The following is a 288358-nucleotide window of genomic DNA, read 5'->3' as shown; positions in this document are numbered from 1 at the left end:
CTCACAAACTAATGTGGAAATGTGAACAACTGATAACTGGAAAAATGAGAAATTGAGATTGACAAATTCACCCATTCTTACTCAAACTTTAGCCCTTTAGCCAGGAAAGGCCCAATGTGCATATGGATTCTGGAGAATGGGAAATACATCCTTCCCCCCTTTCCTTCTTTCTGAAACACCCCAGTATAGAGTGGAGGGCTGTTGTTTCTTAACCTCATAGCATGCTTCTTCCCCCACCCCACCCCTCACTGGCAACCTAATACCTCACACTCTGGGATTACTATATGTTGTTTGTGGCTTGAGCAGGACAATTTCATTTTCTTTTCTCCATCACCTCCATTTTCCTCCTCACTCTGCACTTCAACAAACGCTTCCACAGGTTCTAGATTCAGAGGTCTGCATCTGGCCATTAAAAAAAATGTTCTTTTTCTCTTTATGTGCCAACTTAGATCTACATACTTATATAAAGTGCACAATTAAAAGTGTGAGCTGCTTCCCTGGCCCTATGTTTTCCTTATTTGTTTTCCTTTTCAACCTTGATACTGTATTTGGGTAGAAATCCTAATAATGAAACCTCAAACCATGATGGTACATGGATTCCACATATAAGTACATTAGTACTTATCAAGAAATAAACAAGATTCTGATCTACTCATAAAGCAATATTTTTTTCATGTTTTCATTAAGGCTTTGATACACAGGAAGCATTGGGCAGAAAGCTTTGCAAAATTAGTGTTTGTGAAATCCTGTCTTGGGAACAAACTTATCGTTTCAGACTGCAAGACTGCCGATCCAGCATTTTTTATAATCAGCAAGACCCATTAAAATCATTAGTAAAACAAATCACTCTTATCCCTCCCTCTTATTGTTTTGCCTAAATAAATCTTCTCTGGTTTATAAAAGGCAATTAGTCCTTGGCATCATGTCTCACAGCTGTTCCACTGCAGAAATCATAAACACCAGCCCTGGCATGTCTTAAAGCAGCCTTAACGGTTTGAGCACAGATCTGCATGTCAGTTCCTGTGCTTTAGTGCATAATGTGGCTCCAATCAGATGTGTGGCAGCAGATCTTTGTGCTTAAGCCTGAATCTCACACAATCATAAGGAAAGTTAGCTCTGTCTGTCTTTCTCTGTCTGTCTGTCTGCTCCAGGGGCAACATACATGTGGTTTCTGCAAAATCATTCCTCAACTTTTACTTCCCTGCCATTCACCCCACCCAGTTGGTTGGCTCCAATATGAGAAGTGAGCTTGGCTGCACTCAATCATAGCATAGTTTAGTAGTTTTGCAATAAACATATATATTCCAAATCCTATTTTAAGCAATGAGCATCATCATCATGATGGGAGAGGGTTATTGGGTTTTTTTTTGTTCCTATTATGATATGTATTTTGTGCTTTCATTTTGTATTTTTATGCTGTAAACTGCCCTGTGTTCTTCAGATGAAGGATGTTATTAATTAAATAATTAATTAAAATCAATCATCACCATGCATAACAATTAAAAACAGCAGAGACCCTGCCTGCAGACTTGCAATTTGTTGATGGCTGGAAGGGGGCTCAGGGTCGTAAGCAGGTGCTTACTTGGGGAGGAAGGGAAAGGAGATTATTGGCCGCTTTGAGACTCCTTCGGCTAGTGATAAAGCGGGATATCAAATCCAAACTCCAACTCCTCCTCCTCCTCCTCCTCCTCCTCCGCCTCCTCCTCCTCCTCCTCCTCCTCTTCTTCTTCTTCTAGGGAGCCAGTGTGGTGTAGTGGTTAAGAGCGATAGACTTGTAATCTGGTGAACCGGGTTTGCGTCTCTGCTCCTCCACATGCAACTGCTGGGTGACCTTGGGCTAGTCACACATCTTTGAATTCTCTCAGCCTCACTCACCTCACAGAGTGTTTGTTGTGGGGGAGGAAGGGAAAGGAGAATGTTAGCCACTTTGAGACTCCTTTGGGTAGTGATAAAGCGGGATATTAAATCCAAACTCTTCTTCTTCCTCTTCTTCTTCTTCTTCTTGCTTGCTAGCTTCTGCCAGTGGCAGCTTCTGCTCCCCACTGGTGGTGAGGAAGAGCTTCTGCTGTTGTGGTGACCCCAGTCATGCCCAGACAGATAGAAAACTTCCACTGATAGGTCTATTGCCAGTGGCAGTAAGTATAGAGCCCAGAAATGGGTGTGTGGCAGGGCTATGGTGCTAGGGGCTTTGAATCCACTCAGCCACACCATCCTAGATCTGGTGTAGTGAAAAAGGAGAAAGAATCTCTGCTTACCTTCCACCCTCACCAGTGTGAGCTGGCAGGACTTGGGCTGCTGCAGTAGACTAGAATTTCATGCTGCTCTGGAAATCAGTTTAAATTTATAAAAAGGATGTCTTGCTTCATCAATCTAGGGAGGAATGTTTAATCAAGATGATTCTCTTTAAGATTAAATGATTCATCTCCAAGAAACATCCTGTCAGAATACAACATAATATTTCTATTAAATCTTTTGTGCTTAATAAAATAATAGTCCAAAGACATTCTCCCCCCAAAAAACTATGCAAAGAAGGAGAAATTAACTGACTGATGGCAATGATTTAAACACACATTTCAACAATCATTCAGTGCCATTTCCCCAATAATTATAACATGACTCCACAAGAAAGTTAAAACAGAACAGTGTTCTCCAGAAGTTGGCCATGCATGTGTATATACAGAGGAGTCATCCATTCTTAGTACCAAGATATAAGTAACAACCTTACAGTAGAGATTGGCCCTTTAGAGCAGATGGGGCACAATCCCACCAATGTCAGTCCTGATTCCTCCAAGCCATTCTTCCTCCCTTCTTACTTAAAACCTGCTTCCTCATCCTTAATCCTGCTTTTGCCCTTGTAGAACTCACCAGGGAGAAGGATGGGAACAAAAATAGAATTAGTTGGTTTAACCTGCCTCAATCACTGGCTCAGCTACTGTTGTTCTTCATGTCTTCCATTCTGCCAGTCCCAGGGACCAACCACCACTGCACAAGAAGCTGTGTTTTTGTGAGTAGAAATGAGTGGACATACACACATTGTTGTTGTTGTTGTTGTTGTTGTTGTTCAGTCGTTCAGTCGTGTCCGACTCTTTGTGACCCCATGGACCAGAGCACGCCAGGCACACCTATCCTTCACTGCCTCTCACAGTTTGGCCAAACTCATGTTAGTAGCTTCGAGAACACTGTCCAACCATCTCATCCTCTGTCGTCCCCTTCTCCTTGTGCCCTCCATCTTTCCCAACATCAGGGTCTTTTCCAGGGAGTCTTCTCTTCTCATGAGGTGGCCAAAGTACTGGAGCCTCAACTTCAGGATCTGTCCTTCTAGTGAGAACTCAGGGCCGATTTCCTTGAGAATGGATAGGTTTGATCTTCTTGCAGTCCATGGGACTCTCAAGAGTCTCCTCCAGCACCATAATTCAAAAGCATCAATTCTTCGGCGATCAGCCTTCTTTATGGTCCAGAGGACCATCTTGGACCATCAAGAAGGCTGATCGCCGAAGAATTGATGCTTTTGAATTATGGTGCTGGAGGAGACTCTTGAGACACACATTACATGCGTCCAAAGACTCTGAAGTTTGAAATTTGCAATGAATTATGGTGCGACCTTGATCAACTGCAAGGCCATAGTTTTAATAATTGGTTAGAATTATAACGACTAAAAGTGATCTAGAGACCTGGCCATGCTTATATTAAAAATCTTTGAAATCTGTGGGATTTAAGTTAGTCTAAGCATGACTTACTCTGGATAAAATCCATGATTACATGTTATAAAACATGGTTTGCTATTGGAGGACCTGGCTGAAAAATTGCACGGGCAAAAATCCAAGTGGAGGTGGTTTCAGTAACTGTTTCTCATGATGAGACCCTGAGAAAGTCTTCAGAGGTGCTCATGGGAACACTTCAAAACAGAGTCTGACAATCAGTCTAAGGCAGGGATAGGGACCATAAAGCCTTCCAAATGTTGTTGGACTCCATCTCCCATCAGTCCCAGACAGCATGGACAAAGGTCAGGGATGATAAGAATTGTACCTTGGTTGTCGAACGCCTTAGTACTTGCACATTTTGTCTCCCAAACTCTAAAAACCTGGAAGTAAGTGTTCCGGTTTTTGAACATTCTTTGGAAGCTAAACATCTGACATGGCTTCCGCAGCTTCCAATTGAGTGCAGGAAGCTCCTGCAGTCAATCAGAAGCCGTGCCTTGGTTTTCGAACAGTTCCAGGAGTCGAACGGGCTCCTGGGATGGATTAAGTTTGACAAACAAGGTACCACTGTAGTCCAACAGCATCTAGAGGGCTTCTGGATAGCCACCCTTGGTCTAGAGAGATCCAGGCAGCTATACTACCTGGCCCAAATTCAAACTATCTGTGAGAGGAGCTTACTGGCAAAAGGGTAAAAGGCAGCTAGGAAAAGAGGGTCTGGTCAGCATTCATGACATTTCTTGACTGTTAAACATGGCAGTGTTCACAAGCATCCCCAGAGCAAAATCCAAAACCCTCCAATTCTCCTTGATCAAATGATTGTTTTAGAATGCTCTGTGAGGTTTCTGTAATTTCATTTTATATTTATGGCAAATGAAACCTCTTGCTGTTTTTCTCTCTATAACAGTATGTGAATGCGTCTAATAAATATTGGGAGAAATGTGCAGAGGATGCAGCCTCAGATATTTCCACCCCTGAAGAAGTGAAGGAAGTAGGAAGTGAAGAGAAATATAAACAAAATGAGACAAGACAGTGAGATAGTCACTGTTTTTTTTAAAACAATCAGCCTGCTGTCTAGTGTTCCCCCATCTATCCCCCATGCGCTATCTATTGGTGACCATAATATATATATATATATTCCAAACACAGAAAAACATAACGTTCTTTAGAAAACCCAGGTGTATCAGACTCTTTTATGGAAGAGGAGAAATTAAATGCCAGGTGGTCTCATCAGTTTTAACTGCAAGCAGATTGACCTTTACATTAGGTCATAATGTGAAAACCATTGTTCATGTATGCTGGATAATCCACGCCTTTCTTTAAGCTCAATACTGTTTTCATTTCAGCACATTTTCCATTATCTCTAGAATGGCATCAAATCCTGCTTTCCTATTACTGGGTTGACATCTCAGCGAATATGGATGGTTATTTTAATAGCAGGCTTTAGAAGTGTGTGGGACGTCACAAGGGGCCTATCTCTGAGCTCTCTAGAAAACCAGGAATCTTTCCAGGCAATAAAGGGGCAGAACATTTGGAAAGGCACCTCTGTATGGTTAGTTGCAAACCATACTGTTGATATTGCCACTTTCTCTGCAGCAGTAACATGGAGTGGGAATAATTAGAAACTGGGGGCATGAAAATGGCCCATTTTGTAGAGTGAAAGGAAGGAATATTCAAATTACCAAATTAGGGCACACTTTTGCCACTTTTACCTGCCTCTGAAATATAAAGCATGGAATGTTCTTTGGCAATAGCATGCTACATCATTACACATACCAACTGGTCACACTGTTGGAGTATTTAAACTGAGTAACTGCGCAACAAAAGGCATTCTGACGAGACTGCAGAATATAATTAGGAGTTGTTTTAATTAAATAAAAATAACAGAAGTTATATTAACTACAAGAACACTACAGAAACGTGACCCACCACCCAGGGTACTGAGAGAGGTACGCAGACCTCCTTATATACTGTATCCGATTGCTGATACGCCTTAAATCAATACAAACTTAACATCACCTGCTGTACTGCCCCACAGTTGCAAAACTAGGTCAGTTCATTTCCTTCTTTCTTTTAAAGAGATACACATTTCTGTGGAACATTAATGAACCTTAAACTGTAAACCACTCAACACACACTAGACTTAAAATTTAAACATTGTGTTTGATGTCCAACTAATGACAATGTATTTCAGTTATCTGTTGCCTCTTCGTGTGTAACAATACATCAGATTTGCTAAAATCAGGGATGGGCACTGAAAACTAGGACCCCTTTCTGTGTTATATAAACAATTTCCCCCTGGTTAAAAAAAAGCAGCCACACATAGTGGTTGGGGTTGGGAACGCGGGCAGATTTGGATTGGGCTATGGCGATTAAGTCCAGTCCTTCACACTGTTTCCTTAGTGGAAATCACACCCAGCTAGCTGCTGTAAGCCACAAAGGGGACCTGGCCTTATTTTCCAAGTAACCCCAGTAACCTGCATGCATCTGGGGCTGGAGAAAGTGTGGGCTGGAGAAGGAGTGAGTATGCTTTTCTCCCCCCTCCTCTCAAAGTTGTCAATAAACTGCAATTTCAGAGTAAGCTTCTCTAGGGGGTTGCAATAATCCCAAACTCTCTCCGTTTCTAGAGAACAAAGGGATAAAGGAACTAAGTAACAGCTCCACAATGATTTTCTGATTTTAGTTCTTCGGAATGCTTTAGATTCAGGAAAGAATTTATTAAACAACATCTCATAGTGGTAGCAAGTGATTAATGAAGCAATTGATTGTTCAGAAGAAACTATATCCAGATCTTGGCAGTCAAATTGATTATGCAAAAAAGATAAACTATAGGAGGTGGTTCAGCCTCCTATAGTTCATACTCCTTTTGAGTTGGAGCTTCCCTCCGATAATTTTTATAAAATAAATGTCCTGGTTGTTTTAAATCTACCACCCTCCTGACAATTTGGATGGCTGAGGGAAAAGTGTGTTATTTATTCCTTAAATTGATATCTTGCCTTTCCTCCCCAAAGACCCGAGGGCGGCAAACAAGTGATAAAGTGATATATTTTAAAAACCCTTACATTTACCTATGTTTGCTAGTCTGCAGTCTGCCATAGACCAGGCTTCCTCAACCATGGCCCCTCAGATGTTTTGAGACTACAATTCCCATCATCCCTGACCACTGGTCCTGCTAGCTAGGGATCATGGGAGTTATAGGCCAGAAACATCTGGAGGGCCGAGGTTGAGGAAGCCTGATGTAAAATGTAAAGTTGGCAGAAGGAAGGGCACTGTCTCATACCCTCCAACATTTCTTCAATAAAAATAGGGACGTCCCATTCCATAATGATAATATTATTATTTATACCCCACACATCTTACTCGGTTGCCCCAGCCACTCTGGGAAGCTTCCAACATATATAAAAACATAATAAAACATTAAACATTAAAAAACTTCCCTATACAGGATTGCCTTCACATAGCTCAGGGGTCGGATAACTCCCCATACCCTCCAACATTTCTCCAATGTTTTCTGTGAACAGCCCTGAGACCTCTGGGTATAGGGTAGTATATTAATAATAATAATAATAATAATAATAATAATAATAATAATAATAGGGCCATCCTAAGGAAAACTGGGACATTCTGGGATCAAATCAGAAACTGGGACGTCTTCTAAACGTGTGGGGGGGGGAACAGTCTGACTAGGGTAGGGCCTCATCTTGTCTTTGCCAGCCTCCTTTGCTTAGCCTTCAGCATGGCCAAAAATATGCTGCTCCTTAAGGGAAGGAGTCATACTACTGCTCATTTTAATTACACTCCTAAAGTAATCTTATGGGTTCTCTCCTTAGAGCTTTCTTTTGTTTAAGCAATGAACTTTCCAATTGCTAGAGGTCAACAGGATGTGACAAAACGTCTGCCAATGCTAGCAAGAAATGGTACGAGGGCCTTGCTCCATAGCTGGTTATTATGCCGTTCATTTCTAGTTACATTTAATTTTTAAAAAGAATCACACATCTTATCATTTGGCAATTAGGAGATCCCAGTTGATAGCGAGAGAATTTATTAAAATGTATCCCGCTGACTTCAGGATGAAGACAATGAAATATGCAGATACTGTTGCTTTTAATTACACCAATAAAATAATCTTCTGGTCTCTTTCTCTCTTAAGACATTTCTTCAGCAATGGATTTTCCAGTTGCTACAGGCCAACAGGAAGTGCTGAAAATTTGTTAATTTAAAGATGTTTTATTAATGGCTGCAGAATGTAAAGAACAAATCATTGGAATGGATTGGGATTTGGTACTCAGTCAGTGCTTTTCTGTCACAACAGGAAAAGAAATGGATGACTGCACATCTGAAAATCTCATCTGCAATAAAGAAATGTATTATTCTCCGTAGAATGGAACAGCAAAGAAGTACTCCTGGAAAAAAAACTGCCAATTTTTTTTGGGAGTACTTCTTCTGCAAAGAAGTACTCCCCCCCCCCCAAAATGCCAAAAATTTCAGAATGGCAGAGCAAACTACAAGAATTCGCTGAAATGGCCCGATTAACTAATAATCTTAGAGGAAATTCCAAGCAGAAATTTGTGGGGAAATGGGATATATATATGAGATATGTGCAAAAATATAATAACAGGTTTGCTTCCATGCCAGCTTTTGAGTGCTAAATGAAGGATAACAAGTTGGGAAATTACGGATGTATAATGGCTTAAGAATGTACCGGAGAATATATATATGTAGGTTTATTGTTTGGACTACATTCTGTATTAAGAAAGGTAGATGCAAAGGGATTTGACAGGAAGTCGGATTTGTGGAATTATTGTTTGTGGAAATATAAATTAAGTTTTTTATAGATATATGTATTATTGTAATGTGCATATGTGTATATGTATGCATATGTGTATATATGTATGTATATGTGTGTGTGTGTGTATAATTTTTATTTTATTTTATATTTTATATTTTATTTTTATTTTCCTCTTTGATATGGGATTATTTAAGATACAAAAAAATACATGCACCCTCCCTGGTGGAAGCAATCAAGATAAAAACCATGTCTGGGTCAGAAGTTTGTTGCACCAATACACAACAAAAAGGCTATATATTTCAATGAAAAGATTGTTTGGTTGTCTACCCTAACTATACTGTTTAATTTTACCATATGGACCACTGAATGTTCATCATTATTATCACATCAAGCAATGACATGCACATATGAATGGACCATCACAGATCACAGAGCAGGGGCCAGCAACCTTTTTCAGCCGTGGGCCAGTCCACCATCCCTCGGACCATGTGGTGGGCCGGACTATATTTTGAGGCAAAAAATGAACGGATTCCTGTGCCCCACAAATAACCCAGAGATGCATTTTAAATAAAAGCACACATTCTACTCATGTAAAAACACCAGGCAGACCCCACAAACAACCCAGAAATGCATTTTAAATAAAAGGACACATTCTATTCATGTAAAAACATGCTGATTCCCAGACCGTCCGTGGGCCGGATTGAGAAGGAGATTGGGCCGCATCCGGCCCACGGGCCTTAGGTTGCCTACCCCTGTCATAGACCTTAAAGAGGACTTTCAATTATGCGATAGCATCTAATCTAGTGATGTCATGGCTGGCCTGAGATATTTTGTTGCCTGAGGCAGAGCAACAAGTGGTGTTCTCCCTCCTGCCTCCAAGCCAAGGTACCCATGGCCGATGAAGTTATTATGGTGCCTGGGGCAGAAAATTCTACAAGGGCTTCTGCTGCCCCCAGGCAGTGTCTCATGCCTTTCATGACACTCAAAATGTGCTGCCTGAGGCAGCTGGAAAACTATGCTAAATGATAGGGCTGGCCTTGAGCAAGGTTCATTCATGTGTAACCTAGTCCTTTGTAAATTCATATAAATGGGAGAGACCCGATTGCCAAGGTGTGCTTCATGTACTATAGTCGCTTCTCCTGCTATGCTGGCAATGAAGAAGAAAGCTCCCCAAAACCTTCTTAACCATTGAACTCAGGTGAGGTCAATGATCTGGGCCATACCTGGGGCTACACATTACAACCATTCACTAGATGAAACCAAGATTATTGCAGATAATCTAACCTTTGGATTGTAAGTGTGGATCTCAGTTTTCAGGGCTACATGGTGCAGTATGTAATGCCATCACATCTAAATCTTAAAAATTCAGAGAAAGATGGATTAAACTCAGTGTCTCATATAGCACTCATGTCTCTAGGGATGGAAAAGCATTTTGTGTGGAGTCTACTAGGATGCATTTGACCTCATACATATTAGACTTGCTGCGATGAGAAAAAGTGATTTATTGCAGGAGTTAGTTCCTTGTATTCGCACTTGAGCAAAACGCCCATGCACAGTGCCTTCTACCAAGACAATAATGTGATCATTGTCTCCTAATACTATATTATGTCAGCAGCTGAGCCCTCAACCCATATTTATTCTATTATACTCCTTCAGCATTTCCCTCAGTTGGGGATACAATGTTCCCCTTTCCTTTTTATTTTTATGCTTTAAATCTAAAAGATTAATGGCTATCCATACCTGTATCTTATTACATTTGTAATTTTAGCATTGCAGCTTCCTGGTATATTCATGGCAAAAGACTGTGCTGCCTTATGCTGGTATATTATGCAGAACACATCCTGCTAAAATGTATGGGATTCAAACAGCCTCTTTTATTTCCCCCCCTCCTGTATGCATATTAGCGTAGGAACTGTACACTTTTTTACCCCAACTTTCCTATTACATTATATACTCAGCTTTCTACCCTGATTTGGAGGGATGTGTGACTCTGTCTGTTTTGCTTTGTTTCTATTATTTTTCCCCCACTTGTAAGTTCAGTTCTCCATATTTTCACCAGTCTCTTTTTTTAAAGTCCTCATAAAAAACCCTAAAATTTTAGTACAATTTTTCCTAATATACATGTTTGCCCAATATATACATCTTTGCAAAGCAATTCCCCCTAATACAATGCTGTTTTGTATGTTCTGTTAACCAGTGCTCCCCCCCCCCAAAATGTTTAGGGGTACTCTCTCATTTTCCTACTCATATTGAAATACTGCCCCTCAATGAGGCCAAACTTAGATTCACAAAATGTTTAGGGGTATGCATACTAATGTATTTTAACTGATACATGCATTTTTATGCAGACTTTACCGGGGAGTATGTATTTCTGTACATGTTACTTGACTGGAGAACTGCATTGCAAAATTTGGAAAAGTGCAAATTTCAAAGACCACCTGTGCTTCTGTTTCAGAAAATGTGAATTAGGTATGTTTGCCTATAAATGTGAACTGAATTGAATTTCTCCCCCACTCCTACTCACTGGTCCACCATTCATGCAAGTTCCTACTCTTTCCCACCCCAAATTTTCAGTTCTCAAATAAAGGTAAACAACTGGCGGCATTCCAACTGGGTGTTAACATTTAGTATCTGTCTTCCAGTCTTAAAGTAAGTACCCCATTTTATTAACTTCTCTTCTCCCCCCTTTCCCCATTTTAAAAGAGCACTTGATTTTCACTGGTTTGGACATAAGCACATTAAAGTACCTTTGGATTGTGTCCAAATAGTTTTATGATGTTGTAAGGGCAAGCTCCACATAATGTAGAACCTGTTTCAGGCCCATTAATCTAAAAGAAACCAACCAGCCTGGGTCATGTCTGGAAATAGCTTCAAAATTGTTTCCTATCGGATAGAGGATTGTATTTTCTCCCAGCTCAGTGCTTCTTTGAAGCTTGCAAAGCTCTGAGCGAATGAGAGAGAAATACACCCATGTTGTATCTTTGATATAGGTGTGTTGTAGTTTCTCCCTCTCTCCCAAATAAAATAAAGTGAAAGAAGAAAAGCTAAAATATAGGTAGACAGCATATATATATAGCCCATGGAGGGAAGGCAACATTACACCATGAATGATGAAAGGAATTATTATTATTTTGTTCAAGTAGTCCTCAAAATGTAATTTGTCCTGATGGCAAATTATTTTATTCTGGCTTCTGGTATATCCAAACCAGGAGACTAGGGCCAAACTATACCTGTGGTTATTATTGTGGTTTGCCCTTGAATGCACTATTTTTCTTTCACACATTGCTGGCATGGCAATTCTGATTTGATTTAGGACCCTTCTAGGGGAGATGTGGGATAGAGGGGGGTTTAATCCTTCACCCTGCACTGCAGTCCTAATCCCCCAGCATCAATTTGCATTGGAAAGGAGAATGACAATGGGAGTTGTTTTGGTAATGCAAGTAGCAGGCATAGGGTCTCCGATCTGGACTGGGACCAGTGTGTGTGTGTGTGTGTGTGTGTGTGTGTGTGTGAATAATTCAAGTCCTGTATCCCCCCCAGGGTCTTGATCTGGATCACCCCTGTTGACAACTTGTAGAAGAAGAAAAAAACTTGCACGCAACTGTAAACTGTGTGATAGATGTAGTTTGGCCACCAGAAGTCCTATCTATACCTTCCTTCCAATCCTATGCTTAATGCATTCAGGGAGAAGAAGGACTGCATTTCTGGCCTTGCTCTGACCTTTGCATATTCAGCTATGTGCATATCAGATCTTCAAAGTGAGTGGGAACCATATTCACCAATTCTGAGGGTCGAATTGCATGGAAGATCCTGTGTGCATAGAGCTGTATATACATAAAGGCTATGTTTATGCCTTCTGCTGAACATGCAGAGGTTTGGGTGCAGGTGAACTGAAGGCCAGTGGTTGTGTGGAGGTCAGTAGGCAGGACCAGTGAGTACAATCAGCTTCTATCTCCATGCATTCAGTGTAAATGTGGAGGGAAGGTGTGAAAGGGATTTCATGAATGGCAAACAAAATTTCATTGAAATCAATAGAAACTGACTATGTCTGTAAGATGCCCAGGCCTGCCATGGAAAGAAAGATGTATAAATGGTACAGAGTAGAGTGCATTCTGAGATCCATGGCTGTCCTAATTTTCGGTTTAAAAGCATCAAAATTTAGTAAGTAGATAAAAACTTTGGATAGTCATCCACAAAGTTTTTAGATGGTGTTCTAACATTTAGAAGCTGTGTGAGAGGTGATCTCCAAAATATACTATTAAGGAGAAGACCTATAGATGTTTTTTAACAGCTCCCAAAGCTTTGGGCAGCATTTTACAGTGTGAAATGCCCATAGCCACCCTGTGAGCTTCTCAATTAACTGAATATTTCAGCCTGTCTCCAAACAGCCTAGTTGGGCACTTTAGCCATTACATGCTATGCTAGCCAGGAGTGGTTCACCATATAGAGAGGAGCTGATATGGTAGAATCCCAGCAGATGGATTGCTGTTTCTTAAAGGGAGAGAGAGGGAGTGAGGAAGTCAGTGTGGTGCAAACACATCAGTGGAACCAATCTAGAACTTCTGTCATTGTGTTTTCACCACATTGACCTCCCATCACCTCCCCACTCCTGAAAAACAATACATGTTGGGATGCTTGCTTAGTGGCTTCACCCCAGCTGGTGAGCCAATTCTGTCATTAATACTTCTCCAGCTCACATTTGAAGAGAAAAATCCATTCATTTCAAGAGTTCTCCTTTGTTAAACAGGTTTATTTTGTCTACATTCCACAAATCCCCTATTAGGATACTCTTGTGGCACTACAATATATTTTTAGTTCATTGAAACAACTTGTTGTCATGTAGATGTGTTTGTCATCCCATCATGTGTCAGTATGTCTCATGTCAGCATGACAAACTGTTAAGGTCATGCCAGTTGTATTATTGAATGTGACTTGAATCAAACATCAGGCTCCTTATTTATGAAGAAGGTGCCAAAGAGCTCATCATTCCATGTGTCTCACTTCCTATTTATTATGGCCATTCTCCAGTTAATATTTTGCCCCAGTACTAAGGGACATATTGCAAACACAGATGCTCACATATGACATCTTTACCATCTGTCAACATGAAGCTGTCTTCACCTGCAGAGCAGATCTCTTCAAAGGCCCTTCTGAAACATAATAAAGCAACATGGGATCTGACCCTTTTCTAAAAATTGTTTAGAAAAATCAAAGCAGCCAATGGGAAATGTAACTTTGGTTTCTTCCCCCAAACTGCTAGCTCACAAATGGAGTCAGCTATCCTTAGCCTCTGCTCATTCTTCTAGGTATTGTTCATCTCGACTGCCATGACAAACTAAATGTGAGGGGGGACCAACTTGTGTTTATGAATCTATCTGCCCCTGTCATATATAAACCAGGAGGTGGAAAGAACTTCTTTATCATTCGTTTATTTATTTATTTATTTCACAAAAAGAAGCCTGTGTATGAGAGGAACTAAATTGCTGAGTAAACCAGACTGCCTAGAAAATGCTTAAATCAGTGGTGGGAAATCTCAGGCCAAGGGATAATGTGTGACTCCATTAGGAAGAAGTTGATGGGAAGGTTTTTGAATCCACTTGATAAATTTCTGGGAGACTTTGCAGAGACATTTGAAAACCACTTCCATGCAGTGGTGGGCTACTGGGGTGTATGATAACATTTATAAGACTCTTTCCACATGCACTCACTGTAACAATGATGCAGTTTCCTACCACCTTCATGTGTGGGCTGTGAAGTAGCTCTCAATATAGGATATTCCACTTTCTGAATTCAGCTTCCTTCCACTTACTTTAGAAAACTTGGAATTTATTCTAGCATTATGTAGTTTTAACTGACTAATGCTTATTTGGTTATGAAATGGTTCTCGACCCCTTCTCTAAGGAGTTCAGGATGGCCTACATAGCTACCCAACCCTTGTTTTATCTACACAAGAAACCTGTGAAGGTAGGTTTGGCATGTGCTCTGCCACTGAACCACAGTCACCACTCACCTTGGGTTCCAGGGGAATGATGTTCGCTGTGCGGTGTGGCCACAGCCCGGTCCTGCTGGCCACCTTCTTCCCACACAGCCATGTGCTGGCAGGGGACAATACCTGGCATCTTCCCCTCTTACCATGCTGGCCCAGCCAGGAAGACCTGTTCATACAGGCCAATCAGGTCACAGGAGAGGAAGGCTGAGCCACTGGGCCCAGTGGGCCCACCCCTTCAGTACTTAAGAAGGCAACCTCATGTATTTTGCCCTCTTGGGAGATCACCATAGGATTCACCATCTCTCTGTCCAGCCTTTAAGTGGCCTGCCCGAAGTTAAGTGGGTGGGTCAGTGTGAGGATCTTGCTATGGCATATTTGGTCCCCATATTCAGGGTTAGGAAGGTTTGTTTCCCTGCAAGGTTTCCACCAACCTTATAGCAACAGTCACAACTTTGGTGGATGAGGCATTGGGTTGGATTCTTACCTGATCAGGTACTCCATTAAAGCTGTTCAGGAGGGATGTCTCTGTCTGGGAGTCCACACAGTGGCCAATAGGCCATAGCATCTCCTTCAATGGCAGCCTGAGCAGGATTAGAGCACCTGGTCCATGTCAGGGGCGACTCCCCAGCTCTGGGTCAACTCCACCTTATTTAGCAACCAGAAGGTGGGTTGTTTGGTATTGGATATATACCCAATGCCTTGAGACAAAGGCTACTTATATTCATAATCAATAAAGTTGTATCCTATTTCAACCCAAGACAAAACTCCTGTTTTTACTTCTATGGTTTGTGCCCAGTTGCCCAGTGGTGGAACTTTCATGCTCCAGCACCGGGGGGGGGGAGCAGGCGGGGCGGGGCTGGTGAGCATGAGCTGGTGAGTGCGGGCGGGGTACAGCCGCAATGGCACTCCACTGGGATCACGCTGCTGGGGGCGATGAGCTCCCCCCCCCACTCCTCTTCCTCCGCCAGTGTTTGTGCCCACACTGCACTGCGGTCATCATGCACTTGTGATAGCAGTTCTTCTGTTGATCTTGTTCATGTTTTAATGAGTCTTCAATGAAGAAAGGTGGTTCTTCACCCATGGAGCCATAGTCTTGGCAAGCACCAAGTAAAAATTGGCAGAAGGAACAATTATGGTATATCTGGGAAAGTAGTGTCTGACCGACTAGAGGGATTTTTCCAGCAGATCTTTAGCCTGATTCTATGTGGGAGCACAAAGGAAATGCCAATCAGAAGAGAAACAGGAAATGTCAGATATCTTGTGCCTTCCAAGCTGTTTAGCTTTCAGACAGGACTTTTCAACTGATATTTTGCTTTTCATATCTAAATAAGACTTCAGAGCTTTTTAAAAAATTGTTCATAATCAAGGCTGTTCTTTTTCCATGGTCATCATGGATTTCTGTGGAATACCGGTACCTCTTGTGCTGCAAGCCTGTTTTCCACCAACACTGATTTATATTTCATACTTCATTATAAAATATCTCCTTTAGAGCATTGTGCTGTGTAATTTGCAAATCATTACTATGAAATAATCAATGTCTGACTGCAAAATGTTCAAGCCAGCTCACTATTAAATACACGTGGATTGATGCCTTCATCTAATTAAGGTCTCACTGTGTCTTCACATCCAAGAAAAATAGGTCATGGGATGTGGGGAGGGGAAAGTGTTCCTAGAATACATGACATTGCAGAATATTTGCAATCAGTATTGTCCAACTTGGAGACAGCAAATGCTGCCCAAGCTATTTGTCCTATATGGACGGGGGGGGGGGGGGACAGCTTAGTGGTAAGAGTGGCAAGGTTTGTTGAGCAAGACACACACCCTAAATTGGCTGGTAGGTGATTGAACCCCATTGCTACCTGGGGCATGCCATGATAATTTAATGAGAGCATTTGCCTCATTTAGGCTGGAAGTCACCCAGTGCAACTCCAAGGTTGCAATCCTATGCACACTCACCTGTGAGATAGCCCTTTTGAATTTAGACAGAGACAATGGAGTGTGCCTCAGGGGGTGAAGTCAAAATGCTGGAGAATCACAGCCCCTGCTGTGGCTGCAGAGACCGGTAACTTGTAACTGCTGCCTCCATCATTGTTTTTGCTGTGTTAGCAGCACCAAAGTGACCTCCCTGGGGCTCAAGCCTGGGCAGTGTGAATGGAGGTCCTGGGCTGCCCAGACTACAAGACTCCCCTCTCAGCCTTGCTCATGTTGTCCAAAGGTAGGTAGAGCAATACATTTGGCACCAGCTTGGCTGCAGGAGTTGCCGGAAGAAGGTGTACAAGACACCATTCAACTGCCTAAGGGACTCTGCTCCAGATTTGTGTAGGGTTTCCTCCTTAGCCTTTTTCTCTCTCAAAGATGTCCTGCAAGGCAGTGTTAGATATACTGCTGTGTGTACATAGGATTGGACTGCAAGGCACTGAGAAACATGGGCCTCTACCAATGCAGTAGTTATGCTCTTTGGTTCTCCAGTTATATAAAACCAACGTGTCTGGGGTAAATAGGGTGCATTAGCAATGCAAAGGCATGATCTCCTTGTTGGAGTAGGTTTGCCAGTTCAGCTCTTATCAGTGTTGGAAGGCAAATTTGATGGCAATTCACGCTGTATATTTGTCTGCATCTTCATTCCACAAAGGGATAATATCTATTAATTAGATTGTCAAAAGATCTTATTTTCAGTTGTACATTAAGTGCTTTTCACTTCCTTGGCTTTGGAGATATGGTGGCTGCACTGCTGAATGACCTGAGAGTTAAATGGTGATACAATATTAATCATTATGAGAGGTAGGCTTGCAAATTCATAAATTCACAAGAGAAGTCTGTTTTCAGGACAATTTACTATTCAGACCTCATGTTCACACTGTGAATGATTGTAATTACATGCTGTGACAATAACACATTCATAAGATGGAACAGGAATGAACTTTTAGTACATTATTTTAGGGCAGCAATTCACAGCCAGCCGCAGAATTAACACTGTGCAGAGACAGCCATTTTGCTGCCTTGTACGTTTGCTGAGGAATGATGCAATCCCACAAAGTTCCTGACCTTTGCTCTTGGGAAGAGTCTGTTAGCAGGGAAACAAATCTGTTTAAGAACTCTCCAAATAAGTTACAGAGACTCTCGGCGTGATTACCCCAAAGTGGATGACCACAGAATCAAGATTTCTGATGTGGAACGGGTGAACTGTCTACATGGAGTGCTTAAAAATAGCATGAACTGTCTTGAACTATGCAGCACTTGGATACTGAGAAAAACGTGTGGCAGCAACAGCAAGCGGAATGGCAGTGACTGGAGTCACATTTGTGATGCTGGATGAGGCAAGTAGGGCCTATTTATGCTCCTGGTCACAGTTTTATGTAACAGGACTATTCCCAGTAACAAATTTTGAGCAGCTAATTGGCAAAGCAAGCTCCATTCTGTGGCTAGGTCAGAACTCCCCTAAGAGGAAATGTTGCAATGTCTGGGGATTTTTAGTTTAGGAAGGAAAAAGAGACATGATAGTAACAGGGAGACATGATAGTAGTGTATAAAATTCTGCGTAGACAGAAAGATTGTTCTCCCTGCCTCATAATACTGGAATCTAGGGTCATTCAATGAAGCTGAATGGTGGGACATTCCAGGCAGGCAAGAGGAAGTGCAGTGGTACCTCGGGTTACAGACGCTTCAGGTTACAGACTCCACTAACCCAGAAATAGTACCTTGGGTTAAGAACTTTGCTTCAGGATGAGAACAGAAATTGTGTGGTGGCGGCGTGGCAGCAGCAGCGGGAGGCCCCATTAGCTAAAGTGGTACTTCAGGTTAAGAACGGACCTCCAGAATGAATTAAGTTCTTAACCCGAGGTACTACTGTATAGCTTCACACAGCACATAGTGTGTGGAATTTGCCACCGCAAAATGTATTGATGGCTACCAATTTGGATGGCTTTGGTATAAGACAAAGAGTTGCCCTAAAGCCATCAAAGTTTGCAAATAAGATTTGAAGCAGTGCTTGGAATGACTGGTTTATATTAACTAATTAACAGAATTAATTAGAACAAACTTTGAATCACACCTGAAAGTAGTATCTGTAATCTCCAAGAGAACTAAATGTGAATTATGTTCCTTTTGTGATCAAACTTAATTCACTCCAATTTTAATTGTAATTCAATTCAATTTTTATATACATGGATTTCATGACACTCAACTCTGTGTTTGAGTGTTGCCATTGCACTTACCATTTTTTAAATATCTAAAAAGTGATGCTTATGTTTAATCTGAAATATCATAATGGTTGGGAAAACCAAAATAAAATGGTTCACAGTACACTCTGTGTATGTATCTTCAAGTATATGTTATACTTTAGCAGACCAGCTTGTAAAATTGTACAGGTTGGAGGGAAAAAAATGCAGAGGACCACATGAAAGAATTGTGAATTGAATTGGAATGGAGGTAGTTGGTTTTTGGAATGGGTGAACTGGTATTGGAATTAATTAATTTTTCAAATGAACTTTCGAAGCCTGGACAGAATTCAAACTGGTTGGAACACAAGCAGTGAAGACCGCTTCATGAGAAGTCTTTGTTGATAAACACTGTGTATTAACAGTGTGTGTGTTGGTAGGGGAAGAAATATTCAAAATGAAAGCAAGATGATAAACCTTGGAATTCATTTGAATAACATGGAGTGTAATAGATAGCCCTAGAGTAAATGTGAGGCAGTATTTCACTCTGAAGCTCAGATGCAGCCATAAAGCATGAGCGGTTTATGAATGGCAGCGGCGCCTCAGGAATTAATTCACTCTTGCATCCGTGCTGAGACCATCTGTTGTTATTTATAATAGACACCTTATAATTGCTACTTTTAAACAAAGTAGCAGTTGTAAGTGTAATCTTTTAAAAATTAAAACACTAACTTATAAATATAAGAGTCCCTTTTAGCAACACTGGTTAATTCTTGCAGTGTCTGTGGCTTTGTCAGGGTGGGGGGAACAAATTAAAATGACAACAATGATCTGATAGGAGTTTGTTGAAAGGTAAGAAACTGTTATCTCGTCTGCTCTTCAATATGCAGAAAAGCTGTTTACACAATAGGGTGCATTAAAAATGAAGTAGCATAAGAATGGGAATCTCAGAGCAACCCACAAAGCCTGACTCTGAACCCCAGGGTCACAGTGGAATACTTCTTCCAACTTACCACAGAATCATAGAACCTGGTCCTGCCCCCTGCACTGCAGGAATCTCAACAAAAGCATAGATAACAGGTGGCCTAACCCAGAGATTGCATTCACCATCTGAGGCCTTTCTCCTGAAAGAGAGCAGCAATAAGAGGGTGCGTGAGAACATCCTCCTCCTGGGTGGAAGGGGGTTGTGATCCGAGAACTAGAGGCTTTGAAAGAAGACCATGTCCTGGAGTATGCTCGGAATGCAGAAGGCACAATGGACTGTAATACTCCCTGCATCACGGCATCACGGTGTATCTCCAAGTGCCCATAGGACATTGGGAAAGGGTTCTGGGCGCAAGCTGTGCCCTGGGTGCCAGAGCTCAGAAGTGATCCTGCTAAGAAGTGATGTCTGCTGTGCTGTTATCAAGGCCGGGGGGGGGGGGGACTGGCTGAAAATGAGATGTTAACCAGCAAGCACTGGTACACAAATGTCTAGGCACCAACTGAACACCAGCCAGGGCACAGCCTGTTTTTATAGCCAGGGAGTGGACCAGAGGGAAGAAGTCTTCCCTCCAGTCTGCCATGAGGCCACCACCCCTCCCAGCTTGCCCATGATTGGGTTGAATTGCGAGTGAGCCCTAGCAGCTGGCGGAGGAGGAAATGTTGTCCTCCTCAGCCATGTGGAAAACTGGCAGACTGCTCCTGGCTCTGCTGTGGCCCGCACTAGTCCACAATCACTGCTCAGTGGGGAAAGATAAGCAGTCCTTCCTGAGTTTCTATTAACAGTAAATAAAAATAAAGCAAATTTTTGTTTCCCTGCTTAATTAATGCTTTTGCTGACAATAGGTTGAAAGCAAATGGTTTAAAAAAGCTCACTCATTTTCTTCTTCTGTGTTTTAAGGATATTGTTAAATTAAACCTTTGCTTGAGTGAAAAAGTGCCCAACACCAAATAAAATAAAATAAAATAAAATAAAATAAAATAAAATAAACTCTCAAAAAATGCCAGCTCAAAAGGAATGGTAATTCTAGGGACAAAAACATATTGGAGCTTCCATTGTTGGTTTTTATAGCAATGTTAAAAAAAATCCCTGTAGATGATACTTTTTCTTTTTTTTCTTTTTTGGATGTGAACCCTAACTTCTCCTTGCTGTGTTAATATTCCTAATTATATTGGCTCATGGCATCTTCCTGCAGATGTAACATTTTGGCTCCATACTTAAGCTTGATAAATCAAACATGGGTAAAGGGGAAGCTTTAATGCTCTCTGAAGCAGCTTGTGGTGTCAGGCTGTTCGAGCACAACAGAAAATCATTCTTAACAAGAGCGAAGATCTGGAACCACCTCAGAGAAATGAACCCGACACATCCAACCCCTGTCCTTCATTGTTTTCTTTCTTTCTTTCTTTTGTTATTACTATTTGGTTTCTGCTAGCTTATTGTTCTTTTGAGGCTGCTTCTTCACTTTGTGCGACTGGAGCCCAGGCCATTAGAATGTGTACTCAAAGGAAACTTTGGTGTAGTAGATGCTATGATGAAAGGATCTCTTGCCACACAAATCCATTGTTGATTTCAACAGTGCATGAGGAAAGTATCTGGCATGATTCTTTTTAAAGCTTCTTCCAAAACTCTGCAAAAAAATAGCTTTCCTGAATCCTGTATATTGTAGTCTACCAGTACAATATTGACATATCAGGAATAAAGCATCTGATGCTTCTTTTCCTTGCATGTTTCTTTTCCTTGCTCATCTATATGTTAATTTCAAAGATGAGATGCACCCATTTAACAAAAAGCAGATCCTGATTCCCATTGTCTCTGCAGCAGTGCATTTTTTTATTTCTTGTTTTTGCTTCAGTCCCTATACATTAAAAAATGATTTATGCAGAGAGCTAGGCTAGTATTAATTATCATGATTCTAGTTCCACAGTCCTTGGCTTAACAATGCCTCGAGTTCAGCCTATTTTCCCAAGAGAATTGGGAAAGAAAGCTGTTATAAAAAGAGCTCCAAGACATAAGCCATCTCTTCAGAAATGCTAGGAAGCCCAAACTCTAGATCAACTGGTGCTGAAGAGTAGAGAGCTGTGATTTCATTTTTTTTTTTTTTTGCAGCTGAAATGGGGGAGAGGCCTTGGGAGTTCTAAATAACTAGGAGAGGGGTGCAACTGATTTGCATTTCCTTTCTCCCTTCTTTGCTTAGAATATTAAAAGTCGAGGCTTCAAATTTTCCCTTGCAAGGAGAGGTGTGTTTTCCAGATGTATATGAAAGCATATACATCTTCCTGCAGAAGATTCAGCACTGAGTGTGCTCCCAGATGAGCTATTTATTGAGCATCATCCTGATTTGTTTGCTGGGAGGTTAGACAACATTGCATCTAGGGATGTAGGGTGGCATAATTTCCATTCTGCCCTGTATTTACCACCTGCAGCGCTGTTTCTGTTCTGCTACAATTCAGCTTCTGACAAAGACTAGCCTACATTATTCATCTCATTCTCAGCTATGGTGAATTTTTACATAATTAACAACATAATTTACATTAGCATTACATTATTTTGCACCATTCATTTCAATGCAAATGATACATAATGCAAATTTTGGGCGGTGAGCCATCAATGACCTATCATTATGTGCCATTTGTAGGCTGAAAACAATAACAAGAACAAATGCCAATTGTATTTGCTGGATTGATTTCCATTATGGACATGGGATGAGTATGTGAACTTTGGCTATTTATGCTCCTGCTTCTGTTGGGATTCCCTGGCATCCCTAATTGTACCAAAGCAAGCATTATCTCATAGGATGCTCCACAAATGACTGGAGGACAATTGGCACCTTTCTGCAAGTCTAAGTCCCACAAGAAGTATAGCTTTCCTCTCATGTCAAGGCTTGCTATTGGAACAAAAGACAGGGGTCAACTGCCAGCACAGTAATGCTTATCGTGATGGTAGGAGTGTTCAACTCCATCTCTCCATTACTGTGCTAGCCCAAAGATCTTCACATGATTCCATATTCTGTTGTCCTGTGATTGGAATTCTGCTCACCAGAACTCTGGATCCAGTCCATCTTCTATAAGAATAACCAAGATAACTCTCTCTCTCTCTCTCTCTCTCTCTCTCTCTCTATATATATATATATATATATATATATATATATATATAATCTATCTCAAGGGAATGATGCCATTACATTTTAAAATGTATCTCTTGCTTTCCCTCTTTTCCCTCTTTTTGTTTATCTCTGAGGGTTTTATTCATCCAGGATGTTCCTCAACAAGAATTAATAAAAACTTTTCTAATTACATAAGGAAAGCTGTACACTTGCTGCTCCAACAATAAATGCCTAGAATGAGGTATCCAGTGAGTCTTTGCTAATATTCATGGGATGTGATCTTTGCATTGTAAGCAGGTATTCTGGGAAAAATATAGTATAACACCAATACTGTGTATATGTCTTAAACATATGCACAGAAGTGTGTGCAAAATGTTAGTATGTGGAGGGAAATGGTCAATTTTCCACACTCCGATCACACTAGGTCAATTCAGTGAAATGCAGAGAGTTTCCTACCGGTACGAACTTTCCCACTATCTTCAAGTTTTATCTCAACAAACTTTGAGATTATACTACAAATATGACTTCAGAATGTGGCAGACAGACATCAGATCTATAAACCAATTAAGCCAGAACATTTGGATTCAGAATGAAGTCTGACTCTTTTTATGGTGTTTTAATGGTATGTTTGTACATTGTACTACAATATAGGTAAAAGTTGATGCAGTAATAATAATATCATCAAAGGTTGGTATTTTAAGGGAATGGCTATATATATATAATCTCTTAGTTTCAGGCTGGGATTGTTGTTGTCATTACTAGGGTTTGTTTATGTACATTCAGGTTTTTTCCGAAACTATTTACAAATGCATGAAAATATTCCGAGCAATAGATTGCTTCTACATAATATATTTTTCTCATCAAAAGGAAAACATTTCCTTGCTCATTTTTGTTACTGCCTTCTCATCTTTCCCTTACTACACTATTAAAGTTAATGGAAATACATCAATTTCTAATATAAGGAACTTTGAAGTTCCTTGGCAGATGCTAACAACAATAATATACATCAATGCCTATTTCTAGAGAAGGAGAAATGGGCCTTAGGTTCCCCCCCCCTTGAACATCTTTAGGTCAATCAGTATGGTTTTCTTTTTGAAGGGGAAATAAAGCAGTCCTTAATAACTTGGGATGTAAACATATGTGCCACCTGCTGCACTCTGAGAGTCCAGAAGTAAATGCATTAGTCAAGGCTGTGTAGCTGAGATTCTATAACCAGCCACTAAACAGTCATCCCTATGAGACAACATCAACATCAGTCAAAATGTATTAGAGGGCAGCAAGTGCAGGATTTGGGGAAAGTTAGCACTTGTAATCTGTTTTACTCCCATGATTCCCTGGGTTCCTACAAAAGCAAGGACTGGGGACATTTACTTGTGAGAGTTTGTGTCTAAAATAGAAGCAGTGGTTTAATGCATTTGGGCCTAAAATAGTAGCACAGATTTAAACCGCAAAGAGAGAAAGAGAAAAGAGAGAGCAAGAGGAAGAGATGAAGGCAGGGGGCCTTTTCGGTAGTGGCACCCGCCCTGTGGAATGCCCTCCCATCAGATGTCAAGCTGGTCTAGCCTTCTAACCAGAGCTGGCCCAAGCCATTACGGTACCTGAGGTGCAGCAGCAAATGAAATATATGCAGGCACATTACCTAGATCAACAACTTATACTTAACTGGTTTCTATGATAGAGACAGAGATAGATGGAGATGGGGAGTATTAACAGTTGCCATAGAAAGCACATTTCAAAGTGTTGGTGCTGACCTTTAAAGCCCTAAACGGCCTCGGCCCAGTATACCTGAAGGAGCATCTCCACCCCCATCATTCTAGCGCTGAGGGCCTTCTGGCAGTTCCCTCACTGCAAGAAGTGAGGTTGCAGGGAACCAGGCAGAGGGCCTTCTTGGTAGTGGCGCCTGCCCTGTGGAACGCCCTCCCATCAGATGTCAAGGAAAGAACTATCCGACTTTTAGAAGACATCTGAAGGCAGCCCTGTTTAGGGAAGCTTTTAATGTTTGAAGTTTTATTCTGTTTTAATGTTCTGTTGAACCCCCCCCCCCCCGAGTGGCTGGGGAAACCCAGCCAGATGGGCAGGGTAGATATACATTATTATTATTATTATTATTATTATTATTATTATTATTATTATTACTGGGGAGTGGTGTTAGAGATCTAGATACCTAGGTGCACCATGAGGAAAGCTTGAGTGCATATGACACAAGGGCCGAAGGACAGAAATGAAACACTAAGGATTATTTGCCCTGAAGAGAATCGGGTAGGAGTGGGTTTCAGAAGTTTCATGCTGACCTGAGAATTTATGCTCACAGATGTATAGCAGAACTCTGTGGGTGACCAAACACCAAGCTTGTGGGCCACATGCCACAACCTGCTTTTCAATATGTGCAGACCATGACTGTCTGATACTGGTTTCCCTAGGACAACAAATATCCTGATGTAAACCACCCTTCTGATAGTGCATTACACAGGGACATAGGGAGGGATTAAAAGCATGGCTTGTTCATTTGCTGTAGTTGCACAGCGAGACACCCAGGTAAGGAAAAAACAGCTAAAGAGGCCACTTGGCTCCGTGTCCAGGGAAGAGTCAGCAGTAGTGGGTTCTGTTATGGCTCTGATGATCGCCCAAGCACCTCCCTGGTTAAGTTTTAGGCACTCAGGTAAGGCCTTTCTGTTTGCCTCAGCTAATAAATCTTGCTCTAGTGCCCCACTTCCCACCAGCATGCACCCCCTGACAGATTATCCCCAAGGGAATGCAGCCCTCAGCCAACAACAGTTTGTCTATCCCTATTCTGTACTAAGATCCTCTGCTGATTGTTGTTTTACAAAAATAAAATAAGATCTATTTTATTGAACTGCCAAGTGGCTCTTGCATAAGATACCTGAGTGATTGGATATCTCTTCCTGTACCCTCTAAACTAACATTGACATCGCTGAGAGAATCTGGATAGACAGGTGTGCAGCAGCAGTGGGACAAGAATCATAGCAATATTCTGATAATTCGAGGGAATTCTTGAAAAGGACCTCCATTATTAAGGAGTAAACTCATTGCCATCACCAAAACGGTCATTTCCACATTATACCTGATGGATTGGAAGAATGGCATTGTGAGTTTCATCCAATTGTTATATGATTATCTTCATTAAAACACTTCAATCCAATTACAACAATTGATATCCCGCATCCAATTCATATTGTCAACTCTTGTGCTGCCTAATGATGAGTTGATGAGCTTTCATCAGGATACTCCTGCACCCCCTCTCTCTCCCTCCTTCGCCCCCAAATCGAAGATGTCACTAAAGATTAAAATTAGACCTCACATTTGCAAATGGATTGTTTTCATTACAAAGCCAGTATTAGTGCTTAATTATATCACATGCACTCAGGTACATACCATTGCCTAGCAATACATATCATTAAATCCAAAAATAATTAGCTGACCTTTTCAGAAAGTGGTTTCCATGTCAGGTCTTTGACCTTCTTAGATTTTGCCTCGAACTTTTGGCACATCATCAAGTGCAAAATTAGGGCTGATAATAAAGGCAAGACTCGCAGTGGCTTGAACTGTTTCACCAGGCAGTGATGACAGCATTTGAAATGTGTTAAAGGCTCTAATGTAAATTATTTAGATTCTCTGCATGACTCATGATGCAAACTCCTTCTGCTTGAAGAGCCCAATCAATCCTCTTGCTTGATGGCAATTATAATTGAAGACAACAACAGTCATAGGGGCAAATATTGTTCAGCCATCTCATTCTCTTACCAGCGTGCTGATATAATTGGGGCAGCCCTCACTTTCATTGTTACCGCAGAATCACATTACAATGATTTAACCATGTAGTCCGCAAATAGGAATCCTTCTAAATCTTCAGGAGAATGTGTGGAAAATTCAGCAGATATATTATGGGGATAATTATCCAGCCTCAGAACAATATGATGCCGTAGCTATTCTCATACATCATGTGTGCTAGAATATCCCTTTCAGTGATGTGAGCAGTAAACCAAGTACTTCAAATCTGCAAAGAACATCTGGTCTATATTTGCTTCATTGCCCTGTCAATGGGGGGTCTTACTATTAATTTCTTAATGCAATATATTTTGGGCATCATAAATGTGGCGATCTTCTCATTTTGAAAGCCTTACCTATCTGAGGTCAACAACCCCAAACTCTCTAAAAATCTTTCTCAATAGAAGTATTCAGCCAGCAGCGTTCAACATCAAGGAGGAAAAAAATGTTATACAGAGCCATTATCTTAATAATCAGTTTTGCAAACCCAGTTAGAAAGACACTTTTAAGATAAATTAGGAAAGTGGAGGGGTTGTCACTAAAACATGCATGTGGTGAAGGGAATAAATTCAAAGGAGTGAAATGCCAATGAAACAGTTCAGAAAGTATAAGAAGCTGCCACAAGATCAAACACACACTTTCCTGAGTATTTTTTTTTAAGTCTATGTCATAAAACTCTCATGTTTCTTGGCAGTTTTAGAAAATGGGAGTGGTGATTATTTTAACTATTATCTCCAGAAATAATGTTTTTGCAGAAGCTGATTTAATGAGGTAAGGTCTGGTGATCTGCTAATTAAAATTCTAAAATTAGAACAAATGACAAATGTGGTGTCAGAATTTCCTGGCTAAAGAAGAACCTGCAAGTTAACAGTGATCAATGAATAGCTTTGGCTTCATGACACTGCATATTCATTTCCTGTACCTCCTCTTTTATCTGTTAATTACTACCACTTTTTGGATTAGGAGTAACGGAATCTAGGTATTTTCCAAATGAAAATTCCCTATGAATATGTATCACTTGGCTAATGTATGGCGGATTGCGAGAGGACACAATACCCTATATCCAGGATTTAAAATGTCTTTGAGAGACATTTTTGACAGGAAAAGTGTCATGATTCAAAGTACATATTTTTGAAAAAAAAAGATTTCAAAGCTCAGTGTGTGTTTCTTGTTCATGAAAAGGAAAAAACACAGATCCAAAAAGAAAAATGTAGACGGAACTCATCAGAAAGTTGAAGAATGGTGTAATAGAACATCTAACACGAGTTGACACAGATTTGATCTGGACATGAAACAACCAGTCTGACATAACCTGTGAACCTCCACCCCCAGAAGATGGCAAGATGAATATAGTTGACAAGATTCTGTTTCAAATAGTTATGAGCTACCAGGACCAGAATTCAAGCTACAGATAGAACGAAACCAAGGGATAGGGAATGTGCCTGAGAGCCAATTGCAATTAATATTTTGTTATGTGCAATACGCAGAAGTAATCCCCCATTGAATTCAATGGGGCTGACTCCCAGGCAAATGTGTTTGGGATTGCTGCCTTGGGGAGCAATTCAGAATAGCACTACGGCAATTGTTCTGTCCACACAGGTTATTCTGCTTGCCAGACAGAACAATTATTATTATTATTTATTAAATTGGTATACCACCCTATACCCACAGATCTCAGGGCAGTTCACAACATAAAATCACAATATAAAAAACACAAAATACATAATGAAAACAAAAACAGAGGCAACACAATAACCCACTCACTGTTCTGTGGGTACTCCCAACTCCTCCCCAAGCTAATGTGGGTGCAGTGTGGGGGTTCAGATGGAGAAAAGGGGAGGGCTAAAATGTGCTCATGGAAGTACTTGCATTGGCGTTAGCTGAATCCTGCCTTTAATTATTGACATGAACATCTCATGGGGCTAAGGTATAATCTTAACAATCTTTCTGAAGAGAACAAGAATTTGAGCCAAGTAGCAGGAAGGATCAGGGATGGATACATCCAGGCAGGTAGCAGAGATTCCAGAAGTAGACATAGTGAATTTGGTTTCAGAAGCATATAGTGAGTGAACTTGTGTCAAGAGAAACATCAAAAAAATGCAGCTAATCACTGGTTTAGACAGTAGATCATGATTTAAGAAGACCAAGTTGTGGGAAATTGACCATGACACCTGCAGTCAACTGACCTTGGTCTCCTACACATAGCTCTCAGTGGTGTGGAAGCCACTATCCCATGGTGCCATCTCACACCCTGGGGATTGCTTAAAATTTTAAATATCTTCTGTTAGAGATAGGGATTTGCATCCAATGTTAGTTCTTTGCAGAATAAACCCATTAAAATTCATGGACATGACTAATTTAGGTTCATTAATTCCATTAATTCATTAATTTGAGTAGAACTTAATGAGCTAGGGAAGGGGGAGGAATTTGATTCTGTTTTCATTTAAATTGCACTTTCTCAAACAATACACAACCATTCTTCAAAATTTGCATGTCTCTGAATTTTGCAAAGTAGTTCTCCAGCCAAATGCCCATACTAGAGCAGTGGTTCCCAAATGGTGGCCATGGACCTCAGGGGGTCCGAGGCACCATTCACATAACAAAATTGTCAAAGGTAGGGAGTCCATGGTTTGGCTTTTGAAAAACAGAGGGCCTGCAGTACTTAGCTAATTGAGAACACTTTAAATTCTTATTCCACCCTTCCTCCCAAAGGAGCCCAGGTGAGAGCAATGAAGAGGCAGAGAAGCAGCAACAGATGCCAGCAGCACCAGTGAGAAGGATCACTGAGAAAGGGGACATATTAATGATGTCTTGCCTAAGAGTGCCCTGAAACCTGGAGTTGGCATTGAGAAAGCTCTTGTGGGAGGCACTGTGATGCTGAAATGATTGTATGGAACATAAACTGTCAGGAGGATCATAGTGACACTTTCCTCAAATTAATCTGAAATTTGATTGTGCAGTTGGCACTATCTGTGGATGTAGTTATCGTTACCAAACCTTGTGAGTAAAATTATGTCATAATTGATCTGATGTTAAAAATTCACAAATGTTTAGGGCTGCTAATAGGTTTAAAATTAGATTGTCTGTGATTAATAAACACATTAAAATAAATATCACCAAATCTCAGTACAGGTGATACTTTGAGGATATTTTATGGCAATTTAGTTGTTTAGCTGTACCATTTAATCAAATTACTGCTTCCAATCCAAGCCTAATTTAGAGTGATAACTTGATTATCAGCATGAGTCAGGAAAGAACATCTCTCTGTGAATGAATTAGACAAACAAGCACAAATATATCTAAGAGGACAATCCTGAGCATGCTTATCGGGAAGTAATCCTATTGAACTTGAAGTGACAAATAAAAAAGCATTGCCTTGTATGATTCAGAATGTGATTCTTTCAAAGCGGATCATGGCAAAATGTTGAAGAGAAAGACAGAGGCATGGATATGCACAAAACGCTTCAGGGATGCCACAAAACATTTTTTGCAGAATAATTTTAATAACAAATCTGCAATTATTTAATTCATGCTTATTGTTAATGCCTGTCAGGGAACTGTTAGCAGGCATTTAACTTTCCACTCTCTGAATTATCCTGGCTGCCACATGCTTGTCTTTCTAATTGTATCTTTTCTCTGACTTGATCCTAGAGCAAAATGATTTCCCACATGTGTTCTCACCTTTTGACTGTGCCAACTGCAAAGCTAATCAGCTGAAGATTGGATCAGCCGCCCGAAATAGCAATATCTCATTTTCCACCTCTCTCTTTTTGGTACAACATAACATCGATGACTATTTGCATGGACACCTGCACTACATCACCCTCTTCCCCCAGTCTAGATGTTAAGGGGCTGTCTATGAACTTTAACATTCACATTTGATTTGGGTTTGAATTTCTAGTATTTGTGTCCATTTGAGTGTGACTATGGATTTTTATGGCTTTTGAATGGTATCAGAGTGCCTTGTGGTTTTGCAAGGTTGATGGTTCTGTGTAAGCAAGGACCGAGGCAGCCTTGCCATGAGCACAATAGGAAGCAACTGCCTAGACTGGCAGACAGCGGAGAAACAACACTTAATACCACTGACACAAATAGCTATTGTTTCAGAGACTGGCTGGAGGAGGAAGAGTGGTGGAAGCCACCCAATGCCAGGTGACAGAGGAACCCATGGCAGGTTGCCAGGAATGGATAAGACAAGGAAAAGCCCTTAGCACATGCTTTTTAATTTAATATTTACAGAGAGAGGCTTGGGAATGCAGCCTCTTGGAATAATGGTGTTGTCCCGAGTAAATCCACCCACCTTCTCTCGCACTTTCTCATTCGTCAATAGCACCACCACCCCTATAGTTGCCACTTAGGGCCATCTGTCTTCGCTGGGTTCTGGGAGATGGTGGGTCTAGAATGCTTTCTAATGATAATGTGTCAGCCAGCTTCTCCATCTTTGCCTCCACCTCCTCTCCCATTATTTCCCAACTTCTACCCTAATCTTCCTCGGAGCTGTGACCTCCCTCAAACCCCTGTTGTATTTCTGAGCTGTCTCCATCTCTGGAAGGGTCAGGCTGGGGAGGTGGTCTTCACCATTCCTCCTCTGTCCAGTCCCTGTCATGCACCCAAGAGCCCCCCAGGGAAGGCACAGAAGAAGATGGCTTAGATCCCGGATCCTGGTGGTGGGACATCAGCCACACCTCAGAGGAGCGAACAAGCTGGGAGGTACTGGAAGCAGGAAGCCTGAGGGATCACAAAGAGGCTGAAGCAGGCAAGTGGCTCAGCACAGGGCAGGGTGATGTAGTGGTGGAGCATATGCCCATGCATACCCATATGCCCTCCTGTGCACCACAGTTCAGGGTAGGAGAGGGGCAGAGAAGCTGCTGCCCACTCTCCTTCTCTCCTTCAAGCCTGACCCAGCAGTGGAGCTGCTACCCCACTGAGGGTTTCCAGTTTGGATGCAAGCTCTGACAGAGATGATAGAAGGGTGTCAGACCTGCAGCTCTTCTGCAGATCCATCCTGATAGCTCTTTGGCCTCACTTACTCTTAGAACATGAAGGATGTTACATGTTGCTGAGCAATGAGCCAGACAGGCACAGAGACAGGTTCTTGGGGCTTGCTGTAACAGAAGATTACAGGGGATGAACCCCAACTCAGAAGGCCAGAGACTGAAGGAGGAGCTTCACACCAGTTCAAGCAACTTCTTCATTAGGGGAGTTTGCCTTTATGAGCTTCCTTGTATTTTTTCCTTCCCTTAATAAAAAACTGACTGTAAGTTAGCCTCACGTCTCTCTGTCTCTCTCTCTGACCTGTGAATGACCTGCTACTCCTGACAGCCCCATAACATATGCATACTTCAGCCTTCTTCAGTCGTTGGACTACAGTCCCCATCAGCCAAAGCCAGCATGACAAATGACCATCCCAGGAATGTTGGGTGTTGTGGACCAAAACATCTGTTGGGCAGCAGGATGGGGAGGTCTGGTGTACACTATAAAGAGATTTACAAGCAAAGGCTGTATGGCCATAGCAGAGGTCATCCTGCATCGACAGAGGGCTAGTATGCCTGTGCAGTGCCAATCTCTCTCCCCACCCCCCATCCTGACTTGCTCCATCCTATGAAGCAGTGGCAAAGCCACTCTTGGCAAGGCAGTAGAGTGACACTCAATCTTTATTGAAAATTATATCAAAACATACAAGTAAAAAGAACAAGCAAATAAAACATAACAAAACATAACAAAACAAATCATAAACCACCAAACACTTCTAACAAACACTCTAACAACAACAACAACAACAACTAATAAATCAAACAAAACAAACCACCATACATACATTCAACACTCATTCCTATCCAAATCTTAGACTTCCACTTGTCGTCATCTCAGGTTAATTTCGTTAAACCATTTCATTACTGCTTTCCATTACCGTTAAACCAATATATATGATAAAATTACCTTCTGAATTTACCTTCTTCACTGTAATAATTTGTATGGGTGACAACCATCTGGGTGTTTTTGGTTTGAGAAGATTTTTGTGCTTTTCCCAGACTTTCCACAGGGATTTTTTAAAATAATATGGGTGTTAAACCCTTTATGCACCTTCACCTTATCTTCCCCCAAATAGGCATGCCATCCAAACTTATTTATTCGTGGCCCTCCAAATCTAATAAGTCATGGTTTTCTAACATAATCCATTCCTTCAGCCACAAAAAAACAAGCAGCATCATGATATAAATTTAAGTCCGGCAAGGCTAATCCTCCTCTATTTTTTTTAATATCAATTAATAGTTTGTATTTAATCCTTGCCGGTTTATAATTCCAGATAAAATTAGTAATATCTTTTTTTCCATTGCTTGAAATGTCCAGACCCTGTTCCCAGAATTGGCAGCATTTGAAATAAGAATAACATTTTGGGGAGGACATTCATTTTGATGGCCGCAATTTTCTCCAATAATGATAATTTTAATCTATTCCAGATATCCAATTCTTTTTTATTTCATTCCATGTTTTTATATAATTATCCTTAAATAAATTATTTGTATTATTAGTGATCCAAATGCCTTGATATTTTGTTTTATTCACTACTTTCAACCCCACCTCCCTCTGTATTTGGTCAATTTCTTCCCAAGGTAATTTTTTTTGTTAGCATATTAGTTTTATTCATATTTAGATCAAATCCTGCCAATTTCCCAAATTCTGTAATTCTTTTCAAAGCTTGGGGTATACTCTCCAATGGTTCCTCCACCATGATTATAACATCGTCTGCAAACGCTTTGGTTTTATGAATACTCTTGCCAATCCTAATTCCTTTAATTTTTTCATCATTTCTTATGTTTTCTAATAAAAAATCAAGAATCAAAATACTCTGCAAGCCCTTTGATGATAATATTCTCCACATTCTCCTCTTGCTGTTCTTTAAGACCTCTAAATCTCAGAGTCAAATCATTTTACCTTAGTTCCTGCATTGCTAGAGCATCCAAAGTGGCTTCTTGGATTTCCTTCAACTTCATGGTGTCATCCTTCACATTCTCTTGACATATATATATATATATTTAATACTCCTTACAGTCCTCTGCATATTTCTTTGCTACATCCTCTTGTTTACTTATTCTGGTTATCAGGGTCTGAGATTCTTTCTCCATCTCCTTATTCTTTTCTGACAGTTCTGTGAATTGTTTATTCAGGTCCACTATTGCTTTAGAATTTTGTTCAATCATTTTCAAATTTTGTTCAATCTTATTCCCCATCTTGTCTAATTGGGCAATGTCCACCTTGACTGAGAGTGAGTGGGAGAGTAGTCATTTGATGATGTGCTTTAAGCAGCAAAATGTCTGGTGTCATCCTTGACTGTGCTCCATTTCTTAAGTCCCCAAACTGGGGCAGGATCTCAAGGAGTGAGAACACTGCCAAAGAGGCTTCTAAAGTGGCTGAGTACTGGAAGATGTGGCTTGGAAGAAGGTAAAAGATCTCAGGCACTGGGTTGGACTGCAATGGGTGTGTGTGTCCACCCCCTTCCAAGGAATTAGAGAACCCCATTTAAGGAGTCCAGGGTAGATGTTTTTCTTTGGATGCCCAGATGGGGACCAATGGGCCATAGCACTCTACAAAACTTGCTGGGTTGCCCTGATTTACTGTACAAAATAAGGCAATCCTTAACCCAAGATCATCCCTGTCAAACCAGCAACCAACAGATGAGCTGGATGATTCAGGATATACACAAAATGCCTACGTCAAAGCCTATTGACATATGCAATCCATAAAGTTGTGGCCTGTTTAATACCAAGACATTGTCCTGTGTTTATTGTTTCTCTCATTGCCCCTGTTGGCCCCTGGCAGTGGAAGGTTCACTGCGCCTGGGCCTGCAATCTTAATTACTTTATTATGAGAAATGATATGCTTTATACTTTTCCCCACTAAATCCTACTGAGAAAAATATGTAGAAGGTGTACATAATCCTCTCCTCTTGGATTATTTATTCACATTAAAGCTGAGCATGGTTAGAATTACCTGTTTGTGGATATGAGGGAGACCAGCCATAACAAGGAACCAGGGAACTAATTATAAATCCTTTATTGAAACTCTGTCAATCAAAATAGGAAATTCTGTATACCTATGAGGATCCCTGGCCTCTTTTTCTTTCCCAGCAAGGCTTCTCATGCAATGAACAGCAGATAAACAAATACTTTGCACTGACCTGTGAAAAGGTTAAATATGAAGAGCGGAAGAAGCAAAGAGTCTAATTAGAAACTGCACTGAATATTTGCAGCAGAGTTCACGCTTGTTGAGTTTTACTATTTCATATTGCCTGGCTGGCAGATTTGGTGATCTTTATAAAAAGACTTTGAACAGGCCTGTTACTAAGAGAGCACAAGAGAGACCACCAAGTGATCAGATTACATGATTGAACTACCAAATTGAATCTAGATGAATTGAATTGTCAGTTAATGCTACCACGGAGACTGGTGTTGGGCCAGGGAATATGTTAAGTGATGCCAAGGAATCAAGGTCAGTATTCTGAAATGGCTCTTGGTCAAGGGTGGTATTTGCACTTTGCCAAACAAGGGTCACTATTTGTACAAATGGAACAAGATGAAATTGAGAGTGACCCTAGGTTCTGCCTTTGCCTCCAGCCACAAATGGTTACAGCACATCCATGCTATCACACATTAAAACATGCCTGTTCAGTGCTTGGCCCCAAGGCATCACTATTGAGGCAGCAAATATGAAGCAGCCTGCTGGGTTTTTGCTCTCTAAGACAGGCAGCAAAACTGGAAAGTTAACTGAGTATCTGCTGGGCTATTATATATTGTTGGTATGACGTGTTTGATTTGATTGTTTACAACCTGGGCTAACCTGTAATGGTATCTTCAAGAAGATATACCTTGTACTCTCTCCTATTTTTTTTCTCCAGCTGATCCTGTAGCTAAAGAGTTGACAGGCAACAAGGGAGATGGAGAATGAATCTATTAAACAAAGGAAACACTGGTAATGTATCTGACCTCTGGTGGACTACAGCTCCCCCTCCGTTATCACCTTCTCAAGGGTGTCCATCCTCAGTCACTTTGAGATTGCTAAGACTCTGCGCTAGGGCTTTAAAATGCAGATCCTCCAAGTGCCGCTGTTTTCTAGGGACACTCCTGATTTATAAAGGCTGTCCCGGTTTCTGATTTGATCCTGGAGTGTCCCATTTTCCTTAGGATGTCCCTATTTTCATTGGAGAAATGTTGGAGGGTATGGAGTTATCCAACCCCTGAGCCATATGCAGGCAATCCTGTATAGGGAAGTTTTTTTTAATGTTTAATGTTTTATTATGTTTTTATATATGTTGGAATTTGCCCAGGGTGCTGGGGCAACCCAATAAGATATGTGGGCTATAAATAGTAAAGTTATCATTATGTAATAGGACATCCCTATTTTCATCAGAGAAATGTTGGAGGGTATGAAAATGGGACATTTCAATCTAAGCAGAATTTGTTTCAAATCTACATCAAATCAAAGGTCATAAATGATGAGACAAACAAAGAACAACTAAATATTGTATCATATTGAATATGTAAGTCATTATAAGTACAGTAAGCATTTATTGTGTGTATTTTTCTTTAGGTATAGGTTTTTCCTTTCTTCAAAAATCATAGAAACACAGTTGAAATTGTATGTTGTTTATGTTCTGTCTGCCAAGAACTGTCTGCACATCTTTAGGCCAGAGAATGGCAAGATGGATTGCAGACCATGCCAATTAGATTACAAGCAGGCCAAGCTCAGGAGTCTTGGGTTAAAGAGTCAGGATAAAGTGGCCTTCTAGAGAAAAATTAGAGAATAAAAAAATATGAGTGAAGCAAACAACAGCAACACAAACTTTTATTATCTCTATTTGGTTCTTGTATAATCTTTGGAATTCACATAATGTTTAAGGCAAAATATTATAGCTAACACAAGCTGCAATCCATTCCACAGAAGTCCTGTGGGTGTTCATCCAAGTAAATATGCATAAGATTGGGTAAGACATGAATGTACAAATGGCTCAAATCTTCACATGCTGATATTAATGGCAACGTTATTCAGTTCAGTTGGGGAAGGAGGAAGGGAGAGAGATAATATGATTGCTCATATTTTGCTTCCTATAATACTCCCCTCAGCACCGGGGCAGGACGGCGTGCCACTGGGGGAGACACCGGCCACATCAGGTTGCCAGACGGCCAATCAGGTCACTTGGGGGGCATGGCCGGGGACGATTTAAGCCACGGCGCAACTCTGAGGCTTCCTCTTTCAGACTCGCGCTGCGGATCTCCCGCCCTCCAACCCTTTCCCCAGGTTGCGTCATTGGCCTTGCTATGGACTCCGGTTGGTCGCTGTCGAGGGGCCTGGTAGGACTTTTTCCACTTGGCAAATTGGCACCAGCCACTTGGTTTTTGCCTCATAGCAATCATACCTCATAGCAATCATCACAACTTTGTAACATTTGGTGGTTAGGCATTGGAATAGCGATGTGGGGGGGAGGAGAGGTGCAGCCATCACCTGCTCCTCCATGCTTAAGGGTATTCCGTTAAAGGAATCCTGGGGTGTGGATCTCATCTGAAGTTGAGGGAGGGGCTATGGCCATGCCACGACCCCATCAGGAACCCAGGGGATGCTCGAGTCGATCCACATTGGCAGGGCTCCCCCTACTGGGGGTTTACCCTTACCAGACTTCCTGCGAGGCTGGTAGGAGTCAGATATAGTCTGTTGATGCCAATGCCTAAGCCAATACTGCTCACATTCTGTAACCAATAAAGTTGTGGCCTAAATTTTGCCCATTAACATTTAACCTAAAATTCTGTGTCCTTGTGTCTTTATTCTCCTGGGGGTGGCTTGGGGGCCTTGACATGCAACAAGGGCCTGTTCTAAAACAGAGGCCTGATCTGCTAGTAATGCTAAGCGTGAACGAGAAAGCATGCTGGTGCACAGAGCAAAGATTGAAGTGGCTTTGCTCCTCTCTTGCTCCTGCTGTGCATCTGAACCAGGGCTAGCAATTCCCAAACAAACCATGAACTGAAGCCATGGTTTGTTTTTGTGAATGAAGCCAGAAGCTTTCCCCCTTTCAAGGCACATTTACAGCATTTTAAGGATCACTTTAGTTATTGCTGTAAAGAATTAAATGTCTTTCCCCTCAAGCATTATAAACATTAATTGAAAGTTCCTGTTTCTAGATTCTGCTCTCACCGAAACCGAGGGCTCAGCTGGATGTGGCAGAATTATGCATAAGAATTTAGATTCTTGCCAAATTGTTATAGAGCAGGCTTCCTCAACCTTGGCCCTCCAGAATTTTGAGACTACAATTCCCAGCATCCCTGACTAGTCCTGCTATCTAGGGATCATGGGAGTTGTAGGCCAAAAACATCTGGAGGGCCAAGGTTGAGGAAGCCTGTTATAGAGTGAGGGTGGGATTCAACCAGGGCACACCATAGGCAGGCAGGTCAGAAGGGAGAGATGACATACAGGGCCTGAATCTCCCCTTGCGTGAACAAGTTGCCTCCCCCAGCCATGACTTTCTCCCAAGCAACCAAGAACAAACTTAGTTGGTCTCTAAGGTGCTACTGGAAGGAATTTATTTTTTATTTTGTTTTGACTATGGCAGACCAACACGGCTACCTACCTGTAACTAGGACAACTTAGTTATTGGGTCAACTCAGGCCACAACTTTATTGATCACAGATGTAATGGTCTTTGGCAAGGCATTGAGTACATGTTCTCCAACCCACTTGCTGGGGTATACCTGTTAGGAGTCAACCTAAGCCAAATGGCTCTATTGCACACATCAAGTAGGAACCCCTTGTGGGGTTGCTGCCTTGAGGAGTGTTATGGCCCAATCTCTGCCTGGGCTTTTGGACAGAAGCAGCTCCTTCCAGATCCCTTTAATGGGATACCCTTGAAGACTGGAAGGGCAGGCAGAGGCTACAACCTCCCCTCCACCAAAGACTAAGGCTTACACAATGCCAAAACCACCAAAGTTGTAACACTTGTAATGAAGTGAGCAAAACCAAAGGACAGAGCCAGTTAGTCTGGTGGACAAATTCCTACCTGGCCCTGAATACAGCGACCCACTTAATCCATAGCAAAGTCAAGCAAAACCAGTAGCACCTTTCTTTGTTGGTTGGGTTCACTCTGGAAGCAGAAGTCAGGTTGAGACAGCCCTGGATCACTACAGGCTGGGTTGAGCAGAGCAGCTGTTAGAGGTTGCTGTGTCAGGCAGGAAGGAGAGGCAGCTTTGAGCAAGAACACGGAGAAATCAGGAAAGTGTGTCCTCCATAACAGAGGGCACGTGTTGCGGTGCGACCTGGCCACTTGACAGTCATGGTGGGCAGAGTGAAACTATATACACAACACCCCTAGTGGCCTAGGGTGAGAACTTCAATACATAACACTGATGTTTTTTGAGATGGTGGTATAATGAATGCAACCCACAAATAAATGAATAAAATGATGTGTTTTATTCTTTCCATTGCATGATATACGTGCTCTAGTGAACATACCAGGGATAGAAGGCATCCGGTTTTAGTGGAAGCAGGCCTGGGCTCAGGGCTTTGCCTGGAAGGCTAATGAGTAATTGACTTTAGTGCAGAGAAGAAAACAAGCAGCTTCTATTGCAGATCAGAATGTTCCTTTGAAGTGAAGGAAGACTCAGGGAACAAATTGTCGCTTGCTTTGTTTCCAGAATAGCATCACTATGTATTATCTTCCACTTTGGGCAGGCTGTATTTGCACGTCAGAGTCCTTATGTATAATTTCAGGATGATATCCACACACCCTGTGAAGAGGATGCTCTAATTTTGCAGTGACGTGCCAGAAAGAAGTATAGTCCCCCTCCTCTAAATAAGTACAGTGGTACCCGGTGTTACGCATGTGATCCGTTCTGGATCACACTACGTAACACAGGCGTGCTTAACACGAATGCCCCCCCCCCAAGAAAAAACCCGGAAGTAGCGTGATTTGAGCGCTTCTGCGCATGCGCGAAGTGTGCAGAAGCATTCTGCGCATCCGGGGGGCACACATGCTCCAGAAACGCTTCCGGGTTGCGGGTGTTCTTAACTCGAACGTCCACAACCCGGGGTATGACTGTAGACACTTGTTAAGTCTTGCTGCTGTTAACTGAGCTGTATTCAAGTGCAGTGTTTAGATTATACCAAAAGATGCCTTTTAGATTTCTTACATACTCATGTGCCATTCAAACTGGAAAAAAACAAACCTGCATTATGAACGTTTAACTACAGGAATTTCAACTCCTCTGCTTGTCACTATGTGATGCATGTCCATAAGTAACTTTAGGCTACAGCATCATTCCCAGTGTTTCATTATCTTCCCTTCCCCACACCCACCTCAAACCAGCTTCTCCATTACTTCTTTGACAGACAGATGAGGCTGTTATCAGAAGTAGCAGATGGCTGAATGAGTCTGTTTTTGAGTTTTCAGTTATATACTTGGAGACCATTTCTTAAAAATGTTATATTACAGTACAATTGTGTTGGGGGCAAGGAAAAGATAGATATATAGAAAGGAGAATTCTTGCATGCCAAGTTGCAAGTTTGGGGCAAGTACTCTTTGGTGAGAGAACCCCAGCAAATATTCAAAATAACAAAATATGCGGTAATGTAAAGTGTGGAAATATAGGCTATTAGGGCCTGTAAAAATATGCCATTGTGAGTTCCAAAATATCCCCCGCTTTCCCAAGCATTGAAAAAGACCACATTTGGTAAGCTAAAAACACTTCGACACATTGATCAAGGGAGGAAGCAAGGAGGGAGGGGAGGAGAGGGAAGGGCATGTGTGCTCGATATTCATTCCTGACTTACTGAATTACGGTTAATATCTGTGGTCAAACTGGGTCAATTTCTATCATACCATATGCTATAGGGAGAGAAAAAGGGACAGACAATAGGCCTCTCATAGTCAATGCAATGAATATTCTCCCTTTAAAAAAAATTCAGATGGCAGAAGCAAGCAAGACAAGACATGCTGCTGGGAAAGGCAACATACATTTTATAAAAGGCATATTAAGCAAAGCGAGAGTACCCGTCATGCAGCCACATCTGAATCATTTTCCATTCCCCCATCCTACCCACCACCTTTCCCCCTTCTCTCCCTAATGTCTCAACAACCAAAACTGATTTGTAAAAATGTTACATGGGAAAAATACGAGAGAGACATTGCACACACTTTTGTAAATCAAGAAAATATTAAAAAAAAAATTTAAAAAATGAAATAAATAAATAAATAAATAAATAAGAAGAAACAAATCCCCACACAACACTTGGAAATATGTGGCCAGCATGACTAAGCCGCTTCTGGTGAACCAGAGCAGCGCACGGAAACGCTGTTTACCTTCCCACCAGAGCGGTACCTATTTATCTACTTGCACTTTGACGTGCTTTCAAACTGCTAGGTGGGCAGGAGCTGGGACTGAGCAATGGGAGCTCACCCCGTCGCAGGGATTCGAACTGCTGACCCTCTGATCAGCAAGCCCTAGGCTCTGTGGTTTAACCCACAGCGCCACCCGCGTCCCGTGTGGTATTATAGTGACATATAAATCTTCCATTATACAAAAAACAACAACAACTTGTGGTAGATTTTTATACATTTGTGTAGGTTTATGTAAATGTGTATGGTATATTTGTGTCTTGCTAATATATTGTGGTTTTGCAAGAAGCTGCATCTGAATTTTAAAAAGTTGCATTGCTGTTTTATTGCTCCTGTTATTTGCTAGACATATTATTCTAGGGCTTAGATTCCCAGTCCAAGGAATTTCATTTGGTGCAGTGTTTAATCTTCCACTGCAGAAAATAATTCATATCTACAAAACAAAAAAGGAACTGGAAAATGGTTTATAAATGTTCTATCGTGTTTGGCAGCTGGTCTCTTATGATCAGTAAAATGTATTTTCCCATGATCATGCAGTGAACATGGCATGATGTTTTTACACCTTCATTAATGCAATACATCTCAATATAATTCTCGATCAACTGGATATGAAAATGGGTATGTTATACTCACCCCACTTCTCTGAGTGATGAGAAGTTCCAGAGGTGCAGTTCTTATGCAGGTTTGGCTCTCTTTTGAAGGGGGAGGTGGTGCTGGATCAGAACAGAAGAGCCATTAAATGTTTAAAGATTCCCTACCCCCTTCCCAGGATCCCACTATGGATCTGAGCCTCCACACCTGTGATTTGTTTAGAAAGCCATTCACTCAATTGCTGAATCGTGTGCAGGCATTAAGTCTAGCTTGGCCCTATGATTTTTAACTAAACTAATATAGAACCATGCATTATTTGTTGCTACAAATACCACTTACAGAAACATGGGCTTTTTTTAATTTTTAAGTTGTAATTGAAAACGACTTCAGAAAAAAGTGTAGCAATTTCAACTTCTTCAATTACTGTGAAATATTATCTTCATAGATCTTGCCCTGAAGCCTCTGGTGAGTTTTGTTTTGCTTTGTTATAAAAAGCAATAGCTAGAAAGAGCATTTCCTCCATTTTTGCTGTCATCACAGTTATTGCATCTTTTTGCTTATCAGACAAGAAACACAGCTTGGAATCGAGAAAGCTTCTTCCCATCAGGTATATCTGTATTGTTCCAGTGAAAGGTGAGCAATTACACTGTGGAGATCAGAATACTAAAGGCAGGCAAAGAAAACAGATGTTATTTAATAGGCAAGATTAAGCGATCAAAACAAGTCATGTGAAAGATCCAGGATGAATTCACATTACTGGCTGATAATTCAGTAAATCTGTGTTTTGTCTTGTTTTTGAGGTTGGCTGTAATCTGGATATATGCTGCGTATCTCATTGAACTCCACCAAAATTTCATGAGGGGGCAATTGAAACTCATCTTGTAACTGGAGAAAAAAGAGTGGTGTGAATTCACTCTAAAGCTATGCATGCTTACCTGGGAGAAAGCCCCACTGAACACAAATGAGTTTGTTGTTGTTCAGTCGTTCAGTCGTGTCCGACTCTTCGTGACCCCATGGACCAGAGCACGGCAGGCACACCTATCCTTCACTGCCTCTCACAGTTTGGCCAAACTCATGTTAGTAGCTTCGAGAACACGGTCGAACCATCTCATCCGCTGTCGTCCCCTTCTCCATGTGCCCTCCATCTTTCCCAACATCAGGGTCTTTTCTAGGGAGTCTTCTCTTCTCATGAGGTGGCCAAAGTACTGGAGCCTCAACTTCAGGATCTGTCCTTCTAGTGAGCACTCAGGGCTGATTTCTTTAAGAATGGATAGGTTTGATCTTCTTGCAGTCCATGGGACTCTCAAGAGTCTCCTCCAGTAATTCAAGCCCCTTTGCCACGACAAGGCAGTGATCCAGGAAGGGGACAAAGGAGTTTACTTCCTAGTAAACATGCAAGGGGCTCCACTCTAAAGCAGAAATCTGTTGCATGCTTATTTTGAAGTAATTCTCATTGAAAACAATGGTATTTGTTTCTAAGTAAACATACATAGGATTGTTCTGCAGTTCTATTGCTCATAGGACCTGCTTCTTGTATCAATCAGTCCAGACTAGTATAGCAGGTCTAATTGAAGTACTACCATTGGTTTCGTTTTTGTATATGTGAATCTGAAATTTTGTGCAAGGCAAACTCTGAGTTCAGGCAAAGGGCAAGCTGAAAAGCGAGGTAGGATTTGGGTCATGGGCATAATGGGATCTTAGGTAACAACCTACCAAAAATGTCACTAAGAGCCAGCCATTTAATGAAAGCAGGACAGTAAAAGTTCTAAAAAAGACTCAAAGTGTCAATCAAATGGAGAAAGTAACAATTTCCTAAAAATATAAAGAGGCACTTCTGAAATGTCATTACAGATAAGGACAGGGGTTTTTGCTTTCAGTGGTACAATTTTTGGAGTCGAGCAATTTTGAGTGAATTCATCAATTCCATTGAATTCTCCACTTACTTATTTGGCAAGTTCAGTTTGTTAAAGCAGGAATGCCAGAGCAGCCTTCAGGGTGGTCCCATCCGTTGCATGAACCTTTAGCTTCCATCAGGAGTAGAATAGAATATGCAGAACACATTATATTGACAGTGTGTTTAATTGCAGCAGTAGAGAATGTGCGAGGACAGGTATCAGAAAGGAAGCTTCATCTAAACATTTTCTCAATTCATTTGGACTGCTTAATTAGCATTCCCTACTGATAATAGGCATCATGGCCCCTCCAAATGGATCTGCATTTGAGGCCATGGCAAGGCTGTGTAGAGTTCCTCAAAGGGGAAAAAAGGGGGAACTTATTTTTAGCTGAACACTCAGAGTCTTCAGAAGTCAGTGCTTCCTTTAGACATCTGAATCCTTTCTCTCTGTAGGTGAAGATGGTGACACACAGATGGAACTCATTACCTACAGTGCCACACGCTGCTCAGGAGGAATTTAATGAGAGCTGAGGAAAGTGGCTCAGACATTTACCATTGTCTTCCATCAGTGATCATCAAGACAACTGCGGGCGGTATGACAGGCAGCCCCTGTATCAGCAAGGGGATTTGCATACTGGGGATTGCAGTGTCTCCTTCCTAAAAAAGGGCCAAGCAATCAAAGGAAGCTCGCCTGTCACTGAGACTAGAAAGCCAAGTATGGCAATAGCATTAGCAGGCTCCAAGAGAAATGGGCACCTACATGTAATCTTCTTTAAAATAATCTGTTAAGAATGGAAGGTGTTATTTTGATGATATGACTATCTGAATGCCTCTATAAAATAATACTAATTCAATTTTTGTTTCAGGGAAGCAGGGGCTGGATTGTCCTCAAAGGGAACAATAATGTTTTTCTTTTAGCAAAACCACCTCTATACTGCTTAATGTAGTATAAATATCTCTAAGCAATGTGCAGAACACTGAAGCAACAACAGACAACTTGAACAAAATATTACTAAAATACAGGTACCTAGATTTTTCCTCATTAATACAAAGTTACTGAGGATAGGGGTGCTTGGCGTGCTCTGGTCCATGGGGTCACGAAGAGTTGGACACGACTGAATGACTGAACAACAACACTGATAAATATAAATAAATATCAATTCATTTTCCTTCTGACACACCCTCCCTCTAAACCACTGGGTTCTCATCCATGGTTCACCCACAAAAGTCTCCCAACAAGAATATTTATCTACAAACAGCAGACATCACCTTAGTCCCTCACTCTAGACTTGCTTTTTATGGGCAGTCCCAAGGTGGATGGTACTTCCTCAGGTGCACCCAGTTGTGCCCCATTCAGCTGCACTCTCCACACCCAGTTCAGGTACAGCAGATTTGTTCATTTTCCTAGGGGGTCCAAAGGATGGGAAGAGGATTAAAACAACCAGTACTGAGATGGGTTTTTGAAAGAGGTGGGCGGGCAGAGAGAGATACTGCATATATTTTAATGTACTTTGATCACATCCTAAAACACACATTATTTCCTGCTCTTTGGCCTCCCTTGATGCATCGCAGCAGAATCATTTTTCTTGATTCACATGAATCAGAACTAGAGACACAGAAAAGTATCAGAGCAACACAAATCCTGCATGTTTTGGACTCTGCATGCTGCACCACAAAATCCACTTTGATCAGTAAAATCTGGTTGAAACAAAACAATAGCTATGCCCCAGGTTTGGTAATGTCACCAGAACACAGAGAGGACACAGTGTCATGTAGGCATAGCAGCCAATTTGTCGAGTCTCACTGCTTACTTAGCTGTGCAGCGACTCATTAGATGAGGCATATATACGACTCTAGCGTGATGAGGCTTTCCTAGTGTGACAGGCAGAAAGCAAGACCACTGCAGTAGCATATGCTGCTATACTACCAACATCAGAAACTTTGAGTAGAAAAAGAATGTGCTGTAGGAATATATATATATATATATATATATATATATATATATATACTGAGCAATGGGAGGTTGGTTTTAATGAAGACTCATTTATCTAACTGCAGCTTCAAATTGGATTTGCCTTATCACCTGCCATCTCCCCATTCCTTGCCCCCACTGTTTGACATTAAAACTGCATTCATCACCTCACTTACCTGGAAGTAAGCACCATTAAAATCAATCAGATTTGTTTTATTTTGGGTAAAGAGAGATAGCAGCTGGATTACAGGAATGCAGGAGTTTAACACTTACGGTATTTTAGATCTGATTTTATTGAATACTTTAATAAATGGTTACATGCCCCAAACTTTTAGTATGGGAACAAAAGGAAAGAGAGAAGAAATGAACAGAATCACTTCCCCAAATACCTCCTCTCTTTTTAATCTTTCCTTCCTCTCTTCCCAAAGGAACTCATCAGGCCTTCGTGACAACATTCATCCCTCTAGTGTCTCCATTATACCAGTCTGATTCACCCATGACTATTACAGGCTCTGCCTATATGGATTCCCTATTCATCTTGTCTCCTCTTAAGACTGGATAGAACCTTTAAAAGATTTATGTGTCACCCAGATCTTGTGCCCCCTGTTCCCTAATAATCTTTACACCATCCATAGAGTGTTTCAATGTTAAATAATGAAAGCCACTCCATGATTATTCTAGGTGCTGAGATGTTTACTGAGTCTTGCATAGAAAATCTGGCTTATTAAAGTGATTGGAAGCTGTGTGCCACCAGCAGTGCAGATTGAGGACAGCTGTGGAAGCAATCCTATGCCCATTTATCTAGGTTTAATACCATGGAACTCAATGGGGTTTACCTCTGAGTACACACTGTAAGTTTAACTGATTTTAATAAAACTTGGCTGCATCACTTTCCTTTAAACTGGGGATGGAGATTCCATGACCCTATAAATGTTGTTGCCCCATCAGCATGAGACAGGGTAGATGGTCAGGGATGATGGAAGTTGGAGTCCAGCAGCATATGGAAAGCTGCAGTTTAACCATCCTGCTTTCAAATCTTTAATGTGCATCTAGAAGATGAATCCTTGAATCATAGAATCATAGAATCATCGAGTTGGAAGAGACCACAAGGGCCAGGTGGGAAGGTTGCTTATAATTTACCTTGCCTTTTACATATAGAAGGAAAATATTTTGTTGCAAATCTTGATGAATTCTAGTGCTCTCTAAGACACTGGGTAGCTCAGCTAGTTAGAGTGTGGTGCTGATAGCCCCAAAGCTGTAGGTTTGATTCCTGTATGAGATAGCTACATATTCCTTCATTGCAGGGAGTTGAACTAGATGATCCTCAGGGTCCCTTCCAACTTTAGGATTTTATGAGAAAACACCCTAGGGCTGGTCTGGCATTAGCACATGGCACCATTGGGCATCTTCTGGTGCCTCAGAACTCCTGAAGGTCACAAAATGATGCCTGCCTTGTTTGCTCCTTGATCTGGGAGACTCCATATTACATTCCCACATTGCCCCAATGTAGTACCACAGGCATATCCCAAGCCCAAATGATTTTCAAAGGACAGGCATCATCTAGATGAAATTAAAATGGTGGTCCCTAGACCTAGTTGTTGGGCATTACCATCAGGTGAGCAAGAGGAAGAGGGACAGTCGGTTAGAAGCCGAAACAAAATAAAAAATTAAAAAAATTCTTTCCAGTAGCACCTTAGAGACCAGCTAAGTTTGTTCTTGGTATAAGCCGGTTTGCTACGAACCCAATATCCTCTGTCTTTGGGAAGAATGGCCAAATATGGTTTATATTAGGGATGGGCAACCTTTTTTCATTCTGAGGGCTGCATTCCCTTCTGGGCAACCTTCTGAAGGCTACATATGTCAGTGGTTGGCAGGGCCAGATGCTAAAGTTCATGGAAAAATAAAATGGAGACTAGTTTCTGCACACTTACACACTCCTCTGTATCAGGCAAACAAAGGGCATTATCTGAGTTTAATGACCCCCCAAAATGGTTGGGGTGTGAAGCAGAGTCAGTGAGGAGTGTGGCTGGGGAGATTTCTGAGGCTAAAGAGAGAGACCTGGTGGGATGCATTCAGCCCCCAGACTTGAGGTTCCTCATCTGCTTTATATATTTGCATCTGGAGAGGACCTTGGCATGTCCTTGGAAATTCAACCAGCTTCTATTCCAAAACCAAATAAAAAGCACCAGGTATTTTGCTCCAATTCAGTTAATGGGAAAATGCCTATGTTGCCCCCCTCTCATTTTACAAGAGTCATTAAACTTAAGAGTGTCATATAAACGGAATGACCAGTTACAGGGGATGCAGTCTACATAGAGGAGAGTTTCTTTCTATGCTCACAGAACTCAAGGTTCTCCTCTATGTGCTCTTGTCTCTGCCTGCTGCTTTTGGGACTTTTCTTCTGCATCTGCAGTCCTTTTGTAAATAAAATTTTATTTTGATCAATATGTCTTTATACAGTGCTTTGCAAAGACATGTTGAATTATTAAGCTGTGAATGTAATGTTCTTTCATCCACTTTAGTACCTTTGTCACAGCCCCAGACTTCAAAGCTCCTCTGTGATAATGAGCTTTTCTTCCTTTTCCTTGTGTCTACATTTAATATATTTTCTGTTGTTAAAACTGCATCCCCACATGAAATTATTTCCCAAATCCCTATACTTATGTTTGATGTCAGCATCTACAGAGCAGTTCCCCCATTTTTTCCTACTGTTCCCCCTTCACCCCCCCACCCCTTTGGAGATACAGTATGCATTTCCTCTTCTTTAATTCACTTTTTGGTTCTATTCCCCCCCCCTTTCCTATTTTTAATTGAGGGATGCATTTTCATTCATTACATTGTTTCAATCTGATTTTTAAATGACTGACTTTCTGCCTTTGAAACTCTTCTTTCAAGGTTTTTGGCTCATTTTGAAAGCTTACTTCCAAGACAGTTCTGCGGAAGAATTAGGCTTTTTGAGTTTCTCTTTTGTTAACAGCAGATCAAGCGTTCCTTGGAACTTGGCGTGACCTTTTCTAACTTTTGATGTTTTTTATATTTCTGAGGTTAGCTGCCTTCATATCTCTGCTTCAACAGGGAGCTTAGATCAGTAAGAATTAGCAGGGGATTGAAGTGGTATTTTCCCCACCCCTTCTGATCAACAGCCTAGATACTATAGCTTTATTTTTCACCTGTAATGCTTCCATGTTATATGGTAGATTTTGTAGCTTATATTCTCAGTTAAAAATAAAATAAATTTCCACACTCTGTGTTGTTTTAAAACTCACAAGGTCAGGCACTGTCATCGTTCATATTCATCTGACTGAAGAGTACAGCATGTTGCTCTTTGGGGAATGTTCTCTTTTTAATGCAATGTCGAGATTGTTCCATGCATCCCTCCCTCCTCATGCAAAACGAAACCTTCCCATCTTCCTGTGACAATATTTCAAGAGAAAGTATACACTGGGAATGGGCCTGCTATAATCTGCTTTACACTTGGGCCCCTGGACCAAGGATCAGACATTTCCTGGCTCTCCCTTGAATAATAGAACTTACAGGTTTGTCTGTCCCGAAAAATGTGATGGGGATATTCAGTCCTACACTTGTGTGCAGTTTTACTCTCTCCACCAAAGGCAGTACTAGGGGGAGGCTTGGGGACAAACACCTCCCGTTTTTAAAAAAGGAGCCCACGCTCATTTGCCTCCCATTTCTGAACTCCTGTCATTAACATATGCTTTTATTTTTATTTCTCACCACCTAGAAATATACTTTGCCTTTTCTGCCCCCCCTGCCATTTTGTTCTGGTGTTTCCACTCCTCTCTGCTGCACCTTGTATTCTGGGATGAGCAGTGTCATTGTGGACTCTGGAATTATCCATCAGGAATGTGCACTTTTTGCTTTGTAGCATTGTAAACAACCTTTGGAAACGGGCTTCTAGTTGAGTCTCCCCTCCCAGCTCTAATTTCTATGGTTACTGTCAATGGCACATCCTTCAGGTTTTTTTTATTGCTTTAAAACAAAAAACAAAAACCCAGAAGTGGCTGAGGAGGGGAGCTTCATGCTGCTTATAGTGACACGAGGCTTTTTAATGCAACTTTCCACCATCTGCACTTCTTGATATGACCTGGAACAACACCACATCATGTTGCATCGTGTCACCCCTTCTCCCTCAAGGTATTCTGGGAACTGCAGCCAGCGGAAAGTGGCATGAGAGTCTCTCCACAGCTTCCTATGAGCCACACTTCCTTGAATGTTTTCAGAACAAGACTACCGGTATGTTACATCACAACAGTCCCAATACATTCCCAAGAAATGTGAGTGGGCTTTTAGAGAAAGTTATAAAGCTAAGAGGAGGGGATTGGAAAACCCTTGACTACTGAATGAAATTAAGTAAGGTAAGCAGCATGCTCCCCTGAAAAACTCCCCCCATTGTCTTTTTTTTTGGGGGGGGGAGCCTTGTTTTGCCCTCACCTATCTACTGTATGATTGAAAAACAATTGGCTAAAATGTTCATCTATACTGAATTTTAGAGACATTGTGGGTTATCTTTACCTGTCCTTGAGTTGGTGTGGAGGAAACACATACAAACCATGTTTTAAATTTTGCAGCATCCAAAGCCCCAAAATAAAACAACAAAGTTGAATAAGTCTAAACTCATTACAAAAGAACTTGATAATTTGAGACGCATTTTAATTGATCCTCAAGGAATCGAAAGACAGCATTATTTACCTGCATGAGACTAATATACTGTGATAAATCATACTGTGCACATTCCCTCCCCCCCCCCGCACAGCTGTAAACCTATCTGCATGTTCATTAACTTCTCAATGTCTCTCTTTATTTATTAGTTTTGATTGCTGGCTTTCCATGAACAATTAATTCCCAGCTCCCGGATCATAAATTTCAATTGTGTTTAGGCATTCTTGGATGTTTAAATATATATATAATGTAAGTTTCTAATGGATTATATTTAAATAAACTTGCAATGTTATTTACATAAAAGAATGATAATAGGTCTTATAGGGGGAACACAGGCTGCTGCTGCTGGGGGCTCCAGTGGGAGGCCAGAGGTTTGAACGATGCTCATGTCACTGGTATTTGAACAATCCACTTAGCCATCTATGAGCTTCATTTATTCTTCCCGTATTAACATGGATAATCAACATTCCTTGTCTCACTAAGGCACCTGAATGGTATTGTTCCAGTGCTTGTTATGTCATGCATTGGGAACCCTTTTAAAAGTAGCAATTTCCTACACTCCAACTAATTGGGTCGTTGTGGATAGTCCCTATATTCTGGTGGTTCTTGTCCCTAGTAAATCCTCCTCCCCCAATCTAAAAGGTCTCTCCTCTGATAAAAAATAGAAAATTCTTTCCAGTAGCACCTTAGAGACCAGCTGAGTTTGTTCTTGGTATGAGCTTTCGTGTGCATGCACACGAAAGCTCATACCAAGAACAAACTCAGCTGGTCTCTAAGGTGCTACTGGAAAGAATTTTCTATTTTGTTTCGACTATGGCAGACCAGCACGGCTACCCACCTGTAACTCTCCTCTGATAATTTGGCTCTTTGTCTAGAGCAGTCTGCACATAAATATACTACCCATACAAGAGTTTTACTAAGCCTATTTAATTCAATGGGACACTTACTCTTTGAGTTGGCTACAATCCTAGGCCCAAGGAAGGAAGTCCCATTGAATTAAGTGTAACTTACTTTTGAGCTTTGATTGATTGATTGATTGATTGTGCTTTGGCTTGCCACACCAGTCAACACTGTCAGTTGATTGTAGCCTATTATTTGATCATGGTTGTTATGTATTGAAGTTCTCACCCTAGGCCACTAGGGGTGTTGTGCATGTATATACTTGAGTATAAGCCTAGTTTTTCAGCACACTTTTTGTGCTTTAAAAGCTGCCCTCGGCTTATACTCAAGTCAACAATTCCTTAAGACGTGTACAAGAACGGTGGTTCTTTACTCTCCCCAGGCAGCTTGTTCCATTCCTGAACTGCTCACATAAATGCAAACTTTAGACCCCAGAAGGCAGAAAGCCTATCAGTTAAGGAAGTATTAAAACCCCACAGGTGCTCACTTTCCCTGGCTCCTGCTTAAACAGGACAGGATCCCAGCCTTCTCTGTATAACACAAGGGAACATTGCGCTGTGGGTTAAACCACAGAGCCCTAGGGCTTGCTGATCAGAAGAATGGCAGTTCGAAACCCTGCGACGGGGTGAGCTCCACAGCAGCAAAGGAGGAAGAGGAAGGAGCAGCCCAAAGGGCTGCTTTGGGCTGCTGGTTCCTCCTCTACCACAGTGGCAAAGGTGAACTGGCTTATACCTGAGTCAATAAGCTTTCCCACATTTTTGTAGGGGAATTAGGTGCCTCAGCTTATATTTGGGTCGACTTATACTCGAGTATATACGGTAGTTTCCCTCTGCCCACCATGACTGCAGTTCTCACTCAGGTCCACAACATGCAAATGAAGGATTGAGAGTGCCGTTCATGGATTGGGTAGCTAGAGAGAGTTGTTACTGTTGCATGTTACTGGGTACTATATAAGCAGGCTAGCTGAGCCTTTCAGTTCAGTTCTGTTCCAGCCTGAGAATAAAGAGAGCTGCTTGGAGAATCACTGTGTCATCTGCTATGTCCACCCACTACTTAATAATGGTCAAATATTGTAGGAGTGTCCTTGAGTCGACACTCTTGTGTCCTTGTGTTTTCTAAATTTTGTTATAGTGCCATTTGTTGGCAAGGGCAGTGAGGTGGGAAGTTCACCCCCAACCCTGTAGGAGGCAGGAGCAAACCGAGGAGCACAGCAAAGTTTCTTGAACTGACTACCTGAATGCAGTTCTTGGTATCAAAGATCATTGCCTAGCAAGAGAGGCGGGGGGAGGGAACTGCCTGGAGGGGGATGCCTTGCTCTTCTGGCTTCTGAACACCATTTATCACTGCCAGTTATTGACAGGAAGATGGGAAAGGCAGCCAGGAGCGCAGCACAGTGTTGCACAGCACAAGAGTGAATCTAACATGTCTGACACTGCTCCTATTCCACACCAACCTTCCCATCCCTTTGCCCCTTCCCCTTTTAGTAAATGGCACTGATGTGCACTGTTTTGAAGCTGGGAGATCAAGGCAGCCTATTGTGTAGCAGAGTGAGATACATTTGGTGTACCAACTGGAACGTGCATGTGCACTTGTTGTATAGGGCTGCATTCACACAACACATTATTTGACTTTCTGACATTTCCCTGTCAATTTCCACATTGTATTTGAGCTTTCACATGGCATAAACACCACTTCTAGAAAAATGGGGGAATACAGCACAAGTTTACCACTGGTTTCCAAGTTATTTGCAAACACATTTTATTTCTGGAAGCAAATAACCCAGGAATGAGCACACAACTTGTGCTACATCCTGCAAAAATGTTGTTTACATTGTGTGAAAGCTGAAATATAATATGGAAATTAACAGTCGGGAGGAAAGAGAGAAAGAGAAAGAGAGAAAGAAAGAAAGATTAAATGAAATGAAATAAACTGCTCTGTAAATACAAAATTAACATGCCAGATTTGGTTTTTATTGTTGCTATGGTTTTGCTGTTTTATTTGTCCTGTGATTTGATACCGATGGCATTGTTGTTATGTTTTTATCTTGTTTTAATCTTGATCTCTTGTTGATAAAGGGCAACTTAAAATATTCTTAAATAAATGCTGGAGTAGGAATAGGGCTAGAGAGACTCAGTTTCAAATGCACACCCAGTCACGAAGCTCATTAGGTCACATACTCAGCTTGTCTGTAAGGATGAAATGGTGGTGTTAACTATGTACATCACCTCAAGCTGCCTGGGGGGGGGGAGAAAAATAACAATGTAATAAAACAGAGATTTCATTACAATTTTTAATACCAATGTCATTTCCCTCCACAACTGGAAGTATTGTTTTTTGAAAAAGCATGAGTATCAACACCATAAAACATAGTCTATTTTGAGATGTTCATAATGTTAGAACCATAGAGACAGAGGGAACTGCCACATTCGGGCCATCCAGCTCTCAGTATTTTCTACACTGTACGGCATCAGCTCCCCAGAGTCGCAGAGAGGAAAGTTGCATTACTCAGTCCTACCTGATTACATCAGATATGGAACCTGGGATATTCTGCATGAAAAGCACGTGCTCTGCTCCTGAGCTTTGGCTGCTCCTCATGATGGTTTGCTTTAACGATATTCAACAATTAATTCAGAGCATTTGATCATAATTCAACCAAATATTTTTGGCTGGGCAGAGGTCTAGGCCTAATTGCACCACACAACCATCCTCAATAACAACACCTACAGTTCATTGAATTCATTGCTCAAGTAATTGCAGAAAGGTGGGGAAGGGGCTTTAATAAGATCCACAAACTCTTGACTCCTCCAATTCCAGTCACATCTTCTTTCTAAAAATGGTAGTTAAAGGGGGCTTCCTGTAAATTGAGCAGTATTTGGATTGCTCGATGCTTTGGTGGGGATGTTCACGTCAAAAGAATGTGTTAGCTGCACCCCAGCAGATGATACATCCTATGTCCCCAGCCTCCTGCACCCCCACACACCTTTTTTTTTGTTGCTGTCGGCACGATTCTGCATGAAGGCCTTCTACAAGTGCACATCAATATGCGGCGGATGCCAGTCAGGAGAAAAGTGTTTCTGCTACATGTGACTGCGATGGGGCCATTTGGATAAGGATTAGTCCACTTGGTGCCATCAACACTTCTGCATTTTTTCAGTGTGGAGGCAGGGTGTTCGTATGTTGAAATGTACCATGGCAAAGTCTGACGTCCTTTACCATCACAGGATTTATGCAACTAAAGACAACCTTGATAATATCAGGAAAAGGGAAATGGATTCTGCGTTGCATTCTAGTGCAGCCTGACTGTGCTGAAAGGGAATTGCAGTAATGTATATTTATTTAATTATTTTATTTATTCTCCAGTGTCCTGGGTTATGATGAAATACTGATTGAACTATTTTGTATCCATTTAATGTGGATACAACACATTAAATTTAGAAAAGATGCCCACTGGAAGCTCCTGCTTTAACACGAGACCTTCGTTATCAGCTTTACCCATTTGGTAAATGTAACTGATGTTAAACCTATGAAAGATAGCAACAATGGAAAGTAAGACATTGTATATCAGTTTATTATATCACAGAATTCAGTCTGTAACAAATTCTCTAAACCACACAATCTTTCAGCTTTGCAATCCTTCATATTCATCTCTGTTGCCATTTTATGACTTGCTGAGCACTTCAAATTCCTCTATGTCCTGCAATACTTTTTTTATATAGAAAAAAAGATTACTGAAGGGCTTTATCACTAACCAAATCAAATTCAAAAGCCGAGTTATCATTCCCATAAGTTAGCAAGTTGCTCTTCCGTAGTTTAGAGACATTTATTTCATTTATCGAGGATTGCACTCTCCCCAGTCACTTTTCAATTACGTATATCAAGTTCTGAAGGACTGGAAATGTCCACTTATGAATGAAATGGAAATTTTAATCAGACATCTTTTTCTTCCCTTAAAGAGCTTGTATAAAGTGGCACGTTGCTTTTGAAAATGTTGATGGTGCTCTTACTTTTTTTAAATAATAATAATAATACATGGTCATTTTGGCATAATGTCACTTTGACATGAAAAGGTAATAGACGTTCTGAAATTTTAAAAGGGTGATTTGAGCAGTTTCTTATACTTTTGACAACCAGTGATCTGATCTTACTCATTCTCATCATAATTTTCTTATGTAATGTTTGATTCAGGAAGTTTGTTTGCTTCTTTTTTTTTTTTTAACAACAGTTGCCTTCCAAGAAACTTACAAGCTGGGTCAGTAGTATTGCTTCCATTTTACAGATTAATGTTGAGGCTGTAAAGTAATGAACATAGGAAGCGCCTTATACTGAGTAATACCTTTGGTCCTTCTATCTGAGCACTGTCTGACATTTGTCTGATGAAAATAGCGATGTCCTATTCCATACCCTTCAACATTTCTCCGATGAAAATAGGGACGTCCTAAGGAAAAGTGGGACATTCCAGGATCAAATCAGAAACTGAGACGGCTTTTGTAAATTCAGGACTGTCCCTGGGAAAAATAGGGGCACTTGGAGGGTCTGTGCCTGCCATGGGACTTTATTTTTGCTATGCATGTTAAGATCCCTGTAGCACAGTACTTTCACCCTGCTTGCATGAACTTTTGCTCTAAAATGAAGACTTTTCTTCTTTTCTTTTCTAGAAGCAGGTTGCAAAATAATTCTCATTAGGCATATGTGGAAAATAAAGAATTAAAGAAGATTGGCACCTTGCAGTTTGTGTGCAAAGGCAGTTATAATGAGAGGTAATTTTGTCTAGCTAACTGATGTCTGCATTCTAGCTGGAAATGAAGCCACTTAGTTCGGAAAAGTAGCAGCCATCAATTATTGATGTATAAATAGCCCAAAGACTTTAGTGTGTGTGTGTGTGTGTGTGTGTGTGTGTATAATTATTTCCCATTCATTAGCATTAGCCAGAAGTCATTAATTTTAATATGTATTTGGGTGATCATATTTAAATTGTAAATAATTCTACAGGCTCCCATTTTTCAGCTGTATTTTTAGCATATTTATGAGACTATTTCGTAACAAGATGCAGCAGGAGACACATTGCTGAGGGTATCTTCGCATTCTATAAACTTTGCTCTCATATTGCTGAAGGCTTCTCTGGTTGCACTTTAGCACCAAGTAGCATGGCATGAGAACAAGCCCCTGTGAAAAATTAAACAACTGCATATTGAAGCTGTTTTATCTCAATATGATCTCCTGCAGATACCTTTAGGACAATTCATTTGCAGACCAACACGGACAAGTATTAAAGCAACAGTAGTAACATAAACAATAACAGCCTTAATTAATTTTCAGCAATAGATTATGTCATAATATTTCCTGTAGAGTATTTATGATCACACGGTATGATTTCAGGACAGCTTGGCACAGGGTGGCCAGCTTCCCCTCCCCACCATCATTGAGCAGGAATTTGTGCCTTTAGCAGCTGCAAGAGATTCTGCAGGCAGCTGCTCCAGCACCCGGAGCAGTGGGGATGGGGCAAGCCACCCAGGGGGGCGCCATGGCGATCTGCGCATGGGGGCCGCAGTGGCGATCTGTGCACATGGGCGCAGCAGTGATCCATGCATGGGGGTGCTGCATGGGGTTGCCACACAATCTGTCCAGGGGGGCAGTGCGACGAGCTGCCCATAGAGTCCGCCTGGCAGAAGCAAGCCACCCGCTGTCATTTCGGGCAGCACCGGGCCCCGAGCCACCGTGTCACTCCCAGGAGAGACGTGTGGCTCTGGCGCGCTGCAGGCCAGGCCTCGCGGTAAGTGTGCCATTTTGTCACCCCCCTCAAGGATGACACCTGGTGCGGATTGCACCCCCCTTCCTACGCTCCTGTCTGTAGGTCAGGACAATTCACACGGAGATGAACCTAACCAAGTATTAGAGTAACAGCAGTGACATAAACACTATTTTTGTATAGTATCTGTGATCTGTGTAGGGTTGCCAGTTTGATGGCCATCCAACCTGTTTAAATATCTTCATTGAAGGAGAATTCACCACATCCCAAGGAAGTCCATTCCATTGTCGAACAGCTCTTACTGTCAGAAAGTTATTCCTGGTGTTTAGTTGGAATCTCCTTTCTTGTAACTTGAAGCTATTAGTTTGGGTCCTACCCCCTAGAGAAGGAGAAAACAAGATTGCTCCATCTTCAATGTGACAGCCCTTGAAATACGTGAAGATTATGATCATAGCTCTTCCCAGTCTCCTCTTTTCCAGGCTAAACATACCCAGCTCCCTCAACTGTTCTTCATAGGACTTCGTTTCCAGATCTTTGATCATCTTTATCATATAAAGAGATTTGTTTCATTTGAGTAGATCACATACATTAGACCCCACATACAATTTTGTGCCCTGGGGAATTTCTCTTATGGCTTGATATTGAGCCAGTCTTCATTTGTGCATTCTCCTTTTCTATCTTCTGGTAGTGGGTGGAAAAATAAGGGAAGTCAGGATGTAACAACCCTTGTCCTGTTTTTTTTTTTTTTTAACATTTTCTTCACTGACATTTTCCCACCCATCCACAAAGATAAATATTCTGACCCTCACAAGAAGTCTCTGAGGTAAGTTAGCACAATCTGAGACTTGAACATGTCTTTTGACAGAACATCTGTAATGGTGAGGCAGTCCATGAACAGCTGCCAACAAAGGTGGAACCAGCAGTTGCTGCCTTCCCTCTCCTTGGGTAAATGTTTCATGAACAGCACCTCCATAGAACTCCTGTCTACTTATGAAGCTAACTTCAAAACTTCAAAACCCCACAGTCTCTGACCTTTCCATCCCAAGTATCCCCTGATAACCTTGGCTTCTATTCGTTCTAGTATGGCATGGATTTCTCTACACAGCTGAAAGAAGGGAAGGGATATTTATATATTAATTTGAGGATGCTTTGCTTTTATGTGCACTTGAAGTTTCCATTCAAAATATTTACAGAGATGCAGTGGCATAAACAGAAATGTCCCCCATACCTTGAGGCTTTACAGATAATCAAATGCTCCTTCAATACAAAGTTCTGCTCATAGGAAAAAAAGCATTAATATTACATGTAGAGCTTACAGATACAATTTACATCAAAGTACCTCACATCCTGCAAGAAGTCTTAGATGGCATAAGGTCTGAAGTAAATATATGTTGGAAACTTATCTCCAATAATAATCATTTCAAAGAAATAACCTGCTTATGAATGCAGCTTTGTGTGGCAGTATTTGGTATTCAGCAAGCAGGCTCACTGTCACCCTTGCCAATGCTGACAGATAAACATTCAAAGAAGCCTAGAAGAATATTGACAAACCCTCAACTTGTGTATGTATTAAAGATAAGGATGCCAAAATTATATTTACTTATACTCTTGCAGCTTGACCTACGACACAGTTAAGTATCTGGATTTTAGCCGATACTCTGCCATTGGTTTCACTTTCAACAGATCAAGAGTAGCGTAATGGCCAAGAGACAGGGGGTCAAATCTTGCCATGGCCATGAGCTACCATGGGTGGCCTTGGACAAACCAGCATCTTGTAGCCTCCTTACATTTACAACAAGGGAATGTCAAGTACCAGGGAATCTGATCCCCCCGCGGTAAGCTGCCAGCAATAGATAACAAGGAGAGTTCTTGCCAAGTTTTTTATTCAATATTCACAGAGAGAGGCTTAGAAAAGATGCCTCTTGTAGTAATGGCATTGCTCCAAGTGAAGCCCCACCCCCTCCGTCTCTCCTATTATACGTCATCCCTATGTTGGCTGATCTGTGCTTTCTGCTCTCCTACTTTCAATGCCCGCTGGGTTCTGGGAGGGTGTGTGTGTCTGGAATGCTTTCTAAAGAGACTGAGTCTATCAGCTGTCTCTTCCCTGGTTCTTCTTCTTGTTCCTGCTCCTCTCCCAATATTTCCCAGCTTCTCCCCTCTGTTCAGGCTGAGGAGGCAGTCTCCACCATTCCTCCCCCTCTTCTGCCCAGTCCCTGACAGGGAAGGATAACTCTGACCCAACCTACAGGCCTGTGGTAAGGATGGCTGAGATCACTGATGTGAAGTGCTTTTGAGCTGAACACTTTGAAATATTTAATTAATATTGCTTTATGACTTGGTTATTGTTTAGGCGTTTAGTCGTGTCCGACTCTTTGTGACCCCATGGGCCAGAGCACGCCAGGCTCTATGACTAGGTAAGGGTAAAGTGTTGCTGTGTGAGCATCTACTTTTGGATTTTCATTTCTTTCTGGATGGTTTCTTAAAGGAATCCCTGGACGGTTAAGTCCAATGAAAGGCGACTGTGGGGTGTGGAGCACATCTTGCTTTTCAGGCCAAGGGAATTGATGTTTGTCCACAAACAGCTTTCTGGGTCATGTGGCCTGCATGACTAAACTGCTTCTGGTGCAGAACTAACTGAATTCAATCAGCTTAAAATGTTTTCAATCATCTCATCTTACAACGGTTTATTATTGTTGTTATTTTAGGTTTCAGCCAGGGATGCATGCTTTTTAAAAATTTTAATTGAATTTCAAAGGTTTTTAACAAATTAACTTGAACTTCAGCCCATACTTCCCTTAACGTTTTGACTTCCCACCCTTACCTCCACGATGGTTTTATTCCCACCTTTTTTCTACTGCATTATATAGCATGCTTTTATCTATTACATATTACATCTATTACAATGCAATTATTTTTACATTTCCCTTCCACTGCTCATATTTCGAATCCTGCCCATGATTGCATTTGATTACAGTACTTTCCCAGGTGATCCAAAAAGGGATGCCTGTTTTCAACCTCAAACTTAGTATTCATTCAAGCTTCAATAGGAGCAGAGACAGACAGACTGATTGGAAGCTTTAAGGAACAAAGTTGAAATGCCCAGGATTTTATTCAGTAAAGGGAGGTGAACAACTGGCAAAGCTAAACTGTTAGTATGATTGGCTACTGAATTTGCGTGTTAAACTGATTCATGTGAAACAAAATAAAAAAAATTCCTTCCAGTGTGAAATGTGTGTTTGTTAAGCCACTAGAAAAAGAACTCAGAACCCAGTAGTTCACAGAGCGATGGTTGGCAAAGCAAAAGAACTATACTTAGCTGAGTAAGAAAAAAGAAGAAAAGGATATGTTTCAGTAAAAGTTTAGCATATTTCAGCCCCTCTGGTTTTAATAAGTGAGATAAGTTTATTATGAACCAAGGTGATTTAAAATCCTGAACTTTGTTTTGATCATTCCCAATAATATGTGCATATCCATTATGTTTTCAGGAGTCATTTAGTTCAGCACACAACATAACGTGGTTCATTTACTAATATGAACTTTGGATGATTGCTCTGATTCAGCTAGGGTTGTATAGATTCAGTCAATTTTGGTTTTTCTCTGTTTTTCATTTTTCTAATCTTATGTTCAGTTTGCCCGATTTTTCAGCAATATATGTATTTTTGAACACATTTTTATGGTTGGAGAACTGCTTCACTAAATTAGTGTGAAGCAGTGAGAATTCTGAAGCTTTTAGTTTGTGTATTGTTCCAGGACATGCTAATTAGGTAGCTTGTCAATAAAACCAAACCAAACTGAATGTCTCCTCCATCCTTTGACTCAGTCAGTGTCAGATTTCTGTGTACATATATCTAGCCTGAGGAGGATGCAAGGGTCTGTCTTTAATTTATATTTTTGTACAGTGCCTAGGCTCCAAGGTACTTCCTAAATCATCAGTAATAGTTATTATTCTTCACTTCATTCTGCAGTATGCATATGCTCTGTCAGATCATAATCAAATATAAAATATTTATCAACTTAATCATTGGTCATAAAAGAACCAAGAATACAAATCGGCTGAACAGATATGAAAAGCACAAGTAATCACAGACCTGTGTACAGGGCAAATTATAGCATAATTAAAACAGTCAGATATCCATAAACCCAACAATGACACGAGGACTCGTGTAGTGCTGTCTTATTCATGAAGCTAGCTTTTTTCCTGTAAGAAGTCTGCAACAGGAAACATTCAGGTTTCTTCCTGCTTGCCCAAGAGTTTGAGATGAATAAATAACTTATTTCTGGTCTCATTAGAGACATGTGGCCTCATTATGACAGACAAATGAAGGATCTTCTAACCTGGACATGCTCCACAAATGGAGCAAATGAGAGCATATGAAATATTTTTGTATTTAAAGGAGAATGATGGCCGAGGACATTTGCTACTTGCAGGCCACATTTTCAGTTCTCTCACCAAATGAGACTTCTAGCCACATAATCCGTGACACCTCTTCAGGAGGCAGTGGGGGAATCAGGACACCAAACTATTCCCTCTCACTGCCAGATGATTTGCACTAAATGGCCAGGGTCATGTAGTAGCAGCAGCCACCACATGCATACACTTTGATTTGCATCAATGGCATCTTATAGAAACAAATAGGGTTGGCTTTAGTTAGCAAGCAGTAGCCTGTTTGCAGAGTCAGACCAAGGTTTTATCCTGCCTGTGGTCCCTCCTGATGCCACCACCCCATGTTCAGAAGCCAGCCAAACTGACATTTGAATTGTACTTCAGCTGGTGCTCTGCTAAAAATATCTACAGAATTTTCTTCAGCCATTCTCTATCAATTAATGAGAAAGAAAATACATTCAAAAATTAACCAAAAGGAAGCAAAATTTCAATGAAATTCCCATGGGTTGGGTGCTGGGTTTTTTGTGTGTGTTATGGTTATCTAATTTTCTAGGTGATCAAGGAGTGTTTGTGAGTATCCTTTCTTTCATTTCACTCTGCTTTGCGCCTGGCTGCTGTGTTTCCCGAAAACCCCACAACTTCATCATCGAGGCTTTCCTGAAAATTCAGGAAAGTCTCTAGACTGATGTCTTTTTTTGGGGGGGGGGGGACAAAATATCCCATCTGCATATAATATTTCATAATTGCATGCATCCATATCCAAAAAGTCAATTAAAATTATATAACTTATGTGTCCTTGGTTACTATTTTCAGCAGAATGTCAAATTATAAGAATGAAAATAATATATAAGGTTGAAGATCATTTGAACATTCCAATAATTAACAGACAAGTTCATTTTTTCAGTAAATAAATAAATGAGATCCTTTTTTCGTTACCTTTAAAAAGTGAAATTTTTTAAGAAATCAGAACAGAAAAATTTCTTTTCCAGGAAAGATAAAAGGAATGACTTCCCTTAGAAACAAAATTAGCAATTGTACTGACCTCAGATGTTCAGTAGTAATCCTCCTTGACTTCTTGCACATCAATTAAAATTTAGGGGAACATGTCAAGAGGCAACTCCTTCCTTGGAGCTTTTGCAGATAAGGAGGCAGGGGCAGCCAGGGAGGCTGTAAAGCTCTGGAGAAACATTTGATGGAAAGAAAAACACATGTGCCACCACCCCCTGTCATCTCACAATGATAAAGTAAGCTCAACCCCACACCCACAACAGTTATAGCGAAATTCTAAGGTGCTCCATGAATGAGACAGAAAAATGGAACTTTTGAGAAATTGAAGGACAACACTAGCTTCAACGCTGGTGATGGGACAGTATGCTCCATCATGCCTTAGGGTAGCAGGCTAGGAGGCATTGGCATGCCATGTGGTACACCCAACTATGTCCTCCAGTATCCCATCACTACTCTCCATCTCTCACTATCTGCTGCTTGACGCAGCAGCCTCACTTTGCTGAATGAAAGGGGCAGCTCTGCTTGTTTGCTAGGAGCACACTTACGCTGAGTTTCATTTCCTAACAGTAGTCTCCACTTGCAAAAACTAGCATCACTCAGATCACCCTCTGTTTTATCAGCCTAAATCACAGTCATTTGTTAGCAGTCCTGCTACAGGATGCAGTTTATAATGACATGATAGTTTTCATCTGTGTTGAAAAACACAGTGAGACTTGTGAACTGTATGTGCTGCTTAAGAAACAAGAGAGAAGCTCCCTTGTTAAACAGGTTGCACAGTTCACAAGATGTTTTGTGTCCAGATCCAGATTAAAATCATTTTTCCAAAGTAAATTATTTTAAGAGCTTATTTTCCACCACTGTTTTGTTTTAAATTACAGACTATTATAGACTACCATGCACTGTATGTTTTGTTGTTCACTGAATGATTAAGCAGTGGATGTCCTTTTAGAAAAAAAGGATGAAAAGCAAAGTACAACCCCATCAAGTCATCTCTGAAGAAAATAATAATAAAGGATGGGAAATGGGAGTGTTTTTTTTTTTTTTTTTTTGGCCTGGCATTTCACTATTGGAAACTGAACAAGGATAAATTGACCAATTATATATGCCAACACTCTTACTATTTATCTCGAACATCAGTATAGATTACAGTGGCATCTTCTCCTTCTAGTATATGTGGAAAATAATCAAGCTAATGATTCCTTTTAATAAATTAGAGTAGCTTTTGCCTTTAATGTTAAACAGCACATCCAGCATTGTAATGAATTACCCAGCAATTTGTTGTACTTGGAGTCCCAAATTTGCAAATTAGAGTCTTTATTCTTGCTAGATATATGTTGCATAGAAGTCTGGGTTTCCTGTATATTTGAATGAAAATTACATGGGCACACTGAAGAGAGCTCTCTCATCTAATATATTTCAAAGTCAATATTCTGCCCCCTGGATGCAAAGAAAGGCAAGATCCCATTGCAGATGTTATACAAATTTATGCATGGAGTGGAAATGTTCTAATTCACACTAATGACTGGTAGAAGTGTTACAAATTAGGCCTTGATCTGGGGCTGGCTTAAGTCTTTCCCTATGCACTTCAGCAGCTTTCAGTCTGCTTTTTCCTGTGCAACAAAAGGGGGAATTAAAGGCTACTGAGTCACTAATGGTGTGCTAGTTACTTGACAAATGTGTGTGAGTTTTAATAACTAGTTATAATGTCATACTTAACAGAATAAAGGAAATCTTAGTAGTTTAAAGTATCAGGTTGTTGTTGTTGTTTAGTCGTGTCCGACTCTTCGTGACCCCATGGACCAGAGCACGCCAGGCACTCCTGCCTTCCACTGCCTCCCGCAGTTTGGTCAGACTCATGTTGGTAGCTTCAAGAACACTGTCCAACCATCTCATCCTCTGTCGTCTCCTTCTTGTGCCCTCAATCTTTCCCAACACCAGGGTCTTTTCCAGGGAGTCTTCTCTTCTCATGAGGTGGCTAAAGTATTGGAGCCTCAGCTTCAGGATCTGTCCTTCCAGTGAGCACTCAGGCCTGATTTCCTTCAGAATGGATAGGTTTGATCTTCTTGCAGTCCATGGGACTCTCAAGAGTCTCCTCCAGCACCATCAGTATCAGGTATTCTTTAAAAAACAAAAACAAAACAAAACAAAAACAAAAAAACCCCACACATTGTGTTCTGTTAAGAAGAGTATATGAAAAGCAGGAACCAATAGCAAGCCTTGGTGGGCATCATCCAACTAGGGCCTGAGGGGCCTTCATTAAGAAGCTGCCACCTGCTGTTCAGTGTTTTAACTCATGGGAAAGCTGCATGAAGATCCTGATAAGGCAGCTCTGAGCTCCTGCCATGGAAACAGAAGTATTTGGAATTGCTTCTTCTGGGAAAGGAGGCAAGCTTGGAGGAAGATGTGGAATACCTTGCCAACAGTTCAGTAAAACCCACTATATATGCATACGGGTGGAAGCCAGCCTTGTAGTTAATGCCACATTTTATATATATATATATATATATATATATATATATATATATATATATATATATATATATAGAAGGGAATAATTCAAAGAAATCATCAACAACATGCAATAAAAGCAAGAGGCTGCACCACAAGCAATTGGGGGTTATATTTGCAGTTAAGTCCCCCCTCTACACACTTAATTTTAATTAGGAATAGTTTTCCCTTCAGCCACACAGCATGGAATAATAATCATTTCTTTAGCAAAATGTCACTAAGGCCACCCATAATTACTCATGATGCACTAAATGGAAAATGGCAAAAATGCTTTAAAAAGTAACAAGAACCTGGAGTTTATACATGGATATGATGGGAATCAAATTGTACTGTTCTAATATGTACCCACGACTTTCCTCCCTTTGTTGTTGTTCAGTCGTTCAGTCGTGTCCGACTCTTCATGACCCCATGGACCAGAGCATGCCAGGCACTCCTGTCTTCCACTGCCTCCTGCAGTTTGGCCAACTCATGCTAGTTGCTTCGAGAACACTGTCCAACCATCTCATCCTCTGTCGTCCCCTTCTCCTTGTGCCCTCCATCTTTCCCAACATCAGGGTCTTTTCTAGGGAGTCTTCTCTTCTCATGACGTGGCCAAAGTACTGGAGCCTCAACTTCAGGACCTGTCCTTCCAGTGAGCACTCAGGGCTGATTTCTTTAAGGATGGATAAGTTTGATCTTTTTGCAGTCCATGGGACTCTCAAAAGTCTCCTCCTTCCTTTAACATAGGTAAATAGCATTGAGAGCATGCATCCCAGAACCATGAAGAATATCTTTCTAGATAGCTTATCTGCTTTACACATACTTGTATTATCCCCCATACTTTTGTGCCAAACTATTCTCAGATATTATTTAGTATAACTTGAAATAACACTGAAGTGCATGAAAATACATTTAGCACCTTCAAGCTGAAGTGTCTGAGATAAACTACAGGCTTTTTTTGGCTGGCTATTTGTGCTTTAATTCTGATGCAGGTGGTAGAACTGATTGTGATAACATATTTGTTGACAAATGTGCATCAGAGCAGGGCTGAGTGAATTCAGAAGTGTAGGAGAGTCTCTCTCTCTCTCTCTCTCTCTCTCTCATTGGAGAAAAGCAAGCAACATGTTTCTTTATTTCCACTGCAGCCATTAAACAGAAAGTTTGCTTTGCAGCAGAAGAGCAGAATGATTAAGGGTCAAATAGCTTTTTATTGTTCCCCAAACATGCCACTTGTGTGTACAGTTTCATTTTTAGCTTTTTTAAAACTTTGCAGTCTTTGGGTTTAAAAAGCTATGACAGGCTGTGCTAGCCGGAATGATAAAAAGCTCAGAGTTACTAGCTCCATCTGTTACCCAGGAAGATGTAATGCTAAAGACAGAATGAACATGCCAGCTTGACAGACATAATTCAGAATGGTAAATCCTGCAGTTCTTCTCAAGCAGTTAGGAGGCTCATGGCACTGTTCTTTATGAGCCAGGCAGAATCAGGATCATCTGGATTACACCTGAAGCCACATTGAAATGTAACTGTTTCCTTTGGTGGTAAGGATGCATGGGAGAGCTGATCGTTAAATGAATCTGTCCAGAATGCAGTGTTCACTGGTCACGTAGGTTATAAAGATTGATCTGTCAGATATTTCAGGGTTGGGAGGCTGACTTGGTTCTAAGAAGAATGTGCCACATTGGTCCATAATAAATCCAAGGGCAGAGTATCAACTTAATATGCATTATATTAAAGTTGTGATTTGAAGGCAAGCTGGAAATAGAAATAATCAGACCCTTGTGCAAATGGCCTTGGCCCAGTATACCTGAAGGAGCATCTCCACCCCCATCGTTCTGCCCGGACACTGAGGTCCAGTGCCGAGGGTCTTCTGGTGGTTCCCTCACTGTGAGAAGCAAAGCTACAGGGAACCAGGCAGAGGGCCTTCTTGGTAGTGGCGCCCGCCCTGTGGAATGCCCTCCCTTCAGATGTCAAAGAGATAAACAACTACCTGACATTTAGAAGACATCTGAAGGCAGCCATGTTTAGGGAAGTTTTTAATGTGTAACATTTTAATGTATTTTTAAGCTTTGTTGGAATAATAATAATAATAATAATAATAATAATAATAAATCAGAGTTCAAGTGCCTTGCGATTTCTTGAGTTTATGAAGGGGAGGATTGAAAGAGTGGGAGCTGATAAGGAGTCCTCTCTCTGCTTTCTGTGGAAAGTGGCAAAAGGCTATTCTATCCACTCAAGAAAATCTTACTCTTAAAAAAAGGTCGTTCAGATGATTAGGAACATGTCTGTTCATTCCAGGAAGTTTGGGATTGGATCATTACAATTATAGTGTTCTATCTCTCTCTCTCTCTCTCTCTCTCTCTCTCTCTCTCACACACACACACACACACACACACAGAGAGAGAGAGAGAGAGAGAGAGAGATGACTAGAAGTTCTAGTTAATTGAGCTGAAGGGATTATTTGTGCATCCAACACACCTTAATTTTCTGACAAAATCATTGGGAAATGTAATGTTGAGTTCTGCCTAAAAATGGATCTTCTAACTCGCGGAGGAAGGGGGGTGCAGTGGGTGTGGTTCACTGCAGATGTCATCCCTGAGGGGGGTGACATCGCCGTGCCCCCCGGGATGCTAGCCCCGCCCCTGGGTGCCGGAGCAGCTAGCTTTGCCTCTGCTTCTAATGATTCTAGCTTCCTAGCAAGCTTTTCTTTTATCGTCTCATTCTTATCTCCAGCTTCAGCTCTTGTTGTGGCAGAAGTTTTTTCTTTAGCTGTGTGACTACTATAGTGGCATATGAGGCCAGGAGGTCAAAGCACTCCACCCCCAACAGCATCCGGGTTTGCTTGTTTTTGATGTCCTGCTTCAGCTATTGTTTGCTTGGTGGACAGAGTGGGAGCCAATTCCTAGTGATCAGGAAAGAGGTTGAAGGCTTCTCTTGCCCCACCACAGAGAGGTGGATCATGGAAAGTGTATGTGTAGAGGATACCTCTGCCAAGCAAGAGGAGTAACTTTCCCCTCAGTGGTATGATCTTACTTGCTTGCTTGCTTATTTATTTTCTAGCATCTTTCAGAAATAAGGGCCTAGTTCTCACTGAAGTCGCAAATCTGTACCACTGGGGATTCATGGTTTTAAACTTGAATGCTTATCCCTGACTTGTAGGTTTCTATGTACTGCACAGTACAGGGTTTTCTTTTGGGGAGGTGGAGGTGGGGATAATGGAGGAGCAGTCATGTGCAGCAGAGACACAATTTTATCACATTGGTGAAAATCTCATTCCTCATTTATTGTTTTCAGTGTCCTGGAAAGCAACTCCCTTCACATTCTGAATGAGAAGTATTGCTCATAGCTCCATCTTCATAGTTCTATAACTTCCGCCTTGGAAACACCCATCGTTTCATTTTTATCAGAGCAGCTGATTAAGGTGGAAACAAAAATGTTTCACCATTTTTTTAAAGAAACCTTTTGTTAATCGTGTTTGTGTGTGTGTAAACAAGGTTTACTACAGAGAATTAATATGAGATGATTAATTTGAAAGGCACTCAGTTGAAAATAAATAACTTTTAAGATATTCCAAGGACTTTTAGATTCACCAATGAATTCCCCTAGCAGGACTTAAACACTGTGAAATGGCATTTTCTATTAATTTAAAAGCTCTACTTGTCAGAAGATAATATACAGAGTTCTAAAACAGGAGGAAATCATGTAGCTCATTTTCCAGCACGGGCATAAACTGCTTTGATTCCCTTATGCTCATAGCTGTCAACTTTCCCCCTTTTTTGGTGGGAAATTCCCTTATTCCAGAGCTGTTTGCCACTGCAAAAAAGGGAAGGTTGACAGCTATGGCCGTTTCCCAATGCAAGAAAAAGAAAGGTTGACAGCTATGCTTATGCTGAATGCCGTGATGTGAGATTTGGAGAGAGAAACACTCTTAGCCCAGTCTTATGAGTCATTGTCAATGCAACACGGTAGCACAGCAGCACCAGCATATCACAGCATGGCACTAATGAAGTGCAGAGTTACCATGTTCCCAACCAACACCCTTTATAAATGGTTCTGTTGTGCACAACCAAAATGGTTGGCAGCTGACTGGTGTGGGTTTGGAGCTGGGGACAGTTCATCAGAGGGGTTGGCCATTGAAAGAAAAGGCAAATTCTATCATTTTCTTAGGGGTGCATCACTTTAGAAAGCATATAGAGGGACGAATCAAAAACTCTACCCCTGGAAAGAGAGCGTGTCAAGGACAGACTAAACTGAATGTGACTTGGTTTTTCTTCAGTACACAGCAGCAGTAGAGTGCCCAAAACTGGACTGGGATCACAGCATGGGTTGGAGTGAGCTTTAACTCATGAACTCCATTTGCACAACCTCACCTCTCTGCACTTACCTGTCTGAATTTTGTCAGGCTTCAATCCCTCAGAATGGGACTGCATCTAACCTCTAGGTTGGAGACTGCCCAGTCTTAATGCTCTCATGAGAACCTTATACACTGTTCTATCCTAATGTGACTCTGTCTTACCTGACAATACCTTGCTGATAAGTGCCTCTGCCACAGACTACTTCCTCCTCTTCCTTCCCCCTGATCCTCAAATTAGTTATACATATGAACCCTCCTCTTCATTAAAATGGCACTTCAGCTTCAGCCACTGGCTCTGTAGCTGCAAACACTGTTAACTCCTCATGCAAGAAAACATTGTTCAACCTATGAAGACATGTGTTGTGCCTGGTATAAGAATTCAATGGAGCACTTCAGTCTCTAGGGCTGTTGAGCAGGCATCATTCATGATTGTAAAACCCACTCAAACAAATACAAGGATTATTTGATGGTGTGGATATATGGGACACAGCCATCCTGGGCCTCTAAATGATTGCCATAAATGCCAGAGAATTGTCAATACACTAAAGAGAAAACTAATGAGGTTTTGTGAAGAGAACTAGGCACTCAACAGGGATTCGCTGTCTTCACATGCATCAAAATGAAACGCAATGTGGTAGAAGGTAAAAATGGTATTATCGTGATTTTCTCCCCTTCATCTTCATCACAAAAGGAAGTGAGTTGCCTGAAGGAAAAATAAAGATAACAGAATTACAGTGGCGGCTCTATGGAAAGGTAATTTTTAGCTGTGAAAATTGCTTTTCATTTCCTCAACAAAATAAAAATAAGACTCTTTGAAGAAACAAGACTATAGATCATCTGCTTTTAATAAACACTCTGGCCTCTTTGCATGTGGTGCTTGTATTGCCCCTTATGCTGTCTCTGCCAGCTCCCTGTGAACTTGCTAATGCACCCGACCCAGTTTGCAAAGCTGTCAATGACAGAGCATGTGACAAGTTTGCACTGCACATACAAGGCAGCTCAAGTCTCCTGGATGGAGCTGTAATTTTGTGGCTGTGCTGGGGATGGATAACAAGTTTTCAGATCCTGCACAAAACCACATCTCTCAGATTCACCTTTACTGTAGACATACCCATGGCATCCAACCAAACTTTCTAATGAAAAAAATGTATTTTTGTATTGAAGAAGATGAGAATTTTTCAAAGGCTCCGTATTTATTTTGGACTAAAATTTCAGACATGTAACCCCATAGGAATGTGGCAGAAGTAATGTAAGAGGGAGTTACTGACTGCATGAGTGTGAGACCTTTGGTGTAACTCATGAGAGTCTGGTAGCAGGTGAAAAAGGAGCTACTACAGCCACAGGAATTGCGTCTGGGAAGCATCATGGTAACACTGGCTCATATGTTTCGTCCTACATGAGGCTGCAGTTTCAGGCTGCAGTTTCAGGCTGATTTCAAGTGATAAGAATTGGACTTGGGAGAACTGCTCTTCTAGGATAAGATGTCATTAGATTTTCAGATTTAATTTGATTAAAAATAGGAACTTGGGAGCTCAGAATATTAATGTGTAGCTGCTATGTTAAGTTATATGAAATTTATGTTAAGCGTAAATTTCACAACTGCTTTTCTTGCGTGACCAACGTGTGAATAAACACACAGGTTTCTCTTAGATCCCTTGCCTTTGTGTACTGACTAGTCCTTTTGCCTTTGTGTATTGACTTGAGAGAATGACCTTTGCAAACACTGGCTTGGAATATAAATGGATGCTGACTTTGAAAGCATTTCACAAAGTTAACTTGCTCTGAGAGAATAGGCTGCTAGGAAATTAACAGTTCTGCCAGATGGTTTGTACCTGCAAGCTCTGCAATAATTACAAGAACATCATCATATTCCTGGTCTTTCATCACCTTGAATATTTTTATTACACTTGTGAAGACATCTTTAAACATTTCAAATCAATGTACTTTCATTTGGGTGAGAAATGTCAATCAGGAAGTTGCAAATGAAAGAATAGTTTTGTGTTAATTAGAAGTTCCCGTTTTCTAGCTAGCTAAGTCCATGGTGGTTAAACTGGAACACTGCTGATCCAAGTCAAATAGAATGTGGATGTACCAAATAGCTCTTTTTATATCTTGACAAGTGGGACCTTCAACAAAATGTTGCAGTTCGGAGTGCTGCTGTGCTGGTTCGCAGCCACCTTGTTCTGCCCCCCCCTCTCATTAGGGTTCCCCAAATGAAATGTATTTCTTTGGGGTTCTCCCAAGCCTGCTGATAACTTCCTCTTGTCAGTAGTGATGGTGTGGCAGAGGAGAACCACATAGTTACCTTCCCAACACCATCTTTGTTGCAGCACACATGGATTATGCTGGGGTGGGACAGAGCAGCAGCAGGTTGGGCTGCATGGATGCAGCAACAGGAGATACTACTGCCTCTTGTGCATGGATGGTGCCATTTCAGCTACATAAGCCCTGCTCTCAGTCCAAACTCTAGAAATAGACTGATGTGAATGCCTGTGTTAGATTCTAGGGCTAGACCACAGTCCTATAGGTTCAGAGACACTCCTATCCCATCTTGCAAGATTCAGAACAACACACTCATTCTATTTCCCTATACAGACACAAATCACACTGTATATCTGTACTGTGGGTTTCCTGTCACTTCAGAACTCGCTACAGAATTAGGACCAATGACAAATTCCAGTAACCTATACATTCCTTTTACTTCGATTGAATCAAGCTAACAGAATACATTCATGAATCAAGGGAAATCCCACCTCATGGCCATTTGCTTTGCAGATATTCCTACTATGCACAGGCTGCAGAAAAGTGTTTGGTGGGGCATCAGAGAGGTGAACAGCACTGAACTGCAGCAGTCAGTGTCAACCCTGGGTTTTGAAGCTCTCCAGAGGGATCACACTCTCTCACAAAACTTTCCGTCTTTGCATACTCTGCATCTCACAAGTAGTGGCTGTAATGTCTAGACACTGCTGGAGATGAGAGTGGTTTGTTTTTCTCAGCGTATACCCCCCCACCCCTCAAAAATAAAATAAAAATAAGGACTCTGGACGTTTAGCCTTTAAATACACACTGCCAGAGTTCCCTCATCACAATGTGCATATTCTGTAATGTGTGAATAGCAATGTGAGTGTTTTTATCACTTCCAGCACACACATCAAGGTGATGAACAACAGCTGGCCGACCATGTGTCAATGGCAAAAGAAACCCTTTTGCTGTCATTCATATATTGCACTTTTTATTTACATTCATAAACACAGATTTTCTTAGTGTTAATAGGTGTGCCATCGCAATTTCAGCAGACAGATAACAATCCTATCAAATCAATATAAAAAGCTTTGATATTTTGCAAGTAGAATGAATTTTTATCAATGTTGTGCTAAGGTCTCTCCTACAGTTTCTCAAAAGTTTCCTTTCCCTGAAAAAGAGTCTTCCATTTTTCTGTCAATAGTCATTCTTAGAGCACTTCTAAATTTCTTTAAACTGGGACAGCACTTCATATGAACTTAGGGGATGCACTGCAGGAAGCAAGATGTCTAGGAGAAGCATGTTGTGCTGCAGCATAATGCAGAGATGCTTCTTCACAAGTCAGTGCGTGTACAGCACTCAGAGATTTTTATGCTTTAAAGGCTAACTTTATCAAATTTTAAAATCTTTACCTTTAACTGGATGAACTAAAACCTGCCTCACATTTCAACAATCTCTTCGTGCCTATATTTTTAGGTATGAACAGTGGTTCTAATCACTATCCTTCCGAACTTTGTTTCTTGGGAACTTTGTTAGAGTGGTTCAGCGAAATCCCTGATCTGGACCTTGCATAGATGTGAATTATTTCCACCACAAGAATGAGTTTCACTGCAGAACAGTCTTAAATACCAGTTACAGTAAGATAAATGTTACAAAATAACCAAGTAGCACATTGCAAAGAAGCAATAGGGTGCAGTGCTTTATGCAGTTCAGTAAACTTTCCAATCTCTGTTCTCAGAGGGTGATCCTAAGCTTGTTCATCATTGCAACAGCTGCTGCTGCTGCTACTACTAACCATTGCCTACTAACCATTGCCGACAAGCACACATTGCCTTCTCAAGTTTCAGCTTCCTGCCGTGAGAACTTTGCAGCTGGTGTTTCCAGCAATGAGTCATCAGGTAGTTTAGCTCATTGTAATCGAAAAATACCAGCCGTCTCTGATGCTTCTGCCAGAGTGGAACCTCTTGCTTAAGGTAAACTTCCTTTACAACATTTTAATTACAATGCATTCAAACAAAGCATTTTATGCACATTAAACTTATAACTTTAATAATCATTGCCACAGTGTGCATGCACACAAAAGCTCATACCAAGAACAAACTTAGTTGATCTCTGAGGTGCTACTGGAAGGAATTTTTTATTTTATTTATACTAACTACTATGTTTATTGAAACTGCATTTTTGAGAAGGGCAACAAACCAGATAAGGTTATGGAACTGAAAAAAAATGTGATTAAGACTTACATAACTCTAAAATACACCTTTAATAAATTTAGAGAATGTTACGAGGAACTTTATTTCTCAGAATGCCATTATGACCAGGGAGTTCAGGGTTCTTATTGTTTTCTTTTAGAAATATTAAACTGCCATGTCTAACAGAAAAGGATATTGAAAATCTACAAAGCTGCTTACAATTACAGAGCTCTGTACAGTGCATTGCAGAACTTTTAAAAAATGTGGTAGAAACAGATGGCTTCATGGCAGAATACTAAAAAATGTTCGTAATGAATTAGCACATCCCCTTCTGGCTGCAATAAATGAAGTTATGGAAAAACATACTTTTTTAAAAAAGCGGGGAGAAAGCCAAACAAAAACATTTCCAAAGTAGAGTCCTATTGAGCTTTGCTCTTTTATATCAGGGTTTTAAACGTGGACCGCTATTATGGCAAAAATGCAACATAATTGTTTGGAGATTCATTGCAGATGACCAGAAAGTCTTTATTTAAAATTGTAAAGTAACAAAGGACATAAAAACATAATACATATGATAACTAAGCCTAGACACACTTCTGTTCTTAAATGGTGAGAATGCTTTTGATAATTTAGAATGGAGATATTTAAACCACATTTCATTGGTCTAGCAGGATAATTTTCTATGTGGGTTCAGTGAATGCATCTATTTATGTCTTAGTAAATGGTGCAAGGATGTTCCCTATCCCAACTATTATTTACTTTATCTATGAACTTCTTACTGAATCAGTAAGAATCAGAAAGGCAATAAGTGGTCTTAAGATAGGGTTGAGAAGTTCAAAATTAAGGCAGACGACACATTTGTACTCAATCTGGTAAATGGTTTTGAGCAAATTCTAAAGAACAAAAAACAGAGAAACGGGAAAAACTTCATCACAGCTGAGAAAAAAATGGAGTTATAGTTTCTCTATGTATAATAAAATACTTTGATGCAGTTATGTCAATACATTTAGTAGCATGATTTCATCTAGCTGAAAGCCTGATCCTGGAGTAATATCAACAGAACTTAAAAAGACACTTCAACAGTAAATTCAATAGGGAACTGATCAAAACAAACCTATCCCTTATTGGAATACAAAGAAAGGAAAATTAAGACTAGGATTATCACTGTAAACAACTTCAAATTTCAATGAGGAATTATAATGTGATACCTTGTTAGGTATTTTGTAATTATGGAATGATGATGGGCAGACAGGACTTGAGAAATCTATTTAAGAATGGAATGTTTACAGTAAATCTTATGGAGAAATAAATAATGAAATAGGACCCCATTACCAATTTTTGTTTTAGTATTTACAAATAGTACATCCAGTAATTATTTACCAAGGAAACAAAGAGACTAGAGTTTGAATTTTTATTTTAACAAGCCAAAAACAAATTAAGCAAGATATACAATATAATTATGAATATTGAAACATTCAGAAATTCATATCAACACAGATGGAAAATGGATTTAGGATTAGCTATTTAATCAGCTATCAGTAATTGACTATGGTAATATGTTCAGCAACAAACTATAAGTACAAATTGTAATGAGCTTTTATGAATGTATATTCTATTTCTATTTGACACCTGCAAGGCTTCAAGACAATCCAATAATTTATTTATTTAAAAATAAGTCTATTTGTTATATATTGGTATAACCGGGTACAAGAAAATACCCAGCATTATATTAACTAGGGTGCATATGAATTGTTTATGAATACATAGTGGATTTTATAGATATTGATTGATATTGCATAACCTACTATGATTTACTATATTGTTATTGCCACTCTACACTGTTAAAGTCAGAAAATAAAGACTGCAGTAACTTTTCCATAGAACCAATAGAAACTGCTTTCATGGGAGGAAAATTTGTTGCCTATTTTGTATAGTGTTCTTCATGTCAGCATAATTCCTTCTGAAATATTTATTATCACTGGTCTATCCAAAATTGCAAATGCAAATGGAGTTAAACTTAATAACTCCTGTCCACTTAGAGTTGCTAAGAATCACAAGTAGGACAGAGTACAGTTGCACTCATAATGCTGTGAGCTTCCTATAGGCATCTGGTTGGTCACTGTGAGAACAGGATGCTGGACTAGATGAGCCTTTCAACTCGGTCTGATCATGTTCTTCTGGATCCATGAGTATCATATTCTTATGGTAACATGGTATGAAGGCACATGATGAAGTAACAGTATTGGTTCTGGGCAGGTCCTGGAAGGGAAAACACCTGGGACCCCTTTGTACACTACCTTGAGTTCCAATATGGAATATGTTCAGAATATGGCGGGCTTTGGTACCAACTTGTTACAAGTAGAATTGATGTAATAGATTTTGTTTTCTTGTAACTGTACCCACTCACTCTGCATCAGGTCACTGTATCCTGGCTGCCAACTATTGAAATAATGATAGGGTTTTGTTTTTTTAAAAGATACGAGTAAATTGAACTAGAAGGATTTATGTGTGTTAAGGAAATTTCAGTTAATTTAAGTGAAATGATCATAAAAATATCATGCTGCTGATTTTAAATAAGTTTCTGACTCACAATAATAAAACATATCTATCTATCTACCTATCTATCTATATTGCTGTAAGCCTAATTTTTTTTTTTGCGTGAGCAGGGGCATATTGAAATCAGAATAACAGAGACAAGATTTAATATATCCATATTAGAGCTAAATGGGGTATTGAATTGTGTAGGATGCCTGTGCATCATGAGATCCACCAAGCCAAAGCACAAGCCAACAACATGTTATGCATCTAAAGTGTGTTCTCATTTTCAGCTGAAAATGCAACAGACAGGATCTAGAGATGGTGTTTCTGTCTACAGGCTTTCCACAAATAATACCTGTAAGCACAACTTACAAGTGCCTTCTTTAGATTAGTAATGAAACTAGTAATGAAGCCCCCAAAATTTTCCAGGCACAAGCTGTGACCGTGAGCAGAATTCTACTTTTTGCCACTCATAGCCATAGTACAAAGGTGCTGAGAATGAAAAGACTAGACTGGTTGGGCTTGCTTTACAAATTATTGGCATAAGTAGACACTAGAAGAATTATCTGCATCTCTGGAGCATTGAAATAGTCAAGATTTTCAATAAAATGCTTCTGCTGATTAAAGGGGAGGGGGTAATTCAATTCAGTTTGCATTTCAATATGAACCTACATAATTCACACTTTCTGAAACAAAATGAAAACCAAAACACAGCCATCCTTCAAAATGTGCACTTATGTGAATTTTGCAATTGAGTTCTTCAGCCAAGTACTGTGCACAAAATTGCATATACTAGGGTGAAGCGTGAATATAAAAGCATAGTGAAAGTGAAAATAACATACAAAATGCATTATATTATGGAAAATTGCTTTGCAAAATATTTTTGTGTGAGTGTCTCATTTTAGTAAATCTCCATGGATGTGACCTTCCTCTTGCAAGCACTTAAAGCTGCTTACAATAATCAGACAGCTTCCTTGAATATTTTAATCAATAATGCCATTTCTCTAGCAATAGGGTGTATCATGTTTCCCATGCCTGTTGAGCATACTGCTACTATATGTGTGATGCTTTTTTTTAATCCACCAAACTGGTAAATTAAGATCTGTAATAATCTCTTTGAAAAGGTCACTCTGAAGTGCCACAAGTGGACCACTGTGCACAATCTTGCACCATTTTACCAGACATAAAATGTTTAGCGCAACCTTCTTCTACATGAAGTTATTTATGCATCCAGTGGTAATCATCTTGAGACATTAGCTCAAAGAAACTACTCTTTGGGCGGTGGTGGAGAGACACCATGATTTGCCTATCTTTCCTGCAGACAGCTTTGAACAGAGAACAATGAAATGCAAAACAGAAGCAAATGCTTTATAGAGCTCAACATGGTGCCTCTGATGCAGATAGCAGAGGTGGAATGACATACTATGTAAGAAAAGAAGTGGAGGGAAGGAAATTAGGGGAGAGATTTTAAAGCACTGAAGTTCAAGGTAATTCATCTATAGCATAAAGGAGGAAGTTGAGAGTAGTTATATGAACTAGCACTGTTTAGAGAAGGTAACAAACCATTCCTCTCTGCTCAAAGGAAGTAAGAATGTAAGTGATGTAAAATCTGTTCATTGTCACTGAAATATGTAGGATAAGCAAGCCTTATATATTTGCCTGTTTTCTCAACCCTTCTCAGAGCACCTGGATTCATAATCTGTTAACTTTTTTGGCAGCCCAATGCTTCTACAAGTTTATTCAAAAGTAAGTCCTAATATATTCTGTGGTGCTTGCTCCCAGATATGTGTGCACAGAATTGGAGCCTCGGTTACTCTATAACAGAGGATACTGCAAAAAAACCTAATTATAATCATTGTGTGGCCTGTAGCTGAACTTAATACAAGCATTTCTGTTCATCACATCACTTTTTGAAGCTTGAGAAATTATAGTTTCATTAAAGTTAAGCTATTCCTTTAAAATATGCACACTTCCATGCTCTGTTGCATATTCAAGGTTTTTACATCTTTTCAGAGTAGGACTTGTTAGAAACAGGTTTTCTTTTCTCCTTTTCAAAGAATTGTTGCAATTGAACAAATTAAGCTTTAGCCAGCTCCTCAAAATGATGCCCTAATTTAGAATGCCCAGGCTTTGATTTAAATTTATATTTGCCACTTCAAAGGTGTTTTGCTGTGACTCTAAGAGGCTTACATTTCAACACCACTGCACTGAAATCATGTTACCTAGTCCCCTAAAACTAGTGCCCACTATTGGTAAGATAAAATACATCATGCTTGTCCTTATATCTGTTCTCTTGATATTCCCATCTTACGTATGTGAATAAATGCAGATCTTGTGGTTTCAGCATCAAGCTATTCCCCCCTCCATTTCTTTTGTTTTCTCTTTTGGTTAACATTTAGCTTGATAAGTTCTGGAGAACTTGAATGTTGACTCAGAAAGCTGTGACACGTTGGTTGGTCGTGATAAAATTATCACCCAACTGTGGATTTTGCAACAAATTATATCAGAGGTAGTATGTAGTGCAAGCAGAAAGTATCCACAGCCTGATTATCTCCAGTGATCTTTCCGCAATGCCAGAGTTAATATCATAATGGTCTGGAAACCCAACCTTACGAAAAACAGTGGGATGGGGTGGGGTGCTGGGTATGTTTAGGCTGGGCAAGAGAAGACAGAGAGCCACTTGTGAAGGAACACCCTGTAGATCTGAACTCCCCTGCTGGGTGTGACGAAGGATATACAACATCTTCCTCTGCCCCACTTTCAGCTGTATATTTAATTAGGGATTTTTAATTTTTTTTTTTACCCTAATTAAACATTAGCCACATTTCCTACCATTTTGGGTCTGGATAAGTGTGTGGTCCCTGGGTTGGTTGAGGTGGGTTAGCTTGATTATACCCCCCACTCCCAGATTAGAGTCACGCAAGGTTAAAAAATATCCCCCTCTTCTCCCAGCATGCACAATAACCCTCTCAAAATTTCCTCCTGAGGGTTGGGAGAAACCCAGTACAGATTTTATTGAGTGCACAGGGGGAAAAGATAAGAGCAGTTAATCCTTGCACTGATGGAATATGTTATTTGAATACCAACACTAGTTTCCAATCAGCAACACAAATAATTTTCAGAATGCTAAAGAAATTGCCCTTGTTGTTGCTGTGGCATCTCCTTTTGCCTTTCCTTTGGGCTGACAAGAGTGTGATAAGATCTCAAATTAAAAATTACACTTTAAAATGTTTTTTTAATCACATTTTAACTATGAATGGCATCCTTCACCTTCTGTTGCTTCAGCACATGGTAATATTTTCAGACAGCCAGGGTTCTGACTTTCTGTACAATTCAGAAGCTTGCTTCCTTGACCGACACAGCTCAACAAAATGTGTCATCCTCTCTCTTCCTTTTGGAGCGGCACAGCAAGCACTATCTTCCCTGACCTCTCATGTTGCAATGTGACTTTGTTGCTCCCTGTGCTAACACCATAAAGTACCAGAAGAAACGGTGTGCAGTGCGTTGTTGTAAGAGGGAGAAGTTCACCAGGAAGCAGGGAAGGAATAATAAGAACAAACACTGTTCCTGGTGTCAAAACAATTATGTAGAGTGGATTCTAACTTACGTTGCTTTCATAAAAATAATTTTAAAACCCCCAGAAAGGTCAAAGTAGTCTGTTTTTTCTTAAATATGTTTTAGCTTTAGGAAATAAAAGTTGTTTTGCATTACCTCCTCCTTCATTAGTAAATGAGCTGGTATTACACTTCCCAGCCACGATGACACAAGAGTTGACATTCTCTAGGTTATAATGTGTCCTAAGACTTACCCCTGTCCTGGATCATTTGGAGTAGAGAATAAATCTATGGTCCCAGCACATGGCCTAGAGTGTTTGCCATGATTGCAACGTGAACTGCAATAGCAGCAATGTTTCCTCAGAATCAGAACAAAATAGATAAAGAATGTTTCACTGTGTGGTGCATCTCCTAAAAAGACATTCAAACAGTTGATTCAAGGCAGCCCATGCTCCTGAAAACAACCTGTCTAAACAGTTGGCTGGGGTAGGACGGGGGGGGGGGGCTGTACTGGAAACTAGCTTTCTTTAGCCAGAGTATTTTTATTTATAAAATGGCCATTTCAACACATTCTATTCTGCTTCATACCCAGTGGCACTGCCACATCTGAAGAGACCTTGGGCAAGATGTTTTCTGTGGGACCCCTGTACAACAGAATCCCCCCAATCCCTGCTCCCAAATGTCCTGGTTGTTTGCTCACCCTCCTCCTTGCCCCTGCTTACTAGGTGATAGGAAGGGAATGGACAGATTCTCCCTTCATTTTTTTCTGGGCTGGGTGAGAAACACACTTGCTCCCTTCCCATCATTTGATAAGTGGGAGAAGGTAGCAATGCCCCCAAATTTCTTCATGAACCAGTTCGCTTGTACAAATGTGTGTTTATAGGCAAAGCCTCCTAATTTCACATAATCAATAATAGGGTCTGAACTGGGGGTAACTGACCAGGAATTAAATCTTGGAGCTCCATGAAGATGTTCACCCAGTGTGTGTCATCTATTAAAAAGGCACAGAAAGAAAAACATTTGTCATGCAATGCCACAAATAGAAGTATAGGTTTCTACTGTTGGAAGCAGTATTCTTATCAATACCAGCTGATGGAAACTGCAGGAGGGAACAATGCTCCTTGCAGGCTTCTGATGAACATCTGATTGACCACTGTGAGAACAGGATGCTGGACTAGAAGGGCCACTGGCCTGATCCAGCAGAGCTATTCTTATGTTCTCTAGTCTGCCCCTCAGCTTTGCCCTCCAAGTTGTTGCAAGAGACTCTGGTAATGGTTGGAGAGAGAGGTTTGGAAGAGAGTTTCCTACTACCCAGTAGCAAAGTTAGCAAAGTTGGCTATTGCTTCAAGCACATTAAAACTTGGTTAGATTTAATCTTCCCTCATCCATCTTTAAACAAATGTTCCCCATGAAAATACATAGGCTAGAATAAATCACAGACACTCAGCTTTGCAAATAAGTGAAGTTCTTTACACACAGAGTTTCAGGAGTTACAGCAAACAAGTCTCCATCTGTTGACAGTAAAATAAGGATTTTTTAAAAGACTCGAAATGACTTGAAGAAAAACTTGGTTTCCTTACAAAAAGTATCATCGGCTGTGGTAGGGGAAGTTTGGGATTCACCTGTGACTCAAATGGATCATCTTGGGCAAGATAATGGGGCAGACCTGGGTGAAGCCTGCCTTCACTCAGGTCTGCCAACAACTTATTTTAAGTGGCTGCACTCGGTCTCAGCAGCACAGATGTTGGGGAGTGAGGACATTCCTGAAGAACTGAAGGTTTGTTTGGCTGTGGTGGTGGGCCTGTGAAGATACCCAAAGACCTTGGCAGCACCTGAAGCAGCTGAAGACCTTTCAGCATTGGTGGTGGGGCCTGGGAAGCAGCCCAAAGACCCCAATTTTGGCATCACTGTCTACAGCAGGCCTGGGAAGAGGCTAAAGAAATGTGCCTGGAGGAGAATTGGGCATTTCATTGTGGTACCTACACAGATTTCTTCACAAGCGTACCCTTAAATGAGAAGCTGAAGGCAACAGACCTGTTTTCTGTTTTTGTTATACACTTGATTTTGCATTTTAATGAAATAAAAGTTAAAAAAAACAAGATGCTAAAGTGATCAAAAAGTAACCCTTCAGAAGAAAGTGTAACGAGTGAAGTTTCAAATGTAACTTAAATGAAGAAGAGAAAATTTGTACTTGCCCCTAAAGATACTTGGATATTAAGATTAAAAGAATACCATTTTAAAATTCTCTTGTCTAGAGTTGGTAAAAAATGATTTTTCTTGGCTCTTGTAAGGTTGCACACTCATCAGTTGCTGCCTCTGAAAGTGATTGGAAGCAGAGTCAATGCTGGGCATCAAGAACTCTTTATCTTGTCAAGCTTACTTCAGAAAGCAGGAGCCAAAGAATGCCATCAATTTAATCAGGAAATCATTACAAGGGAGTTAATAACAGTGTTGTTGCCAGTGAACAATGCCACGAATATTTATGGTGGTTTATTTCAAAGAGTAATTGAATGATGGAGGGGAAAATACTACAAAGTCTTTTCTTGCCTCCACTTTTCCTGCTGAACTCATTGGCAGAAATAAAAAGTGACCAAAGGAGTTGGTAGAAGTAGAGGACATTTTGTGATTTATCTGTTGGCCTCACAAACTTCAGAACTGGGCAATCACCAGCTCCAGCAGTGATATTATAATGCCAAGGTTTTGACAAGGTGTAAACAAAGGAAGAGAAGGTTGAGTGAGGAGCAAAGGGTTTGGAAAAGTTGTGAGGGGAAGAGGGTTTGTGTGAGGGGAATGGTTCTTGGGATGAAGTGTAAAAGGAGGGGATTGGGTCAGGTGTAAAGTGAAGGGGTTGGCAAATTGGCTGGATTGGAGAACAGTGTGAACTGGAGTGAAGCTCCTAGTATTGGAATAACACCAATGGCCACTTTTGCATCATTTCAGATTATATTCTATGTTTGTATCAGCGGTTCCCAAACTTTTTTGTGCCACTGATTCCTTCCTTCTATAAACTCATCCCCAGTGCTCCCTACCCTATAAGACACAATAAAACAATAAAGGAAAACAATAAAATTCAAAACAGTAACAATTAATTGCATATTTATTCACAATCCAATTTAAACTATTTATTTTAATTCAACAGAATTGAGGAACTTGATTCAGTGATCCCAGCTTTTCAGTCATTTATACCTTCAGAGCCCGCTCTCTCCCTCTTGCCTCTTAGAGGCCCCCCTCCCTGCATCCGATGAGCCCCCCTGCTGGTGGTACCACTTATTTTGGAAACCACTAGTCTACATTATTCCTCAGATTGCAAAGGGACCTGAAGCATGGGGAAAACATTGTTTAAACATATAAGTGAACAACAATGATTTGGAGAGAAGAGTGATGGATTTATATTATTCCACTCACATGCAAATGAAACTTTTATTTAGGCCATAGAGATATTCTTATATTTATTTTAAAGGGATCTGTTTTAATAAGTGCTAAAACTTGCACATGGTGTTTATTTATGATGAAAAGAACAAGGAGACAAAATATGCTTTTGCAAATATGAAACTAACAACTTTATGAGACATGCGCGAACAGTGGCATGTCAGCTGTCTAAATTTAGATCAATACTTTCAAACTTATCTTAATTAGCCATTGAGGTACAGAATTTGATATTCATTGACTCAGAAACTTCAATTTATGCATATCATATTCACTTTCATTTCATTTTTGAGCACTTTGGGATGCCATTTAATTTTGTCTGTTGCAATTCAACAAATATTGTCACATTCTGTTGCAGAGAAGAAGAAAAGGAGCCCATAAAAACAGTCAAAGTCTTCATTAAGAGCAAAAATTAAGTACACTCCAATTCAATATTTCCTGCACCAATAAAGAATGCATGCTGCTGAGTCCAAGACCGACTATTGCAGTGCCATACCAGTGTCTCTAGAGGAAGAGGAAGATGGGGCTCTTGCATTTTTAATAATTGTTCCTGTATATGCAGAAGTGATTTCTGCATATGCCAATTTTTTTTTTGCCCTGTACAATGAGAATTCCTTGTCTGGACAACTATTAAAACTACAGGAGCTCTTTCAATCCCCCCTGCCCATCTCTTTTACCTGCTTGTTTCTAAAACAGCACAGCTAGGCATTCCCATGTGTTCCTTAGTTCAAGGAATGCTTCCTTGTAAGAACGCATGAAGTTCCCTGCTGACTCAGACTAGCACAGCATCATAGGAGCCAACTCCTAGAGATGAGGGGGCTTTGCCCCCCAATAAAATATTTGAGGGGGCCAGGCCCCCTGAAAGTTAATGGACATTGTCATCCAAAGGGTGTGCACACACTGTGTCATGTGATGAATTATGCTGGGTGTCCCCCCCCATATTTTATTAAAGTTGGCACCCTGGCACAACATTCTGTCCTCAGAGCATCCAATCAGATACCTATGGATAGCCCATACGCAAGCAAATGGGCACAATGGGACTCTTCTGCTTGTGACAATTAGCAGCCTCCACAAATTTGTTTATTATTAACCTTTTTCATTTGTAAGGTGCAACATTATTGTGACAATATTTTCTTGCAAAACTTCAATTGGATACATTACAAGGAAAGTATGTTGTACTAAAGTACTATCAATGTTCTGACAAACATAATACGCCCTGGATTTCTATGGTCTTACCATTATTTCTTATAGGAGAGTTCTTTGTGTAGCAACCTTAGGCATAAAAAGAAGTATCTTGGTGTACAAACTACTTTCTTTGTTATCCGTGTTATCAGTTTCCATACTAATCCAGGTCTACAGAAGCTAAGAGTCAGAGGATTAGTGGACGACTCACTCTCCGCTAACATGTTGTTGTATCTTTGAAGGAAATAGGACAACACTATCGTAAGTAATGCACAGATTTCCTCATATCTGTATTGACTATTGTGTTTTGTTCCCTGGGGATACCAGCCCATTGTTTGTCAGCCTGAACTACCCTCTTGAAACCAATGCATTGTGCAGTCTTATAATGTCATGAAGCTGAAAATCAATAAGACAAGCAAATGAATTTATTTTGTACTAATCTCCACCATACCTTGCCAATATCCCTCCCTTGCAGCAATTTTTTTTCTGCTTGCCATGTACCAAGAGACTGAAGAAGTCTCAAGGCATGAATAAGTGTGGCTTTGCATTAACAATGGGGGGGGGGAGACCTGGACTGTGTAAGATCAGAGCATAATAATAGCCTTTATTTCTTTTTTAAACTGATGACTGGTAGGGACCTAAAAATCAGCTAATCCAAAGTTCACTGCAAAGATTATTCATAACTGAATACACACACAACAGGACTGCTGAACTGATCGATAAAGTGGACATACTGGGAACCTTGGGAGGAAGTGATCATTTCCTCTTGGGTTTCATGATACAAGGGAAAGCTGTGTGTAGTCGGACGTGCACTCTGGACTTTAAGAAGGCCAATTTCATATAGCTTGAGGAAGTACTGGGTGAGATCCCATGGTCAGAAATACTCAAAGAGAAGGGAATCCAAGATGGATGGGAGTTTCTTAAAGGTGAAATATTGAAGGCCGAAATACAGTTTCACTAAGAAAGAAAAATGGGAGGCATCAAAAGAAAGTGTGGCTGCAAAAGGAGCTTATAGAAAAGCAGAGATTTAAGAAGGGCATTTATAAGAAATGGAAGAAAGGGGGAACCACAAAGGAAGAGTATCCATGAGTAGCCTGCAGTTGCAAGGAGAAGGTCAGGCAAGCCAAAGCTCAGAATGAGCTCAGGGTTGCAACAGAGGTTAAAAGTAACAATAAGGCCTTTTTTTTTGGCTATGTTTGAAGCAAGAGGAAGAACAAGCAAGTAGTGGGTACTTCATGGAAAAGATGGGGAAATGCTATTGGGTTACAGAGAGAGGGCAGTACTGCTCAACACCTACTATGCCGCTGTCTTCAACCAAAAGGAAAACAGTGCCCAGCCTGGTGGTAATAGAATAAATGATGCAAAGAAGGAGCTGAAGCCCAGGACAGGAAAGCTTGCTTTCTCCTGCTCCAGAGGGTAGGAATTGAACCAATGGCTTCAAGTTATAAGTAAGGAGATTTTGACTAAATGTCAGGAAGAACTTTCTTGTCAGTAAGAGCTGTTTGACAGTGAAATAGACTCCCTCAGAAGGTGGCGGACTCTCCTTCCTTGGAGGTTGGATGGCCATCTGTTATGGGTGCTTTAGCTGAGATTCCTGCATTGCAGGGGTTTGGACTAGATGACCATCTGGGTCTCTTCCAACCCTACAGCTCTATTATTCTATGTCTTCACACATTTAAAAGTAATTGCAGGAAAGGAAGGTGCAAGGAAAAAGTTTTGTGGAGCTGGCAGTAGGTTTGGTGAAACAGTTATGGTGACTTTTCGAGCTGTTCGGATGCCCTTAACATTAAGAGAATATAATGAAAGCCTCTTTAAGCTCAAAGATTTGTTTGAGGCATGTTGAACCCTGATATTTGACTTTAATTCCTTTTCAGTGAACAAATGACAAAAGGTCTAAATTAGGTCTGCTTCCCCTTGAAATACCAGCATCCTTCTACATGCAGAGGTAGTGGACAGATGTACTCCTTTCTAAAATCCCAGTATTCAAGGATTACTATCACTATTAATACTACCACTTTGCCGGGGGGGGGGGGGATGTGATCCATAATTACAAGTAAGGATAGAAGGACTAAACAAACCTCAGTAGGGCACAGTTGCTCTTTAGGTGTTATCAAAGACATGTGGGTGTTGTTGTTTTTTTGCTTATTTGTGAGCAGTTACTGTGAGGCTGGAAGTTAGTTTCAGTTCCTCACAGAGGTGGGGAATATTCTGTGGGCCTTTCCTATGGAATGAACACTGCACAGAAAGGGGACTTGAAATTGTGAGCTTTTTCTTTCCACTGTATCAGGGGTCACCAAGCCTTTAGGGCCTATGAGATATCTGAGAGTATCTTTATTGTTGAGCACTGCACCTCGTGAAAGTGTGCTTGGACTGGTGAATCAAGTGGCCTCTTGTCCACTTTCTCTCCATGCAGCAGTCTTCCCCAATCTTGTGCCCTCCAGATGCTTTGGACTACAGCTGCCACTGCCCTGACTACAGTGCATGTTGGCTAGGGCTGATGGGAGTTGTGGGCCAAAAAATCTGCAGGACACTTGGTTGGGGAAATGCTGTTCTAGAGCATTGCAGATAGTTTTTTCCCCTTGTTATCATAATCATAGTATATAAAGTCTGCAGGCATGTTACATATACTGTAGGTCATTGTTTCTTCCACATGCTGAATAAAAACAGATACTGCTGAATAAAAACAGACAATTCAGGGTACTCTGGCAAGTCCCAGTTCCATTAAACTATTTGTTTTTAGAAGCCTAGAGGGGGTGTGCTGTGCCAAAAGTGGTGGGAAAGGTCCAGGAGGTAGAGATTGTATATTTCATTATACCTGCCCTCTCCCCTATATTCACTGCCACGATTCATGCACTAAGATAATTTATCTGCTGTTTTCTGCTAGTTTTCTTATTTTCTTTTGGATGTAACTTACTATATATAGAGTTTCTCAGAAGAACTATTTGTGTAATCAGTTAATGCCATTAGACCAGGCATAGGCAAACTCGGCCCTCCAGATGTTTTGAGACTACAACTCCCACCATCCCTAGCTTACAGGACCAGTGGTCAGGGATGATGGGAATTGTAGTCTCAAAACATCTGGAGGGCTGAGTTTGCCTATGCCTGCATTAGACTCATTCAAAAAAAAGTATGCTAACTAACTTCAGTCATGGTCTTTCATAAACTCTTGACTTTTTCATCAAGGTTATTCTAGGGGACAAAACTCCTCAGACTTTTATTATAAGGCTCCAAGATCATTTTTACAAGCTCTGCAACCTTGATAGCTCTGAACTACACATATATTCCCCTTCCAAAGGTTTTAAGGATTCCAGGGTTTATGATCAGCTTAAAGACTTACGACATCTATCTGTATATCTGTCCATGGGGAATATCTTTGCACATTTCAAAGGCAATTTTCTTTCTTTAAGAAAACAAGTAGGTCAGACGTACTATGTAAATAACAATGGTATACTTTGTGTATCTCATATTGATCTGTTGAATTTCAAATATGGAGGCTGTTAACTGAATTAGAAATTAGATTCAAGCGTGGACAGAGAAAACTGAATATGTAAACATGTATAAATATGAGTGTTCTATAGAAATATACAACTGCTCTGTAACCACAGGACTCCAGCTGAGGTCAGGCAGGCCTTTTGAACTTCTGGCACCTACCAAAGACTCAAAAAAACAAACAAACCAGTAAGCATTTTAGTTTGATTTGGTAAACTGCTCAAGTTCATATTTTGCCTCAGCATTTCCCTCCTTTAGTAACCCATTTTGGGAATGTAGAATATTGAAACAGTATATGTCATTTTGTTGTCTAGAAGGCCACGTTTTCCAAAATAACACAGGAATTTTCTATCAAAGGATAGCAGGATGACCTATTGCATCAGTACCACCAACTGAACAGTTGGATAGTTGGTCCTGTTTCCCACCTACACAGTTGCCAGCCTACAGTGGCATACTTACACAAACATATGATCCTAATAGCAAGGGAATAAAGCATTATGAGGAAAAGAACTTTGGGATCCAGAAGTGAGACTGGTGAAAAGGAGGTATGGGTCCTAGGATACTGTTTAGGATGAATAAGTGGTGTAGGTCCAAGAGTTAGAAAATAAGAACTACAGTGGTACCTCGGGTTAAGAACTTAATTTGTTCCAGAGGTCTGTTCTTAACCTGAAACTGTTCTTAACCTGAAGCACCACTTTAGCCAATGGGGCCTCCCACTGCTGCTGTGCCACCGTCGCCCAGTTTCTGTTCTCACCCTGAAGCAAAGTTCTTAACCCGAGGTACTATTTCTGGGTTAGCGGAGTCTGTAACCTGAAGCGTCTGTAACCTGAAGTGTCTGTAACCCGAGGTACCACTGTATACAGCCCCTGTCCTCACTGCCTAGGTGGTCTGGGGGCTTCTTTTGCACTCCCACAGTCCTAGCAGTGCAAGCTTTAAAGGACAAAAGAACAGAGGGCTTTTCAATTCTGAAGTATCAAACAGCACCAGTTACTTGACATGGATAAAGTGTCAGAGACCAGTAACATCATATCCATCTATGTATTAATTACATTTTTATCCCACCTTCCCACCAAGTGATGCTCAAAGCAGTTTCTTTGGCATAATGCCATGCAAAATCACTATGGTTACTGAATAAAATAAACTACACAGCCTTTAAAAATCTCAGTGCATAGCTCAGATCTGTATGGATTATTTGCAGGACATAACCAAGTTCAATGCTTCATTATTTTGCTTGGGTGAAAATGATTCCTTTTCTCCCCCTTGTCTAGTCATGCTGGAAATCAAACAAGTCATTCTGAAACAACCATTTCAAGATAAGTGTGATGTGTCAGCATCTCCCTCTTTGACTTGGAGCCACAATTACATTGCTTCTTGTCAGCAAGAGGTTAGAACATTTATTTTGTTTCAACTAGCAAAGACAGGCACATTTTGTAATTTGGTGCCAGGAAGTGCATGACCTACAAGCTGTTTATTTATTATGCCAAAAAAGAGGGATGAGAGTTAACAAGGTTTTTTTCAATGCGTTGTGCTGTATTATTCCACTCAATTTCCATTTTTTCACTCAATTTTCATTGTCTTCCTTAAAACTCTTTCATTGCATCTGACGCCATGCCAGCTCACAAGGGTGGGTGGTGGGGAGATGAATGGTTCTGATTTAAGAGTTAGTTTTTAGTTAACTTTGAGAAATTTGCCCTTCGTCAATTCTGATATGAACTGGCTTGATCCACATACATTGCGAGGATTGGAACTTAGCTATCCACCAGATTTCACACTTCTCTGAATCTTGCAATGCAATTCTCTGCTGCTTAAACACATTAAAAAAATCCAGATAAAAATTCTCATGTGAGAGGATATATGTTTAGAAACATGTATTTTTTAGATAAAATATTATGTGTGTGCACATGGGCAATTTTTTATGCATATACAAAATGATGTGATCCCAAATTAGAGTGGTTTCCCCATCATCCCTGATTAATTTACTGCATACTGTTGGGTTGTGCTAAGTGGAGATCTATCCCAGAGCTAGTATCAAGTATTGAGGCAACCAAACCAAGATTAGTGAGGTAATCGAAGTGGATTATTTGGTTCAGAATATGAATTTGCCAGTGGTGGAGTGCTGCATTACAAATTGAAATGTCATTTCCCTATTCATTCACAATGTGGGATTTAAAAGGAGATTCTGTATATGTGCATACTGCACTGCTTATTTCCACCTATTTTTTTGTCCCAGTCCTGGACACTACTTAATGATGCCAAGAAATTGCAGGAAGCAAGCTTTTCCCATTGATGCTTGCAATTACTTGCCCAATTCTGAATTGGGCTGTGAACAAGGTTTCTCCCACCACTAGCCAAAATGACATCATCCAACAGACAAATGGAAAAATCTGGAGCACCATCCAGCTTCCCAGGGTGGGCTAACTAGCAGAAGAGCAGTTAACATAGATTCAACCAGTCAAGTGGAATAGACAGACAGACAAGGTTGGGTAAGGCATCCTGGGGGTATAAATCAGTTGCTCTACCACCCTCCTTCTTTTTCTGATTGTAAGTTGTTTTAAACTGTTTTTAATGTTGGGGGAGGGGCAGATTTTCCTAAATTCCTGGGTCTCATAAAAGTTAGAATTAATCAATGCTTGGAGGGGTTAAAATGAAAGTTTGACTTTAGATATCTGGACTCAGCTCTCCAGGTCCAGGAAACCACCTGGCAAAGGAGCAACCAGCTGGTAATTTCTGGAATGGCCGAATCTTAGACCTAACAAAAGACAGAGAGAGAAGCCATCAGCAAGACTATGTGCCCTGCACTGTTAGCAAAAAGACAATGCCAGAGTGGAGGAAGGGAAGTTCCAGGTTTGCAGTGGGTGGTGGTGTAAGCTAGAAAGCAGGGGCCAGAGGACAAGGCAGGCTGCCCTCATTGCCCTCATGAAAAACAGTTGGCATTTTAGTCTGAATTTCTTCTAATATACATGTTTGTATGTAAATTTGTTTAATATACACATTTTGGCAGAACAATGTCCTGTAATACAATGTATGTTATCTTACAATCACTAATGTATCCACTTTTATGCACACTTTATAAATGTAAGTGTATATTAATTTTTGTGCGCATTATTTGTCTAGAGAATGGCACCACAAAAATAAGAGAAGTGTGAGTTTCAAAAGATGCCTGTGGTTTGGTTCTTGCATTGCTTTGGAAACCGTGGATTATGTAGATTTGCCTTTGAGCATGAACTGAATTGAATTTCATCTCCAACCTATTCACTTGCCCCCTGTTATGTGCAATTTTCATACATTTGGTGCAGCTTCCCATTGTGACAAAATGCAAGAATCCATCTGTAGTATCATTTCCCCCAATCTTTCCTGCTTCTTTTTGCCCTCTTTTTAACTTCCTCATAGTCTGCCTTGGCTTAAAATCATCCTCTATAATAACATTCTTGTTTCTTCTTATTCTTGTCAAATCCATAAAGTGGTTCAAAGCTGCCTTGGCTTGGCTGCCCTCAGGAAGTGTGGTTTTCTTGGAGGAGCAGCTTTCAGGTTCTGGCATTACAAGGCTGAGTAAAATAATTGGGATTGAAGCTGAAACATCATAGCTGAGATGGCCATTCCTATACTGCAGCGGAACAGAGTCTCTACATGAGATAAAATGTTTCAATCAGATAATTATAGACAAGACTTTTTAAAAAGCAACTGTAAAGGTAAAGGTACCCCTGACCGTTAGGTCCAGTCGTGGACAACTCGGGTTGCACGCTCATCTCGCTCTATAGTCCAAGGGAGCCGGCATTTGTCCGCAGTCAGCTTCCGGGTCATGTGGCCAGCATGACTAAGCTGCTTCTGGCTAAACCAGAGCAACACATGGGAAAGCCGTTTACCTTCCCGCCAGAGCGGTACCTGTTTATCTATTTGCACTTTGATGTGCTTTCAAACTGCTAGGTGGGCAGGAGCTGGGACCGAGCAATGGGAGCTCACCCCGTCATGGGGATTCGAACCACTGACCTTCCAATCGGCAAGCAGGATTGTGTCTGCTGCTCTTCCTGTAACCCAGATGCAAACAATCTTTTGTTTATTACTCTGATGTCTTCTGACTGGTCTGTTTGGAGAAAGATTATTGAAAGGGCCATAGTTCTGTGGTTGAGGATCAACCTTGCATTTAGAAGGTCCCAAGTTCAGAACCTAACATCTCCAGGAAGGCCTGGAGCCTATAGAGAGTTGTAGCCCATCAAGGTTGACAACACTGAAGGAGATGTACTGATGCTCTGATACAGTAGCATTCTATGTTCCTATGCTGTTACCTCTCGTGTGTGTGTGTGTGTGTGTGTGTGTGTAGTTTTTAATGAATCCTAAATATCAAATCAACTGCATAATTCACATCTAACATGTTTTGTGGGTAACAAAAAGACACAGCCAATAGAGCATTCATATCACAATACATTTTAACTCCAGCGTTTTTGTGGTTATATCTGAGAAATAAATTATCTTCTTTCAAAAATTACTGAAGTTCAAATGGAAATAACAAAAGCCTCTGGTTTAAGAGAAGAATTCCTGTTCGTTGTTTTTTTTTAAAAAAATTAATTCATTCTGACCTAGAAACATCCTATCAGAAATTTAGAGCACTTATTTAAAACATGAAGCACGAGAACAAAACTAGTTTCGGAGAACCCATCCATCATACATATGCATCATGCATTATATAATTTACAATCTACTTGTGTTACATTTAAATGCCCAGATGTCTTCCTATTTGTAGTAGGAGGTGATGAGATTCTAATTTCCAAGTGATATCAGTTTTCCCACTCTGGTTCCCAGCAGCTAAATTAAATCTCATTTGCTAATATTGTTGTGGCCTAGATTAGACAAAAAACTTTTCACATTAGCAGTGCCAATTATGAAAAGCAATCTTATTATAATGAAGCACTACAGGTTATGCCACATGACTATTGTGATTCATCTGTTTTCCAAGCCAAAAAATGCCCCTGACTGCTGCAATAGAAACAACAATATTGCCAGACTGTTTCATGAAGGGTGCCAGAGGTCAGTCTATATTGATTTAGAGGGATCTCAGTTACTATGCCCATAATTCCTGACATCATCTCAACACATCCATAATGTATAATAAATGCACCCTTGGTCTGAACTGAATCACTACATTTCAATTTTCTCCCCAGCATTTGGTTAATAAATCAAATAAATCAAGACCAGGAGACTGGAAGAAGTGCATGAGGAATTGAGAAGTCTGAACTTAAATAAGAATGTCTCTGATCTATCGATATTTCCAACTGCTAGAAAAAATTCAGATCTCATAAGTGGCAAAGGGTGACATATATCTGAGACACTGTACAATGGTAAATTCAACTCACATATGTGTGTCAGTGTCACTATATTGTAAATGAAGAACAGCCCTTGCAAATCTGGTTTGGTTTTTAAGCCACTGCTTAAACACAGGACAAGAAAGCAGGATCCTATTGTTTTGTCTTTACATCATGTTTTGCCTGTCATGGTAAGTAAATTTAATCCGCATTATTAGTAACTGTCAACATCATACTTGAGCAGAAGGCAAATACGGCAGGTGGTGGAAGAGAAAGGAAGGGAGGGAGAAGATGGCTGAGAGCAGAAAAGCAAAACAAATTATTGCCAGGAACTGTTAATCTAGTTATGAATAAATTTAAGTTAAATTAATATGCATGCAGTGCTTCTGCTGAAGGTGAATGTTTGGCAGAAAAGGAAATAAATCGACCAATTGCTGTTATAAGACCATTTGTCAAAGAGCTGAAGTGTTAAAGCTTCTTAAAATCTGCTAATTGCTTTTATCCAACATCCATAAACATGGCCTATGAAACACTGAGTGGCTGCGCTGAATATGACCTTATGGCACACAGAACCATTGCTCTGCTTCGCTGTCACTTTTGCAGCAGGTCTCCATGAGTCACAAAACTAGCAACACCAAGTGTAAAGAGTCCTGCAGAACCATGCCACCACCAGTAATAGGCTCCTGCCAGCTTCGGCATGTCTTACTTGGATTCGGGACTGGATCAAACTGGAGAAGGAAGAGGCAATAGAATTGGAAGGACATAACAGAGTTGGTGGGCATGCATACTTGTGGTATGAGAAAGCAAAAGTGCATAAAATCTTTTACAATCACATACAGTAGTACCTCTGGTTACGTACTTAATTCGTTCCGGAGGTCCGTTCTTAACCTGAAACTGTTCTTAACCTGAAGCACCACTTTAGCTAATGGGACCTCCTGCTGCCACTGCACTGCCAGAGCACAATTTCTGTTCTTATCCTGAAACAAAGTTCTTAACCTGAAGTGTTATTTCTGGGTTAGTGGAGTATGTAACCTGAAGTGTATGTAACATGAAGCGTATGTAACCCGAGGTACCACTGTAATAAGAAGGTCCCTAATGAAGGTGTGGGGAAAGTATAAAGAGCTGTTGGAGCCAAAAACTCCATGGTGGGTATCACTTATGGAAGCATTAGCACTCAAAGCAGCAACTAGAAGAGAGGCATGGCCAACCTACAGAGAATTGTTAAAGGAAGAACAAGGAAGGCTAAAGCTGAAAGAATATGATAAGATAAAGGAACATTTACAAAGCTGGCTGCATTACAGGCAACTAAATGAAACATTTAAGCAAGATTGCAAGAAAGGATTTACATATTCAGTTGCCAAATTCCAAAAGGATATCATAGATGACAATACCAAATTATTTTTAAAAGGCTTATGGTATACTGTTGGAATGGGAAACTAAAGATGAAGAAGTTAAGTCAGCAATGATCAAATGGATGCAAGATTTAGGGCATAACAAAGTTTGAGGATTGGCCAAGGCTCAGGAAGCTAAATCTTAAATTTATGGATTGTACCTTAATAAAAGAGAATTACATGAAAATGATGTATAGGTGGTATATCACACCAGTTAAATTAGCAAAGATGTACAAACCAGAACAAAAGATTTGCTGGAGATGTAAAGAAAAGGAAGGGGCGTTTTACCATAAGTGGTGGGAATGTAAGATTGTAAAAAATTATTGGGAAATAATTTATAACGAATTGAAAAAATTGTTTAAAATAACATTTGTAAAGAAACCAGAAGCTTTTCTATCGGGTATTTTAGGACAAGATGTGAAGAAAGAATTGAGGACACTATGTATGTGACAACAGCAGCAATAATTTTAATAGCACAAAACTGGAAGATGGGGAAAAAACCATCCAAAGAACAATGGCATGAAAAGTTGATAGAATATGCAGAATTAGCAAAATTGACAGATAAACTGCATGAAAAATAATAATAGTGACTTTGGAAAAGAATGGGAACCTTTTGTAACATATTTGCAGAAACAATGTAAATGTATGGACTCTTTGGCAGGGTTTAAATCAGGCATAGGCAACCTTCGGCTCTCCAGATGTTTTGGCCTACAACTCCCATGATCCCTAGCTAACAGGACCAGTGGTCAGGGATGATGGGAATTGTAGTCCGAAACATCTGGAGAGCCGAAGGTTGCCTATGCCTGGTTTAAATAAACATACATAATGTAATTAAAGAGAACAAGAAAGAAAACATGTGATAATATATTACTATATATAAGCAGCAGAATGCAACAAGTGGTTTAACAAACCAGAAACAGAAATGGAGGGAAGCCAAGGTGGAGAGGGGGATTTATAAAACGATTGTTTGGTTAAGTTGAATAATGTATGATATATGTATGAAAACCAATAAAAACTGATTTTTTTAAAAAAGCTCCTGCCAGCTGGTCTTGAATTCAAAGTGCCAGGGGGCTGCCCTCGCCAGAAAGCAAGGAGTTGTCAGGGCTTTATCAGTATTGCGAGCCCTCGCCTCAACTGCTTAGCAATTCATCTTCCTCCAGTGAGGAAGGCAGTGATCCCTCTAGTGGGGAGGGAGAGATGGGAGCGGGAAGTAGGAGTCAGGGCTCTGACAGGGATAGAGAGCCCGCGCCCCAAGCAGAGGCTGGAGGGGAAGCACCTCTTCTGTCTCCCCACTTGCGCAGGGGGGAAAGACGGAGAGGGGGTAGGCAGGGGTTCCACATCCCACGCCTTTTATGCTGGGCAAAGAACCGGAAGGGGTCATTCCCGGACTCTGTCGAAGGATGAGCTGGATGTCTTTTTTTGTAGCTGGATTGTATATATTTGCACAATAAAGAAACCTAGTTTTAGAAGCCTCGGAGTCAGCCTGGTTACTCATGAGCAGCCACTGAAAACCTTACACAAAGAATAATAGAATCAGAGTTGGAAGGGACCTTGAGGATCATCTGCTCCAACACAGAAATATGCAGCTGTTCCGTAAGGGGGTTCAAACCTGCAACCTTGGTGCTATCGGCATCAAGCTCTAACGAACTGAGCTACTCTGGTTTGCTGAAAAAACTCAGTGTTATTTATTTTTAATCTGATGTCATATTCTCATTTTATTTTATACTGATCTTAACCCCCACCCTACCGAAGCTCTGTGTTAAGAGATTGTCAGTGATAAGACAGTCTGTTCTCAGGCTTACAATCTAAAGGAAGACACAACACAAAAGGAAAAACTATTGGGAGGGAGAAGCTTAGTTTAGTATACACTTCCAGAGTTAGTGCTAAATACAAATGAGCCACCATAGCTGCTAAAGGGCTGTGAAAATTTGTGTCCTAGGCTTTTTAGACTCATCTACCCAAGTATTATGTGGAACCAAAGGGGCGAATTGGTTGACAGATGTAAAATATATTTGCATTATTTTAAGGTTTCCTGTCCCACCAATTAGTCCTGGAATTTGCATTACCTGATACTAGGAGTGGGGCTCTCTCCTTGGATTGGAGAGTGGGACTTAAGGTATAGGGTAACTAATGAGAATCATTCAGATGTGTTGTATAAGCATGGAAGGAAATCCTGTGACGAAGACAACCCTGGACTTCCTAGTTCAAGAATAAAGAATTCACCAGCATCCCTCAGTTAATGTCAGAGGGTCTTGGGGCTCTGAAGGTCCTCTGAGCCAATAGAAGGGTGTGAGGAAGAGCAAAACAGGGTAGCCCTTTACAAGAATCTTAACATGAAGCTTTATTTTAATGAGCAGTATTGAATATACCTGAAGATAACAGCCCCCACCTTTTTCCTGCAAAGGAGAACAATGCAATTAAAATTTTTAAAATTCTATTACAGCTGGTTTAACTGCAAATCTGGCATTGTTTGCCCCCTTACTTTTCTCTCAGAATGTTTTGAAAAAACACAGGTAACTTTCATTGATAGTCATTTACAGCTTCAATGGGCTCCCCCATATGACATGTGTATATTGAGCATTCCTTCCAATTTGCTTGCATAATGCTTACACTGAGATTACAGGATGCCCAGTCTTCATTGGGAATGTGTTATTATAGGTGTGCAAGGAGATTGCACAACAATGGGCATTCTTATTAAGTTGCTTGCGTGAAGCTCATATGTCTGCCCATTAATCAATCATTTATCCCACCCAATTCCTTACATGCCCTTCACTATGAGGTCCCAGGGCAGGTTACAACAATATAAAAACATGTAATGTTAAAATAAGTTAAAACATTGCATTTTCCTGTCACTTTCCTAACTGCAAAAGGTCTGGGTGGGGTGTTTTTTTTAAGTTGTTAAGAAAATTGTTGCACTAGACTGCCAGTGTGCTTTCTTCCACTTTAATTACACCAAACTAATTTTCGAGGATGTGATTGAATCCCTCCTTCAACATGCTGACATTCTGAGGTGAACTGTGACAAGGCTTGCTTCTTTACAGGCACACTCCATAGCAATCTGGGGGGACTTATTTCTAAGGAAATATGCTTAGTTGAGGCATTTTAAGTTGGTGCAGAGGAGCACAGCTTCAAAACCAATATTACAAAAGAGTGCTAAATGCCAACGTTGTCATTGAACTGGAATTATGAGCCCTTTAAGGCTCAAGATAGTCTTAGCAGCAATTGAATAGCATAATATTCTGCTAGTCCTGACAACAACAATATACCTGACATTATAGCTGAACATCATCCTCTTTGAGTCTGACAATAAATTAACTAAATATGGAAAACAAACTATTCTTCCACAAATCTATAATGCTAGCCTTCCAGCAGCAGCATTGCTGGGAATAGATAGAACAACTTTATTATATAAATGCAGAGATGCTTACATGCATCTCAAAGACCTAAACTCCAGCTATTTTTCAGCATAGCATCACTGGGTTTGTTTTTATTTTTAAAAAGAACACATCATGGTCAGTGGTGGAGGAACCCTCTCTGGCACCTGGGGTGGGGCAGCCCGTACAGAGTGCACACATGCGCCAGCCCGTACAGTCACCATGCAAGAGGCAGCCTGTACAGACGCCCGTATGGACGGCGTGATAGAGCGGCAGCCCGTATGGATGCTGCACAAGCGGCACCCATATGGACTGCATGCACCCTCGGCTGCTCTACTGCTGGGGGGAGGCAAGGGCCATCTTGTCACCCCCCGAGTGGCAACCAGGTGACACCCCCCTCCGCCCCCCCACTTCCTACACTCCTGACATGGTGTCCAGGCTCAAAATTCACTATACCGACTGATAGAAAAAACAAATTCTAATACGGTAAAACAATTCCTAACAGGAAATTTACACTTTACTTTCTGGTACTTGGGTATCTAGCCTTGGCTGCTGCCAATGTATCAAGAACATATTTAGTTCCCCACCTATAGTATCAAAAGATCCTAAGTGGTTTACATAAAAACAATGAAAGGACAACAATGATATTCAACAGAATTCCCTAAAAACTGGATAACAACAGAATAAAGCTATATGTAGTGGAACTGTCTTTTAGTAGAAATTTGGCATTTACTTTCTGGCAGCTCTTGAAGCCTTTTTTTAATGCCTACAGGCCTACACAGTCATCTAAAATGTTCCTTGAGCCATTTTCACAATTGCTTCACATTCCTTTAAACGATTCTATGCTGTTGTACCCCCACCCTGATGTTTGGTGAGAGGGCAGTTTCGAAACACTTTGATAAATAAATAATAGATCAAATAAAACTGAACCATGTACAAATCAGGGAACTGCAAACAGGGTCTCTTGGGAAGATTTTAAAGATCATCTTGGTCTGTACTGCAGGGAAGTGGTTTGCTATGCAAGCTGTTTAGGTTGATCTGAATCAATTTGTAGCAATTCATGTTGATCTGGGGGTGCAAAACAGTATCTAAAAAAGACAAAAGAGTTCCCACATGGTTGTGGTTATTAATAACACTATAGAAGTGTAACACCCAGACGAGAAGAGGGAGAGGCAGAGAGTTGGACTTTGCTTATTGAAAGCTCTAGCTTCAAATCCAGGGCAAGACTAGCCACTTAGCCTGCTCTGGGTGGGCGGCAGTTGCAGCACCTTGTGGTCTGCCTTCCATTCCAGGGAAACAAGGAGTTTCATCTTTGGAGCTTGCCTTGTAATTCCCTGGCCAGCCACCTCATAGCCAGATTAGCCTGCCAATAAACTAAATTTGAATGGCTGGTAGGGGGTAGAGCTTGGCCAGTAGACCTGAGAAAGGATGTTCTCATTCTGGTCAGCCGGGCAAGTTACAGCCAGGCACCTAACACCCAGCACCCTCCAATCTCAGGGCATTATGCGAGGGATATAAAGCTTTGTTCTGCTTTCTGTATTTGTCTTTATTAGTCTTTGTCTTTTGTGTGTGTCTTGGGGGAACAAAACTTCAGGGAGTTGCCCAGCCCTACCACTTCACAGAAACCAGTTCTGGATAGGCAGGCAGGCAATGACAAAGGAAGTAGACATTGAAGGGAGGAACACCCCCCTTGCCAGGTTGGCAACTACACACCCCATGTAACAGTGTTGAAGCAGAAGGGGACTTGAGCTATTACACTGAAAAGCACCAGAACACAAGGACCACGAGAATTGGCAAGACTGAGCACTCAAATGGCTGTACAGTCTTAGAAACAAACAAACAAACAAACAAACAAACAAACAAACACTTTAAATGTGTCTGGCACAAAACTCTTGGAGCTACTTGCAGTTTGACAGGGTTCATCCCCTTTTGAAGGGCTAAATTTTTTTTGAAGGGCTAAATTTTGAAGGGCTAAATCTAAATTTCGTGCACTTGTGTGTGTGTGTGTGGGGGGGGAGTTATAACTATTTGGTTTCCTAATGCAAGTGAATGGGAGTAGTGAAGAATTGGATTTCCAGATCCAGATCAGGTCAGAATGGATCAGGTTCAGATCAATTTGTTCTGAATTGAGACCAGATTCAGATTGCTGAATCAGACCCCGACCTGGATTGGGGGGTATAGCCCTAGTTTTTATATATCCGAGTAACTAGTGCATGGCAGATTTCTCCTGATGAAGGCAATACTGATACATGAAGGCAATACTATCCTTTCATACTCGATAGTATTAGCAACAGTTTTAAACAGATTGCAAATCTGTCCGGTATACTTTATTTGTTCCGTTTCTCCTTATTGGATGTGGGCCTCTTGTCCCCCCACCTTCAGAAGTCCCACTGAATTCAATGAGACTTTCTTCTAGATAAATATGCATAGATGTTTGCAGCCCAGATCTATCTGTCTAGACAGTTCCTTAACTCCACTCACTTCACATTCTTTTTTGATATTACCTGCTCAACAGTTGGTTTTCAATGGTTGTTGGATTGCTCTTCCTTCTAAATCACGTGTTCATTCTTTGATATCCCTCTTTGTATTCGAGAGTTATCTCTGAGTACTCAACTCTTCCCAAATACCCACCCATCTGTTTCTTGTTGAAGACCTGCAGTTTAACACCCCCAGTCTTTGTTTCTGCTACCACTTCATCTAAGGGCTAACATTCTTTTTTTCTTTTTTTGCCTATTGAAGTTGTCACTGGGCCAAGAATTTTCTGTTCTTCTGGTTTCCTTTCCAACACCATCTTGCTATCATGAATATTTCTGAAGCTACAGTAGAATCTGTGATATATTCCAGAACCTACAGGGTTAAACTGTTAAACTGCTCTGGTCACATGACGTGCTGCAATCTGGGTGTGCCTATAAAAGGGTTTCTGTTGCTTCCTGGAGTTTGGGGCGTGGTTTTTTCCTTTCTGTTATGTTCTTCAGTACTGGGAGCAAGCATGCCTTCCCAGGAGTTGTATTTTTTCTGTAAATAAACGCTTTAACAAGAGATAAGAAAGAAGACGGCTGCAGAGAGCTTTATTAAGGATGCCTTACACAACAGACCTGCTTCTTGCTGCGTGAGTAGAGTCTCTGCTAACAGCCCAGGAAACTAGGGGGAAAGCAAAGTGGCACAGCAGGAGCGTGCTGGACTTTTTGCCAGTTTAAAGTGGACTACCCAGTTTACTGGACAGAATCTGTCGTATCTTATATAACATTTTAACCATGGATCTCACCTGGTGAGTGAAATCTAAGTTGCATTAAGAATTTGTGATATGTGTGACATTCAATCACTCCCACACCCCCACATATATGAATTTTGCTTTGTGTCTTTTGCATTTCTCTTCATACGCTCATATGCATAGTGTCGCCTCATTGTAATTATCATCTGACAAAGTGCAGTAAACAGTATTTATAGGATGCAGAGGATTTTCAGCTGAGAAAGCAATTCTTTCCTAACTAATACAATATAATGATAGGATGTGCCTTTGTGTCAATGAATACCATTCATTTTCTATAAGTTTCTCATTGTAAGAGATTTTGTGGGTATCTCACATGACCATACAACCCTTTTCTCCATCAGTCAAGGAATAATTTATCGACTCAAATTCCCTCGCTGGTTGTTTCATGTTACACATAATTTGAAGGCATCTACCAGCAGGACCAATGTTCATTGCGACTCATCACGTCTTTCAAGCATGTGTGATTTTAAAACGAATGATGTTTTATGGTATCTATTTGTTATATGAAAATTTAGGTTTGGCTTTTACAGCCCAACACCCAAGGGACTCCCCTAAGTCCATGATCAGTCAGAGAAGACTGAGTGAAGACAGGGAGCTGTAGAAGAAAAGCAAGGAAGATCTTTATTTTTCTGTTGTAATAGAATTCTCCCCATGCCCCGAAAGGTGAGGTCCCAGAACAAAAGTGTGTAACAATTTAAAAAGACTTCAGAAATTGCCAAACCGCATGGCCAAAGACCAACCTAAAACATACATACATCACAGAAACAGGCAGCCGGCAACAGAAATTTGAGGGTGTAGCTTGTCTGCTGTTTGTCAAGATACTCAATAATGCTTGCTGATTGGATTATCCTGGCCAGTCTGGGTAGTACCCTAATGAAACCATTGTCCTCCCCTCCCCTATTATACACAAAATATGCTCTTTTGACAGGATCTTTTGACAAGTGAAATGAACTATTGGGAAAGGTTTTTCCAAGACACTTCCTTCTGCAAAGAAATATTTGGGGTCATTAAGTAAGCCAAGTTGGCTTCAGGATTGTGCTATGTACTAAAATAAAGATTCCTAATTTTTGAAGGGTGAAGGATTGCTTTTCTGTGGAGTGTGGCCTGCTATGTGTATGCACCTTAAACTTATTATAACACGATTAGAGGTATGAATGGGGAGCTGAATGGCCAGGTAAATTTGGATAATTCAAGGTCCTTCCTCCACTCCTGAGCAGAAGGGCAATGTCAGTAACCTTTCACTCTGAGTTGGATTAAAGCCTCCACAAAGCCTCATGTATCTCTGTTAGTTGATTGTTTCTACACTTGAATGTATATTATAGCTCTGTATTTCCCATATTGTTATGTTTCTCTAGATCCGTGTGCTTTAAAGAGCTCTAAAATGTTGTAGTTAAAGCACAGCAGCAGAGAACTTTTTTGTTCACTTTTAACAAAAAACCTAGAGCTCCTCGCGACTCCAAGACAACCTTTTGGACAGCCTCATGTTGTATGGCCACTTGTGGGCTTGTAGGGTTTGTCAGGAGACGGAAAATAGCCACCAGAAACAGAGACAAGTGTGAAGCTGCTAGGTTTTGTTTTTGTTGTTCAGTCGTTCAGTCGTGTCCGACTCTTCATGACCCCATGGACCAGAGCACGCCAGGCACCCCTATCCTCCACTGCTTCCCGCAGTTTGGCCAAACTCATGCCAGTCGCTTCGAGAACACTGTCCAACCATCTCATCCTCTGTCATCCCCTCCTAGGTTTTAGGAATGTGCAATCAAGAATACACACCACTTGGGCTACCTCTTAATTATTTTCAGGTGAGAAAGAGAAAGACAAACTTATTTATCCCACCACATAAGAGATAATGGAGGAAAGTTAATCACTTTCACTTTTCCCACAAAAGATTCCTTAATCTATTTGTCCATAATTGGGGGTGGGATGTTGAAAAAAAAAAGGTCTATTGGGAAAAAAGGTCAGTAGTTCATTGTTCTTTAAGTTATGGCTGTGAGAGCAGTGTGGTGGCTGCTTTCTTTCCCAATCTCCTACCAAACAAACAATATATCCCACCTCTTTCTTTATGGAAGGTCTTTGTAGGAATGGGGAGGGCAGTGAAAATCTCTCTTCAGTTTTTTTTTTTTTAATAACCAAGATGGTATCACCCCAAGGCACAATAGTCTCTGGAACCATTTCCCTGAACTTTGGCAGGTTTCTTTCCCAGGGGCACCTCCTTCATATCCCCATTTTTCAAACTGCTTGCTCCCTAAAAACTAGGTGAGGGCGTGGGATTTCTATTTTTTCCACCCAAAAGGGTTTTTAATGCTGTTTATGAGCACCAAAACCTTTTATTTAACAACATGCAATGAAACATTCACTAAACTGCACACCTAAAGTTTGGAGATGTACAAATGGTGGAACCAGGAGCAAAAATAATGTATTATGTGCCTTTGATCACGTCCTTGCCCTCTGATCAAGAATATATATTTCTTGGAGTTTAGTCCAGCATGCCAAATTCATGTTCAGCTTCTAATATTCACTTTTTTATTTGAAACCAATGATAAACACATTTTCCCAAATATATATATAAATATGAATTTAAACCATCATGAAGGTGAAATTGTTGTCATACCTATATCCTAAAATCTCAAAACAAATGAACAAAATACACACACACACACACACACACACACACACACACACGGATGTGGTGTGAGGCACTTTCCCTGGCTTCCCACACCAGCCACAATTTCTGGTGACACACAGCAAGGTAAGTGGCGACCCCCTCTCCAAATTTCTGCTGCCTCAGAAAGCAGCAATTATTTATCCCCATTTTTACAGGGGGATATTTTTTTATAAAAAAACTGAACTAGGGAGCGGAGACCAGCCTTACTATATTGGGACTTTTGACAGACTCACTCTTGCAAAATCATTTTGCAACAAAAATTGTCATAGATGATTGATTGTTTTCAGAGTGATCCATTGCATTCCAATTCACGTTCTACCCTATAGACCCAGAAGAAAACAATTGGATGGTTTTGAGCATACACATTACACATATCACCTCTGAAGCGATGGATTTTGGTGTAAACCATTCCAAGCATCACACATACAAGCTAATGTCTGAAATATAATGCTCATCAATTTGCCAGAAGATAATACACTACTGAAAGTGATGTATTGCCTTTTGGCGTGTTGCCAGAAACTGTTGTTTGGGTATATATATATATATATTTCCTCTTTGTATGCTTGGTGTTCAACACTGCAGAACCCTTACTCCTCAGCTTTTGAAGAGTTTAACACATCCCAAAGTTGTACAAGGAAATTAAAATGGAGTCTGATAAGTGTCATGAATTTATTGAACGTGAAGTTCTTAAAATGTGTAATTGAGATTGCATACACTATGCAATTCCCTGACCCTCCCTCAAAGAATCATGGGAACTATAATTTGTTAAGCATGTTGGGAATTGTAGCTTTGTCAGGGGTAAGCTAAAGTTCTCAGGGTTCTTTTGGATGGAAAATGTGCTTTAAATGTGTGGTGGACATATCTAATATCTTCAAATCTAATATCTCCATGAAACTGACATCAGCAAAGAGAAAAAGTTCATGACTATGCTGATGAGGTTTTTCTCAATTGTTTATCTTTATTTAAATTAAACATAATTTAATTTTTCATTGCAGGGATGGGGAACCTGTGATCCTCTAGAAGTTCCCATTATCGCTGACCACTGGCCATGCTGGTTGGGGCTGATGGGAGGGGGTCGCCTGATAATACTTGGAGAACCACAGGGCTCCACCTCTGGTTTATTGTGACTCTGAAACTGCATTGCTTTTTTAAAAGTTATAATTGAAATAGCCAGAAATCAATGCTCCTCTTTGCAGACTGAAGACCTTCTCCCCCTTCCCATTTCCTGTTAAGGTATGTTTTTTGCTTGGAAACTGTGGGCAGGAGACTTGAGGTGGCTTCACCTATTTGAGTATTTCAAGTTTGTATTGCATCTGTATTGAACACAACTTTTTATTTTGCTTTTCAAGCATCTGATAGGATCTCTGGAAAATCTTGATCAATTTTTTTTTTTGGAGTGTGTGTGTGAGAGAGAGCCATGGAAAGCTCCAAATCACTAATGAGTTCACTTAACTAGACACTTTGGTGCTGATGGGTAACAGCATGATACCTCCAATGTAGGGACATAGAATTCACTCCTATGCAGATAGCAGTGGTAGCATTTGCCTAGCATAGGATGTAGCATTTGCTGTAGCAGCGAATTTGTGCCATGGCATCTAAAGCAGCATAGGAGAACAAGGCTGCCTGACTAGTTGTCCCTTGGCTTCTTTTCATGTTCTAGAGTTCTTGGGCCTCCAGCAGGCATTGGAGAGGGATTTCAGACAACTAAAAAGTACTGCATTTTCATTTAGGTGGCATTTTATATATAAAAAATTCCCCACTGAAAAACTACATATACTAGGATCCTTCAGATGTATCTCTTGAATTCTTTGTTGTCATAATTTTCCTGACAAGCTGTGCTGTGCTTCCCCAGCAGAAGGAGCAGAAGGTCTGAAACAGCCAGCATCTCTTTTTGATTTCTCCAAGTGTTATCTTGAAGCAACTTTTATGCAAAATTCACACTGAGAAGCTGTCATTTTTAGCTCAGCTTTTGGGGTGAATTCATAAATGTTTTCTGCTTCACCTGGCATGACAGGTGCCCACGATTAATAAATGAAAAGAATGGTCAGTTGTGTTAATTAATATGGGAATCAATTCCCCCCCCCTTTGTACAGCGGCAGATGAATAGATTTATTTTCTAAACCACAGTGTCAGTTTCCCCCCTCTTTGGGAAGCCTAGCAGTTCATAGATGGTAAACACCAGTACAACATTGTTTTAAACCCGAGTTCTCTGAATGGTAAATTAAGAAGCACCACTGTAGAAACAAGGCAATTTAGCAGCATCAACAAACACTCCCTCTTGTTAACACAGGAACTCGTACTCTAAAAAGAGGTTTCCACACCATACCCTACTACAGGAGCTCCAATCCACCCTTGCTAAGCACCTGCTCTGTCACCCCCACCCTTCGTCCCATTCTGATTTCACTGGTGCAAATGTGTAGTCACAGCAATGGCACATTTTAAAACTCAATCAGTGCAAGGAGGATTTACCAGTGATCTCATCTCTGCCGAGCAGACATAACTTGTGATAAGAGTATACCACAAACCTGGCATAACTCTCAATTCAAGCATCTTCTGTCCAGTGATTCTAATGCATCTGAATGTCAGGGCTTGGAATGTGAAAGAAGCACATACCCAAACAGTGCAATGCCACATTTCTAACACACCCGAAAAGTTGCGGAAGTTAAAACAAAATCCACAAATTCTGCCTTTAGTAGAGTGGCCTTGGACATTGTTTTCTTTTATTTACTTTAAAAGTTCTAAAGTGCCTTTCTTCCAGACAGTTCTCGGGGTGACGCACAGTAGTAATACTAAAGCAAAATGGAATGGAAGAAGAATACAATCCATCATAAGACAATAAAAAACTATAAATTAAAGCAACTGAGGCAAAAAAGCAGCATTAAAATGCTTGGACAAAAGGAAGTATTTATCTGCCACTGATTTTATATCTATCTATTTACCTATCTAATTGGACAATGGAAGATTAAAATATGGTATGGCTTATCGAATTGGGCAAAGGTTAATTATTTTATGTCAAGTCTTATTAGTATTTTGTTAATAAATTATTGTTCATTGTTCATGTTTACTATTGGGGGGGGCTTAACTGTCTACTTTATTATTAAAAGCAATATAAATCTGAATCACAGAAGTGTATAGTTGGAAGTGACCACAAGGGTCATCTAGATCAGGCATAGGCAAACTCCGGCCCTCCAGATGTTTTGAGACTACAACTCCCATCATCCCTAGCTAACAGAACCAGTGGTCAGGAATGATGGGAATTGTAGTCCCAAAACATCTGGAGGGCCGAGTTTGGCCACCGCTGTTCTAGAACAACTCGCTGCAATGCAGACATATTTTGCCCAACATGTGGCTCAAACCCATGACCCTGCATCCTGAACCCTTGGCCTACCTGGCAGCAAGTCAGTATGTCAAGTCTCTAGCCCAGGGTCAAGCCACATGTCTAATGTCCTGCAGAGATCATGGAGCATCCTAGCTAAGGTTCATCGACACAGGCAGTTGAAAAGACACAGCACCGCAGCTCTGCTTGCCTTTTGTACTTTGCATGCTAATTGCAGCCTCTGGGTTTTGGGAGGCATGTGACCCTAACCTGTTCCAGCTGGGAAATCACACATTTCCTCTCAGAGCTAGTGAGCCCCACCTGGCCAGCTAAGGAGCTGGACTGTGGGCCCTTACTTGCCTCAGTTTGATCGAGTACCCAGTCTGCTTCTCCCTACACCTCAGAGCCTGCTGTCTTTGTGGAGATGGGCCCCCCTCCAACTCTGGTGATAGGTCCTGCTGCTTTGGATCCTGTTCACCGACCCCCACCCCCTCACAATCCTCCATCACCCTGTGAGTACTTCTAACACCAACCTCTCCTTCCCCATCCCCAGCTTGCCCCCAGTGTGACCCAGTCCTGGCTATATCCCTCGCCAGGAACCTCTTCCTTCTCAACATTGTCCTGCCAGTTCATGACACCCTGAGATTAAGAGTCTACTGACTGAGCAGTCTGAAGGCTTGGTGCAATGACCCTCAAAAGTGCTCTAGATGGTTAAATTTTGTGATGGACTGAGAAGCTAAAATGTCAGAGAGATAAGACAATTTTTTTACCTCTTCATTTTAGCCCATTCATGAGCACACACACACAAATTATATAAATCACCTGGATCTCTCTAATGAATCAAGCACTTGCCAATAACATATTAATGGATTTGTGTGTGGGTTGGGGAAATGAGTGTATTTTCCCTGTCTTTCCTGAACTAAAATTAAAGCTTCAAGGGCAAAACCCCTTTAGTGTGTTCATTTCTGTCAGTGAACTTTAAATCATTCCCTCACAAAAAATCATGTATCCTCTTACTTGACCTAATTTGTTCCCTTTCATGGATTTTTTTATTTCATTGAATCAAAACCTCCTCAGGCCCTATTCCTAGTTTCTTTATCCAACCTTTAGCATTTTAGCCTGATGACTTAAGTTATGAATATATCTGTTCCCCTGTCCCAGATGCCGGTTATAAAACTGCACAAATGCTTTAAATAAAACTCTACTGTGTCTTTTAGATTCTGAAAGAAACTAAAAAACAAACAAACCCAAAACACTCCTGCCTTGTCTGGGTACAGAAACCATCAAGGTTTCAATTCTTTTGCTATTTAGATCTCATTTGAAAAGGATGTTCTCAGAATAACAAAGTAATTGTTGGATATCAAAGTTGGTGACTCAGCACTTGAGTTATTTCATTTCATTAAGGATTCTGAGGAACGTGCTATCCCCCCCCTTCAACGTGTTTCAAAAGCAAAAAAAGATTTTTCTCGCCTCCATTGCTCAAGGACATACCCACTGGCAGATCTCACCTACATTTATATTAGTAGGCTAAAATGTTTTACTCAAGCAGTTTTGTTCCATTCTTTCACTTTTTAATGCATGGACAAGCAGATAATAATGGATTTTAAATGAAAGGGTTTCTAATTATTGTTACATAGAATCAGCAGCAACATTGAAATGCACTGTGCATGTAAACCCAGATCCTCAATACAGCCTTGGAATCCACATTTGACAGAGCTGCTCATGTGTTTTCATGTGAATCGTGTCTTTTCAACATGAACCAGGGCCCCTCTTGATTGAGAAATTCTGGTTTGCTAAAGCACTCCAATCATTTCCCCTCAAGAAAATATAAGCAGTTCTCTGATGCTTTGAATGGAAAACAAGTACACTAAATAACCTACAGTAAGTGGAGATTACTTTTATCACAATGCAGCCATTTATAATCAAATCTGGTGGGGGATATTCAGCCAGTTGGCTGATTAATTTTGAAACCAGAATGCTGAAATTGAAAATGGGAAATAATTTCACATCAGTATAATGAATAATAATGTTTTTTTTTAGGGGGGGGGATACTTTCCTGTAGATGAACAAACGAACCATGTTGATGAAGTGCTTGATGTAATAATGGTCATCTGAAATTAAGCAAGATAAACCAACATCATCTGCTTGATATTCTATATACATATAAATGCAGTGCAGAAATGAGTTGGTCACCATGATGCAAGCAAAGACAGAAAGGCCAGCAGAGGCTGTGTGCTCTCCACAGACAGAGGATGATTTAGCAGAGTGCAACCAATTTGGGGTACCACCAAGAGTGCCACAACTATGATTTAGAATGGAACGCCAGAGGGAGGGGTGCTGAATTTTGCCATCACACAGGGCATTGCTGAAATTTGAGACCCCAAGGTCTGCCACAGCCGAACAAAAACATGTCAAATTACAAACACACAAGTGTGAAAATTTGTTGTTGTTCAGTTGTTCAGTCGCATCCGACTCTTCGTGACCCCATGCATGGACCAGAGCACGCCAGGCACCCCTATCCTCCACTGCCTCCCGCAGTTTGGCCAAACTCATGCCAGTCACTTCGAGAACACTGTCCAACCATCTCATCCATTAAAAGTGTAGATTTGCTGTGTGCTCACATTTCTGAGGCATATCCTGCCATTAATAAGGCACATTAAGTTGTTCCAGAGATTACCTAAGTAAGCTTATGGGCTCCTCTGTGCCCTCAGCAGTCCCTGTCCTCTGCAATAAAAGCTTTTTCTTCACTTTTTTCTAAAAAAAATGAAACCAAATTGTGGAAACAGCTGAAGCTTGAGAGGGAAGGGGTGTGTGTGTGTGTGTGTGTGTGTGTGTGTGTGTGTGTGTAATCTTCCTTTGCCTCTGGTATGACGGTCCAGGTTTCGTTTAGGTGCATTGGAATGGAGTAAGTCCATGCCACTATAAACAGCCATAAACATGAATGAAAACAAAACTCCACACATTTGGCTCTGTTCTGCACACACACAAACTGATTAATCAAGTTCAACATATAAGCATAATAACTTCAGAGACTAAGGAAAGTCCAAAGGAAATAAGAGAAATATGAAATCTGGGGAGAGGGTAATAAAAAATTACTGGAGAAGATCCAACCCAAGCTCCTTCACACCATCAACCTCATCACATTAGAATCCAAATTAAAATCTAATTTAGGAGTCCAAATTAAAAAAAAGCCCACTTAATTCCTTCAATTTGCAGAACAATTCCATTCCATTAGGCAACTAATTTCTACCTGTCAGATATAGAATGAAAGTGGCTCCTCTCAGGAGAAAACTTTTTCCTGGTAGTAATTAGATATAAGGAACCTTAGAAAGTGCCTAAGCTTTGATAGTTGGCATGGTTTAACTCTCAGAGCTCATCAACCCATGAGCAAATGCCATCAGAAGTGTCAGCCTCAGTGGCTCCATACAGAAAGTTCAAACGAGGTTACGCTTTTCGTAATTAAGTAACAAAATGGCTCTCACTTTTATCAGGGAACCATAAAAGATTTACCTGTGTGAAATTCAAGTGCATAAATCCCTTTTGTTGATCTATTATTCTAATGAGCTCTTAGAGACAATATGAAGAGATCTTGATTACATTTAGAAGATAAGTGCCAGGAGAGTACAAGTAATGAAGCCATCATGGCCATAATAAACACAGAGCTAGAGAAACTGTACTGGCAAGATAAAATTGCTTCTTTTGCAATTCCCTTTAGATTGTACTTCCCTTTATCTATTTACTTCTTCCCCAAGAGCATGTACTGTACTAGATGAAGGGAGGGCACACAAATGTACATTTCACCCATGAAAACGAAATGCTACACTTGGAACTTAAAATCAGTTTTTGCTTTACTTTCTAAAACACTGCAGACTTCAGAAATCCACCCCAGCACTCATGTGTATTCGGAACATTTTTAGCAACAGAAAGCCTTTACTGTTTCTACATCTTTTCCTGACTGAAGCAGTTAGAGGATTGAAGCCATCATTGTTTGATGTGGGACTGACAATAATGTCTTTCATTATCTCATATGATCTGCCACAGAAGGGCATAGGTGGCAGCAGATGGTGGAAGAGGGAACAACGGGGGAGGAAATAGGATTTTGAACTATTGCATTGAACTATTGCAAATTCAACAGAATTTGCTCACTGCTTTTTAATGGGTGTTTTTAATGACATAGTTTCTCCCCAAATACTGAAGGAAATAACAAGTTTGTGGAAGAAAGTGTGAACCCCTAGCCAAAGTGAGGCTGTTTCAAAGATTTGAGACTTGCCCAAACTGAGGTGGAGTCCTCTGCAGCAACAAAGACAGAACTGGGCTCTTCCAAAAGCTTCAGGACTGATTTACAGGGGCACAGAGACTGTGTGTCTGTAAAATGTACATGTCCAACACTATATAAGGGGAGGTATATACATGGGGAGGGATGAAAGGATGTAGTTTTGTGACTGGCAGCTTTAGCTTCCAACCAGGCAATGACTTTCTCAGGATGCTCCTTTTTACTTCCACCTTGCCTTTGGGAGAAATTGCTGTAAGCTGGGTAGAAATAACAATCAACACTCAGACTGATTTTTATTCCTCATAACTTACCCTACCTCTGTCCATCTGAAATTTTGCAGGTTATCCAGGAGACCTCTATAATATATGCCATTTTCATACAACCCCACTTAAAATCCCCACAAGGAGATCCTTTCCTCACCCCACCCCCAATTAAACAATCACTCCTCTTGCACACCAAAAACTGCAGCTATTTGGCTGTTTGGCAGGCTTCATATCCTCAAAAGTTGAAACCATGCCCGCAAATTTCATCCATTTCTACCAAAAGAAAAAACAAAAGAAAAAACAATGTAAGCTGTCTCGGGTGTACTCCCACAAAGCCCTTTGTGTGGGTCCAGAAGGAAGCTTACTTTGTGGGACATTCAGGCTGCTCCAAACCCACTTCTTAGTTAATTTGCCTCCCATTCTCCCCTGTTCCCCAGCATTCCTCTCCCTTCTCTGTATTTGTTCTTTTAATAACTCAGTTCAGTTAGGTATCCCATCACTGCCCACTTCCCTACCAAAGTCCACCCAGGGAAGCATTACAACAATATAGGTTTCATGGACTTTCCAGGCTCAAGTCGTCCCAGCTCCCTATCACAATGAATCCTATGAACTATTGTCAGTTGAGTGATAAGGACAACCTCTGCTTTCAGCTCATCCCTCTTTCTACCTAGTCTAGGAGAGATACATTTGGTTCCTCTTTTTTGCAGCTTTCTCCTTCTCTTTTCCAAGTTTAGCTATGCTGCTGCTAGTAGTACATGTTTAATTTCCTTCCTGTTACCCATTATTATTTTTATTACCAGTTTATTTCTATGCTATATTTTCTACAAAGACAATGATATAATAACTGTAATACATAATTAAAATTACAATGCCTTTTACAACACTAAATTAACAATCTAATACCGGTAATTAATCATTATTGTTAATCAATAATTAGCAATTCATTTAAACTACATCAAAAAATTAAATAAATGTAAAACACATCAGCAGGCCCATTAATATCCCCAAATATCCAGAAAGCTACTGAAAGCTACTGTTTTTCTTCAGTAGGTAGCTATCAGTACCTACTAATGATTGCTTCCCTATTTTGTAGCCAGACTCCTTGGTTTGTGGCAATACAGACTGAAAAATCTCATTGGATAATACGTCTAACTTTAAAAGGCTTGGATATCTGATGGTACAACTTCTCCATCAAGACTGACTGGATTGCCCCCTAAGTTGTTGCTGAATTCCAGGTCAACTCTGCGTAAGACTTCCCTCATCCATGATCTGATTATGGAAAAGGAAGCTGATGTGGTCTGCAATCCTGAGACCTGGACTGGATGAGCAGAGTGGAGTTGGTCTTACCCAGCTGTGGCACTGGGTGCAGCATCAGGGCAGACTTGAGGGTGGGAGAGGGGGACTTGTTGTAGTCTATAGAGATTCCATCTCTCTCTCCATGCTCTCTGCCCAGTTGAGAGGGGATCTAGAGTGTATGTTCATGGCACTGGGCAATTGGGGCCGATTCAGATTCTGCTGGTTTACTGCCCGCCTTTCTGCTGCCCAATAGTCTTCCTGCCAGAGCTGACAGCTGATATTTTGCTGACAGTCTGGTTTGAATGCTCTTTGCTTAACTAATCATTTTTCATTCTGCAACAATCAACGTATTAACCAATATTTCCCTGTGCTACTTTTGATTCTAAGCTCCTGTGTGCCACTCCCTTTTTTCATCCACAAGCAATTGGATCACAAAATCATCTCACCATAAAAAAGGAAATTTGAAATTCTGCCAGTACTATTATATTCATCTCAAAACACAGTAACATATCCATTGAGGTGGGGGGACACACGCCACTTAGCACTGTTCAATACAAATGCATAATAATTTTTAAAAAATACATATGTGTTTGCATGTAGCATGTGTTTGAGGACAAGCAGTTACAGTGCAGCCATCACAAAAGATAAGGGGATGTAATTTGAGCACTGAGCACATGGCTTCTGACATTAATGAGTATGCTCAGATGTAGTGAACCCTATAATTGATTGCAGCTGCCATGGGAGTGAAAGAAAAATGAGGAAAAGGCCAAGTAAAACTTACCTCCCATGGAGACTTGCTGGAAGAGACAGTCAGGCCTGATAGTTCCTGAAATGCTCGGTGTCTGAGCTGCTAGGGAGCATGATCTGCATAACAGCAGCGTGGGAGGTGGGGAGGAGAGCAATTGAAAATAGATGCCACAATGAGAGGGATGCATTCTGCACATGCCCCAAAGCACTCTCCTCTTTTCATAAAAGTCACATATGCTAAATTGTGCCCTAGCAATGAAAGCAAGTACTAGAGCTGAATCCTAAGACATTTTACGTGATCAGAAGGGGTTTCTATAGCAATGCCATGCCTAGACTGTCACATGCTTTCAGTGCTCATGGGACGCTTTTTCTCTATACTGCCATCCTATCCAAACATCACAGAGAGGAAGAGCAACAAAGTGTGGAAGTTAAAATTGCATAATTCCCCAAATTGTTTAGGTTAAAAGAAGGAAAAATCACATTGGCAGTTAACATTGTTTAGAGTTAAAAAAGAGTCACCCATCACTTCATATGTAATGGGTGCAAACTTGTCTGCATCATCCAGCAGTCATCCGATTTGAAATTGTCTAATCAATCTTCTATCATACTCTGAAATTAATAGAGAATCTATCCCTAGGTGAACTGCATATTTGGCAATGCAGAATATAGTATGCAATGGCTGTGTGCACAGTCCTGTTTAATCTGAATCCAGTGTGTTCATAAAACTGGAGTTCGGGTCTGGTGTACATGTCACAATCCACATCTATTTGAAAACATAAGCCAAATGAAGGCATTCATGCCCCTCTCTGCCTACTGTCATGGACAGATATCTGTTGATTTGGAAACACATCTAACTATACTGATGTATATAATGACATTCAAATGATATTTGAAAGATAGCAGTGGTGGGGAGATGACCTCACTGTGCTTTAAGCCAGTAGTAATGTGTGCACAGCCAATGTCTTCTGTCTGGCCTGATCCTCATACAAAAGGGCAGTAATTTGTTGGCCTATTAAATAATTTACTGGTCAGATATTCTTTGGGTATAGTTTGAAATGTAAACTGAATAATTACATGTCTAACAGGGAACAAAGTTAATAATTCCAATAGATAAACAGCCCTTTATGGTCTGATTTAATTTTAATACACCAAATTGAAATCTTTGAATTCTTCATATATTAAAGGTCCATTTTGGCATTTTCAGCAAAAATTACATCATGGATCATATGTTCAGAAATATTCAGGAGAAACTGAACGAGTCAATATCAAACTGTTACAACATTGTGCTCAGACTTCTCTATTCTGCAAGTCTAAAAATTAAGGTTTGCTGTATGCTGGTCTGGCAGTGCTGAAAAGTTTTCTTCCTTGATAAAATAATAGATTTATGAACCTTTGCTTTGGATAATGGGTAGCTATTCATTTCTAAGTTATGCACCAGGTATACTATGTGTGTCCCTGAGTAGTGTATGTAGGAGCTTATTTGGAAACAGAAGTCAAGTTGTGAGTCCACCAGAGGAAGAACAACTGCTGGGAAGAGCGCAGAGAGAAGAAATGGCATGGTGCATCTGCAACAGCACAACCAGACACCTTCATCTGCCCCAGCTGCAACAAAACATGTCTCTCCTATAGTCTCTACAGCAACAGCAGGCACTGTAACTTTCCAACAGTTTGACTTCACCCTGAAAGGTGCCCTCTTCCATGGTCTCCCCAGACAGATGCCTATCTATCATTATCATTATTACAATTTCCATACTGCTCTTCATCTAAGGATCGTAGGGCAGTTTACAATATAAAAACACAAAACACAGTAACCAAAACAAAAACAAAAACAATTTTAAGGCTATGATAATCTCTCCACTGCTGGCTCCAGACACTGGCCATGGTGGGTGGGGGAGTTGTAAATGGGCTACAATTTCCCAGAACATCTAATAATGCTGATGGAGTTTTTCATGCCTTTTGTAATTCTTCATAAACCGCAAGACACTGAAGAAATTGGTAAGACTGGAATCTGATTTCTGAATCTCTGAAAATGAGCAGCAGAGTCATGGAAAGATGCAGTGCTCTGAAACAGTACAATTAGCACCTATGGAAAAAAATGTGAAGGCATTACATTGTAAATGCTTCATTTGGATGGAGGTGAAGTCCTCTGGGAAGATGGTACATGAGTGTGAGGCTCTGTAACATGGTGTGTGTGTGAGAGAGAGAGAGAGGGGGGGAGAGAGATGGAGTAAGCAAAAAAAAAAAAAAAAAAAAAAGAAAGAAAGAAAAGAAAAGAAAAAAAGAGCCCACACCTTATTTTTGAAGAAAGAACAGTTTTCAAAAGTAATCTAAACTTCTAACGGAGGAATGGGACATGTGTTGCTCTCCATGTGTGTCTGGACTACAACTCATTTCACCCCGACTATGGATCATGCTAGCTGATGCTGATGGGAGCAGTAGTACAGTTGTACCTTGGAAGTTGAACAGAATCCATTCCAGAAGTCCGTTTGACTTCCAAAACCAAATTGCGGCTTCTCATTGACTGCAGGAAGCTCCTGCAGCCAATCAGAAGCTGCAGAAGCCCCAATGGATGTTTGGGTTCCAAAAGAATGTTCGCAAACAGGAGCAATCACTTCCAGGTTTGCAGCATTCGGGAGCTAAAACATCCGAGTTCCAGGGTGTTCGGGACCCAAGGTATTACTGTATAGCAATGTATGGAGAGTCACAGGTTCCCCATGCCTCTCTAGATGGTGAGCTTCCATCAAAGGAGGACCAATTCTCTCTAGCTATTTCAGCACATTAGAATATCTAATGGAGCGCAACCACAAAACTATGGACATTAAAAGGTGCCGAAAATGCTAACTAAAAGCTGCAGTTGTAATCTCACTTACTTGGTAGTGTTGTTGTTGTTGTTGTTCAGTGGTTCAGTCGTGTCCGACTCTTCGTGACTCCATGGACCAGAGCACGCCAGGCATGCCTATCTTTCACTGCTTCCCGCAGTTTGGCCAAACTCATGCTAGTCGCTTCAAGAACAGTAGGCACTGTCAAATTCAGTAGGACCTACTTCTGAGTAGACTTTAACAATGCCACCCTATACATTTCTACTCAGAAGGAAGCCTCATTGTTCTAAAAATGATTTACTTACAAGAAGGAGTGTGCTTTATGTATAGGGTTCGTCCTTGCTAGAGAAAATACAACCTCTCTATGAAAGCTACAACAGATCTGGTAGAGTAGGGATGGGGAAATCTGTCAATTTGTGTCTCATTTTCCCAACCTTAAATTTAGTCTACCTTAGTTTGTGACTCTTCTTGAGTCTTCCAGTGCTAAAATGGAGACCCCCCAGCTTTAACAGGGGTTTCAATCAAGCAAGGCATGTTCCCACTGCCCATCAGCTGATGGGTGGGAGGGAGGAGGACTTGCACTAGCAAAGGAACAGTCAGAAACTCACTTATCAGACCCACACCATAAATGCTCCACACCTCACATACATGATGTCTGGCAGCCGTGTCTTGCCCCGAATGGCTTTGTGGAATAAATGGGGAGGCCTGGTGGGCCAGGTTTGGAGGTTCCCCACCCCTGCTATAAAGAGATGAGACCAGGCCTCATCCACTGTTCTTAAAGGTCAATATGGGAGAAGGCAATCTGCCTGATATTTGGGTCCCAAGCTGTTTACTGCCAGAGTAAACTTCATGAACTGGGCTTGGAAAACAATTGGCAAAGATAGGGCTAATATGTTTGTGGCCTGCTGCCCTACCAGCGTGTTGCAGTTATTTCCTTGTGTGCAGCTACATGAAGACTGATAGTCTTCCATCCAGAAATTCTTTTGCCCAGCCAGCCCAGTATAAGTCCTGGGGTGGGCTAGCCTGAAATCCTGTTTTGGAGCAAGGAAAAATCTGCCATAAGCATTACATGGGCACCAGCAGGTTCTCTGCGATGCCTTCCTCTGACATTGGTCCTGGTGATATTTGAATATGGGGCAAGCATGGTTAATGGGTAAGGTAGGTGAGGTGAACATTTATGGAGCCTGTGATAGAACTGCATACCAATCTTCACAGAATTCATCTTGGCAGGCTTATTCTCTGTGACTGTGAATAGCTTGCATACATTTACCAGCAGCAGTCGATTGAATAAAAAATAAATTTACCATTCCTACATTGTCCTTCCCTTAGCAAGAAATAATAGAACAGTGCTCTCAGAACTTTGCAGAATCTGTGAGGCTGGCAGTTATGAAAATTGCATATAAGGTAGATTTGAAAAAGAAAGCACTAAGCAATAGGCACAGCAATCCAGAGTATAGCTTCTCCAGTCAGTATCTGCAGTTTCAAAGAATTTAAGGACAAAAAGGACAGGACAGAAAACTTATTTTTTATTTCTTTTGTTGACTGATACCATCAGAGATGCCACAGTAAACTACAAAAAATGTGATGGCTGTTTGGAATGGCTTATAACTGATTTACATACGTTTATGTATTTGTAGAATTTAAAATTCATAAAATATCCCCTATATAATTTTTTTAAGACTGTGTATGTATTTAAACAGGCTTCCTTTAGGGAAAAAAATCATGTTCAGTAGCTGATTTTAGAGACTCTTGTCCAGTAATCATTACATGCTCTCCTATAATTATTTGCTGTCAGTGTGTCTGTGGTAAAACTCCTCATAAAAATTCATAGACTAAGCTAACAGAGCATACAAAGGAAATTTCCAAGGTACCCATCCACAACTAATTGTAGATTTATTTATTTATTTATTTTAAAAATTGATTGTGAAAAATATTACAAGCATATCCATGATACATTTTCTTGCAGAATGCCTTTTTAATCTTGGGGTTTTTTTGAACACATTAGACATGTTCAGGCATTGGCCTGAACTCCAGCCCCACCTGCACTGTCCTTTTGCACACTGTAAGAATGTAAGAACCTGCTGGATCAGGCCAATGGCCCATCTAGTTCATTGCCCTGTTCTCACAGTGGACAACCAGGCGCCTGTGGGAAACCTACAAGCGGGACCTGAGCACAAGAGCACTCTCCCCTTCTGTGGTTTCCAGGAACTGGTATTCAGAAGCGTTGTTGCCTCCAACTGTGGAGGCAGAATGTAGCCCCAATATGGCTAGTTGCCATTGATAGTCTTATCTGCCATGAATTTGTCATCCAAGTTGGTGGCCATCACTGCCTCCTTGGTTCCATAGTTTACTATGCACTGCATGAAGATGTGCTTTAACCTCCCTACATTCTGCTTCGTGGGACGTCCATGAGTTCTAGTGTTATGCCATGCATAGTTTTATAGACTTCCCTCCTCAGTCCCCAATCTTCTCAATGTTGAACAGGGAAGATCTGCATACTGCTTTCTACTTGCATTTGTTTGAACCTGAGTATAATGCTTCCTGCAGTTATGGACCCTATTTTATCAGGGCCCTCAGCCATGCAGAGTTCTACTCATGCAAGTGCAAATAGAAGCCCCCTGTAGATCTTCCCTGCTCAGTACTGGGATGGTCGGGAATGGAACACTATGGGTGATATGCATGGGGGCATGGGGGGGAGGCTTACATGCATATCCCTGCCCCCGTAGAGTTAGGCTGCATACCTTTAAAGCACCCATGCCCCAAGAATCTGATGAACTGCCAGTTACCACCCACAGAGCTACACTCCCAGTGCCCTTAACAAACTACATTTCCCAGGATTCTTAGGAGTGTGTGCTTAAAATGTGGTTTCAATGTATGTGGTATATAAGCAGCCTTCATGTGTTCAAGCAAATGCTTGGACGTGCCTATAATGTAAGCATGTTTAAGGTGAGTTTACATAATCCAGATGAATTCAGGTATCTGAATTCAGGTATCTGAAGAAGTGTGCATGCACACGAAAGCTCATACCAAGAACAAACTTAGTTGGTCTCTAAGGTGCTACTGGAAGGAATTTTTTGTTTTATTTTGTTTTGACTATGGCAATTCTCCACCGTTTGCATTCAGAAAGGATGCAGTTTTTAAAATAAAATTGTTTATGGTGGCTATTAAATCTCAATGACCTGTTACAGAAGCCTTTTTCAGGCAGTTCTGTGTTTGATGAATGTAGGAACTGTGGAGCAGAATCATATTCACTGATCCCACTCCAGCTTCTCTGAATTAAACCAAACCTCTCCTCCAAGTACAGCTTGTTGGTATATGGGATTCCTCTATGTGGCTTGGGGCTGTTCTTCCCTCAAGGTCCCATATTGCACACTGAGAGCACAGAACTGCCCAAGTTGTATATGTTGACTCTGATCAAAGCTTGGCTGTATGTTTGGAGATCAGAGTAGGCCCAGTGCATGTGATCTTCCACTCTTCCATCCATCATGTGTGGATAGCAGAAAACGTGCAAGTTTACAGAAATTAGCCATTTAGATATCTATCAGCCTCATTCATTACAACATATATGCTTAGGAGAGTTATGTGCAGTCACATGGAAACAAGTCCTGCTGGTTTTAGTGCCATTTACTTTCAGGTCCGTATAGTTAAAGCTATGGTTTTCCCAGCAGTAATGTACGGAAGTGAGAGCTGGACCATAAAGAAGGCTGATCGCCATAGAATTGATGCTTTTGAATTATGGTGCTGGAGGAGACTCTTGAGACTCCCGTGGACTGCAAGAAGATCAAACCTATCCATTCTCAAAGAAATCAGCCCTGAGTACTCACTAGAAGGACAGATCCTGAAGTTGAGGCTCCAGTACTTTGGCCACCTCATGAGAAGAGAAGAATCCCTAGAAAAGACCCTGATGCTGGGAAAGATGGAGGGCACAAGGAGAAGGGGACGACAGAGGATGAGATGGTTGGACAGTGTTCTTGAAGCTACTAACATGAGTTTGGCCAAACTGCGAGAGGCAGTGAAGGATAGGCGTGCCTGGCGTGCTCTGGTCCATGGGGTCACGAAGAGTCGGACACGACTGAACGACTGAACAACAACAACAACACTTTCAGACTAGCTTAGTGTATGGTTAAGTCCAAACAGGTAACAAAAAGATTCAAAAAAGGAAAAATAGGAAAGACTTTGAAGCCCGTTGTTCTGTGCTCTGGAAGTACCTAATACTAGCATATCATTACAGAATAGATACGCCTGCGTTACTACAAAATAAGCATTCACAAAGTATCAACAAAAACACAAATAGAAACATGCAGGGCAAGTTTGATGCTATTTGTCTTTCCTACCACTTTTTTGGCATCCAGTTGCGTCCTTTTTATTGACGGTAAGTGAAATTATTCTTCATACAGTTTATAATCTATGTTGAGTACCTTGGGCATCTACTCTTTGGAACCCCCTCCCATTTTATATCAGGCAGCCCACTTCTCTCTTGAGGCAGCCTCTCACTCTGGTCCAGAGAGTTGGGGAGTCTCCAAAACAATGAGGGAGGTGGTCCAGAGGTTGTGGAGGGAATGGAAAGCCAACATAACTTGCTTCCACTGTTCACAAAAACTGTTGTTATTATTATTATTATTATTATTATTATTATTATTATTATTATTATTAGTATTAGTATTATTATTATTATTTATTGAATTTATAAACCACCCTATACCTGGGTGTCTCAGGGCAGTTCACAGAATAAAATCAAGATATAAAACCACAAAATACATACTAAAATTAAAAACAACAACCCTATAACCCCCCCCCCCAAAAAAAAAAAAACATTCTAAAAGGGCATAAGATGTAAATCAGATCAACCAAAGGCTTGGTTAAAAAGGAACGTTTTTGCCTCGCACCTAAATGTGTATAATGAAGGTGCCAGGCAAACTCCCCTTGGGAGAGCATTCCACAGATGGGGAGCCACTGCAGAGAAGGCCCATTCTTGTGTTGCCACTCTCTGGACCTCTCAAGAAGGAGTAGGTTAATATGGAAAGAGGTGGTCCTTGAGGTATTGCGGTCCTGAGCCATTTAAAGGATATTTCTGCTGGATCAAAAGCCGCCTACAGATGAAAGGAGCATTTGCATCTTTGAAAGATAAAATCTGAAACCAACCCAGTATGTATAAATGGATAACCCTTTGTTTACACTGAATTTCTAAACTGGGGGGTGCTAGTTAGGGTTCTTGATCTCTCTCTCTCTCTCTCTCTCTCTCTCTCTCTCTCTCTCTCTCCCTCCTCTGATGGGAATATCAACACACTTTGTTTAATTATTTGAGAGATCTATAATCTTATTTCTAGTTTATAAAATGCACATGAAAATATAAATCAATGTAAACAAAACCAAACTAAATATTTATAAATATAGAGGTATGGGGCTTGCTTGATAACGCACTGGGAGACTTTTTTTGTGTGTGTTTACCTGTAAGTGCTAGAAAATATCCCAAACCTCAGAGTCCTAAAGAGTTCTATGAGCAACATCTCATCAGCTACAACTCTTATGTTCCACTGATTATATTCCTGCCCTCAAGCAAAATTAAATTGCCAAATTAAACATCTGAAAGAAGGACTTGTATAAATGACCGTGTTTCCAGCATCTGTGCTCTGGTTGTGCAAAGAGCCTTGGCGTAATGCATTTTATGGATTTTGGGTAAAGTAGATCCTGTATCTTGCCATAGCATTATATCACAAGTCCATGTTCCGGTAATAGTGAGGTCCTGAAAAAGGGACAATTGAGACTCATGCAAGTTTTCCCCCGTTCTAACTTAATATTATGGTTTGTTCTGGAGAATGCAGGGGGAAAAAATCACTTTTCTCGTATATGTGAAATATGATTCAGGCCAAAATTCAATCATCCCCAAATTAATGCCTTAAAATTCTCCAATAATTATGCTAAAGGCAGCACAAGCACACACCAAGTGATAAGGGAGCCAGGGATTAAGCCTGTGCATAAATTCACTCGTACGGGAAAAGGTCACAGGCTGATATTACCGAAATTTGATTAGACTTAGGAGCTGCATGCTTGAAATCAATGTTTTCTTGGCTTTGGCATTTCTGCTCTGGAGTCAGCCACTCCCTAGGGGCCTTGGGTCTAATCGCAGGATGTAGCAATGTTACATCCTTTCCAGAGCACAAAGACAGCAAGAAATTAGAAAGGATTTACAGGTCAAAACAGACAGACTTCTGCAATTCGTACAGCCGAATAGCTTGCAAAGCTGAAAGGGAAAAGCTGCAGCTGCAGCTGTGAAGCTGAAGCGCAACTGTCATGTTGGTCAAAGCCCACAGGAAAGGTAAATCGTAGGCTGGCGATTTTACAGCTCTCTGATCACTTCCAAGAGCAATCTAGTCAAACTAGGATAAGTCCACAAAGGGCTCTGCGCGGAAACATGGCTGCAGAGTGGCTACAAAAATGGAACTTATGACAATAATTTAATTCCATCCAATAAAAAGGCCCCCAAAGCAGGATTTAGACATACAGTGTTTCCAGAATGTGAAACCTGACAGATAAGGGGAAATAATGAAAGTTTCTTAACTCTTACTTGATCCCTCTGTTGGTCTGAGCTTAACTGTTCAGCAAATAACACCTGCTGTAGGATTTGACTTGGCTTTATCCATTCCCTGTATAAGTTAAGTTCATGGCAAATTTTACAGTGTTGCGAGAGTCTCTCTCGTTCCCACTTCTGCAACAGCAGTGGGGCAAAAATGGCGTTATGAGAAGAAAATTAAGGGAAGGAATGAACACAGCATCTGCTCTCATTGAGAGTAGTTAAAATTAAATGAGACTGCGTCGCAAGAGGGGTTAAGATGGTGCCTGCTTGCCTTAATTTTTGGATTAAAAAGAGCTTCAGTGTTTTTCAGCCTGCTGCATGATTAAGTGGTGGTACCTTTAGAATCAGTCAAAAGGATTTTACGTTACTGAACAAACCCCACTGTGCCAATTTGGTTCAAAATGCAGAGAAGGATGGGGCTTTTGCTTGAGTGTTAGCATGTCGGGAAACTATGCCTTTGCTCTATGCTAAGACAGCACACTGCATGGATAAAGACAGCCGCCCCTTGTTTGAAAGTAGCATCTATTGTGTGGAATAATACATGCGTAGTTATTAAAAACAGAGATGGCTAGCCAGTGGCCCGCTGAATATTGCTAGACTGCAACTCCCATCATCCCTGTCCATTGGTCATGTTTCCTGGGGGTGATGGGAGTTGAATTTCAACAACATCTAGAGGGCTATAAGTTAGCACCCCAGTTTTAACCTCCTCCCCTGCTGTCACCTTTACATTCACCCAAATTCTCAAGGGTGTTTGTTTATCTATCTGTATTTATTCTTAGTCTGTAGAGTATGAGACTCTGAATCTCAGCATCGTGGTTCGAGCCCACATTAGGTGAGAGATTCCTGCATTGCAGGGGGCTGGACCCTTCTAACACTGTAATTCTATGAAATGGTATCAAATATATTTTCCTCCAGAACATCTGTGCGATGCCACCGTTCTCTCTTCCTTAAAACTCAAAACCCACCAATTCCATGATGTATTTGGCACAGTGCCCATGCAACCCCATGATTAAACCATAGCTAGCCAAACTAGCACACAGTCATTCCTTTTTAATGCTTCCCTTCTACTTCCCTTCCCTCCCCTTATCCCCCTCCTTCACACATTATCCTCTGGTCTCTCCTAGAAACACAGCAAACTGCCTTATACACATTCAGACTCATACTGCTCACTATTGGACTGGCAGCAGTGGCAGTACAATGCCCTGTGTGAGGGCAAAATTTGCTTCCCCCCCCCAGCCCTCACGCTGCCTTCCCAAAGGTAGGTAAGAAGGGGTCAGACTGGGGAAGGAGGTGTGACGTGTGAGGCCTCCCATCTCCTTCCCAAAGCTGGGGAAGTGCTAAGTAGATTTTGGGAAGGAGGCACGAGGACTCCAGGACCTTGTTAGAGCCTTGTGCCTTCTTCTCAAAGCCCAGGGCTTTGAGAGGGTGCCCTCTCATCTCAGCACCCAATGTGTGTGTGTGTGTGTGTGTGTGTGTGTGCACGCACACACCACTTGCAGAGCCCTAAATCTACCCTTGCTGACAGCAGCCCTGCTGGGAAGTCTTTCCTAGCTCTACCTGGGGATTCCAGGGACTGAACCTGGTACCTTCTGCATGTAAGGATTGCTGTATCACATTTCTCTTCACAAAGAACTTCCCCCAGATGACCCTTGAATACCAGACTAAGGATGGGAGGTGCTGAGCTCATGAATCATATGGAAGGAAAGGAATAGTTGTCAACACACACCTATCACTGCCTGAATCAGCCCTTGCATTTGTATCTATCTCCACTCCAAGATCCCATTGGAAAAAAGTCATCTCATATGTGGAGGAAACAAAATACCTGTGCATAGTGAAACAATATTGTTTGCATTTAGTGGCCATCTCTCCCCTCTCCTTTGTCTCAAATTCACATCCTAGAAAGTGTCATATTAAATAGGAAGATTAAATTCTGCGCAGGAAACGTGTGCAGAAATCACAACAACTTCAGTGTTGTGACCAAGAAAAATGCAATGCTTTCAAACAAAGAAGTGGTTAAATCCTAATGTTGCCTGAGAGTTATGACTATCCTTTGTCCCTTGGTTGCTAAGCTCCAGGGTGAGAATTTTAAATCGAAGTAAAACCTCATGAACACCTTTTGTTTTGTGATTGTATTTTAAAGTGTTTTCATATCAGAAGCTTTTGTTCCTGGGCACTGGAACACTCATTGCTTGATATAAACTTTTCTCCATGTACAAAGCATCCAACAAACCTTGAAAGAGGTCCAGTAAGAGTTGCTCTAAGGTCAGCATTTTCTGAAACAGCTTGTCGTGCCTCTGGATCACGAGAGTTCACATCTTTACTCAGATCAGTAACTGAAACCAAAGGGAGAGGCGCTTTGCCAATCTCCTTTGTCAAAAGGATAGTTTCCAATTGCAGATTGCTGTGTTCAAAGGTAGTTCTCAACCCTTTGGTTTCGAAAAAGAATTGTGAAAGAGAACTTACTTCCTTGAAGGCAGTGCATTCTGCTCTCAGTAGCAACCTGTTCAGAATCTCCTCAAACTGGCAACTAGAACTTTGATAATTTTCATATTTTATGTGATCTTTCATGTGACATAAACTCCACTTATGGAAAACTAGCAGAATCTAGTGGAAGCTTAGCACTCATTTCCACAAAGAAAAGGAAAAAAAGCTACCCCATTAAACCAGAATATCACAGGAGTTTTGCACTTTTATTTTCCCTACAGATTTCATGGACCATCCCACCAGTGCTCATGTGATGGAATTTGGGGTATTATTCAAACATACAGTTCTTTCCCACCATTTCATAGGTGAACCATGCATGTAAATAAAGGGTGGTGCCATGTCTAATAACATTGACTGTTGCATGACACTGCTCCCACTGGTGCGAATGAAATTTAGTGCGGCATAGTGGTGTATCAACCAAAACGCCTGTTTCATAACACAACAAGTAATGTATATAAAAAGAATTCTATAAACTGGGACAGAACACAAAAGACCTAGCATTATAACCAGGCAAACTAACAAAATAAACCCTTTCTTTCAAAGCAAGGGGGTGGGTTTGCTGCCACTAAAGCATGGCAGTGCACCAATGGCTATTGTGTATTTGTGACAGAGGCATTCCTGCCCACCTTCACAATGCCTTGGAATGACTCAGTTTATATGCTGCTGTCAGAAATGATGATGACAGACCCTCTCACCAAGTTAACCCCCCCCCAAACCCCATGAATCTTAGATGAGCCCAAAATCGTAGGAAGGGAACCCACGGGATTGCACTTTGGGGAGGGCCCACTAAATCCTGGCTCTGAATCTGTAGTGTAAAGACAACTGTTCCTGAAGGAAGTGGGGCAGTTACTGCTTACCAGTTTGTACATGGGGGAGCTTTAATTCACTAGGCAGGGGCTGCTGCTTTCCCCTTCTCACCCAAGGATGAATGAGGGGAAGTTGAGAAGAACATGTAGACTGATATAAATGACCTGTGGCAAGCTAGTGAATTATGGGAGGTAATGTTAATCTCCTAGGGGTTAAATGTTTCTCTCAAGAAGTTTGAAGTAGCAGAAAAGAGCAGGAAAATATGGGGTTGTATCCAACAAACTGGTCCCATCAGTGCAAGCATTTCCATTTGTGTAATGGAACTTCCCCTGTCCTCTTCCTGCATGTGCCCCAAACATCTTCTCCATAAACTGCTCCAAATGGTGCAGATAAAGGGGGCATGCAGGGAGAGGAGACGTTCCCTAGCACAAGCGGAAATCCTTGCATTGATGGAATGAGTTAGTTAGTCGGATGCCTCCCATATCCTACGACACTTTTGATAGCACGTAGTAGGGCTGGGGAGACTTTAGCCCTCCAGATATTGTTGGATTCCAGTTCCTATTAGCTCCAGTGGTTAGGGATGATGGGAACTGTGGTCTTGCAATATCAGGAGGGCCAAAGTTTCCATACGGTATATGGCTTCCAAACTGTACGTTTGTACCAAATGTCCCAGTCAATAAAATGGAATCCAGTTCATCTAAGATCAGATTATCTAATATGGTCTAACACTATAATGTCAAAATTTTAAACTGCAGTATCTGTCCTTACTTTTAATTTACTTTTCAAACATGCATCTGCAAAATTTATTGCTTTTAATAAAACCCTTTCAAGAGGAAAACAGCAGAAACAGCTCACTTAGGCTGAAGCAACCTTGAAAGATAAAGCTGTGGCAGTGGCTACCACTATGTTACTATCTTTGGCATAGTAAATTTAGATTATCAATTTCTTCCATAGCTAGCTGAATCACTGAGCTCTATGATGCAGACCGGCAGCAATTTATATTTATGGATCCTGTTTGCAATGCCTCCATGGAGACCTCTGAAAAAGATTACAACAGATCATTCCAAACCAGACATGGGAGTCGGGGGGGGGGGGAGAGAAATCTCTGTGATAAAAAAAATACAGACATCATAACTCGGTGTTCACTGTTCCCAGTTAAAAGAACATTCTGTCACCTCTTTTGCATTGTTAATATACTTTCTTATGCAAAGTATGGCGAATTTTGTAAAGAAAGGGAATTCAAAGATAGCTTTCCTTTAATATCGTATCAGCAAAATTTCAAGAAGTTACAGTTCAGGGAAGAAAGTCTTCCTTTAATATTATTACTATTTTTGCTTCTCATTACTCTGAAGCAGATATTCTCAAACTAGCAAGCCTCCTAGAAAGACATTTTTAAAAATCCTTTTAACTATTTTGTGTAACTAAGGCAAAAGGCAGTCAGATGGAGTGGAAATGATTTTGTTTCCTGAAGCAGGTGTTGGCACACTCCAGGTTCGCAGGATTGACTTTGTTTATTACTAGCAGCCTGAAGGCCACCAACCAGGTGCAACATAGTGCCCTGTGTGGTGGAGTAGCAGGGGAAGGCAGATGCGAAATAGCAGCCCAGAGAGTGCATTCAGACATTGGACTTAGTGTTTTCATTTTCTTGATTATATTGCTAGTGTATTTATCCTCAGTTCCGACATTCCTTCTGCACTTCTTAAACACAAGGCTGCAGCTGCAATCTGAAGTGAAATATGAGCTCAGGGAGAGAAAGTTTTCTTACTCCATCCCTTTCAGGCAATTTCCTCTATGATAAAGCCTCCTTGCTGCTTTTACCCACAACCGGGGGGGGGGGGATGTGTATTCATATTAGTACTGTGCTGAAAATCACTTTTGCTTTTTTATTCTTTTTTTTTTTAAACCAAACCTCTCCATCAATTAATGAGGAAACAAACTGCATTCAAAAATTATCAAAGGGGAGAGAAAAGTTCAGTTAAGCTTTCATTGGTGGATTTTTGTTGTTCCATACTTTGGAGATCATAATTTTATTTATATGACTTACATGCTGTTTAATTTTTTTAAAAAAAATTCTTTTAAATGATCCATATGAAATAGAATATAACTAAAAACCACAATCCCGCTATATACACCCTCCTTTCAGCTCCTGCACTGCATGCCACAGAATTTCATGTTCACCAGTTTTCCTTTCATTGCATTGAGTTCATGAGGCCTTGACAGATCTGTGGTGATTACATAGGAACACAGAAAATGGTCTTCTACCGAGGCAGAACACTGGTCCATCTAGCTCAATATTGCTCTACTGGCTAAACAAGCCTATGCATTTTTCCAACATAGTCCTGCTTGGTGCCAAAACCTCTTAGATATTTTATCCAGATATACACTTCCTGAGTTTAATACTCTTAAATTTTGGAACCCTGATAAAATTCGAGAATGGATTTTTGACAGGGATGTCTCCTTAGACATCATGAAGACAAAAAAACTCTGGGTTTTCTTATTGGTTCCCCCAATTAAAAGCAGTCAAAGTCTGTGCCAGTTACCTTATGGATATCACTGACCCCACTCTTTGGAGAGCTTTTACAATGGCTCGGTTCCAAACAATACCTACAGCATACCTGGCCGGCAGATTTGCCAGAACCCCATTAGAGCACCGCCTGTGCCCTTGCTCCATGAGAACTAAAGAGGACCTTATGCATTACTTCTTTCATTGTCCTCTTTATTCAAGCTTTAGAGGTGGGATTCTGCAAACTATACCCAACTCAATAAGTAATCTAGAAAATCGTGTAAATTTTTTATTAGCTGATGCCAATCCTCAGATTTCTCATGTGGCAGCGGTTTACGTGATGAAGGCCATGAAAGCCAGGGAAAGATTTTTGGTTGACAAGGATAAGGTCCATTATTTGTCTCCATAATCTGTCTATATTGTACCTTTTATCTGACAAAGCCTATCGTGATTGGCTGCTGGCATTGCTGGGAACTGAACCTGGGACTTTCCTCATACAAAGCTGTTGTTGTACCACTGAGCTACAGCCAGAAATTCATTGATGAAAGCTAGATGAGGAATCTTGGATAGAAGGAGTGGCACATAAATTTTCCATAAAATACACAGAGTTATCTATCTGAGGCAAACCATAGACAATGGCTCTTAGATATATAATTCAGCTGCCTCTACTTATTTGGAGGTTTTGTTGCTCATGGCTGCCTTGTAGAACAAGGCCTTTTCGCAAGTGCGAAGCACACCAGAAACATTTCTTACAAAACACCAGAGCAGAGGTCAGCTATATTAATGGACATCTGTAGACTCACGGGAGTTTCTAAATACTAATTAAGGTGTTATAATTAGCAATAATACTAGCAATATTAGTTTAATTCATAGTTGCTAGGCATTTTCTGTCTTTTCTTCCTGTCTCATTCCTGACTATGAATTTTAGAACAATAGCAGAGCTTAAAGCTCACAGTAATGGTTTTAATGGCTTATTAGTGGGTACTTTCCCTTAACCTTTTGCACTGCTCCTTTCTCTGCTTCTCATACTGCCACTTTAGATCGATCCAAAGGGAGTGCGAAGAGGCACAACCGCTTGCAGCAAGAGCAAGTTCTCAGCTCATCATGAAGAAAGTGAGAAAGTTCTGCGTCTAAATATCAGGAAGAAGGAGGCATTAAAAACTAAACTTTTTTGGTTTGGTTTTCAGATAGATCCTATCAGAAATGATATCAAGATTTGTATATTTCAAGCAACATGAACTGATTTATTCATTTTTTTAAAAGTGGTGAGAGGGATAAACATCCTTTAAGTAACTTACTCATATCAAATGTAAGAAGGGTGGGAATGTTTTCAAAAACACACTGCCCTAATTCATCTTTTGTGTGCAACCCTGGATGGAGCAAGTGCTTTCCTCACAATCCTTCCTACTCAGAAAAGTCCAGGGTAAGTGCTGAAAGCTTTGTTGATACCTTCCTTCCCTCACTCAGATTTTGGGGTGGATTGAACCCAATGAGAAAGGTGAACTCACTGAGGATCTCCTCAGTGATTTCTATAATGTCTCCATCACCACTTAAAAGATAAATGAATCAGAAGTCTGAATTAGTTCTCCAAGCTACATGGGGAGCTTGAGTCACCCCAACCCAACCCCATTTCCCGCAAACTTCCAGCACTCCCAAAGCCAACACACAGTTCCTCACTTCCTTTCTCCTCTCCATGCTTCAATAAAGTAGGAACAGTAGCAGAGGTGAGCAAGAGGCAAGGTTCCCCTCTCATACTGCCTTTCCTGTCTTCCCTTCACCATCAAAAACACTGGGCAAAGGGAGTTCCCTGAGGAGTTTAAGGGATTCAACAGTAGTTTAAGAACTGCAAAAATCCACCACGCTGCATCACACTCCTAAATCAAGTCAGTCTGGTTCCTGTCTAGTGAGGATGGGAATGAAATTACACACACACACACACACACACACACACACACACACGATGCCCAGCAGCAGTGTGGAGAATATGTTTAGTATAAACACATCTCTATTGACATCTCTCCATCACTAAAATGGCTCTCCCAACTTCACAGATTATGACTGGGGTCATGAAGTTGCGGGGTGGGATGCAATTTAGCTCAGTTTATCCCCCCCCCATCTTCATCATCTTTATTCTATAGGCATTATATATATACCAGAGATAGAGAGTCCCACATACATACATACATACATAGGACTTAATTTGAAATACAGTTCTTATCAAGTTAGAGGATGATGCCCCCCCCCTTTGGGTATGTGACTTTCCTGCACCTCTGAGTGAAACTCAGGCTGCAGCCATATATGCCTATAATAGTTCCCTCGCCAGGAGCTTGGGCTTCCCACCACAGAGGTAGACATGCAATTTCTATGGCAGAATGGTCTCGATGTTAGCAATGTGCCTTCTTATGTGGTAGACGATGCAGCTGTAAATTTTGGGAAAACACAGGTTAGCGCACCAGAAATTAAAACAACTTAATGTCCGCCTGATACAAGTGGGATGCAAATCTCAAACATGAGATGAAGGTTTTGAGTCATGATGTAGAAACACTTGTCTTCTAAGTACACAACGAGTTTCCCCCTTAGGCAAGAAGGTAGAATCTCTTATATCCTTTTATGAGTTTGTAGAAATGGCATACAAAGATGAGCGTCAGCACCTACCAACAAGGCGGCTGCCATTTCTGCTCACTGTTGAATGCATACTACAATGCTTGCCAGTATACAGTGCATACTTCTTTTCAGAGGTGGGAGAAAAATGTTTGAAGATTGTGTGGGCAGCATTTAATGAGGAAGAACATGGATCTTTCCCTGTTTGTTATGTCTACTCTCCGCACAACCTGATGGGCATCTTTCAGAATGCCATGAAGAAACTGCAATGTAACATTGTGGGGGGGGGGGCGTTATTGATCTGTTTTGTTCTTGTTCTGGTATTTTTTATTATGTATCTTGTGTTTTTATATTGTGAACTGCCCTGAGATCTACAGACGAAGGGTGGTATACAAATGCAATCAATCAATCAATCAATCAATCAATAAAGCTGCACAGAACTCTATGGTGTAAAGGAAGGCCGCCTTTCAGAAATGAAGAGAAGAGAGGCCAATGTCTATGGAAGATCAGCCCAAGTCATTTGGGGCAAAGTCTCCCCAAATGAGAAGGGAAAATCTGGAGAGGAAGCAAATAAGATATTGACATGGTGCACTGAATGCACAGGGAAATAGCACGATGTTGAAACAGCACATTAAAAACAAAAGCAAATGTCAATGCTATCACTTCATAAAGCTGTGAAATGGGGAGATTTAGAGATTCTTGCTACAGTACTCTGCATTTTCATGGACAAGTTGTATGATGACATATATAACAAACGAGGAACGAGTGTAATGGGAACCAAATAACAAGAACAAGAACAAGAACAACAACAACAACAACAACAACAACAACAACAACAGGTCTCTTTCGTACTTTTCATTCCTGTATCTAATGCCTCCTGTGAGTTTTTAGTTTAATGACACAACTGTGGACCAAGGACAGAAACTAGTGACAGCACTGTGAAAGCTGAACTGCAGGTGCAATTGAACATTAACCATGACCTATGCAGAGCTTCCTGACTTTTTAAAACAGAATTCAGGTCTAGGAAAAACAGCAAGAGGCCAGTTCAAATACAAATTTTAAAGGAAGAAAGCCGAGGGCAAGCCAACACACATTTAATGTAAAAATATCATATTTAATTTCAAGTATGAAGGTGTCATGCTGGCTGCCTAGCTGCAGAAAAGGAGAATACAAGAAGCTTAGAATGGTGACTTGGTTTATTGTTTAAATGCGAACTGAAGTGGTACAAATGGCTCTGCGAATTCTAACCAGCATTTAAAGGGGTAAGGCAGCATGCAGACATCTGATCTTTGTTTGAATCCCCAGGAATTTCTGCAGCCAGAGTTGACAACCTCACACTCAAGCCTGCATGGGGAATGGTTGTGGATGATGGAAGTTGTAGAGCACAAAATTACGAGGGCACCACAGTAGCCACCCCAATTTAGGCAGCAATCCAAATTTCCCCCTCCCATAAAGCAGGGATATATGGATCAGCAGAGCCACGACTGCATCCACATTCCTGCAACATATGGCAGCTGGAACAGAAGGCGGAGCGCCAGACAATTCATTGTGTCAGCATGAAGATGATGCACTGATTGGGCAATGATTGATCAGATGCAATGCTGTCACATAACAACAGTGAAACTGGCCTGAGATCCACTGGATCCTGGACGAGCTCAGCCCACCCTATTTCCTGCCCTTGAGATGCACTGTTTCAAGGCTTTCTACTGGCCGGCTCGGGTGGGGGTCCTTCCATCTGCCTGCACATTTTTGGCTAAAAGGTGGAAGGATCAGGTTGGTGCTGCTGGTTGGTGGGAGGCTGGCTGAGTTGAGAGAGGTGGGAAGAGGGACACATTCACTCATTCCATAGCATAACATTTCTAGCTTGTGAAACACCCTGAGATCTTCAGATTAAGGGTGGCAGTATTATTTTTTTCTGGGGGTACTAAAGAGTATACAGTACCAAAACACACACACACACACACACACACACACACACGTTAAAAGTGTGGCACTTACCAGCACATTTTTTTACTTAAAAAAGCACTGAAGGGCAGTATATTATTATTATTATTATTATTATTATTATTATTATTATTATTAGCACAAGAGGGGTTTGGATTGCTCTGTTAGTGTGTTTCTGCCCTTCTCTCCATTGGTCTTCACTGGCATAAAACAACACATGCCCTCCATCCATACAAAAACCTGCAAAATGGGATGGCAATTTCATATTAGTGAGCGCATCCTTTATTAACTACTTTTCTAAAGCCAGAATTAGGAAGCACCTTGATTCTAAACTCTTTGCTTAGAAGTTAAACCCCATTAACTTGCTTCACCCCAAAGTAGGTCAATGTCCCAATCGCCATGCAAGAAGACCAGGGTTCTCTCTGACCAATGTCACTTAGGGAATCTACCTGCAAAGCCAAACAATGTATACACACATTAAAAACACTTCATTGTTAACTATACATCAATTATTTAAAGCTCTTCAGCATTTCTATGGTAACTGCATACTTTATCATGGTATATTATTCCCTAATGAAACACTAAAGAATAAGATGAGGCTCCAGCTCTGTGATATGAATAAATGAACCCTGGGATGGTTTTGTAAGTTGTCTTAAACTGTTTTTAATATTGTGTTTTAATGTTGTAACCCACTCTGGGACCTTGGCGTGAAGAGTGACAATTTCTTCTTCTTCTTCTTCTCCTCCTCCTCCTCCTCCTCCTCCTCCTCCTCCTCCTCCTCCTCCTCACCATCAAAATATAATATGCAGTGATTGCATTAACATGGACATCCAAGTATTTGAAGGAGTCCAGGCCACATAGTGAGGGAAACAGATCTGTGTTTTCATATGCAGGGCCGCCCCTGCCAGTCTCTAAAGCAGGGGGTGAGCTTTGAAATTGCAAAGGGGTGTACAGGTGAGAGGTACTGAACTCTTCCTCTCTCCCACCCACACTGAGCTTTGCTTCTTGGTATGAACTCCTTTGGCATTTTAAACCTCACCCCCAGCCTTTGCTTCAAATGTGATTGGGATAGGCATGCATTTAAACAAATGGATTGCATGTAGTTTGGGCCTGTGTGACCTCCTTTCAGTCGCAATGTTAATTAGCTATCTCTGGTTATACGACAATCTCCTAGGCTAATCTATCATACATGGTTGTTAAGAGGAAAATTTGATACTGAGAAGTGCTGTACAAATGATTGATAATAGACTCTCTCTGATCACGAAATGGAAGACCTAGTCACTTCTCCAAGATTACTTAAGAGCTGATTATTATATCAAATCTACCCATTATTTCTTATTTCATCTATATGTGCTGGAAAATAATAATTGCCGACCACTTGGTTTTACACATATGCTTTTGAACACCAAGTGCACGATCACATTTTCTTTGCATGCCCTCCAAGTGTTCCGATTTTCCAGGGACAGTCTCGGAATTATGAAAGCCATCATGGATTCTGATTTGATCCTGAGCTGTCCCTATTTCCCCTGCCAGTGCTGAGCTTGGGGAGCATGATGAGCTTGCGCTTGTCCCGAGCAGCAGTGGCTGTGGCTGAGAGGGAGCATCCTGTTGCCTTTTCATGGCTGCCACTGCTGGTCTTCTCCCTTGGGCAGCTGGTAGTGGCTGCTGGAGAGTAGGCAAGGAGGATGAAAGACCTCCGCTACTGAGGTCCAGCCCCATGTGGCAGCATCTCTGAGGGGGCAGACAGAGGGTAGGGCCACCGTGGGTGGGAAGAAAGGGGAAGTGTGGTGCAGAGCAAGGAGTCTTTAGTTTTATTTTTTAATGCTTTGTGCATCCATGTCCAATTTTGCCCCTTTCTAAAATTTATTTATTGGTGTGTGCTTTTCTTTTTGCAAATATACCAAAGAATACATAAAATAAAATCGGGATTAAGGGGTTTTCTCAGGACAGTGAAGGGAGTGTGTTCTGTGCGTTGTTGGTGTAGAAGTGGTGGCACTCGCCCTTCTTCTGATAGGAAATACTGGGGGGGGGGCACAAAAATGGGGGAATTAAGGAAGGTCAGTTGGGGGGGTGAGAAATGTCCCTATTTTCATCTAAGGAATGTTGGAGGATGTGCCTTTGAATGAGATGTACATTCCATTTCCTTGATGATCTCTTAATGGTTAATTCCCACATTTCTTTGAGCTTTCACATCACTTCTGGAAAGTTAGTAGAATATTGCACATGTCTGGCCGCTTCCCAGGTATGACGCAATCTCTATTGTGTGTACTGTATAATCCCTCCTCCTACCTAGCCAATCCCCCTGGCAACACCTCCCCAGCCGGGATTGGGCGGCTGCTAGAGTAGGTGGAGTCCACAGGTATCCCAACCTGGGGAAGGTGAAGCCAACCAACTGCCAGGAGCTGCCACCGTGATCCAATGGGTCTCCTCACGACCCCACAACATGCATACCCCATTTGATGTGGGGAATGCTCATTGCACATGTCTGGCCTTTATTTCCATGTTATTTGATAAAAATCCCATTTCTCTTAACCTGGAAATCATGGGAATAAAGTGACACAATTTAGGGCACTATATAGGCATGTAGTTCTTTCCTGCTGCTTTCACAGCAGGGAACAAAATCATGTTATGTGTGGCAAGGGTGAGGGAGTAGTGATATTGTCCAATGATGTTCATTGTTTTGTTCCACAATGCCCACTGGCATGAATAAAATTTAACATGACATTAGACTTGTCATACATCAGGAAAACTCCTAACGTCCTGGTTTTCGAGTGTAAAAATGGCGTCAGGGGGAAATTGGCAAAATTTCATGGGAAACCCAGATATATGGCAACGCAATGGGGAAAGCAGAAGAAACATCTCAAAAAGCTTAAAATCACTTAAATACAACTTTGTGGGTGTCAGGGATTTTACTTTTTGAAATATGGCAACCCTACGTGACCTGCCTGTATTGCAGTCACAAAGCCACAGTTCCATAACGCAACAGGTACTGCAGTCTGAAAGGAGCATTAGAAAATGAGACAGAAGCACTAACATTATAATCAGGAAAGCTAATGCAATTTCCCCCATGTATAAATGCACCCTTAGTTTGCCTGACAGATTTAGTGTTAAACTTGGACCATGGAGATCCGGTTTCAAATCTTTCCTAAACTATTATGCTTACTTGGTGGTCATGGGAAAGCTACTATCTCTGAACCTAACCAACTCAGATGGCTATTGTAGGAATAACATGGGAATAATGTGTGTTGTCCTGCTCTCCTTATGGGAAGGATAAATACAATAAAATGTGTCTTTGTGAACCAAGGTACATGTGGCGTGGTGATAATACCTATGGGAAATACTCACTACCTAAATATTTTGTGCTTGGGTAGTGACTGTCACTTTACAAAATATACTATGCACTGTCTAGTATGTGTTGCATGACTATAATCCACCGCTGCATCGATAAATTCCCTGAGCTGTGTTTCTGACCAGGAGTTTCCTGAAATGGGAAGGCAAGGCTTAGCATGGTGCTAGTCTGCATTGCTTTCAAACTTTGCCTAATCCCATCCTCCCATGTACTGTTGAGCCTTTGCTTTATGCAGTTGGTTGCTCTTCCATTTGTTTACATGAATAAGTCCAGAGATCTGAATACATAGAATGCAATTAATCAGGTATTCACTTGGGGGTTATATGCAGTTTGGTAGATAAACTGGCTTGCATGCTCTACATGGTTTCCAAGGAGTTTGCATCATCTCAAATGAAGGGATCAATCAAAAGAATGTTTCAGATGAAAATGTAATTGCTTTCAAGGATTAAAATTTTAATCATGTTTATTCAATTACCAATTAACGTCTAGATACCACAGTTTAGATCTTTATGGAAATAGGCCCATTGTTGTGAAGATAAAGGCAACACATGCAGGTTTGAAAGGGACTGTTGTGAAATTATTTTACTTTGGGTGGAATTAACTTTCACTGAAGCAACTCTTAATTTAATTTCACTGAAAGGAATGTGCCAGAGATTTCATATGTTGCAGCTCCTTTCTCACCAAAATATAGACGTAGCTGCCATCTGGTATAAAAAGACCGTGGATTACATATGGACAAAAGAAATAATGTTCTCTATGAAAAACATTCCATATGCTTGCTTATGAAATGGTGGTTTAACCCCCCCCCAAAAAAAACTTTGATACATGTCCATCATTGTTTGTGAAACTTCTTCCTCTTATAATTAAAATAGCCGATTCTAAAGTCACTCAGTAAATGATGGTGGTGCTTCCATTTGTGTTTTGTTTTGGAAACCGCAACTTAGTTAAGTTTACTCTTAATTGCCAGCTAAATTGAATTTGTCCTCTATCCCTAGATGCGGGTGAAAAGAAAGTGATTATTTGGGTAAAGCTATGGCTACTGAGGTGGCATAAGAGTTTTTAAAATGCATGATATGGATGTGACCACAGTTGTAAATGCATGTAGGTGTTGTTCTGACCATCAGTGCAGGGGGCAGGATAGCACATGATCCACTCCACCCTCTCCATGTATTCAGCTGTTGTCTGAAAAGGATTAAACATTGACCACAATAGTCACAAGGAGCTGGGATAGCCAGACCATTGCAGTTCAACTGAAGGTAGACTTGGCATCAAGTATATTGAAAATAACATGTATAATCTGAACACTGATACCACTAAAGTCTTTTTGCAGGTGGGAATATGGTCTATTGATCCTCTCTCTTGTTCTTCAGGTATATTAGGAAGAACGAAATGAAAGTAAATTCATCTGAAGAATCTAGGTCATTTATAAATCTGTGTGCATTAGGATATTGATCTCTTGGCACTCCCGCAAGAAGGAAATCTTAAGAAATATAAGTGAAATGAAATAGTGAGCAGTATGTTGCCCCATGCAACAGAGTTTAAAGTTTACAAATGATCTCCCTGATGGACAATGTGGGTGGAGCATGAAAGGCTGTCCTTCTTTCTTTCTTTCTTCCTTCCTTCCTTCCTTCCTTCCTTCCTTCCTTCCTTCCTTCCTTCCTTAAGAGCATTTAGTAATGTAGTTGTAAATTCTATAATATTTGCATTTATTTATATTAAGCATAAAGGCAGTATTTTGTAATACTATTAATATCCTGACCCAGTTAAACTGAAGGACTTGAGTTTAAAAGGATTTAGACCAGGGGTCAGCAAACTTTTTCAGCAGGGGGCTGGTCCACTGTCCCTCAGACCTTGGGGGGGGGGGCGGACTATATTTCAAAAATATATATATATGATTGAATTCCTATGCCCCACAAATAACCCAGAGATGTATTTTAAATAAAAGCACACATTCTACTCATGTAAAAACACCAGGCAGGCCCCACAAATAACCCAGAGATGCATTTTAAATAAAAGGGCACATTTTACTCATGAAAAAACACACTGGCCAGATTTAGAAGGCGATTGGGCTGCATCCGGCCCCTGGGCCTTAGTTTGGGGACCCCTGGTTTAAACCCTGATCCTAAAAATATTAAATTGGAAGTAACTTCCATTGATTCATTTTAACAAAGAAATTGTCCTTTTAAACCAAACTTGCATTCAAAATAGGAATTGGTAAGAAGAGAACACTGAAGTATTAATCTCAGGTAAAAAAAGTAAATAGGGCCTTGCTCCCTTTTCCCTTTTTGCCATCTTCATGTGAGAAAGAGATAATATATCCGCCACTGCTCATCAAAACATTTCTAATTCCATTCTCTTGACTTGCTATTCTGAGAAAGATAAACCTGTAGACAGAGCTCTGCTTCAAACCAGGCAGCACCATCTGCTTTAAACAGAGCTGCTAAAATTATTGCAATTGATTGAATAATCCCCAGTGAACTGATACTGGGTATGTGTATGTGTTCAGTTGATGATTGGTGGGGAGAATACACACATATATGGCAGTAAAGCTTCCCATTTCACTCTATCCCTGGATGTAGAAAAATCTGGACATAGAATCCCTCCTAAAACAATGGCTTGGGTTTAGACTTAAGGCTTCAATCTTTTACTCACATAAATGCAAGTAACCCCATTGACCTTACTGCATTACATTCAATGGGGCTTATTTCCTTGGAAAAATGCACAGGATCATGCCAATTTCCCATTGATTTCAAGGGGACTTCAACAAACCAGTTAGTGCTGCTAACTTTGGATCCAAAGGACTGAAATTAGGATAGACAGTAGCCACCTTCATTTGTAAATCAAGTGAAGCACTCTGTGATTGCTGGTAGGAGTTTGGCTGCTGATCATCCCTTCTTGGCATCCATGTGTTGGAGTTGACTGTCTGCAAACGGAAGGGAACATTATGTGTGAGCAGTTGCTCCCATGAAGACTTGGTCAGTGCAAACAGTGCATGCTAAAGCATGGATATCTGAGTGTATGGTCACCAGCATGGCTGATATTGGGAATAAAGGTAAAGGGACCCCTGACCATTAGGTCCAGTCGCGGATGACTCTGGGGTTGTGGCGCTCATCTTGCTTTACTGGCCAAGGGAGCCGGCGTTTGTCCGCAGACAGCTTCCAGGTCATGTGGCCAGCATGACTAAGCTGCTTCTGGTGAACCAGAGCAGCTCATGCAAAAGCCGTTTACCTTCCTGCCGGAGTGGTACCTTTTTATCTACTTTCACGTGGATGTGCTTTCGAACTGCTAGGTTGGCAGGAGCAGGGACTGAGCAACGGGAGCTCACCCTATCGTGGGGATTCGAACCGCTGACCTTCTGATGGGCAAGCCCTAGGCTCTGTGGTTTAACCCACAGCGCCACCAGTGTCCCACAATATTGGGAATAGCAGCAAGTAATCACATGATGCTCTCTCCACTTCTGAATGATGGTTGGTTTTTCCTTTTTGCAGAAAGTTCAAAGTGGCTTTGTGTTCTCTTCTGTCACAATACCACCTACTGGTTAGCTGCACATTGTTCTGCTTCAGAGGGTTGTGGGGTCAGGAAAGCAGCTTCGCATCACCACTCCATCACCCTGGCTGTTCCTGACCTGAAGTGACTTTGTGGATATAGAGAATCTATTAACAAAATAGATACTTACTTTCTTCAAGTATGAGGATGGAAGTGGAAGACTGTTCTTTGCAGACAACTTTTGGCAGACCATTGGTACAACATATTTCAATTTGCTGAAGTATATTAATAAAGACTGACACCCTCGCCATGTAAATATTGATTTTAATGTTGCTATGATATATTGGTCGGGCTATGCTGTAAATCTCAGAGATTTTTTTCTTGCTTACTATTGCAAGTAAACTCTCAGACTATTTTTATTATATTAAAAGGGTACACTGCAGTCTATTGCAACAAGAATTTCTACCTCTTCTCCCTGCCCCCTATACCACCCTCAAATCTGCTTCAGAGGGTTGGGGAAACACCTAGAACAGATTAAAGGTATATAGAAGGAAATGAGAGGAAGAGAGCTTTCCATTGTAAATCCTTGCATTGGCAGAAGCAGCAATTTAGGCACTATATTGAATACAAGCCTTCCTTGATTATTTCCATCCTGCCACGGAATGCCATGTTTTGGGGCTTCCTGGTGGGATCTGCTGCCAGGTATACTGCCAGAGGAGCTCTTGTCTGCATGTTGGGCAAGTTGTGGAGGCTGGATTAGCTGGTAGTGCCAAGTGAAGGGGCAACTCCATTCAATTCAGAGTCTCCACAGCCATGTGTAATGGGTGTGTCTGTAGATTGCTTTGTCAATCTTTAAAACTGTGACTTGTCATTTTCATTTGAAATCCTAATTCTGTTGCCATAGGAAGATGGAAGATTAAGGAATACTAAACCTATCTCATATATTATAGCTTAGTGTTTTTTTATTTATTTCATATGGGATACTTTCATATATTATAACTTAGTGTTTGACAGTATCCTTTAAAGGTTTTCTAAGTTTTAGAATCTGTGTATAATATGTATAATATTATGTATAATATGTATATAAAATGTATACTGTATACTCCACCTGAACATAACATCTCATCGCTCTAAGCAGGTTATACTCCATGGAAACTTATGCCATACTATCAATATCTTAGTCTTTAAATCGCCACGAGTCTCTTTTTTCTGATGCAACAGACTTGCTCTGGTTGACTTACCTTCTGTCTACAACAATAACTTTTAAGATATTGATGTTGTTAGTCATCAGTGGCCAATGTGGAAATATAATTGAACAAAAATATTGAGCAACAGATTAAAGTAACTACACCTCTAGATTTGGTCAGAAATGAACATAGCTGCAAACTGAAAATGAAACACTAGCACTGGATTTTTTCTGAAACAGGGTTGTAGCCAATGAAGCACTTCTGTTTGTGCAAGGACATCCATTTACGCAATGGAACTTCCCTTCCTTTTCCTCTCCTCTCCTCTGTGCCACCAGTGGGGTGAGGAAAAAAAATTAAAAAATTCAATTATGCTTCCAGAAATTTAATGTGTGAATGGGATGACTTTGTTGGATACAACCCACAGCTTTCTGACTTCTTAAAAAAATACAAAAAATACAGTGCATTAAGGGGAAATTAAGTGGCTTCACCGCCACATTAGCCACCTTAGCCCAAAGCATCTAGATGTTTAATAATAATAATAATAATAATAATAATAATAATAATAATAGTTTTGCCAACATAAAGGGGGAAATGCCAAGAAGAACTGTGTAAGCATATATCCTTAGTACTGGTTTGTCACCATATTCAGCACCATGAATTTCTATAGCCATAAAAGACAGCTTGAATGTGTATGTTTGCAAATGCTGATTTTTATTTTTTACTTCATCTATAGCACTTGGGAACTGGGATGAGCAGGCAGGAAATCCAACAAGATACATTATGTCACCACTAATTCAGGAATTTGAATTTGTTGAATTAACTTAAGCCTTTAAGAAGCAAAACTGATATAGTTGCTAAATTGGAAATCTAGGGAATAATATCAGAATCAAGTAGCCATAATCTACAATTACAGGTTCACATTCTTAAAAGCTTCAATAATCTCAAAAGCAGGAAATTCAAAAGTAGCAAATTGCACGTGCTGTGGGTGGGGTTGTCTCCTGCTTCTTATTTTTAAAAGAACCATTTGTTCAGCAATTTAGTGACCATGGAACTCCTATATTTCTTCTTCTGTAGGTGCTAAAGGGCATTTTAATCAAATGTTTAACCATGATAATTAGCTGAAGTTATGGAATACCCCAAACAAATGAAGAGCAGTTTAGGAGTTGTTCAGAGGAATATTTTGTGCTGCTGCTGTTTTGTTAAATATTTTCAGAAAACATGATTTGCATCATTTGCAAGTTACATAAACCTTTAGTAATTATGGCCCAAGGTATTATCCCTAAGTAATTTAAGTAATTCCCAAAGAGTGCTTCTTGGTGTACCATGCATTAATCATCTGTTGTGTCTATTATGAAATGAAAAAGCAATTAAGTTGATCTGTTGTGAGAATAGTTTATTGCCAGGTTTGCAAGGGGAAAAAACACTTAAAAAACAACAACATTGGTGTTATTACCAATGAAGAACAATCTTTTCTATGCTCGGGAAAAATACTGCATTATGCCAAAAATGGTCCGGCTTTCTAAAATAAAAAGGAAAAACGTGTACCAAAATAATAGAGCCAAGTTAAACAATAAACGGCAAGCATTTTTACAAGCAACAATACACTGTGATCTGTAGCATAGTAAAACAATGCATATTAATCTCATTTGCAGTGGCATAAATAAAGATTACAGATTTACAAGAGGGTTGAAAGACAGGACTATGATGTCACAAATCAAACCAGAAAGACTCCCCCAAATATGATGTGTATTAAGGAGAGAGATGGTGTGCTGTGGTGGCACTTAGATTAAAAAAAATAGTCCTGGGTTCTATGGACTTTGGCTATTGTGAAAAAAAATAACACATAAATTGTGTATCTCCCGGGAGATGAAGAATGCTTTTATGCCATCTGGTGGGATTTTATTTCCTATACTTCAGACTTAGATACTCAACATTTTCCAACTATGCCAGGATGACAGGAATAAGTAGGGCTGCAGAGGATGGACAGCTTCCTACAACAAGTGCAGACATCCAATCAATATGAGACCATGCTCCTAGTGGCATCAGTCATGAAAGTTGAGGTGGGATGGAGCAGCATCACTGCAGCTTACTTGGACAATGCAGAGGTGGGGCAAGGCTTCATTCTGGTCAGCACTGCATGGCTCCACTCACAACAATGCCAGATGGCTCTATTGATTGCACCTGCACAGTTCTGGCCCCAATACTGTCCTAACCTGTACCAGCCCCATCCAGGTCAAGGGGGCTAGATCTGTTCCACCACACTGGCTGCTGTTGCTTGTTGTGTGATCACAGTGATGCTATGTGTTATTTGACCATAAGTGTGGCACATTTGCCCTTTTCTGCAGAAGAATACTTCATATCTTTCAACAGGCATAGAAAATTTTTCCCTGTTCTGTTCCTTCATTGTTTCTCTGTTTTACTCTGCCCTGCAGTTCATTCATTTCAATGAAAGAACCACATTTTCTACACTGGGAGCATGTCCAGTCAGTGTACAGTTCCTTCTGCTCATTTGCATCTTTGTCAGCCCGTGTTGCAGACATGCACCTGTTCATTGATAAAACACCTGCAAAAAAGCAATCTTGATGCGATCATGCCTTGGATTCCATCCAGGTTCTCTTTGTTGACTGTTTTACTGATGCACACTGTTAAAGATATAAGTTTAATGCATAGAGTGCTGTGTTTGAATGCATTGTGTTTAAAATGTTATGCAGAGAGGTTTGCATTAGGCACAATAAGTTTGTCTATAGCAGATGTAGCAAGGTGAGTGTTTAAGGCTAATTGATGACTCATTGCCCAAAACCTGAGCTGTAATCTCTCAGCAGGAAGATGAAACCTGAGAACTGAGCATCTAAGTTAGTTGAGGCAGCAGCAGCAGAAGTTCAATTCAGTGATCTTGAGAAGCAAGAAAAGCAACATGCTTGCATAGGATCTCTCTCTGGAACCAGAGTGAGATGTTATTGAATTGTATTCAAGACTATAAAGAAGACTGGACCACATTGCTAGTTTGTTAAAGAGCAATGTGTTACAAAATAAAACATTGCAAAATACAAAAGAACTAGACCAGGGGTTGTCAACCTGGTCCTTACTGCCCACTAGTGGGTGTTTCAGGATTCTAGGTGGGCAGTAGGGGGTTCTATGGCACAAGCTGAATCCTCCTTCCATCGAGCACTGGTGGGCAGTAAAACATTTTACCATCAAGAAAGATGCATTAGTGGGCGGTAGGTATAAAAATGTTGACTACCCCTGAACTAGACAGTTTTGCAGTAAAGCTTTTTGGAACTCATTCTTGTGGTGGAACTCATTCATTTCTATTCCACACAAGGTCCAGATCAGGGATTCTGCTTGCCACAACTTTAACAGCACACATGCTCCTGCACAGTAAGCAACACAAAAGAACCCCTATTCAACCATACATATATTCACAGCAACCTTGCTTCTGTGCTGTGTTTTTCAATGCACAGAGAAGGGCAGATTACGATGGAGCAATTGCTCCAGAATCCCCACTATGTGTGGGGCCCACTACTTCAATGCTGCCTTGAATAGGACCATTGCCTTTTGGCTAACGCAACATCTACTGATGCTTCAGTCTGACACACATGCACTCCTAACCAGGTGCACAGGAACAAAACTTAACACAAGCAAACTGAGAATAAGCCCTATAGAGTAGTAGCAGCAGTAACTACATCTAATACTAAAAGATGATGTTTTAATCAAATGAGCCCACCCCTCTCCAGTAGTCTCCTGCTGCAGTGGAGCAGAGGAGCATCTTGTCTCATAAGCTGATCAACAGTGGAGTCCTATGAGGATGGCAATCCCACACCCCCAGGCCAGAGTGGTGCTGGCCTCCCAGGCTCATCTGGTAAACAGCACTTTTGAGGCTGGCCCTATGTACCAATCTTTTTCTTGTTTAGAATTCTCAATTCCATCACCTGAAAATAAGGAAGCCGACTCCTGGACCCTGACAATTGGTAATATAGAGGGTGGAGGGAAGGCATGAATGAACTGAAATCTTTGGTATGAGCAGAAATCTGTACACAATTGAGAACTAAACAGAATACAACAATGGGAAATACCTAATGCATCAGTTCCATTGGTGGGGGAGAACAACCCACAATTAATTCATAAATTCAAAAGTTGTGGGTAAATTTACATGAGCTGAGTTTTGGAAGCATCCCTACTTGCAAGCCAACCAGAATGTAGAGTGATCTGTGCCTTCCTAATGTTACTACAGTACACCAAAAGGAGGCAAGCTAAGACAAGGAAAACTGCAAGGCCATTTCCCAGATGATACACTGGAGGAGGTTTGGCATAAATCTGTGTCCCACAGGATGTACACTTTTCACCTTGACCCTTTAATCAAAGCTTTTGCCTTGTAAAGTACTGCCCACTTGTTGCTTTCAATACCTATTTATCAACTTGCACTGCTGTGCTTTCGAACTGCTTGCTTGTCCGAAGCTGGGACAAAGCAATGGGAGCTCACCCCGTTGCATGGATTCAAACAGCCAACCTTCTAATCAGCAAGCCAAAGAGGATCAGTGGTTTAGACCACAGTGCCACCCACTCCCTACCTTTTTACTTGTTGCTTTCACTACAAAACCTGCTATTTCAAAAAGGGAGGCAATTTTTGAAAACAAAAACAAAAGAGAGAGTTGTCTGCAGCTTTTAATGGTAAATGACATGGCATTAATGAGTGTCTAAATGTTTCAGAGCTACAAAGACATGTGATGTTACTCTAAAGTACTTGCTTTTCAACTCACTAGGGGCAACTTCATTTAACAGATCAACAGCTTTTGTGTACTGCTGTGTGTGCTATTTTCCATTTTATGTCCTCTCTGTTTTTCCCTTCAGTAAAAAAGAAGGTCTGTAGGCACAATATTATTTACCTGCAAATAACTTCAGTGGGAATAATTGCAAGGAAGTGATGGTGTCTGGACTGTGGTCAATGAGATTTAAACGGAAGCTGAGGTGATGCTGCTTTCCCCCCATTTTTAATTTGTTCTCTCCACCCTCCTTTTTGGATAAGGAAGAACAAGAATAGCCATGAGCAAAAAAGTAACCTTCAGTCTGGAGCAAAATCATAAACAACAGATTAGAATAGATAACTCCTGTTTAATATTCTCTAATATTCAAATGTGATGTTATTTGTATTTTATTGCATATTTTAACTGTGTTCTGATGTATGTTTTGAAAAATTGCTCTCTGTTTTAAAACTGATGTTTTATTTAAATGTTCTAAGCCTCCTTAGAATCCCAACTTGGGAGAAAGGTGGGGTATAAATATTTTAAATAAGTACAATAAGTAAAATGTTGATCCTCCCCTCTTTTTTCACTATGAATGTATGTGGAAGATAAAACAGTCAGCAGTATTTCGAAGAGACCATGTCTGTTGGAAATCCTGTAGCATCTACCACTAAATATGATTATTATTATTTAAATGTGAAACTCCCTGATCTTCAAAGGCAACTGGATCTTATTGGGAAACAATACTTTTGCTCAGCATTACCAGCAAGTGGCATGATGTGGCAAGTGACAAGGCCCTGGGGTCCCAGCAGGACCCACCACTACTAGGATACCAACCAGCCAGGGACTCCCAACAAGGCCTGAGAGGTAATGGCAGCACCATTGAACAGAGCTTCCAGTCTGTATGCATGTGCAATTGCCATGTTGGCGACAACAACCCAATCCCTGATTTATGCACATCAGGTTACTGTTACCAGTGTTGTATGCCTTTCCTTAATTTGGAATTTTCTTCTATTTGCTCCAAATTTGGGAAGTGAATGTTACTCAAGTACATGTGACATGCTGGAAATGGTCTAGGGCTATGAACACATCCACACCTTCCAACAGGGTTATTCTGTGCCACACTACTGTCCTTTGACAAGGCCAATTTGGGTGTAGAACTATGCCTCCGTGGCTGAGTTTTCTGTTGAGCTGTGCCACACACACATTTTTATTTTTATTTTTTTGCTTCCCATGGCACTGTGACTGGGCTCTTGTAAATGTTTCTGCCCTGCAAATATCAACAGCTTGGGCAAGTGTCAAGTTGGAATTTTCTTTTTAGCTAGACATCTGTAACACTGAACACAATCTTGCCACTCAGCATGGGGTCTCTGCTGCTTCAGATTCACAGCCTCTAGCATTTGGTCCTGACTCTCTTACAGACTTATCAAATGCATTCTTCAAAAACTGGTACCTTTTAAAGATGGGACACTGGTTGCGAATACACTAACCCGTTTGTAGCACAAAAAAAATGTAGTTTTGCTCAGTGTGGAATTGTTTATGCTTGTCCTTGATATACTGCTTTCCATCTAGATTTATTCTAGATCCTGTCGTCCACAAGAGTTACTTGATGTGTGTTAGAAAAACCTCATCTGGATTAAGCTATGCCTCCCCCCCCTGTACATCCTCCATGTGAATGATGAAGGAAATGGTGATTGCTGTCTTGGTATATATCCACAACATCATTGCATAGGTGTGTATGCTCCCCTTCCATCTATTGGGTGGGACCACCTACATCTGTTTTCAAATAGACACATTACAGGGTAATACAGAACCAATCTGCAATGAGCTTTTAATTTCCAGATGAAACCTGTTTCTCAAGAGGCACTTTTCATGGGCAAAAAATATGCAACAGATCTATGGATTCTCTAGATAACATGAGTACTTAATCTTCATTGATTCTATAATGTCATGTGTATACAGCCTCTTTCTCCATTTGCAATAATTTCTCAACACTCTCAAGACTTCTGCTGGAGTTTATTTTGTGGCATCTGCTAGACTTTCTGCACATTACTGCGAAATTCCAGTGCAGTGCCTCTAATAACATGAAGTATGACAATAATTAAAATGCTTCTGGGTGAGATATGGCTTTAGTCCCTGCCAGGTAAATCAGAAACTTGTGTGCTCACTTTCTTCAGTTTTCCCAAAGGCTTTCTGGTAAGCATAACTTACCTGCTGGTAGCTTAATGTGTTCCGTTTGTGGCTGCATTCACTTGGGCAGGGGTGGGGAACACCTTGTTTAGACCATGTGCTTCATTCTCTTATAGGCAAATTAACAAGAGTCCCATGCCAATGGTGGGTGGAGCCAGAGCCAAAAGTGGGTGGAGTGACAAATGTAAATTGTATACAGTAGTTTTTACACACAGCCCCCTATCTATCCTGCTTCCAGCAAGCAAGAAACATCATCAGAGTTTAAGAACATATTACAGGCAGGCAAAAATAATCAGGATGCAAATCAGGTCCTGGTAGAAGTGTAATTTGGAGACAGTTATGAGGCCCAGATAGTCCCGCTCTCCAAATTGAAGGTTACCCACCTTTGCACTAAGGCCTGCGGTTAAGATAAATGAAGGTAGCTGCTCCATCTCCTCACTCCTGGCACTTTTTGCATGATCTTGCAGTTGCAAGAAGAATAAGCTTCAAGGTTAGGAGTCTTTGGGAATCAGCAGTGGACCCTTGCAGTTGTGAGGGCCTTGACACAGACCCTCCAAGTGTCCCTATTTTCCAGGGACTGTCCCAGTTTCTGATTTAATCTGGAATGTCCCACTTTTCCTTAGGGTGTCCCTATTTTCATCAGAGAAATGTTGGAGGGTTTGGAGTTATGCAACCCCCCGAGACAAGGAGATAAGTAGCTATACAACCTTCAGAAGTCATATGAAGGCAGCCCTGTATAGTTTTATTAAGTTTGTTGGAAGTTGTCTAGAGTGACTGGGGATGTCTCTATTTTCACCAGAGAAATTTAGGAGGGTATGTTGGCAGGTTCCCAGCAATAACAGTGGCCAGTGTGATAATAATAATAATAATAATAATAATAATAATAATAATAATAATTTATTTGTACCCCGTCCATCTGGCTGGGTTTCCCCAGGCACTCTGGGCGACTTCCAACAAAGATTAAAAATACATTAAAATGTCACACATTAAAAACTTCCCTAAACAGGGCTGCCTTCAGATGTCTTCTAAATGTCAGGTAGTGGTATAGTGTTTGGGTGTTGGACTAGGACCTAGGAGACCAGGGTTCATATCCCCACTCAGCCATGAAGCTCCCTGTCCTTGGGCCTGTCACAGTTTTACAGCCTAACTAATTTTGAAGGGTTGTTGTGATCATGGGATGTGTAGGGAAAGAAGCATGTGCAGCACTTTGAGATCCTTGGAGGGAAGGAGAGATAAAAATTGTAATGATAATTTTTATTTTTATTTTAAAAAAAACCCTGTCACCCACAGATGCTGGCCTGATGCCAATGCCGGTAACTGCCTCACCGTGACATTTTGTCAGGAATACATTGTGTGTTTGTAAATATTCTGATATAAGCAAAGGAAAAAGCTATAGATGCATCATTTAAATTCCTATGTTATCAGGCAAGTCAGAGAAATAGTTTGCAAACGCTATTATTCTGCATGTAAGACCCAATGGAAACATTGTCAGTCAAAGGAAAGTAAGGCTGAGCAGTTAAAATAGTTCATAATCATCATGCTGCAGTTGTTCTAAATCTTCATCCACACAAGGCCAAACTTTAAACAGGGAGCTGACTGGGCTAAAATGAAAAAAAAGACATTTTGACAACTGAACACCTTGTGAATTATGATTGCATCCAAAGCGGGCAAATGGAATATGTATAAGGAATGGAAATTAGTAGTATCTTAAATCAGTAGAAGAAAAGACGCATATAGCAGGGGTAAGTAATCTGTGGCCCTCCAGATATTGCTGAGCAGAAGCTTACGTCATCCCTAACCATTTGCCATGTTGACAGGGGTTGAGGGAAGCTGGGGACCAACTCCATCTAGAAGGCTGTAAGTCAGCCACCCCGGCAATATAGAATTTGCTACCAAATAATGGTCTATGAGAATATTCAGGTTTTACATTATTGTTTCTTCATTAAAGTACAGCAGGGGAATCTCAGACCTGCCGGCCAAATGTGCCCCCCGCCCCAGGCCCCTCTTTCCAATACTCATAACTTTTCCCAGGTCACATTTGCTTTCCCCAGACCCTACACTTTACTGGCCCTGTTTTATATCCCATTTTATGTGTTGTTGAAGCAATTTAAAAGCTGCATCCAGGCCTGGGGCTTAATGCAACCAATCAGGCATCTGTAGCTTTCCTTCAGGATTCTTATCAGGCCACACCTCCTAATCCCCAGGCTGTGTTCTTCTGGTCCATCTCTCTTCAAATGATTTTACGCAGCCCTCTATACATTTAATTCATTGCTCATTGCCCACTTTTCCATCTGGCCTCAATCACATGTGGCTCTCAAAAAGTTGCCCAAGAGGGAAAGTGGCCCTCAGACTGTAAAAGGTTCCTCACACCTATGCACAGAAAGGTGAAAGGAAATTATACATATCACCATTTAATGCATTGTTATAATGCAGTGGTGTCCAAACTTTTTTCAAAGAGTGCCAGGTTTGATGAAGTAAACATGTGTGAGGGCCAGCCAAAGTTGTTGAGTTTTTTTAGGACTTACTCCCTTTTAGGTGGGGTAATGAGCTTTTTTAGGAGACAGAAGAGAACAGTGATTGTGGTCAAACTTCAAAGAAACAAGCTCTCCATTATTATTGCCCCAGATGATGGAGACTACAACAGCAGCAGTAACAAATAGCATGAGAGCTGAGGCATGATTTGATGACGTGAACATGCATGAGGCCTGACCATTTTGCCTGGCATTCTTAAAATCATTAAAATTAAATGCAAATTTTATGCAACGATTTTATGCAAAGTTTATTGCAAATGGCATACCTTTCATTTCGTCACATGGATGACAAATCTATACAAGTGTTAAATCACTCTGCCTTTCATATCTGAAGGCCAGATGAAAAATAAATCCAGAAAGCTGAAATATATGTCAGGAACATTGTAAAGTACATTACACAGTAATAAACGTTGTCTGTCAACTTTTAAGTTCACAACATATGAACAGGAACATAACACCAGGTATACTTGTTGTGTCTAAATATAATTATACCTAATTTAGACCAACTGACATTAACTGACATTTTACAATGTATTCATCTCAATTGGAAAAAAAACACACACATGCCTGCACTAATGCAAAGGGTGAAACTGAGATCTTCTGAGGGATCCCCGCCCGCTCCTGCTTATACTCCTTCTCTGTGATTTCCCCTTTCTTCCATTTCTTATACATGCCCTTCTTAATTTTTAACTCCTCTGTAAGCTCCTTATGTAGCCACACCGGTTTCCTTAGATGCCTCTCATTTTTCTTTCTTGTTGGAATTGTCTGCATTTGGGGCTTCAATACTTCACCTTTAAGAAGCTCCCATCCATCTTGGACTCCTTTCTCTTTGAGTAATTCTGACCATGGGTTCTCCTTAAGCTTTTTGAAACTGGCCTTCTTAAAGACCAAAGTGCATGTCTCACTGTACTGAGCTTTCCCATGGCTCTGTCCCATGAAACCCAGGAGGGCATGATCACTTCCTCCCAAGGTTCCAAGGACTTCTACTTTGTTGATGAGTTCCTCCCTGATGGGAAGGACCAGGTCCAAGAAAGATAAACCCCTTGATGCTTCTTCCACCTTATGGGAAATGAAATTGTCAGAGCGGTAACAGAGGATTTTGTTGCTCCTTACATTCTTGGCAGAGTTTGAGTTCCAACAGATATCAGGGTAGTTGAAGTCTCCCAGGACACATATCTCTCTCCTTTCTATTTGGTAATCTGCTCTAGGAATGCATCATCCAAGTCTTCAATCAGTCTTGGAGATCTGGATCCTCCATCACTGCTCCTTATGGGAACAAATTCCACAATTTAGTGTGACGGGGAACTCTTGTCAGCAGATGTTTAGTTGGAGTCATTCTTGCTTTCTTTTAGATGTGTTCTAAAAACTGCATTGTTCAGACAGGCCTTTAGAAGTTCACATTTTTTACCAACCAGTTTTGATTGACATGTTACTGAAGTTTTAGGAACGCAGTTAATGTTGTATTATAGTTTTATGCAGTACACCACCTTGCTATATTTCCTATGGAAATAAGGATTTATAAATATTTCAGTAGACAAAAATAAATTAATGTACATGTAATCCAAGATGCATCACAATAATTTGACTCAATACCAGATGTGAAATCTTAACAGGTTTTATTAGATATCTAGATGTATCCCAATGAAATAATTGCAAGGTATTCTCATTATGCCAAAGTCCAGCTATCCTTTAAAAAATTGTTAGAATTCTGGCCGGTAACAAACCTAATATTAAAAATAATAATGATGAACATGCAATAATGCCCTTGGGCTACCTGTATCTATAATATAAGAATATTCATATATTAGAATTCACCTATTACTCAAATCTGGTCCATGAAGAGGAATAAAAATGTCTATACAACTCACAGCTAAAGTCATTTTCTCAGTTCAATCAACCTGAACACAATTTAAGGAAACAGAATAACTATTCCTATGTTCGGCCACTAGGGGGAAGTAGCCATTATGATACTATTAAAAAGAATAAGAAATTATCTCAGATGCTTATTGTTTACCATGCCTAAGCCTTCTCTAGCTGTGTTGTTTTTATTTCATTTTATGAACAACTAATTATCACTATTAAATTGCTGGTGCAATCTGTTAGCTTTTTAAAACTCGTAGTGTAAAAACTATTCCTTAAAGTTGAAATGAAAGCCTTTCCAGTGATCTTACTGCTTTTCTGAAAAGTGGAAAAACTAATGCAGGAAGAAAGATGTTCTCTTGGATGAAATGAAGAATCATGTTATTATTGTTCTGTGAAAGGCTGATTTCCTATGCAAGTAATAATATATCTGCTTAGATATAGTTATAAACTATGTATGGCTACCATGCTGTCATTAGCTATGCCTAGATAAGTTCCATTAACATCAGTAGGGCTTATACATTATTGGCTAGGTTTCTGCAGTGGAAATGAATGTTCGTTCTTCATTTAACTATCTAGTATACAAGTTGAACTGAATAAATGTGCACAAGAAGATTACAAAAGCAAGACTACACATTAACATCCAACAATTGTACAATCTATGCCCCATGTAAGCAAATTGTTGAGCTGTATATCTGCACAGTTAATCAGATGCAATGTGTATCTATATGTGCCACAGCTGAGCTATGCAAATTAACAAGTGTACAGCACACTCTTTCACACAAACACTTGTACATGTTTAGAGGCAGCTTATACCTGCATTCGGTGTAACCTGATCTGTGAGTAAGCCTTTCACGATGTACAAATCAATCCTATGAGCCTCTGCACTGATGTTTCCTGTTTCAATTGTGCCCTCTGTTGTTCTGTAAGTGCAGGATTGGGTTCTTCCTCATTGCACAGGATCATGTTGACTTTCTGAAACCCCAGTAGTTGGTCCCCTTTTATTATAATGGGGAAACATGTAGAAATAGGAAAGGATTTGCATAGGGAGGGGAGCCATTTCAGTTATTAACATTGTGCAGCTTGAAGTTATAGGATGAATAAAAACTGACTCCTCTTGGAATAAAAATTGTCCAGACTGTATATATGGTTCCAAAGCTTTACTAACAGAACTTTCTTCAAACAGGCACAAAAACAAATAATGTTACATCCAAATAGTTGCACAAAATCATATGCTTGTCTAAGCATATGCTCAGCTTATTACAAATATAAAATTACTCCAAACAGACCTGAAATCAAAGGTCTTTCTCTCCACACACATACTCCATTACAGCCTGAAACTGTTTTCTCTTCAGGAGATACATTAGCACACCTTTCTTCTACGGTGTCCTGAGAACAAAGACAACTCCCTCAAAATGGTGATATGCAACTGAATATGCCTCCCATGTGATCTAAAGTTAAACACCACATGAGAGAGCTACAGAGATAAATTCAATTAATTATCAACCTATTAGGTGCTCAGAGAGCTTCACTTTGCTTCAGTGGAAGTTTTCCCAACATTCCCTTTGACAATGCACATTCAGAGTTATTTTCCATTTCAATGTACAATTAAGCAATTATACATAGCAGGAGCTTCTTGTACTATATAGAAGTGTTTGTAAACTGGTCTCATAGAATGTGAACCAAAGACAGAGCAAGCAAAAAAGCAGTGGGTTTTTTGGGGGGGCGGGTACAGCAACTAAAAATGAGATAACAAAAGCACACACACTTTCCTTAACAGCAACCAATCAGCACTACAAAAGAACTAGGCACTGGACCCTTGAAGGACACTGTCAAATATTATGTTTATTATAACTGAAACTTTTTAGTTAAACATTTTTGGCTCCTACCTTTCTCAGTAATAGACCTGAGATTTCAGAGGAATAGTGTGAGCCAAGGTGACTCAGGATGGCATAATTCTAAAGAATGTGATTTGATCAAGACAGGCTTTTAAAAAATGAAGAAAAGCAATGGCTAGATAGAAATTGTGTTTGTCTTCCAAATTAAACCCATTGACTATGAAGGTCTTAAGACCAAAGATCCAGAAGCTCTCTCTTTCTTCTAATATCTCTGGATGTGATGTTTCCTCTATAGCAAGGAAGGGGAACCTATGGTCCACCAGATTGTGCTGGAGTACTACTCCCATTGCCCAGAGCATGGTTGGCACTGAGGGGGATGGAGTCCAATAACATCTATAGATCCACTGCTTCCCCATTGTTAGACTTGACCAAAATATTGACCATAATACCCTGTAGACTTAAAGGGGAAGACAAAACTTAGTCTGCAATCAAATATTGGCTTACCTGGGAGTAAGTCAGTGAACTCAGTGGAGCTTACTTCTGAGTAATCATGGATATGATTAAACTGGTAATGTCTGTGTAGCCTCTGTGTGTGTGTCATACACCTGCCATATTCCTCAGAATTAATCCACCCTGAGGCATTTTTAGAACTGTAACAGTCATTTACAGTGTACATTTGAAATCTGAACTGTGCTACTGAGGGAGGTGAAAGCTGAAACATTTAACTAAATGGTTTAAGAAATATCTGTTTTGTCAGACAGAGAGAAAATGGGTAGGATATGGACATGTCAGGATTAAGAGGATACATATATGCCACAGGAGAAGTATATTTGTTGAAACCCTGGGCACAAATCCAACAGATAAATGGCAAACATGCCAATCTTTCTTTGAACATTCTTTTTAAGGGAGACACTTTATAATGACTACACTATTTCAGATTTTTAGTTAATTTCAGCCAGAAATGGCATGGGGTAGAAGGGTGTGTGTGCTGTTAGTAAAAAAAAAAGTGGTTCAAGAAAGAAGAGTATAGACAACACTATCAAAGTGTTGCCCAGTGGTTAGACAATTAGCACATGCATGTTCATCTCTCTATCATTTTTATTGCAGTGTCAGGTAATAATTTGCATCTATGAATCACACATCTCATGTAAAAAGAAAAACCGAATCTAGGAGTTACACTATAACTCCTGCTAATAGTGACTTGCATAAAATGAAGAAAAGTATAAAAAAGGCATTTCCTGATGAGTACAGGGGAATGGTCAGTGGAGGACTGAAAATCCATTTTAATCAGAATACATGTGTTCAAGGGGGACAAGCGTGGTCATTAGGAGATTTAAAAATTGGGCACAAGTGCGTTTAAGACTGCTGTTCTCTCATTTCTAAATGAAGAGGGTTTTAGAACTCTTTCCCCAAAATATGCAGAGGAGTCTCCATGAGAATGGATGGCTTCCCACTTCAGAGGTCTGTCCTCCATGGGTTGGAGAGTGTGAGGAAGAACAAGCGGCATGGAACTAGCAAGTTCATCCCCATTGGCCCCATCACTATACCTTCCAAGTGCCCCGGGTTAAAACGGGACATCCCAGTTTTTTGTGTGAGATCTTGATGGCCATTTTGGGTGCTACAATCTTGCACACTCTCATGCTCCACTTTTGGCCCCCCAAAAGTGCTTTTTCAGGGTGAGAATGAGACATGGGTCTCTTGGGACTTGCCCAAGAGAGCATCCCAGAAATTTGGGTTGGAAAAAGTTTATGCTTATCACCTTCCAATTAAAGCCCACCTGAAGTGGCCTTATGCTGGCTTTACTTCACCATCATTGGCCTTAAAATGGTTTTATTGAATGTATTGATTTAATTGTATTTTGCAACTGCGCTTCAATCTTAACCAATGACAGGTACTTGTTTTTTTTAATGAATTAATAAAGAACTGGGTTATACATTCTGTTTTGTACACTGAACTTCAAATAGGAGCCTAGATTCTGTGCATGTATGTACATATTAATAACAGTCACAAGTGCTCTTGGTGTTACTCAATTATTTTCATGTGCCTAAAATAAATCATATAGGCCAGAGACTTTAGGAACTTTCTGGGGTCTTTTAATTTGACACTTTTCATTTGAGATAACTCTGCGGACCTTGTAAGCATGTAACAAAATCCCAATTAAGGAATCTGCTCTTAGGCTTCTTTTACCTACCTAAATTCCTCCTCATTAAAATAGAAAGAAAATAAAGTTCTTAGGAATGCCTTAATTGGCTAGAAAACTTGTAAAATAAACAACCAATGACATAATGATGAACCTTAGATGCTGCATGACAGGAAAGGAGAAATATTTGAATTCAAGCCCGAAGTTTCAGTGTTCTGTTGCAGGGCTAGATTTGGGGGCAAGGGGCCCTGTTGGCTTGGGAGTATGCCTGTCATTGGCTCTCTGATCAACTATCCACTCAACAGATGTAATAAATAGTACAAACAATTCATATTCACTGGCACACCTGGCTACACTCATCTACATATGTGGCTAGTAAACTTGCAACAGCTATGCCCACTCAGCAACCAGGTCCAAGAATGCAAAAGTATTGTTGCAGGTCCCCTTCCAGACTGGTGTTTTTTTGCAGGTGCACTTTGCAACATGCCATTGATGCAACAGTTGATGGAGTTATACTGGACCATCCACACACACCATTCTGCTTTATTAGTTGTTCTGTGATGTTTCCCTAATATTATTGGAGGGGCACTTTTGCAGTACTGCACAACAAAAGTGGGTAAAAACAACAGCAGAACATTTGTGGTGTAAAAAGTTGGAAGGATTTCAGCAGAAAAAATTGGAAACAAAGTTGCCTCAAATTTTTTTGCACCCACAAACAGTACTGAAAACGGGATTGTGTATAAACCCTCTGTTACCAGCAAGAGCACAAATAATCATTAATGCACAGTAAAAAGGACATCTGGAGGTGCCCATATATGACATGGGGAAATTGTGCATACAAAACATACGTTAAAATTATGATGTAGGTGACAAATGCGATAGAAAATAATGTTCCTTCCCTGGGCTGTCATTTGGTCTAAACTTGGCTCTGGTCAGGTGAGCTTTGTGCCTATACCCTCTACAGCAGGCATAGGCAAACTCAGCCCTCCAGATGTTTTGGGACTACAACTCCCATCATCCTTGACCACTGGTCCTATTAGCTAGGGATCATGGGAGTTGTAGTCCCAAAACATCTGGAGGGCCGAGTTTGCCTATGCCTGCTCTACAGAACCTTGTATAGGGGAAAAGTGGAAGTTCTTCCTGGATATATGTTGGGCAATGGCTGTTTTGCCCTCTGCTTAACTCCTGTTGGCTCTAAGCCTACCAGTCTTTCAACATGTCTTCAAGCTACTCAAGAAGAGCTAGAGGAAGGGCACTAGAAGTCAATGAAAGGCCTTCAGAACAGTGAAGCCTTCTTGACACCCAATTATCCCTTTCTCACTATTAGTCTATACAGTAACCAACTTTCACCCCCTCCTGCTTTGTAAATAGTATCTGGGCATTATAGGGACCAATGACATTTCCAGCTAATCTAATTTTAAGTCTTCCGCTGGAGTTGATGGCACCCCACAGGAGGGTAGATGGGATGAGCATCTAATAAATCTGCTCAGTGATGAGAATTTGGTTACATCTACACCATACATTTAAGCACTGTGGTGCCACTTTAAACAGGCATGGCTTGCCCCCAACAATTCTGGAAGCTGTAGTTTTTTTAAGGGTGCTGGGAGTTGTTAGGAGACCCCAAGTCCCCTCACAGGGTTGCAGGCTCCAGAATTCCCTGGGAAGAGGGAATGATTGGTAAGCTACTCTGTGAGCCAGTGTGGTGTAGTGGTTAAGAGCAGTAGACTCCTAATCTGGTGAACCGGGTTCACGCCTCCGCTCCTCCACATGCAGCTACTGGGTGACCTTGGGCTAGTCACACTTCTTTGAAGTCTCTCAGCCCTACTCACCTCACAGAGTGTTTGTTGTGGGGGAGGAAGGGAAAGGAGAATGGTAGCCACTTTGAGACTCCTTTGAGATAAAGCGGGATATCAAATCCGAACTCCAACTCCTACTCCTCCTCCTCCTCCTCCTCTTCTTCTTCTTCCATGAATTGTAGCTCTGTGAGGGGATTAGGGATCTCCTAACAATTTTCAGTACCCTTAACAAACTACAGCTTCCAGAAGTCTCTGGGGGAATCCATGAGCGTTTAAAGTGGTATCAGGGATGGTGTTCACTTCATGCAGAAAAAAAAGAAAAAAAGAAAATGAAACTGGTTTTTAGCTCAGCTCTTTTTATAATAACGTGTTTGAAATGACTGATTAGCTTTTTGGGCTGGAAATGAAGCCAGTTATGATAATCAGTTCCTCCCCATCTCCCTTCTGCAGTCTCTTGCACTAAGTGCCAGGCTCATTCTAGGCTTCTCCTTAGGCTTATTTAATGCCTGGTGAAGGAAGGGAAAACAAGTGTACATTTAAGTTTTTGAAGATTATGAACTACATATTAACTTTAAATTAAAATAAAATAAGAAAAAAACAAACATTTAAGTTTTGACAAAAAAAGACAAAACAAAACACCCTCCTGTAAATACATTCTATATGTTTTCAGTACACATCTCCAAGAGTTCCCTGTGAATATTGAATCGGTAAATTGTATGGAGACAATTAAAATCATATTCAAATTGTACATTAGAACAGCAAAGCGGGTCCTCCATTAAAGAGGGCACGTGTTGCGGTGCGACCAGACTACTTGACCCAGTGTTGTGGGTGGGTAATCTTGGAACAGCCACAGCCCCTGATAGGTGGGTCCTGTGGTGCTGGGGTGCAATTTGACCAATGGGATGCCTTGGAAAGCAGCAACGCGGGACCTATATAACCCACACGAGGCTTAGGAGCTTCCTCTTTGGCGCTTTCACATCGGAACACGGAACATCGGATCATGGACCGCTGTTGCTCAGAGAGACTTTGATCGACCTTTGGTAATCGCTTACCCTGTTCTTACCCTTATTTCCCCTTTAGTTTCCCCTGTTAAATATCCTGTTTTCCTTAATCTATCCCTTCCCCGTTAATTGAGGCTTTGCTTTGGGGGCTTGCCCCCCCCCCACTGGGGCTTGCGGTCCTTCCCGGTTTAATTACCCCCCACCCTCCTCTTGATAAATGGTTAGAGAAATATCCTGATCACTCAGCGGCACAATTTATTTGGAAATGGTTTTCTGAAGGCTTTCATATTCCAATGGCGTTCCTGCCTAGGTCAGCGGAAATGGAAAATAAAAAATCAGTTAGAGATTTGCCGTAGGTGGCCTGGCGAAAAATAGGGAAGGAGTTGGTATTGGGCAGAATTGCGGGCCCATTCCTGACCCTTCTGTTCCCTGACCTCCATCTTTCCCCTTTGGGGGTAGTGCCTAAGAAGGCGCCAGGTGAGTTCAGGTTAATTCATAATTTATCTTACCCGCAAGGGACTTCAGTCAATGATACTATTCCTGTGGAATTAGCATCAGTTAAATATGCCACTTTTGACCAAGCAGTCAAATTAATAAGGAGTTTTGGAAAGGGAGCCCTGATGGCCAAATGTGATGTGGAAGCCGCATATCGCCTGCTCCCGGTGCATCCCCATGATTTTAAATTCCTCAGATTTAAATTTGAGGGGAATTACTATGTAGACAAGGACATGCCAATGGGATGTTCTATATATTGTGCAGCTTTTGAATCATTCAGTACTTTTTTGGACTGGGCACCGTGCAGGGAGACTGGCCTAAGGGGCGTGGCCCATTATTTGGATGACTTTATTCTTTGTTCAGCAGCTGGGTCGGATGAGTATACCCAGCTTCTGCTGGCTTTTGATGTCTCTTTGGCATCTGCTAAAACGGAAGGCCCTGCCACTGAGCTCTCATATCTGGGTATCCAGCTGGACACAGTGGCCCAGACTTCCACTTTGCTAGAGGACAAGCTTGTTGCCTTGTGTGCCCTCATTTCGGAAACGCTGCCCAGAGACAAAATTGACTTTAAGGCAGATTCAATCCCCCAGCCACCCATTCTGCGCACGTCTGGCAAGATTGTCCTCAGGCCTGCAACCCCCGCCCCCACCAGGTGCAGGTACCTAGCGAGGTTATAAGGGACCTACGCAACTGGTTAGAGTTCCTTGATGGACACAATGGAATGTCCTTGTGGCAGGGAACTGATTTCCAGGTCCATTCGGACGCTGCTGGATCATTGGGATTTGGGCTTTATTTTAAGGGCTGCTGGTGTGCTCAGAGAAGAGAAGCATTTCTGTATGGGCCACAAATGGCTTGGGGGGCAGGGCAGGGGAATCCCCTTCAAAACTTTCAGCTCCGGTCTTTCTGCCATCAAGGAACTCCCTTCAAGCACCACTGGGAAGGAGCAGCATAGCAGATTGCAATTGTTGTGATGCTTACAGCAGTTTCCAATCAACCTGTGTCAAAAGTCCTTTGGACAAAAGAGTATAAGAGCATAACAAACAAACAAACAAACCCAAAAAACCCCAGCCCTGCTAGATCAGCTCAGTCCAACCAGATGCCACCAAGAAGTCCACAGTCAGGGTATGAAGGCAATAGTTCTCCCTTTCTGTTACCCCAAGCAACTGATATTCTGTTCAGTGTTATACTGCCTAGGAATGGATTCTACTTAGCCATTAGGGTTAACAGTCAAGGATAAGTTTGAATTTGTTTAACCATAACTCACCAAGCTGGGCTTCTATCCCAAAAGCTGCTTTGTAGCTGACAATTGTGGCAGCTGCAACTCCCCACCCATCCCCCTGCCGCTTCCAAACTCTCATCTTCAAATGGCAGCTTCTTCTGTTCCAGTCTGATACTGTGTTGTCATTAGGGAAGTCATAGAATACCTATTGAAACAGAAACGGGTGTGGAAATTGCTGTTTTCCGCATCTTGGCTCCTTGTCAAGACCGGATTAACTTCATGCAAATATGAGCGGCAATTGTTGACACTGAATTTCAAAGCTGCGAATGTCACTAATTAATGGAACTTGCATCCAAGTTACATTACTTGGATGCAAGCTCCATTGAACCCAGTGAAACTTTCTCCCCGCTGAGTGAATATGTATAGGATTACCCTGGAAATCTCATACAGAGTATTGGGTTTTTGACAAGTTGTGGCTGGTGCCCAGTGGATCCAGTAGGCGAAAGGCAGGGAGACCAACAGGAGGTGAACCCAGAGGCAATGGCAGGGAGAGCCCACTAATTCTAGTTTTGTCCCTATCCTTCTACCTGCTGGAGGAGGCTTAAGGGCAGACTAAGATTGGTGGGGCAGCATCCCATTCACCTTAACAGACCAGCCCCCACTGCTCATATGCTATGAGGGTTTCAGGGATAGAAGCTGAGAGAGAAAACAGGACGCTCTGCAGTCCCTTGGAACTCTGACTAAAACCAAGATACAAAACACCCAAGTTAAGGAGGGTGAAAGATGTGAAGCTGCACAGGGCTCACCTTAAGCTTTGGGTTCTTTCTTAGAGGTTTAATTAGCTAGGTGCGTGGTTCTCCTAGAAGAGAAGCATCACCTACCGAAGAGCTTCTCTCAGTAAGCCTTTTAAGGGTTTATCTACACTTAACCTTCTGCCCTGCTGCTTCCAGACGGAGGTCTGCACTTTAACGCTCCATGTCCGAGTGGGGGTTTTTTGCCCCATGTTTTCCCCACAAAAACCCACTCTTTAAAGCTAAATCGGAGCAAATGTCAATTGAGGTTTTCCACATATTGACATTTGCTCTGATTGAGCTATAAAGAGTGTGGTTTTGCTGGGAAAGCTCTGGAGTAAAACAAACAAACAAACAAAAGAAGGGGGGAGGTGCTCTGGTGTCCAGAATTGAACACAGTATTGCAGGTGTGGTCTGGCCAAGGCAGAATAGAGCGGTACTTTTACTTCCCTTGATCTGGAGACTATACTTCTGTTGATGCATCCTGGAATAGCATTAACTCTTCTTTTCTTTTCTTCTTCTTCTTCTTCTTCTTCTTCTTCTTCTTCTTCTTCTTCTTCTTCTTCTTCTTTTGCTGCTGCTGCTTAACTCTTGTTAAGCTTGTGGTCCACTAAGACCCCTAGATCCTTTTCACATATACAGCTATATTTGTGCATCTGGCTCCTCCTGCCTAAGTGCAGAATCTTACATTTGTGCCTACTGAAATTTATTTTGTTAGTTTGGGTCCAGATCTCCAATCTATTAGGGTCATGTTTTAAAGATTTTCAAAATTGTTTTATCACTTGTTGTTTGCCAACCTGGGCTCCTTTGGGATAGAAATGTAATAGAACAAATAAGAATGGTATTATGTTATCAAACAACAACAACAACAACAACAACAACAACAACAACAACAACATTTATGGGGAGGGTTGACTGGGGAGGGAATTGCAGGGATAAAGTGCCCCTCCCTGTATACTTTGCTCCCTGTAACTCTCAGGCCTCACATAGCTGTAATTAATTTGAAGAAAACATAAGACATCACTGCATGCTATGCAATAAACTTGACTCTGAGTTAGAGACTAGGCAGGGAAGAGAGTATTTGTATTTTCAAGTGCCTTTTTGCATGGCCAGCATGAATCACACCTGAAACTAAAGGATGACCTGGTTCTGGTTCTGCTTAGTTCTCTTTTCCCTGACAAAACTCAGCTTCTTCGAGTCAAGCTGCTAAGGGCAGTGGCACAGCTTCATGCTCCAGCACCGGGGGTGGGAAGCAGGTGGGGGTGGGGCTGGCGCGCGTTCTGGGTGTGTGATGCACCACCCGCAGGGGCATGGCGTGCGTTCTGGGGGTGGGGGTGGGGTCAGCCGAGATGGAACCCTACTGGGATTGTGCTGCCCGGGGCACCCTGCCCCCTATGCCCCGCCCTTCCTATGTCAGTGGCTAAGGGCTTTGTTAAAGTGGCAGCATGGCTGACATTTTTAATAACAGTTCATGTTATTGTACGATCTCAACCCTTGCAGATTATCTGTATTCTCTTCTACTGAAGTAGGGAAACACATGAACAAGAACTAAGCCTGCATTGCTGTTGGAGAAAGTTAATTGAGCAAAAGTTGGGCAATGAATAGGAAAGTGGGAAAACCTTGCTTAATATTCACCAGTACTATTTTTATTTCCTTGATTAAAAGGCGGTAAGCCGGTGTCTCATCCTTTGGAGAGATAAGGCAGCCTGCATTAAAAGAAAATATTCCTTAAAAAATAATACATTTGGTAACCTGGTTCCTGTTTACATATTTTTGTCGATGCTCATGATTTCCCAACAGACGTGACGCCATTTCTACCTATTGCATATATGCAGAAGAATTAATTCTGCATGAGAACACTCTGGCCTTTCTTTGATTTGTAATTATAATTTTCTTTTGTGCATTGGTGTTTGTTTGTTATATATTTTTGATTTGCTGCATGCTTAAAGTTTCAAATCAAGAGGGCTTTTTTTTAAATGAGAAGCTTCTAGAAATGTCTAAGCAATGCAAGCATGTGACATGGTGAACAGCATGCGTTGCTTGTTCCCTGGGATGACGTGAGTCAGAACCAAGAGGTGTGCCTGTAACCAGATTCTGGAAAGGAAAGGAAAGTGTAGTGTGCAAAGGCATTCATCTCAACAATAGCAAAGCATGAATTGGTTCTATGTTTGGTTCCTTTGCAATAACCTTGTGAGCACTCTGCACTCCCAAGCACAGTGAAAGAAGCATCTGAAAAGGCTTTAAGTGACTACCTCACTTTATTTTTTAAAGATGATTGCCTTTCTATCAGAGTACATATTCTCTTTTCTGACATCTCATTTCCAGCTCTGCTTGTTCTTACTTCTGTGAGCCTGGAAATGGTTGAACTTTTGAGTTCAGTGACTTAAACCTCAAAAGGAAATGAATAGAACTGATAGAAATCTCAATATTTTTCAGAAAAGAAACAGAATTGTTTCTTTCTTGGGAAAGTTACCAATTGACTGCAACATTCAGATTCGAGCATGCTTAATAAATCAGCCTGTGCACCCTTTAAAACTTGTCAGAAAAAGGAGTGAGGGCCCCTGCCCTGCAGAAAAAGAAAAGAAACACAGCATTCAAGAACCAGAATATAAATTTGTCACAGTCACGAACATCTCCATCTGAATGCCTCCAAACCCAATATGTTAGAAAATGGAAGTGTTATTTACCCAACATTTATAAGCACAAACGTACATAGCAAACTGTCAAATGTACAGCTAGGCCATTATGCGTTTTAACAGCTTTAATTACTGAGTACTTAAAACGCTCCTTATATTATGCCATCTGGTACCAAGAAGCTTTAATGAATTTATAAACCTAATGGAATAAGTCCTGCACATTCGGAATGTTTGAAAATGGGTTACTAGTCACTGGAAGATGACAGATTTATCAACACAAAGAAAAAAAAGCTTCAGTCTTTTGCCTTGGGCCATTAAGAGACGACCAATTGTTAACTTTTGGTAATTTTTGCTTAAATAATTTTGCAGTGGGAAGTATTAAAGTTTATAACTACAGTATAACTTCTTCAATGCAAATTTCAAGTAGTTGAGATTATTTCTCACAGAGGACTATTTTTTGTTCTAACTTAAATCCCTTTAAAGAAGGGGAAAATCTGTTAAAATTATTTTCTGTCATCAGTCTGGACTGGGTATTTTGTTTTTTAAAATTGTTTTCATAATGTTGTACAGTAATTAGACTCAACAAATGGGTGAAATGTTTTCCCATGGATTTGCGTTAGCATAAAAATTGGAAATAAATCTGCAGATGGAAGAAAAACAAATGTAAATAGTGTGTTTGTTAAAACAGGTATTGTCCATATTAGGTCTATTTCAGCAAGATCAGACTTCCCCAACCAGTGTTGGCTGAGGTTGATGGGAGTTGTTGTCCAAAACTTGTGGAGGGCACCAGGTTGGGGGAGGCTGAAACTAAACTATATTACTTTGTCATTATTTCTGCACAAAGGCTGCTTTCCTTCTAATTAAAACAGGCTAGGTGGTAAGTATCTAGAACAAAATGGAGCCACCCCCCCAAAAAAATGCCTTGTGAAAAGCAGAAGCAGCGAGACTAGCTCATCTTCCAGCATGTTTTGCTTCCTAGATTTCTTCATAGGAGGGCAATCATGATCAGGACCGGTGCTAGGGCTTCTGGTGCCCTAGGCGAGACCAACCTGCTTTAGCGCGAGGTCAGGGGGGTGGAGAGGCAAGCAGCAGTTTCTCCGCTGTAGTGAAGAAGCCGCTGCTCGCCCGTCCCACCCCCACCCCCCTGCCAAAGCCTGCTTTAGCGAGAGATTGGGGGGTGGAGAGGCAAGCAGCGCTTTCTCCGCTGTAGCGGACAAGCCACTGCTGGCCTGTCCCGCCCCGGCCCCCTGCCAAAGCCTGCTTTAGCGGGAGGTTGGGGGGTAGAGAGGCAAGCAGCGGTTTCTCCACTGTAGCGGAGAAGCCGCTGCTCGCCCGTGTCGCGTCCCGCCCCTGCCCCCTCCAAAGCCTGCAGCATCCTCCAGCGGGTGGCCGAGGCGGCAGCCTGCGAGCTGCTGGGCAGCGGGCAGCCCTTGGTCTGCTTGGCGCCCATGCTGGATGGAGCCCAGCCGCTGGCCGGCCTTCAGCGGGACATCGCAGGCTCCAGCCCATGAGGAGCAGGCGCTGCTGTCGAAGTGCGGGGGAGCCGCCGGCCCAGGAAACACTGCGGAGACGAAGAGGAGGGGGAAGCAGCAGCTACGACGGTAGCAGCTTCTCCGGGCATCTCCTGCGCACCCGGCAACTGCCTGCCTCGGCCTCCGGAGGGCGGGTCGCTGGCCAGGCAAAGAGAAAAGGGCGGGCGCAGGTGGGCCAGCAGCGCCCCCTCCATTTTGGCGCTCTAGGCATTTACCTAGTTTGCCTAAATGGACGCGCCGGCCCTGATCATGATCATCAATGAAAGCTAAGAGTCTGCCATCCTGGTACAATGGCTCCAATTATACCACGGATAATCTGGCCTTGCTTTGCCTTCTCAGATATTTGATTTATACCTGAAGGAATTAATTCAGCTGCACGTTTCTCTTTAGCTCTAGCTACCAAATTGTTCACCCCTGTTGTAGCAGTCAAAGGAAAAAGACAAAGCCTGGTTCAGATAATTTCCACCATAGCTTTATTTTTATCAAGAGCACAAACCATTTTGGAACCATAGAATCAAAGAACTATGAACAGAAACCCCAGCTTGATGTATACAGGCTTCCTTCCATTTTGCAGTATTGTGTCTATGAAGCACATTCTCAAAGCACTTCTACCCCAGTTTCTCTATTGACAGTAGCATTATTCATGCCTTCAGTTGTGGTCACAGAATGTATAAGGAGGCTGTCCTCACATGCAACATCCACATGCGTTCATCTGAAGCACCGCATAGACTGTAAAAACACACCATTGTATGCCTGTAGGCATGAGGGTCTGTGCAGATGTTCAGAGGAATATGTGTAAATTGTGTAAATTAGGTGTGTGGGAGTTCTTTCAGACATCTAGGATTGAAAGTGTGACTACAGTTTTCAGGGAATGTTTTCTTTTCTTGTTAAGGGAAAATATCCCTTACCTTCCTTGAGGTATAATCAAGCCCACTGGTGCAATCATGTTTATGTAACTTTAACCATAAGAGAAAATGAAAAAAATAAAGTGGAACAACAACTGCACTGCTTAACTAACTTGTCTAGACAACACACACATTTGTATAAATAGGATTTTGGAGAAAATCTTTTCAAAAGTTAATTTGTTTCTGTCATAGTAATCAATAAGGAGACGGCTTTTACTTATTCCATGCATCCTATTCCACATCAGGGTCCATCCTGGGTCATCAAGCCTTGATATAAGGTAATTCCCCAATTACTTGAAAGTTAATTACAAACCTCTGCAATTTCCTCTGGATGATCTCAGATGCATTTCAATATGTTCATTGATTTCAAGAGGCTATTCATATCTTTGAAACGAGTCATTTTTTATAGAGAGAAAGCTATAAAGCAGCATTCTTTGAATGACTGACAACACCAAGCAAAAATAACAATGTGGGGGTAAGCAAAGTGCATTTTGGGGGAGTAGGACAGATTTGGCCTACATGATTGATTTCAGAAAGGCAAACTGCAGTATATTTCACATTGCAACTCATTCCCATATGAATCTACTCAGAAGTAAGTTCCATGAAGTGCCATTGTGTTTTTAATATTTGATTGGGAGTTGCCCAGAGTGGCTGGGGAAATAATGATGGTGATGATGATGATGAAAGTGGGTATAGGGTTGCAACCTAACACTCCCATCCTTCATATTTTTTCTTTCAAGTAGGGCCTATTGATTTTGATGGAGGTAATTAACCCTTATGACTGCAGCCCTATTTTAATTTCCAGTTTTCAAATGCAATTTGTACGGGAAAACTTGCCTTTCTTTCAAGTCATCAGAAGGATCCAGCAATTTGGAGTGGTGATGGGAAAAGTAAACATATTACAAATGCTTACTAAAGTCTGTTCTGGAGTGGGGGAATGCCCCATCTTACTCTATCAAACATTCTGCATCCCACATTGACATTTTTGAGGAATGCCCACACCTATGCCATGGAATGTCATGCTTTTTGTTAGGATTCCAGGGCATGCTTTAGGTCACACATTCCACTTACATGGGCATTGACCAGACCTCTGCCTTTTTTGCCTTCCACTATTTGTGAAGACTTAAAAAAAAACAATCTTGGCAGGAATTTCATGTTTGTTCTGCTATTCCTGTCCCTGTTGAGACTCCTGATATTTTTGTTATAAATGTAATTTGAGATTATCATGTGGTTTGTATATTGATGGTGTTATTATATTGTATTTTAACTCATGTAAGCCATCTTGTGTACTAGAAGGTGGCGTATTCGTTTTATCCAAACAAATGCTTCCCTTTTCTGTCTGCAAATAATTTATTAGCATTGTAACCAGCATCTTTGTTTTAATATATTAGGCACCAAGTATAGCTGTAGTTGTCCCACTTGCATATATCCAAGTCTCTGTTGTTCATAAATTCTTGTCTTCTCCTTACTTCTCCATCCACGTTTTTCCTGCTGTGTTAGATTGCCAGACACTAGCACACATGAAGATGTTTGTATATGCAAAAGTCACATTCCCAGTACTCTGTCCTTGGGAAACAGCAGATAGGAAGCAAGGGTATTTTGCATAGTGACCTAACCTACAAGAGAGCAGTGAAGATGAAGCTTCAGCTGAAAGGTTCCATCATGAAGGTATTTATCAATTCACACCTTGCAGTGTTTTGATGTAGGACTGAGCAAATCTTGAAAGCACAGGCAACTTCCCGTTTGTGCAGGGGGTGTGATCTGGGTCATTGAACACACCAGTGGTCACACATAAGCCCATTCTTACCCATTCTGGCAGAAATGGGGTAAATGTCCTGGAAAAGCTGAATGTATTGTATCCAGTGTTGGCAGTGTCATTTTTGTCAATTTCCCTAAGAAATAGCTTTAAATGTCCAATTTCTTTGCTCAACAGCTTGCCCCCCTCCATCAAAAAAGCTCATCTGTTTGGATTTTCACTTTTTTAAAATATGGCAACCCTATTCTGGTGCCAACAACAACACACACATCAGGGGTTGTGTGTCAGTTGGATGCACACAAAATGGCCATCATCATCTGGGTCCCTCAGTACACATGTTCAATAATTGCCACACTATTGATTTATCCCTGTTAGGCAAATTGTGTTGGTACAGTAAATCATGATGACCAGAAATTGTGGTGACCTATTTGTGTGTGCTTATGATAACTGGTCCTGTCCCACCTGCCATACACACAGGGGTGTAAAATATGCTAAAACTTTGTCCTCTAATCAGCTGCTACTTCATATTTAGAAGTGTTTCCATACAATAAAGGCCTCAGTTCTTCTGAAGGGTCTCAAGTTTTAATGCCACTTAAATGACTGTGCACGGCGGGGCAGGTGGAGGGATGAATGGACCATGTGCTTCTTTGTAGGCACAGGAGCAATCTTACAACTATAGCACTTATTTGTTTGTTTGTTTGTTTACCTACAATTATAGAGCCACCCATCAATAAATATCCCCTAGGTGGCAAGTGCTGTACAAATCCATTTATTCCACAGTCATCCGCAACAGATTGAGATCCCAATCTTACAATGCCTTTCTCATAGCAAGGTCACAGTTTCCTGGTGTGGACAGGAACTGTCAGTCACCTGAAGCCAGTGGCTGCTTCCTATAGGAAGTGCTGTAGGGTCCCCACAGAAGCTGCCCCAACACTTTTCCAGCATTGATTGTGACTTAGGGGAAAATCCTATGCATGCTTACCTGGGAGTAAGCTCCATTGAGCTCAATGGGTCTTCCTTCTGGAGAACAATACATGCTCAGGATTGTGCTAGAAGTCTTGGAAGTCACAGGGTAATCTTGGAGAAGAGCCTATCAATGTGAATATCCCGTATGAGTATTATGAGTATGATATGTAATAAGAATATATTGTAACTCTCCATGAGCCTGTGGGAGATAAGGAAGAAATAGAAAAATATAAATAATCTTCTAATCCCTCTCATCTCTGCCTTCTTAAAATCTTTTTTGCCAATTCATTTCCTATCTCATTTATCATTTGCAGGAAAGAGACTGATTTTCAGCTTTATTTGTAATCTGGAACTTCTGCCTTCTCTCATTTTCATTATTTCACACACACACACACACACACACACACACACACACGCTTATTTATTTATTGTTTTCTATTGGCTTCGTTAGTTTTATTTTATTTTAATTCTGCATCCTTTTACCATGAAAACACCCCCCACCACGACCAATTTGCCCTGAATAATTTCCCTGGACCGAATTAGCTTCTGCCACTATCCTTAATGCTAACATAAGATAAGCTTGTTTTCCCATTCCTCTTTATGGATAGGTGTCTGTCACATCCAGTATTAAAACCCTTGCTGATCTGGTGTTTTGGATAATATTATCAGGGCTGTATTACAACATGCAATATAGCTCACTAGATCAGATACTGGTAGTTTTATCTGTACTGAGCACTCAGTAAACATAAAATAATTTAAGCAACTGCACTTCCATACAGAAATAACTGCTTTGCATACAGGTCAGTTGTTGATGTTTTCAGGTACTGCTGAGAGAGAACCCTGTCTAAAACTCTAGACCAATGCTGACGTCAAGTGTAGACAATACAGAGGCAGATGAACCAGTGATCTCGCTCTATATAAGGGATCTTCCTAGGCTCATTTCTAATAATCTAAGATGGTGGTTTTGGGGCTGAATGAGAATGGATTCCCAAAATTATCCATTCTGTTGTAGATGAAATGAGGCGAAGGGCAGCATGATTTGATTTGTACAAATTTTCCTGACAGTGATAGGACATCATCAGCGTGCCCACAGCATTCTCAACATGCACAACAGCAGGACCCCATGTGCTACTTAAAGGACAAAGAACAGAGAGGAAGCTCCAGGCCACCTTGTAAGTATTTGCCAAACACCCCCTCCCATCTCTGCCCCATTCTTTGTGTGTGTGTATTGTTTAGACTTTTCCTTTAAAAATGGATGCAAAAATGGGATGGGGGTAAACTTCATTCCAGTCCCTGGCAGAACCAGCATGAAATGGACTCAGTGTTCGTATGGAGAACTGTGAGACTTACTTTTGAGTAGGTGTGTACAGGATTGCAGAATTACTGTTTCTGGTTATATAAGATATCTACAACAATACAAAACCCCAAGCCATTTATCAAAGATTGGGGGGGGGCATGTCTGGAATGAACCAAATTGCATTGGGTTGGGAGGGGGGAGCCCTACTTCTTCTTTAAAAGAAACCAAAATAGTAAAAGTAATTTGCCTCATCTCTAAATTCCAATAGTTTTATTCATCATCATCATCACCACCACCATCATCATCGTACTCTGTAATCAGATATAATCTAAAAGAGCTGGATCTGGAACACATACCCATCTCGAACAAGTCATAGCATCCTTTTTTGTTGTTGTGTTTCTAAGACTCTGCATATTCCCCACAGATTAATATGAATTATGTACAGTAGCTCCTCTTGTCCAAACCAATTTCCTCTCATGGTTCTATTTTCTGTTCCAAGCCAAACCTGCAGTCATAAGAGAGATAAAAAAAGCTAAAGCTGCTCTGCTTTTAAGCATGCAAGGACACGTGTACAATATTTCATAGCCACCTTCTGAAGCATGAAAATAATCAGTTGTGGATTACACTGGCATATGTTGTTTTATAAATAAATAAATAGCAATAAATATCTGTAAAATAAGCACTCAAGAGAAATGCCACATTTATTAAGATCAGTAAGAATAACAGAGAAATGCAGTGAAAAGTTTAGTAACTTTTCCTATTTATTATTAGCATATGTGACATTATTTATTCCTATAACTGTTCCTGCAAATGAGGGAGAAATTCATTTCAGGCCACACCCACACCAGACATTTAAAGAAGTATCATACCCTATAACATTTCTCCAATGAAAATAGGGATGACCTATTCCATAATAATAATTTTATAACCTACTCATCTGAGTGGGTTGTCCCAGCCACTCTGAGTGGCTTCAAACATATATAAAAACATAACAAAACGTTGAAAATTAAAAAAACGTTCTTATACAGGGCTGCCTTCAGATGGCTCAGGAGTTGGATAACTCCATACCCTCCAACATTTCTCCAATGAAAATAGGGACATCCTAAGGAAAAATGGGATATTCCAGGATCAAATCAGAAACTGGGGCAGCTTCTGTAAATCCAGGACGATCCCTGGAAAATAGGAATACTTGGAGGTTCTGGTATCATAATACTTTTGAACACTGCACTGGTTGCCAATTAGTTACGGGACCAATTCAAAGTGCTAGTTTTGACCTATAAAGACTTAAAAGGATCAGGGTGCAATATCTGAAGGACAGCCGCTCCTTATGTGAACTGACCTGGACCCTGAAATAATAACCTGGGGTCCTTCTTTGTGTGTCACCTCTACAAGAGGTCTGGAGGGTGGTTATATGAGAACAGGCATTTTCTGCAATGGCTCCTCTTTTGTGGAATGCTCTCCCTAGGGAGGCTGACCTGGCACTTTCATTAGATCATACCTCCCAACCCTTTTCGTCCCGAAATTTGGGACATCGGAAGGGACGTGACTTCTGGTTTGACATACTGGCAATTGTCTGCAAGGTTGTCCTAGACTAAGGTTACCAGACATCCCCGTTTCCCGGGGACAGTCCCCGGATTTACAAATCAGTTCCCTGACAAAATCCATCTATTTAGTAGGAAGTTGAAAAGTGTCCCCGGATTCATTAAAAAAAATCTGGTAACCTTATCCTAGACCACTGGAAGGAAAACACTCTGGCTTGAGTCAGAAGGGTCATGCCAGAGCTGGCACGACCCTTCTGACTCACGCCAAAGCACTGGGGGGAAAAGGAACATTCCAGGATCCAAAGAGAAACCAGGATTGGCTTATATGATCTGGGATGTCCCACTTAGATCTGGACACTTGCGGGGTATGTTATATATCTTTAGGTGCCAGGCAAAACTTTCTTCTATAACCAGGCCTTTGGCCTTTAACTATCTGTGCCATTTTACAACTGGACAGGAAGTTTCTATCATATTTCTTTTTCCTTCTGGGTTTTAATGTATCCCTGTGGGGAGTTTTGTCTGTCTGTATGTTTGTAAGTTGCTTTGGGTTGCCCTGGGCAAGATAAAGTGACTAAGAAATTTAATAAATGATGATGATGATGATTTAAACAGCCATGGTTTCACCCAAAGATTTCTGGGTGCTGTTGTTTGTTAAGGGTACTGAGAGTTGTTGGGAGACCCCCATTTACCTTACAGACCTAAAATTATTAGAGTGGTTTAACCATCAATCCCTCTTCACGAGGAACTCAGGGAAAGACCTCTGGAGAGTCACAGCCTATCAGTGGAAACAATGCTGAGCTAGATGAACAAACTATACTAAGTCCTATATTCCTACTAGAGCTTTGCATTGTATTTGGCTGAAGCCAGCTTGAAGCAGGATGCCTAGGAGTCATTTTGAATTTGTCAGAGGCAACCCAGGTTCTCTATGAGGTGGGCATGAGTTGAAGCAGGCATCTCTTTGTGGCACCTTGGCAATGCAGACATCAAAATGGTTCTGCAAAGGAGCATCTGCTGAAAGCAAAAGTGATGTCTCTAAGCTTGCCATAATATTTAATTACTAGTGTGGGATGTTGGGTGAATAGAAAGCAAACACCAGAGCTTGGAAAAGTCGTGGAGGAAGAGCTCCGTTGTGACTCAGAATGACTAGATTATAATAATTGGAAATGATGCACTCTACTCTGCAATTTGGAGAAGGGAATAGCTTTTCCCAAGCTTTAGAAAGACACCTTTAGGATGCGGGGGGGGGGGGAGGGAGAACTTCTTCACCAAGGACAGGTCTAGATTGTAATCAGAGGGGATGATTTTACCTGGCAAGGCCTAGCACAAACAGGCCCAAACAGAGGGGGGGGGGGGTCATATGGGCCACTTGGCCCAGGCCTCTGATTCCAAAGGGGGCCTCGGTCAGCATATTCACAATCGCTCACCATTATTTAAATGTAAATACTTAAAATAATCCCTTTCCCTATGTATTTTTAAAAATCACTATTGCATATCTATATTTTCCATTGTATGCATTTATATGCAGATACGGTTCAAGCCTTGAAATCCCCAGGGTAAAAAAAAGGGGGGTGGCACATTATCTTCCTGGCCCTGACCTCTGCCTGTCTCTGCAAGGGCCTGAGCACAAAAGGTCCTGGACCAATCTGTAATTTACCTGGTTTCTTACACAGGGCCACGTCATACCTGCAGTTTTCAGATGAATTGTCCCCTGCCTACCTGAAACCTACTAGGGAAGCATAATCTCCCCATTTCCTCAAAACTGCAGCAGGTGCCCATGCAGGGAAATCACTTTAGCTGTCCTGAATTTAGACAGATTCATGCCATCAGAAGATGCAACCTATTTAATCCAATTATTAAGGTGGAGATCATTTTTGGGAGGAGTGGGAGGCTCCCAAGCCAAATCAGGCACCTGCCACTTGGTGTGTACAGCCCTGACAAGAAGATGTGATACATAAATGGATTAAGGTCCCTTTATGTTAGCCTGAGGAATCACTGCCATGCATAAGGGCTCTTCTGTGGTGCTGCACGTAGAAGACACTGCATCCATATCTAGCAGAAAATAGCTTCCTAGGAAAAGATGAAGACATTGATACAAAGTAAAGACATGTTTGCTATAGAAGTGACAAGCTGATAAACTGAAGTACTGGATTCAAAAAGAATGGCAAAATGCTTCACTTAAGTGACAGGTGTCACTAATGATTAATGTCTATGCACATACACACGCAGACACATACAGTTGAAATGATTTGACACTACCTATAAATCAGTAAATAATGTTGTCACCATATTTACCGGTATGTTTCTAAACATGCCTTGCCACAGCTCTAAATGCTTGGTATGAAACTGTATAATGGACACAAAAATCTCAAACAAACAGAAATAAATAAAGTCTCAGTATTTTTTATTTTCCCTCTCAGAACACATTGACCTGAAATCATGACAAATCCATCATTTCATTAATAGCTCATATGGTTGAAGACTAGCCTTTCTGGTACTCATTTCACTTGTTTGATAAGTAAAAGAATGAATGTGCCCATCATAAGAATTAGAGGCAGTTATAGATAAGGGACACCTGACCTCCATGTAGTAAGGAACATTCGATTCTCCCTGGATTTTATTTATTTAGTTAATTTTAGGTACTGCTTGATTGTACAGGAAACCTCAAAGTGGCTTGCATTTTCCTGTGTTAAAACAACTACTGGGGGGGGGTTGCTTCTTGTGGAAGCCAAAGCTCCAACCTCACTGTTCCTTTAAGATTATTCTAATGTTCCCCAAGGACCCCTTCAATAACAGCAAATGCAAGCAGTCATATGTCAGGCAACTGCATCCTAAGCCATACAGAGGTGATGCATCCGTTTTAGTTAATCCAACTTGACAGGAAACCAATAGATTTCTCTCACCCACATCTCTGGTCCCACCTCACTGGCTTGATGATCCTCTGCCACCCTATCTATATGGCATCCCAAGGAGAGTTTACTCCCTATTCTGATTGGTTGGTTCTGCTGTTTCCCCTGAGCACACTCTGCAATAGTGTTTGGCTGGGCAGTGCTGCTTACTACTGGGTATTGTACTAGTGAACATATATTATTTTGGGGGAGTTCCACATTTCTTCCATACCTTTGTACTGATTAAAAGAAATATCTTTTAATTTGAGTTTTGAAGTTTGAGTTTGTCCCTAGTGGATCTAATCTTACTCGTTCAGCCCAGCCAAGGAGAGGTACTAGGAAATCACAACATGGAACTTGCCCGCAAGAGTTTTGCTAATATTGTGTCCTCTCTTGTATCTTTACAAATACCATAAGTCTCCATGTCTTCCTCACATAGGAATGGTTGCTTTGTAAAGTGGAGATGTCATTCATGGTGGTGGTGCTGCCTAGACGTACCTCACACACAAGGTGCCTCCAAGTCTGTTCTTATTTGAAAGAAAAATGGAGTCTGTTTGTCACAAGGTATTGTGGGAAATAGGCCAAAGGTACAATTCATTTCATGCACCTTTGACCTCCCATAGCATTGTATTATAGAGGAGAAAGGAGTACCAGCCATGCTTGCCTGCAATTCATACTGTGTTTATGCACATAAAACATGGGCATCAGGTGGACTTTCCCCTGTTTCTCTTTTTGCCTGCAGTAGAAGGAGACATGGCCTACAATCTGGGTTTGTAATGGTACTTATCCTTCCCAGATACGAACTGGAAAGCTCCATGTTCTGTATGAAGATGGAAAAGCAGCTGCTCAACTGGTCCCTGTCAGCAGGGGAAAGAGTCCCAGTCTGCCTTCCTCTGGAAGAATACCAGTCCCTGCTTTATGTCATTGAAGACTTCGATCAATAAGGATTACTTTTACACTGTAACCTGCCTTTTATTATACACTAATGCACTAATGGAACTGTATCATCTTTTCTTGTCCTCAGGCAGCATTGGGGACTGAGAGCTATCTAGACATAAATTAGATGTGAAACTTGGAGGCAAAGCTAAGCAGAAGCAGAGAATAGATGTAAAAATCAGAACAGAAGACAGATGAGCTCAGCCATGCTTAGCAGCCTTAAGAAGCAGCAGCTGCACATAATAACTGTTCAGTTAAAAAAAAAATCAGAAACTGATTAGGAATACAAACTAACCCAGGTAATAATGCTATTAGACATGGCTAACCATGGTTTGTAGGATGCACATTGCTCACAGGAAGTTCAAGTATGCCTGCAAGTGCTGAAAAAAATGTGACAAGAAATGAAATCATAAGGAAGACCAAATCTGTCAGTTTCAGTCTCTCTCTGTCTCTGTTCCCCCCTTTCCATCTTAATTTCAGTTCTTTACATTCTCACATATGTTTGTGATTTTTTTTTAAAAAAATTAAAAAGTCCTCATGAAAATTCGACAGCATTTTAGTGTGAATTTCTCCTTATATTTTGTATGGAAACTTCCCTAATATGTACATTTTTGCAAAACAAATTTCCGGAATACATTTGTGTGTATGTTATTTTCATTAATATATGCACATTGTGCGTACATCACCCCAGTATATGGATTTTTGTGCACATTATATGGCTGAAGAACAATGCTGCAAAATTAAGAGAAGTGCAAATTTTGAAGGATGGCCGTATTTTGGTTCTGATATTGTTTTGGAAAGTGTGGATGAGGTAGATTTGCCTTTAAATGGGAACTGGATCAAATTTATTTCCGATCCCTACATATGCAGTTAGAGAGCCTGCTCTGTTGAGGTTCATATTATTATGTTACATTTATAATACAGTGCATATTATCTTGATTCCAGAGTCTTCTATATAACCCAATAAAGAGACCAGAGGTGAAAGAATAATTTCACAGCCCAATATATTATTGATTGCATATATGGATACAATTGGCATTGTAATGCCAGCAATGATTAGAGTTATAGGATATATATATCTTTTGACAACACTACTTTGATTTCTTATAGTTCTTTGGATTGATACTCCTAAAATAATTAAAAATACACATTATTAAATATGTTTATGATTCTTCCTCCCCCCCAAAAAAGCTTTGCGTGTAGAGGTCCTCAAGCCCACCCCCAAATAATTCACGCCGCACACAGGAATTTTGTTTAAGGTTATTGGCATAATTTTGGCCACAACTTTTTTATTAAATTACAACATGTGAGTGGTTGCTTAGGCATTGGTTTGACTATAAGTCCCATCCAGGGGACAGGCTGACTTCCATCCGCCTGGTGGAAGACAGCAAAGGGGAAAACACATTGAGGAGAGGATTTGGGGATGGGGCGGCCAAGACCCTCCCTCTCCCCTAGTGTTCCCAGGGGCTCTTGCGTGGCCCTAACCCATGACCAAGGGACGGACAAGCATGGAGAGCCCCTGGATTCCTTTAACGGAATTCCCCGCGCAGCAGCAGCATTGGAGGCGCAGGCACGGCCAACCACTTCCCCTCCACCAACCAATTGAATAACCAATGCCTAACCGCCAACCTTACAAGTTGTGACGAATTGCTACGCAGTAGGCAAAACCCAATGGCCACAGCCAATCAGCCAAATGGGAAAATTCCTACCAGGCCCCTGCCACAAAGCAGACAACCCCATGACAGGCATAGCAAGGTCAAAGCGCACACCTACAAAACGAGGGGGGGCGGGTGGGAGATCCGGTGCACGCAGCAAAGAGGGGCTGGTGCTGCGAGCACCCAGAATATATAACCCCTGCACTGTCTATCAAAATTTGCAACATACAATTCTCCCCAACAACCCCAAAAGCCCCTATCAGCATCCTTGGCTAGCTAATTAAGTCCCGCCCCACAACTCCAGCAGGGTGTCTTGCTAGGCCCCAACCGCAACACGTGCTCTCTAGGAAGGAGAACACGCTTTGCAATACAGTATTGTTAGCTCTTTGAATAATTAAAACAAAATGGTGAATTCATTGTTGTTGGCAAAAGAATTGTCTCTGACCCGAAGAAGTATTGTTGTTTCTTTGTAAGATATGAAGCGATCCTTGTGCAATGATGATCTTGCCCAAATGTTCTTACCAATTCTTCTTTACAAAGCAAAAATAAGGATGAAGTTTCTGATTGGGAAGAGAAATGCAGATGAATTAAAGCTGACTGATCCCCAGTCTGTCTCCTTGTGCCACCCAACAGCACAAAAGGAGGAAGGGGAAGAGGAGGAGCATAATGGGTGGGGATGCTTCAGAAGATTTCTTAGATCAAGTGAAGATCTGGAGCTCTGAGCTGCAGAGAGATTCAAGATGGAAACATCTGCACCATGACTTGTCCAGTTTCCACAGGAAGGCAAACTTGGCTTAAAAACAAACAAACAGATGATGATGCATTTTGAACATTCCCTAAAATGCATATTGGCATGTGTCATTTGTAGTATATACAATTTTACAGCTACTGATTTATGCAATGACTAAGATAGTGACAGAGAGGCAAGACCCAAGTGTTTTTCTGCTTGCTTAAATCCTATTTGTTTTAATAAAACATAGGTTTTCCCTAGCTTTCTCTTGATCATGCTATATCACCGTTGAAAAATGGCTACTTCTTATTGAAGAGAAGTCTTCCTGTAACAGTATAGTGCACTCATTTGTCTGTGTTTACTAAGATGGGAAAGCTTCACAAAGGGGTGTGATAAGAAGGGATACCAACGCTCTTGCGTTTCCATGGGAACATATGACCATTCACAACTGTCCTTGTCTGTGGCAGAAAGGATGTATGCTCATCTTTCTTCAGTCATAGGCAAAGGTGTGTGTCCATGGAAACCTGCAAAGGAAAACATGAAATGACAAAGTGAGTAAAATCCCTCTTAGCAATACTAGCAGAACATGGACACATTCCTTATCAACCTCCGTCTGTCTGTGAAAAAGCCAAGCTATGCCTCAAGAAATTCAACCACAAACTAAATCCCACTATATATATATTCCTGGTATATTTCTTTATACACTCTCCCTCATACAGTCAAATACAAGATAAAAGGGAAAAGGTGATTTGATTACTTCTATTATATGCATTATTGGGTTGAATTTGATCTTCTTTTTAACCTCATTGTTCTGGGACCAGACACATAATTCAGTTAAAAAAAATAGTGAAACTTAAACCAACCTGGAGATTGTGCTGTCTAAAACCTAAACCATTGGTGTTAGAGAAGGCAAAGGCACTGTGCATATTCTAATATATACATTCTTCACTTCTCTTCTTCAGCATTACTTTGCCTATTTTGGGGCTAAGCTCTGGATCTGAAAACTTGGACTTGGCAACAACCCTTCCCACATGTGCAACTCCACACACATTCTCATAACATCCTTTATGCCAAGTGGAACAAAATGTGATTCAGACCCAGTAAATAAGTTATAATGCATATTTCAGTTTGTTCCCTATTAGCACACCTGTACAGTCTTCTGAAGCATCTTCTGCATTTTGTAACTGACAGTCTGATTTCTATCTCACACATTCAGGTATGATAAGATGTCCTTTAAGGGCTGTGTCAGGATACTGGATCACTGTCCTGGGTCCAAGCCCACATTTTACTTTAGATACTTGCATTGAGGGGGTTGGTCACAAAAAAATAAAGCAAAAGGACCCAGTTTCCTTCTGGATCTTCCTGAAGGAATGTCCTCAGATGTTAAATGTTAGGAATGTATAAGAATTCTGGGTTGGGACTTAAATCTTCCAACCCAGATTGCTTTTCATAGCCACAGAAGGCAAACTCTTAGCATATATTTAAGGGGAAAACAGATCTGGCTACCCCAGTCTGTCTTCTGAGTGCCAGGTATCTCCTTTGAGCTTTCTTTTTCCTGGTCTGCAATCTGCTATTTTTATCCCCCCAGGACTTGCAACCTCACCAAGGTATAAATGTGACACACCTCCTGCTCCTCTGGTCAAAAGAGAAGCATCAGGATGTCTTGATGAAATCATTACTCAGTTAATCCAAGGTTTCCTTGGACTCTTAACAACCATAAGTGGTCCAGTTGATGATGTTTGTAGGGAGTAGGAAGCCCTACAGCTCATCTCCATGACCTACCTTCATAATTTCACTAAACTGCATGGTTTGCCCCACTTCTCCAGAGCCCACCACCTTAAATGACAAGGTCCAATCACATTGTCTCAGTGGTGAACATAATTCCTTAGATGCACACTGACCACTTGAACAGCAAACAGGAGCCATATTCAGGCATTCTGTTGCCAGGTAGAAAAATCACATCAGGGAAACAGCAGTTTTGGCATCTGTAATTGTGTACGGTAATCACACGAAGGAAGCCATGGGGATGAGTGTGCTAGCTCTGCCTCCCCTCATCATAATTCTAGTCATCCTCCACAAGTTGGAATGACTATTTGAAGTGGGGAACATTCTGTATTCATGGAGGCTTTGTTTTTTAAATCCTGGAGAAACGGAGTGTGGATCTCCAAGGAGGCAGAGGAATTGATCTGATTTCAATCTGATTTCATTGCATTCACACAACAGCATGGGGCCCAAGCTGGGGCAGTGAACTGCCTGCCCCCAATCCTCCATCCCAGTCACCTTGCATTTATTTCAGAACTGCAGATGTTGTGGTAGCCATATCGCTCCATGCAACCTGGGGGCCGTATGGATTGCAATGTAACCAGCAGTCACAAACAGATAATGCATGCAGAATCCATATCTGTCCTTGAAGAAACTGGAAATATATAGCATTTGCTTTTCTATACTTCTTTAATGGAGGTTACATAGGAGATTTTGTGCAACTGATAGCATTGTCTAGTATTCACATACATTCTCCCTAGTACATCCTAGCAGATTTAAAGCTTGATATCCTGCAGACCAACAAGGCTACAGATTATTTATGGGTAGGCTGTAATTCCAGTTTTCTAATGATATACAACAGATGTTTCCAGGCCTTTCCCTTTTACTCTTTGACCTAATTTTGATTGCTGTCTTCAGAGGGGGACTCAGTACTAGTACAGAATTTATCCTTGAACATCATTTAGGAGTACATAATCCTATCAACTGAATTCTAGAGAGCATCTGTATCTCTGAGATTTATTGAGATTGAAGGAGAAAAAAGGGGATATTAAGTAACATGGTATAAAAGACTCAAAATATCTCCAAACATTTGATTATGAACACAATAATTTTGCAAATACAGTGATACCTCTGGTTAAGTACTTAATTCGTTCTGGAGGTCCATTCTTAACCTGAAACTGTTCTTAACCTGAAGCACCACTTTAGCTAATAGGACCTCCCGCTGCTGCTGCGCCGCCAAAGCACAATTTCTGTTCTTATCCTGAAGCAAAGTTCTTAACCTGAAGTGTTATTTCTGGGTTAGTGGAGTTTGTAATCTGAAGCATATGTACCCTGAAGCGTATGTAACCCGAAGTACCACTGTATTCATTACAAGCTTTGTTACACAGCTCATCTTCTTATTTCTTATGTAACAAAAAATGTTCTAGTTTAACTAAAAGGTTTTAGGGATGCAGTTTATTAACCTGTATTATACCGGTCAGCTTGCATGACTCTTGTTGTCTCCCAAAAATTAAATATAGGATACTAAGCAAAGCCTGAAAACAAAAACTCTTACCTCTCTTGGTATTATAAGCACTTCCTAGCATTGCATTAAAAATAAATAAAACTGCCAGGAGATAAGGGAAAAACCTCAACCAGATGGACAGTATATGACATTTCACCCACTTCACATGCTGACTACTTTGTCCCAATCCACATGCAAAAACAGATTTCTATTCATTGGCTAGGCTACTGGATTAAAGTCCAAACATATTCAAAATACTGCTGATGTACTTCCTTAAAGGTGAACAAATTGTAGTATTAATGTCTGTGACCACTTTGATAACATGTTGGGCTTTATGTGAACACCCTCTTGCTCCATCCTTCTTCCTCTAACAGTTATCAAACATGAAAATGTCATCCATATGTCTGGCAACGTGTGGTGCACAAAGGAATTATCAATCTTTGCAAACAACAGGGTTTGATGAGTGGTATTGTGAGTAAATGTGTTAGGAATGGGGCAACTGAACTTTGTTTCTATCCGTGCAAGATTGTTAAGACGGTCGACGTACACAAAATAAAATGATACTGAATCTGCAATACATCATCAGATAAGTTTGCTCTAGTATCTGATGAATTCTTCAAAGGCCACTTTCAGAATTATTAGATGATTTAGCCAGCATAGAAAATGTGAGCCTGATGGTTCATTAGATTAATAAGGTTTCAGATTTTTTAGCAGATACCATGCAAGTATCCACTTTGAGGCACACTTTGAGTCCTCTCTTTTAGGAAGGAGAAATGTACAAAACACAAATCTTGAACACAGAGAGCAGGCATCCCATTTCTGGTATTAAAACTTACAAGCTACTATCTATCATCCTGCCCCAACTGGTCATGCACAACAATACACAGCTAGAGCTGAACAGGGCCAGTCTTGCCATTTAGTACTGGCAAGCAATGATATTCCTGGCAATGCAGTGAGCATCCGTCAATTTTCCTGGGGGAAGCAGGGATACGTTTGTTTCCCCATTTCAGAGTGATAACAGTGGGAGCACTTAGTTTGCCCTCAGTACTTGCCACGTAGTCAAATCTGATTGGCTTTGTGGTGTTGTGATGCCACCATGTTCCATAAATGATCACTAATTGGCAGAGATGACAAGGGAAAGAAATAATAAAACCTTTCAAGTAAAAAAAAAACCACCCTCAATGATTCCAATGATTAAAGAAGCAATTACTACAAACAGATGTGAAAAATAGAAGACTGGAAGCTGGGTAGGATTTGGCTTTTGCAGACCCTTTTGCCAACACTCCCTTGCCCAAATGGCACTATTTTGGACAGTCAAAACTCACAGTGTAAATGCTACCTAAGCCTTACACACATTAGAAAGAGAGGCATACCCCAATATAGATTCAACTGCGCTTGACGTAACCAAGAGAGACAGGTCAGCTAGAATGTCAAGCTCAAGCAAACTTTACTAACACTTGTCAACACAGGTGTGAGGAAACTGACATGCTCGTTTATACCACATTAACATCTGTTGCCACTGTACTCAACCAAAAATAAAGACATTACAAGAAGCTGTATGATTATATGTGACATCTTAGAAAATATTTGTCAAGTTCTGTCTTTGTCCTGTGTAGGGGATACATTTTACAGTTGAGAAATGATGTACCACAGTAACTGGGGAAGTAAGGACGAAGGCAACAAAAATGAAATATAAATGGGAATCCTGCATATCTTTTGGTCGTTTCTTTCTGCTGTTATCCTGCCTTTTTCCCAAGTGGGTGAACAAGGCATTTTGCAACAATGTAAATGGTGCCATTGACTGTGTCCAGAGTAATTTACTAATCCCTTTCTCTTTTTTCCACTCACTTCTAGGCTGTTTTAGGACAACCTATTATTAGGCCACATAAAATACTTATTAGATGACATACTTAGCAGACACTTTCAATATCAATGGATGTGGCATTTAAAAATTTGTTGTGGGGAATCTTTTTTTTTTAATTACAGATGGTGGAGACCTGAGGTTTAGTTGCAGGAAACTTGCATTGTAGTCCGACATAATCCATCAGAGGACATAAAACAAAATGACTCTTAAACAGTAAGAGACAACTGATCCAGATTTGTTGAATCACTGCAGTCTGTTAAAAAAACGTTTTATTTTATGACACTGGGGCAAATTTTCCTACAACACCATGGAGCTTCCATTTAAAATCATTTCCAGCCACTGATATAACACCACTGGTTTCAAAATATCAATAAACAAATTAAGGACTGGCTTTAAGGAAAAAAATTAAACATATACTTTTGGTATGTTTAACAATAGTTTTTTGATGTGGTAATGATGGACAGTGGCATGTTGTGTAAGTTTGTTTAGGCAATAGGCTTTATGGTTATGGTGGAATAAGATTTCACACCCATTTTTTTTAAATGATGTGCTTTCTATATTTCAGGAAATCAAAGTGATAGAATGAGGCTTTTGTACTCTGTGAGTATTCTGCACTCCCACACTGATGCAATTTACTACCGAATTAAGCATAAGATCTGATTTATTCTACCAGCCAGATATTTCATGTTAGTCAGCTGGGTGACAGCTTGCACTGCTTTGTAATGCCATTATAGCTGTGTGAAGGCAAGCCTGTGCAATGTGCTTACGGGCTTCACACCTGCCTTTGATATGTCCATGTAATTCCTATTTTTGAGAAGATCCAAATCCATTGTCAGTACAGGCATACTGTAGTCAAAGTTAGTCCAAATCTGGATCCTTCACCTGGTCAGTCACAGAGTAATCACTCTGTGTGCATGAAAACACTGTGAACATTTGACTTTGGGGGGCAGCTCACTGTGCCCTTTCATATCTTCAATCGGGAGCTAAACCGCATTCTCCAGATGCTGGACTCCAGCTCCCATCAGCCCCTGTCAACATGGCCAATAGTCAAAATGAAAGGAGTTATAGTCAAACAACCTCTGGTTAGCCACTCTTTTTAAAATGATCATATAAACTTTCTTTGAACCTTCTTTGAGAAAGAATACTGTATTTTCCAGCGTATAAGACGACTGGGCGTATAAGACGACCCCCAACGTTTCCAGTTAAAATATAGAGTTTGAGATATACTCGACCGCAGATTCTCCACCCAGCATATAAGACAACCCCCAACTTTTGAGAAGATTTTCCTGGATTAAAAGGTAGTCTTATACGCCAGAATATACAGTTAATTATTCAAACCTCCATTAAGGTATCACACCAAGATGGAAATTATGTTTGGTGGTACTCATTTTTGTTTGGGATTCAGGAAAATGTCAGAGATGCAGGTCCACAGAAACCCATGATTCTTTGCACATAGGTCAAACACCCCAGTCTAAGCCTTTTCTGGTCACACTGTCTGAAATGCAGAACTTTTCTACTGAGGCAGTTTGTGTCCATTTGGGTTGCTGGGGTTATATTGGTCTCATCCTCTGCTTTCAACTGCAATCTAGCCCAGAGAACTGAACCAGGCAGACCTTTCTCCACCACTCATACCCATGCCAGGAAAAAGCCTCACTTACTCATAGTGCTAGGCAGCTTTTACAAGAAATAAACCTATAAAAAGGTGGCAACCATACAAGGGTTTTGATTTTTGTTTTTAATCATTTTTATTGAATTTTCCACTTTAACAAACCAATCAAATCACATTAAATGTTCCAAATTATACATAAACATATCAAATAGTCCAAATATTCTGCCAAATTTTAAAAAATTGTACTTCCCATGCTTCAAACTTGGAGGGCTCTGATCAACATCAAATTTCTGTTGCATTCCATTGTCATTTCCGATGATTCCCCTAGTTCTTTCTGATATTATCCTTCATTCTTTCACAGCCTCTGAGTTGTTCCCAAAAGTGAGATAAAACAAACAAAGATATGTTACTGTGTGGATTTAATGTCTATGATTCTCCCATAAATTGCAGTGCCTCCCCTCCTCACACATTGGTGCTTCTGTCAAATCCAAAGATCCTTGCATCTGGCAGCCACCATCTCACACAGTTCTGATAGAATCCAAACTAAGCGACAGCTCAATAACCTTTCCAAACCGGCTACTTCAAACTTCAGCCTTTTCAGGGGAGGATTGCCAAGTCAAGCTGGACATACAAATGTAATGAGATATTAGATATTAAAGGCTCACCTCCCCCTATGACTTTGTAGCTCCACAGCCCGGTCTCGATCTTCAACATGGCGGATTTCCTAATTAGAGCTGCGTCACTCCCCACAAAGCAAGAAATGTCCAGGAAACTGTCCAAAATCCATTAATAAAACATCCAATGGCTAATGCGGTTCTGCCTCTGCCTAGTATCCACATATTGGAGAACCTTTTATCCTCTTCCAAGCAAATTAAACATCAAACACCTTAGTATATAATATTTTCATTTCCACACAGTTTAAATTTTGAAGCCATATTATATCCACGAATATCAAACTTTCAAATCTTGCTTGTTATAAATGATGAAAACGGTCCTTCTTGGAGGGGTTTTTGCCCGGTAATATCATGTAGTGAAACAAAGTACAATAACAAGGAAGGCTCACCACCCCCCTTTCCATCCTGTTCCCACATACCAATTAGATGTTAAACCTTCTTCCTCTCAATCTTCTTTAGCACCTCAGCGGTTGGGTTGTTTAGCAAAATATTTCATCCCTCCTTGTTTGAAGCATGACCAAATCTTAAATCCAATTTTTCATTTTAAGAAATGGAGCTTGGGGCGCTCGTGAGAGACAGCGTCCAGGAGAGCCAAATTCTCTTGGGGGCTTTGCATCCAGTGCCCCCCAGCCCTGAAATTGAAGCCGAGTTAATGGGCAGTTGCGGATGAAGCAGTGTCTTTCCATACCCCTGGGAAGATTTGGGAGGCTGATTACTCCCATCTCAGCTTCTAATTACCCCATGAGAATTGGAGCGATGGAATTTTTCAGCCATCATCTGTGGTGCCTCAAGCGGAAGTGCTTACAAGGGTTTATAAAATAAATGTTTTTTCTTTAATTTTCCCATATAACAACATAAAACAAACCTAACCTCCCTTGAGAACAAGATTCAAAGGTTGGCCAAATAAGAAGGTACCTTCTTTCATATGTGGTGGATGTGCCCAAAGGTAAAGGACTTCTGGGAGAAGATTTATAATGAGCTTAAAAAGGTGTTGAAAAACACATTCAGTAAGAAACCAGAGGCCTTTCTGCTGAGCCTGACCAACTGTGAAATCTCCAACAAAGATAGAACATTTTTTATGTATGCCACAACAGCTGCTAGGATTTTAATAGCTAAAAACTGGAAAACTGAAGAATTACCAACAGTGGAAGATTGGCAGATGAAGTTGATTGAATATATGGAACTCGCAGAACTGACCATGAAACTCCGAGAGCAGAGGGAAGAAACGGTGCAGGAGTATTGGAAGAAATTCAAAGACTATTTGAAACGACATGAAAAGATAGATATTTGAAATTAAAATCAGAGGACATATAAGGCTACAGTAATATCAGAAGTTAGATTAAGATAGGATATTAGAAGTAGATAGAAATATGTTATGTTTACTCTTATTAGGATTAAGATTAGATTAAAATGATGATTATTGTTTATAAAGATTAGGATTAGATGAGAATGATGATTTTATAATGTTATAAAATTACTAAAGAAGATTAGAAATGAACGCAGAAGAGAGGATGTGAGGAGGTCCCCAAACAATGTTAGGAATATTATAAGAATAGTTAAATAAGTGTTTGTTTGTTAAGATTTTTGTATTTTTGTGTTTTGATTTTTATGTTATTTTTTGTAGTTTTGTAGTATTTTGTAGTGTTATGTTGTATTTTGTATTTTGTGTGTGTTTTATTGTTACAATTTAATAAATTCTTAAAAAAAACAAAGGTTAGCCAAATATACCCACCATAGTTGGACATGGATTGCTAGAGGCTCCGTGTTGGAATCAGTTTCTCTCTCTCTCTCTCTCTCTCTCTCTCTCTCTCTCTCATGTGTGTGTGTGTGTCATAAAGGTGTATCATATTTCTACAAAATCATTTTTCATTTCTATTCCAATACCGTAGAGTTAAGGTTAAGGAAAGGGCAACCAATGTGATCAATGGGATAAAACATCTTTCTTATTGGACAGTATTACAGGTTTTAGGAATTTTAAGAGAAAGGGGTGAGAGCAGACATAATACAAGTATATAAAATTATGCATTACTTGTTGAAAGTGGATAGAGAAAAGTCTTCTTTCTCTGTCACAAACATTAGAACTCAAGGAAGAAGAAGAAGAAGAGGAGGAGGAGGAGAGGAGGAGGAAGAGGATTTTGGATTTGATATCCCGCTTTATCACTACCCAAAGGAGTCTCAAAGCGGCTAACATTCTCCTTTCCCTTCCTCCCCCACAACAAACACTCTGTGAGGTGAGTGGGGCTGATAGACTTCAAAGAAGTGTGACTAGCCCAAGGTCACCCAGCAGCTGCATGTGGAGGAGTGGAGACGCGAACCCGGTTCCCCAGATTACGAGTCTACCGCTCTTAACCACTACACCACACTGGACATCTCATGAAGCTGAAAGCTGGAAGATTCAGGACAGATAAAGGGAAGTACTTCTTCATAGTTAAACAATGGAACTCGCTCGCATAGGCGGCAATGTTGGCCAGCAACTTGGATGGCTTTAAAACAGGATTAGAGAAATTCATGGAGGATAAGGCTACCAATGGTTTTATCTGCTCCAATGGTCAGAAGCAGAATGCTTCTGAATATTAGTTACCGGTACTTGAAACCACAAAAGGGGGAGTGCTGTTGTGCTCAGGTCCTGCTTACAGGCTTCCCATAAGCATGGGGTTGGCCACTGTGAGAACAGGATACTGGACCTGTTGAGCCACTGGACTGATCCATGAGGACTATTCTTGTGTTATTATGAGGGGCTGAGCCAGTGCAGATATGAACTGAGCAGAAAGAGCAAAGTGTCTTTCATGCATTGTGGATTTTAGAGAGATATTTACTGACACTGTTTATGGGTGCCATAGGAGGCACTGATGGGCATATTGGCACCCACAGGTTGGCAATCTCTGCCTTAGAAACCCACAGTATTCTGACCCAAATGCAATAAATAAGTAAATCAAAAATTCAACGCTACACTTTTGCCTTTGTGTGTAATATCTGCTGCACTTTATTGCTAAATAAGAGGCTTCTCAGCCATAAATCAGAAGCACAGGAAAATCGCATTCTGCAGTGTCCTGCACATTGGCTACTAAAGCTCAACAGATGTGGAGGGAATCAATGTGGTAGGAATGTAGGATTAAAAGGAGAAGAGAGGCAGTTATGACTCATAATCCTATAATTCATCTGGTATAATAATCATAACTCTACAGTTCAACATAAATCAATGAAAAGAGATATGAAGTAAACAAAAGATATAATAGAACATGTACAAGAGAGGAATAATAAATAGAGGAATTATATTAAATTAAATAGAGAGGAATAATAAACTTGCTTGGGAGCAAGTGTCATTAGATACAGAAAGGCTTACTTCTGAGTAAACATGCATACCATTGCACAGTAAATGCCATGTTTTTCCTTAGCATTTGGAGAAATGCTGATGAAACTTAAAATATATTAATCCCAAATGTTGCTTTTTATTCTAAAGAGTCTCTGGATGTTTTGAATGGCTGGCCTTGAAAAGTTAAAAAATATATAATAAATGTGATGATTTTTGACTATTTCCTATTTTGGAAAGCTTTGACCACTGGGTTTTTAAATATGCCTATAAAAACTGCACAGCATAACCCCCAATGCCTTTTCAAGCAGGCAACAGCTGTGCAGTGTCTATATATTACTGCTTTATCTTATTCCTGGCTTTAACAAATCTTAACAAGCACTATTTAAACACATACTGATCACCCAAGCTTGACGGAGTTGTCAGAATATCGTCTTCCTCATGCGAAATGCTTTGCTACAAAAAGGAATGCACCTAATTTAAGCCTTCAGTCCCATTAAAATGATTTAAATCCTGCACAGCTAATTTGTTCTTTAGAATCTGGCAGCATGAATGCTTGAAGGGGCATAAGTTGAGATGCCTCCCTGTGATCTGTTAAGTTCAAAATGAAAGTCCATGTTAAATTATAGAAAGGCCAAGGTGTTTTAAACCAGGCCAGCATGGGAAGATAGGAGGCTATAGATTTCTTTTTAAGATAAAGAGCAATCAATCAAAAAATAATGATTTGTATAGAAACAGGAATGTTTTTCCTTCCTTTTTAAAACTTATATAAACATGCATAAGAAAATATACAGCTCAAAGCTTGTTTTTTTATACTCTGAAGTAAGTCCAACTGGCATCAATTCCTCTAGTTTGCAAACCAAGAACTGCAACCTTAGACATTGACATGTGAAAGAAATGCCATGTGTCTCTTTGATGCTCAGAATGTGCAATGCAACATTGACTCAACTCTTCATCATTGGCTGGGGAGTGTCCTGGGAGGTTGACAGAGAGGCTTTGGAGGCTACATTTGGTCCCTGGGTTGGAGATTCCCCAACCCTGTTGTGGTTTATTGTTGCTTTAATTATATATTTTTTGCCACTTTGTCACTTACATATTGAATGTAAGACAAACATTAGTTTCAGGACAAAGCTTTTGCATGACTTAATACCTCATTTTCTGGTGTCAGCATTGCTATTCGAATCTACTGCTGCTTTAGCACAAATCATTTCCCTCTGTTAGAGCCTCTTTCTTCGTAGAATTCTCAAACAGGGATCATGTATTGAGCATGGTGATGTCATAATATTATGCAATATTGCCTGACCGAGTTGGCAAAGCTGATTTAAAGCCAAGTGAATCTTCCTGAACGGATCCCAAGACCTACTTAAAGCAGTGATTTGTGAACAGGTGATCCATTAACAGTGATCCACTAAAGATTTCACCACTGACAAAGATATTCAAGAACTGCTCTTTTGGTTATGGGATTGCTAAAAAATAAAATAAATGGTGAAACATTTTTCTCTTCTGATGAGCACTTAAGGGAAAGAGACAGATTCATCCAACCCTAACAAAATGTTGCTTGGCCAGGTAGTCTGAACTTATAGAGAGCAGTCAGTTATAGTTTTAGGGTGGGATTTCTAAGCAGTCCTGCCAGCAGAATAATAAATATAATAATAACCAATTATTATTTATATCCCGCCCATTTGGCTGGGTTTCCCCAGCCACCCAGAGTCCCTAAACAGGGTTGCCTTCAGATGTCTTCTAAAAGTAAGATAGTTGTTTATTTCCTTGACATCTGATGGGAGGACATTTCACAGGGCAGGCACCACCACCGAGAAGGCCCCTAGTGCAAGGGCTTCCACCCCCTTGTGTGATCCACAAAATTGGCACGGGGAAGTTTGAAAAGAGCTGGAGTGAAACAACATTCACTCATATTCATTATTTTAGTGTGGCAGCACCCATGCTCTAGAACTCCCTGCCTTTTGATATTAGGCAGGAACCTTCACTATACTCTTTTAAATGCTTGTTGAAAACTTTTCTGGTCCAGCAAGTAATATCCAGGCACATGACTTGATTACATTTGTTGTGTTTTTATTGATTTTATCTTTGTTTTTACTTACAGCTTTATGTATATTTGTTTTTAATTGGTTTGTGTATTTTTAGACATGCTTAATATATAACTGAACCTGTTCACCACTTGCAGATGTTTTTTGAGCAAGCAATTCATAACTTTTCTAAATAAAGAAAATAACAATTCAGCCAGGCATCAGTCACAACCAATTTGTACTCTAAATTGGGTACATAATCAACATTAGTGGCATCTATTAATGAAGGCCCACATTGGCAATATAAATCCTTAATTCACAGTAATCTTAGAATCTACTTAAATCTTGAGAATACAGGGAGTAAAACTCAACTTCGTTTTCTCTGCATCCGTCATCTAAACTGCCAGAGCCCAATCACATTAGAATGCCTATCACATATGTAATTTAGGGAGCTGTTATGTTTCTGACATTTATAATGCAATCCTTTTACAATAAAATGTCATTTGAAATATTTTAATTATAGCCAGAGTAAATCACCATGCCGAGTTCCATAGTTTAGGGGAAATATATATATATTTTTTTAAATAATAATTGCATTCGGGAAAAGTATGAGTCGCAGCAAATAAGTACATGCAGAATAACCTGAGCTGAAATGCAAGATTTTCTGAGGTGAGCAGAAAAGAACATAGGTTTAGAGCTTCCTCAGTCATGTGTTCTGCTGCATCTTGAAAGCCATCTCCATTCACTAAGGAGTTTAAGCTACTCAGTGAGTTTGTATAAAGTAACCTCCGTCAGATGTTTTTGTCAACCAGTCAGTCCTCAACCAGGGCCGTTAGCAGGATGCACCAAAATGAGGTGGTTAACCTCTGCAATAAAGATGCTGTGGAAGTGGGACAAAGAGATGCCACCCCACATATGGAAGCATGCTTTGAGGTCCCCAGATCATGGGTGAAATATTAAATCACCCCATGCCAGTGTTGTTATTCTTGTCTATTTCTTTAGTATTAGGGGAAACACTTTTTGTCATCACACCCCCAGAGAAAACTCAAAATCCCATCAGCCCCAGCTAAAATGGTCAATAGTCAGGAATTATGGGTATTGTAGCCTCTCAATATCTGTAGGGCCATAGTTTAGCTATTCCTATGTATGTGTAGATAGATAGATAGATAGATAGATAGATAGATAGATAGATTCCAGATTCACCAAATGGGTTGTGAAGCAAAACTGTCAAAACACTTTAGTAGTCATACCTCAAGTTAAATTTGCCCAGTGCTATTTTCCTAGAAAAAGAGGTGCCAGAACTCACCATCAACACCTCCCTTCTTATTTTGGAATGCTAATGGTGCCCACCTGTGAGGTGCTGGGACTGAGTTCTGGCCAGTTCTGTCTGGGGGGAAAAAAGCCCCGGATTTGCCAGTTATCATTTCAACACTTCAGAAATAGATCCCCTCCACCTCATCCCCATTTTTCAGTTGAGTCCAAAACATACTGTAGAGGTGTTTGGATATTCCCACTGGTGCAACACTCCCTTCACTAGTTTTGAGTGAACAAAACCACACTGTCATGTCATAAGTCACACATTCAGGGCTGCATTTTCAACTAAGGCATTCTTCTTAATTTAATAAATCCACATAGGCACGCATGCACTTGCATTTACCCCCTGTGGGTGAAAATGTTAATCAATTTATTCCTTAATCAAATATTAAAAGTGAGAGTTTTTAATTGCAGCTATCCCCTGTGTGTGGCTGTTCAGTACTGATAACATTATGTTGTAAGCAAACAGTATACATTTCTTGACTTGGGCAATAGGTTAATAAGTTTCCCCATATTCTTCCAGTATTATTTCTGGCACAGTCCTAAAAGTTGTTGCACTCTAGCAATAGATCTTTGGATGAAGTGTATAGCTGCCCTGAACCAGCTAAAAGGTGATCCATGAGACCAGGCTGTTAATCAGAATAAACTTTCATTTAGAAATTCACACTATTGGAAAACTCTGATCAGTTAAGCAACTGCTTAATTAAAAGGAAAAAAAGTTAATCAACTGAAAAGTGATTAATCAGTCCATTTTTTTTTCTTTTTTTATTGATTCCTCCTCCTCTAAATCCATATTTTCTTCATCTTTTTTATTGTGGGACATGAAAATTTGTTGGTTCCCCAGTCTTCTCACCTGAGTGCAACTATGTCTCAGATGAAGAGCAAAATTTATGCCACCATCAATGTTTGGTATTGGCATTGGGTATTACTCTTCCATAGTTACTATATCTCAGAACAGCAGAGGAAATAAAATTATATCAATATGTTAAACAAAAAGGGAAAGGGTGGGAAACCTGTGTCCCCCCAGATATTGATGGGCACAGCTAACAACATCCCGAACAATTGTCCATCAATTTACACATGCCTTAACAAGGAGGAGGAGCTACCATTGTGTTTGTATCAATGGCTGTCATGTCACCCAGTTAAGTTCATTTTCATATGAATATAACAGAGTCTAACTAAAAACACACATTCATTATGGATGGATGGATGGATGCATGTCATCATCTTTGAAGAGGCATTCACTCCATTGTAAGGGAGAAATTCTGCTTTTGATAGCTTCTGCCATCCAGAGTTATTTTAGGTGTTTCTAACAACCACAACTTATTTGAAACATCTGCTTCCAGATTAAGCAGGGTACCTTTTTTCAGGGCAAGCAGCTTCCCCTGTTGTATATAATTGCAGCCCTAATGAATCGTTTTAAAAATCTGTTGACTAAACAGATTGACTAAACACTGCAGCCCTAGAGAATCCTAGTGTGACAGCCATAGTGTGTGTGTGTTTAATGTGAGGAAAAGAAGTTCAGGCCTACATTTTGAAATAATTCATCCCACACATTTCTGATGCCTGTGGTACCAGAGCCAAATAACACAAGCTCCAAGTGATTGCAATGGGATGAAATATTATCGCTCCTTCTTCTTAGCACAACAGTTTGACAGAAAAGTGAATTTGCAATTGGTACCATTTACTGTATTCATTATAATTTGTCATGAGTTTGAGGTATAACTTTTTCTGCCTCATCTGTTCTCTGAAAGGTAAAATAAATGGTACTGCTTTGACCTTTTTTAGTATTCTGTAATTTGATTCGCTTGCCATTCCCATCCTCCCCTGTTTACAGTCTCCACAACTTGTGACTGGAATGGACCGTCACTCAAAACAGAATACTGAAAAGGTCATTGAAGTACCATTTACTGCACATTTTCCTCTGAACTCATGGAGTATTTAAGTCTGTAATCTTGATTTTGGTGACAGATTGCCATGAAATCAGGGGCAGGGGTTGGAAGTCATGATCTGTTCCCTTTTGTGACAACAGTTGTGATAGAAGAGTAAAAAAGGTGTAACTGCTACAGTGCTCATAGCAATCACTCATATTTTCAGTTATTTATTCTTTTGTTGAAGTTCCTGGCTTGGATTAAAGTCAGGAAATTCTATTTTGTTACCCTCATCTTTGGTTTACTAAAATAGTAATTGGAAATCTGGTAGGACTCTATATTTTATGGTTCAAACGACAACCTGCACAGCTCCTTACCTGCACAAAGAAATATAGCTCTCCTAATTTCTGTGTTAGGTTAATATTCATACACAGAGTTGTATTTACCACTATTGTATAAGCATATCTCTGATGACTCTCTGAGCTTTTGGGTTGAGAAATTAAATAAATAAATAAATAAATAAATAAATAAATAGAATTATTAATATTAAAAATGGCAATTGAAATCTAGATGAGGAACAGGAATAAATTTTGATCTTCCTTTAAAATGAATAATGCTAACAGAAGAAACAGGGTTTTATAATTAGGAATCTTTAAGATGCAATTCTAAACCCACGTAGTAGAGCATTAATTTGAATTTAGTGGGACTTACCTCAGAGTAAACATGCATAGGATGTTTCTTTCCCCTTTCAAAACAAGCAAGATTCTTGATATTTGTTCTCATGTTCAGATATATTTTTCTTCTTGCAAATCTAACAGTGCAGAGTCACAGGATGAAAGAGGGTATATTCATTGCTGTCTTGAAAAGTCTGAGAAAACAACAGCAACAGCAGATGACGTGGACTGTGATGTTACACTTCACACATAAATAAAGTGAGAACCTGTGGCATTCTAGGTACTAAACCTGAGATTTGCTTAAAAGCTGAATGCAGCTTCCCACTTGTCAGCATTGTTCCGTGGATGATTAGATCTAAAATCCAAAAGCTGAACTGGGTTTTCACTAATTCTTGATTTTAAAAATCCTTCTCGGTTTCATATGTGAGAAGATCTGTCACTTTACTATGGCACTTCAGTTGCAATGATCAAGGATTCTCAGTCTATGTTATTCTTGGCATGAAAAGGCCCCTAGCAGTACATTTTTGGTAGGCTATTTTTTTTAAGAGCAAAAAATCTTTTGAAACATTCTTCTGTTCAAAACAGACTGCAGATGCTGACCTTCAGGGTTATGCTATGGAGTCCATCTATTAGAGTAGGCTTTCTCTCTCTGAAGATGGGTTGTTCTGCCTTGTGTGACAGGACAATGGGTAAAGGACTTCAAACCAAATTGTTCTTCTATCTGATGTTTAAGCACTGAAAAGTAAGGTTTGGGGGATAGAAGTTGGGTTGCTTTGGACTGCTGGGATCTGTAAGTTCTCTAGTCTTGTGGTTCACAATATATATTGTGGTGCTCAAATCTGCTTGTTTAAGTGATGCGTATATCTCTAACTGGGACGCGGGTGGCACTGTGGGTTAAACCACAGAGCCTAGGGCTTGCTGATCAGAAGGTCGGCGGTTCGAATCCCTGCGATGGGGTGAGCTCCCGTTGCTCGGTCCCAGCTCCTGCCTACCTAGCAGTTCGAAAGCACGTCAAAGTGCAAGTAGATAAATAGGTACCGCTCCAGCGGGAAGGTAAACGGCATTTCCATGTGCTGCTCTGGTACACCAGAAGCAGCTTAGTCATGCTGGCCACATGACCCAGAAGCTGTACGCCGGCTCCCTCGGCCAGTAATGCGAGATGAGCGCCACAACCCCAGAGTCAGATACGACTGGACCTAATGGTCAGGGGTCCCTTACTTTTATATCTCTAACTACTCTACTTCTCAAAGTGAAACACTGGACAGTAGTAAGTGTACAAATATGGCATCACATTTTGTGAGCCTGCTTCTGCTAATGAGATATAAAATGGATTTTGTGGTGATAACAACAGACTGAGATCAATTATGAATAGCACTGGAGCTCTGCCCGAGATAAGGCTAATTGAACACTGAAACTCATTATCAGTAATTCATGGTTGGTTCATACACAGGCTTACTATATGGATAAAGGCATAAGCTTTCTTGGATACCAGTGTCCAGATAATATATCTGCACAAATGAAAGCATAGTTTCAAATATTTGGGGATGCTTTTTGAGGAACAGTTGAAGGAGCTGGATATATCTAGCCTGGAAGAGAGGAGACTGAGAGGAGGAGACATGACAACAGTCTTCAAATATTTAAAGGGCTGTCACATGGAAGATGGAGCAAGCTTGGTTTCAATTTTGAAATACTTTCTGACAGTAAAAGCTGTTCAATAGTGAAACAGACTCTCTCAGGTGGTGGTGGACTCTCCTTCCTTGGGGTTTTTAAGCAGAGGTTGGATGGCCATCAATGCTTTAGTTGAGATTCCTGCATTGCAGGGGGTATGAAGGTCCCTTTCAACTCTACAATTCTATGATTCTATGAATCTATGACAGAAGAGCTCCTTCAATTTATGGAAGGGACTGAGATCCTGTGGAGCCTTCTGCTGGAAGAAGATGGTTTCTACATATTACCTCTTCCTCCTTGCAACCTCCAGAGCCATCGCCTGTGCTGTTCCAGAGGTTTCTCTGACTCTCCTAAGCAGCTTTACAAGGGTGCAGGAGAAAGGAAGAAAATGTGGAAATCACTTTCCCCTTGCTCCAGCGGAAGCATCCTGTGATGGTAACTCTGATTGCAAAGCATTTTGATGGGAAGTACATTCTGCTTTCTATTTCAGGGTCACACCTGGGCAGAAAAAACTTGCCAGGTAAGGCTGGCAGGAGTGGGCTGGCACACAAGACATAATTAACTGGTAGATTTATTGCAAGCAGCAGTTACAGTGGTACCTCTGGTTATGAACTTGGTTCGTTCTGGAGGTCCATTCTTAAGCTGAAACCGTTCTTATCCTGAGGCTCGCTTTCGGTAAGGGGGCCTCCTGCTGCATGCGTGCCTCCAGTCCATGATTTCCATTCGCATCCTGGGGCAAAATTCGCAACCAGGAGCAGCTATTTCTGGGTTAGCGGAGCTCATAACCTGAAGCGTTCATAACCAGAAGTGTTCGTAACTTAGACCGCTCTATTGGAGCGTCCATTCATCACAGTCAAGTTACTCTTCTGAAGAGTCCTTCTGGTTTCTGCAGAATATTCTGAACTTCCGACCCTTATGTTTTGGAGCTTGTTTTCTTTCTAGGACTTTCCCTATTCACCTAGTTTTGGGACCAATGTTGTTAGTTGCCTCCTCTTCCTGTGAGGAACTGCTTACTTTCCTTTGTTCCCGGCATGACTGTGCTTCTTGCAAGAGCTGGCTGCTCTCCAACCCGCTGTGCCGAAGCAGATAAGCAGCATTCCGGCCAGCTCCCGAAAGAGGAGGGGTTGACAACCCCCCTGTTTCAACTGTCTGAGAAGTATGCAAGCCTTTCTGCTCTCTCTGCATCTGCCTGCTTTCTAATTCAGGCATTACGTCTTGGCTCTGGACTGTTGTGTTCACGACAAAGGCAGGTGGGCTGCTGTTGCTTATTGGGAAGGGTTAAGATAGCAGGCAAGTGACAGCCACACTCCTGCTAGTGTGCTTGCACCACGCTGACCTCCGCCCTGCCTCACTCCTTCCCCTCTAGTAAACAACAGTGACTCACCTGCTACAAGGAAATGGGTTTTGGTTCAGCAGCTCAGCAATGGACTGATCAGCTGAACAGCCATGGGAAATCACCAGACATTCGTCCTTGTGGGTTTTTAAGGAACTTCTCGAAAGGCATTTGTTTTGGCTGATTTCGATGTGATGTAGCCAGTCTCAGGGGTGGCCTAAGCAATACTTCCATCTACGACTCTATAAATCAGCCAACCTGCAACACAAAATAGTCAATATAATTTTAGCTCAACTGAAATTAACACAATGAAGAGACTATTGGGCTATGGATTTGGGGGGCAGTAGGAAGAGCAGTGTGTTTTTGCTTGCATTTTCTCATTGCTAGGCATTTCTCATTATTATGCTTTTCTTCACACTTCTAACAGTTATACAGTTTTTGGTTTGGCTATGAGGTTGTAACATTATTATTGTAATATGGAATCAATAAGGTCTTATTCCCTCCAAATTCCCTACCCACTCAGCAGTGGATAGCCTGAGAGCCAACTCTTATATATGTCTACTCAGTAAGCCCCACTGAATTCATTGGAGTTTATTCTATGAAAACTGGGCATAAGATTGTTGCAGCGCTGGACCTGTAGCTCAGCAGTGGACACAACTGAACTATCCTGGTCAACAGACCTTAATTTTAGCTTTCCATCTGTGACAAGCAGTTTTAAGGAAAAATAATTATGAATAGGGAAAGCTATGTGTATTGAAAGAAAGCATTTCTTAGCCATAGCCTGCAGTTTTGTTAAGTGCATCCCTGTTGACATATAGGCTTGATCTGAATTATTCACACAACTTATTTAGGCAGCAGTTGTATACCCACTGGCCTGAACTTTTGTGAAGCTTACTTCTGAGCAGACATGAATAGGATGGCACTGTTTAGTGAGAAGCGACTCCTACTGCTTTCATTTGGACTTACTTTTAAGAAAGCATATTAAATGACTTAAAAGACAGCTAAGTCATTCTTTTTCCCAAATCAGATGCAAGCTGGTTTGGAGGGAAGACACCTCAAAATGTAGTATTTCATTAAAAATGATGGGGTAGATGTGGATTGTGGTTGACATTGTGTGTACACAGTGTCCAGAACCAGTAGGGGGTTGTAGAATAAATGAGAGTATGTACACAGTCTAAGATTGATGCCAGTTTGAATGTAAATGAATCTAGAACCTCTAGAAAAGACTTCTTTTTATTTTTAAACCTTATGTCAGAGATTCACAGTGTTTGCTTGCAAGTCCCATGTAGGAAAGAAGAAGGGGGGGAAACCCCTAAAATTTATTTTATTTTTTCCCCTAGGGTGAATGTTAGTTTTATATTGTCATTCATCATGGGAGTGATGTGTTGAAATAAGGCCATATTTCATTTTGTTCTATCAGTGCAGTTGTAATGGGAACATCTTTGACTCAATTCCCCATTTTAATGGAATTGTGGTTACCCTCTATCTTGAGGTTTCAAAACTCACTTCATGCTCACAATAACTCTCAGACTTGATGATGCTAGCTACTTTTTATTACGCTATTCAGTATAAAATATTATGACAAAAGCTAGGCTATTAATATTGCACATATCACCTACAGCCTAGGTAATTTTGGCACCAAAGCTCTTTTTCATCTTTGCGCATTTCCAGTGCTCAAATGCTGAAACACCAAGGAGAATAAATAGATACTTTATAAGTATACAGAAAAGTACACGGATGGCATGCAAGCAGTATCAGTATATTATGGAAGAAAATGTCTGACAAGATTACAATGCAGATGAAATTTAAAATGCACTACGAAACATAGCTTGAATAGTATGGGCCCACCCTACTTTGCCTAGTGTTTACTGTACGTTTTTGCCCTATTATGATTTATTATTATATTTATTTATATTCCACCATTTTCTCAAACTGACTCAAGGCAGCTTACAAAAAAAATAAAAGAACACAGATAAAACACAAAAAGCGAAAAACACATAAAAGATAGTATCTAAAATGTATCTAAAATGTATCTAAAATGTAATTAAATTATAATATGATTTTAAAGAATCCAGATGGCCGAAGAATTGATGCTTTTGAATTATGGTGCTGGAGGAGACTTTTGAGAGTCCCATGGACTGCAAAAATATCAAACCTATCCATTCTGAAGGAAATCAGCCCTGAGTGCTCACTGGAAGGACAGATCCTGAAGCTGAGGCTCCAATACTTTGGCCACCTCATGAAAAGAGAAGACTCACTGGAAAAGACCCTGATGTTGGGAAAGATTGAGGGCACAAGGAGAAGGGGATGACAGAGGATGAGATGGCTGGATAGTGTTCTTGAAGCTACCGACATGAGTCTGGCCAAACTGCGGGAGGCAGTGGAAGACAGGAGTGCCTGGTGTGCTCTGGTCCATGGGGTCACGAAGAGTCAGACACGACTAAACAACAACAACATGATTTTTAAAATATAAAAAATGAATTAAAATGCAGATAGTGCTGTGCTGCTTTTACTACCAAACACTATTTCCTTAAAAACAGATCCCCTAAGCCTGCTGGAACCAACCAGTCTTCACCTGCCAGCAGAAGGACAACAAGGAAAGAGCGAGTTTAACTTCTCTAGGAAGCGAGTTTCCATGTCTGGGAGCGGCACTGGGTTGGGCCTCTCCCATGTCCCCACCAATCATATCTGTGAGGGTGGTGGGACTGAGAGCATAGTTGCCTAATGATTATTATGTTAAATATTCAGGATAAACTTTCTTGGAAAAAACGAACTATTTTCTTCTATGGAATTAACAATAGGAGATTCCCATGAATTCCTCCACATTCTTTTTTTTTTTTTAAGTGGCTGTGTGGGCCCACTGCCACAACACACCATAACCATATTCCCCTAATACTCACTTGTTCATTGAATGCAGCATGTGTACATATGTACACATATAGAGCTCCTCCAGATGAGGACCAATTAGTGATGGATGTGGCTAGAACACACGGCCTGGCAACCCCAATTTGTGCATTCTCTCAGTGTGTGGAGGGGCTGGTGTAAACTCCTTCTTGCCACTAATTAGAGGCAAACCCCTAAAATTGAGTTCAGAACTGCACATTACAGAAAGCATGGGGTTGCTAACAACAACAACAACAACAACAACAACAACAACAACAGGTTGGATTCAGAGTTTGTGTATTGGAACTCCACTTACTAGAGACTCCCACAAAGGAAAGGGGATGGATTTTTGCCGATTCCTCTTTCCATCTGCTGTCCTCTGTAGCCCTCAGTAATCCAAGAGGAGACCCTCAATAATAGTGTGGGAGGTAGCCTGGGGTAGAAAGGGATATATGGCAAAAACTGCCACCCCTTCCATCTTCTTGTGGAATTTCCACTGAATTGTACCAAAAAATATGATGATAAGCGTGTGAGGCATAAATATTTGTGGGACTTGATTGTGCCCTTGGCTAGCGGTTAGCCACACCTGCTGTAGGAGAACAGCTGTACAACTTTATATCTAACGAAATAAAAAATATTTTGATAGAATGATACATTTTAAATGCTTGGTACTGAGTATGAAAAAAGAGATAAGCAAATTCAACCTTGCTGTGAAATTGTTGTGTTTTTTTTTTGCTCTTCAAGGAACTGCAGGATGAATAGGGGAAGGGATGTATCTCCATGGTAGACCAACTGCTTTTCTTGCAGAAGGTCCCCAGTTCCATGCACAGGATCTCTAGGTATGGCTAGGAAATCTGCCATGTCTGAAACCATGGAGAGTGGCTACCAATCAGTGTAGGAAATACAGAGCTAGGTAGACCAATGCATCTACCTCAGTATAAGGCAACTTCTGTTATTATTGTGTTCCTAACTCCTTCCGGGTGAGTTACATTTTGACAACATAATTTATTCTCTAGGGCTCCACCTCTATGCTCAAACCTCTAGCCTTATTTAGCAGAATTGCTTGTCCTTTTGCTTTCCCCACATTTTAAACAAGCAAAAGATAAACCAGCTCATGAAATCAAGTTTAGCACTTCACTAGTTGATTGTTTTTATGCTAGGTCATTTGCTCAATTACTTGCTTCAGTAGTATAGTGCAATTATAATTTGCTAGAAATTATAATTTCCTCAATCCTCCAGCCAGCACAGCAAAATTCAACAAAGCAATTGAAACATTGTTCTGAGGGGTATTCTCAGAGGCTTTATGTACTGACTAGTTCTTCATGTGGTTCAGTGCACTATAAGAAGAGGCAATCCTGGGCACATTACTGTGGCCAGAAGCGACTTTGATTCATTTGGGTTTACACATGCATAGCTATGTGCAGAGTTTCAGCCAAAGACACTTTCGTGGCCTTGAGGTCTTTGTAGGTTGCTATCATGTGCGAGCAGAACTTTTGATCTCTGGCAGCTGCATCTCTCTCTCTCCCTCACACACAACCCCTTTAGCTAGTATGTTTCCCCCTTAGCAATTGGCATTGGGTCAAATCCGAGACTTTATTTTAGGAAGAAATGGAGCTTTCAGTACCAGCTCCTGATCTGCTACCGAAATGCTCTAATCTCCACACGGCTTACCATTTTGCCATTGTAACTTTTGAAAAGTTTATAGAGATCAATCTGGGTGTAGGAGAATAGAAGCTGCACAAGTGAGCACTGCTGTAAGTTAATACAAAGTGTGGAGGATTCAGCTATAAGAGACAAACATCAAATATCGTGCGGCATGATCGAAAGAACTTGATATGTTCACTATAGATAAAGAAGGTGTCGTATTCAGGGCTGCTTATTAACAGAACAGCCTTTGACTGTGGTGAGTGAAAAAGGGAATACTAGTAGCGAACTGATCAAGTAGAATTTTAGGATGTCTACTGACATCTACTCTTTTTCTGTATTAATATATTTGGATGAGGCCTTCCAGGTTGTGTCACAACTGCTTAGAGGGTCCATCTGTACCTCTCTCAGATGGGGCACATGGGGAAAGGACTCAGATGATGAATGAAGGGTCCAGCTTAGGTCATGTGGGGAGAGGCAGTCTTGAGGTGGTCTTGAGTTTTTATCCAACTCTGATTCCCGTGTGTTCATCTGAGATTCTGAACAGAGCCTATGCATATATAAGCTATACATGTATCATGCAGGGTGTCTAGATGGCTCATAGGTTTTGCAAGAACATTCAGCCAGTTCTCTATAGGGCATTTTCATTCATGGTCCCACATCCCTGGAATTTTAAGAAATCCTTAATAACTCTTGGTGGGTTCCCTCACTTCCCTGTTTTAAGTGTGCCCTCAACACCTTTCTGTTAAATTTCCTTTTGCAGGTGTTTTCAGTAATTTGTTATGCAGTGTTATTGTTAAATTTTTATTGTATGCTGCCCTGGAAGGGCATTTTTCCTGGTAGGGAGGGAGGGACATGCCTCATTTTAAATCAATCAATCAATCAATCAATCAATCTGGGGAAGGGTGAGAAGCACCAGAGGGAGTTAGGCCCATAGTCACCCTATTTGGTACCTCATAGATGGATAATAGATGTAGATATAGAAAGCCCTCTTTTGCTTTCTACACTACGTTAAAAACATTATTGAGTTATACATTTCAAGGCCCCAAAGCGCTTTTAGTGTCACTTGTGAAAACAGCCTAAAAATCAAGGACTAAATCGGAAAATCAATAGCTCACTCTTTTTAACACTCATATCCCAAGGTACTGTAGAGATAGACGTGTTAATGAATATACTTTTGCCCACCAATGAACTCATTTACTGTTTTAAAGACAAATGAATGACAGGCACTGCAGTAGCAAAAAAAAGTTAAAGAGCCTGTTTTATTTAAACTCACTCCTCTGTTCAAAGATAAAATAGTATAGTATTTCAGCTCCTTTATCCATCTATCCATTGGGGACATCAAGAATGGGTAGAATTTTGTCCACCAGGACTATGCCTCCAATTAATCAAAGTTTTTACTTAATCCCGTTTTGCTACATTATTGATTTTTCTTCCCCAGGCTTGGGAGCGTGTGGTTCTCAAAACATGCATTTCATGTCAGCAGTTGTCTTTTTAATTGGTCAAGTGAAGCGAGACCTTACATTCAGCTCAGTGATCGCCCTGTTTGTAATTCAATAACTTTTAAAACTTCATCCAGTCAGTTCTTATAGCTCAAGAAACATCATAGGTTTCTATGAAAGGGGTTGGGGTGGGGTGGGGGCCATCCTTATACTAAGTCAAATGCTAGCCCAGTGCTGTCTACAGTAACTGTAAGGAGCCAGCCCTGCATTGAGATGCTGAGGATTGAACCTGGACCTGTTTACCTTCACAACAGGTGCTTTACCACTGAGCTATGGCCATTTCCCTTAGTACCGTGTTTCTCCTAAAATAAGACACCGTCTTATATTTTTTTTTGCTCAAAAAAACACAGTATGGCTTATTTTCAGGGGATGTCTTATTTTAACCGTGTCACATCGGTACGCTGCATAGCCACGCCTCCCCAGGCTGTTTTAATGGGAGGTACCACGTCACTATGGCTTATTTTTGGGGTATGGCTTATTTTTGGGGAACGGCTTATATTTCGCAAATGCATAGAAATCCTGCTATGGCTTATTTTATGGCTATGTCTTATTTTAGGAGAAACAGGGTAGAACTGTTCTCGAAGAGCGAGAAAGGCTGGGGAGACCCAGCCAATACTAAGAAAAGATGTAAGACCCATTCCAAACCAGTCTTGTGAATGACCTTTGAATGCACCATGGCATAATACATTTATCTTATTTTATCAGTGGTATAACATAGACAGTTGTCAGAATTGACCTTTTATGCCACAAAGCTACCTGGTCTGGTCTCCCATAAGTTTTCCTATTTTATTTCAGAGATTGCTTTCTCTCCTTTTCCCCTTTCCTCCTCTTCCACCATCTGTGTGATTTCACCCTAGGGTGACATATTTGAAGTGAGGGAGAAAACATGGCATTTGTACATAGCTTGTGTTTATTCCTGTTTTCTTTCCACAAAATGGAATGAATAAACTTTCCCCTTAGGGCAATTCTGCTTTGGGATCCCTTAGGGCAACTCTTCATGCTCTCAGTTTAGCACTGTGGTACCAAAATGGAAGCACAGAATGGTGCCAGGAAGAGTCAATTAACAAAGCATACCCCACAGCCTTGCTTTAGATCCTGCGTTGTGCAGTCTTCATGGCTGGTACTTATCCTTCAGCCGATTCCCCTTCGTGTTGCTACATTTAAATACACTTGCTGTGAGTCCTGGCTTATACTTATGTAATGATAGCATGCCAGTGGCACGTCTCATTGGGCATCAGTCACTGGCATGCTAATATTACATGCAAATCAATTACTGCTTGTGGTCAGCAGAATCAAGTTGGATGGGGTTTCACCCATGACCCACATTATGCGTACACTAGATACTTAAAGATATGCCTTGTTCTCCAGTTGAAGCTAGGATTATGCTGGCCAGAGTTTGATCAGAGCAGCGGCAGTGAGAGACTGAGTACAAGGGAAGGGGGTCAAGAATCATCCAGCAACTATTGCTCTGTGAAAATACCTGATCGGTCACAAAGCATAGTCAGAGGCAGATTTGGGGGAGCATGCCTGGTTTGGTTGCACTGGGAGTGGAACCCCAAGGGCCCCACATATATGATGTAGAATGGAAGAAGAGGCGAGGGGGGGGGGTGCCGAATTTTGGTGTCTCACAGAGCACTGCTGCAATTTTAGACCTCAAGGTCCATCATTAACACCATGCTAAGGAAAACTGTTTTAAAGGCTTAGGGACTGTTGTAAAGCTCACAGTCACAGATTTACCAATAAGAAAAGAATCAGGTATCACGCTCTTTCATGGAACTATGAGATGTATTCTTCTCTCACCAGAGGGAGCACAGCAACCCTGAAGATGTCTGATGTGAGGATTTATTTATTGGCACTAGTTGCTGGTAAAATTATATTTGCTATCTTGCTCCTGATAATTTTCATACATGCAATTTGTGCCGCAAAGCAGGCCCTCTATGCATACACATTAGCAATACCTTGGACAATAATTTAGATGCCAAGTGACTATCATTGTATGATCTTCCTGTGGCAATAGTAATTAAAGGAAGCGTGCAGGTCAGTGGAAACTGGAGATAGAAAATATTCTCAAACAATCATTTCCCCAAGTATCTTTACTATAGCTGGCAATAAAGGAAGTATTTTTGGTTTGCTTTTATAAAGCAGTTTAAAATAATAATAATAATTAAGGAACTTATCTCACATATATTTAAAAACGAATGGAACATCCAGTAGTAGTCAGGGTTGAGCTGAAGGTTATGGGGCTCTATCAGTGCCTTATGCATTGTCTGACCTATAAACTACAGAGTTACAAGAAGCACATGTGCAGAATGAAGATTCAGAGGTAGTTGAAGTTTTTATCTCAAGGTTGGCATTTCCTATGCACAAATTAAGAATTTTCAAGATTCACATTAGTCATTTATGATCTCTGCCTTTCCCTTGCTAGAAATGTGAACTCCAGCAATTATAACACTGCTGTTTCCCATTTCAGTGAATGGAAACTGAGACTGGGCTGCTGTGGGTTGCAATGTTGTACACATTACAGGATCAACACCTGTATTTTCCTTTCACTACTGATCTCTACCATGGAATTAACCTTTCTCATGCCTGTCATCATGTGTTATTCACAATGAACTGGACACTTCTATTTCATAGAATCATAGACTAATAGAGGTGACCACAAGGGCCATCTATTCCAAACCCCTGCAATGCAGGAATCTCAACTAAGGCATCCATGACAGATAGCCACCCAACCTTTACTTAAAAACCTTCAATGAAGGAGAGTCCACAGCCTCCTGAGGGAGTCTATTGGACTGTTGAACAGCTCTTACTGTCAGAAAGTTCTTCTTGATGTTTAGTCAGAATCTTGTAATTTGAATCCATTGGTTTGGGTCCTACTCTCCTAAGCAGGAGAAAACAAGCTTCCTCCATCTTCCATGTGAGAGTCCTATTTGGCTTAAGAATGTTGACCTTAAATTTCATCCAGTCTCTTATTTCATATTGCATTATGTCCCAAAGGAAAGAAAAGTGTCATTATGAAAACAAAATTGAAATTGTTCTCATGCCGCTCAACCGGCAGGCAGTTCAAATATTAATTAGAGAGTGTCAATCATTCCATAGCTGTGTATACTTCTGCAAACTTACAATTGCCACACAATAAGAGCCCTTGAATATATTTGGTTTTATTGTTAATCTGAAATATGGTGAATACAGTGGACTTCTTCATTATTCTGTCACATTTATTCACCTAGGGTGACATCATGTTAACAGTTAGACAATTTCAGAGAATAAAGCAATGTTTAATAAACCATTCATTTGGAGATTGAGTAGCTACACTTGATAATTACACATCAAAACTGGAAACATGAATATTCATCTGAAGGCTGTCCATCTTCTTTGCAGAATTTCACAGTATACCTGGCCCAGAGCTCCACATGTGCCCCAGTGTACAACCTAAGTGCCTCCTGTACATGCAGCTTGCATTACATCTGTGGAGAGGTAGTAGTTCTATGTGTGCAAAGGAGTGCTATCTGGATTAACTTCTTCCATTTAAATGAATGGGAAATGTTTTGTGGGCCACAGAGCTCCATGCACATCTCAAAACTCCCACGCCTGTACTGGAACAGAATGCTGGCTTTGATATCCTTGACAATCTCACTCCTAATGACTCACCAGGATGTACTCAGGTAGAAATTTAATCTTAGCTGGAATCATGAAGAATGAGTGTTCCGTGCTTTTCCATCCCAGTTTGACAGTTAAGGATAAGAATCTCCTAGTTCCTTACAAAGTAAAACTGTCCTGTAAACCTACATGCTCCACATTTTATTATGCATGTTTGGTTTTTTTGTTAATAATGATTAGTTCCCTCCTAAAATAAAGTGGTTTTTTTATTAAGGGGGGGGGGAGGTCTCACATTATAATTGCAACAAAAGAAAGTTTCATATTTAGAAAAAGAAGAAAAACCTCCAGTATTTTATTCCTCTGAATTTGTACATTTGAATTAAATATTATTCAGAATTTGAGTAGCATTATTCTACGAACTGGTTTGCATATCATGCTAAACCATACTATGGATTAGTGCAAGTGCACAAATATGCAGGTTCCTGGACTGGAAACCGTGGTCATTGCAGTTTGTTCTTGCATTCTTTGGTTTACAGCTTGTCAGGAAGAGACAAACCATAAGCCTGGGTTTGGATCACATGCTAAAGGCAAGCCACACCGCAGCTGAACAACCACATTTTCCATGCCCTCTATGCCTCCCTACCGATCCAGTTTGTTTGCTGTTCCCACATGCTGTTGTAGAAGGATAATCTGTTTGTTATTATTGTGCAGTTTGTGAAACATTGCCCATTTTGAATACCCTATGACAGGGCTTTTTCTCAGCCGCAACTCACCAGAACTGAGTTCTGCCACCTCTTTGGTGTGTTCCGGCACCTCTCTCTCTCTCTTTTTTGTTAGGTATCATTCATCAAGAAACAAGAAAAGGGTGAAGATAACTTTAAGGACGTTTTCTATGAGTTCTGGGTGTGGTTTTCCAGGCTAATTAGGCACAGCTAGTGATGTGTATAAAGAGACAAGAAGTTGCAGTTTGCAACAGCCTGCAGAAAGAGAACACCCACATGCTTTGTGTTTGTTGTTTGTATAGCTGTATTAAAACTCTTGTTTGAGTATTTTACACTCGTGGTTCTGTTGTCCGCCGCCAGGGAAAATCTGCCTCCAATATTTTTTAGCGTACTGGCAGCTGTATAGCGGCATGGTGCCCAGAGATGCATGTTGGAGGCATCCCACTTGTGGCTTTATGTTGTTAAAAAAAGGAGTTCCTGTACCTCTTTTTCTAGAAAAAAAGCACTGGCCTATGACTTTGTGTAAGCAGCCCATAACCCCACCCCAAACCACGCACTTCTTCCAAGGGAAAGAAGGGAAATACTGTAGGTGCACTATTCCCTGCCCCCCATATTTCCAGTCTTCCTCCTCCCCATGTGCATCCTTCATTGCTGCCTTGCCTCCATGAAGGGACCTGCACATCTGGGGAAAGTGGAGGCCACCAACACATCCCTGAGTAAGAGAAAGAATCTCACCCTGCCCACTGGAGAGGAAGGAAGGAAGGAAAGCATCTGTTACACACACATACCTTCCCCATTTCCTGCTAGAAGAGGCACTCGAAGCTTCTTCAAAGCTGTTGATGAGTGCCTGGAGATTGGGCGGAGCTACGGGGTGACCTACTTTGGCCACCTCATGAGAAGAGAAGACTCCCTAGAAAAGACCCAGATGTTGGGAAAGATGGAGGGCACAAGGAGAAGGGGACGACAGAGGACGAGATGGTTGGACTGTGTTCTTGAAGCTACCAACATGAGTCTGGCCAAACTGCGGGAGGCAGTGGAAGATAGGCATGCCTGGTGTGCTCTGGTCCATGGGGTCACGAAGAGTCGGACATGACTGGACAACAACAAAGGGGGTGACTCCACTTTCTCCTCTACATATTCATAGGTATGTCATGTGAACAGAGTTACAGAAGATATCATAGCCTAAGCTGTATTCCCTGCTAAGGTTTTGTATTCTCCACCCAAAGCCTTGTCCTTGTCACTAGTTTCCTCCTCTTTATAGTTATTCAAGGTAGTGGCATCCTTGTCCTTAGATTCCAGTGTACATAATCAGAAGAAAAATCATTTATTCATTTCCAGCTGCTCACATTTTCCTTTGAGCATCTGCACAATGTAGTGCTGTCAGAATCCTGTAACTGCAGTGGGAAAGTTGGCTTTAAAAGAGGTTAAGATTTGTTCATGTTGAGCCTGGAAAAAATTACTGAACAGTATGTTGCTCTCCATTTGATTTTTTTTACCTTCAAAATCCCCATTTGCAAAAAGCCTGGTGCTCATGCTTTTTTTGCATCAGTCACGCTGACAAATTGATCGGTGCAATGCAGATTTCAGAAACACAATGCTAAAACACAATACAGTGTGTTTGTTTTGTTTTCTTGCTTGACTTGAACATCAGGTGAGCGTCCATTTGATAGAAACAGGGTACCCAAACAGTTCTAGATGTTGAATCAAATAAATCATTGCAAGGCTTGGGTAAAATATACTCTCACCTGAAAATGGTGAAGGTTTTACAAATGCTCTCCGCTATATTAGATTTTCCTTTGGTCTATGCTTCCAGAGAGATTAGTCTTGTTGACACAACACATTCTTTTGAAAAAGCAACGTAATTTCAAAAGATACACTGTGTTGGTTCATGCATATATTTGCAATGCTCTCCAAGTACTGCCTCTTTATTTTTTTATTACATTTTTATACATGTTGGAAGCTGCCCAGAGTGCTGGGGCAACCCAACAAGATGTGTGGGGTATAAATAGTAAAATTATCATTATGGAATGGGACGTCTCTATTTTCATCGGAGAAATGTTGGAGGGTGTTATGGGTGTGTTACATTTAAAATAAACAAATACTCACCAACTTGCATGCTAGGGGGCTCCAAATTATTTTTTCATGTGAGCAGCCTGCCCCCCCCCAATCTTATTAGAAAATATACCAGTGGCTGTATCCAGAATACAGCAGCTTCACATGTTCATGGTGAGTGTAGCTTGAAACTATATTCATTGTCTTGAAAAAAAAAGATAAAGTACCTGAGGCTGGTGTATGTGTGTTCGAGTGTCAATTGTACTTGCACACTGTGTGAGCTTTTCAACTTTTTTATTACATTGTAGATTATGTATCAGAAGGATTAGGACTGCTGTTATTAAAATGAATTTCACTTTCAATTTGCAGGACTTCAGTACCAAATAAAAGCATGCATAATAAATGCTTTTATGCTTATCCTAGCACAGCTTAGATAGGGAAATTGTAGTTGAAACAAATGTGAGTAGGTGGGACAGAGACTGATTTAGAAAGAACTATTTTGTGGGAATTTCCCCCAGGGACTTTTGGAAACCAGCAGGCTGCATGAGTCTGTGGGGAAAGACCACATTCACCAGAGAGGATATCACAGCAAGCCAGCTGGCCAAGAAGTGTGTCCAATAAAGGCAAAATAAGCCAAAGGAAAGTTTTCAAGGACAAAGAAAAACTAATCAAGAGGTTAATCAAAAAGGTTCTACAGTATGAATGCCAGCTATAAAAACAAATATCTTAGTTTAATTTAGTTCTTATATGCTTTGTAAACGGAGGTTAAAGCAGTTGTAGCTCACAGTAATAGATTTCATTCTGAATTGCAAGAGAAATAATAATACTTGGCATTTCTAAAACTGCAATGCAAGAAGTCAAAGCATTTACTTATTTGGAACAGGCATTATTAAAAGGTGCACTTTTGTGGCATTGTTCCTGTACATTTGAGGCAATGTACAGAAAACCAATTTCATAGGTGCTTGTTTGGGGTAGACGACTGGGGACTCAACTCAGCCTCTAGGAACTTTTTATCTTACCTCTTCTACCTGTCCAGTTCCAGAAACCTTTCCCCTTTATGCATCTAAATTATTGCTGCAGCATATTTAAATCCACAAACACTTCAAGGAGGAAAAATGCATTTGTGGGAATAATTTTGTACAGTTGTCCACATGAGGGGTTGTATCTAGTACTTTTCCCCAGGGGGTACTCAAGAGTACAGGAACCTCTTTCTGTTGTTGTTCTAAAGTGTGGCACATTTCATGGTGAGTACCGGCACCTCTTTTTCTAGAAAAAAAAGCACTAGCTGTATCTGAAATGTAATAACAGCAAAGCGCAAGTAACCAATCAGATTAGGCCAGGGGAGAACGCAGGCTAACCAACACCCAGGGCGGGGCAAACTGTTGGCTGTGCATGCGTTGTGCCGCTATGTAGGATGCATGCATGGTGTCACTACGTACAGCGCATGCGTGCGACACCATGCATGCGTTGTATGTAGCAGTTTGCCGTTGGCACCACTTGAGCGCCATACGGATGGTGGCGGGAACCTCTGCTTGCGGCTGCAGCTGCAAACGGGGGATCCTCCACATGTGGCTGTGGTGGCGCGATGGCTGCTTGCACTGCTGCACCTGGAAGTGGCGGGCGATCACCCCACGGGGTGCCTTCTTGTCACCCCCCCAGACATGTCACACGGGGCGCACTGCCCCCCGCCCCCTTGCAATGCCACTGGGTTAGGTACATGATGATGTCAGTAAGGTTCCTTTGCTCTGAATGGTTGGTGGGAGATACCAGATTATCACTGTTAAGGCAACCAGGCTGATGCTTCCAGATGAACTGCAGCAATGCAGGTGTGGATCCAATTGTTAAGAAGCTTGCTTCTTCCCTTGGGGCTAGCACCCATGACCTATTCTATCACCATGTCATATTTCTCCGCAGAAAAGTGTACTGCCACAATATACTGTCTCCCATTATATTCTCATGGTGGACTGGTAAAATGTGGACTAGATTGTGTGCTAATTTTAAGTGAATTTGTAGCTGCTCAGTGAACTGTATCCCAAGATGCTAATCACTGACTTGTCATCAACCTGGAAAGAGGAGGGCTGATGCAGGGTGCTTTCCAGGACCCAATGTTTTTACAAAGGGCTGGAAGAAATTCTCATCAGATTTGCAGATGACACAAAAATGGATGGGGTAGCAGATAATGTAGAAGACAGAAACAGGATTTAAGATGAGCTTGACAGGATGGAGAAAGGGGCCAAAACTAACATAATGAGTTCTAACAGATAAATATAAAGACTCGGGGCTGGTATATTTCCTCTCCCTTATCAGGGAAATGAGATGGATCCTAATCTCATTTGACCTGTTCTTAGTAGGCCTCTTTCTCCCACCACCACTTCTGTCAAAGCACTACAGGCAGGCAGCACTACTGGCCAGATCTCCTCTGCTCACAGACCTGCAATATGTATAATATTCCAGGAACCATAAGATAGAGGTCTACAATATCACAGGAACCATAGATTTTCACCATTCATTTCAGTGGGGGATGGAAAATAAACATTATATATTTGTGAGTATAATTCCCATGGCCATTCCATTATGTCCACCATATGTAAAGATATTTTTTTCTAAAATGTGGAATAAAAACTCCTAAATATTAAATATTAAACTATATGCTTTTCTAGTTTCTCTTGTTCCTTATCGGTACTGGTGGTTTTATTCAGAAGGGTTTGTGATAGCAGTATTTCTTTTACCAGAGTATTGACAACATTTTGCTCACTTGGATCCTTTCAAATTTTGAAACGCCATTTAAAAAAGAACAAAGATACCTTGCAATTATCCAGATACTTTGTATTTCTGAAAAAAAGATGATGATGACAAGTAAATACCAAGAAATTTCGTTAGCAAATAAATTCCTATACCATGGTCATGGTAGTCAGTATTCAACACAGCTGATAGGCATTTGAAGTGCAATTTATTTGAATCGCTTGTACTGGACACATGAAAGAGTTATTTGTCATTATTCTGTGTTAGTGCTTAATTTACTACTCTAACAAGAGACTGTTGATCAGCTCCTCAGCTGCTACTACAGAATGGAACAATGCTACTATAAGCACACATCAACTAAAGATATGACCTCATCATTTCATATGACTTTTGCAGATGCATGATAGCAGATTCATAGATTTGACAATCAGCTGTCATTTTCAAGCATTCATGATAGCTATGTCAAGAAGAACTTCAATAGATCTGAAAATACCCTGGAGTTCTTTTGTGGTTGTTGGAACTGCTTAAAGTTACATTGTCAGAAAATACATTGCAGGTGTACAACACAATACAACACAAAGCTTTTTATTTTATTTAGTTTATTAACTCCAACAGAAACTAGATAACCATTATTACCTTTGGGGCCTTTATAACAGCAACACAATCACATACATGTTTACTCTGAAATAGGTTCCACTCTGTGCAGTGGGAATTATTCCTAAGTAAGAGTGGATAGGGTTGCAGCCAAATATATGTACATAGCATTTATAATAAAGAATATATCCTTTGTCCATCCAATTCAATGTGGACAGAAAAAGTTCCTTGGTGTATGAAGAATGAGGGTCTCTCCCAGACATCAAAGAAATGTTTGAGTGTGCCCTTGTCACAGTTCCATCTTTCTTTATTGCAAGGAGTACCACAAGTGAATGATTCAAGGAGCTGTGATGGGCTCTGGATCCTTGCAGCTGTGATGGGCTCTGGATCCTTGCAGCATCTGTAGAAAGGACTCTATGAACTGAAAACAGAGATATGGTATGTACCTTTGTTATCCATGAAAATCTTTCAATAAAAGCATTTTTTAATAAAAAAAAATTCCCATGGACCTCATATACAGTACAGTATTAGGGGTAATACCATGCGCACGCACAGAGGCTTGTTGCAGAAACAGGGTTACCATCTCATATGTGAATGTCACGCAACTCCATACAGTGGTACCTTGGGTTACAGATGCTTCAGGTTACAGACTCCGCTAACCCAGAAATAGTACCTTGGGTTAAGAACTTTGCTTCGGGATGAGAACAGAAATCGTGCAGCGGTAGCAGGAGGCCCCATTAGCTAAAGTGGTACCTCAGGTTAAGAACAGTTTCAGGTTAAGAACGGACCTCTGGAACGAATTAAGTTCTTAACCCGAGTTACAACTGTATTCAAAATGAGTATATCTGCACTGTTTTCACATACATGCTGTTTGGCTCAATGAGCATTTGATAGTTTCTATTGCTTTTTCATGAACAACTGTATGTTATATATATTATGTGATATACAATTTACCAGTATTCTTCTTGTTGTTCTTCTCTGGCAATCATTCGTAGCTGAGTAAGATTGTCTTCCATGAACACAGTTTTAAAAGTGAGTCTGTAAGTGACTGTGGAGGCCAATTCTGGTTCTGCACATCCTTCCACGGGTGGGAGTTGGTGACGGTGAGGGTTTGCCAAACATGCCTTCCTCTTCGCATGTTTCTCCCTTTCTCCCTGCATCTGAGTGTCTTCAAAGTCCATGACACCTTTGGTAAAGGCTGTTCTCCAATTGGAGCTCTCGCAGGCCAGTGTTTCCGAATTGCTGGTGTTTATGTGTTATATTTATTACGTGAATCATTCATATATCTATTAATCAACTCACTTTTCAACAAACTATTACTCTTTTATGTTTGCATATGAACACTTTTTCCTCTCTCTCTTCATGTAGCATCAAAATAACCCTATAATATACTCAGAATCTCAGGGGGACTGGAGGAAAAGCCAGATTTCTTTGATCTAAATCTTTGTCCTTTGCATTTGACCTAACAATTTGCTTTACATGTTCAAGGGTTAAAACCTGACAGTGGCTATGTAGCTAGGAAGGCTATCTGCCTTTCTTTACATAGAACAGCCTTCTTCTGTTTGAAGGGTGGCCAGTCCAACTTCAGTTTCAAGACAAATAACTGTATGAAGGGAGAACAGAAGCCTTGAAGTTGTTATTCAACTGTCAACACCTGTGCAATCGACTGGCCAGGAAGAAAAGGCCCCTTGTTCACAACCTTTCCCACTGCGGAGATATGAATGCATTTCTATGAAAATTATAGTTATTATTTCTAAATCTGCATCTCAGCATATAGATTGGCATAAACAAATGTTACAGCCTCTTCTCTCTGGGGGAGATAGATCTCTGCATTGACTTAGCTTTAATTCCAGCATTGCAAGTGGGGGAATGACTCTTGGGGATACCTCCCTACTCTTCAGTTCTTCTATGACTTGCAGAGGGAAAAGGGGTGGAAAAAATGGAATAGATTTGTATGAAAAGCACACACAGTTTTTTATGTTTCCTTCAACACCCCCTTCTCCTAGTCTTGTTGATTGGGGTATGCTGGGTAAATAACTGTGATTAATATCCAGAACTGTCAGACAAAACAAAAGATTTCCCCTCCTTTCCACCCTCTGCCCATTCCAGTTCATGGTGTTTCCCTAGTCAGGTTGCTTTTGATATTTTATGCTGCAGTCACTTTAAAAATGCTGTAGTTTTGGGAGCCCAGAATCCACAGAGTGACTTTAGGGAGTCTCTGATCCAACTCAATATGCCTTCATAAGAGCACAATCTGCAATATGAGCACCTCAACCAAATGACCCCTTTTGTTTCAAAGTTCTGGAAGTACACAGCCCTGATTTGTGAAGCATCTCAGACTTGCTATACACACAATTTGGAATTTCCAAAAGCATGACCTTTCAACCTCTCACCTCCAAAAGCATGTTTCATATTCTCAGCAGGGAACTTAATATTATCTTCCCTTTCATTGCAATCCTTGTTGACTAATGCAGATTTATTCATAGGGGGTACACAAACTTCTGAATGTGAGTGAAATTTCTGTGAAAATGAATGAAAAATGAGCCAGAGTCTTACACCTACGAGATTTTGAAAGCTATTTTAATTGAGAAACTAGGGTGTTGTTGCTGTTCCCCCCCCCCTTTTTACTCCTGAAGCTTAATGAGACCAATAGGCTTGGCAAGCTCTCTCCTGGCTCATGTAGCTAGAGGGAAACATAGCTGTTACTGGAGCCCATCCATTCTTGCTTCCACTCTCAAAGTTAACAGCTCCACCAGATGTGCTAAAAGAAGAGCTCTGCCAGCCCATCTGATAAGCTTTTTAAAATACTGAATTATTCCTGTTTTCCTTTTAAAATAATAACTTATTGATTTTCAAGAGGGTTACTTTAAAGCCCAATGGATCTCACAGTGTTAAAAAGCTATTTGCTTATCCTCCACAAATCCCAGTTCAAGCCACACTCTTTATTAAACTTGGTACCAAGGAAAAAAAGGGGGAATAACTCTCTCCAGCAAAAGCTCATGAGCGATCCTTTTTTATATTAAAGCCATGTTTCTAAATTCTCTAGGTTCATTGGCCACTTGTAGACAGGAACAATAATATAAATGAGGATCAGTGTTGACATTTTCCTCCTAAGTCTATTGTCCCTTGAACCATTTCACTGGTACAGCAGGTAACTTAAAAAAACTAAAGACTTGTAAATGGCATTGTAGCCTAACAAGCCCACTTAGGAACTGTTTCCAAGTTGGATTTTAAAAGAGTAAAAATAATAATAGTAGTACTATAATGTTTAATCCCTATGTAAAATACCTTGAAAGTAGGAGCTGTATAAACTATAACGTATGTGGGGAAATTTTTTTGGGGATACAATATCTGGGAAAGGGCCACAATTCAGTTATAGTTCACTGGCACCTCCAGGTGTGTTTAGAAAATATTTGTGTCTGAAACTCTAGGGAAACTCTTTGTCATTTTAGGCCAGGGTAGTCAACTTGTTGCCCTCCAGATGTTGTGAAATACAACTCCCATCATCCCCAGCCAGCAGGACCAATAGCCAGGGTGGATGAGAGTCATAATCCACAACATCTGGAAGGTACCACGCTGCCTACTCCTGCTGTAGACAATACTCAGCTATTTTCCAATGGAATAAGGCAGCTACCTACATTTCTATGTATTTAAATCTCACAAGCTATGTCACAGCATGTTTCATGTTCAGTAAGTTGCACAGAAGATATGTAGGGTACAATCCTATTCATCCTTACATAGAAGTAAGTCTTAATAACAGTTATGAGTCTAACACCTAGGTACATATTTTCAGGATAGGGTTGTTATATGTTAAATTTCATATTTTTTTATCTCAGAGATATTTGCAAAGTTTTGACAGATCTGAAGGTAAATCAATCCTGAACTGGAGTTTATGCTTGCAACGTGAAAGTAACAGTTGGATAATATCAACATGGTGTTCTGATATGTGGTGCAGCTCAGTATTTCCTGTCCTCCAAAGCACTTGTATTCTTGTGCGGCAAACTTTAGGACTTAATTTTTTGAAATTTCAATGTCACAAATCCCAAGTCTGAAAACTTGGATGGAATGCTGATCTAACTCTGTATTGATCTATCCGTATTTTTAAGCAGTAGAAGAGACTAACAAATGCAACACAGTTTTATCCAGCCAGGTTTTCACCAGCATACCTCATGTCTTTTCCTCTTAAATTGTGCTTTATAAGATACGACTTGACATGTCTTAACACAATCCTGGAGAATATGACATTAAATGATGTGACATGGTGGAAATTTGCAAACGACAACCAGAAGATCCACTTTGCCTGGAGGACCTGGGTAATCTCATTGTATTTCTTCTAAACCATTTACTGCATCTTTAACTCTCAGAACCAATGGTGCATCTTTTGAACATCAGTTGTCATGTTGTGCCTTGACCTTCACGCAACCATGACAGACTCAACAGGTCAACCTCATCAGTTTCTTCTGTATGATAAACATATATATCCCATATAGTTTGTGTGTAAGAAATATCTAGACTAAAGAAAAAGGTTATGTTTGAATAATCACCTTATTTTGATCTTAACAGATGAGGATAAGCCAAGACATGGCATGCTTACAGAGACAGCAACCCAATAGCTGAGATAATCATTATATTTTTACTGGATATCAAAGCTACAATGATTTATTTTCCTAACCAGAGCTCACAGAGTTACAAAACATTCTGTAATGGACAGGGTGGTGGGATGACACTACTCACCTGACCTCTGGTCAGTCATGTCCCTGCTGTTTACTGGACAGTAGCAGGTGAACAGTAAGGTGGTGGCAAGATCAGTGTGGAGCAAATGCACCAATGGAGCAAATCTGATACACTTGCCACGTGTTTGCACCACACCAACCTTCCTGCTTCCTCCTCTCCATCCCTTCTATCTGGCAGTAAGCAGCAGCAACACAACCAACTGGATGTCAGGTGAGTGGTTGTACCCCACCATCCTGTCCTCTACTGAAAAAGTTGTTATGGTGATGCAGACTGGAGGACAACTTTATAATAAATGTAAGGTCTATGATACATTCATGCTTTGATAAGGTAGGTACTAACTTCCCCAAAAAGAGCAACTGAATTATTCACCAAAATCATCTCCATTTTTTAAACCTCATTCCTGCAACTACAGCTGCCAGGTTTAGGTATGAGAGAACCACTTCTGGATGTACAAAGTAAAGAAACACACAGCTGGGTGTCATCAGCCAGGTGTTTCAGGTGGAAAAACATCTGTGCTTGTAAAATATTTATGAGTGGATCTGTTTAGGGTCAGGTTGAAATGAACCATTTCATAAAGGCCATGGCAATTCACATTTATGGAGTTAGTCAACAGCATGGTTTTTCGCATCCTGATTCACAACGTTGCTTAAGGTGTGGAAGTGTTGAATTTAGTCCTTGACTTCACTTAAAATTGTGGATCAGGCTACTGGCAGGCTATTTATGATTACAATGGAAATTGCATTTCAGATACTTTTCTTTTTAAAATTTATAGCTTAGTTAATTTTGCAAATTTCTTCTTTCTTGCCCTCCCTAATTCCTGTTGTTGTCTTAGTGGAAATTGGACCAAGACCTGGATTAATATGTTCCTGTATATTATCCCACACACTCTAATTGATGAATTGCTGGGATTCTTAGAAAGGGAAACATAAAACCAGTTTTCCTAAACATAAAACAGCTTTGTCAGGCCTTCAGTTGAAGGTGGAAATTAGATCAAAAGTTGCTGTTGAGATGTTACCAAAGAAGCTGAAAATGATTTAAACTGATATACAGATTTTTAAAAAAATGTAATTTCATATACTGTAAATGTAAAATAGCACTGCTTCTCTTTTGTTAGTCAGTGTTTTCTCCACCCCAAAAATCCTGTATTTATTCTTGTAAAAATACATAAAATGTTTCACTCATCTGGAAAAAAAAATAATAATTCTGGCTTTTCAATATTCATTTAATTTGCCTTACTATCTTGGAGTGACTAAGAAAGGCAGGTTTTGTTTTTCTCTAAATGTATCATTTTAAGCTTTACCGCTTGGCGCAGGAAGCAGAAAGCGGATGGAGAATAAAGAATGCAAATAATATGAGGTTTGCTATACACAAAAGTAAAGGTCTAATTAAGAAGAGCACAAAGGTGTATCAAGGCATGATCATAACAGGTTAGAAATGAATACTTTTTTTCTATATGCACCATGCAGGTGGGAAAATATGTATTTATCTGTTAGAATACAAAGCAATATCCATTACTTGTTTTGTATTACATTTTTTAAATGCTGAAAAACAGTCTCTGTTTTCTATGTAGTGGCAAATTCAGTTAACATGATTTGTTTCATCAGTGCATTTTTATAATTTGCTTTCTGCATAATTTGTTGGAAAAGTGAGAGAGAAAAGACTGGAGTGAAAGGATGGTTACTTGCAGAAAGCCCAAGTGTAAAGAAGGGAGCAGCTGAGAGGATGCAACGTGATATGGTGCTGCGACAGAGCTTAAAATAAAGAAGGAAATTAGATGTAAGTGTTTGTTTCTGTGTTTGGCCATTTTGGCTAAGCCACACCCACTTGCCCATCATATGACATCAGGGGTGTCAGGGACTGGACTGAACAGGAGGAATGTGAAATGAGCCCTCGGTCTGATCGGTTTCTCTCAGAAGAGGAGGAGAAGGGGGGGTGTTTTGCAACCCCTGTCTCCTCTCCAGCAGTTTCAGAAGGAGAGGGAGACAGGGATGGTGTACAGCTGAATACGGAGTTGCCTAGTTATGAGATACTGGAGGAGGAGGAGGAGGAGGAGGAGGAGGAGGAGGAGGAAGAAGAAGAAGAAGAAGAAGAAGAAGAAGAAGAAGAAGAAGAAGAAGAAGAAGAAGAAGAAGAAGAAGAAGAAGTAGTTAGAGAGCAGACAACCCCCCTGGAGAGTACGGGAGACCTTACTAGTCCAAGGGCTCAAGAACAGAGAATGCGGAAGGATGTGACTCCTGTGACTTCCATGTTTCCAGGATGTTGTGGGAGATGGAAGAGGAGGGACTCAGAGTAGCCAAATTCTCCTATGCGTGGAGACATGGATCTTTTGTCTTGCAACCCGATGACTGAATAAAAAGCCATAGAATACAAACTGTTTGTTCTTCTTGCCTCTGAGGCTACTGGGGGAGAAGAAGATACTGCACGCCTGACAATGGGGGGAGGCAGCTAAAACCTTGCTGTGCTGAAAGAGAGTTTTCAGGCACCTGAAAACCCCAGTGTAAAGCTATGAAATGTGACACTTTGGGAAGGGGATTTGCAAGAACCAGCATGCAGATTAAGACTTGCTGAGGACAATGAAAACAGACCTGATAACATTTTACATTTGCTTACAAACAGGTACCTAGGCAAGACTACTGCAACCAACAATCTAACTAAAACATATATCTTGCAATAAGACTGTTTGTATCTGAAATATATTTAAATGAAAAATACTTTATGGTATCTTATTTAGCATATATGAAAATTTTTATTGTACAGCAAGGCAAGAGCAATTGCAGGGTTTAGCATTTAAAAAATAGATTTATAAACACATTATGACAAATTGTGGTGCTATGAAGTATATTTTTGTCCCATCAGAATAATAATATCTGTTTTTCCTGATTCCTTTATTTTTAAAAACTGATCAAGTATATATTTTTTATAGCCAGGGTCCCTCACAATCTGTGGCCCCATGTGCATAAATCCATCAGTGAATTAGCTAGTGGTTATCTCTTGCTAAGCCCCTTTTGAAGTGCTGCCTGGTTCAGTGCTTGAAAAAGAGCTTCTCAATAATGTCTTGCAAAGCACTTTGCAAAATGCTCTGATAGACGCTTGCAGGGCAAAAAAAAAAAAAAGGTCTCCTGGCACCACTGTGGCATCAGGTGACTAACAGGTGGGTGGCCCTGCCCACCAGTCTAACTTGGCCCACAAGGAGTGAAGGAAAATAACAATCTGGCATACTAGCCAGATCCTGCCTGTGTCCTTGCCCCATTGTAGGACTCCCCAGCCTATTAAGGATGGAATAAAGCAAGCCAGGTTATGTATGGAGTACAAACAACATAAGAAGCGCTATGAAGACACCAAATCTGTATTAGAGCACATAATCACACCTACTACATGGCACTGAAGGCAGTGAAGAAGGCATATGCTGCTTCCTTCTGATGGATGCTAGATAATGTGTGGACCCTGCTACTTTCACATGATGACAGCAGGTTCGATCTGGACTTCTAACTGCACCAGTATGGGAGATGGTGCAGTAAAGGACCATTTCTTTCCCACCTCCCTGCCCCATATTTTCTGCTCTTTCCAGTGTGAGCACTGGAGCTGTGGGTGCAGTGCTGGCTGCACCACTTCAGCAAACTCCACTGCTGTTGGTCAGGAGTTAGGACTGCAGTCTACATAAATAAAAAATGCAAATGGGGGGAAATGACTGTAGGAGGAGGTAAGGTAAAGGTAAAGGGACCCCTGACAATTAAGTCGAGTCGCGAATGACTCTTGGGTTGTGGCACTCACCTCGCTTTACAGGCTGAGGGAGCCAGCGTTTGTCCGCTCCGCAGTTTTTCTGGGTCATGTGGCTAGCATGACTAAGCCGCTTCTGGCGAACCAGAGCAGTGCATGGAAACGCCGTTTACCTTCCCGCCAGAGTGGTACCTATTTATCTACTTGCACTGGTGTGCTTTCGAACTGCTAAATTGGCAGGAGCTGGGACCGAGCAATGGGAGCTCACCCCATCGCAGGGATTCAAACCACTGACCTTCTGATTGGCAAGCCCAAGGATCAGTGGTTTAGACCACAGCGCCACCTGCGTCCTCCTTGTAGAAGGAGGTAGGAGGGGATAAAACCATAAGCTACCACTCACCTTTTTTGTTTTGCCTTTACTGAAATAAAAGTGTACAATCCATTAAAAGGTGCCTTCCAAGAAAGCTTTCCTTGGAAAATTAGTATGTTGAAATTGAATATAGATCTAAGAGTGTTAAATATTCCAACAGAAGGGGAAGAATCACTTGGCAATATGTCTATCGAAAGACATTAGGTGGAAATGTTTTGACAGTGTTCCTCTGTGTGTGTGTGTTTAAATAAAGCATTTACAATTAAAATTCATGGGAAGGAGAGCAGAATAAAAATGAACATGAATTTTAGAGAAACAGAGACAAAGGAGAAAAAGATGATTTAATCATGGCATATCTGACCAGTCCCTACAGTGCCTTTCTGAACCTCTCCAAACACTTTCAATACACTTCTGGCAAACAAAGCAACCTGGGTAAGTAGTATTGAAGGTAGGGATGGAGGGGAATTTCCATTCAGTTTGCCTTTAAAGGTGAAACTGTCAAACTTTCATTTTCAATAACAGCATGAGAACCAAAACACAGCCATCCTCTGAAATTTGTACTTATCTGAATTTTGTGATGCAATTCTCCAACCATATAACACTTACAAAAAGAAATATAATAGGGAGTAATGTCCATAAAAATGCATAATTGGCAAAAATAACATGCAGGAATTCATTATATTCGGATAACTGCTTGCAAGAATGTGTTGTCAAAACAGCATACAAAAATATGTTTATTAGTAGAAATTCACACTAAAATGTGATAGATTTTCATGAAGATTTTTTAAAACAGCCAATTGCTGTAAAAATATGGAGAATTTGATTTAAGACTGGATTAATGAGAAGCTGAGAGAACCAAAATTAACATATTCTCCCATCCCTAGTTTTCGGAGCTCCAGATATGCATAATCACTAATATTGTTTCTTACATAAAATGTTTGCTGGAGGCCTAGACAGGGGCAAATTTGACAGCATTTTCTATAAGTAGGAATGGGCAAGTACATTGGCACATACAGTAAACCTGAGGTTTAGATTGGAATCTACTATGGTCAGCCTTGAGATTCACAGTTAAAGGTCATACATTACAAAATCTCAGCTGGCACCATGCATATGACAATGAGATATGTGTTTATGCCGGGGTGGAGACCTAACACTCCTTTCACAGATACTTGCCACCTTAGCACCAGATAACTATCTATTGCCTTACTTGGCTGGAGTGATAGCTTTAGAATAGCTTTGGGGAAGTGAAATGAAATGAAATATATAGGTTGGGTATAGGGTCTGGGTCTTCTCTCTGAGCTTCATCTTGAGGTGAAGAGGAGAAGTTTCTATCTTTTTCTGTAACAGATATGCTTTTAAAATAAAAGCTCATTGATCATTATTCCTACTGTGTTGATTCAGTAATTACAAAAGGTCTCCTCTACTCTTCACGAGACCTAGCATTTAAGTGTCTCAGGGTGGTCTGGAAGGAGCCACTTGTGACAGGAGTTAATAAATAAATGCAGCCAAATCAGGTACTCCATTAGGAGGTAAAACCATAAATTATTCTTCACTGTTTTAGACTTCGTGATTCAAAGGAACTACAGTGCATGTGTGTCTTAAGAACAATTGAGAAGACTTGTTCCACTCTTCAGTTACCATCTTATTTCCAAGCTTTTCACCAACATAAACTTTATATATTTGTTTAAGCAAGTTAATGCTATAATTGCTGCAGTGGTATAAAGCACAAGCGGTTTTGTCATTTATTTTAAGAAAGGGCACAGTAACAAAGGTTCTGAGAGATACAGCTAAGAATGTGTGTGTGTATGCAAACAGAGCAATCTTAAATATTTACATTTTAAAGTGCATATAGAGAAGTGGCTTCAAACTCATTTTTTATTTAAATGGCAAAAGGATCATACGCAAGTATGTCACCAGCACCTTGTATCCCACACCCCCACATACAGAGTTCCAGAAGCTTTGCTTCTCATACTAACCTCTGCCCTTTCAAATTTCAAAAAAGCATTTGGAAATGAAACATCAGAGGCAGCCCTGCCAGACAATTCAAATCAAAACAAAAATGAGGGGAGCAGAAATTGCTGTTGTTCACGTGTGCATTCATTGTCAAGACCAGATTAACTTCATGCTAGTGCAAGTGGCAATTGTAGACTGCAATCCTAAACCTGCTTACTTCGGAGCAGACATGGTTAGAAATGCAAACGTTGCAATACTGCAGGGACACCTGAGATTGGGACTTACTTTTCAGTAAACATACACACACTAAAGCTGCAATCCTAAGCCCACATACCTGGGAGTTGTTGATATCTGCCTGTCTCAAGAGATCATGGATTATTCCTCTGGGGGTGAAGTCAAACCTCAGAGTGACCTTCCTGGGGCACAAGTCTGGGCAGTGTGTATGGAGGCCTGGGCTGCCCAGATGAGAAGACTCCCTTCTCAGCCTCAGTGGTGTGGCCCAAAGGAAAGCACAGCAGTATGTTTGGCACCAGCTTGGCTGCACGAGTTGCCAGAAGTAGGCATACAAGGCACCATCCAACCGTCTTAGGGACTCTATTTCAGATTTGTATAGGGTTTACCCATTAGTCTTTTATCCTCCTGAAGATATCCCACAAGGGAGTGGAGGTTTAGGATCAGAGTTTTTCTTCTCCTCTATAGCACATGCAGAAAGCACTTTCTTGACCATTAGACCCACTATTGGTTTCATTTGCTCAATCTGCCGGAGCCCGTCTTCGCATGCAGGGAAAAACCTAACTCACTGAGGGTTTGAGACCCATCAGCTACCCTGGGCTGGTTTAGTAGGACAATCAAAGACATTTCCTGAGATGTGGCCTCTGTCACACGCTGACAACTTCTAGGAGCCACAGATGAGAGCTTAGTGTAGGGTGGGGACCAAAGGTGGACAAAGGAGTACGTTGTGTCCCTCACCAGAGGTAGTACTCTGCCTCTAATACCCCATACATCCCACCTGGGAGTAAGTCCCCTTGAATTAAATGACACTTACTTCTGAGCAGACTCCTACTAAGACACTCTTTCCACCACCTCTACCCCCCTGGTGTTGGGCATCCAAGAGTTGAAGCAGCAGCCTATCATAGCATAAAGAAAAACAACATTGGGCCCTTAGAAAGATGTGCATTTCTCTTAACAAATGATTAGTACAAGCAAGTTATTTCACTCGTCTCAGAAAACATTTGGAAGAATATGCTTGGCATATATTGTACTTGGCATTTTATTTGGGGGTTCCATCTAGAAAATAGGGGTTATTGGACCTTTGCAGAAAAGGAAATAAAGGCAGATTACTTTTGATCTTTAGAGTATATAATTGTGACTTCTGGAGGAAGAGCAATGCTAAATTACTTTTTTTGCAACATACAAGCAATCACTTCTTTCTTTAAATCGATATATGGTGACAGCTGTTAAGTACATTGTGCCAACAAGTTTGCCTCCAATATTTTAGATATAAATGGGATTTTCCACTTCATAAATTGGTTGAGAACCAAGATGAAAATTCAGACCCATCTATAAATGTCGGGGTATGGGTGCTGGAGCTCCTCGTGCACAGCCTTGAACTGGTTATGCACGAGGTACCAGTTGCGGGGAAAGCGGCCAGCGTTCCGCGTGCTTTTGAGCACGGTCGCCGGCCAAGTCTCACAATCCGAAGGAAGCTGAGTAAGCCAATTGATGACTCCGAAGGTGTATGAGTTCCTAATTGCCTTCTTGATGAAAAGTTGCCTCGTGAAATAGAATATACCCTGACTCTGAATAAATGGGCCAACTTAGAGAAATTAAAATTTTTACTTTAAACCTTTACTCCCCCTTTTTAACCCCAAAGGAAGACAGACACCGGTTGTATCTTTAGTGGCTTCGGCAGAACCCGCATAGGCTCGTCCCCTAAGCTAAGTTCTCCTAAGCTTAAAGTCCCTGCGCGCCCAATCTTCCGCGAGGCTAGCTAAATAAGACTAAAACCGAAATATCTTCCGCAAGCCTAGCCCTAGGCTAAACCCTAAAAGAACCTAACTAAAACTAAACCGAATGATCTTCCGCGATCTAACTCTAACTAAAGAAAACCCATCCAACCCATCCAGCCCGCTCCTAATCCCTTAAACTAAACTTGACTTCAACTAAAACCCAACTAAAGAAGAACGTGGCTGACTAACCAAAACTGAACGTCGCCTAAGCGGGGGTGCCTCTGCCTTTTATTAGGGAACAAACGTGACATCATCATCAATGCCTCAACCAATAAAATCACTGTTGCTGCCCTCCAAAAAGGCGGGAAGCAAGTTTAACGCTCATTAACAACTTTGAACATGACCGGAACTATAAAATAAAGGCGGATTAATCTCACAAGTGAACCACACTATTCATTCATGCTTTCACTTTCACTTTCGCGCGTAGTTATACCAAAAGTAGATCTTGAAAACCTCATTAAATAACTAAATAAATGTGAATCCATGGCGGATCCGTGAAACGTATTCCGACATATAAATATGTATGATACATGGCTATTTCATAACAAGAGATGGAATGACTCAAATAAAAAGTTGCTTTTCCATTTAGCTGTCACAGTGCTTAACATTTGCATATTATTTTCTGTCAGGGCTCTTGTGTCTGAAACATACATATGTCAACAGGCTGAAATTCGATACAGGCAGCTTTCCCCCATCACTGCATTGCCATCAACCTGTATGCCACTATGTTATAATTAGTCAAAGGAACCGTGTCACACCAAAAAGACAGCAAACCTACACAACTCAAGTGTAGCCCACTGGACATTTAATGCTGACTCAGGTCAGCTATTGACAAGACATATATTAGTGCTATTGCAGTGGCTAACAAAGCTTCACTCCATCCAGCTGGTATAATATGACCAATATCCAAAGGATTAAGGTTACAACACCAACCAAGCAGATTCCATCCCTCCCAAAATGTATGCAAAAGCACACCTCCTTCTCTCTCTTTAGTGTGCACATTAAGGATGGCCCACACTGGTTCACAACCAAAGCACATGGCTCTGTCACATTCCAAGGCTGCATTCAGACAGCACTTTATTCCCATTTCCAGCTGTTTCCTGACCTGATAATTTTCACATTTTATGTGATCTTTCACACAATGTAGAAGCTGTTTCTGGAAATTTAGTGGAATCCAGAAAACATTTAGAACTTGTTTCTGTGTTCATTGCTTCCATAACAAAAAATGTTAGCCTGGGAAAATGTGGGAGTTGTCCACTGCTTACATGGGACGTGGGGTTAGCTTTGCAGCCTAACACACAAAGGAAGAATTGGTCAAGTAAGTGTGTATATTTACTGATGAGCATAGTAGTTCCTTTTTATATTTGGAATATCTGCAACAAAATTTACTCCTGGACTTAACCCATTTTTCTTCACAACCAACTGAAAAGAGCAGACGTTCTCATATTAAATACTTGCTATTTATGCCTTTCTCTCTCCCATTGCTGACATATAAATTGAAACATCATTGGGACAAAGTCTTGCTCTTTCTGCACAAAAAGGTTTTAGCTTCAGACCTAACAAAGTGTATATGGGAAGAAGCATTTCCCTCTCCCTTTGCATAAGAATTAGAAGGATACTATTTTTTTTAAACTGCGTTTAAAAAAAACAAATGCAGAATATGCTACTTGTGGCTGCAACTTATTAAATAAGTGTGTGTGTGTAATATGTATCCTAGCATTGGTTACTTGGCCAAAAATAGTGGAGTGATATGCCAAGCTGACAAGAGGCGATTGTGTGTGATTGCCTAAGTAACACTTACTGTGTGTGCCTTGGTTTCCCATCTGTTTAACTAGGGGAAAATGTAGATTTTGCTGTCAGTAAACTCTCGCTTCTCGAATCAATTGTAAAAAGGAGAGCAATTTGAACATTAAATTAATTGATTAATTTTGGTCGGAAGCCAGATTACAGTAAATTAATAACCAAGGGAGAGAGAATACTTCACCTTTAAGTGTGTTCTGATGGCATAGAAAGGATTCTTAAAAATGAGCCCAGTCTTCCTCATGTCTCTGAAATCTACTAGATGCAATTTAAATTCCAAATGGTCATAATCTGTGGCCGTCCAATGAACCCAGAGTCATTCAATGAAGCTGAATGCTGGTATATTCAAGGCAGATTAAAGGAGATACTTATTCACACAGAGCACAGTTAAACTATGACATTTTCTCACACAAGATGTAGTGATGGCCACTAGCTTAGATGGATTTAGAAAGAGTTTAAATTCACGGTGTACACAGCTAGCAGTGGCTACTAGTCATGATGACTGTATACTACCTTCACCAGCGGTGGCCTCTGAATACCAGTTGCTGGGAAACACAAGTGCAGAGAGCATCATTGCACTCTGGTTCTGCTCATGAGCCTCTCATAGGGATCTGGTTGTCAACTGTAAGAACAGGATGTTGGATTAGATGTGTCCATGGTCTGATCCAGCAGGAATCAACTTGCATTTTAAATCATGTATGTCCAATACCCAGATTCTCCCTCTCTTCCAGTGCCACAGTTGTAGAATGGAATAGCCTGGAGGAGATAGGAAAAGAGGTGACTCCCAGACAATGCTGTGCCTGCCATTGATAGCACAAGTTGGGTTGGAGGAGAGGAGGAGCTGCTGTGCTATGAGTCACAGGCACAGTGCAGGCTGGAAGAAAGAGCATTGGGTGGTTCTCCATATATTTCTGATTGGCTTGTTTTGTGATTTCCTTCCTTGCCCTCAGAATAATGGGTGAGCACCACCTTTCTTTGAAGACTGTGAATCTAAACCTGGGGATTCAGCTCAGCTCTCTTTAAAAACAGGCATGCACAATTTGTGACCCATCAAGCCAAATGCATCCCAGCAGCCATGTACTGTGATCCACAGTACCTCTTGTTTTGCTTCTTGACTAGAACTATACAACTCAGGAGAGGGGACTGTAAAGTACCAGTGAGGCCGAGTCACACATGGTGCAGGCCTAAGCTACAGCAATAATTGATTACCCGAAAAACACATTTCTCTCTCAATAATTGATTACCCGAAACACACACACACACACACACACACACACACACACACTGCAGCATGGGAGGGATGTTGATCTTGTGGAAAGGATCCATTTTAATGATTATAGTCAGGGAATGCATCCTCCTTGAATGGTTTTGGTTTGCTTGAAATTGTCCTTGAACTGAGATTATGCCCTTTGCTCGCCTACATGGAATCATAACATTTTAGTGTTGGAAGGGATGTTTGCGTGCGTCTTTTATCTCTAGGCCTGCCCAACACTGGGGTGCAACTCCTGGAATGTTTTCCATAAGGAAATGTGTTGCTTGTCTTGATTGCTAGTGGTAGACTACCAAATCTAGATGCTACCTCTGATTTAATAGCTCTTACTATTGGTGTGCCTAAGTATTCCCTGTGGCAAAATGGATGTTTACGCCATTCCAGACCTTGAAAAAGTGTCTGGAGTCAAACCATAATCTACTATCGTAAAGTCTCACAAGTCTTCATCACCCAGACAGAACTGGGATTCCCCCCCCCCCGGGTCATTAAATATTCACACACAGCCCTGATCTTGGTTTAAATGGTTCTCCATTGATTTGAGCTGCATCAAACATGCATCAGGAGCTGTGGCCATTCATCATTATTTTCCCTGACAAAAGAAAGGGATTCTTGTCAGTTTCTGAAATTAAGACATTTGTTCAATTACAACTCTGACTTCATGTTCTGTTGCAAGTGATAATAAGAGGAGAAGTACAATTCTACAAGAATGGAAAAGGGCAAGTGGATTTGACAAAGTAACAATTTCTGCCTGATTTTGATCAAAGGGCATACTTTACGTGTTCCCCATTTATTCTTTTTGTCCAGCAGGGAGACAATCCAGGGTTAGCACTGTTTTGATTTCCTTTGAATGACAGAGTGTCATTGTAATATATGCTTACTGTACAAATATGCAAGCAGAAAATAACTGGAGGACAACAGCAGGCACTCTTAAAAGCAACAGATCAGCCACTTCATAACAGATTTTCACAGAAACATCCACACCACTAAAGTACGCCCAGCTTTCAACAATCTTCAACTATCTCTCCGTCTGATTTTGTTCCAGAATTCCACATTGCTGTTTCTTCACAACACACCTAACACCAGCTGATCCCTTTCCCTAGAGGGAACAAACGATAGACTGAGCAGCTTAATCCCTTCCCCATTCAGTCACTCTACAACTCTCTCCCATCTCATTTTGTGCCGATTTTTTGAGAGTGCACAAAAAGTCCACATTTAAATTGTATGTAATTTGTATGTGCTTCTAACATGAAGTAGGCACTTTTGGTCATCAGATAGTTGCTGTTCAATGCTTTTAATTCACTTGTCCATAAAAATCACATTCACATACCCATTTCACATAAATTAATATTTTTGTGTGCACTTTTGCATAACAAAACTGAATTGTGAAATCTAGAGAAGTGCATAGTCTGACAGAGTTGTGTCCTGATTTGCAAGTGAGCTCAGTAAGGTCACATCAGCTTGGTGCGCTGTGAAAGGTGGACTGAATAACTCCTCCCCGTCTCTAAAGGTAACTTTCTTCAACCACTGATGGCTGTCTCATTCAAACACCTAGGAAGGCTGCCAACTATCACTCAGCCTCAGCACCCATCAGTCAGACTATGTGGGTTATTAGCCAACCAGCAATCAAGCTAACAACAGAAATGTTGCTCAACAGTATAACAATATAACAGCAAACATGCCTGAACAACTTGTATTTTCCTATTTTGCATTTGCTAAGCAGAACTTTTGTCTCTTTGCCATTGTTTTGTAAGCCTTTCAAAGCCACAGTGGTAGCACAAAGTTAGCTGGGATACTCAGTGATTAAGAATTTAACTGGGTGAAAATAAGGAATACGACACAGTTCATTAAGAAGGTATCATATCAGAGCTGTACTGTATTTAGACTAATTTGTATATTTGGCAAATGTGGATAATGCAGTATCATCTGTTGTGCTTACTCATTTACATTATTATTATGTTCTTTACGGTATCAAAATGAAACACATCAAATATAAGCTGGAGGGGATGGTTTAATAGTCTAAACATCCATATGTGTTTTCTGGAATGGAAGCTTCATAATTCCACACACAAGCAATTCAGGCTATAATCCTTCCAGTGACAACTCAGACATGTAGGATGGTTCTACCACTTAGCATTTCCTCAAACCAGAACTCCAACAATGTATGTGGTAGCATTATGATGTAATTAAGAACATGGCTATGACTGTCCAAAAGCCCCCCTGATATATTGGAAGTATATGTGAGGGGGTTGTGGGGTATTCAGTCAGCATGTGAAGAGGTTTTAAGTATATACTGCCAAACATATGGTGGGTGGTAGCATTTATGAACTATTGTGTCCTGATGAGAGCCTGTGTGGTGCATTTTTTGAATTACTATACCTGAATTTCTAGGGGGATGCTTCTGATCAAGCAGTATGGCAATGTGGAGCATCTCAAGGTGATGGGCATGGTCCTAGACCTGCTTTGCCTGAGACCTATATCTTTAGATGATACAGCCCATCAGTATGGCAACATGCTGTTTTCCTGCTTCCCCACCTTTATAGCAGTATGATATTGTCAGGAATCATGGACAGGTAAACAATAAAGCACCCAGTGTCAGTGAAGTTAACTCTTCAAAAAAACCAAAACAACATAGGCCTAGTGATTACAGCAACTCTTCCTGGTAGGTCTTGCTCCAAGGAAGCAGTTGTGAAGACTGAAAGTCCCTGCCTTCCCACCACACTCTGTGGCTCCTCCCCTGGTTCCTCTCCCAGCAGCCTTAGGTTCCTTCATCTTGTCTCTGTTTGTTCTGTCCTCTTTATTTATCTGCATGTTTTGGGAGACTAGCGGGGAGGGGAGCTGGTCATAGCAGGAGAGAGTGACTCCCTGGATTCTTCAGCAGCCTGCCTCCACTCTGCCTCTTGACTCCAATCTGCTTCTGCTTCTGAGCCTGAACCTCTCTCTGCCCCAGCCTCTTCCTGCTCACTAAACCCTGTTGCCTCTTCAGCTGCTGACACCCCATTCTCCCAGTCTGCTCCCTCTTCTCCCCCTGACCACTCATCATTATCCCACCATCTATCTCCTGGTTCCGAGCCTTCTCCTGGGGGTTCCCTTGAGGGTTCCCCAGCTTGCGCCTCCCACCACTCCTCAGCATCCAGCTAGTCTATGACTTTACCCTTTTACTTTTTTACCTTAGTTCATGCCAGATATGCTGCTTTCCTGCTCTGTCCTAGACTTCATGCCTTATAGATTCACACATCAAGGATATACTGTAGAATGGCAAATCACTTCATGGAAGTACTGAGGCATTGATTACCCCCTTCACTGCATCCTCTCCACACCTACCTTTATCCACATATGGTTACATTTTGCAAATGACATCCTCTAGCCACCAGATAGATATTTTCTTGCTTTTCAATAGCAATTTTAATGAATTTATCCTTTCTGACATTTGCATTTGTCTTTAAATGCCACCAGATAACAGGGTTTTAATCATTCCAAATAGCTTTTTAATTATAGACCTAATTACTTTTGCAGAAGGTTAAGCTGCACAAACAAGAATAAAACTGTTTGCTTGCGCTGTGTGTTGAGAATGATGTAGTGTTTTCACATTAGATATTCTGTAAACTTCCTCGGTCAGTTTTACGTGACATTTTAAAAAATCCCCCCTGTACTTCAGAAGGAAAGAATTAGATTTCAGGACAGTTTAACATTCAACTATGTGCAGAGCCCATTAATCTTTTAATTAATTATGAAATCAAAGCCAGCCATTCATTTCAATTGAAGTCAACGTGTGTCTGTGTATGTGTGCATTTCTGTGTCCGTGCATAGGGGGGTTGCTCATATAGTGAAAAAAGAAATTTAGTCTGTAGATTCTATTTTTCCCGCCACATTTATTTTCCTCTTACACTTTCCCAAATGTCTGGGATGTATTTTCTCCCTCTTGGAGAACATGTTACACTGAACCACTGTAACACACCTTACTAATGGAATGGTAAAATTATTATTATAATGGAATTATTGGAATTAAGATACTCTGCATAGTCCGTTAGCATGGGAAACACAAAGTTAATTTATGCACCATTTTCCTCTTTAATAATATACTCTTTATGGGCTGCTTGTGGAGTGTGAAAATGAGGGCAGATTAGACCCATGTGGGTTGCCTCATTCCTTCCTGTTGAAAAACACTTCAGGTGAATTTATATTTTATGACATTATTATTATACCAGAACAGCTGCTGAACAGCATGGCTTACTTGCATCTATTTCTACAAATAGTATTTCTAAAATGTACATTACTAATTTTATCTCAGAACAGACCAAGATACTTATAAACAAATGCAGTACAGATCCAAACATCCTCATCAAAATGTAAAAGCAAACTCTTCCCTTCAAATCTGTAGGACACACCAACCTTCCCAAATGTGGTGCCCTCTAGAACAGGCTTCCTCAAACTCGGCCCTCCAGATGTTTTTGGCCTACAACTCCCATGATCCCTAGCTAGCAGGACCAGTGGTCAGGGATGATGGAAACTGTAGTCTCAAAACATCTGGAGGGCCGAGGAAGCCTACTCTAGAGGTTTTGGGCTACAATTTCCATCAGTCCCAGTCAACATGGTCAGTGGTGGGGGTAATGTGAGTTATAGTCTATAACATATGGAGGGTACCAGATGGGAAAGGCTAGGTTATATTGTACTAAGTTGGAGGGGATTTTTCAGTATCATCTTCTTGCTGTAGCAAATTTTTATTAAAGTTTTTTTTTATAAAAATAAAATTAAACAATAAGATAAAATAAACGAATCTAAATAAAAAGGGGGGAAACAGAAAAAGATAAGGGGGGAATTAACAATTAATCTGCAATTAACAGAAAGTGGATCTGTCCTCAGTCCCCACCAGGCAACTGACTAACCCCACACTGTCAGATCCCGGGGTCAGTGGGTGGGATTTCCACTGTGTGAAAATTGGTGGAGGAGCAGTAGGAAAGGCCTCTTTTTGGAGACAAGCTATTTCTTACTCCTGATTGAAACACACCTTAAAGGGTAAAAGGTAAAGGAACCCTGAACAGTTAAGTCCAGTCAAAGGTGACTATGGGGTTGTGGCACTCATCTCGCTTTCAGGCCAAGGGAGCCTGTGTTTGTCCACAGACAGCTTTCCGAGTCATGTGACCAGCATGACTAAACCGCTTCTGGTGCAACAGAACACCATGACAGAAACCAGAAAATGGCACGGAAATGGCATGTACCTTTCCGCAGCAGTGGTACCTATTTATCTACTTGCACTGGCATGCTTTCAAACTGCTAGGTTGGCAGGAGCTGGGACAGAGTAATGGGAGCTCATCCTGTAGTGCAGATTCGAACTGCCAACCTTCTGATCAGCAAGCCCAAGAAGCTCAGTGGTATAGACCACAGTGCCATCCGTGTCCCTGTAGAACACACCTTATTCCCTATCCAGCAGTGGGAAGGGGCAAATCCGCCCCTTATGCCAGCCATAGACTGAAGGAGCACCATTCCTTGCTATAAGACTATTCAGACAATGGAAATGATAAAACAAGCAGGTGATTTTTATAACACATTCAATTGATTAAAAAGATATCAAGGGCTATAGGGTAGGATGAGCAAAATTTTCAGGATTAGTACGAATCATGGAATCTTTGGGGTGCTTTCAGACATGCTTCTGAAAAGCTGGCTTCAAGCAGGGCTGAGTAATGTTGAGCAGACCTAAGTGCATGGACAGAGCAAGGGGGTGTAGGGGGGCGGGTCACCCTGTGTTCCAGGGGAGGGGGGTGACACTAGGGCCGGCCCCGCCCCACCGGTGGGCCACAGACCACCCCGCAGCCCATCCAGGTCCCACTCGGCAGCGCCGCTATGGCGCGTCACACGTGTGCAGTGCATCGTGTGCACTGCTCACGTGTCACTGCGTCATGCGTGTGCTGTGCATACGATGCACTGCGCATATGTGCTGTGCCATAGTTGCACCACCGGGCGGGACCTGGACAGGCCGCAGAGTGGAGCAGCCTCACCCCGCAGCCAGCGAGCAGGCTGCGGGGTGAGGCGTTGGATGCAGTGACGCTGCGTGCACACACGCATCGCCACTGGGTCCCCGGGTTTGCTGCCCCGGATGACAGAGCGGCTCGCTCCGCCACTGCCTAAGTGAACCCCAGTCCAATAAGATAATGAAGTGACATGTTTGGGACCACTCTTTGTAAACAACCTCAATTAATTTCCTTGATGTTTTTCTGAGTTTGAGGTTTTGTCTTGATGGGCAAATTGCAGGTTGCATGGAGGCTATTTATGGTTCTGCCAACTTGTTATGTTTTAATTGAAGTAGGATGTACTTTTCCTTGCTTATGCTGCACAGTTGCCCTTTCAAGGGTGAAGGCAGGATGGCATGTGACTTCAGAATGTGCAGTCTGAGGAAGACAATATTAAGTGACACCCCCCTTCCATTAAAATATGTAACCGAGGAAGAAGACCAAAGAAAGGCATACATTGCTGTTAGCCTGGGGATAGGCAGCAGGGTTCTTATTAATGCAGAAGCATTGCCATCGGCTTCAAAATCCTGTTGTTTCTAACATTCTGCATAAATACATTAGGCTACTGTAACTTTTTTTTTTTAAAAAAAGGTAAAGTCTCTGAATCTTTGCTAGTTTTGTTTATCCATGAAAAGTAACTTGACAGCACGTGAGAAATGTGTTGAAACCAAAATATCAGCAAGAGGGCGGAATGTCCTCTTCTAGAGGGATCCACAGGAGGGGAGAACACTCTTTTGTTTGGGTCCTGCTTGCAGACTTCTCACAAGCATCTGGGTGGCCGCTGTGAGAACAGGATGCCAGACAAGATGAACCGTTGGTGTGATCCAGAAGGACTCACTTCTTATGTTGTCACAGAGTTGCCACTAAGTGCCTTATGCAAGGTATTTATTTGAAGATGTTACCTTTGACTGGAGTTAACCATCCAGGGGTCCTTTATCTTCCCCCCCCCCTTTTTTTTTACCTTATGCAAAATTTGATGTGCAAGTGCTGTTAAGGCAATGTATCCAAGCAAATCTGAAAAAGTTCCAAATTTCAATAAGGCATTTGTCAGAGAGAGGAAGGAGAGCAAGAGAAGTGGTTTCCATAAATTCCCTGTAATCCTGCTTCAGGATTAGGGTGAGGTGCTTGGGATTTTGTTGTCTGAGATAATGGTACAAGGCTCCATTTCTACTTGCTTCCTAGGACCTGTATTTGAATAAATATAGGATTACACTATAATAGGGGCAGACAGTCTCGTTCGGGTCTTTGCGAAAGAAAAAATAGATTCTTTCAATGAGTCAATCCAGATGAAGTTTATGGAATAGCGAAGGGATGCAGCTCAGTGGTGGAACATTTGCTTTGCCTGCAGAAGGTCTCGTGTTCAATCCCCAGCATCTCCAGGTAGGAATGAGGGAAAAATTGGACTCAGATCACATTTAAAGATGAACCTCACCAATTCACCCTTCCCAAAACAGTATGTGAACTGAAACACTGTCTCCTAAATAACATACAGAAATGCTTACAATTGGGGGAAATTACTTTTGCAAAAATGTGCAAATTAGGAGAAAAATCACACTAAAATGCTGAAGTATTTTCATGAGGACTTTTAAACAAAAGTTCACAAATTGACGTAGAAACGTGGGGGGTTGAACTTAAGACTTAAAAAAACCAAAACACTGAGAAAGCAAAATTGACATATTTGCCCATCTCTGTCTCCAGGCAGGGCTGGGAAAGACCTCTGCCTGAAATCTGGAGGGCCTCTGCCAATTAATGTAGACAATACTGAGTTAGAGGGACCAATCTTTTGGCTCAATATAAGGCAGCTGCCTGTATTCCTACAACCTTCATGAGTTTATACTGCTTGAAAGTGCCCCCAGCCCCCCACATCAGAAGCTGACCACACAGGGAATGATAACACTAGGACTTTCTAAATAAAACACCAGTTTTTAATGCAGGTTTGCTTTCAGAGAACCAACATGCCATCTGAAATTGAAAAATTCCCTCATAGGTTTGTACCAATATATATGACTTGGGTCACAACACCTTTCACACTTTGGGAAAGTGGGATCCTTACAGTTTGGAATGCCACTAAAAATATGGTATTGGTGTTTATCCTGGTATATGTGTTCAACCTGACAGAAATTTCTAGAACTATTTAGAGTGTGGACTGCTGCCAGTTAGGATTTTGTGTAGCCTCTGCTGCATCAGCTTGACTATTGTGATTAGTATAAATCACATGAGTGTCTGAGAGAGAGTGTGGGAATGGAAGACGGTCTTATCTCTTCTGCCTAAGTGTGTTATTGTAAGTTGGTTTCACTTCTGCTGTGTTGCAGTTTGTTTCTTTGTTCTGCCAGAGCTTGGAGAACACAGACGTGGAAATGGATTCTCTGTATATAGACTGTAAATAAACATAGTTTAGATCTACGGGTGTTTCCTTCTTCTTGCTGCATGATACTAGAAGACTTGTGTGCTCTTCTCATAAGAGAAGGGGCACAGATGTAGGCACTCAGGACTGAAGGGACATGCCAGCCAGAGAGGGCCTCCTGGGAGATGCTCAGGGGTCTTGGAGTTCGCTGTCTCCGAGCGAGCGTCATTCCCAACATGCCATCATACTTTGCATCTCGCTTCCACACACTGCTGATAGTAGCTGCCTGTGGGGGGGGGCACGAGAACACCTAAAATGATAGTAATAATCCATATTACTAGCTGTAGAATGTATAGCCAGGACAGGAATTACACATGGAGGCCCATTTGGGTGATAAATGTAACCACTTGCAGTTCTATTCTGGTTGCATGTAACACTTGTAAAATAGAGGTACTATCTCAACAAGGAAATCAAACCCAGGTATTTTATCAGCATTCACTATCATTTTGGGAGGAATTCTGAATGCAGTTTTTTAAAAAAAGAACATTAACTAAAGTCAAACAATAAAACTATGCTGGAAATACAGGTGTCCATGCCTCTGGGTTTCTTCCAAAGGATTTGCAAAGCAGTTATTGAAACTGCAGCGGCATCTGAAATATAGCAATAATCATGGAAGAGGTGGCTGCATGAATTGCTTTTGCAACATTATGATTTTGCCTTAAAGATGAAATAAGAATTGCTGTGGGAAATTGTGTTTTGTATGGAGTTCTTCGCAGCTCACATTGAAAAGATTTCCTTTCCTCTTTTAAATATTGCAAGACAAAGGAAGAGGAACAGAGGGAAGGAAATGGAGCCGACATGTAGTACATCTTTCCCCAACCTGAGGTTGTGGTACTCCAATTCCCATCAGTTCTGATGGTCAGGGATGACAGGAAATGTAGGCCAACACATAGTTGGGGCGTGTTGGGCCAATGGCCATAAATAAAACTTAGTTACTTACTGGCACATAGTTGGGAAGGCTGATGCAGAGAATTGAGACATCATTTCCAGTTCCAACTTGGGAAGATGCTTTATTATGTTATATGCTAAATTCATACTAAAACATTCGCTGTAACAACAACAAAATTGTGTAGAGTATGAGCAGTCATTTATTATTGTATTTCATCTAAATAAATAAAACACTGCTAGCATGAGAACATGGAATAGGAAGAGCTTTTAATAGCCAATCCCATACATACTTCTTCAGAAGTAAGTCCCACTTCTGTTCATTGTGGCATGGTCAGGCATATGCTGGGGCACACATCACATACCTTCCAACTTTTCCCAATGCAAAACTGGGATGCACATCTTCTGGGATGTGCTTCTAGATGACTCATGTGGCCCATGTCTCACTTCCCCCTGAAAAAAAACAAAACACTTTTGGTGGGTGAGCTCACACGCCGGCCAAAAATATGTGTTGTGGGAGCTGTGCAAGATAACAGCCCACCCCCCAAAAGCATGCTTTTTCAGGGTGAGAGTTTAGCACAAGACCACAAGAGATTGTGGCACCCAAAATGGCCACCAACATCTTGCAAGAAAAAACATGGTGTTCTCTTTTTTCCAGTGGACTTGGAAGGTACTGTATAACATCAGTGCTGATACTTATGGGGAGCCACTGCTGCCCACGACTCTCTACTTTGGTCCTTTCAGTGGCCACAATTGTGACTACCACCTTTATTTCCCCAAAATACAATGTATCACATGTTCCAGTTAACTCTTTTGGCTTTATCTGATTAATATTTTCTTTTTTCATGGTCATTATTTTCCAATGCCTGTGGTATAAAAAGGACCTGAAATCTAAATGGGATTTGTATACTATTTTAAAAATGCATTACAATTGCTTCTACCAAGAATCCCTACAAAATCTTTTCTATGACATCATACATTCTACTCAGTGTTGACACATTTTTAGGCTGGGATGATCATCTGAACCACGCTGATGTCCCAAATTCAATACCGAAATAGGTCTACAGGGCACCAAGATACTGTATTGCAGAATCCAACAAGCATGCTGTGGTAGCTGATAGTATTGGAGATTTGTAGGGACTCTTTAAATGGCTCCTGGCCTAAAAATATATTGCCTTTGTGGTAAGATGTTCCAGATCAGTCCTTGGCACCTTCCCACAAGCCAGAATTTGACACATGGAGGTTCCTCTGAAGCTTCTGAGGGAGATGATGCAACTATATGGCCTGATGCAGCCAATGCAGAAGTAGATCAGCAACCATGGCTCAGGAGGCAGAGAGGGGACACAGCTTCTAGGGGATAAGAGACATGGTTTCTTAATAATGTAATTTGCTTCTGATTAAGTACTTCAGCTGCAGTCGGTATTCCCTAAAACGTAGCACCAATTATTCACAGGTACCCAAAGCCTGAAGCACCTTGTAGCCCTGAAGAAACATGTAATCTAATGAATATGGACATTATTATTATTTTTTAAAGTTGAACACATGACATTTCTCCTGTGGAATAATAAAAGTGACACATTTCATGTTAAGAGGCAACTTATCCATTGCTTCTACCCCAAAGAGATGAGGACTAATTTGCACTTCATAAAAGTGTCTCGCAATTAGCAACACCTACATTACATTTCTATGAAGGAATCTTCACATTCTGTAGGGAACGCCAGCTGCTACTGAGCTTCTCTTGAAAAGCCTTCTATAGAGCGTAAACGATCAACATTCCCAGTGATATTGTACAAGGGCAATGATAAAGAAGCCCCACTGAGTGCTGGGATAATTTATGATCCTCTAGATGTTGTTGGTTTCCACCTCCCATCAGTCCCATCAACATGGCCATCCAGTGGCCAGAGATGATGTGAATTGTATTTTCCCCTTCCATCTGGTTTTCTGTTCCTCTCTCAACAATTAGTTGTGGCCAATGAATGTTCTCAGTCCTCACAGGAATATTTTTTTGGTTCTTCCCCTTGTTCCCCCATCAATATGCCTTTATAGTTTTCCAAACCTTGGGGTTCCCACAAACCCCTCTTCTTCGTGGTTGGTGCTGTTTTGGCTACATAAGCAACAGCATCAGCAATAGAGGGAATGATGACTAGATGCAGCAATGCAGATGAAAGGTTTCCTCCTCTGGGAATTTCTCTGAACCTTGAGGAAATGATGCAGAGGACCTAGCTGTAGCTACCTTCTTCTGAAGAAAGAAGATGCAGCAATGCCTGAGGCAAGGTTTTCTCTGAAGTAACACCACTGTCGTGAAATAGCTTCTCTAGGGAAGAGGAGCATCAGCTCAGCTCATTCTTAATTTAAATGGAGAGCTACAATGTGTTATACACACAGGCATTCCAACTGGGACTTCTTTGGGATGCTACCTCTTTTCCATCTATCAAATTTATCTATCTACATTCACAGTGAAACAAAGGCAATAATACAAAAGAATAAAATATAAATAAATCAGGGCAAGAGCAGACATCCAGCAGTGGATGATCAGTGGATGCAAAAAGGTAGTAAAACCAACAAGACTACAGAGTGAATGAACAGATGATGAACAAAGGGAGGTGGGAGGATGAAAGAGGAGAGGCAGTTGAAATTTGATGGAATATGCTGAATTAGTAAATTTAACTAGTAAAATGAGAGAGCAGGACAAGACCGCCTTCCAGGAGGATTAGAAAATGTAGGTTTTTTAAAAAAATATTGTAAACATGTTAAAATGCTAGCAGGTTTGGAGTAAGTTCAGCAGTAAAAGTTATTCTGAGAATAAAGTGGAGGAAAGAATGTATAGATTAACTATAATCTGCAGCAGCAATAGATAATTTGAGGAATCTATGGAAGGGTGGAAGTTGGGTTGCCATATTTCAAACAGTGAAAATCTGAACAGAGCTTTTTGACAGAGTTGTTTTGGGGGTTTTTTGGACGAAAGTTGTTGAGCTTTTCTTAGTTTTGCCCAAAGTTGTTATGCCTTTTATGGCAAAAAATGCAAAAGATATTATCGTTTTTGAGCTGGGGGCAGGGGCGGGGAACAGCACTCCTGCCATGAATTGCCATACGTCTAGATTTTCCCAGACATTTTGCTGATTTCCGCCTGGACACTGCTGCTAACTACAGTTTCCCGGATACGTCTGGGAAATTCAAGACATATGGCAGCCCTAGTGGAAGGGAAGTTGACTATCAAGGAAATGTATATTGGAAAATGTTTGACCAATTGTATTCTATTTTTGGAAAATTTATAAATAAAATAAGAGAGGTGAGGTGCTTTTCCCACCCATTTGGGAAGTACTTCAGTCTTTCTTCCACAGTTCATCACTCACTGATAGATACTTCTGTAAATACTAAATACTAAGTAATTGAATAGAGAGTCTGAAGGTTCAGGTAATAGTTTATTCACTGCTACAAGATGCAACATTATCTAGATCAGCCTTTGCCAATCTACGTGGTATCTTAGACACATATAAAAAGCACTGTGAAAATGCTTTTCAACATTTTTTTTAAAAAAATTGAATTTGCCATAAGCTCACAATCACCATCAGGTGTCACATTTGTATAATGTACTTAAAGCACACTGAAAATGTTATATTTGCAGCTATATAGCTGAGTCCCTAGTGTAGTCCAGATATTTTGTACTATAGCTCCTGTCAGCCCCACCCAACACAGCCTGTGTTTGCTGGGGCTGATGGGAGTTGTAGTCCAAAACATCTGGAGAGCATCGATTGGCAAAGGCTGAATAGAAATACTCCGCAACTTCTCCTGGAACCATAAAATACTACTATTGTTATTTTAAGTAGTGCATGACTGAACACATCATGGAAAGTCACAGGAAAAATATAACTTTGGCACACTCCTTCATATTTTCCATTCCTAACATCGTGGGATATGAGACAGGTATTTTGATCCTTCATACATGGATATGCAATGCTTTCTGAGCCAAGGCCTCAGAGAGATTTGGGGCTTGTCAGAGGCGAAGGAGAAACTATACGTGGCAGCAGGAGTCCCTGAAGCACTTTGTGGCATCTTAAATATTCCAGGTTTATTTATTTATTTAAGCTGCAGACAAGAGACTACTCAAAACTAAACTAAAAGGGTAGATTCCAGCATTTGGCAAATGAACTTTGGTTTGCACCATGACTTCACCACTGCCTCCCTGAAGTCACACATGCACCTCTCCAAATCTGCTCCAGAGAGTCCCCCAAATTCTTCAGAGAAGATTTTGAGGGTGTGCAGGAGACTGGGGAGTGGGGGGGGGGAGAAGCTGTAGTAGTTTATTAATTAAATTTCTATACTGCCCCTCATAGGGCTAAGGGGGCTTTGGTTCCCCCAATAAAATATCTGTGGGGGCCAGGCTCTCCCAAAGTTGATGGGCATTGCCACTCAAATGGTGTGTGCACACCGTGTCATGTGATCAATTATGCGGGGTGGGGCTTACCCAGCCCCCCCTCCATATTTTATGCAAGTTGGCACTCCTTTATCCAAGGGTTATAGGGTGGTTTACAATATAAAAAACACAAAATACATGCCATAGTAACAAACAAATCCCCTACCATAGTTTAAAAGGCCATAAATTGTTTAATTAGCTAAAGACCTAGGAGAAGAGGAATGTTTTTTCCCTAGCACCTAAGGATATGCAACAAAGACACCAGACAAGCCTCCTTGGGGAGAACATTCAACAAGTTGGGATCCACAAGAGATAAGGCCCATTCTCGTGTTGCTACCCTCTGGATCTCTCACAGATGAGGCACATGAAGAAGGACCTCAAATGATGATCCACGTTGGTTCATATCGGGGGAAGTGGTCCTTAAATTATTGCAGTCCCGAACCATTTATGGCTTTATAGGTCAAAGCCAGCACTCTGGCCTGGAAACTAATTGGCAGCCAGTGAACTCAGGCCAGGATTGGCATTATATACTTAAAAAATGTCACAGAAAAAAAAGGGCAGGCTTCATTCCAGCCCCTTCTATTCTCATTTGTATGAAGAATAAAAGCCTTATCAAAATACTACAGCAAATGACAAAGTAAAGACAATATCAGACATGGCCCTCCAGATATTGCTCAACTCCCATTAGCTCCAGCCAGCATGGCTAGTGGTTGGAGGTGATGGGAGTTGCAGTACAACATCTGGAGAGCCACAGGTTCCTCATTCGTAGACCAGAGGGAGAAAAAGGCATGGAAATTTCAAGTGGTCAGCTTAGTAGTACTAGTAACAGTTCAAGCATGTCTTCAGGTGATCTTTGCTCATATTTTGTGGCTTTAACATTGTGGAAAGATAAAAGCCAGAAGAAAAGTCATATTCTGCTGATTTTCAAGTTCATCCAAATGCTCTTAGCACCTGTTCTTTGGTTTCTTCTCATTATGTATTTACCTTGGGAAATGCAACATTTCATTCTTGGGAAGAGAGAGAGAAGGAGAAAGAATTGTATGAGAGGCAGAGGGAGGTAGAGATAGCCTTGAGGAAGCAGCTGCATCCACTGAATATTTTCCCTTATAATATCAACTTCCTTATAATGTCACTTTCAATTTCATCATCCTCAGGTAAGAGTTGTCATAAAAGCTTTATATAACCTGAAACTGCAGTAGTTTCACTTTATGCACATCTTCTCTTTGTACCCATCCTCAATGGTTAATGCTGTCAAGGTTCCTTCTAGTGTAGCCCATATAGGTGCATCTTGAAAGAAGAGCTCTCTCACACAATAGCTTGCACATTCATTTCATTGGATGTCTGTGCATTCAGTGGATTGGGGGTCATAGAGCCCTTCACACAGAGAGCTGTATCCATATGACAGAGAACTCGGATTGTGTAGAATTCTTCGCCTTGTGAAAGCCGCTGCAAGTGTACAGTTGCCTACATGTCAGGACATTTTCCATGTGTTCAGCTGAAAGCCTGGGCAATAGGGGACATGGCAAAAGGAGCAAACTATACATTAACCTGGTGATGGTTGTGTACGGTTAGTAGATTTATTTTGTTTTAAATTGTACTTGTTTTGTTGGTTGTATTCTGCCCTGGGATCTTATGGTAAAGAGTGGGTTAGAAATCTAATAAATAACAAACAGCAGCAGCAACAACATTGTTCCTGAATTCTATAGTAGTGCAATGCTATACTCAGAACTAAGTCTCATTGAGTTCAGTTGGACATATTCCAGGCTGTGTACATAAGATTGCTGCCTAAGGCTATAATCATAGCTATACTTACCTGGGACATAAGCCCCATTGAAGTCAATAGGACTTCTGAGTAGATGTAGATAGGTTTGTGCTATAAGGCGGGTAACCACTGGAGTATCAAATACATTTTATTTCCCTGCTTTATTTTATAAAGTAAATGGGTTGGTGATACATTCAATTCCATGACTCCATTCATAAACCTTTGACTCTCTATGTGAAGGACCCAGCACACTTACTGAAAGCTTAGCAGAGCAGATGCTTGATGTGCTTTCTTATCTGTAGATGACCTTATACATGAAATATGCTGTTCTTTGAAACCAAAGATTAATATGTCTTCAACTAGCAAATGCTGTAAATAGTCACTGGGATTACACTGGATTGAGACGGAGGAAATGGATAGTGTAACAGAACATAATACATTTCATTCTTGGTGAAACATTGTTTACTAATTATATTATGATTCCATCGACTGTCTACTCACTTCCTTGGAAACTCCTCAGGCAGAACACTATTGCAGGCATAGGCAAACTCAGCCCTCCATATGTTTTGGGACTTCAATTCCCATCATCCCTGACCACTGGTCCTGTTAGCTAGTGATCATGGGAGTTGTAGTCCCAAAACATCTGGAGGACCGAGTTTGGCTATGCCTGCACTATAGTCTGCCAATTCAGTTTTATTTTGAGTGGCCTTCTATGGTCTAAAAATCAGCAAAAATCACATTTTCCAGATTTTATGTTTTAGAGCTATGTCACAACAAGCCCCCAATAGATATATAGAGGAAAATAAACACTCCACTAGTTTATCAGGTTGCTGTTAGGGTTGCTTTGGACAAATGGTTAGATAGCAGAAAGTAAATGAATTCTTATTTCTCTTTCACACAACCAAGGCATATCTGGATGGGAATCTTGCCCTCTCTCATTCCAGTTTTTTATATGTGATATTTTGAAGTATGGGAGAGTAAGGATGAGTGAATCTGTTGGTTTTGGTGTCTCTTGAAAATTCACGAGTGTTTTAGTGCAAATTTATCTTACTATACCCATTTCAAATGCAATTTTTGCCTAATATAATACATTTTACATGCCATTTTCACTAATATATGGGTTTATATTCACACATTAGCCTAGTATGTGCATTTTTGTACGTGGTACTTGGCTGCAGCACTGCATTGCAAAATTCAGAGAAATATGAATTTGTAGTTTGTGTATTGTTTCAGAAAGTTCACGTTTAAATGTGAACTGAATCAAAAATTTCCACCAAGGGGAAGAGTCACTCCAAAAAATTCAAAACACAACAGTAGAACTCAACGCCATAATTGTGCCTTGGGTGACTTAGACAGGGCAGCTTGTGCTAGCTCTGTTTTCATCCCCATCTACTATGTAAATATGAGAGCGCTTGCATGGTTTGTAAGGCGGTAGGTTCTTTGAAAACCTTATCTGAAACCCGGGAATGTGCCACGATGGAATGGCATATTGGGCTGCAGTCCATGAGGTTGTGGATAGTCATATGAAGTAATTACAATCCCTGAAGCACAGGTGAGCAGTTTTCAGGGTTCTGCAAAATCTATAAATTTAATTGCTGTGAATTAGCTGAGCTGGGTGGTCGGGACGTGGATGGCACTGTGGTCTAAACCACTGAACCTAGGGCTTGCTGATCGGAAGGTTGGCGGTTTGAATCCCTGCGACGGGGTGAGCTCCCGTTGCTTGGTCCCAGTTCCTGCTAACCTAGCAGTTTGAAAGCACGCCAAAAGGTGCAAGTAGATAAATAGGTACCACTCCAGTGGGAAGGTAAATGGCGTTTCTATGCACTGCTCTGGTTTCGTTTCACCAGAAGTGGCTTAGTCATGCTGGCTACATGACCCAGAAAAACTGTCTGCAGACAAATGTCGGCTCCCTCGGCCTGTAAAGCGAGATGAGCACTGCAACCCCAGAGTTGTTTGTGACTGGACTTAACTGTCAGGGTTCCTTTACCTTTACCTTTTTAGCTGGGTGGTCAGGAAAGGGCCAACAACCATGGGTCATCCTTTTATGTAACCGACAGCTGACTATATTCCCCTCACAAAGCCACAATTCCCAGTGTTCCCTGGGAAGATGGATTGATTGTTAAACCACCATGGGGATTGTAGCTCTGTGAGGGAAATAAGGGACCCATAACAACACTTAGTACCTTTAACAAGCTCCCAGAATTCTTTGGAAGAAGCCATGATTCTTTAAAGTTATATCAGAGTGTGAATGTATGGTGTGAATGCGGCTAGTGACCACAGGTAAGGAGCTTCATGATGGAGTGGGGATTTGAACCTTGATTTCCTCAGGTATGGTTACTGACAACATTTCTTATTCTTATGTTATTGACAAGGCTGTGTGTGTGTGTGTGTGTGTGTGTGTATGCTGGCTGCAAATATTTTCTGTGTGGCTTCTTGTACCAGACAAAAACTGGGCCCTAGTGAGTCATACAACATTACCTGATAGAAATAAAAATAAAATAAGGAAATCCAGGGTGAATTCATCTCAGGAAAAGGAGTGGAGGTCTTTCATTTCCGCATGCACAAGAGGCCTCAGGCAGGCATCTTGCCATTTACTGTTAACGGATGTTCATAAATGGCAGATATACATCTTACAATCCCAGATCAGAAGTAGCCCCTGACATATTCTGGAAAATGTTTTATTTTCCGTGCACATCTCTCACAACAATAGACCCTTTACAGCTCTTCCTCTATTTTGGAATAACATGCAACACCACAATCACTTGCTCTATCTACTGCCTGTATGAAATTATTTATTTTGCTTTTCCTTCAGTGCTGAATAATGCCTGAAGTTTTCAATAACAACTAATAAATCTTGTATTTATATCAGCATGAAAGGTCACACTGGTAGATTTGTTTCCTATAACTGCTCTTGAATAAATAAAATAATAAACAGTGACACTGTATGGAGTTTTATAATGCAATTTGTACATGTTTTCAATTCTCTTGCTCATCCTTGTTTTACAGATTAAATTACTGGAATAAGCTGGCCATCCTCCAGCTATTAATAAAATCCCTCCAGACACTCCACTTTATAAACCTTGAAAACAGCATCTGTAGCAAGCTGTAAAATATTAATCCAGAGCTCAGGAACAAAAGATACTGGTGCTGTTCTGAAAACTAAAGTGCTAAGAACAAATAAAAGCATATTCACAACATCACATTGAATAGCACAGGCAGGCATGTACACAAGCACATGCACATGTCCTCAGAAGGTCTTGCTCAGTAGATTTATAGACCAAGTTATTGTTATTATTGCTATTACAAGCAAGCAGCTTCTACATAGTCATCTCAAGGCAGTGTACAGTAAAAACAGCAAAATAATAATAATAATTAAATGGTAAACCTCCACTGATCCAAATGGACCAGAGAAAACACATTAGGGTGAGAAAATAGATGCCCAGAGGCACATCCATTGAGGAGCATGCTCAAGGATTGGGCTGTGATTGGGATGATTGAGAAATTTGATCTTGTGAAGTGGCCTGATTTGCACCTCTGTGGAAATCTGTGGGTCAGAAGGTAGTAATCCTTTGGATTCATTGGAATATTTACTTTATTAAGGGTGCTGAGAGTTGTTATGAAATCCCTACCCCCCCTACAATTCCCAGAGTAGTTTAAAAATCATTCCTCCTTCCCAGGGAACTCTGGGAATTGTATCTCTCAGCACCCTCAACACTCAAAACCACCTGGGAGGAAATGGGTAGAACCCACATCCATGTTACCGATTCTCACTAGATGCTTGAGGAATTTGATCTTTGCAAAATTGGATAAGGACTAACTGGCTGGCCCTCCACCCTCCATGACTAATGTGCAGGTTGGAACATAGCCACCCATTGGAGTTTATGCTTAACAAATGTAGTGACACAATTCTTGGCTCAAAATGCACATCAATGTGCATTTTAAAATACACTTATAGATGAATATATCTAGTCATTTGTATTCTAAGAGAAAATGTGTTTCGATGTGTATTTAAATATATATCTAAATATGTTTTGTGTGGGGTTTTTATTTTAAAAAAATATTGCAAATTATTGCAGACATGGAGTAGAACCAACTTACAAGTGGAATATATGAAAGTGGTATTAAACAGAAATAGACTGATGTCTCTACTATTCTCCCTGGCCAATGCAAGAGGAAACAATTTTGTCACTTTCCCTGCTTAGGTCCAATTCCTGGCCAGCCAACATGGCAAGAAACTGAATATTCCCCTGCTGAGGTGAACCACATTTGGATAAGAGGCAGTTCTGCTTTATTTTTCTCCAGCTTTCAGTATTTACTATTCACAGGAAAGCCATTTGTAGAAAGTGTGTTTTCACTTTCAACCATGAATCTCTTGAGGGGGGAGGGAAATGTTTGGAAAAATGTCTCTTCCTGAGAAGTCTGCATTTTAAGCATTTAAGAAAGAAAAGCTCTTCTGTCAAAATGGCAGGGAAGTGGTTGCTCATTTTCCCTTGTTATCTTTTCTAAATTGTGCTTTTCACATGCTTGCACTGACAAAGAAGGATGGGGAGGGAAAGGAGACAGAGAGGCAAGCAGGTAGACTGAGGACATCTGTTGGAAATCTTGTTTACTCTGCCCACTTACTTGGTGCCTTGCATTCCTCAGAAAAGGCAGCACTTTAATTGCCCATTTCCTACTGACATTAGATGTGCTTAATTGGCCTAGAAGTGATTCTCTGGGAGTGCTGAGACAGGAAAAAAGCCACCATCCTCTGGGATAAGAGCAGGCCTGTTTTCCCCCCTCTTCCTCTTTCTTCACTGTAATGGGACTGCAAAATAGCATTTTTGATCCTGACACGCATGTTTGATGTTTGCTTCAATCGTGAACAAAGGCTTCTTCTCAGTAGATCTAGTTTTCAGAAGCTGTCTTTACTAGCCAGAGGGGAAGGATGTGGATTTTTTTTTCTTTACAAAAAGAAGGAAACATTTCGATTTTGGGCTTCATAGAGTGTGATTATTGTCAGGCCTCGATGAACTGTGTCATTTCCAATGAGCTGACTAAGAGGTTTTTCCTCTGCAAAGAGTCGCTGAACGAAAAGTTTGTTCTGGCAGCTGCCGGCTGTTGTTGCTTTTCTAATGTATTGTTTGAACACTCGCATGCATGTGACACTTTGACAATGCAGCGGAACATCACGCTTGGCATGGCGAGGCAACTCAAAGCTTTGTAGTCCTCCCTCCCCTGGTGTGTGGATCCTTCGCAAAGGGATTAGAAGTTGAAATGTTCTTTCACAGCCCAATGATTGCAGGCAATCTGTAAATACAGAAGTCTACAATGCCAAAGCAGAAAAATTAATGGTAACAAACACACACACATCCAACACACACACACACACACACACACACACACACAGGTGCACAGTTTCTATAGATTTCTCACTCCATGGATATTTGCCCTCAGGCTACCATGGCCTGGGAAAGGGGGCAAACCAATTTTCTTCAATACAAATTACAAATGAAATATGGATATGTTTTCCCCTACCAAGATTTCCCAGCAAGGATACATTGCTTTGTTATGAGGAGTTGGGAACTTTACTGTGAGATGGGGTCTGATGTTATCACCTCAGTGATGCATGAATTGGGTGAAAAAAATTAAGGATATGGTCTAGCTAAGCTACAACCAGGGATGGCTCTACCATTAGGCAGACTGAAGCAGTTGCCTCAGACAGAAGTTTTTGAGGGTTGTGAAAGGGCAACATACTGTTATTTATTTATTATTGTTGCATATTTACTGTCAGGGAGAAATGTCTGTTGGATTACGTGCCTCTGGTGTGAAAATAAGTTTGTCAGAGAGGGTGCCATTTGCTCAGTGCCGGAGCTACACATTTTGCTGTAGGGGACAAAAGTCTGCCCTGCTTCCCTGCTTTTCTGCAAGTTTGTGTTGGTGGCAATGGTGGAGAGAACATGAAGGGGAGAAGGTATTTCCTCCTTTATGTCCCATGCAGGATTCCTTCTCTCAGTTCACCCACTGTCACCACCACCACAGATAGAAAGAAGCCTTCAGGTTCATATCAAATTCCACTATTGTCGCTTTGTTGCCTTCCTCTTCCTGGAATGGCCAAGCAGGTGGGCTTTTCTACAGCCACCCACATCCTCTAAGAGGCTTATTAGAAGAGGTAGATGGGCTGTAGCAAGTCATAAGGGCCTGTCTCCTTCTTTATGTTCCTGCTGGTTCAGGTGCTGAAGTCATAAGGGCCTGTCTCCTTCTTTATGTTCCTGCTGGTTCAGGTGCTGACAGCAATGCAGCATGGGAAAGAGAAGACAGAGGCATGCCATAGCCATGGCTGCAGCACATGCTTGTTGACTCCTGGTTGTGTTCCACTTACCAGGAGAAATGGGTGGCAATCTATCCACCTCTCTTCCAAAAAGCGGAATCTGGCCAGAACGAAAGGAATCACTGAGCATGTGTTGTGGTCATGGCTGCAGCATGTCTCTCTCCTCTCTCCCCTATGCCACACTGTTGTCAGTACAGAATGATGTTTTGCCACTCTGCTAACCTGCATCTCTCCCAGCATTTGCTACATCCCCTCATACATTGCCTGCCACTGCTACCAATAGAGTATTAATAAAGTATCTTTATTAGTACCTGTACAGCGTGGGGCTTCATTCCTTGATGTTATCACTTTAAGAATCATTTAGATTTTGGCTTATTGTTAACACCTGTAATTAACACAGTAGAAGTTTGTATAAATCCCTGGCCACAATACAAGTGATCCATGCAACCATCTGGAATACTGTTATTCTATATGATTTCAACTCTACATTTGGTATGTATAATTTATATGAAAATAGCACATACTTATCACTTGAAGACTGTCATTTAACATGCAATAGGATCATGACTCTACATTTGTATATTAATTAGGTTCCATTATGTGGAGGAAATAGAAGGGAGAGAATATTCCTCATTATATTGTAGAGAGAGTTGGAACCTTTGAAATACTTGCAGTATTCCCTACTGGAATATAGTTGTTGGTATGTATAATATAATTTATTTGTATAATTTAATTAAGTTCATCATGTTTTCAAGAATAGAACTTTATACTGCATCATTTTACATTATTTAGACTTATAGCTGCTGAAGAAGCCGTAAGGCGAAACAAGTGGACTTAATTCCGGAAAGCCTTGTTCTGCTTACATCGATTATGGACTTTTGACTTTACTTTGCAATTTGAACCCCAGTTTGTGCAATTTGAACCCCAGTTTGTGGGCATGATATAAAACAAGAGACTGCTTTCAAGATATTCAGTGGGTTACGTGTGTTTGTGTTTTACGCCAGTATTGTATGTAACCCAGGTTTGTTGTTGGATTGTACCAATAGAGTATTGGACACAGAGTCAGTACCTAACTTTTAGTGGAAATAACAATGACTTGTTATTAATTAATTAATTAGTTAAATTTGTACACCACCCTTCACTCAAAGATCACGTGGCGGTTCACAATGGAAATGACACCATAGGGATTGCGATGACGCCAATAGATATGTTGGCTGATGCTGTCGTTTACGTACAACTCTTTAGTTTAAGGTATGTCACTCTAAGTAGGGCACTCTAAGTAGCTTTGAAAATAGAGAACCAAAGATGGACCTCAATACAGGCATGTGCAATGTAAGGCTTAGGAAACTCAGAGATGCTGTTTGTTTTCTGTTCTTCATAGCATTATAAGGACAGAGAAACCAATAAAACAAGCAAATTTTAAATGAACCAGAAAAGGTGATCAGAATCAAAAAGGTGTATGTAACTGAAGAAAAAAAGGATGTAAAAGATAGTGGGATATAAAAGATGGTGGCATACATTTTCTTGACAAGTATGACCCATACATTTAGCTGAAAGATGGAGACTTAAGTTACCTATACAATGTCCTATATGAAGTCAGTATCCTAGAAATATTGCTACCCTACTGAAGAAAAAATGACATGCATTTTATTGCGTAACATGACAAACAGTTTGTGATTTGATCGAACTGTTCCTGTAGTACTAGAAGAGAAGCAGTAGTTAAGAAGTGATGCTATGGTGGCCAGTTTATATCACAGCAAGGCCTTTGGGAAGTCATCTCCCAGTATATGCAGTGCAAAAGTTGTAATCAGTTTAGTAAATGGGCTAATTTTTTTTTCATGTCGCCTTGTTTTGCTTCCTAGAATTTACACCTACCCACCCCACCCTACACACTATGTACATATATTTAAATAGGCAAAATAATTTTTTGGAACTATCTGTAGGATTTATAATCAGCTGCACAAATTTTACCAATCTTTCCCTTTCTGCTTCCTTGTCTGCCAGCTGTAGCTTATCCATACTTAATAGAAAGTGTCAAACAATGTACAAGCATGTGTTATGTGTGCATAATGAATTCTGATTGCAGATGCACATCATAAAGGAAAATAGCAAAGACCTCTGTAACAAGGTTTGTGGGCCTCAACATAATATATGGTTTTAGATGGAATAAATATTCACGCATGCTGCGTATAGATGAAATGCTCCAAGCTGTGCTAATTATACATTTTATTAGTCTCCTTGTTTCGCCCACTAAAACACCTTTTTCTTGAAAGCTGTGACCTTAACAAATCCAGCAGAATAGAAAAATAGATGGACTTGTGGACTTCCGGCTGGCGACGCCATAGCGGGTGGTCGGGGCTGCTTCGGCTGCGAGGCGCCCGATCCATCCCGGGGGTTAGGAGCCGCGCTACCGCAGCGCGCGGCTCCGGTTGGGGTGCGGGAAGAGCGTCCCGCACCCTGGGCTCCCCGGCTGTGCCCGCGGAGGCTCCGAACCCTTCCCCTACCCCCCTGTAAAGGGGGAGTGGGGGTGAAGGGACAACGGAGCCGGGCTTACGGGGATATGCCCCAACCGGGATGCAAATGCGGCGGCAAAGCCCGCGGTGAGCGTCCAAGTTCTACCTGTGAAGAATGGAGCTAAAAGAACCCGGTGGTCGTGAGTAAATAATCTTGGCAGAAATCGTGTTTTTGGAACGATCCGGGGGGAAGGAGAAAGGCAGCCTGCCTCCCTCCCTTCGAGCTTAAGAAATTAACCAATTTGAGGGATTGCTGCCACAGAACTGGTTACAAAGTATCTAAAATCGATACATGAGATTGGCAAACTTTTTTCTTGGGAAGCTAACTAGCGGAAAATATCTCTATTTAAAGTTGCGGTGTCTGCGCTCCAGCTTAGGAAAATGGCGACGAACAAAGAGACAGGAGAAGAAATATGATACCCACTTCCTCCTCCTCTGCCAGTATGCTGGGTTTCGTCCTTGAACTGGTATTGAACTCTGGACTAACAGATGAACAAAGGCTCACTGCCTTGAAGGTGGAACTAATTTACAGAAAAGTCAAAGTCTTGTGTGGGGGTCTGAAATGGAACCAACTGCCCACAGAGGAGGCTAACAAAACTTTTGACACTTTGGAAGGAAATCTTGTCAAAGAGCTGAGAGGATGGATGGAAAGATGGGAAGAAATGAATGAGCTACTTCGGAGAAGAAATTCGCTTGTTGGGGGTGGCAGCCCCAAGGCGATGTCAGGATTTGCTATATCCAGTCCCCGAGGTGTGAGCTCGGGGGCCAGGGACAGAGAATTAAGGTATTTACAAGAAGAAAAGGAATGTTACAAAGAACCGGAGAAGCTGAGAGAGGGAGAGTTGGATACCTCGGAGCTCGTGGCAAGGAGAGCTTTGGACTGTGCCTGGATCTGTGGACGTTGGGAGAGGGAAGTTGCATGGAAGTTCAGTGCTGATGCCATCAGGAGAAGAAGAATGGACAGAGGGGGTGTGGGGTGAAGTATTAAGTAAAATCTAAAGCAATCTGTTATGGTATTTAGAAATCGGAGGGTGAACACTGTCAACAATAGTTTGTTTTATTATTTGTTTGAACATGAAAAGAGATATTTCAAGTTTTTATGTTATTAGCAGCAGTTCAAAGGATAGAAGAGATAGATTTGATGAGGATGATTTGTGAGGATTTATGAGGATGTAGTATAAATGAAGTCATTTTAAGTGGTTTAAGTTTATAGATCAAGACGATTAAGACTAAGATGAAGATTAAGATGAATGTTTTACTTTATACATATAATTAAGTTTAATTTTTTTTAAATGAAGAGGTTAAAAAGTAGATTATGGATATAAACTCGAAGGTGAAAAGGCAGGGGAAGTCAACTGTCAAGATTGGAAAAAGAATTTTTTTTTTTGTAGATGTCTAATTAAGAAGAAAAATCATGGCAATGTTTGTATAAGATGTGTAATTGTATTTGTTTTGTATGTGTATAAATGTGGGTGTGGTTAAGGTTGTATGTTGTTATAAGTAAAAATGTCAATAAATTCTTATAAAAAAAAAAAAAGAAAAATAGATGGACTTGTGGGGACAGGGAATGTGTTCTTAACCATTCCTGTTTAAATTTCTTTTGAACATTTTGTCAAGGTAATACTGGAAGCCAATAACAAGAGCTAAATTCAGTATTCTGACTGCTTGGTTTTAATAATTATTTTAACTGTGCAATAGGTCTTATCTTGTTTCGTGCATCTTATTTTTTGCAATGACTTCTATATTCTATGCAACTAATAATATTCTTAATTCATATTATTCCAAAAACAATATTACCCTGATAATAATAATAATAATCATCATCATCATCAGTGGGCCACAGAGGACATGAGTGAACATAGGTGTATGTAAGATGGAGAGCACTAGATCAAGGTTGGGGGGCTTGTGGCCTCTGAATGTTGCTTGACTCCAACTCAATGCAATCCAAGGCAGCATGGCCTATGGGTTGAGATGATTGGAGTCCAGCAACTTTTGGAGGTCCACTATTTCCTGATCCCTGGAGTAGATGATAGAAGCAACCAGGCCAGGCCCCTTAGTGAAGATGGGCTTCTACTGTTCCTGAAACATTTGTCTGAATTTAGGAAAGAAGTGTGCATGCTGAAGGATTTTAGGAGGCTAAATTTGATTTTGATGATGATGATTTCACTATCTGTGGCGAAGGTACAAAAATACATACCAGTTCTGCAGTCATGAAGAAGAAGTATTTTTCAAACAGAATTATTACTGGACCTTGCCATATGCTTACTGCATTCTGTTAAGCAGAGATTACCACATGCCTTTGGAACACGGATCCTGCATATATTAGCAACCGCAACCCAGACACCACATTTACTGTACTAACCATTTCAACAATTATGTATGCTAAGGCATAGAGGAATATGCAAGAATCAAACAAGTTAGATAAAATTAGAAAGTTATGGGCGCTATAGTAGGAACATATTATTTATTGGGAATATTATTAAACGAACAACTATGTTGAAGAATAAGGATATGTTGAATAAAAAGAGTTTAGTAACTAGATATGTCAAAAAGGATTTGGGAATACCGAGAGGAACCCTGAACTTTTTGTTGTAAAACTGAAAAGGAATTATAAAAATGCTATTTGAATTATAGCAGAAATGGTGCTAAGTGTATATTTAAAAAATGAACAGCCTTCCTAACTTTTTATAGGTACTTACTCACAGCCTGGTGAGCCTTTTGAAGCCATCAGCTGATTTGTGGGAGAGGATGTTGGCTAGTATGGTGGGGATAGGAAGGGTGAGATCTTGTGGGCTCCAATCTCTCACAAAATACAGAGGGATTCCATGGTGCAGTGGTAGCTTTAAATAGGCTGGACTACATCTCATCTTGCCTCCTTCGTCCTTCCATTGTGTAGAGGGGGAAATTCCCAGCATCCCTCCCCTCACTTGGTTTATTGGGGTTTTTTTATAATGAGAAGATGTGGATGCATTTATCAGTCTTCATCAGTGTCTTGAGTAATTGAGTAACACCATCTATCAAAAGCCTTATTTTTAACAGGTAGTGCTTTGAGCCTAGAACAGCTCTACATAAATATGCTGAAAGGTATTTGTTTTCCTCTTTAAAAATTGAATTTTAATAGTGATAAAAGGTTGCCGGAAGGAATTGCTTACTCCATATACCTGTCTGATTGCTCAACTGCTTTTTCCCTAGGTTTGAGGCGTGTCACAATAATGTGTCAATTGAGCTAGACAGATATTGTTTTAAAAGAGAATTAAAATGGACATCAATATTTGAGAGTCTGACTAAAATGCAAACTCCAGAGATAATAGAAAAATGAAAACAAGAAAATAGGCCAACACAGAGTGTCTAGAGAATTAGTCTGTCAGCAACTGGGAACTTTACCATCTATATTCAGATGCAATAAAGATCATTGATGTCTTACTCTTTTTTACTGGAAATATAACAATAAGAAATGAAAACACATGGCGTGGGGAGCAGGGAGAAGAGCATCTATTGAAAAAGTCTCAGGGCTAATGATTTGGACATTCTCAACCCAACATTACACAGAAAGAGAACCAAAGACCAATTTCTGACATTAGATTTCTGCTTGTAAGCTATGCTGCTTTCAATGTGCCTTAGAGCAGGAGTATCAAATGAAAATGGGATGCAGCAGCAAATACAGAGTTGTCAGCTCTTGAAACGAAAACAACAGCAACAACCAATCTGATATGTGGATAGCCAGGAGTGAGTCCAGGGAGGAGCACAGCACTTTGGCATTAGTTTGTGGTGAAGCCCATTACAAAAACAGTCCACTTGTCAGGCTTCGGGGAATCAGTTTCCTCCCCTGTGGCAGTAAATAAGAAGATCAAATGAAAAGAATGTCTTACCAGTTAGCTTCTATAATAATCACAGTGAGAGACAAAAGAACATGTCTACCTAGAACGGTGGTCTCCCAATTAAGGTTCACCCCCTCTGTCCCTATTAATTTATGTCACTGCTACGTCTTGTAATTTGAGCTTGTAACCTCTGCACTTTCTGTTCTAACACTCTATGAGCTCTCCATGTCTTTGGGAATGGAGGTTGAATGCTGTCAAGAGACTGTGAATCTGTTAACCCTCTCTCTTCCAGTGTTTATTTCCCTAGCTGTTCCCCATCCAGTATTTCCCAGCTACTGCCTTCTGAACTATGCCCCTCTGCAAACCACTTTTCCAAATCTATACTGTCCTCCTGCTCCTGGGAAGATTCAGGATCAGGGAGATGGAGTGGCTCCCACCAATCTTCCTCAGTGCAGCCCTCCTCAGCATAGTCCTTGACATCGCCTCATGCAAAACTTAAAAGAGGCCCCCACCCACATCTTTCTCTTCCTTCCTTCAGGAAATGCAATCTTGCATTCTACACATCATCTAGTTTGCCCCTTACCCATCAGTTCCCTTTTGGTAGCCTCTCAATCCCATGTGCCACTCCTTACATGCCACCCAAACTGCTTCAGATGAGCACTACTGTTGCCATCTTCATATTCTAAACTCTACACAGTCCTGAGAAGTCTCCTGCATTTCCTAACTCCCCATTACCTATGGCATGTTATAATGTGGCTACAAGCACGTCGATGCAGCATGGGTGTGCCTATTATTGACTGTGCTTCAACTGGGGGGGAGGGACACCCAAATCACCCTGGTTGATCTCATTATTCAACCCACCCCCTGGAGCTGATGCAAACCCTTAATACAGTCTATATATTTATTTATTTATCTATCTCTCTCTCTCTCCTATCTATCTATCTATCTATCTATCTATAGACCAAATATTATAAGAGCATATTACTGTACCATGCATATCTGTCTGATGCTGCAAAGTACAACAGAAGATGTACCCAAAATTGGACTTGAAATAAGAGAATCAATTCTTCAACCTATGAAGTGAGAATTTCAGCTTGAAAAGGGCAAATCCCATACTTTTTTCTTTTCTTCTATAGTTTCATTCAATGCCTTTAAGACTTTTCAGCAACTGATAGAAAAGAATTAAAATGATGCATTGCCTTTGCATTCATTATTCAAACAGCCACCTTAAAAAAAGAAATAAAGCATAAATACAATTAAAATCAAATAAAGGAGTACCTGATTCTCAACAACTCTGTGAAATGGAGGAATTGCACCGGAGAAAGAAAAACAGAGGCTCAATAGCCCACCAGCTCCCCATTTCTAAATAACAGAGTGAGGACAGTGGTGTGATACACACAGAGCAAACAAATCCCAAAGCAACAAGTGAAAGCTGTACTGGCATAAAAATGACCAATTGCTCAGCAGGTGAATGACTCATATCTTTTGAATATGAGTAATGCCCAGGGCAAGGCAAAACATTTTTATCAGAAAGTTAGGCTGGACTCCTTTGAACAATTATTTAGGAATAAATCCCACTGATGTCTGTGGGCTTAGTCCCAAACAAACATGCATATGGTTGTGCTGCACACCCTATTAAGGCACTCACTTCTGAGTGAAAATGCTTAGAATTGTGCTGCATGCAAAATTCAAGAAGATACTGGAAATGTTCTGAATGTTTGAAATCATGAAAACGAAAGTTCAGTTAGTCTGACAAGGTTTTCCTGAAATATTGCATCTTTTGTTAATAATGAAAGCATGAAAAATGGCAAAGCTCATAATCTGGATTATACAATGTTTACTGGAAAACTAAATTCAATTGAGTAGAAAATTTATCACTGTCTGTTAAAATAAGGAAATATGGAAAACAATTGCTAATGGCATCATCAGCATCCTCTAAGTTAGACCATATGAACAGCAGAATTGATATCCCACTCTGGTTGAAATTCATCTTAGAACATATGCTTATTATGCTTAATAAAGTTGTGCTGTCCATTCGTTGTTCAGTTTCCCCCCCCCCCCCCCGTAAAATATATTTACTTTTTTTATTCTTTGTGACTGTTAAACAAATAAATAAATGCCAGTCCTCATGGTTAGTTGCAGTCATGTAAACATAAAGATCTCTGATTCTGGCCTACTTGCCAAGAATGCACCCAGCTACTATTAAACTCACACACATTTGCAAACATGCACTAGTCTCTTGTCTTTTCTAACAACAGGCTTATAGAATACCAAACACATTGGGCAGGCATGGATCTTTGATACCACTCTTTGTATGCTCCAGCAAGTCCCACTTCCCACTTCATAGAACAGTGGGCTATCTTTGCCAGGTGGGTGGGACATCTAGTCCAGACATAGTCTATGTGGTGGCCTCCAGATATTGTTTTTCTCCAACTCCTAACATCCATGCTGACTGGGGCTACCCTTTGATGTAAAATCCTGCGCTTTAATGCAGGATCTGCTCTGCAGGATCTGGCAGATGGTCATCCCTCCTTAAATGCTTTCAGTGAAGGAGAGCCCTCTACCTCTGAAGGCAGTATGTTCTACTGTCAAACAGCTAATGCTGTTTGAAATGTCCTCCTAAAATTTTGCCAATATCTGACACCTTGACATTTCCACTCTTTGGCTGGTTTATTCTTGCCCTCTGTTCTATCTACCGGGTGTGTGTGAGAAGGGAGTTTTGTAACTGGTGCTTAGAATACAGGTCATGCAATCTCAAGAACACATTGTGAACTTTGATAGTCAATTGTTTACTAATTTCCCCCCCATTTACAAGCTTCACTTTCCCCCCGTTTTTCTGTTTGGGGAGCTAGGGCTTTTATGAAACTATACCATTTTCTTAACAGTGTTGCCATTTTCTGCAGTTCTCCATCCTCTTGTGCCACTTTTGATTTTCATAACAGCACAGAATCCCTGACTTCAGAGGTGAGTAAATAAATATTGTTTCAGCACTAACAACCCTCCAGTCCAGGCTAAGTAGTCACTTGCTTGAAATCATTCTGATTGTTTTTGAATGACTTTACCTGCAGCCAATAAATTGGTTCTGTGGTTAACAGCACACTTCAATCTTCAGAGCTGTCAATTTGGCACTTTTCATTAAAATTAAATTCATTGCAAAGGAAGAAAATGTTTTTGTTTCTTGTTTTTTGTTTTTAAAAATGAAGTGCTACTGGATTTGGACATCTGAAATTGATAGCTGTGTCTAAGTGACGTATAGCACAGTTTTCTTTTCTTTTTTCCTCTTCAGAGGGAGTCATCTTGTGAATCTCTTCTAACGAAATTGTAATTATTAATAAAAGATATTTTGTTAAGACCAACAGAATTATTGAGATGAGCAGCTGTGATCACTGGATGATTTTAGCCCAACCATTTCTCATAGCTAATGTTTCTTATGAATAAACCCCTATTGGGTGACAGCTTGAGTTTACTATGTCAAGGCACCTATTAAACTTTCAAGTCTTTCAGGTGACATCGTAAATACCAGCTGTCACTAGAATAACCAACAAGGAGAAAAAGTTATTCCCAATAGACACTACAATGCACCAGCAGTGATTACCGGTAGATTTGTATAAGGAACCCCCCCCCCCCAAATCAGACTGCTTTGCTTTCTGCCAACCTCCCTCCCCCGCCTGCCAAAAAATTTCTACCTTCAACAGTGATACTTCCGCATATCTCCCACTCTTATAATCTTGTTCTTATGATCAGCAATCATGGTTTTAAGGGGTATGTCCCCCCCCCCGGCGTGAAATAAATCACACTGAGATACAGCAAATGCAGAATCAGGTTACTTACTGATTTTATATAACCACAATCACCACCTGCCATGTTCCATTTTCAAAGTCCAATTTACCTTGCAGGCATAAACACCTGCATGCATGCAAATAGCCATATGTTTGAAATTTCCAAAACTAATCAACCAAATATGGATGTCAGGAGTAGAATTTGACTCACCCCACATGTTTCAGTATGACTTCCATGAGACCACTGGGTAATCTTAATCCAGGATTACAGCCACAGAAACCTACTGCAAATGTACAGTGGGGGGATTAATTTTTAACTGTCCACCCTCTGTCTCTCTGACATTAGATAATTTAAATGGTATGTATGTGAATCCTCCACAGCTCTTGGGATGCAAGTAAAATTATGAATGGTACCAAAATGGAATTCATACCATAGTATAAAGAGAGAACTATACAAAATGAATATATGATGCCATATATTGCATCAATATATGATGCAATGGAGTAAACAAATGTGTTTATTCCACATGGGACATCTTTTCTGCTTCTGAGTTGTAACCTGAACATTAATGGAGCCTCTACAGACTGGCATTTTATTGTGGGTGTATCTGCAACATATTTTTGAGACAACAACAATGCATTAATGGTGGTTTTATTCTGCTTTAGTTTGAGGAATGAAAAGTTGCAGCATTTCAGCAGGAAGTTATGGATATGCACAGACTGAAGCAGTATGACTTCCCCAAAACTTTTGCAGGTGCCAATATTATTGAAAGCAAGATTGCATTTGACTGTCTCAATAACGTAAATCACCATGAATGTACAATAACAAGAATGTCTGGATTTGCTCATAGTGTCCGTGATAATTGATTCAGATAATTTTGTTAATTCTAGCAATGTTGCGACAACAGGTTTCAAACGAAAGAATTTGAACCAATCTATATACCCAACACCTGTCCTGATACATACCTGTTCTCTCCTTGGATTCTATAATAATATTCTGCCTCAGTGTTTGTTGTAAAAGTTAAAATCACTTGATGTTTTGACAGTGAATATATTTGTTCTTTTGTGAAGAAGTGAAATGACAAGCCTATCATATCCATCTCTGACTACTTTGAAGTTAGATGGTGTTCACTATGTGAAGAAATTCTTTTTATCAGCCACAATATTAGAGTGAACTGGAGTGACACATGTCACTCACAAAGAGTTGCATAAGAATACAAGCATCTTTAAAAGTACTGTATTGGGTCAGCATCCTCCCTCTGAATGCAGCGCAGCACGTATATGTTATGTTCATCAACAAGAAATAGTTTGGAAGAACTCAGAGTCCTTACAGTGAATAAAAGGGAGAGAGGGAGAAATAGAGGGGAATGATATGATTAATACTCTAATAGCACAATCTTGTAATGTCTACTTAGGAATTTGGTGGGGATTATTTCCTCGTAAGTGGGAATAGGATTGCAGCCTAATAGTGATATCTGAAACTTTCATGGAAGAGGGAAACAATATGGTCCATTTTCATAATGATGTCTCACGTGGAATATGAAAATGGTCACAGAAGAGATAAAATCATAGCAAGAAACATAAAGCCTGTGGATTCCACAAACATTTCTCTTGTGGCTACTTCTATTCTGGTAAAGACCTAAAAGACACTGGGATACTAATAGATTGTGGAATATTTTCCTTCTGGTGAAAGAATATTTTCCTACTGGTGAATTCTCCTGGCATTATACTGAAGGCATTAGAGAGAATGTGGCATTATAGACTTTCAGGAGGAAGTGAAATTCTTATTTAGCCAGGTATTTTATAGCTGGAAGATTCTGTGCCTGATGACCCCAAAATCATTGGCTGAGACTTTTTAAAAACTGTTTTATAACATTTTAAACTGTCTTAGAACATCTTTAAGTGTTTTTAGAATGTTTGAATGGTATGATTACTGTTGTGTTTGCCTCCCTGGGCTCCTTTGGCAGGAAGGGTAGGATATAAATTGAATTAATAAAGTAAGTCTACATTTCTCAAATACGATCAAAAGTGAGATCACACATATCATAGCAGTACTTGTAAACCACCTAGATTTATTTGGTGGTTATTGGTTGATATATAAATATTATTGATATATCAGTAAGACACGGCTGAGTGTATTTGATTTGTTTCCTCCAGAGAGATTAGGTCAATTCTTTTGATTCTAAATGCATAAAGTTTTGCCCATTCCCTCACAGTGCTGCAGTGAGCCCAAGCTCAGACATGATGTACAAGATGCTACCACCAATATTCATCTACTTCCAAGTAAACCTGATGTTACAGTACATATTCTGCATCCAGAAGCTTCCAGGCTCAATCCCTGAAGGGGATGGTTGTGATCTTGATGGACAAATCTTCTGACTTGATTGGTATAAGACAAATTCCTATATTTGCAATGCCTTATGAATCCATTTTTGAAAAGTTTACAATAATCAAATGACAATTGGGTGGGGTGGAGATATGTAACTCCCCCCCTTCCAATCTGGTACCAGTATTTGCATGAATGACAAGTAGCATTGAAGTATATCACGACAAAATAGCTTCCACATTGTAGTAGATGTATATGAATGGGGCTAAATGTCTCAGCTGCTTGGGATTATAGGTTCTAAGCTAAAATTAGCAGTACCTACCTTGAAGCCTCCCTTAAAGTTTCATCAAGCTTGTCTTACATGGTATTATTTCACTATAAATAAGCATTGGCATATAGAAAAGTAAGCAGAAATGTCATCTATGTTGTCTATGTCACCCTTAAATCCAGAATGTGAATTTACAACAAATGAACAAATACAGAAATAAGATATATACACATGCTTCTACCTAGCTGGGCCACCATATATCTAGAAAGGTAGCTTGGTGGAAAGCCAAAGCCTTTTATTTCCATACCACATAAATAACTGCATGTCCCTAATTCCTTAATGAAAGGAAAGCATACAAAATACATCTCCATGCTTACCTGGTAATACCCATTGCATTCAATGGAGCTTTTTTCTAAGAAGAGATGCATATGATTCCACTGTTAGACTCACAATAGGTGATGCTCTTTTGTATGTCCCTCTTGATGGGCTTTTCTCATATCTTTTTACATTCTCGGAGCATGTGCTTTTGAGTGTAATGTGACTCAGACTGGAAAGAGTAACACATTCATTTTAAATGCCCTCCTCCCTTGAAAGTCGAACAGTTCTTGTGCTGACTTTTAAACCTTGTTTGGACCTTCTATACCTTATCATTCAAATTCCCATACTTCCTCTATCTTTTCACCTCTTTTGTTTTTAACCCCACCCCCACCCATCCCCTGCTCTTAGATACCTCACTGTATGGAGTATTTTAGTATTTCTGAGACAATATTTTCAACTGCACTGAAAGTACTGAAGTAAAAGAACAAGTTTATCTGTAGCTGTTAAATACAGAGCGAACTGGCACAAGTCCTTAAGGATTATGCCAGTTCAATTTCTGCTCCTTCATCTCTCAAAATAATTCCCAGTAAAGCACAGATATGAACAAAAGCCAGTCCTTCTTATGAATTTTTATTCCCAACAGAGACTTGTGGCGCTATAAACCAACCCTACTATCAAGAAGATAGCATCATCTCCCTCTCTTATTAATAAGACCAAGAGGCAAGAGAACCTCCTCATCTGTCCTCATGATATGAGCAGTTATTGGTACAGGTAGGTATTGTTCACTCCAGGTCATTCCAATGGGGACTTTGATTATCTATGCCATCACAAAATAATGATATTCATTACTCTTTGCAATCTGTGTCAGTGACAATAGCAGACTGTAAAATATACAGCGGTGCCAGTGTAAACAGAGTACAAGCAATCTCAATGCCATATTCAAGGGCTGGATGGCAACACTCCAGAGAATCAACAAAATAAGAAGCTGAACTTGTAAAACTAAGCCCTTAATCTTTTGAATTAGAGCAAGCAAAGGTGGACAAAGCAGATAGGTTCTCTTTCTCTCCCCACCTACAATTTTTTTTTTGTCATCTCACCTTACCCAATGAGATCTTATTTTTAGGATTAAAAAGAGTAGCATAGAGGTTGCATGCAGTCTTTGGGGAATTATTAAGGTCATGCCCTCTCTGTGTGATATTGCCATTATATGCAGAACATAATACCAAACTTCAAAATAAGAGCTATATTGCTTGAGAAGAGAGAGAAAAGAAGAAGCTCTTATTGTTCAGTTTACAAACAGAACCTCAAAGCTATTTAAGCTGATTGGAGGTTTACCCCTCTGCTGATTCCCCCCACCCAACTAGAAGGGAACTGCTGTCAGCTAAACACACTTGAAAAACGGCTTCTGTTTCCCATTTCTCTAACAACCTTTTAAAAATATATTTAAGTATATCAGTTTTTGACTCATAATAACTAAAACTGCAGCTGCAACAATTATTATACTACCCTGCCATTAAACTGTGGCACAAAATATACTATTAATTATACCTCAATTCTTAATTTGTATGGTTGGCTCCTTGAAAATGGTGACCGAGGTTTCTCTGGTGACTGACAAGACACCTGCGTCAACAAGATGGATGGCAACAATTGAAAAACTCAGAAAGAGATACCCCCAAGACCTCAACCAGACTGTGACTGCAACACAATAATTCTAGTGAATGACACAGATGACTTTCAGGTAGCCTTGACTGTATCCCCATGGCAACCTGAGCTTCAGAAGTCAATGCTACATTCTTCACTTATTGTTTGTTCTCCAGCAGAAGCATCCACCCTCCCAACAAGAAAGAGAAACTATTCCCACCTGGTATCATCTGTGTCTAGATAGACATGCCATATAACATCATCTAGGAGATAGTTCTGTTTGATAATAAAATAGCACAATACACCGGAAGGAACACCAGCAGATTTTTCTTTTGCACTCTTGCTGTTCAGATTACCCAAAAGTGATCTTCAGGGTCCTGAAATGGGATTCAATGGGGGAAATGAATGCTAAGAAAGAAAGAAAATGTAGCAGGTAAGGGGCTACAAGGAACCATTACTTGTGTGTGTGTGTGTGTGTGTGTGTGTACATACACACACAGAGAGAGAGAGAGAGAGAGAGAGAGAGAGTCTAAATAACAGCAACCTATAGTCAATTAATTACACAGCAGTCTTAAAGTGGTGGTGGTGAAATACCAGGGCAGATGAATTACCAATTTCTGAGGTTTGCTGGTTCATGCCAGTCAGGGCAGAAGGTGGTATGGGGTGGGAGCTTTTCTTGTTCTCACCTGTTCCCCCCCCCCATACTCTCCTGCTGACATTAATTTAGCACTCATTCCCACCCCACTCCACCTACACTGCCCTCTATATTTACATTTGTGACACCCATTTTCTTTTTCTCCATTGTCTTCCCTCCCTCTCTCCACCTCCATTCTAAAGGTAGATTCCGGGAACATAGGAGTCAGGTCAATGGTGCATCCAACTTACAACTATCTACCCTGATTTGTAGTGGGGTCTCCAGGATTTCAAACAGGGTACACTGCCAGCATTATCTGGAGATTGATCCTGGGACTTTCTTAGCTACACCCTTCTTAGAACATCTTAGATGTTCTACTTCTAAGCTACACCCTTCCCTTCAATGTAACACCATTAGGGCAGAAAGCATTCTTTTTAGCATAGGGGGATTTCTGAAAATTACTTCTGCTTGAAAATATATATGAGGAGAGTTGTGTAGCCAAGTTCCTTTACAGTTATATATTGTTACTTTATTTAAATATTTTACATCACACTTTTCATGAAAACACTGCAAGGCAGTGCACAGCATACAAAATTACAGTAACTTTGATAAAACATCAATAAATGCAGACCCTCCAAGTGTCCCCATTTTCCAGGGACAGTCCCGGATTTACAGAAGCCATCCTAAATTCTGATTTGATCCCAGAATGTCCTGCTTTTCCTTAGGATGTCCCTATTTTCATTGGATAAATGTTGCAGGTTGTGGAGTTATCTGACCCCCCAAGTAGCAAAGCTGTACCTTTGAGTCTCCAGCAGGCTTGAAGTCACTACTCATCAAGACTGCTTTCTGTAGGACCAGCTGTGTGATTGAGTGGGGAATTCAGTCATGCAGCTGATCCAGATGCATATTTACCTGAGCCATACTCAGTCTCATGTCTGGCATCAGGTGTGAGGCAAGAGGCCGTGGTTTGGGAAAAGTAGCCTTGTGGGACACACCAGCCTCATAGGCAGGTGTTTTCCCATTCTTGGGGTAAATTGAGGTTATAGCCCTTCTCCCATGATCATCCAACTGCCTAAAATGAAAGTGTGGCGTAAAAGTGGGGTCTCATCCACTGAATTGTCCCTAACCTTCACAAGGTATGTATAAAGCCTACATCCATCCATAGCTTAGCCTCTAACATGAGTGATTACAAACCTTGCAAAAGCATGGGAGGATCATTTGAAAATGATTATCCTCAGTCCCTAAATCCAGGTATTTACAGTTGCCATCAGGCTACTGTTTTACACCAGCTAAGAGGAAGCCACAGTCACGTAACCAAGACAGGGAATCTAGACTGACCTTTGTTACTATAAACCTAGAAACCATCATATCTTCAAACAACTTATCTCCTTAAACACTAATAGCACGGTGCTAGTCTTATTTTAGGACTTAAGGGAATATAAAGTATAGTTATCCCCTGGAAAAATGGCTATATTTTACCGAGAAAAGAGAGATACGGGCTCAGAATTAAGCCCCAGGAAATGAAAAGGAGCACATGGGCGGTCAGAACATTAGAGACCTGCTGTATCTGATCAAATGCCCATCAGGTCCATCATCCCTTTCTCACAGTGGCCAGTCAGATGCTTTTGGGAAGCCTGCAAGCAAGCAAAAATGCAGCGCTCTAGCTTTGCTTATGTTCGCCTGCAATTCATATTCAGAGGTATTTGATCTCTGATACTTGAGGTAGTTACACAGCCAGGATGATTAGTAGCAACTGATAGTCTCATCCTTCATAAATTTGTCTAATTTTCTTTTAAAGTCATACAAACTGGTGGCCATCATTGCATCTTGTGGCAGCAAATCCCATCATTTAATTATCCACCCTGTGAAGAAACACTTCCTTTTGTCTGCCCTGAATCTTGCAACATTCAGCTTCATTGGATGTTTTAGTATTGAGAAGGAGAAAAACACCCCTCTCTTCACATTGTACATATTTAAAAGTCCCTTAATCATGCTTCCCCTTCCTTCTCTTTATTATTTGACCTTATAAGCCCAGAAACCATGGCAGTAGGCTTTGACAAGCAATGACTGGACAAGAGCCAGTGTGGTGTAGTGGTTAAGAGTGGTAGATTCATAATCTGGTCAGCCAGGTTCACGTCTCCACTCCTCCACATGCAGCTGTTGGGTGACCTTGGGCTAGTCACACTTCTTTGATGTCTCTCAGCCCCACTCACCTCACAGAGTGTTTGTTGTGGGAGAGGAAGGGAAAGGAGAATGTTAGCCACTTTGAGACTCCTTCGGGTAGTGATAAAGCGGGATATCAAATCCAAACTCTTCCTCTTCCAGTTTACCCTTCAAATTAGCCAGTACCAGGGAGTGATTTTCTGCTCAACAAAGAATGAGATTTCCTATAAACATCTCTCAAGGATCACAACCCAGATGTCAGGTTTCTTCCATTAAGGACAGAGTAACCATGGGTGCGGGCATTGAGATCCTGCTCCAGGTTTTTAGGGTGGTGAGATATAAATCTATTGAAATGGGATCCTCACTACCATACTTGGCGTTCAGTGATTATGAGCAACATTGCTGCCAGAGAAAATATTTCACATTTTGTAACATTGGATTCAAGTCCATTCCCTTTGATTTGCTGGAGGTGTAATTGTTTTCAAGGTCAAATGTTTTGGAATGCAACACGCAATGTTCTTCTAGATATACATTTAAAATGTTAACCTCATAGTTTACTATAAGCAGAAGCAATCTCCTAGTGAAGTGTTTTGGTACCTCTACTTACAGGAACATCAAAAATGTTGACTTAAGGTGACCTAGAAGCAAAGTAACCGGCCAGCGGTGAAGACTGGATAGCAATTAGAAGAAGCTGCCAGATGGTATGTGAGCATAGAACTGGCACTGGAAATGAGAAGAGTAGGCAGCCGTGCTTTCTTTGATGACAGATTTACTGCCTGGAAAAGGTTTGAATGCTCTTGTGGCATTTTCCCCAGTGCTCCAATGGGAAGCAAAGAAAGTTCTTATTAAAAACTTCCCATCCACCACACAACCTGAAGAATTATAATCCATATGAAAAGCAACCTTGTTTTTCTCCCAATATCTGGTATTTCTGTCAGGCAAAGTTAAACCCTTTGTTTCCTAAACTCCAATTCGACAGAAGAATTGAGAGTTTGAAAAAAAACAATATTACAGAAGGCAACTATTAGCTGAATGATAACGATTTAAAACAAAACAAAACACCACATGGTTTTTGTCCATGCTATCCATGTTGCAATGTGTGTGCCATAGATGAAGCTGTGATGTATTTGATAAAGCTTTTGTCACTATGAACTCAACTGGTATGTGGAGTTGATAATGGGATTCACAAGATGGGCTAGCAAACAGAATCCAAACGAAAAAGGGTGGGGTAGCCCTTCTCTTAAAAGCACAGGCTCATTCCCAAGGGGGGTCTTGAGGGAAGAACACAATTTGCTTAACTTAGGCTAGTGGACCATTTGCACCATTTTAAGGAAAGAAGATCTGGTCAATATTGCTTTACTTGGGCGCTTTTTATGTGGTTCATAAAATATATATTTATTGCTGTTCACTTTGCTGTTCTTGTTTCTCTTGATCTTTCTTGTTTCTTTCATGATCAGACTAAGTTTTAGTTACAGGTCGGTAGCTGTGTTGGTCTGCCGTAGTCGAAACAAACAAACAAAAAAATTCCTTCCAGTAGCACCTTAGAGACCAAGTAAGTTTGTTATTGGTATGAGCTTTCGTGTGCATCTGAAGAAGTATGCATGCACACGAAAGCTCATACCAATAACAAACTTAGTTGGTCTCTAAGGTGCTACTGGAAGGAATTTTTTTATTTTGTTTAGACTAGGTTTTGTGGGTGTTTTTTTTTAAAAAAAAATGTTTTTGTTGCATGTTATGAGCTTTCTTTAAATTATGTAGGGAAAGGAAAGGTGTGGTTTTTAAATAAATAAATACGGTAGCTAATCCAGAACGATTGGTGGAGATCAGGATGCCCAGTTCTGGTAAAGGTAGGTTGAACAACTACTTGTTGTTGTCACAGAAATATCGCTAGATAGGAATTACTGCTTCACATTGCACAAAAGGTTGCTCAATTATTGTGCATCAAATTTTTTGTCCTGCCTTTCCACAAAGAAGCTAACATTAACAGCACAAGAACAGTATAATACAATGAATTAAATAAATAAATAAGAGCACGACAGGTAAAACATCAGTACAATACAATCAAAACAACCACAGTCAGTTTTCACATATTTTAAAGCCAGTTCATGGTTCAAAGGCCTGTAATCATCATCATCATCATCATCATCATCATCATCATCATCATCATGTATTTGCTAGCAGAAAGCCATCGAAAAGGGATCCAGTCAAGCGTCCTTTGCCAATAAGAGCTGGGGAGATTCCCCCCAAGAAAGTGCCTGGACCAAGCCCATGAGTTATGTTGGTCTTGAAATAAAGTACAATTGAGCCATTTTAAAACTTCTACACCATCTCTGGCCGGCACTGGAATCACACACAGATTCTTCTGCACTTTTGCTACAAAATATCCTCCAATGCAAATACTCAGTTTAACAAATCTTATTGCACTGTGGAGGATAGCACATTATTATAATCAGCAAAATATTGCTTTTGGAATCACTAATGTTGTTTCCGCCATCGCTCTGCACTGAACACGATCCCCACATTTAATTATTATTCCTTTTTCATAACAGCAACCTTCACAGAATTGCTGTGTGACTTTCACTGGTGCGTAATCACTGGATTTTCAGAGGAAATGTACTTGGGTTCATGACAGAATATAAATATGTATAATTTTCCTCAGGAATCTGAGCCTCAGATTACAAAAGACACAGAGTAAACATCAAACATTAGCAAAATTCCCCTTTGTCATTTAGTTTTGATTCTTTGAGGGAAGCCATGACTATTAAAGGGGCATGATGGCACTTTAAGTCTACAGTGCAGATGCAATTGATGTAATAATAGTGCAGTAGTGGTGGATTTATACTAGATCATTCCACTTTGTTGGTTTTTGTTCTGCTCAGTTCCAGTGCTGTCAAGTATCCCGTTTCCCCCGGGATTCTCCCTTATTTTAAGCAGTTTCCCGCTGCTCTCCCTTATTTTTTATTTCCCTTAAATTTCCCGTTTTTAATGGAAGCAGCTCCTCCCCTGCTGGCCATTTGCTTCACCCAGAGACCTTTGCTGACCATATTTAGAAATCAGTTTATGGGTCAAAGACCTGTCCTTCAAAGACCCTGATTTGCACTTATTGCTGAATTTAGCGCTTCCTTGTATCTTAATGGGTTTTCTCTTGTTCCTGTGAAGCACCTTGAGTTTTTTGTTTTAAAGGAAAGGCAGTATAGAAATGTTTTAAATAAATTGTGTCCTCCCTCAAAGAGGGCATGTATTGCGGTGAGACCTGGAGACCGATCCCCTGTGTTGTGGGTGGGTGAGATTGGTCAGCCACAACACTCGATTGGTAGATCCCTTGTTGCTGGGTGTAATCTGGCCAATGGGGCGCAGTCTAAACAGATCGACCTATATATACCCATTCATGTGTCCCAGAGCTTCCTCTTTCAGTGCGTGCATTCAGAACACCTGCCCACCTCTCCCTATTTTTAGGGTTTTTGCATTTGACCTTGCTATGCCGTCGTGTGTCATCTGTTGTTGGGACAGGGGCACGGCAGGAATTTTCCCCACTTGGCTGATTAGCTGTTGCCATTTGGGTTTTGCCTGCTGCGTAGCAAATTGTTACAACTTGTAAGGTTGCGGATAGGCACTGGTTCAGGTGATAGGGATGGGAGAAAGCTCTCACCATCACTATGTGAAGGGTATTCCATTAAAGGAATCTGGGGACTCAAACGGTTTGGTCAACCCCTGAGAGGCGGTTGTGTCCATGCCTGAGTCCAGGGGGGGGCATTTGGGTGGCGGACATAGTCTGTTCCCGACTTTCTGCCTATCCAGGTGTTCACCCTTGGCTGACCTATGCTGGTGCCCTGGGTCAGCGCTACCTGCAAGGGTGCAGGGTGCTAGTTGAACCAGAGCCTATGCAACCACTCACTTTCTGTAATCAATAAAGTGGTGGCCTAAATTCTGCCAAAAACCAAACTCAAATTTGAAGAAGAGAAGAAGAGTTTGGATTTGATACCCTGCTTTTCACTACCCGAAGGAGTCTCAAAGCGGCTAACATTCTCCTTTCCCTTCCTCCCCCACACCAAACACTCTGTGAGGTGAGTGGGGCTGAGAGACTTCAGAGAAGTGTGACTAGCCCAAGGTCACCCAGCAGCTGCATGTGGGGGAGCGGAGACGCGAACCCGGTTCCCCAGATAACGAGTCTACCGCTCTTAACCACTACACCACACTGGCTCTCAGTGTGAGTCAAGTGTGCATTTATTTAGGGGGGAGGTCTCTGGGTCTGAACACGCAAATGAATTATACGATAAATAAAACACACAAGAAATCCCCCAAACAAATCTTGTAATGAAAGCAATTTGATGAAGTGGAGAATGTGAATACAAAAGCCAAGAGTTCTCATGTATATTAACTCTCCACTGATTCTGAAAATCATTTATGTCATCCAAAATGTACTGCAGTGAGACAGCACTCCCAATTCGGAAGCACTCCCAGAGCCTACACTTTCCTCCTCCCCCCTTCTTTTTAAAATATCCATTGAACAACTATTTTCCTTTCATCTATTTCAACCAACTTTCATAGCTCACTTATAGTAGGCCAGGCCCAGTGAAGTGGGCCGTATTATACCAGTGCTCTTCAGTTAAATGGGATTAAATCAGCACAAATGATCTTTGAATTATACTCTCAAAGATTGCAAATGTGAACATTTAACCTCGGAATAAGTAAAAAAAAATTCAAATGAGACATGTTAAGAACTGGTATGTAAATAAGTAACTTTTTCTAAAAGTTTTACAGGATATTACAAAATCAGCTAGGTTCTCTGCTAGAAATTTTCACCTTGGAAATGTCTCCAAATTACAAGACAACCACTCTAGGTCAGAAGCAATCTAGAACAAACTCTGAGAATCCCTGCCCTGCACTTTAACTTAGTGTGTGACAGGACATGGTGAAAGAAAGTCATAATGCATTGAAGTTGCATTTTAGTAGCAATTCCATTACCAACATTCATGTCTAAAATTCATTTCCAGGGCACCATCATCCCTAACAATTTTTGTGGCTCATGTCTAATAACATCTGGAGGACCACAGTTCCACATTCCTCTCTTAATAATACTTTTGAAAGGAAGGTTGTGGATATGAGAACCAGGATAGTCATAGGCACCTCAGTAATTTTCAGACAGAACTGAGTATATTTAAAAATGAGGTTGAATAGTGAATTTTCATTTGGAACAGCTTTACTTTACCTATAAAATCAGGAAGGATTTAGGGTTGTTTTTCTCAGAAGAACAGCATAGGAACATAGGAACATAGGAAGTTGCCTTACTCTTGGTCTATCTAGCTCAGTATTGTCTAGTCATTCGTTGAGATGCTATTGGGGATTGAATGTGGGACTTTCTGCATGCAAGGCAGATGCTCTATCACTGAGCTATGCCTCAATCTATTTGTTTGCAGTAAAAACAAAAACAACATTTATATGCCAACCATCTGACTGGGTTGCCCCAGCCACTCTGGGTGGCTTACAACAAAATATTAAAACACAAAAACTCTCAAACACGGCTGCCTTCAGATGTCTTCTAAAAGTCAGATAGGTGTTTATTTCTTTGACACCTGATGGGAGGGCGTTCCACCAAGAAATAGGAAGTTATTTTTAGATGTCTCAATAAACCCAATTTTACTTTCACCCACAGGACCTAATTCAGGGATGGGGACCTGGCTGGGGTTGGCAGGAGTTGGAGACCAGCAACATCTACAGGGCACACATTCCCTATCCTTGCACTAGTCAGATCCATTTCTGTTAAATAAGGAAATCATACATTTCAATTTGATTTTCACTCCTTATCAAACGACAGAGTGATGCCTCAACTGCTTTGGCAATGCTCCCATAGAAGTGCAATTTGACCATTTTAAAAAGTGTTATATTCATAGTTTAAACTTGCTAGGGATTTAAAGAGCAAGCCAATATATTTGGATTTTGAAGCTACAGCCAGGGAATTTGTATTGATCGGTTCCAAATGAGCAATTCTTAAGAGTAAAACAGCAACCCCTCCCCAAAAAGCACTTCCTCTGTTCATAATTAACCTGATACCACCACACAGCTTTGCTGTTGTAGTTTCTTGGCATGCAGCCTTCTAGCATATATGGGTTTTGGCTGCTTTTATGTTTAAATTTGCATCTGAAACACAACATCTGCCTTGAAATATTAATTATCTATAAGTCCTTTATGAAATAAGTCAATATAGAAAGTCTTGATTAAGCTTTGTTAATTTATTATCCCTCTGATGTTTATTTAGTACAGCAGTAATGCTTCACTATCGCACAGCATTCACCATTTGATGTCAGTTGCCAAGATTGAGTTCTATAGCCGCATGAGGCTTCACATTAGAATAATCAGGTCTATATGTCTGATTAGAATTCCTCACATCATGCCCATTCACCTACAGAGTTCAAGGAGTGCACTAATCAGACATGTTCCTATGCTGTTGGTCATGGAGAATTCATCACAAGAGACTGGACAAATGCCAGAATCTGCCTACAAGCGTCCCAAAAACTCATGCTGCGATTATTCTAAAGACATTTGTGCTGAAACTTTGGACAAGGATTTTAGCATTGTGTAATATGTGCAAAGGGAGCAGACGAGGGAGTGAGACAAACAAGGCCCATGTATGGATTAAACAGGACCATGACTTCATTGAGTATGGTATGCACGCATGGTTAGCATGACGTAGAACAATGATCCTGATTCAAGCAACATGCCTGTTGTTCTAAGCCACACCCAACCCATCTGTTGGGCACACTCTTGGGAATTGCCTGAATAACATTTCCCATTGTGGCATGGGCAAAACATCTGAGAACCTGAGGTGAGTGAAGCCAGGCTTGTCCTTCCATCTTGGACCACATTCTATATTGCTATCTCCACAGGAGCGGGTGGCACTGTAGTCTAAACCACTGAGCCTCTTGGGCTTGCCAATCAGAAGGTCGGCAGTTCGAATCTGCACTACAGAGTGAGCTCCTATTACTCTGTCCCAACTCCTGCCAACCTAGCAGTTTGAAAGCACGCCAGTGCAAGTAGATAAATAGGTGTTTCCGTGCACTCTGGTTTCTGTCACAGTGTTCCATTGCACCAGAAGCATTTTAGTCATGCTGGCCACATGACTCAGAAAGCTGCCTATGGACAAACGATGGCTCCCTTGGCCTGAAGTGAGATGAGCACCTCAACCCCATAGTCATCTTTGACTGGACTTAACTGCCCAGGGGTCCTTTACCTTTTTACCTTGATGCTATCCCCATATCCCATATCTCATATGGGGGCACTCCTGAGGCTGATGATCCTGCTCAATGCCATTGTCTGTTGCAGAAAAGACAAGGAGTATTATTGCACATACTTCTAAAACCTATTGCTATACAATCTTGGGCATACCCATGAAAAGGTCTGCAACCCTTCCTGTTAATCACATTTCCTCCCGATTTGGTGTTGTTGTTGCTTGGTGAGATTGCTGTGGTTGTTCTGAGGTGTGTTGGCCTAGGATTCTGAGGTGGTCATGACTCCTAGGTTTCTGCTGGAAGCAAGTTATCCCAAAGCCATGGTGTGCAAACAAAGTAGACTGTAGTCTGATCTCATCTTCAAATTTGAACTTAAGATAATATTTCTGAAATGATACAGCTTGTGACACTTGCATGTTTACAGGTCTATCCTCTCAGTTCTCGCAGATGGTTCTTTTGAAGGAGGATAAATGGTCATGATAAAACAAGCACAATTGGATTTGCAGCTGTGAAACTTGGAAGCATGCTTTCGTTATTTTTATCCTTTTCAAGCACCATGTTTAGTAGGCGAAGTATTCATGTAGTCTGAAAGCCTCAGTACAGCTCTAGGAGGTACTGAATGGCATGCTGGAAAAAAGAGAGAGATTCAAGGACTGCTGGGACCTTTAGAGTCTGACTAACGATTTGCCTCAGCAACTAATGAAGTATAGAAACAGCTTTCAGTACTATGTATATGTGTTTCACATGCATATATACGTACGGAGCTCTAATAATTTTGCACCATGTTTCTTTTCACTTTTAAAAATTATATTTTACTGGGGTTTTGAAATATCCATACCTCCACCATATTCAGCAGTTCCAAAATGTAGAGGTCTCGCCCTTAGTTCAAGGATGGGCAACAACTCATTCAGCACAAATAGGAAGGTTGGAAAACATGCCTGGGGTAAGAGAGAGTTCAAGGTAATTTGAAAGCCAATATACTCAAAGCAAGGACAGCAGACATGCTATTTTAAGTTGCTTTTGAGGTGAGCTTAGATGTGCATTATCAGCTGTTTGAGCCTTCTCTTTTGTCCATTTGCAGATTTGGGAATATTGGTGTACAATACATATTTCTACATTGACACTGAGTTCTTGCAGTTAGCTCAACTATAGTACATGCAGTAAAATCCGAAGCATATATACTCAGAAGTAAAACCCACTGATTTTAATGTTGCTTACTGGGGAGTCTGTAAGATTGTAAACATGTAGCTAGATCCCATGCATATTGATTCAGAACCAAATCCTTACTGGAGAATATAAATAGCGCAGGATTGTAATCTTCAATCAATTTGTTAGCTTCATTAATACTGTGCAATGAACCTCGGTGCATTTGTATCTTTAGTATCGTTATCAAGAAGCAAGGTCAAGGGCAAATAATTGCAGAGTGTATGCTTTCAGTAAGCTGAATGTTGCTGTTTATGTTTTTCTTAAGTACAACTGCAACTTGTACATTAATGTTGCTCATTGAAAAATGAGTAGCATTATGTAGCTCAAATTTTCAGAAGGCCACTGGGAAGCATCTGCCGTAATCACTGAAGTCACCCTGTATCTTTCTAAACATCATATCTTACGGAGTTTGTTAAGGTACTGAAGTGCTTAAAAGTCATTCACACAATTATCATAGCAAGCCAATAATTAAAATATTTAAACAAGAAACCTAAGGCAGCAGACTGTTGGGTCTCCCATTTGCAATTATGTTTCGTGGGTCCAGACAATTGCATATTCAGTGAATACTTAATCACTGGCAATGTGTGGAACAACTGAACTTCCTCAGTGAAGGAAGTCCACAAAAGGCTTTGTAAGTTTCTTGGGGCATCGACTTGCTCTTTTATATGCCATAAAGTGTCATGCACACTGATTGTCAAGTGGGGTGGCAAAGGCATTGTGGCATTCTGTACCTGACTTCCCAATGACAAGCATTGCTATCACTTACTGAGAGAGCAAGGGAGAGGGGCGAGGTGTGGGAGCATAACAAGGCCAATAAAATGCTCCTGTCACTCTGCCACTGCACCCACACTGCACTTTGCTCTCCACATCTCACCCCTTCGCCTCTCAGTAAGTGGTAGCAGTGCTTCCAGTCCAGAAGCTAGGTACACAATGCCACCCTGCTATATTGTGCTATATTGGTGAGGATGGTAATCATCATCTTCCTTCTGAAAGCAATTCCATCATTCGACAGGTATATGACAAGAGAAATGTCAACAACAGGAGCTTTTCCAGTCCAGGAATGGAGTGATGGGAAAGTTTCACTTCTTGCAACATACCTATTAAGTCTCATTCTTCCGATGTGTAGGAAACCAAGATGGGTTGTAGAATGCCAACTTTATCTCTGGCAAGGCTTCTATGCATTTAGCTATTTTTTTCTTTCAAAATAGTTTGGGGGGGGGTGTTTATACCTATAGTACAGTCAGATCTTGGTATCATGCACGCTTTGCCCGGGGCCCTACAAAAATCAGCTTCATGAATGTTAGACAGAAAGAGGATGACCTTATTCAGGAAGCTTAAAAGTGCAGCCAATCTGACCCTTTAGCAACATGGGCTAAATGTGACGCTCTAGGCCTTTCTTTCTGGGTGTCAGGCCACTCGCAGGCCATGCTTCTCCACATGCCAGACCCCTCACTGGCACGGTTCCATTCACTCCTTGAGTGCTTTTGCCTGACTGGAATGTGTCCTTGAACTGTGATAGTGCCTCCTACCTGCCTGGATGGGGAGAGGTGTGTGTAGATATGGTTTGAATGTAGCCTCCTCTGCAGAGGCAAGAGTCACACTTGGCACTCCACCCATTATTATTATTATTTTGCCTCAGGCTACATGCATAACTGGTGAGTGGCCCCTGGAAGATTGTCCTTGAGGGAATGTGGCCCTTGGGCTGAAAGGGGTTCCCATCCAGTATTTGTGGGAGTGGATTCAATCCTCTGAAATACCTTTACACCTTTAAAAACTTCTCTCTCTCCTCCCCCCTCTACACAAACCTATCTGTGTGCATATGTTGTCAGACAAAGACCCAAATGGTGCACCGCTTGAGTGCCGTTCTGTGTCCATTGATTATTTAATACTGAACATTTTACACTTAGAAGTCATTATTTCAAAGCATCAACTCCTTACCTGTAAAACAGGGAATATTAATGAATTATCCATCCGTTTTATCATGCAGATTAATGAGATATGAATTATGAAACATATTAAAAGTGATATAGAAATGTTAAATAATAGATCAGTGTCAAGTATTAGTCCAAACATGCCTCTCCTCAATTATTTTGCCCTGTTTTTGAAAACTGGCTATCATTACTAAAACAATTTGAGATGAATTCATACGGCCGAGCTAGGGCCATTTATTAGACTTAATTAAGTGCATTTTTCTGTAGAAAGGATGTACAATAAATGCAATCCCCATCAACATGACAAATAAAATTGCACATTGCACCAATAGAAAATTAGCCTTCCACTCTCATTTTTATTCCAATGAGGGCCACGTTTCAAACTGGAATGAGGGAGACTGATTTAATTGAAAAACTCAGACTGCAGTTAATTATTCTTTTGTTCTTTGGATGCACAAAGAAATGCTGGCATACCATGCAAAGTTTCTTTGATGCATCCTTTCGTTTTCTTTTTTAAAGAAGGAGGGATGAGAAAACAGCCTAAATTATACTCTGACATTTGTTATCATAATCAACATTAGATTTTTTTTTAAAAGAAACACACAAAACCTACCCCACATGCACACAATAGAGTTATACAGACATTAATACATTATTAATGAGCAACCATCTTTTGTTCATTATACCCTGAGGGAAGATTTCACTTCAGTATTTGTCAATGCATATGCATCTTGGAAAATAGCAAGATATTTATTAAAATCCACAATAGAGCTCTAAATATTTTATAGCTTGTCATTTTTCTTTTCTTTTTTACCATTGTATGGAAACAGAGACTTGAAATTGAGTGTATGTCCTATTTTCACTGGGAATAATATTATTTTATCATGCTGTTTCTAGCTTCCTACCTGAGTGGTAGGAAGTTTGGGGCAGCTTTTACACAGGGTTAGGTTCCTGTTGACTTGTGACTTACAGGCAGATTTAAAACTGTGTATTTACAATTGAACAGTTATTATGAGAGTACAGGAGCATGCATACAACAGGCAATAAAAGTCCTCATTCAGAACTAGCACCCTATAATTCCCAAGCCTCTCTGAACACCTCTTAATAACTCTTTCCAGCCAAAATAATCCAAACTACACACATACACACACACACACACACACACACACACACACTTAAGCAAAAACATTCCTTTTTCTTCTCAAACTAAAAAAAGGAAGCTTGTTTTTTTTCTGTCTTCACTTGGATGATAGGTGTGACTCCAGTACATTTCCAAGTGGCCTAGACAAAGAACAGTGCACTTTCAAGTGCACTTTCGACGACTAGATTGCAGAATATAGGCATTTTGCATAATGCTTCAGCACAGCCATAACAATAGTCCTTCTTTATTAGATTTGGAGTTTTGGAATTTACATGGCAAAGTCTGATATTTGACTGATTTGTCCAAGGACTGGGGAGCTAATAAGACAGGCTGAATGCCTATGTATTAAATAATTGCATGAGATATATATTAAAAATACTTCTATTTGCATTCCCAACCTCTGTGAGAACTGATTGAATTGATCACTGCATCACAAAATTGCTACAGAATGGAAATAAACCAAGAGCAAAGTAGAGATCATTACAACTCCTTGATGAAAAATGGTGGAGCAGTTTATCCGAATGATTGCTTCCTGCAATTCACTTAGCCATTTTTATGTTGGATTGCATCAAGGATGATTAGATAAAATGAGTACAAAGTTTTAAAGGGGAATTGATAATTAATAAGTTTGTAAAAAAAAAAAAGTATATAGCTAGAGCGCCACTCACTAAATTTCAAGTAGCATGGGGGAAGAGACGCATTGATGTTTATTAACAATGAAATAAGTTGAACATACATGTATCCAATATGTATTTTATGTACTGATAGATGTAAGCAAGTGGATATGCCAGCAATCAAAACTCCCTGAGAAGGAGGGTGCATGAGGGGCCTTTGGATGTTGTCAAGCTCAGGTTCTGCCCATGGAGATGGAAGTGTACATGTGGAGAAGGAGGTCACCCACCGTAAGCCTTGGTGGAGAGCAGTGGAGAACTCTGTTGCCATTGTTCCTCTAATAGCAATAGAGGACGAAAGGGGCATGTAAGCAATGGCTTGGGGGTTGATGATTTATATGCTGCAGAATGCATTCAATATTACAAAAGAAAAAAAAATATAGAGTTAAATACATAGGTACAAAGCAGAAAGAAACAGAAAGTTTATAACAATAATATTCCAGATGCTGGTCTTGCTTCACTCCAAACAGCCATAGCAACCTAGCTTAAAAATAGTTATTCTCACCAGGCTGGATGAGTTACAGCTGGCTCCCTCATCTCTGCTCCAGAGCAGGCTGAAAGCAGCATCCCTTACTCCCCCTCGTCCATGGACAGCCATGTATGCCTTTTTCTTTAAGAAATATCTAAAACACAAACTGGAAACTTAACATTAATCAATGTCTTCTCTTGGTAATTTCAAGAGGAGACTGAGAGGAGATATAATAGCCATCTTCAAATATACAAGGTGTAACCGGAAAGTTCAGTGAATGGTCAAAGAAATCGGACAGCGAGAAATATTCAAACAGTGAGAAATATTCAAACATACATGCCTTACAGGTCTTCAAAGTAGGCCCCCTCTGATACAATGCACCATTGACAATGTGCGTAGAACTGTTGGAAACTTCTGAAGAAGTCCTCTTTTCGTATTGCTTTCAGTTCCCTCGTCACAGCAGCTTGGACGTGTGAAATGTTGGAAAATCTGTGCCCTTTCAGTGCAGGTTTCAATTTTTTAACAAAGAAAGAAATCCGGTGGGTCCAGATTGGGTGAATATGGAGGGTGGGATGATTTCATGTGGAACATGCAATTCTTCCGCCATCATCCGGACAGACAAATGCCGATCCCACATCAATAACACACAAACTCTGTTGACATTTTCTGCCTCTCTGCTCATCGACGGTCTGCCAGACTGAGGGTCATCTTTGATGGTTTGCCACCCTTCATAGAAACGCTTAAACCACTCATACACTGTCTTTCGAGTTACAGCTTCATCTCTGTACACAATTGTGAGCATTTCATGGGTTTCCGATGCCGATTTGCCCAATTTGAAACAGAATTTCATATTGACTCTCTGCTCAATTTTCAATCACAACGCACTGCACTATTAACAGCTACTAAACACTATCACATGAACATAGGCCTGTCAACAAATGCTGAGACACGTGCACATATGTTACCTGAGATACGGCCAAATGCCTCCCACGTATCTCTGCGAATCTGGCAGTTTCCATTATTGCATACAGGAGTGATTTACCTGACTTTCTGGTCACACCTTGTATAGAGGGCTGTCACATGAAAGATGGAACAAGCTTCTTCTGTCCAGCTCTGGAGGTTAGGACCCCAATCAATAGATTTAAGTTTAAAGAAAGGAGATTCTAACTAAACATCATGGAAAGTGGTGGATTCTCTCCATCCTTGAGGGTTTGTAAGCAAAGGTTGGATTGCCATCTGTCATGGATGCTTTAGTTGAGATTTCTGCATTGCAGGGGTTGGACTGGATGACCCTCAAGGTCCCTTCCAACTCTACATTTCTATGATTCTATGATTCTATTGAAGCTTATACAACTTGTGATTCAGTAAGCCAAACACAGTCCAGACACCATGTGTTGTGACCTACCATGTGCTTGGCACCCACTGCTTAACTTCAAGGGGATTAATTAAGCATGCTCCTGTGTTGGAGTGGACTGAGCTGCAGTGTTTATTATTGATTCCCCTTGCAGGCTACAATACATGGCTGGTAAGCTGCATTAAACTTAATGGATCACTAGTTGTGCAGGCCAGAATAAAATCAATCCACCTTGCAGCCAGGTTAGTGCTTTTATATATTCTGGAAAATGGTCATCTCTCCCTTTCCTCAATTCCAAATCTGGGATATAACCACGGCTTTTTTTCTGCTGGGACTCACTGGAACTCAGTTCTGGCACCTCTCTTTTTTATAAATCATTTTTATTAAAGTTTCCAAATTAACAATTCAATCAAATGATATTAAATATACCAAATTATACATATGCAAATCATATAATCCAAATATTCTGCCAAATTATAATTTATTTTTTGAGATTCCCCACACTTCAAGTTTTGGAAGACTCATCATCTTCTCAATTCCACTGCATGTCATATAATTCTGGCACCTCTCAGGTGGGTGCCATTGCTACTATAAGAGAACAAGGGAGGCATTCATGGTGAATTCCAGCACCTCTTTTTCTAGGGAAATAGCACTGGATATAACCATGAAAGTAAAGCCAAGGGCTTGCAAAAAGTTTGTTTCAATCAAATGTTTCATGATATGCTATGACTATTGTTGAGCAGTTACCTACGATAAAGTATAAGAAACTAAACAGTTTAATTCACAGGAGGAGCTGATATAAATTAATGCTAATATTACTTAGGATATAATTTTAAAAAACAAATTTTTAAAATATATATTTCTACTGTGTCAGACCAACACGGCTACCTACCTGAATGTAGAACCATGGAAGGCATTGAGCCGTATGAATTGGAAGTCCATCAACCTCACAAAAGGTATGTGAAGAAGTGTGCATGCACACAAAAGATCATACCAAGAACAAACTTAGTTGGTCTCTAAGGTTCTACTGGACATTTAATATTTTTTTAACATATTTAAACCATGGTAAATTCATGTTCTTGTAAATGTTTCAAGACTGTATCCTGCTAAAGTCATACTCAGGGTATAAATATTTAAATCAATGGTTAATTGAAGCCTATTAATTTCAGTGAGTCAACTCTGAGCATACCTTAGTCGGATACAACCCTTATTCGGTGCTTTTCTTCAGCCAAAATGCACTGCAGTGCAGTTCTGACACTTTTCAAGTGGGCACCATTGTGGACCAGTGCTCCCATTTCCTGTTTTTACTTTACGTACTTCTGAGAAGTCCCAAACAAACATTTCACATCAAAACGGAAGCTGGCCAGCATATGTTAAAATCTATGACTCCACCTAGCTCCTAGCCACACCTAGCTGTGATGGGTTAGGAATAATTTGTATTTCCTTTTCTTCAATCTGTCTCCCATGTAGTGCCTTTAGTTTGCAATATTTATACCTCTTATAGTCAGCTGAAAACACATCAGTTCTTCTTCTGAGATACATGTCTTTTCACGCATATTTATGTGAAGCAACTGTTGATTAACTTGTTTGCTTTGTTGGCTGAGCAAATTTAAGAGATTTCTTATATTTTTAAATGAGTTTTAAATATTTTTTTAAAAAACAAAACAAAATAAAATACATCATATTAAGTAGAAGAAATGTTTTCATACAAATATCAGGCAAACAGACTTGTGATAAGCCAACTTGCAAATCAGTTTGTCTCACCTTAGCATTTTCTATCCTCAAAATTTCAATGCCTATAAAACAAACACAATGCCTGGGTTACTCTGTTGTTGTTGCATGTCGAGGTTACCGTCCCAGCTCCCCCCAGTAATTCAGACTGACACATCATTTTTGGTTTGGGTTTTTGGCATAATTTTGGCCACAACTTTATTTAAATACAGCCAATGTGAGTGGTTGCTTAGGCATTGGTCCCGACTACTGTCCCCCCAGCCATGGGACAGCTGACATTCGCTTTTGAGGGCGAAGTCAGAAAGGGTGAACACCTAAGGCAGAAGCGGAGTCGGGCAACGACCCAGGCTTCTCCCCCAAATGCTCCCTAGGACTCCGCTTGGCCCGAGCCACCCACCACTGGGTATGGACAAAAGCAGAAAGAGTCCCTGGATTCTTTTAACAGAATACCCTTATTTTCAGGGGTAGGCCCAACCAATTTCCTACCCCTGCCCCGCGCATTCAGAGGCAGGCCCAGCCTATCCATACCTCTGAAGCAGCGTTTCTAGGGGCAGGCCCAGCCTATCCTGACCCCTAGTGCAAGCAAATTTATACCAATGCCTAACCGCCAACCTTACAAGTTGTGACGATTTGCTACGCAGTAGGCAAAACCAGTGACAAAAGCCAATCAGCCACCGGGAAAATTCCTACCAGGCTCCCGCTTCAAAGCAGACAACCCCATGACAGGCATAGCAAGGTCAAGCAGCAACAACGCCGTTCCCAAATTAGGGAGGGCGGGCGGGAGATCCGTTGCACACCGCAAAAGTGAAACCAAAGTTTCACAAACTTAGGTTTTAAAGGCAAGAACTGTCAATCAAGCACTTGGCTACATGCTAAACTCCCCAGCAACTTGCCTCAACCAATCCTAGCTGTGGCCAGCCCAAAACACCCTCCCATAACTTGGAGCTGCTCCTTTAACCCTTCTGCAACCCGTGCTCTCTTCGATGGGAGAACACGCTTTGTCGTTCTGCTTCAAGTCCCTCCTCCCTCAACTCTCTTGCTTTTATAAGTTGTCCAGTGCAGGGATCCAGACAAGTCATCATACAACATGAGCAAGGAATGTGCCATTTTGGAGATTTAACTTCAGTACTGCAGATTACAAAGAAGCGGAGGATAAAGTTCACAGCTTGCCAAGGATTGCCTGAATGAACTGAAATGATTAACCACATCAAGGATCACCATCATTAGATGAAAACCAACCTCAGTTTGCTCGCCAAGTTGCCTTGGGCCAATTTTTCAAAAGGGCACGGAACCAGCCATTTCTCGTTTAAGGAACCTAAATGGAGTGGGTAGCTTTCCAAAGCATTTAACAACAAGCAGTTCCCATTACTGTGAGGACAAGCTGTTGGGATCTGAGGACTCCTGAAAACATGGCCTGTAATTTTGTTTCTGTCTCGAAGGGGAACATTTTTAAAACATTACTGAAAAATAAGCCTCCCCTCAGCCAAAACCCAATCAAAAGCAACAGCAAATCAGTTTATAATCCTGTAACCTCCCAAGCCTCTCCTCAGATACAATTACTGTAGTTGAAGTCTGATAAAGATAGATTACTGCCATTCCTTCAACTTCACAGTATTTAGGAATATCCGTTAACACTATGGTTCCTCAGCCTCCCTGGGCTTCTTATTGAATGGGTTGAATTAGCCGCAAAGGAAAACTGACTGATGGGGATCATATTTCCTGTTAGGATATTTGTTATTGCTCTACTGTTCTGGCCACAAAAGAGACAAACAAATAAATAAAGGATCTCTGTCATAAAATATGTTTCTATATCTCAACCGTATAATACAATATTTCCCTGAAAACATTTCATCAGACAATCTATACTGAACATTGTTGAATAAAAGAAAAGAAAAGAAAAATACAAAAGAAGTCACATACAGTTGAAATTATTGAATTTATTTGTACAATTTATAATCTGTCTCAGTTTGCCATGTGTCATGAATCTCTCAATATAATTCCGGTAAATCAAAGAGGAGAAATGTAGAGAGTATGAATGATTGCAGTTGCTCCAGACTCATCCTTAACTCAGATTCTGTTCCTGATCCCAGTAGCACTACTGAACTCCTCATGTAGATATGGAGGTGACAATAGATTACACATGGTTCCCCCACCACATGTATAGAACTTTGCTGTGCATGAGCATGTCAGCCATGGAGCTCATGACATTAGTCCAGTTTGTTGCGGTTATTTTTTTACCTTATGTGTTTGAACTCATTTCCATATCTCTCTCATATTTTTCAAACGCATAGAAAGAAACAATTTCTCCCTAAACTTTCAATTTTACTGAAAAGTACAGAACACTCCCCACCCTGCTCCTCCACCCAGTATAGCAAGCCATACAGATTATATATTTCTAAGGCATTTACTGCTGTGGCCTCAAAGATAAGTGAATGCTGCCCAAACAATCATATCTATATAACAGCAGTGCATTCTTATTATACAAACACTGTGTTTCTGCGATGCAGCAGAGTTACACTGTCGTTTGCAGGTGTCTTTTGAAACCTGAATTCCGACAGATAAACAGTAATTTACAAAGCTTGTGGAATTTGTTGCTGCATCTTCCCCTTATATAATAAAAAACACATCTAGTCCTTTTTCTTCTAAAACTCTCTCTAGCCAAAAGATCTCAGGTAAATCAAACATGTACCAGTGAGCGAGGAAGCAATATATACATACCGTTATGTACTGATATTTAGGTAGTGGCCTGTAAAACCTCTTGATTCCAATGATAAGGCATGCATGAATATTGATTGTATTCTGTTGCTCTGAATGTCATTGCTGCTTTTTAGGGAGGTGTGTTTGCCCCCATCCCCGCACTTATTGAAAGATGATCAGTAATTTTCATTCCTGAAGGGAAAAGGGAGATAAGCTCCCAGGGGCCTTTTGGCCAATAGGAAGGAGTTTTGAGTTTGGCTCCCCCAAAACCCCTCCTCCTTGTGGTTTTATTGCATCAGGTTTATTGCACCCTCCCTCCCTATAAGCAATGTGAGCATCTGCTGGTCACTGTTCTCTCATTTTTTGATGGAACCCCTTGTTTTGTGTCCCTCTTTTGGCCTCTTCTACACTGCTGGGACTAAATGGATCGACATTCGAGATGGGATGGCATGACAGCCAGATTGGCACAGAGTCTAGGCTTTGAAATTAGCCAATCTTACTATTTTTCTGTAAAGCACAAGTATCACAAATCCGCACAATGCTATCCGAAATATATATGTATCATCCAAAATATGTATTTATCCTGTACTTTGTTATAGTACTGTTCCATGTCTTGCTTTCCAAACTATCTTTACACTGTTGGAGTCCTTAATCCATTGCTGATTCATCTCAAACCAAGGTGTGAACACCTTTGCATAGGGTAAAGATGTGCCTGCCCCATCAACACAAAACATAAATGAATTATAACTGTGCTGATGTGAATAGCTGGGGCGGGGAAGAGTTGCATTGAAAAAACAACTTCATAGAATCACAGAATTGTAGAGTTGGAAGGGACTCCGTGGGACATCTAGTTAAACCTCCTGCAATGCAGGAATCACAACTAAAGCATCTATGACAGA

General features: G+C 40.7%; 1 long non-coding RNA gene across 1 annotated transcript; it reads left to right on the top strand.

Annotated features, from left to right (window-relative positions):
- The first annotated feature begins 251999 nt into the window (after positions 1–251999).
- LOC117050418 lies at positions 252000–252442 on the top strand. Its single transcript, XR_004427085.1, has 3 exons — positions 252000–252065; positions 252164–252273; positions 252366–252442. It is a non-coding gene; the product is annotated as an uncharacterized LOC117050418 (long non-coding RNA).
- Positions 252443–288358: the final 35916 nt, after the last annotated feature.

The sequence above is a fragment of the Lacerta agilis genome, chromosome 7 (genome assembly GCF_009819535.1).
Source record: "Lacerta agilis isolate rLacAgi1 chromosome 7, rLacAgi1.pri, whole genome shotgun sequence".
Lineage (NCBI taxonomy): Eukaryota > Metazoa > Chordata > Lepidosauria > Squamata > Lacertidae > Lacerta > Lacerta agilis.
The sequence above is the reverse complement of the archived record's forward strand: the minus strand, read 5'-3'. Positions and strand labels throughout refer to the sequence as shown.